The following is a 214080-nucleotide window of genomic DNA, read 5'->3' as shown; positions in this document are numbered from 1 at the left end:
AAGGGCAGCTCATTTAAATATCGGTCTCACCTCTGGCGCCTCATTGGTTGAAGTTACGCGTTGCGTCATTGTTTTCTCAACGCGCACGCCAAATAAGGGTTTCCGCGTGTTCGGCCGTGCGCACTGTAAAAAATGAGGCTGGAAGTGAAGTTTAAAGTGGATTAAAACAACAGGGAGAGGTTGGAGTTAATGAGCTGAGCACATCTGACTGCTGAAGGTGCAAACAGACTTCATGACGGAAACATTTAGACATTTTCAAACACACGAATAAACAAACTGACGTGAAATTTAACGGGATGGATGTGATCCCAATGTTCAATCACGTCTGGAGTCCTGAACCCTCCATTTAACCCAGAGTGTGAGGGAATCTGTGGGTGTGCTGAGTCTGCATCACATCCAACACTGACTCTCGGTCTCTGCAAACGTCCCTCAAACAAGTGTCACCACATTGACAGATTCAGTCACTTCTGTTTAGGAAATCTGCGATTTTTCTGGCTGAATGTGGTTAAACGAGCGGTTGAGGGTGAAGGCTGCAGCACAGACAAGGTAGAGCCTCCTTCCTCCGTATAGGCCCGTCACGATTTATTTCTGTGGATACGAGACCACAATACTGAAGCTCATCAGTAACAGAAATCTGTATTCACTTCCTCCAACCTCAGACTTCTTCAGATTTGGGGGATTAACTGGTTTCATGTGGAATAATCTCCTCTGTCATCCCGCGTTCAAGCTGACTGACACGGGCGGTGCGCAAATTTGGCACCAATTTGCGCTTCTTTTTTTTTTTACGCACGGACATATGGCGCTCTCTTTCTCTCTCACACAGAAACCTGCAGACACACACACCAGGAGGGAGAGCTGCTAATAAGCTGCGTTTTATTCCACACTGCCGTAAAACATGTGTCAAATATGGAGTTTAGATCAAAAAGAACGGGCCCGAAACATGGACCAGAAGCAGCAACAAAAACAACAACAATAAATAATAATAATTAAATAATAATAATAATAAAAATAACTAATAATTTCCGATCATGGCTCTTGGTGTTTTGGGGGTTTGACATCTCCAGCAGTCATTTTTTGTTCATTTTCGTGGCGGGAGCAGAATTTCTCTAATTAAGCAAAAACTCCAGAGCAGCGCTGATTAAATATTTATCCTCCTTTAGCCCGCTGCCTTCCTCCAGGGAAACAAACGTCTGGAAAGCCTGGAAAAATATTTCTGCGCGGGCAGAGAAAAAGTCAATGAGACGCTGCAAACATGTCGGCGATGAAGAGGAAGATGATGAAGACGGGCCGGATCAGAAACCAGACGGCAACAGGCTGCTCGGTGCCTCTTATAATAATAATTATTATTATAAATATTTCTTCATAATTTTCATAGTCAGCCGATAGAAATATCCTGTAAGTAGTCGCACGTCTGACAATATAATTCGGCTTCATATGATAAATTTAAAAAATATTATAATTAATGAATTTTTTCTTTCACATTTAAAAACAAGCCCATGTTGGTGTAGAATTAAGAACCCGTGGGAAGAGCAGGGTGCGTTTCATTTTCGAAATAAATGTCTTTTTATTGTGAGACCTGATTTGTCAGTGTTACTGTTCGTTCTGGTGAGTCTCTCCAAAAACCCTTGTTACCCCATTGAACTGCAAACTGGAATCCGTTCAATGATCCTGCCTGGAAAACTCCTTGAGATCTCCTGGAAACTCTAATTTACCCAAACGTTCCTTGAAATATCCTAGAAGTGTCTAAAAACCTGGAACTCCTTCAGTGATCCCCTGAAATACTCCTAGAAATCCTTTAAATAGTGCTTTGATACGTTTAAGGGCCTTGAATGTCCTCTACATCCCCTGGAGTCCTTTAAAAATGTCCAGACCCTCATAACTCCCATTCCACCAGGCACCTGGGAATCCCCTAAAAATACCTGGAATTATCTCAAGTACTCCTGAAACCTTTTTTGAAATTCCAGAACATTCCTTAAGAAATCCTGGAACTTTCTCCAAAGCCCAGAAAGCCTGTTCAAGAACCCTTAAATCTCCTTAAACCTCTTGTGAATCCACTGGAACTGTCCTCATAACCTCCATACACTTCTTTTAGATTACAATTTACTCTGATCTCTCTGAGCCCCCTGGGAATCCCTTGAGAACTCCTGGAACAGCTTCTGTAGTCTTGTCTGAACCATCTCAGAACCACAACACTTCTTGACCAGAACCTTCATTAGAGTACCTTAAATAACCCCAAAATGACCGAGAAATCCCTAAACCCACCTCTAGAAATCCCTTAAGAGCTCCAGAAACTTTCTCTGATTCCTAAAATATGCCTCAGATCCAACAGAACCGACATTAGATCTCATGGAACTCCTTCAATGTTAGCAGAACCTCCCCCCCAAAAAAAATCTCTGAATCTTTTCCAAATGTCCTGAACCCACTAAACCTCATTCAAGAACCATTGGAACTGCCTCAAACAATCCTTGAACAGGATGTGGAACCTCCTCAGGTACCATTAAACCCCTTTGAAACTCTCAGATTAAGAACCAGTACCAGGCTGGGTCTCTGTGGAACCACAAAGAGCACAGGTCATTCATGAGCCCATCACAAACATACAAATACTGAAGATGAGCAGACACGTAAACAGGCCTTTGAAACGCACATTAAAGCGGTCTAGCACCTGAAACCGGTTCTCTAATCATAGCAAAACCTTCTGAAAAGGCTCCTTCAGCAACATCTGGACACTCTCCAGAACAACAGGAACATCTGCAGGCTTCATCTAGAGTCACCTGTGTTCTGAACTTTATTAACTCCCCTGCTCCTGTAATAAACACAGATGGCACTTTGTTCTGTGACACCGCTGCTGGAAACAGGGACGGAGCTGCAGTCTGCAGGCAGGGGACGCCCCACACTGGACAGAACCTGCTACTGCAGCTCAGCTACACCAATGCCAGATGGAGAATGCAGAACTACAACCACAGAGATGCAACACTCAAGTATAATATAAAAGCACATATAAAGCAACACTTCGAATTTAAGATGAATTTATCAACTGCAAAAAGTCTAAGTTTTGATTTTTACTCACAAAAAAAAAGTGTCAGAGACCTGGAAGTCCAATCCAGAAACAGAGTCCAGCACAGCCACATCTGCTGTCCGGTCAAAACGACAAATCATTAACAAAACAGTCATTTCTCAGGCTGCAAACAAACAAGAATAAACGTGAGACTGATGTGATTTTCAATCACACTCATGTACCAACAGCAGAACATCTCACAGCTGAAGTCAGTTTGTTTCAGACTATTTCCCTCAACCTCACCCCCATGTATTCATTTATACATTATTAATATTAGATTGTTGCTCATTTCATGTTAATTTTTCCTGGGGATTCAAAGATTTCACACAAACATGATGAAATTTTAAAATCACACAATAATTTGGCTGCATCTGTTCCTGCAGAATAACATCCCACTGAATAAAGTGTGAGGATTTTATGCAGCCATTTCTTCTGTCACTTCCAAGTCAGGAACATTTTCTCTTCCATGGTATGAAATATTACTTGTCCAACATCTTTTTCATGATCATATTTCACAAGCCCCTATTCCCTACATGCATCGTGGAGCTTTTTCTGCAGCTCACTCCATCCGGTCGACTTAGGAGTAAAGAAACGGGGGAAGCTTTGGGATGAGGGGACGGAGACGATCAACGCTCCTCCATTCATACAGGACTTCAGCTAATCCACCAGAAACCAACCATAGCAGGATTTTCACTTCAGTCACAGCCGCGTGTGAAAAATCAGGTGAGGGAATTTTGTCTCCTCTTTTTCTGGTCCAGCCCAAAACTGCAAACATTCTGGAGGCAAATATTTTAATTATTTAGTCAAACATATGGGAAAGAAATCATCCCAGACTGTGTTCTTGCCTTAGTCTGCTGCCTAACATGGATTCATGGCACTCAGCAGGCTTTAATGTTGGAAATGAGAAGTCTACATTTCGTCTGTGTGTTAACCCCTCACCACACACCAGCTGTTTTTGTGCCTCTGCTGAAAGATGACTCTTCATATTAGAACCAAAAAGTCCAAATGAGCAGAAACAAAACTGAACCAGGGTCACAGAGGCAGAAACATGGTGCAGATGGACGTTTTTGGTTGTTTTTTTTTAGTCAGAATAAAAAAGAAAATGAGGCCTGTAGTAGGAGCTTTGGAAAACATTTTGGAGCCACAGATCTGACCCAGTTCTGTGTCAGAGTTGTTCCTAATGGCACAAACAATGAGCTTTGTGCTTTGGTTAGAACAGAATCAGGAGACTGACTGACAAACACACCTGAAGTACAGTGATACTGGCTTTTAAAGGGTTAATCTGTCTTTAGAGGAAATTCAAATTAAAATACTCCAAATCTGATATACATTTGATAAAAGAAGTTAGATCCTCTTATTCATTGTTATTTGCTTATTTTATTTTCTTCTCAATCTGTCATGTTTAATGTTTTTAACTACACGGCAACTTCCAGCAGAAACAGTGTAATTCACTGTGTGTGTGTGTGGGGGAGCATTTTATTCTTGCCTTTGCTTTGCCTTGTCTGTGTATATGTGGGTTAATTAAAATTAATAAAATTAACCATTTAAATTAGCGGGTTTCATTTAAAATGTCGAGCCCAAATGGTCCAGGCCTTTGGATACAAACTAGATTAAGCTGAAACGGTGAAGAGCAGCAGGAAACAAAATTAATGGGGGGTGGGTGGCATGTGTTTTAGAAATGATCAGACTACTATTTTTAAATTTTATTTAATTATTGTGTTTGTTTTATTTTACCTGTGGAAGATTTTACCTGTTTTCCTGAACTACATGAGCCTTTTTTAAACACGTTCTTTTGAATTGATGGTTTTTTTCACTGTATAAATGCATTTAAATGAGCCGCTCTCTCCTTTTTTGCTTAACAGAAGCTGTTAATATTAAAGCTAAGAATCTAAAAATGAACACAGCCTTCACTTAAAGAAAACACAAAAACTGGGTTTTAACAGAAGACGCAGCAAATTCCTCCCGACGGAAACACGAAAATCCAAACAAATCCTCCTTTTTATCTTGTGATGTTGAATCGGGGCTCTGTGGCTCAGAGGATCCTGTAGCCTGCAGACCTCCTGCCAGGAAGGGTCACGACCCCACTTTACCTATCTGAGGGGCATTTAACCCCTGAGCCGCCCCCAAACACTCCTAAATATCATAAAACATTGCTAACTGCCCCCGGACAATCAACACTAAGCCATCACCTCCGTCTGCCCGTCAACATCCATCAGGCAATTACAGAAAAAACTGCTCCATTCACACTAATGCTAATAATAATAACAATAACTACTACTAATACCTTTTAAGCAAGTCTACTTCAAAAGAGCACTCAATGTTTAAATAATAGTCAGGATATTAATATTTTCCAAAACCAACATATGCCAAAATATGAAAAATATGTATAAGTCAATGTGTAAAATAAAGATCTGTCTCTCCATGTGTGTACAAGAAACACGAATCAGTTCTTTTTTTTAAGCTGCAATTTTCTCAGATTCATTTCATAGAAATTTGTAGAATGAAAACAAAAAAAGGCAAAATGATATAACCGTGCTGAGAATATTGTGGAATAAATGAAACCTTTTAAGAAACCATAAAATGTACCAGGGACTTCCTGCAATGCTGTATTTCAGTAAAGGTCTGAAAACGTTGCTCTGAAATTATGACCACCAAAATTATTTTCTATGAAAAAAAAAAAATCTAAATATTCCAACCAGAAACACCAGTCGAGTTTGGAGAAAACATCAGATGTTATGGATACACTTCCAAATAGCTGGGTTAGTACAAATGAGCTTGGTCCAGATGATGCATAAAATACTAACGTTAAGAAAATGTACTGAGTTCATAACTGGGATGTGGTTTGATCATGAACCTTGCGGACCCAAACATTGCTCACGTTTGTTTACATCCTGCAGACATCTCTCTATTAGAAAGAGGTGAAAGAGGCAACTCTACAGAAAACAGGAATTAGAGATCAATAAATGTTTGAACCTGCTAAAAGTCTGAGACAAACAGGGAGAAACGAAGGTGTTTCACATTTCAAACTGAATTTGTTGAATTTAGGAGGCAGAAAAAAAAAAAAAAACATGTTCATAAGCATCAGTCATTTGAGCAAAGGTACAGAGCGCCCTCGAGTGGAGAAAACAGCACATTACCTTACACTGTTGACGTGCTGACCTGCTTCATGCACATTATCACTGTTTAGATTTGAGCAAGAACAACCACCACAGCCTTTTCTGCATAAGCAATAATCTAAAATCATTATTCAGTCTACACAATGTCAGAAAACACCCACAACAAATCCTCACACAGGAACCAAATGATGGCTGGAGGTTTTACTGATAAATATATTGAATTGTTCCAACTGCATTTTCTATGAACCGTATTTCAGTGAACAGTGTTTGTTTTCCATCCATCCATCTTCTTCCACTTATCCTGGGTCGGGTCACGAGGGCAGTAGCCTAAGCAGGGATACCCAGACTTCCTTTTCCCTGTACACTTCCTCCAGCTCTTCCAGGGGGACACCGAGGCGTTCCCAGGCCAGCCGAGAGACATAGTCCCTCCAGTGTGTCCTGGGTCTTCCCCAGGGCCTCCTCCCAGTGGGACATGCCCGGAACATCTCCCCAGGGAAGCGCCTAGGAGGCATCCAGAACAGATGCCCGAGCCACATCAGCTGGCTCCTCTCGATGTGGAGGAGCAGCGGCTCTACTCCGAGCTCTTCCCGGGTGACCAAGCTCGTCACCCTATCTCTAAGGGAGCGCCTGGCCACCCTGCGGAGGAAGCTTATTTCAGCCGCTTGTATCCGAGACCTTGTCCTTTCGGTCATGACCCAAAGCTCATGACCATAGGTGAGAGGAGGAACGTGTGTTTGTTTTGTTGTTATTAAATCTTCACTCACAGGATTTAACTTTAGTGGATGAATATCACATCACTTTTTACACAACCTTTCATTTTAACGAGCTTAAACAGCAGCTGACAACTCCAGGGACAAAAGTCTATCAAGTGAGTATTAGTATAGATTGGTATATTTACGTTTAGTTTAGAATTTAGGGCTACAACTATGGATTATTTTCATTTTAACAGCTGCAGATTATTTTTCTGTCAGTCAGGTTATGCACTAATCTTTGCAGTCTAATAGAGGTTTGTCACAACTTTCATTATATTATCTCCAACTTTAAAGTCATGACATACAGTAAGTACCACCACCATGACACAAAACAGCACAAGCAAAGACACTTAGTATAAGAAATCCACCATGTACCATGTATGTGTACTGGGCATGTAAAAGGGTAAAGCTTCCCCTTTAGTTTGTTAAAATCCACAGATTGGCTGAGACAGAAGAAATCACAGTACCTGAAACGTGAACATACGATCTTCGTCAGCGACAGGAGAATTTATTTCACTTCAGAGCTTCCAGTCACACTGGGGTTTGGAGTCGTGCAGCCTGGAAAACAGAAAGTCAACTGTAATGTTGTGTAGAGCAGAACCACACAGACACTGACACACTTTAGTCCAATTCTGAATATTTGTACTTTACTGTATTTGTAAATATATATAAATAATAAATATAATATTTGTATTGTATATTGTACTTTGAGTATTTCCATGTTGTGCTACTTCAATCTTGGACTTCATTTATAAGTCAGAGCCAAATCTTGTACTTTAAGTCAAACATGTTTTACTGGTCTAAAACGAAAGGATATTCAGTTCAGCATGTATCTATGAGAGACCAGCAGTAATTCCTCATATCTGAGTTGTTACAGACGGTATATATTCGATATTTTTGCTGGAATAATTACTTCAAAATGATTGTTCACTGTCTAATCCATTAACAAATTCACTGTTGTGACTAATACACACAAGCACAATTTAAAAACTGGAAAATGTTTTGTATTTATCTTGAAAAACTTTAAACTACAGTTACTGAATTATCAAACATTCACACTAAAACATCCAAATAATAAACTACTGGTTTTAGCTCCTATTGATGTCTCTCTTTTTCTGCATCAGACCGATGATGGAATAATTCAAATAACAGAAATAATTAGTAGTTGCTGGGCAGAACTAATGGCACACTAATAAACACACCACAAATGTTAGCAGCACCGTTTGTAAACATGTAAACAAAGAAACACAAAGCTAACAATGATGTTAGCTGCTATGCTAAATCATTTTAGCACGCTAAGCTAACGCTTTTTAGCTAGCTAGCTAACCCGCTAGCTAGCTAGCTTGACCCGCTTTACTTTGAAAAGCCAAGTCACCGATAACAAAGTTTAGGTAAATACTCGCTGTAGTTCTTAAACCAGTTGTTAAACATGCAAAATGTATATATAAATGCGAGCTTACGGTTTATTTTTATTGTATCACAAAAAGGCTAAATTGGTTAGCTAGCACCGCACTTAGCTACAAGCAGAACCCAATGTTAGCAGCTTTAATGTTACAGCCCAGTCACCACAAAAATATTACTCTTGTTTTTAGGTTCTGCATCAACTAACGTTAGTTACTAATAGAAAAATATTTTGGACAACTTGCAACAAAACGTTAAGGTATAGTATAAATGTTTACCATAAACAGGTGAGACGTTGCTGTGGATATGGTGAGTTAAGGTTAACATTAACTAGTTAGTTACAGTAATGTGGGAGCTACAACGTACGTCACCGCTTTTTTAGCCTAGAGTTTATATTTGCTTTACCTTTTGTCAAATTAATTATGCCGAATTACCTATTGGCAGTTCTTGTTTGTAATGTCCTTATATGTGTATAGATGACTATCACTGGATTACTTGAATATTTAATAAAACGTAAAAACGTTAAGCATCTCAACGCAAGTTCGGCTCTTATATGGAGGGTATTTTTAAATGGGTTAATTTCCATATACAGCGATGGATATAAACCATAATTATATCCTTAAGAAATGCAGGTCACAATGAACCTAAAATATGTGTTTCGTGTGAGTGTGTTCAGATTATATCCGTAACTTTTGACAAAAATACTAAACTAGCTACCTGGACGAGCTGCTGCCGTTCAAGTTGATTATAAACACCTGAATGCACCTGTCGCCTTCACATCTCACAGTATTTATGCCTCTTAGTTTAAACCTCTTCTTCGTTGGTGTTTAAACCTCTGCAACACAACCTGAGCTTTGTAGGTGAAACCGCCCTAGTGGCAGAAAAGAGCAGCCCCAATTCTCCCAGACCAGTCAGCCATTCAGTTGTTTAATTAAGAAGAACTGTCATGTGTTTTGAAAATAAAAATAATAATTGGGTGCAGATTTACAGTTTTCATGTGAATAATATAACCTGCCTGTAGTTTTCTGTCTGTGAATTACTTACCAAATAAGGGGCGGTTCTAGGACCAGACTATTTGGGGGACTCATGCATTTATACAGGGCCTAATGCCCAGGGGTCTACCTGTTGTCATGGGTAATGTAGTCAGGTAGTGTCATTTTGACCTCATCTTTTTCACCTGAACCTGGTTGTTTTCTTTAATGTAAACATCAAACTGAATGTTCATTTATTTGTTAATAAAGAATAACAATTGCAAAGCTTTATAACACTGCACAGGTCTGGTATTTTATCTCCACTTAAACTAAAATATTAAAATGCATCAGTTACAGTAGCTCATTACCTGGCAAGGTCACAGCTAAGTCAGCTAACGTTGTTTGAACATATACACACCATGGAGCTGTAACACACACTTTCTAAGTCACAGTAATAATGACGACCCAGTGTTCAGTCAGAACAGGCAGCAACTGGATTTGCTTTTCAACTTAACTATGGGTCTAATCTCCAACATGAAATGCACCATTGTTGGAAAGCCAATGAACTTCATACAGTAAGGTACAAAAAAAGAAAAACTGGTTGCAACAACTATAAGAGGCACAAAACAAGTAAAAGTAGATGCAGAAAAAGGCTTAAGAGAAGAAAAGTATTACTAGACAAGCTATGACTTATATGGTCTTATAAAGGAGAGGTCAGGGCCTTTTACGTGTTTGTGCCCAGGGACCCATTGTTTCATAAACCGTCCATGCCAGGACGAGAACACTTCAATTAGTGCAAACATCTAACACATTTGGGATTAATCAAATCATGGAGACACAAATAAGTGGAGTAAAACTAGAGCTTGTGTGGCCCCTGGTTAATTGGTAATCCAGCTTTGTTAAAATGTCAGAAAACAGTGTGATAAAAATGCCAATCACAAGTCTCTGGACTTCAAGTGAACATATTCCAGTGCTGAGTTTATCTTCATAAAAATGACAAATCCTCTCATTTGAGAACCTGGTGACAGTAAAGTTATGACATTCTTGCTTTAATATGCTTTTGAGTAAACAATAAAACTGCCATCCACAGAACTCGATGGGTGGGGGGCCCAACAAGTTTTTGCCTCGGGGCCCCGGAGAAGGACAAACCGGACCTGCTGCCTCCATGTTGTTGGGTGTCGTTTTGGGGTGTCTCGAAAAAGAGTCAGAGTGAGACCTCCTGCTCCCGGTACGCCGACAGCCGTGTCCGTAACGGAAGACATTTTGAGCTACTGCGGACGATCTGCTCCGTTATTTCGGTGGCAGCCTGAAGTCACAGCTGACGTGTTGGAGAGTTAGTCTCCAGACTTGGCGATAGTCGGTGAAAAAGACCGGACTGAAAAAACAATCTTTGTAGTTTAACCGGCGGATGTACAGCTAGCTTAGCGCCTTCAACAGCCTCAGAAGCTAGCAAGTCCTAGATGCTAGTTAGTTAGCGTCAACTAGCTGGCCTGCCCTCCTCCTCCACCTCCACCTCCACCTCCTCCTCGACAGCCGGTCCCTTCACACAGACACAATGGCTTTAAAACGAATTTCCAAGGTAACACATCGTCCTGGTTTCTCTTTTAAATCCACACATTTCAGCTTTAAACTGCTGTTTATGTGTGTTAGCTTGTTAGCTAGCGGCGTTAGCTTGTGCCCCACTGTTGGCACATATTTTGATGTAACGTTAAAATCTTACTGGGGTTTGATTTACGATGTCCCATTTGAAGGGACGTGTTAACACCTTTTATGTGTCGGGTTTTCTTATGTAACAACGATTTATTTTGTAGTTAAACCCCCCCGGTCTCGGCTGTGCTAGCGAACAATGGTTTAGTTTAGTGTTAGCTTTAGCTTCAGCCTCTGACGGGCCTTAAACACTAGTCTGAAATATTCTCTGGTTTATTTTTATTAAAACGTAAAACTTTAACCAGCATTTATTTTATTGCCACTGGCTTTTTATTTCAGTTTCGGTAGGAGCTGGTTTCACCGTGAAGTTTGTCTTTAAAGTTTACTGTCAATAAACTTTTATTTATTGGTCTCTGTTTTTTTATGCTGGTGTCATTGACAGGTTGAATGTTGATATCACATTTTCAGGTCTTGGAAAGTCTCAGTAAAGTCTTAGTTCCTTTGAAAAAGCCCTGGTTTTAATGTTTGTCTTGGCTTCTATAGACAGGAACAGCCAGGATACAGTTGTTTTGAAGCAAATAGACTCACAATGATGTTGGTTTGATCAATAACATGTTTATTATTCATTTATTTTTTCACTTAGTGTCACTTTGTTTGGGTTGGGTCATGGGCAGATTATGGTAGAGTGGGCCCCCGGGCATAGACAAGTTAAAGGCCCACTAGTCCTGTCATTTGTTGTTTTGTGTCTGATTGTGGTGGTTTTGTATTTGAAAAATATCCGTAATAGTCAATACCCGTGTCGTTTTACAGCAGCAGCAATGTCTGCACTCCCAGCTGCTTCTGTCACAGTCAGCGTCTGGATTTCTGACCAGCTGAGTCCTAAAAAGCTCCGTTGCTTCTCGACTGTTTTCTCATCTCCCTGAAAGCTGAGCCGTGTGTGCTGAGCCTGTATGTCACATACCGACACACACAACCAGGCTGGCTTCAGACTGGAAATACAAACCTCCCCGTTCTATAAGCAGCTGTGTGTTTTCCCCCCCCGGCAGCTCTATTCTGATCTGGCCTCCCGACTTCTCCGACCGTACGACACAGAGTAAAAATAGACCTGCTGCTTACACATCAATACTGGCCCGTGTGTCTCAGTTTGTTTTTAATGCTTCATTCACATGGGAGATAAAACTTGAGTTTCACAGCTGAGCTGCTGTCGGTTAAGGTTAAAGTTTGGCCTTGGAAAATAAAAGTCTTTCTGTGTAGTAATGTTTGTCTGTGGATAACCACTTACCTCTTCATTTATGTCATTTTTTTAATAGTCCTTTGGTTTATAAAATGTCACCTTGGTAATTTTTCACAATTTTTGACATCTTCAAATGTTGTTCTGTCCAATCTCAGTCTGACCCTCCAGAGATATTCTGTGTACTGTGATATCACATAGTCTGACTAGTAGAGGCTTTTAAAGACCAAAACTGCTTCCAATATTTGAAGATTTTGAAATCCAATATACTGATACATCAGCTGATATATATATTTTTTCCCACATAGCATAAACAAAGATTCATCCATTGGTTTTTATGGGCACTCACAAAGACAATCTGACCTAATGTAGTTTGAAATTAAACTTATTTTATTGATATTTAAATTACACTACAGGATTCATCTTTCATCTCTCCTTTTAAAATTGTGACTTATTGGCCGTTATAAACACTGATACTGATTTATCTGCAAATAGCTCATATCGACGATGATATCGACATGTCAGTTTATCAGACAGGCTCTAATGTCAACTAACTAATGTCTAATGTCAACTAACTTTCTTGCCTGGTTAGTCTGTCAGTTATTTTTCAGGTAAAACAGCGAATAAATGATTTTATTTGTCTGTCCATCAGATTAAAGCTCATATTGCCAGAATCTAAAAACCAGCAAACATAATATTATGCAATAAAAATTCTGCTTGAGCACTAGAGACAGTGACAGCAGACAATTGGTGGAGCTTTGTTGGATAGATGATCCAAATGATTAATCAATAATAAATATAACTGCAGATAAATTACTGTAGAGCTGAAATTGTTGCAGGAGCAGCACAAAACGAAGCAACTGCAGGTACCTGGCAGTTTGTGGTTCTGCGTTGCTGTTTTGTCTGTCAGTGCAGTTGAAGGTAGCAGCTTTGTTTGTTTGTGTGCGTGTTTGTGACACATGGCTGATGCTCTCAAACAGGAAACAGCCTGAGACAAAACCTCCAGCTAGCAGACACGCCTGACCCAAATCTAAGCTTTTATCTTCTACCCCTGCTCTGGGACTTGTTTTACAATGACTCTGAACCACCGATCAACTCGTAGCTCTTTAGCTGATGAAAAATGACCATGAAGAGAAATGAAGTGGGCATATACAGAGCATAGTTTTCTCAAAAGCATCTGCAACTTGTGCACCTGTGACCCTGGACTGGGATCCAAACTAAGACCTGCATATCTTTCATCTCTCTCCAGGAACTAACCGATCTGTCCAGAGACCCTCCGGCTCAGTGCTCTGCCGGGCCCGTCGGTGAAGACAGTAAGATGATATTTTTCATTTTAATTGTCAGTATTTTTTTGTACTTCTGACACAGGAAACATGATTCATTAATCCTCTTTATTCCCACTTTTGTTCCAGTGTTTCATTGGCAAGCTACTATTATGGGGCCTGTGAGTATCAAAGTGTTGGGACATCAGTGTTTTTGTAGAATTAATGGAGCCAGAAATGTCTCAAGTAACTTTTGGTTCATGTTACATTAACTTCATTATTGATTTGATAGTGACAACGTATATACAAATATTTTTTCCTGGCTGAGCAGTAGTTTGAGTGTTTTGACACAGTCTTAACTTGAAATAAATTCTGATTATTGCTATAATAACATCCACACTACAGTTTGTTGGCCGTCGTGTAAAATCTGTAAATGTGACCTGTGTTCTGTGTTTTCCTGCTGCAGCCTGACAGTCCTTATCAGGGCGGTGTTTTTTTCCTGACTATTCATTTCCCTACAGATTATCCCTTCAAACCTCCCAAGGTCAGTAAAATAACATCTTTTTATATATATATATATATATATATATATATATATATATATATATATATATATATATATATATATATATATATATATATATATATATATATATATATATATATATATATATGTGTGTGTGTGTATATATGTTGAGGTGTAGCTGACTGCAACAGGCTTTTCTGGATCAGCAGCAGAACTGTCATGTTATTTGTACTGATTTATGACGGTAAAAAGTAAAGTCGCAGAGTTGACTTGAAATTCGGTAACAGTGTTTATATGTGAGGAGTTTTACATCCAGGTGTGAAACAGTCTGAACACAAACTGAACATTATCACCTTTGTGAAGAAGGATTTACTGCAGGACTGTTTGATTAGACTGATTCAGTCTGACACAGGGGTTCCTAATAAACTGACCACTGCGTGCATATTAGATATAAAGGTATAGTTTAGAAATGACCAACCTAATTATTTGTGTATGCTGGAATAAAAACCCTCCCTCTAAGCTGCTGCCCCTTAGCTTCTAGAGGGTCTGATGACCCAAACAAAGTCCCACCTTAAGCCCCTCCTTCCTGCTCTTTGCTCCTCCCATCCCACCTGTTCCTTAAAGCTACAACATGAACTACGGATGCCTGGTTGGGACAAAGTGACCCAAAGCACTAACGTTACCCAAAGCTCTACTTCCTCACCAATCCACATCAGATCCATTCAATCCAAAGGTCCAGTCAGGACCATGCTAGGTGGCTAATGCTACCAAACCAACAGGTTAGCTTTAGATGCTAACACATCCAGAGGGAAGAAGGCCCCATGTGGATCCAATGTGAGTCCTTTGGCTGCTTTGAACTCTCTCCATGTGAAAAAGCCAAAGCCATGTTAACCCTGGTTGTTGGTCTTTCTTTGTCCCACTCTCTCTGTGCTAAAGAACGCCGCCTCTTGGCTCTGGCAGCCACTGGTTCCCACTTTGAGCTGCAGAGACTCCTCCATGGCTGCTGTTGGAAACCACTACTGGCTTCTTCTGACCTTGGCCAGGTGGCAGGGGGGGGTTCATTGACGGAGCGGACTTTGCTAACACAGGGTAGAGAAGCTGGAATAACAACAGAAGGGCTGTAGGTAGCAGAGAGTCATGGGTAGTATAGCTGAGAGACACCAGGGCCTGGATCTGGGTACCTGCAGGGACCACACCTGCAGCTTTAAAATACCAGAACTCAACCTTTTGAATTTGTTCACCTTTGCAGTGCTGACGAACCACCGTAGATAAAACACTCAACATCTGTGTCTTTCTTCCCTCAGGTCGCTTTCACAACAAGAATTTATCACCCAAATATTAACAGTAATGGAAGCATTTGCTTGGATATATTGAGATCACAGTGGTCTCCAGCATTAACTATCTCTAAAGGTGAGAAACAGGAAACAGCTTCCAAGTGATGGAAACTGTAGCCTCATTTTAAGATTTCCATGACATTGACATGATAAATGTTCTTTACTATAAAAACCTGCGTTAATATCAAACACTAAATTAAAAGAATCATAAAACTTCATTTCCCTCTGACCTGCTGAACGTTTCCTCTCCACAGTCCTTTTGTCCATTTGTTCTCTGTTATGTGACCCGAACCCTGACGACCCGCTAGTGCCAGAGATCGCCCGCATCTACAAAACAGACCCTGTTAGGTGAGTCCACATCTGTACATTAAAAACCACAACACGCTGTAATAGTCCCTGATGTTTTAACAGTGTGTGTTCAGGTGTGTGACCGCCTGTGTTTTATTACCTGCAGGTACAACAAGACAGCTCAAGACTGGACCCAGAAATACGCCATGTGATCCACCGTCTGTTCACTCACTGCTGGAAACAAACTGTTTGACCCCCGCCCCCCTTCCCCCTCCCACATTCAAACAACAGCAGCAATTTGTTCACAGTATTTTGTCCTTTTTCTCAACTTTAATGCTTTTAAATGTTTATTTGCCCTTTCCTCTGCTTTCTAAAAAAAAAAAAAAAAAAAAAGTGAAGGGCTGCAAAACAAAACCCCACAGAGCAGAGTGGGTTCACTGAAGAGACGTCTTACAGCAACTAAACTGCAGGAGAATATGAATAAATACAACCTTAATGCATGTCAGTGATTGGTTCACATGCTGCTAAGAACAGATTTGTCCACGTTAAAAAAAAAAAAGAAAGATAACAGCTTCTTTGGGTTTTTGGCTTTTTGATTCGGTTTCTAGAAAGAGCCGTTAGTTCATCCGTCATCCACAACACTGTTCTCGTCTTTTTGCACTGAAGAAGAAACTCGAAGCTCTCGACGGCTGATTGATCAACTAATAGCTCTGTCATGTCTTTGTTTTTCTCAATAAAGTCGAACAAATTGCACTTTAGTTGGTTCTGTTTTTATTTCCTCTGGAATATTTGTACTGATGCTGCGCTCAGGCTCATTTCCTTTGACCCCTGTACTGTAGGAAACTGTAAAAAGTTAAACTTGCTAATGCTTAATCAATTAGTAACAGAAAATATTGTCCCATGAAGCCCGAGTGAACAGATCCAAATAATTTCTGATCATGTTAGAGATATTGAGTTTAATAGAACTGGAAAGCAGCAAATCTCCATATTTGAGAAGCAGTGACAGTTTCAACAACCGATTTATCGATTGATTCAATTTTCTGATTGATTAATTTGTATCATTAACCTCAACAAAGACAAGTGACTACAGCTATAACTACATTAAACTACAGTAACAGTACTTGAAAAAGTCACTAGTCACTTTCTTACTGTGGTAACAGTAGAAATAGTGTAAAGGTCCTGCTTTCAAAATATTACTGCAGTAAAAGTACTGCAGTATTGTGTTATGTATTTATGGGTAAAGGAGTTTATACTGAGGGGGGGGGTCAATACAATCTAATCAGACCTGATGTTCGTTAATGCATCACTGTTTATTTGCTCTATGTTTATTATTTATCTGAATTTGGTAAATAACTAAAGGGCTCAAGCAGTGCAATGAGAAGTATAGTGAAGTATAAAGTACTAGAAAATGGAAATACTCCTGTCAAGTATGTACTAATATATTTAAAAACGTCTCACAAACATTTAGAAATCATGACACTGATGAATAACTACTGTTTACCAAACACGACCTCAGTGAAATCGCATGTAAATGAAAAATGAGAAGGTGTGATCGAGATAAATCACCTGAACATGGACTGAGATATATAAAAAAACAAATTTTATTAAAAAAAATAACCAGTTAAAAGCTCATGATGAACTGTACAGTGCAGAGTCTAGATATAAATATCATCTGTTGAAAGAAGTAAAAACGCCTCGCAGCTTTGGACTACGTTTCCCACAATGCCTTGGACTATTTTTCCGCTTCAAGTCAGATGAAGACGAATGAAAAACAGTAAATCAAATGACCTGAATTTCCCTTCGGGGGCAATAAAGGTTTATCTCATGTTATTCATGTAGCTGCTTTTTTAAAACTGCACTTTTCAGTGGTGAGACGGAGCAAATAAAATTAAAAGACACTACCTAAAAAACAAATCTTTAAACATGCACACTTAAAGGACCACATGTGAACTGCTCCTTTAAGGCTCTTTACAATCATTTCTGTTAAAATAGCACCGTTCCCCCTGCAGGTTTTCTCTCAAAAGCTTCATCGGACTGAAATCCTCAAATCCTGCAGCCGTCAGACCACGTGGTTCAGAAGAGCAGATTGTAAATTGTCAATAAACATGAGGATCAATACTGTGTCTACCCACGTGACGTGTGCGTTCACAGGTGAGGGAGCTAAAAACCTTATTCTGGGTGAATTTCTGTGCATGTCCACTGAGCAAGGAACAAAACCTAGATTTAATTCTGTGAAGTGTTGGAGCGCAGCAGGGGCCAAAAAATATCGAAACAGTTTTTCCTCATCTTTCTATAAAATAATTGATAGTTTTTCTTTGACTGATGAGCTGGAAAACAAGAAACAAACAGTTCGACACATTCGTTAAAAACTTTCTGCTGAGACCTCGTAGCCGTCCTGAAGAGGAGCACGTTTTTTCCTCGGATGGATGAATTGTCCCTTTGGTGACAAGCCAGCTGGGGACGAACCAATCAGATCGTTACGCTGTGGAAAGCTCCACCCCGCTGTCACACACCCCGCTGTCGATCTGAAAATCCACCTTCAGATCCTGAACCTGAGCGCACAGAGACTCACCTGCAGAGAGAAACCACAGCTGAGTGACTTGTCGCCACGTTCACAGCTACAACATCTACCTGTCCAAAGGTCGGAGGTCGCACAGGGGATCTGCTCACCGGTCATATTGCTGGGCGTCTCCTGAGCGTCGGGGTGACACAGCGCCTCCTCCAGGACACTCAGCACTTTGCAATCTCCGACGGACCTGAGACCAGCCAGCAGGTCCCTGACTGTCCCACCTGACACCTGCAGGAGAACAGGGGGACTTTGAGGTTCAGTTTGTGCTCAGAAAACCAGAGACGCTGGAGAAACTGAGGTGGGACAGATTTTGAAGGGTTTCCTCTTTTTTTTTTTTTTTACCTCGTAGCTGTCCAGCAGAGTTTTGGCAGGGGAGGGGCTCAGTCTGAACGCTGTGTTGAGGATCCCGAGACCCAGACTGTGAGCCAGATTCTCCCAGCATCCTTCACTCTCCAGAGCACGACACAACTGCTGCTTCACCTCCACGTCCAGGCTCTCCAGGTCACCTGCACACAGACACACACAGGTTCAGACACAGCGGATTTTCCTGCCGACTGGTTCCAGGTGAAATGTTCCTTTACCACTGAACAGGTGGAGTTTAAAGTCTGCGTTTTTCACTCACCTGGTGGAGGACTGAAGGCTCGGTTAGGGGGCTTTGGTTCATATTCTTTCCCGTTCAGAAGCTGCAACACCTGAGTTGGATGGACCAGGCAGAAAAGGATCCTGTTAACTTTATCTTAGCAGGAAAACCTGTCCTGTGAGTCCACAGCTCAGTAAGACAGGGGGAAGCTGCTGTACCTCAGTGCTGATGGCCATGTTGAATGGAGTTGTTCCTGGGATGTAGCCTTCATCTTCATCCTCCTCCTCCTCCTCTCTGAAGAACAGGGGCTCAAAGTTCTCCTTATGGGGGTCTGCACCTGAATCACAAACATTACCACAGGAGTTTTTTGTGGCACTGCTTCCCAAACAATATTGTTCATTTGCCAACAGAATAAATAAGTTCACTTCACTCGTTTCCAGCAGATGTTTTATTTCTAATAGAGAAAACAGAACCACCAACACATCATGGAGTCCAGGTTGGAGAAATCCCGGTGGAGCTCCAACCTGGACACCACGAGGACTAAAACCTTCTGATCTGCGGAAAATCCAACACTCGTCCATTACAGCTCGTCTCTTGTCAACAGGAAGTTGGCGTTAAACTGAACCACTGTGGACTAGACATTCAGATGCCCCGGGAGCAATGCATCCTGGGTGTTGTAGGATTTTCCACCTCGGGAGCTTTTGGGAATAAGACGTCTTTCTATTTTGTTAGTGGTTTTTTTCCATCCTGAGGAGTCATTTCTTTACGTTTCCTACCTGCAGCCATGAGCAGAGCTGTTAGCTTGATGGAGCCCCTCCCTACAGCGATGTGGAGGGGGGTGGAGCCATTAAAGGTGCAGGAGTCCACCTGGGCATTTCCCTGGCAACAGGAAACACCACAACATTAATTTACTGGGCACCAGCTGAATCTGAAGCGGAGCAGCTGGTGTCGTGTCCGTACCTCCAGCAGCAGGCAGCCGGCCAGCGACACGTTGTCGGCCTCAGTGGCGAGGTGGAGGGCGGTCCGTCCACAGCTGCGCTCCTGAGCCTCCACGTTAGCCCCGCCCTCCAACAGCTCCCTGAGAGAGGACAGCTGATTGGCCAGAACAGCCAGGTGGATCGCACACAGACCTGGTAACCATGGAAACACACGTCACACTGTCAAACATCGGTGTCTGCAGCGTGTAATAAATTTAATTTCAGACCTTTTAATAAAATTGAATATCTTTCCCACAATATATGTATTTATATATTTCATACTATGATGGGGGGCAGTGACAGTGACAACCTGCTGTGTTGGTGTGGTCCAGAAGTCCCCTCAGATCCATGTGCCGCAGCAAAAACTGGACCATCCCTCCTTCCTGCTGGGACGCCAGGTGGAGCACAGTGTTGCCATGACGATCTGTCAGAGTGGGGTCGGCACCGGCCAACAGCAGCGCCTCCACCGCCTCCTTCTGCTGGGTGATCACCGCCAGGTGCAAAGGAGTCTGGGATACATGGTAAAAGTCCTGTTCCTTTAACTTTTAAACCAGTAAAACCTGTTCATATCAATGGAGTCTGTTCACTGCCATTAACCACAGGACACCCAGGGGTGCTAAAGCACAGGTAATAATATAACCATGGAGCAGCAGGTGTGTGGACAGGAGGAGGCTACAGCTCGTTCAGCGTCATTATCAATTATCATTTCACCCAGAGATTATTTCTGTACAAATAAACACACACAGGAACCGAGGCGGCCGCACCTGGAGGAGCTCCAGCGCTTGTTACCTGGTAGAGGTGGTTCCTCAGGTTGAGCACTTCCTCTCCAACCACAGCAGAAACAACCTGGATCAGACTCTTCAGCGCGTCCTGCTGGCTGTGGAGAACTGCGAGGTGGAGGCCACTGAGGGGAGGCAGGTGGACACAGAGCAGACACTCACTGCACTGCTGCAGCTTTGACACCTTACAGTGTGTGTTGTGTGTTTTGCGTGTACTGACGTGTCTCCGTCCTCGTCCTGGGCGGTCATCAGGGGGCGCTGTGGAGCCAGCAGGTACGCTGAATCTCCTGTTATGGAGTAATGAAACAGAGCCTCCAGCTGTCTGCTGTCTGCACCGCACACTGAAACACACAAAGCAGCAAAGTTCTAGATCAAAATATTTTCTTTCTCTTTTTACTTGAGGATAAACTGAATGTTTTTATTTTAAAGGTGTACATGAACACATCGTGTAGCAGATGTATACCTCTGTCTGGTTCTGGCTCCACACTGACCCCTTCATCCTCAGCCCTCTCCCCGACATCCAGGGCTCCTGTCTGGACTTGCGCTCGCAGCACCGCCCCTGACCCCGAGTCGTCATCTGGACCGCTGTCGTCACCCCGACCGCCATCGCCCTGAGAGGCTTTAACACAACACTGTCTGACACACGTGCTGCTTTTTATTTTTCTTTCTATTGTTTCTATTGCTTCGCTTTTAAACGATGTTTCTTTAAGTAAACTGAACTTGGCGTAAACGTGAACATCTCTGTGTTGTTTCTCACCATGTCTGATGCCTCCTCCTCCTCCCAGACCACCTGAGTATCCTGTGGAGAAACCTCCTCCACCTCCTCCTCCATAGTTAAAGGTGGTAAAACCCTGGAAGTAACCTGGAGGATATATCAAACACACCCACATCATCAGCTTTTAGTTCAAAAATCACTGGAACTAATTCATCAATCACTTTTCCCAGTCACATGTTTTTGTGCTCCCGAAGTGTACAGGGTTGTGGGAACTTTACCTCCCCCTCCTGCTCCAGAGCCAGGGCCACCTCCTCCTGCTGCTGGACCTCCTCCTCCTCCTCCTCCTCGATACAGACCTCCCCCTCCTCGTCCGTGACCGCTGAAGTCCTGGAAGTTTGGCAGAGTCTTCTGTCTCTTCCTCTGCACCTCCTCCTTGTCTATAAAAACACAGCCAAAGCAGTGTGACCCTTAAAGCTGCAGGAACTGAGGTGTTCCCCACAGTCTGGTACCTGCAGGTACCCAGATCCAGGCCCTGGTGTCTCTCAGCTATACTACCCCCCCAGGACTCTTTGCTACCTACAGCCCTTCTGTTGTTATTCCAGCTTCTCTACCCTGTGTTAGCAAAGCCCGCTCTGTCAATGAGCCCCCCTGCCACCTGGTCAAGGTCAGAAGAAGCCAGCAGTGGTTTCCAACAGCAGCCATGGAGGAGTCTCTGCAGCTCAAAGTGGGAACCAGTGGCTGCCAGAGCCAAGAGGCGGCGTTCTTTAGCACAGAGAGAGTGGGACAGAGAAAGACCAACAACCAGGGTTAACATGGCTTTGGCTTTTTCACATGGAGAGTGTTCAAAGCAGCCAAAGGACTCACATTGGATCCACATGAGGCCTTCTTCCTTCTGGATGTGTTAGCATCTAAAGCTAACCTGTTGGTTTGGTAGCATTAGCCACCTAGCATGGTCCTGACTGGACCTTTGGACTGAATGGATCTGATGTGAGTTTGGGGGGAAGTGGAGTTTGGGAGGAGCAAAGAGCAAGAAGGAAGGGCTTATGGTGGGATTTAGTTTAGGTCATCAGACCCTCTAGAGGCTGATGAGATTTTAATCTGAATTTGGGCAATTAAAAACAACTAAACCAGTAAGAAAGAATGAATGAAGGTCAACGAGGTACAAAATAAAAAGCAGACAGTAGGGGGCAGTATTCACCTGCACTAACTGTTGTATTAAAGTCTGAGACGCTGTGTTTTTACACCTTTTCACTGAGAGTTGTGTGAAACAGGCAGGACTTCCTTCCAGACTGAGCACCTCCCTCTATCTGTCCCACACTTTCACTCATGGGATTAAAGCTGAGTTTTAGTGGTGACAGCTAGAGTATGTGATCTGCTCAGATGTGTGCAGTAACCTGTGCCCCCCATCACAGACCTGTACCTGTGTGGGGGTGGAGCTTTCTGGCCTACCTATGATCTGAGGGTGGTAGGTGAAGGGTTTGGGCTCGCTGGTCTCGTTGTCAGATTTCCTCTTCAGCTGCACGAACACAGATGTCGGTTTCTGCAGGTTCAGGTCTCGGTACTTTGGAGTCTTGAAGACGATGGCGAACTGAGCACAGAGAACATGTCACCATCATGATTTCATAAAAATCAGACACTGAACCTCTCAGAGCTGTATCAGGACTGTACAGCAGCTCCAGCTTCAGTGTCCAGCTGTGCACACCTGGATCTGTCCCTTTTTAAAAATGTGGTTTGTCCCTGAGTGTAGGAATAAACAGTTTATCCACTTACAATTAAATCAACATCATAAAAACAAATGAAGCTGAAAAGTGTGTGAGTTGTGTTGCTGTTACCACAGATACACGTATCAGCACTTCACACATTTTCAGTACTGACCTGTCTGTGGACGTCAGTGGGGGAGAAATCTCCCAGAGCCTCCCAGGTCAACCCTGACTCGTCTTCCTCATAGAAGCGAACCTGGATGTCATCTGCACAGACACAGACACAGACACAGACACAGACACAGACACAGACACAGACACAGACACAGACACAGACACAGACACAGACACAGACACAGACACAGACACAGACACAGACACAGACACAGACACAGACACAGACACAGACACAGACACAGACACAGACACAGACACAGACACAGAGAGTCAGTATTGTTATTCTGGGACAAACGGTGGTGATGAAGCCTGCAGGTCAAACTACTCGACTGCACCACTTTACGTCTGTGTTATCAAGTTTTTACACGGCGACTGACAGACGAGAACTACCAGCGTTAAATATCCACCATCACTGATGTTTTTCTGTTTTCTGTTCTTTATCAGCTTCAGGCTCAGCTCCCTCTGCACCAAAACACTCTGACACCCTTTTCTTCCATCACTTGCCTCCAGCTCAGACTCATTCCCAAATAAAACCTGCAGCATGAAGACCCCTCCATCACAGCCTGAATGGGTCTCCCTCCTCTCAGGGATTTACATATCGAGAGGACTTCCATGGAGCTGGACTTCCTCCAGCACAACAAAATGTCTAAAACGCTCTGACCTGGAAAAAAAAAAACAAACAAAAAAAGCCCCTCTCGCTCCAACATCAGATCCACGACATTTAAATAAAACCTCAGGAAAAACAACTTGTCTAGCAAAACAGATTTTTACTCCCAGTGACCTTTAGTCTGTAAAACTGCTCCAGACTCGAATACGACACAAAAAACTTGAGTATAAATAAACAGCAAAGTGAAAATCATGTCTGAGGTTTCTCCGGTCAAATGCTCATCAGGTCTGAGATTTGTTTAAAGTTCAAACATCAGCTGCCGCAGGTGATCCTTCCATGGAAAGGTACCGTTTGAGCTAATAGTCTAATAAATGACGTTAACCTAATCAGGTGCACTGTACTCTGCAGAACAAAGACATCGGGCAGGTGTTGACGCGCCGTCAGCAGGAGGAGAGGAGCTGCTTGCACCGAGTGATTGACAGCTCTGATAAAACCTGCCCCACCTGCACAACACGACTCCACTGAATGTGATAAGCTCTGGTGCGACTGCTGCTGTGATCTGGTCTGAGCATGTGGAGACAAGAACTGTGCAAATACCTGTGTTGGTTTTATTTATTCTGTGTGCACCTGCAGGTGCGTCTGAGGTCGTCTGATTTAGAGAAACGTGCAGGTGGAGTGTGTTAAGTAGCCGTCACTGGGACAGATTAAAACTCATTCATGTTTCTGTGCTGGGTCTAACCTTTTACAACTCACTGCTGAAATCAAAAGTGGACTCAGTCTCACCTGACTGGTCAAAGAGAAACCCTGTTAATGTCCGAGCTGCAGAAACCGTGACTTTACAGGCCCGACAGGGGAAAGCAGTGCTAACACACAGGTACTTTTTATGAGACGCTTCCCCCGGCTCACCTTTCTGGACTTTGTCACAGAGCAGGTAGACCTCCTCTCCTCCGGTCACGCAGCCGGCAGTTCGATCCATCCTCACGATCTTCAGGTTGGAGGCGTTCGGAGCCTCTGAGGACAGACAGACAGGGAGACAGCAGGTGAGTTGGTGGAGACGGCAGACAGTTCAGATCCAAAGCAAACGCCTGCTGTCACACACACCCATGGGTGGACCACAGAACCAGACCACTGGGGCCAATGTTTCATGGGGCCCCCTGGTCCAGAGCCTGTGTTTGAAGTGACTGTTATCAACTGTTGCAAAGTTAATCAGGTGACTACTCCATACACGCAAAATAAGAAGAAATAGTGACTGTCAAGAGACACAAAGACTCAGAACAACCACAAAGACACAAAATGACTACAAATGAATGTACAGAGTCAAAAAACACATGAAACAATTGCACATTGGCTTGAAAAAGAGAGAAATTTAAAAACTGCTGTGGTCTTTCAGTCTCATTACAGGACTGTGACTGCCTCGGCCTGAGACATATAAAACATTTCTATATCCTGACTTCCAGCTCTGTCACGTCCTGCTCCATGGAACCAGGGGGCGATCGAAGCCAGACTGTGGCGGAGCAGCCCCTCCTCTGTGGTTTTGTTCTGGAGCGTCACATATTTATCCTGCTCTTTAGGTGCTTTGTTTATCTGGTTTTCCTGTTTAAAAAGCGCTGAAATCCTGCCGAGGCAGAAAAGTCCTGGAGTCTGACTCGTGACATTTGTGTCACCAAACTGAACTGATCCTGCAGCGATCAACTCTGAGCCTGTTTCAGTCCTGTGAGAGGAAGCTGCAGCGCATGGAAACAAACCAGCAGGAAGAGGGAAATGAAACTGACAGCACTTCACACTAATCCTCAGAGTCAGTGCCAACAGCTCGACACAGAAACTGCCAAGGGGCTCAGAGTGATTTCATTCCTCATCATTTCTCACTATTTCCCTTTACTCTGACACCTGAAGTCAAGTTTCCTCAATTAAACTAAAATCTACAAACACTTTTACTACAAATCTTTAACTTTATTTATACTTTAACTTAAACACATCACCCACCGCTGCAGTTATAGTTATAAAAAGGACTGTTACATTATTGAGAATCTGCAAAACAAACTTACAGGTACTAACTGTGAGTGTAAAGATACAGTCAGGACCACAAAGACCAGATTAGAAGCTTTGTTCTGGGCTCTGCGACACAGTATCCCAGTAAAATAAGACGGTAACAAAATCTGTACACCAATAGTGTACAGAGGAATTATTGACAAGAGCTCGTGGTCACTGGCGCCCTGCAGTGAATAGTGTTACCCTCTGTCCTGGAACCAATGCTGGTAAAAAAGAGCTTTGTACTTCCTGTCAGAAGGGAAAGGCTGGAACAGAGGGGAGTGAGGACAGTCGGACAGGTGTGTGCACACTCACTGCTGTCGTAGATCGGTTCAGACACGACGGGTTCAAGTCGTCTGGAAAAACCTCCGTCGCTGTCGGGCAGGAACGCCGTGAACATGAGCCGCACCACGCTGAGGTCCATTTCTTTGGCCTGCTGAGAGGCGGCGCTGCTGATCATACTGCGCTGGTGCTCTGAGGAGGAAGCACCAGGACATCACTGACACGTGCACTAATCCTAACACGGGCCCTCTAAAACATTTCCATTACATTCGTTTGTAAAAGCTTTCCAAATGTCTTCATGTCCTCAGTGTGGAGGACCTGGCACACTGACCTGTTGGGTCTCGGGGCATTCGGACCTCCCCCTGCAGTGCGTCGATTTCGGGGTGGATGCAGACGCCGCAGTTGTAGCCCAGCCTAAAGGCCTCCACCATCCTCTCCTCCAGGGTCTTGGCCACATTCTTCTTTGTCACATGGAGGATCCCCAGGTTGGGAAAGCTGAAGAAACAAGCACACCCAAGTCTCACACAGGTTCTACTGGTTCTACTGTGTCCACTGTACTTCACTGTGTGTCTGCACACCTGATACTGGAGTCTTTGGGCTGAATGTCTGCGATGCAGATCCCTTTGTCGCACTGTTTTCCCACCAGACTGTGAGCATGAAGCTGAGGGACAGGGGTCATGGCCGTCACCAGCTGGACCACGACACGGGCCTGACCCTGGTAGTTACAGATCTGAAACAAACACACAATAATCATTTCCATTGGCAGCAGCTCACTCAGCAGACCTGGGTCCAGTGTGACATTACTTCATCAGTGAAAATACTCAAGTATAACCTTTAAAAATAACCGTGACGAAATGTTTAACAGCGATCGGGTGAGATGGACATGAAGCAATGAAGCAATTCAACTGATGCAAGTTCATCACTTTAAACCTTGTTCACACAAAGAGACTGAAGGAAAAACAACACAATAATAATTTTCACATCCAATCTGGTAAAAAGCCCGAGACACATCCTGCGTGCAAACAAACCTGGATCATACAAAAGTCGAAGCTATTTGAAGGCGCAGGAGGCTGAAAGCTCAGATCAGAGGTGAGATTGGACAGGCTGTGGTTTCTGAACTCACTCACAGCTCCACAGATGACTCACTGACACCAGAGCAGGGCTGATCTCATGCATTTGGACCTTTTGTGTCCTTCACGGTTTCTCTGCTGCGGTTCAGAAACACTTTCTCCTGGCACAGATGAGTCACTGCGCCCTCCCATCACACCAACACCCTGCAGCTCGACCTACAGGCCTTTCCCCAAACAGTCACGACCAAATGAAATGTACACAGGGCGTGAAACCACACATGGAACACTACAGAAGCCAGAAACAGATATTACACAACTCCAACTTAAAAATGCATCTCACAGTCATTTCCCAATGAATTTGTGTCAGTCAGTGATGACAGAGATTGTTCATGATCTGCTTATTTAGCAGAAGAGGCTGAAGCTCAATGAGGAAGTTGGCTCCAAACCAAAACCTTCCTGCTGTTTTCTTGCAGTTGAAGATGCAGCTACAACAGGAAGATTCTCACTTCTTCTGCTGTTTGTTTAACGTCGTCATCTCCATGTTATCTGATCACAACTGGATTGTTACTGAGCTGTTTTACATAAAGGAAACCTGATGTAGAAAACACTGTTCCTGTTTCTACTCTCTGTGTGTGTGTGTGTGTGTGTGTGTGTAAGTAAATCATGCCACTGCAGGTATCTGCCTGCAGGAACGTTGCAACCGCCGCAATAAATAAACACAAGCCCACTTCCTCTTCCCGGTTCTGTCGGCCAATCGAAGCTCGCCGGCAGGCAAACCCAGTTCCTAGAAACACAGCGAGCATCAGTGTTTGATGGTTTCCTGGCTGAAAACACGTTCACACTAAATACCTGTCGAATTCAGCGCTGGTATCTGTGTTTTCAGACTCGGGCGTCAAGCTGCAGCAATGAAAAAGGGGCAATGGTGATGGATTTAAGGTCCCTCAAACCACAGTCCACATGGTCTGAAGGTTTTGTGTGGGTTTGCTCCATTTAAGACGATGTTCAGTTTGCTGCATTTAACTGAGCTTTGAAAGCACCAGGAATACAGATGGGGAATTCATACAGATGTTACTTGGTGTTGTCAGATCTGACAGTTATTTATAGCCAGTTTAGCTTTTTCTGTCAACCTGGGCCTCGCTTTTTCACTTCTACCGATCAGACCCTGTCACAGCAAACGTTTTCCCTCAGACCTGATGCGACCAAAACCACATCAGTTCTCAGATCAGATCTGGGCCATCTGCATATGTGGTCCTAGATCCGATTCCTATCTGATCTGTGAGTGTGCAAGCGGCGTCAGAACTGTCAGATCAGAATCCATGTGGTTGTTTTAACACATGTCACCTGTCGTCATCCTTTAGTGTGGGAACCATCAACATGGAGGAGGGGGGGCAGTGGAGAGACCAGGACGCTTCACATTTCTTGGACATTTATGGAGAAGCTTCTGATGGAGCCAAACTCCAACACACAGACACACACGCTGAAAGACCTCGTGCAGACCGGAGACATACAGTTTTCTGCAGGTGTGTGTTACAGCTGTAACACCGGGGCACCAGGGTCGATACTCAAGTACTTCTTCTTCTGCTTGTGTGACAGGAAACTGAATCCTGTTGGTGTCTGGACAAAGACAGAAGCTGCCAGAGATAATGAGCATGAATCACCGGCCTGAGTTTAAGCAGCAGAAGATGTTTATTCTGTACCGAAGACATTTTCGTCAGCGGTCGGTGGCCGGCAGTCTGACAAAGAAGTACACGAAGGCGAAGTAGGACGGGGAACACAGGGCGAAGCGTGTCAGTATTTCTGGGCCAGAGTGGGCGCAAACACAGATATTACACCTCTGGATGTCAATAGCTTTCATCTCTGAGCTGAAACTCAACACCTTTCCTGTTTGTGACGCAGCTCCACTTCCTTGTAATTACACGTGGGTGTCATGGGGAGGAAATTCCCAACAGACGTGAAACACAGTGGAGGTGTGTGCGTGTGTGTGTGTGCGACAGCAGGTGGTAGAAACCTGGACAGGCCTGGACCAGCAGGAGATCCTTCAGAAACATCTTGAACCCAAAACCTGTTTCTGCAGAGACACGCTGTCCTGTGCTGAGTCTGCTCAGAGCCATGAATTTATTATTTCACTGACAGAAAATAGGTTCAAGTCCGCACCAACACAACGAGGACATTAATTTAATGGACCATAAGAGCAGGAAAATGACTACACGCTCTCAGCTTCTGGAAAAATCTGCAGCTCAGAAGAAGAAGATCTCTGTCCTGTGCTCACAGATAAAACTACATGCTCAGAAACCAATAAAAAACACCAATACTCTGATCAATATTCATTTCATGAAATAGTTCAGTCTTTACATTTAGAAGAACAATCCAAGAATTCAGGGTAAAGGGGTCTGGGCCAGAAGTCGCCGTTTTATGGCAAATGATCCGTCTGTTTCCTCGTTATGTGACGAGAGTTAAAGAACTAGACAAACCCACAGTCTGGGGCCTGTGATGCCATTACCAGCACCAATTATCAATCTGAAGATTTACCAATAAGGCATTAATCACACATTTCTGATAAAGATATCCTCACAGACAAGGTCAGTGAGTCAAACCCATCATAATCATCATCATCATCTTCCCACTGGTCGCAGCAGAACCCCAGTAGGGGTTTTCCCAGTCTGCAGCCTCAACATGCAAACACACTGTCAACAACATGCACACACTCATCCAGCCCTCCGACCCACAGAGCCAACACTCTTCGCTTTGTTCTGAGCTCATCGCTGCTTCATTTCCACATTTATTTCTCTCCACATGCCCAAAAAAAGACGGTTTTCATTTAATTGGATTTTTTTTTTCCCCAATTTGGACACAGATTCAGCGTCGACATGTTTTACCATGTGGAGTCTGTGTGGATTTTCTCCTCCCACAGTCCAAACACATGCAGGTTGGGTTGGTTGGTGACTCTAAATTGTCTGTAGGTGTGAATGTGAGTGTCTGTCTGTCTCAGTGTCTCAGCCTGGTGATAGACTGCCGATCTGTCCGATGGGGGATCCGCCTCATCAGAGAAATCACAACCGATTCCAGCTCAAATAAACTTTTCCTCATCCCACGTCTTCTCAAAATGTGGCTTCTAAACAAAACGAAAAACTAAAAAGGCTCATTTTTGCCTTTTTAAGACACTTTTGTCTGTAAAATGGCTGAAAGAAAATTATCTGTCAGAATATTGGAGGATTGTTGGGTCTAAAATCTAGTTTCATCTTAATCCCATTTTACGTATTTATGCAGTGAAAGCTTTGTTAGATAGTTGTCAATACATATTTTTTCCAAAATAAAAGTATAATATTTTACTTTGTTATGATTTTCATACAGATGTTTATTTTGAAATGGATGAACGTTTGTTGGAGTCTGTCTAAAATGAATATTCCTGTTAATGAACCTTTCTATGTATTTTTTAGAGTAAAGTGCAGTGAAGTCAGACACACAGTCAGACAGACGCAGATATCTGGGGATTTCCCGTCTCCTCTGGTTTGGTTGGAACATGTGGCAGCTTCAGACTCCAAAGAAAACACCAAGAGCAACAACATGACAAGAAATTTTAGCTGCTGTGTAACAGCGACAACCTCAGAGAGCTGCACTCACATCAGGCAGGAAACACAGACGCCCTGCAGACAAAAATCCTCACCGTCAAACCAGAAAGTAGCTGAATTTTTGCCCACAGACCCGCGTTGGTCAAACCTGTAGTGATGATGCTACAGAGCAGAGTCAAACACTTGTTGTGTGACACATCTGTCAGTTTGCTGAGGAAGAACCATGCGAGCCAGGTCAGCGGTGTGGCTCCCTGCTGTGTTTTTAATAGTTTTTTGGACAACAGTGGAGGTCTACGGCACAGACCCATAAGATGAACCAGGTTCTGGATCCACACACACATTACGCTGAGGACACCACATTAACTAGTGCCGTCAGGCTCTGGATGGGAGATTTGGACTCAGTAAGACCGACCAAACAAGCAGTGATGGAAGACACAGAAACCAAAACACTTGCTCAGTCTTCTCCCAGTCATGACAGAAACAGAACAGGTGCTGCAGCCTCTTAGCAAATGTTCAGATGTGGCGTCCCAGAGCTGTGCAGCTTTCAGAGGTCTGATAAACACAGTCGGGCTGAGTGTGTGGCAGCTCTTTGCTCTCGGCTCAGGCCACATCTCAGTCAACTGTGATTCCTTAATGTTCAATCTGTGTCTGTTTACACTTTCAATCTCAACCTCTGAGCAAAACCTGTTCAGGAAAATGATTTCGAAGTGCAGAAATCACCTCACCAGCACAGACTCAGCTCAGAGCTCCTCACTGCAGGAAGCTCAGTGTTGTGTTTCCTCCTTGTAGCTACAGACAGAAGCCAACCGCACTCTGTGTTCACGCCTCTTGTTCTTCTGCATGGATGGCTTTCATCACTTCCTGGACTGTATTTTTAGCCTCATTATTTAACACTGGAATGACGTTTAAATGTCACTCTCTGTCTGTCCAGTTCTTCAACGCCCAACAGGTAAATCAGCCTGTTAGTTAATGGAATGAAAACTCTGTGTGGGAGCTGATCAGAGTCACACAGCACAGAACAGTCTGCAGCTGACGGGTCAGCGCTGAGGTTCGAGGGGCAGGAAGCAGCAGAGTGTGTCAGTGTCACACAGGAAGTGTTACCTTAATGGTGGGGTAGGTTTTGCGGTTCTTCTCGCTGGAGGCTCCGGGCAGACCTCCGTGAGACGGACCTTCACAGCCGTACCTGAACCTGAACCCACGCTGGAAAACAGAAACAGAAGTTAAAAGATAAAGTTGGAAACATGTCGCCCACTGGAGCAGCACAGACCAGTATGCTTGAAATATAACGTGGCATTTAAGGGGGCAGCTTTTTCTTTTTCTAAGGACCAAACTACCAGACAGCCGACACAGAGTCCTGTCTGAAGATGAGCCTGAGAGTCTGTGCTGAAGATGAGCTGCTTGTTGCTGCTGCAGGGCCCACAGGACACGGTGCTGCAGCGGCAGGAGGCCAAGGTCGAGCTCTGGTCCTTCCTGGCTGATCAGCAATGACAGCAGCTCGGACTCTGACACGGTGGATTCTACAAGAACCTTCACCCATGAGATTCTCTGGTCCTAAAGGCTTAGTTTGGCCGTGTATCTTAAATTCGTTAAGATCCATGGCCATGAACTAAGCCTAAGCCAGGGACTTTAATCAACTTCAAATCAGAACCAAATCAGACCCAGGTACCAGATCCTACACCGAACTAAGCCAGGTTCTGGATTCCTACACTTTAAGCTGAGGACACCACAGTTATCGATGCTTTAAAGCTGCTGTGGACCTGGTGCTTTAACAGATGCCTGTTTCCTTTGTTTCATGCACGAGAACACACATGTCAGGAAACGTGTTAGACCGTACAGCTGTGCCATACGACCTTTCACCTTCTTCCGCATCTTGTTTCATTGCTTCATCCTCTGCATCTGCACAGAAGTGTGCAGGAGGGCAATTACTGTGTACATGTAGCCGATTTAGTGATTTAGGTCTCAGGCACTGAAACGAGTCCTTCTCGGTTAATGCACTGTTACCCTTTAATGCAGGGGGGAACCTGCTCAAAGAGGCTGAAAACTCATTAATCCAGAACAGAAAGACTCTTCTTGCCATTTGAAAACAGGCTAATTTTATCTGTTTGCTGCAGGGGTTGGATTTAAATTTTCACAGAGGAAAAAGCTGAATCTGTACAGTAACTTGCCACAGCTGCACACAGCTGTAAAAAAAAACAACAAAAAAAACAACATGAAAACTAACGAGAAGATGATGTGAAAGTTTTGTCGTCACCACCTGCTAAAACCGGGACTACACATCTATTTCTAATGTGATGGAAAATACAGCTGAATTAAATTCGAAGTTCAAAAGAAACAGATGAGTCAGTTTCCATCAGTTCTCCCGAAGGGCAGAAAGGGCTGGGCAAGTAACGGAGGCTTACGTCAACATCAACGAGACGGGCTGACACGCTGAGTCACACCTGTGGTTAAGAAAGGTAAAGCAACGAGCTGACGGTGCTCTCCATCATGGACAATCCTTCACACATACTTCAACGGACTGTAGAGCTCATTCTCCACCAGACTCATCCAGCTCCGCTGCCACAGTGAACGTCAGTAAAGTTTGGTCTAAGTCAGTTCTTTAATTTGTCAACTCTGCTTCAGTCTGTCTGTGTTTGGCAGGAAAATAATGAGGATGATTCTAAAATGATATTTCTCTTCAATCTAAATTAAAACCAGACACAGCTCGTCAGCATAATATTAAAACATTTACCATAATAGGAAAAGAAAACTGAATGTGCGTGTGTGATGTTTCCTTTACTGCATGTTTACGAAGAATGATTTTCTTCTCCTGTATCACTAATGATTGATCTGTGATCAGTAAAACCCTGTAAGGTTATTTGTTTGATTAGAAAACAGGCGAGTTGGTTTTATTCTGATCTGAGAATGTAAACAGTGACAGGTGAGTTTTACCTGTTTGGGCTGCTCCAGAATCTGCAGGTAGGGTCCGTCCACTGAAAACACAGAGAGACACAGTCAGCGCATGATGATTGGCAGGAGGTCTGAGCCGTAGACCTCCACTGTTGTCCAAAAACTATTAAAAACCCAGCAGGGAGCCACACCGCTGACCTGGCTCACATGGTTCTTCCTCACCAACAATGGGAGGCCCCGTCTTTTTCCAAAAACCAGCTCCAGGAGCTGAGAACGGCCGACACTGTTTACAGTGTTTGAAGGAAGAAAGACTCAACTGATCTCTGATCTGTTTCCACTGCTCAGCTTCTCTGAGCAACATCTGGAGCTGGTTTGGGTTTTTACGTGACTGAGGGCCTGAACTCTGTATCGACACCTGAGCAGTGAAGAAGTCTGTGGCAAACAGCCGACAGCTCAGAGAGCAGCTAAGTGTTCTTGTTATTTGTGGCAAAAGACGAGTAAATGTCCTAAACACTCAGATTTAAGACATTTTTCTGTGTCTATGGCACAACATGGACAAATATTAAGGTATTTGGCCTTTAATTTCAATATGAAATGATCAGCTGAACTAAAATGATGAACTGAATATAAATAAAACTTTCAAATATGAAATGTCACTTCAACTTGTTATTTTCTGACTGAAATCCTAAACCTTGATGTTTAAGCTTTTATTACCTGGACAGTAGATGTGTTTGCTCAGTGACCCTTGACCCTGATACGTTTACTACCATCTGTTGACCATGTTAACGTGAAGAGGAGCCCCAGGTCTTTACGCTTGAACTCAGCGTGGACACAAACGGGGAAGTGAGAGCAGAGAGGCGCTGGCCCACAGTCGCCACAGTCGACTGACAGCGCTACGTCACGAAACTCCCGTTTCATTTTACCTTCATCACATGGAAGTTTTTTTTAAGCCATTCGTTTTCCAAACAAAGAAAGTTCAGTTTCTGATTTAACCCGAGCTGCATGTTTGCTGAAGTTCCCGGTGGCTTTGAAGACTCTGCACCTTTTATTCGTTGTTGCTGTTTGGATACACACTGTCATTCAAGCTTTGAAAAAAAAAAAAAAACCTCTAAATTTGTGTCTCACTTTATCGCCTCAAACACAAAACCACACAACTGAGGTGACTGAAGTGAAGGCAACATTACAGAAGTAACATCCTCAACCTGAACATGATTAGTCATTTCATCAGAAAATCTGAGGCTAAAAAAATCTGATGAGACTTTTTACCACTTTAGAGACATTTTTATATGTTACCGCCCACCAGCTGATATTTACATGTTCACTGTAAATTCTATCTATTCTAGTATGTCACTCTGTAAAACTACACATCCCAGTATAAAGATGATTTTCTGGGTTTGTGTTTAGAAGTTCGTTGTCCAATAAATCGCTGAAAACAAAAATCCATCAGCCATAATAATAATAATTCACATTGCTGCAGTGTTCGGTTTTTAAGCTGTAACTATTTCAGCAACTCTTCATTGTCAACTAATCATCAACATAATATTTAAAGACAGGAAGTTAGAGCAGAAAAGCAGCAACCAGGGCTGCACTGTTTCTGCAGAGGTGGTGGAACTAGTCGTCCACCTGTCGTCACCTGGTAAACTAAGACATGGAGCTGGGGTGTGAAGGTCTGACTCTCACCTGTTCTCAGAGACATAGTCTGAGGCATCACAGGCCGATGTGGAAAGTCCCAAATCGGATCCATCATATTTTCGAAAATCTGCAGGAACGAACATGAAGTCAGGACATTAAAAACACGACACCATGTAAAGAGCAACAGGAGCTAAGAGAAAGAACTGTAAAAAGAAAAAGCCAAAACAATGTTCACTGCTTAAACCTAAACTGTTGTTTTAATGGTCAAACACATGCAGAACGATGGTGCCGTCAGCAGTGCTGCAGCTGTTTGCACCTGTAGGCCTATAAAAACACAGATGTGTCATGTTTCAGGTGCTTTGCTTTCACCAAAGAAAACAAAACTCAAGTTTAACAAGTGGAGCGTGTGTTCACAGCTTGGTCAAGCTGAAATGAATCGATTGTGGATTTTATGGACTGAGACTGAATCAAGAGATCAGTGCTGATATCCAGCTGTAACAAAAACATCTGGTTTCTACACCAGGACCATGAGCCAAAGTGGACTTGAGAATCCACCATGAACCACTTGGGATCAGCCCCCACAGGCCCCGATGAACCCGCGAGGAGGTCTTACAGCTGCTGTGTGTGCAGGACCGAACTAAGTGTTTCTGCAGGAAGAGGCTGAAAACTCACAGCACAAAGACTCTGAGCTGCTGTAAAAGGGTTTTCACTGCAGGCTGTGACATCTGCCGCAGGGTAATAACTACTGACCCATGTCCAAACCTTCGCACCTGCCACAGTTACTGTTTAGTACCTCGACCTTTGAACCAAGATTATTTTATTTCCCAACGGTTAAGAATCAAGCTCATGTTCCTGCTGTGGACTTTGAGGAAGTCACAGTATTAGGCTTTGTGTACATTTGCATCCACCTGAGTGCAGGAACAAGAGTCTGAAAAGTGCACAGGACGTTAGCGTGTTTCTCCTGCATGTGAACACACTTATTTGATATGAGAGTACACGTCGGCTCCTCTGCAACCTCCTGCTGCGTTAACACCCACTGAAATGCTAAGGTGCCTCTCCACAATCAGCTGGACGTGATGAAGCTGGGGTGGTTTTCCACCGCTGTTAGTTTGGGACGCCGACATTCACCGTGTGCTGTCAGCTGATGTTTCTGCACACACCTCCCTCCAACTAACGCCGTCTGCAGCCTCCTTTAGCCTTAGCATGTTAGCTGCCACAGCTAGCAGGTGTTTGTCACAGGTGGTGATTCTGATTTCTCTCTTATCACTGAAAGTGTCTGAACAGAAGCTGAGACAAGTTTTCACAGCGACTGTCTGTCAACGAGACACAGCTTCAATACCTGTGTCCTGATGGAAACACAGTCAGGTGAGTTTACCTGGTTGGCAGGGTGAAGGTAGTGCTCGTCTCCAGCCATGGTGCCTGCCGACAACACAACACTTCGGTTATGAACAGATTCAACAATAGAAACCAAACATTTACTACTTTCCCTAATTGAAATGACACAACACTGAACATTTGGCCTAAAATACTGAGATGTTTTTTTACTTATTACCACAAAGTGGTGGATGAAGCTCTTTTAGTTAAGTAACAGTAGAAACAGCAGAGTGTAAAGGTCCTGCATCAAACATACAAAAGTATCAGCATCAAATATACTTAAACCAAAAGTAAAAGTACTCAGAATAAATATCAACTAAATTGTGGAATTATAGTTTGTGTAATAATATGATTCTATAGATTAACTGAGGGTATGTTAAATATACTAATACAGTACATATGTGTTATAATTGTAATAACTACAATATTTCTTGTTAAAATGCAGTACAGTTGAAATATACAGTTGCTAGAAATACTACAAATACTCCAGTGAAGTACAAATACCTCAAAACTTCGCATAATTACAGTAGTTGAGTACATTTATTCTGTGACTTCCTATCTATTAGTGACTATTGATTATTGATTTCTCGGACATTTGTTGCTTTTTGGCACAGCGCGTTCCCGCCCCGAACAAACGTGAACGCGCCCGTGTCAACCATGCTAGCTCAGTGGCTAACGGCTAGCACAACCGGAGTGTTTTTCTAGTTTGTGTCGTTAAAGTGGTTTTAAAAATGAACCCTAAATACCAGGTGACTCTTTCACACCGTAGGTGGTCGCACATCCAGGCCTGTCTGTCAGCTCCGTGTCACGGACTGGCCTGAAAGAGTCACACCGCTACCTGTCCGAGCTAACCTGGAGCTAGCCCTGGTTCCGTGTGAAGAAAGTACCACGGATCTCCATTAAAAAAATCTACCAGTTTAACGCTAATGGACTATTCGCCGTTAAGACCTTGAATAACAAAACAAAATCAATCGAAATTACACTCAGAACAATCCAGCCCCGTGTTCGGCGAGAACAAAATCAACATAAAAGTTAAATTTAAATAAAAGTTCCAGCTTCACATATAGTCTGTCCTTTCACCGACACTCTGTCTTGCTACTAAAAATGTGGACGGTGGTAGTAGGAAACCGAGCCGGTGAAGCTGCAACAAAAGTCTCATCTGTGACCAAAATACAGACTTCAAGTTTGTTATACGCGCACCGAATTAACCAACGATGACCATGAATATAAAAAATATATTTACTGTTCCTGTAGGACAAGCTTCCCATTGCTGACACGAAAGAAAACTTGAAGTTGCAGTTTTTAAGATGGAGTTTGGTGTGACGTTCTGAAAGTTACCTGGCTAATAAGGAAGTGAGCGACAAAACAAAGCAGGACTCTCTAAGTTGGAACTTAACGGGTCAAACTGTGACCTGGTTAGTTCGTTTAGCCGCGAGAGAGGAGGGGTACCTAACGTGCTCTCACCTGGTGACCTCGCTCAGGTGTAAAGTCGGATCTATGAGTGACAGTCCACCTCACTTCGGCTCACTTCGTCGCATCATTTCGCCATGTCCGCGCTGAACCACAGGATCCATTTACGGCTACTGGTTTAACTGGAGAGCGTCATGCCGGGTCAAGACCGCGTTACTACCGTGCCAAAGGACAATACCGTTTAAATCCGAGTGAATCAGAGCAAGTTAGTCCCCAAAGAGCCGCAGGTGACAGCAGCCTCACTGAATGCTGGTTTCCTTCCCTACTGGAAATTCCCCCTGACGTGCAGAGAGCAGCTACAGAGGTCTCACTCCGAGCCTTTATCGAAACACGTGTCCTGCTGCTTCATCCTTGGGCTTTACTGCACTTCAGAGCCCAATCTTGTAGTTTTTACTGCACTACCTTTGTCTGTGTCTGATGCGTCTTTGCAGAATGTTTACCTTTACTTTGGCTACTTCAAGTACATTTAGATGGTGGTACTTTTGGACTTTTACTGCAGTAACATTTGGAATGCAGGACTTTTAATTGGAACAGAGTATTTTTACTCTGTGTTATTACTACTGTTACTGAAGGATGTGAGTACTTCTTTCACTGCTCCATAATGTTTGTACCTCATGCACATGCACACTGACCTTCATTACAGTGTATTTGAAGTACAGAGGGACACCTCGTGTCCACATAACCTATCTTTGGTTGTTGTTGACCAGCATTTTGCCCCCTGCTAATCAGAAGTACTTTATTTTAGGTATGTGTACTTGAGTATTTCCACTTTGTTCTACTTCATCCTTGGACTTCACTACATGTCAGAGTCAAACCTTGTACTTTTTCCTGCTCTACATTTATCTGATAACTTTAGTTCCTTTTCAGAATCAGATGGATCCAACAAAATACAGACTGATCATCAAACTTTATTGATCCCTGGTGGGAAATTCACAAGATACCCAGCAGTACTTCAAATTAGAAAGTACTTCAAATTAGAAGTATATAAGGCAGTTAACATTAGCAGTACTACTTTGAATGAAGTAAATAATATTAGAGGAACAATATAACATCACAATATCATAAGGTCTTAGATGGTCTTTAGTTTATTAAGATGAAACACATAAGAAGCATCTATATGTTATATATATATATTTATATATATAATAATTAACAATATCCATAATAACCTGAACATCACATCTATGAGCATCTGTAAAACAATTAGTGCAATTTACAGGTAAAAGCTACAAAAACAGCTTCGTTCTGCAAAAATAAACCTATGATCTACTGAAGAAAGCTCCAGGTGAAAACTGAAAAGATCCTCAGGAGGCACATTAGCACATTAGAGGCAGGAAACGCACATTAACACACAAGACGTCAGCACACTGAGGCAGTCGATGCATTTAGACGAGGCACAGACTTCTACCTGCAGACAATAACCTGGCCTGGTTTCCGAGGGGCGGGGCTTAATGACAACAGGTGAGGCAGACCCTACAAGGCACGACGGATGCAGAGAAGCATAACGTAACGTTAAAAGTAAGCAGTGTTTGTTATTTTCCACAAATCCCATCCAGAGACTAAGTAACAACAATCTAATAAGGTTTTAACAAGCACTGTGGGGACTCTGTATCTTTGCTGCTTTCAAACACACAATTATGAGCAGCCACGTTTTAAAGGTACAGTACAACTGGTACAGAAAGGCAAAGTACTATATGTGAAAATACACAATGAGCTGTTTTAGATGGGAAAATATAAGGTACTTCCGTATAGTGGAGACCTTTTATTACTTATACTAGACTTCCCTGATGTTCCTGTGGTCACGGTGGTCAGGAGCCGTTTCTGTGGCCGTGCCCAAAAGTTGCAACCTGTTTTTAACATCTCTCTAGGGATATCTTGAATAATCTTGATGCCTGTCTTATCACAGCTCCGTTGGCGACAAGCTGAATAGAACATTAATAATGTGATTTTTATAGCCACAATGTCTGAGGAACTGGAGAACGATCAGCAGGAAAGGAAACTGGTTCGACAGTGGGCTGACTGAGCGAAGAGGAGACGAAGCTGCTGAAACACACGACATTCAGCTCTACATGGAGGCAGAACTACAGTACACCGTGCACGTAATCAAACGCTGTGACAGTATTTCATATCAGTACAGTTTGAAAACTACTAACGCTACATCCTACTGTCAGTACACACAAAGTGGACTACAGAAAACACTTCAGCTGCTCTGACTGCAGGTGATGCTCTGCACTTCACTCCGCAGTCAGTTGAAGGTAATGCCTGGATGGAGTCCACTTCTCTTACAAATGCAAAAATGCAGCTCCTGCATCTCAATTAAAAAAAAAAAAAAAAAAAAAAAAACTTTACTTGGTCTGAAGTTTGGTTTTGAGGCTTTGAATAAAAACAGGATCTTTGAATTCAATCCTTGAAGTCAAACACAGACCAAAAACTAATTCTTCCAGCACCAAAAACATCTAATTCAATCAGTTGGATTAAATATAACAACACAGAGAACAGTGGTTAAATACTGCTGTGGCTATATTAGCATAAGAGCCCTCGGCTGCTTCACGACTGTCCCTCACAATATTTCTTTACACTGTTTTTCCGGGAATGTGGACGAAAAGCCTCTTTCGTTAAATCCTCCTCCGTCTTTGTGTCAGAGAAAATAAAAATGGCAGCTGAAGCTCGTCTTTGAGCAGTTTTCAAATATTCACCTAAGCTGTCAATTTAAATGTTTTCGAATGAGGTGGTTTTATAAAGGATTATATTATCACACAAATATGATAATTGTACAGAAACTAAATTTACTGAGCCATGTAGATGATTAGGAGACTGATCAATTTTACCCTCAATCATTCTTTCAAATAACTAATAATGTGATCAATAATATTTTGTCCCCATATGTTTGGAATTAATACATATTTATCACACCACTAATAATAAGTAGTTTCTTAATGAACTTTTTAATAAACTGAATGTGGTTACATATGTAAAGTGTAATTTTGGAGCGTAAGCTAATTATGCTAATGCTAATAAAGTAACCCAGTTTTTTTGCTGTTGTTTTGTTTTTTTACATGTTTAATAATGTGCGGTTAGCCTTCCAATGCATTTAGCATTTTTTGATGAATTAACTGTAAAATATTCTTCACTATCTCTGTCACATCCCAAGCTCTAAAATTACTGAGGCAAATACTAAAAGCTACGGTCATTTGTTTGATCTGTCAGATATTAAAAAAGTAGTTCCTGTTACTGTGTGTCAGAGCAAACACAGTACTGACGAGTTTTCATCAATTTAGAGTCAACTGTTGTCTTTGTGTTGATGAAATCAAAATGGCTGAGGGCAGGTTGCTAACTGGATATAATCCTTGGTTTAAAAAACTATTTATGACTTTTTTGTTTTCCATTCTAACTTGTAAAAACATGCCTTATCTAAAAACATCAGGAATTAAGAATGGCATGTTTTTACAAGGGCAGTAAAGCTTTAATGGGCTTTTAGCTTTTTAAATCTTTCTTATGAAGCTCCAAAAAAGAAATTCTTTCTCATTTGTTATGTGAACACATTAACAGTCAGTATTTTGACCAGAGGAACGAGATCCTAAAGCAGTTTAAAGTCCTGACCTTCTATCTGCTGAAAGTGTTTCAGCTTTTCTACTTGGTTTTCAGTCAGCACTGATCGGCCCAGCTCGGACAGATCTGACAACTTTATTATAATCAGCCTGTTGATTTGTGAAATTTCCAGTTACACACTGATGCTGCAGTGGTCACTGTGGTTTCAGAGAGTCAAGCAGCTCTGTTTTGATTTAGTGCGCTCAGTGGCTGTGGAGAACCTCACACAACATCAGCTCTGACGCTTGGAAAACAAACGTTACTAATAGATTTGACACAAGACACAAAGAACTGAGCCAGTTCAGCATCCCAGGAGATTTCTGCTTGAGATAAACACAACGTGTTAGTTGTCCTCATATTTTCCACTGACAAACCAACACTGAGGTCAAATTCAGTCTATAGCTGCACATCGTTTCTTACAACTACAGTTATAACACGTCGACTGACACTGAGTATACTGCTACTGCTAACTGTACATATACAGCACGTCGGGACAGAGACCTAACAACTTCTGTTAAATACTGTCCTAGGTTCTTTGTTCTGACTCCAGAGCTTATCCGTACGGGGAAATTGTCAAACTTCAGTATTAACTCTGTCTCAATGGATCCCATGAAAGTAGACACCTGTTACGTTGCATTAAAAAAATAGTACATTTTAGGTGCTGAATATTAACCATGCTTAACCAAGAATGTTTGGCAGGATGGAAATGTGATCTCATCTGGGCCAGACCTGAGGTGATCCCAGACTTCCTCCCACCACTTTCTGACTGTAAAAGTTAACCTTGCTTCATTCTTCAGGTCGCCTGTGGCCCGTCAGCACCGGTATCAAGCTACATGAGTGAAATCACAGCTGGCTGCTAAAACCAAGACGGCTTCCCAGGTGCAGCAGGAAACAGGTAAAAGGCAGGACACAGATGTTCAGGTGGGTCGGTCTCTGGAGGAAGGACTCTCCAAACGTCCGTCCTTCACACCAGCTGATGACTTCTTCTGCTTCTGCTTGGACTTCCTCAGCATCCAGACCTGCGGAGAAGACGCTCAGCTATAAATATCAAACTAAAGATACTTTGGGTTAGTTGTATTAGTAAAGATAATTAGGAAGTAAAAAGCAGAAATGGGATGTTAGTTTCCAGAGAAAGTACATGGAAACATAAAATAATCAAATGAAGAAAGAATAAAGTCAAATACAGAAAGTTGAGAGGGAACAACAGGAGAGAGAGAGAGAGAGAGAGAACATACATGGAAAAGAAAAGTCAAATATAGAGAAAAAACAGAAGATGAAACTACAGAGGCAGCACGGTGGACAAAGGGGTTAGCCCTGTTGCCTCACATCAAGAAGGTTCCTGGTTTGAAACCCATCAGGGGCCTTTCTGTGTGGAGTCTGCATGTTCTCCCTGTCCTTGTGTGGGTTTTCTCCAGGTACTCTGGTTTCCTCCCACAGTCCAAAAACATGTATGTCAGGTTGATTGGTGACTCTAAATTGCCCATAGGAGTGAGTGTGAGTGTGTGAGGTTGTTTGTCTCTATGTGGCCCTGTGATGGACTGGGGACCTGTCCAGGGTGGACCCCTGACTTTCACCCAAAGAGAGCTGGGATAGGCTCCAGCTGATCCCTGGGACCCTGGTTAGGGATAAGGGGTACAAATGATGGATGGATGGATGAAACTACGGGTGCCCTACAGGGACAAAAGGTGCCCACCTTTGGTCCAGCTGCAGAGATGATGATGTGTCCTGGCGGCTGGATCCAGGGTTCTCCATCCACTTGGACAGGAATGGGTTTACTGACTGTCAGCCTGATGTAGGTCCCCTGGGCTATACGGATTCCAGACCGCAGGCCGCTCTGCACCTGGCCCTGCACGTGCACACACACACACACACACACACACACACATACATATCCATAAATATTATATTAAGTCACTTTTATTCTGTCTTTTGTCAGTTGTGTGTAAAGCACTTTGAGACACATCCACCTGCATGAGAAGTGATAAAGGTTTGACTGATTAACTAACTGGAATGAGAACTAATTCATGTACAGTACACAGAGTTATAAACAGTCGCTTCAGACAATGTTCACTTTTTGCACGTTATAAATTTTGCTTCCAGTTATTTTTTCTTGAGGCTTTGTTTGAAGCAAATGGTTGAAGTAAATTGTTCTTTGAAATAGGAATCATGACTCTCACCATGTGGACGACCCCAGTGACCCCGACCACCTCCAGCAAACCGTCATCGATGCTCGGTTTCCCGAAGCGACCGTCGGCCTCTGACCCCCAGAGATCAGCACCAGAGCCCCAACTACAGAAACACACAGAACATACAGAGGAAATAAAGGTCACGCAGACCCTCCTCCTGCCCTGGGCTGTGAGTGTGAGGCTGCGTACACCTGGGGGGTCTACCTGGGTATGTTCAGGAAGATCAGCCCCTCTATGTTGGGCAGTGGGACGTCCTGACTGTCCACCTGAAGCTGCAGCTCTTTTTGGAGACTCCGGGTGGAACTGATCTTCTGCAGACCGACCTTCACATACACACCTTTGTTATGGAACCTGTGGCGTACACGGGGACAGGAAGCAAAGAGGCTTATAGGAAATGCATTCTTACTTGCAGGAAGTAAGCGTCCGTAGTGAGGTGTACGCAGTTACCTGCTGGTGAACTTTTCAGGGTCGTCCTCTCGGGCCAGGTGGAAATCGAGGCTGAGCTCTGCATCGATGCCGAGACCAAAGTAGTTGTTCATTTGGACGATCTGGGAGAGAAGAAGAAACGACCCATCGTTACATTTACAGCTACGGTGAGTTTGATGGTTTGATGGAGGAACATTCAAGACGAAAAGCAACAGCAGCTCAATGCTACTGACAGAAGACACAGCTGCAGGTATTAAAGTCCTAAATATGTTTCAAGAGGGGTCAAAACAATCCTGAAGGTCCTGCAGGATGTGGTCCAGACCTTAGGTGGCTCCAGGAAGCCACTGTCCTTGCCGTCTTCAGAGATGTCCTGAGCGTCCAGCAGGATGGTCCATCGGTCCATCAGGACCTCGTCTGCTTCGTCCACAGAGACCAGGATTTGAAGAGGGTCCTCACCACTATAACCCGCCCCCCAGCGCAGGATACGAGCTAAGTCATTACCTGACGGAACAGGACAGAGTTAACACCTGCTCAGAACCAATCGATTAATAAGACATAAAGTAAAACCGATGAGGATTAAAAGTGTTCTTCTGACCTGTTCCCAGTGGCACGAGGCCGATGGGTGGCTCTCGACAGACCAGTTTGTGTCGGATGGCCTCCAGTACTCCCAGCACCCAGCCCACTGTCCCATCTCCCCCACAGACCAGCACCCGAAACCTGGGAACCTCCCTGAAAGTGTGGAGTCTGTAGCAGAGAAGAAGAACGTTAGAAACACTGTAATGGTACAAAAGCATCCACTAACAACAGCTCAGTGTCGCTCAGCACGTTTTGTTCCCTCTGCTGAGTGTGTTGTCATGTTCTAAGTGTTTGTTTTGGTTCATGTCTGATGAAAATTGTTCCTGATTTAAAATAAATGAGCTAAAATGTGCAAAGCTGCCAAAATGGTTCTTTAACAGAACCGAAACATAAAAAGTAATTAGACACAGATGACAGACGTGAACATCGTCCTCACCCAGCCAGCGGGCCGCCGTTGGAGATGTCAAAGACCTGGTGAGGGTTGAGGAGCTTGCGGAAGCTGTAGAGGAGCTCTCTTCCCTTCATCCCTCCACTCTTCGGGTTGACAAACACCAGCAGGGGACAGACGTCGTCTCCCAGTTTGCTGTGCTGAAACACACCAACCACAATCTGAGTTGTTTTATGTTCTGTGTTTCTGGTCACTTCGTCTCTTTCTGGTGGTTTTGTCTCTTTTGAGCTGTGTGTCTTTCTAAACATGTTTTGTTTTGCAGGATATTTCTGGAGCGGCTAAACCACCATAAATTAATCACTGTGGTGTTTCTGTCTGTTTGTGCTATATGTGAAGTACTCAGTTTGGTCTGATGTAAACAGAGTCCAGACCCTGGACGGGTTCAGAACCAGGGAACACAGGGTTTGTTTGTTACCATGATCTCTGGGATGACGAGGGACATGAGCGTCTTGTTGTTGACGGACGTGTCTTTAGCCAACATGTAGATTCTCTCAGCCTCAGAGAAACACGAGATCTGCAGCGACACTGCACCTGGACACAGAGTCAGACAGCAGGGCCTGGGTTCACAAAGACCTTTGACCATTTATCAGAGCAGGACAGAAACCAGGACCTGAAGTCCAGGACTCTCTGTTATCATTAACAGGTGTAAGGAGTCTTGGTCCATTTACACTGAGATGTTGCAGCGTTCACTTCCCCAATGACTGACAGATAGAAAATCCAATCACAAAGGATGTGTCTGTACATTTCAGTCACGTTTAGCTGTGAGTGTTGAGGAACCACGTCTCACCCAGACACAGAACATATATATGTATATATAAAACCTGGTATTGGCTGTGTCCTTAAAGTCTACCCAGCAACTTGGTTTCCATGAGGACTGCCTTACCTTGGCTGGTGTAGATGTGGCTGATGGCGACCAGGTGACCTGCAGAGTGAGAGACATGAAGTGGGGGGTTAGAGGAGAAGCCCTGCTGTGAGCTGACCCCCGTCAGGACCAGCAGACGGATCCAATCAAAGTAAAGCAGGAGAAGAGAAAAGCCCTGATGCCTGGAGCTGCTGCTGGTATCAACTATATATACTCTCATTTGTGAGTCTGCCTCTGAAAACCCTCAGTTTGAAGGTAGCCTGAGCGCCATGCTAAGGATCCCAAAGAGGACCCACGAGGCCCTGGGACTGGGCCACAGTTTAACAAATGAACCAGCAATGAGAGAAACATCAGGACAGTCTCATTCTGGGAAAATCTGCTGTGACTGAAAACCAGACATGACATTTCATGTCATTTCTGAAGCTGACATGACTGGACTCAGGTACAGACTCACTCTTGATGGCCAGGTGGTCCTCGATCAGCTGGACGTACTCGTCATTGTTCAGCAAAGGGGGCAGTCCCATGATCAGCAGGTTCACCTGGACCACTCGGTTCCTGTTCTCCACGATGTAGAACCGTGTCTGGTTCATCTGACGCAAAGACACCTGGGAAACAAGGAGGTGTAACCATGATGGAGGTACAGGGTAAAGTATGTGGGCAGGCCTGGGCAGAGGTCGCTCCTCCTCTCACCTTCCTGATCTCCTGCAGTTTGTCCAGGATCTTCTCCTGAGGACTCAGCGTCTGTCTCTGCACTGGACGACAGAAACACAGAGCTGCTCAACACTAACAGCACAGTAACAATCTCGCTGGTCCCTTTAAACACATGAGCGAAAACATCCTGAGCTCACAGACGACATGAACAGTGATGGCTGTGTTGTGGTGCAGTGCTCTGGAATAGATCGGGCGCTGAGCGGTCCGTTCTTGTAGTGACTTGGATTCTGATTGGATGGATGGGTGCACTGCAGTGTCCACCTCAGCGGTCTGAGGACGGACAAGCTGTGAACTGGGGACGCGGGGGGTGGACTAAGGGCTGCCCTGTCTGGGCCGAACAGCAAGTTGCAGAGGATTTTTAACACACGTCCACCCCTGAAAGCATCGTCAAGGGGGCCTGTGGGCATCAGAACCTGGAATAATACAGGATGGTCGCCTGGTCCTGGAATAATACAGGATGGACATTTGGGTACAGCACCAGGGGAGGTGATGACACCAGACTGCACTGTGGCAGGTAGACCGGTCAGTTTGACTCATGCCACCTACTTAAACATGGCTGTGGATCAGGTACAACAGGATCATGACCTGGTCCAGCAGGATAACGCACCCTGCCTCACTGCACACACTGAAACATGCAATGAAGAGTTCAAGGTGTGAACCCGGAACCAGGTCTCAGGTCAGAATGTTTTGGCTCATCAGTGGACATGTTGACCATCAGTTGGTGCTCAGAGCTCACCTTGCTTGCTGCTCATGCAGACCTCCATCAGACTGAACCTGGACACGTCGTCCTCCTGAAACAACAGAGACACAGGCTGAACCTGCTGAGGGCTGCTCTGTTTTTAAGAGCCAGTGACTTTCATGTTGTCAGCACCTGCACAACCTACAGACTTTCCCCATCATCTGACCATTTTCCAACATTGTGCATTTATGAACTTATCAAAACTTCATTATATCCTTAACTTATTTGTGATGATTAGACTTTCTATACACAGAGCACCTTCAGCCACATCCAAAGACACACAGGTGAACAGTGACACTGTGACTTGTCACTGAGGGGAAACAACCGAGCACAGCCTGTGTGAGCCTGTCCGGGCTGCAGGAGCCGGTTTCTACCTGTCTGCCCAGCTGACTGAGGACCTCAGTGAGGACTGAAGCTGTTGTGCTGTGCTTTGAGATGGAGATGGGGACGAAAGCTGCAGCCGACCTGAAACACACAAGAAAATGGCCTGAGTTCTTTATGTGAAAACTGTAGAACACAGCTGTTAGAAAATAAGTAAACACAGTTCCTTGCTTGGAAATGAACCAACATAGTTTGATTGCTTTCCTGAAATCCTGCTGCTCTCCACCTGGGATTCTGGACCCCCACTATACTTAATTTCCCACCAGCCCTCACCTGGGCCAAGTGGCGTACACCTTGATGTTGTCAGTGTCTCGGGTTTTGGCCCTCAGGATCCAGGTGTCGCCCGCGTCTTTCAGAGAGCCCCTGTTGTCTGGACCCCCGTTCCGGTTTACGATGTCATCACCTTGGAGACGCTGCAGACCGCCAACCTCGTGCAGCTCGTAGTCCTGAGGCTCGTCAGGGAGGTAGAAGGCCCTGAGCGCCGCCTCCTGCAGGAAAACACAAGTACTGCAGCGTTAGACCCAACACGAGCTCAGTGTTTGGGGCTGAGGGCAGAGTGAAGGTGGGAATAACAGCAGGAATAGACCTCAGCCGACTGTAGACTGACGGTCTAATAAACTGAATAATGTGCATCTTTTATAATAAAATAGATATTTAATGTTTTTCCAGTTTGATAATCCCTGAGTACTGTCTGCTAGGCTGCATGTTTCCTGTGAGACCAAACCCAGGGCTGGACATTAACCCAGCTGGCTCACAGATTAATACTGAGATAACTATTAGTCTGTGCTTTACCTTAGTTGTAGCAGTAGAACAATAATAGTGTGTAGTATTTCAGAGAAGGCAGAGCCTCACCACCACTTCTTCATTCCTTGTGGCTCGAAAGAGGGAGACCAGTCGCAAGAAGCCGCGCCTCACTGCATCATCGCCATCGAACACCTTGAGAAACTGTTTACCTGTGGGCCGGAGGAACATGGTCACTCGGGACTTCATGATGTGAAAGTCACAGTAAAGGCTGGTGTGGACAAGGACTCAGTGTGAACTCACCTGACTCTGGAGCCGCCGGCTGAACGTCTTTAGACGCCACAGCAGACACTTCAAGGTCATCCGAGTTATCTGAGGAAACAAGAAAAAATTGTTTAGCTTAATTTCATTATTTTATGTTTAACTTATTTTATTTCATGTATTAAATAACATGAAATTAAGTAACTGAGTCTGATTCAGCTCAAAAGTCTGCAAGCAGGTTGAAGTTAAACATTAAAACAAGAAATCACCAGAGTGGATGAAAGGAGGCAGCTCAGTCCAAGTCGGAGGTTCAGCTTGTGAGACTAGTGATCATGTGTCAAAATGATGTGGGTTTGACTAAGATCACATCCCCCTGAAAAATGGGTGTTTATGCTCCTTAACAAAGGGTGGTTCAAGACCTCAGGGTCTCCTGAGTGTCTTCCCTCTGATGACTTTTTGAGGGTGTGTTAGTATAAGTACCAGGGGTTGAGAGGTGCAACACTGAAATTTCTCTGTGCAGTTTTGCTTTTTCAAATGAGTTGTTTGCCACCAGCCTTTAGTTCTGAGCTGATGAAACTCACAGGGCGTCTTCTCTGACAAAGCCTGGTGGTGTGAGTTTGTGATGAAGCCTCAGAACTTACAGTCACGTTATCAACATTGTTTGTGAAGAGCCTTTGTTTTTTCAGTTTCTCAGCTCAGACCGGTACCGTGAAACTGGCAGGAAATGAGATGTATGCCTCTGGTTCACATATAGTTTGTGTCAGCAGCGTCACAGAGGATGTGGTTTGCAGGGGTGTGTGTGTGTGTGTGTCTGTACCCAGGTCATGGCTGCAGATCTCACTGATTCGGTAGCAATGCATCTTGCTGAAGTTTCTGGAGTCGAGGTGGACGCAGGCCGGATGCAGCAGCATGCAGCGCAGACGTCCCATAGTGCACTCTGGTGGCACGTTGAGGTAGCACGCCGCGTGGCTCTGCAGCAAAGTCAAACAACGCACGGCACTCAGTGATTCTGCATTAACTCATCAACTTCACTTAAAATCACACTGAGCCTCATGTTTTCAGAGCCCTGGAGTTCTGGTAATCCAGGCAGACTGTGCGACCGATGGTGGGACTGGGTGATAGGGTTTGGTGTAATTCTCAGCTGGTTCTCACCGTGATGCCGCACCACTCACACCTCATCCCTGCCAGGACGTCAGACGAACCACAGGATCGTCGACACACCTCACATCTTGCCGCTGAGGCCAAGTTTCCCTCCCTCCAGTGGTGGTGAAACGTGTCCTGAAGTGACAGAACATGAAAGAAATAAACAACAAGAAACAGTCCAGGTTCATTTATTCAGAGGACAAACAATTTTATTTATGAACTCTAGCTCTAACACAGCAAAACTCCTTTAATCTCTTTTTAAGGAGGCGACAGAAACTGTTTTCAGCTGTGAATTAACACACATTTGTGCTCTGATGAAGCCAGAGCTGGGATCTTAGTCTTAGTGATGCAGGATCCAGGTACTTTGTGAGATTTAATCAATGCAGTGCATCATCAGCTGTAAATTCCCTCCACATACATCAGTCACAAATTAGCTGAGGAGTTTTTAGCTTTCTAAAAATAATGTGATGTGTTTAATAAAATAATGTGTGATGTGTTTAATATGTGATAATAGTGATGTGTTTTTTAATAAACTGTTCCAGTTTCTTGCACCACAGAGTCTAAAGCAACAAACACACGACATGACCTCACAAATGTGGGTTAATCCGCCACTGAAAACAGTCCCCAGCAAACGCACAAGGTCTGATAGAAAACCACAGCGAGAGGTTTCAACATTTAACGATAAAACTTTACATCTGTCAGGTTTTCTTAAAGATTTACATCTTTGGAAGGAACCGGTGGAGCCACAAACAAACTAACCCTGAGAAACATCAGATAAGACTAAATATAAATAGCTGCTTTCTGTCAGGTGCTGAATCTGACCCAGTTTCTGCTGCTGGTTTCCAGTCTGACCACCATCAGCTCTGTAGGGGCTCTCAGCACCACAATATTGACTATGAATCAGTGACTGTGGCGGATCAATCGTCAATCTACTCACACACACACACACACACACACACACTGAGTTGACAGCCGACCTCTTCGTTTTCTTTCTACCAAGCGTCTCACTACAAGTGTTTAAATACAGGTGTCAGGTGATCAGTCAGACTGATCAATAACGTCAATCACATTAGTCATTAATCTGACACCGAACACTGACCCCTGCTTTAATCAACACGAAGCATCGACACAATAAACAACAGATCTGGGCATCGAGGTCTGGGATCTATTGACATTAGCATTTGACATAGCATAAGGTGGTTCAGGACAGCGCCCCCCAGGGTTTAGGAGGAGTAAACACAACCTTACCTGCTCCAGAGTCCCGTCCAGGTGACAACTGCGACAGTCGGCACAGCTGAAGGCGGCACAATCAGCGTGGACGTGCAGCTCACACACTGAAATACACACACACACACTCAGCCAGAGGTCAAAGGTCAAAAGGCTCCAGCCTGCTCAGATAGTTTACATCATTTAAATGTTTCTGTATTTGTTAACACATTAAAATCAACTATACGTAGTGTTTTTAGCCGACAGTGCTCATTGTTTTGATCCTTGGGTGTCATTTGCATTATTTCATTTTATTATCATTAACATTAATGTAAACATTTTGTATAAACTAAATAAAATACATATGTTTTTATAGGAGAAGTAATAAAAATGTTTCAGTTTAAGTCAAACTGTGGAGAACAGAACTCCAGTACAAATGTTGTGCAAATCACATGACAATAAAAACAAACGAATGAATTCCAACATTGCAAAGCTGCCATTGTTGACAGACTTTAAAAGGGGAGAAATAAAATTTGATGTCAACATCAGAAAAGCAGCTGCAGCTCCTCTTTAAAGTGAAAGTTTATTATTGCTAAATGTAAAGGGCCAGTTCACCCAAATGACAAAACAATATATATTCTCACTAGGCGTGCTCAGGTTTTTACGTAAACACAGTACTGACCTTTCTGTGGCTTTTAATTTGGTGTAACACTGGAAACTGGTTTTAAGTGTGTATGTAAGTATAATGTACTACACCATGAGATGCTGGTTGAACTGGCCTAACTGGTGATGTTACTGGCCTGACCTTCGCAGCGCAGCGCCGTGCTTCCCTCTGTTTGTTTCCTGCAGACGCAGCAGAAACGCTTCTTCTGACTGGCCGGACCGAAGCAGTGAGCCACCGGCACCTGCAGGGCAGCGTAAAAAGGAACGTGACTGGAGTAACGTTAACGCAACTAACACACAACCTAGAAACGACACAATCATCACACGTTCAACCTGTGAGTGAACAGCTGAAAACAAAAACAGGACATGTTCTTCATCCTTCCACTAATACTCGCTACAGCAGAAAATGTGGATTCATCCGCCACTGAAAATAGTCCAGCATTAACTTCAGTGAGCACCTGGAAATTACTGTGTCGTAGTGGTGAAGTGTAGATAAATTTACTGACACACGGCATTTTTTTTAAACGACATGGAGAACACGTGTGACGTGAGGTGATTTTTCTGAGTTGACGCAGTTGAAATGAATCTTTATCAGCTGTTTTTCCCAGAAACAGGTGACCTGAAAACACCGGTCCTTCCTGTCAGCGCCTGCTCAGGTTTATTGATCGGTGCAGCAGTTAGTCCTGCTCAGTGATCAGTGCTGTGCCGATCAATAAACATCATGTCGGAGTGTGTGTGGGTTTCAGTGAGGCGCTGTCTGGTGCTCACCTGGACTACAGACGGAGTCATGCAGGAGCAGAGCGATCGCAGCGTCTTCAGGCATTTCTCATGACACATGAAGTTACACACTGAGGAGACACAGAGGACAGTCAGAGACCAGGACGGGGGTTCGGTTCCCCACAGATCCAAAATACTTATGACCTTCTGCTGGGTTCATTCAAAACCAGAGAGGGAGAGAGAGAGAAATTTATTGTGTTTGGTTGATTCATGAAAATTCAAAACAAATAGAAAAATAGTCCTGACGTGGGAAGTTAAGTCCAGGTTCTCCTCCTGAGGGTGTTTCCTGTAATGTGTGTGTTTTGGATTAGAGGAATTAACGTACAAATGGAGACTAAAACCAAACCTCAATAATTCAACATAAAATCCACTGTGGAAAAAGAAGCAAAAACAGTATCAAACTTTGCTTTATGTATCAAACATATTGATGCACAGAAATGTTCACCAAGAGTTTTATCTCTTCACAACGTTAAGAGCAAGTGCTGAAACAAATGCATGAAATGTTGGATTTATTATGTTGACTGATCTGACTTTTCTCTAAATGAGAGCACATTTAGCAAATAGAAGGTTGTAGCAGGAGAATAAGACGTGTTTGGCTGTGAAGGCCTTGAACCAGCAGGAGACATGTCTAATAAGGAAACGTATACATCAGAGCACGTTCAGATTCTGTCTGAGTGAACTGTGAGGTCTTCGCCTCCATTGTGTGTCGTGGAGCTGACATTTAGTTTGCGGCGGCTTCTTGTGTCTCTTCTGTTACACTGTGGTAAACCTCAGGTGTTCGCTCTGGCCAGTTTCACACTTCGAGCTCAAAACAACAACCCTGTTTCAGCTCAGCAGCACCTACAGAAACCTTCAGGCTGGTTTTTCCTGTCCAGGGACTCAAACACATTATTAGGACTCTGAAAAAGCCTGTTACTTTACACCAGTGACTCAACGCAGACTTGTCAGGACTCCCTGGACAAAACAACTTGTTTTAGGGTTTGACATTTGTTCCCATTTTACAAACAATGCAGTTCAACTTGTCCTTTAAAGGGCCGTTTAGTGTGAATGTGCCTGAGGATACTGCAGATTTAGGGCTCAGCTAACCCATGGATGTAGTCCTTCATTCTGGCTGCAGTGTTACGCAAAACCATTTTCTGTTGATCGGAATATTTGATTTTGTTTTATCAGTAGAAGTGTCACCTACAGATAAAATAAATCTTTAATGTCAGACTAAGAGAGAAGCAAGTCTGTAACACAGGACAATGAGTAGACCAGTAAAAGTCTTAGTGGGCCAGGACTTCTGAGTCCTCCATCGTCACAGGTCTCTTGATTTGACAGGACTAACGAGAGATTAGTTGCTGTAAATGACTGAACCGTAAAAATCAGGCTGAAACCAAATGATCGTGGAGCAGCTCTGTTCAGATCCCACCACAGTCAACGCACCAGAACCGTCTCCAGAACAAACTGTGTTTTGTTGTCATGGGAAATCTTCACGAGCTGCGGAAGCAGTTTGGTTTGTGTAAAGAGGAAACGTTACATAATCCAGCTGAGCCTTCAGTCGACTGTTGTTGTTGTTGTTGATGTTGTTGTTGATGTGCTTGTGATGATGAGGATGATGATGGTCTCTGCTCACACACACACACACACACACACTGTCTCAGCATCCCCGCCTGTCTCCTGTTGCCATGCCAACCGAAAGAAGTAAATCACGACTTGACTGCGACAGACACTTTACACCTCCCCAGAAACACACACATTGTGGAGATTACAGACAAACAGTTACTGGGCATACTGGTCTGTTTGTGTCCTGGTTCAGGTCCTCAGCTCACCAGCTGAATCCATGATGAAGTGGGGGCTTAGTGAGGAGGAAAGGAAAGGAAAGGAAGGGAAGGAAAGGAAACAGGACGGGGAGGGGAGGAAAGGGAAATAGTGGGAAAGGAAAGAGGAAGAGCAAAAACAGGAAATGGGAAAAGGAAGAAAGGAAAAGGAAAGGGAAGGCTGCCTTCCTTTGCAGCCTGCAGATGGTGCATGTGTCAGTGCAGGATGACTTTGGGTACATATGAGCCTGACCCCAGTATGGGATCTAGTCTAGAATCCAGTCTGGACGGACCAGCTCCATGTCAGAATAGGATTATATATGTTTAGGTTCTGCACAGGTCAAGAACCTGACACCCAAACACACCTGGTCTAAGGTCCCTTGAAGCTCCACATGCAGAGCAAGGCAGCAGCACACCAGGATCGGGTTGATGACTCGATTCCCGAGATAAGCCCTTCAGGTTTCCAGTCTAAACGGGTTTAGTAGTCTTACCTTCGCACAGGAAACCGATGAGCCCCCAGATGAAGTCGCTGCAGCTGTGGCAGAAGGTGGGTTTGGTCAGGGTGACTTTCTTGAAGCAGTGCCCCGGTGCGGAGCTCTGGTACCTGGGCCGGAGCCCGGGAGACTGCTGTGTCCTTTTCTTGGTGGTCAGGGGGCTCCCTGTGCGGCTGTGCGCGGAGTCCGGGTCCGCTGGTCTGGCCCGGCCACATTCGGCCATGTCCTCCCACACAAACTACCCGACAGGAGGTGAGAACACGGGGACGACTAGGCTCACGTCTCACGTAGAAAAACCCGGTTTTAGATGCGAGTCCACCTCCAGTGGTGAGACATCCCACCGGGCCGGACCCAGCGGCGCAGTCCGCACAAAAGGCGCCGTGCTCGGTGTGTGTCCCCTGGGTGTCACCGCTTCACGAGCGAATTATCCGGGTACAAAAATCCAGAACAGGCTACTCGACTCTGCGATCCAACCAGGATTAGCGTTCTGCCAAATGCGACGTCGTCAACCCCCAAAGAGGAGTCATCCCAGCGGCTGGACACAGCGGTGCCACCCAGCGGCGCTGCCCGGCGGAGAGGGCGCCGCGGTCGGTGTGTCTCCCGGAGCCTCCCGCCGCATAGGCGAGCTAAATATCCAGCTGCTGAAATATTAATCGAGTACCCGCCTTGTTAAACACGGCGACGTGGTCCGGGGATGCGATAAGCTTCGGTTTTCACGTCTTTTCGGCGTCGTCGTCTCTCGGCGGAGAGATGGTCCACCACGCCGCGATCTGAGCCCCTCCGCCCGGAGACAGCGGTGCCACCCAGCGGCGCTGAGCGCAGGAGAGGGCGCCGCGCTCGGTACGATTCCCGGAGCTCTCCGCTTGGAAAGCTGGATGAATAAAAGATGAAATATTGATCCGGTGAGACTGGACGGTCAGTGTGTCCGGTATAAAGTGATGTTATGTCCAGTGAAGAGTCGCAGCCTGAAACCAGCTGCTCCAGCGCGGGCAGGGAAAGACGCCAAACCGGGTATGAAAATATCCAGTTCCCCGCAGCAGGACGGGAGATAAACATGAATCAACAAGTGTGAAACCAGGCGGAGGGGGGGCTGCTTTCATTTCACGTTTCTTCTTCCTTCTCCGAGGCTGATTCTTCTTCCGCGTCAGTCTCCAACACTGATTTACTCCTCCCTCTCCTTCATCCCTCTCCTTGTCTCCTTCCCTTCCTCCCTGCCTCCTCACCTTTGAGGTTCTCCTGACTCCCATTCAGCCACAGAACAGGAATAAATATGTTTAGGTGTCCTAACCCACCTTTCCTCTGTCACTAGTAGTGCTTTACAGAAATAAAGTTAAAAAGTATATGAGCAAGAATAAAAAGAAAACAGTGGGTTAGTGGTTAGCACTGTTGCCTCACAGCAAGAAGGTTCCTGGTTTGAAACCCATCAGGGGCCTTTCTGTGTGGAGTCTGCATGTTCTCCCTGTGCTTGTGTGGGTTTTCTCCAGGTCCTCTGGTTTCCTCCCACAGTCCAAAAACATGTATGTCAGGTTGATTGGTGACTCTAAATTGCCCATAGGAGTGAGTGTGAGTGTGTGAGGTTGTTTGCTGCTTCTCCCTGTTTAGTCCTGACTCCGGGTCCGAGCAGAAGGCCTGTCCCTGATGTTCTCAGAGTCTGAGATGGTTCTTATGGCACCAACATGTCAGAGATGTTCTGACTTGGTGTTATTATAAAATACTGTGCACCTTGCACCACTGTGTTGTGATGGTGGTAGAAGGATTCAAACCCTTCATGTGATAAAAAAAAAAAAAAAAAGCAGAACTGTTCATGCAGAAAAGTTGCAGTGACAGTAAAGATAAACTGGGATTATTTGCTGTTAAACATGAGGTTTTGGACTAATATTGTGTCTGCTGCATTTTCCTGCTGCTGTTGTTTCTTTTAATGGACATTTTCATGTTTTATTTTGAAGATGCCTTCATGTGTCAGGACTGCACTGGCTGCAGCTGACCACTGGATGTCACGGTAGCACAGTGAAACTATTTAGACCTCAGTGTAAAAACTGTCTCTGTACCTTTAAGCAAGGCAGCCTGAACAGAAGCTGCAGTAATGTTTGTCCTGCAGACATTATTTATGAGCTTGTTTGGTGCCTGTTCTGTGAATCCAACAACCAGAGCACGTTTAAGATGTTTTCTGCATTACAAACACATGGTTCATACACTTAATATATTTGCTCCATTAGTTTAGTCATTTTACCACCGCCCACTCTGGTGTTGACACCAATGACTGGTTTTTGAAAAACTGAATTAGAAATCAGCTGCAGCTGATGCATTTAAGATCACTGGTGTAGGTAAAAGTACCAAAACCACAGATTAAAGACTGCACTTCACTGCCAGCAAAATGCATAAATGACATTATTCTAGCATTGTTCTAGCTCCGTTAGCCATTTCAGTCCATACATCTGATGGATGATTAATGAGAGACACGTGGTTTTTCGTTTATTTTCAGACCAGTCTCCAATATTTGCCATGTTCATTAAAAACAGGAGCATTTACCTAGTTGGGCCTTACGGCCAGTCTTTAAATGTAGGGAGAAATGTGTTTTGGATGGAACTGATAATAACCCATATAAAGCTGGCAATGAAATGCACAGCAGGAAAATGCGATGTTGATATCACAATAGTACTGAAGTACATAGTCTAATCCTGATTTCCAGACAGATAAATATTTTTCTGACCACTAAGTGACACTGCAGGCCTGCAAATACACTTCTGGACTCTGCAAAAGCACCAGAACCATCATAAAATCTAGTAAAAGTCCACTGAACCAGTTTAGTATAAAGACTGGAAGCACAGGCAAACATCTAGCCTGGCTCTGTAGCAGAAACTGCTAATACTTCCATGAAACCAACAGCACAAATAAATAAGAACACAGCAATATGTATTTAAATTAACACACAGTTTAATCAGAGAAATCAGGCTTAGCTCTGCCTCGTTTGTTCCCAGGGTTCCCTCCTGCACCTTTTAAACAGGTACCAGAGCAACTGGTACTGTTTGTATTGTAGTAGTAGTAATATTAGTGGTAGTAGTAGTAGTGGTAGTGGTGGTAGTAGTAGTGGTAGTAGTGCTGGTGGTGGTGACAGGTTCAGGTTACTTTATTTGTACCAAAGGTATTTGTTTTGCAGTAGAGTCCTCATTCATAACATAATATAACATAACAAACAGGCATTTGTCCTTCATCATCCCTCACTCGCTTCTACAGGCACCATAAAAAACATAGAACATAGAAACATAAAACATTAGTTTTCAGTAGTAATGGGACAATACTCAGACCTTTTACTCAGGTACTAGTAACAGTACAGTACAAATACTCTAAAAGTACTGCCTTTATACGTATACGTAAAAGAAAGTAAATTTTTGATGTAGTATTAGTACCATCAAGTAACAAAAATAAAATCACTACACAGAATGACCGATACAATGCACAGAAAAATGATTAGCTTCAACGTAATTTAATGTATCTATGTAGCAGATTATATTTCAATTATTATTGATCATTAAATCTGCAAATAGATTATTTATTTTATTAATTATATATATATAATATTAACATATTTAAATACTTAGCTAGCTAGCAAAACAACGGAAAACCCGACACGTAGCAACAGTAACTAAGGGGGCGGAGCTTCACTAATGGCCACTAAAGCGCGCTCAAATGGCGCGAAAACAAGTGTCATCGTCAGACGAGTTAAATCAAAATTAAATCTAAAAATATTTTAAATAAATAAAATACAAATAAACACATACCAGTCTAAAGTACCGGAATTGATTTTTATTTTTTTATATATTAAAATAAAACACAGAAATCTACATTCTAAGCGCTAACCACTCCACCCTATGCATGGCTTCTATTTTTATTTTGTTATTTATTTTAAGTTACTTTTACTGGAATTTATTTTGGTTATTTGGGACAAATAGAACAAAATACAACAAAGCTAAGCTCGTAATGACAAACCTCCAAACCATGATGTCCCTGTTCAAGTTTTATTTATCATTTCTACTCTTTATTGTAAATGTAAATGAGCTGAACGCGGTCTGGACCACCGTGTTATGGAAACACAGTATTCATTTTGACTTTGTTTTAATGTTTTCATTTCTCTCTCTCCCTCTCTCTCCCCCTGCTTTAACCCAGTGTCTCTCCACCTTTCTCCTCCCCTTCTCTCTCTCCCTCCCTTCGTCTCTTCAGTCTCGTTGCTGCTGCTCACACGGCGACAGCTCCGCCCGTCTCTCCGTCTCTCTCCGCACGCGTCTACCTGTCTCTCGGTCTCCAGGTCTCCGTTTACCTGCGTCCCCCCTTCCTCCGTCCCCGTCCTCCCCCCTCTCGGTGCGGTCATGCTCCCGGGGCTCCGGAGATGAGGCTCCGAAATGTCTCCTTCCTGACGGTCTTGTTGTTCGGGCTGTGCGGGCTGGTCTCCCTGTCCTGGTACACCGCCTTCAGCAGCTCCAGAGGTAAGACCCGATCCCGGTGTGTCCCGGTGTACGTCTGTGCGTTTGGGAGGAGGGCGGGGGGTCGCTCGGTTTGCCGTGCCGTACGCGCCGGAGAGAAGAGGGGGCTCCGCTTTTGTGTTTTGGATGTTGCAGAGAAAAGGACACATGATGGTGTTGATGGGAGGCTGCAGGCTTCAGATGGTCCGGAGGTGAAGGGGGCGCGTGGTTTGTCATGCATCGCATGCCGGCAGGCTGTAGGTGGAGGGAGATGGAGTAGGGGTTGGTTTGGTTTTTGTTGCAGAAATAAACACATGATGCTGGTGATGTGAGTGGGAGCTCCACCGCTGAGGAAATCAGGGGAGCGCTTGGTTTGTGACACCTAGGGTGACAGGGTCTGGATGAGGGAGAGAGATGGAGGAGGTGGTTGAGGGTTTGTTGGCTGATTTGGTTGCAGAGTCAAACACAAGATGCCTCTGCATGTACAGAGAAGCTGACAGCGCCGAAAGGAGCGCTTGATTTGTGACACATTATGTGCCACCTGAAGAGAGGCGAGAACAGGACTAAGTTGGATTTTTGCTGCTGGAAACAGAAATACTGAGGACAGCCCAGGTATGGAGGCTGTCAGGGGAGCACTTGGTTTGTGATGGATCACACTCAGGACAGAGGTGGAGAAGGTGCTCAGGGAGTCAGGTGGAGTTTAGTTGATTGTGTTGCAGAAATAAAAAGCAGGATACTTGCAGAGATCAGGTGAAGTTGTTGTGGAGGTTAGAAAGGGGACGATTGATTTATGATGCATTGAGGACAGAGCAGAGGGTCTAGATGTAGGAGGGGTGGGTCTACCTGCTGTAGGTGAACCTGACTGTGAAGAGAAGTCCCAGGCCTGAGTTAACCAAGGGGGCGCTTGGTTTGTGACGCTCTGAAGAGAGGGTCTTGTTGATGGATGTAGTGGCTCTGAGGAGGAAAGAAAATGCTGCAGCGGTTTCTGCAGGAGCAGGTCCTGGCAGGATACTGGTGAGAGTTTGGACTGACAGTGTGACTGGAGTGCTTGGTTTATTTACCAAAACAGAGAGGTGGAGCATGGAGGAGAGGGGTGTCTGGAGACTAGAGTTAGTTCTATATAGAGACTGTAGGGGAGCGCTTGGTTTGCGATGTGGTACAGAGCAAGGAGTGAGGGGGAGTTTTTGGATTTTGTGAACGAAAATGGAGCGCTTCATTTATGATCCAGGCCTGGGAGAAAGTGGACAGTTCAGTGTTTTTGTTTTTGTTGTAATATGTCAGCTGCCCCAGAAATGAGAGGGCGCTTGATTTATGGTCCCTTAGAGGGGAGGAGTTTTGTGTTTTGTTGCAGTTTCAGCTGTTATGAAGCAGTGATGCAGGAACACCGTGTGGGTGTTTACACACAGGAGTGCTGCAGGCTCAGCTGTCAGCTGCAGCTTCAGCTCCATGGGGGCGCTTGTTTTGTGACTTCCTTCAGCCTGTGAGGGAGGTGGAGATAGTGGGAAGGATGAGGATAAGTTTTTTTCATGTCTGTTTGTTTTTCTTCCCATTTAAGCAGATTGCTCAACTTGAAATGGACACTTGATCTGTAACTCCGTCAGGGTGTGTGGCTGCAGTGGAGTTTGGTTCTCTGAGACTCTTAACAGCTGCTTGTTGTTTTGCACCAGAAACACACCCCTCTGCTGAAAAGGAGCGCTTGGTTTGTAATTTGCCAAACAGCAGGGGAGCACAGTGCAGCTGTTGGAGAGCAGATGATGTCTGGAGCTTCACACCGCTGTGCTCGGTGTGCTTGGGGCAGCCAGGTGGGGACGCTCGGTTTGTGATACATCTCATGCCCGTTGAAAGGGGTGGTGTTTTCTGGTTTTCATAAAATTCAAATGAGAACTCAAATGCATGAGGTTTTACAGGGAGCGCTTGTTTTTAGGCACTGTACACAGCAGAGGTAGGAGGGAGCGTTGGTTTATAAGATCTGCTGTGTGGTATTTTCCCTCTCTTGGTGTTACAGATGCTTTTTGAATCTCGCCTCTGCTTTACCTCCTGACTCATGGAGAAAACATCCGGTCCTGATTATCATCTATGGATCATATCAGCTTCATATCCCACATGGAGAATTTATTTTGGGAAACAGCTGCATGGAAACTGATTGCATGACAGCATCTGCTGGAATGGTGCATTCATGTACAGTCTGAGATTGTGAGCACTAACCTGTGGCTGTGAACACACACCGAGACAGAGCTTTGACTTCATCCCCCTCAGTCTTCTCAACGCAAGAACCTCAAACAGTTCACGTACGTTCATGTTGATCCTTCACACACCTTTAATCCTTAGTCTGAGCTCAACAGGTGTCTCCCAACCAGCCAGAAACCTCCCGTTCGTACGTTTATCTTGACTAAGTGACACTTGAGTAACGACTGACTGAGCCCACCTGTGCAGGGCAGGTGAACGAGGTGGTGGAGTGTGTTTTTGTGGGAGGCGGTTTAGGGTGTGTGACACTGTGATCTACAGGCTGTGACACGTTACAGCCGACGTAAACAATGAGAGTGGAGCTGACTGAGCGCACGTCATCTGGCTGAGGGACCGTCTACGGCCTATTATTAAACACCACTGTGAAATGTCAGGTGTTTTGGCATAGATAAGCTAAATTATATGTTGTGTGTACTCTCAGATTTGTGGTGTTTATCGTTTGTTGTGAGCAGGTGAATGTGTTTGCGGCTCACTGATCTTAAATTGTGCTGAGGCGATTCAGGCGACTGATATTTTGTTTCTAGATGTTTAGATATAAAGAGTGTCAGGGCTGTTTTCACTGATTTTCCCCCTGGACAGCAAACACCCCATGTGGGCTGGATTTCAGTCTTTGGTCTTTATTTTGATCAGTGTTAACTTCCACAAACCAAAATCCAGCTCCAGACGTTGCTGTGAGCAGAGAGAAGCTGGTGGAGCAGTGGAACCAGATCAGAGACCAGTCGACTCTTTCTTCCTTCAGAGCCTGTAAACAGTGACGGCCATGGAGGTCTACGGCAGAGACCCATAAGCTGAACCAGGTTCTGGATTCACACACACATTACACTGAGGACACCACATTCACTGTTGCCGTCAGTCTCTGGATGGGATTTGTGCTGAATAAACCAGGGGCTGATCCTTTACAGTGGCGCTCTGACCAGACAGAATGTGTGAGCGTGAACTGGGGTCTCAGTCAGTCCAACAGGTTCAGACTCGCCTGCTCTGGTCTGTTGACATTACTCTGGAAAATCCACCAGAACGGCTCCTGCACAACGTCTTCTTAACATATGAGATGAAAAAAAGGCTTTTGTCAGAACAAACTTTTCTTTTTTCATCTACATTCTGGGCACGTGTAATAATATTTGGCACAGGAAACAAACAACATCTAAAAAATTTGATTTTTTTGTCTTATTTGGTCTTATTTCAATTTTGGGTACAACAGGATTCAAGATTTTTCTTTGCTGTCCGACTCAGTAGATTTTAATGGCCATGAAGATAAACACATGTAATTAAAATTAGAGCTGCAGAGAGTCTGTTTGTTAATTAGTCCACTCATTTGACAATTATGTCATTTTTAAAAACAAAAACACCAAACACACTTGAAGCCTGCACAGGAATAAGATTCAGTCATAAACACTGAATAACTTTGTAAACGCAGGTTGTTGGAGTTTGGAGACGTTTGAATCCATATGTTAGTTTGAAACCAACACAAAAACAGCGTCCGCGTTGAGATTTCCATTTTCTCAAGTTTCAAATTCGTCATTTACCCAGGAACCGTTTCAGGACGACCTCCTGCGTGAGCGTCACTGTAACTGAACGCTTAGCGCAGAAACAGGCAGAGCGAATCTGCAGAACGTACTGATTCTAATCTTTGAATCCCAAAGTAAAGCAGAAAGCCGACACTTTCTCTGGACGTTAGCTGATAAGAATCGGTGTTAGAGCTTTTCTCACAGGAGTTAAAACAAAGTCTTCTAACTTTACCCAGTGGAGAAAATAATCTGGCAGACGCTGCAGTTTTACAGATTTCTCAGAAAAGTGAGGAAAACAGTGAGCGGGGCTGAAAGCAACAAGATGAAGAGCCTGCAGTTTTCTTTTTTTCATCCTCAAGCAAACCCTTAAATCTCATCAACGTCGATTTATGTTGTGGAGCAGCTGAAATGTAGTTTGTGATGCACATTTACATGATGCATCTTCCTAAACGATGCACATGTTTGTGTTGGGTCACGTCTGCCCCAGATGGTGGTGTTACAGGCGTCCGTTGTGTTTTTTTGGACACCTCCAGTTCCGGGATCCCAGCACCAGCAGCAGTTTGACAACGTTCTTCACTTTAGTCTAAATCACAGAAGAACCAACAGTTTGCTGTGATCTCTGTAGGAAAAGGGGTTTTAAAGGGTTAATCTCCCAGATGACGTGCTGCTGTGATAGTTGAGCTGAGAGTCTGAACAGAACCAGAAACTGGACTCGCTGTGGGTGGAGACACCTGATATTTCGGTGGAAAACCCACACGTTGTCTGGGAACATTTTCCAGATACGTTCAGTGTCAGTGCGTCTGTGACCCAGCAGGGTAATCTGGTAATCTGGCCCCGACGGCTGGAGGTAATCATTAAATAACAGGCTGTAAAATCTGTGCAGCCTTGGCCCCAGTGTGAGAAGAACCCGCCCTGTTTATTCCGGTGATACAGTCGTATGCTCAGTGTCACGCTAAGCTACAGACTGACACACAGACACAGACGCTTCTGTCTTAACTCATAAATGTACCTAAAGCATCACACACGTCACACAACATCCGCCACGCTGTCCCTCGGACCCGAGGAGCATCACAGGGCTCCGCCCCTGGAGAACTGAGCACAGCGAAACCGTGGGAATCAGAAGAGAAGCTGCAGATTTGTGTGTCTGAAATAAACGTTTGAACTGACAAACAACATCTTTAAGTGTAGACACGACTAATGTACAGTGACTGTTCTCTGCTGAGGGGAAGCAGCACAGTTTCTGTCTGTTTCTGTGCCAAAGCCTCAGATTAGAGCAGAAGTTCAGAGGGATCGGACATTTTCAGTGACTCATGCGTCTTCCTAATGTCACACACACGCTCCCATCATGCTCCTCTGCTTCCTTTCTGGACGAAGGCGTGTTTCTGCTGCAGAGGAGATTGATTCACACGCTGATGGCAGTTAACCAGCGAGTGTGTGTTTGTGTGTGTGTGTGTGTGTGTGTGTGTTGTAGCACTCAGGGTAAATTAGTTCAGTCAGTGGAGCTGCTGACAGAAGGCGCGTTTGATTTATTCATTCCTCTGAGACTGCAGCGGTGATGTCATGTGAACGGCGGTGAGGTCAGAGGTCGACGCCTTTTAATCCAGCCGTGTGATTGGCTGTATGTCGGGCTGAACGTTACCTTTGTGGTGGGACCACGTGTGACCTCCTCAGCTCTGCCCATGTGGACTGGATTTCTGTCTTTAAACATCACCTGCTCTGCTCAGCAGTTTTAATCCCGACATTTTCACCCCCACCCCAGTAAAAACTCCAGCCTCAATCAGCTCCTGTTTTCCTGTGGACCAGCTCCTCCTCCTGCCACTTAAAACCCATCCAGAGCCACAACCACAGACTGTAAGGGGAATATCTGGGCATCATCTTCTCAGCTCAGTGTGAATTTTTACGTTTGTGTGAAAACATTTTTGTTAATCTCACAGGTGGAGACATGCTAAAACCATCACAGGGTCCTGTTTGAGAAATAAATTGAAACCATCAGGAAAACAGGACCCTGTGGTGTTGTGATGTCAGCTGCAGGTCAGCTCTTAAATTTGTTCAGATAAAGCAGCAGAATTCACTGTGACCAGCTGCTGTTTGCACTGAACCCATGGATGTACAGACACCTGTCACTGGATCACTGTGATACTGAAGAAAACCTAAAAACAGCAGGATTCTGAATGAAGTTCTGCAGCCTCTGGTTTCTAAGTGGTTGTATGGAGCTTTATTGTGGAGAGACATCAGAGATAATGAGATCCTCCAGAAGTCATACTGAATCCATTCGACACGTGTTTCTGCAGAAATGATCACACTCACCGATCACACATCCCATCCAGAGACTAACAGTAGCAATGAATGTGGTGTACGTGAATGTGAGGCCTTTCATTTTTCAAAAACCAGTTCCAAACATTGCTGTTAGCAGCGAGAGGCTAGCAGAGCAGAGATCAACTTCAAGTGAAGTGAGGATTCTGAGAAGGACAATTTTCTCAGTCTTTGCTGTTGTTTCATTAATTTTTTACATTTTTAAAATGTAAAAGTTGTATTTTAAATTCTCAGCAGACTCTTATTTTGGAGGCAGCTGCAGCACCGAGTGTCCTGTTAACACACATTGATGCACTGCACGCCAACAGCACAGGGCTCATAGCGATTAGATGACGCGGTGGCCTCTTGCAGCCTGGAAGTGAACATGCTTGGCCTTGTCCTCCTGTCACTCACTCACACACATCCGGTCTGGCATTGTTCAGCTGCCATAACCTTGGGTTTAGTTTCCTTTGTGCCGCTTTGCTTCTGTTGCACAGGACTGATGCATGTTCCATCAGTCTGGTTTAAATAGCTTCACTACTGATTTTCTCAAGCTGCAAAATCCAAACAGCAGCAGAGATTATAGTAAATAGTCGGTGCATTTGTTTCTGTATTAAATAACCTGTTCATTGATTAAGCAGCAACCGAGGCTTAATTAATATATTTGAATATATTTAGAGTCTGTGGTCTATGTAGTGAAGGAGGACATGAGGATAGTTGGTGTGGGTGAGGAGGATACAGAGGACAGGGTTAAATGGAGGCAGATGATTGGCTGTGGCGACCCCTGAAGGGAGCAGCCCAAAGGAGAAGAAGAAGAAGAGTCTGTGGTCTGAAGCGGCTCTGGAGGACAAACAGGCATCAAACAGTTAGTTACTCACAGCGAAATACTGCCTGAACAAAAATGAGTGTAATTAATTAACACAGGATATTTCTATCACAGCTGCAATTAACCATAATCTTCATGATGTGTTCTTCTGATTCCTCTCTTAGTAGTTAGTCCATTGTTAGTCTTGATCTGTCCTGTTGTTCCTGTGGATTTGTGTCTCCTTTCTGCATTTTGGGGAGGTCTGATGTTCTGCCCATTAAATGCAATTCTTCTAGTTCCTCTAATCGTGGAACCGTTACCTGTGTCAGTTGTCAAGTCCCCTTTTACCTCAGTGTAGGAAGTAGTACTCAGAGGTATGTCTGTGTAATGTAGTACAGATTGTAGTGGTGTTCAGGAAACCAGAGAAAGGGGAGGACGGAAAGTCTCATCTCTGATGGAGTATTGATCCTCTTTACTTTCCCTCCCATCTCCTGCATTTCTTTGTTTTACAGTTCAGTCACTGCACATTTACACACATGCATACACATTTACACACATTTACACACATGCATACACATTTACACACATGCATACACATTTACACACATGCATACACATTTACACACATTTACACACATGCATACACATTTACACACATTTACACACATGCATACACATTTACACACATTTACACACATGCATACACATTTACACACATTTACACACATGCATACACATTTACACACATGCATAAACATTTACACACATTTACACACATGCATAAACATTTGCACATATTTACACACATGCATAAACATTTACACACATTTACACACATGCATACATATTTACACACATTTACACACATGCATACACATTTGCACATATTTACACACATGCATACACATTTACACATGTATACACATTTACACACATGCATACATATTTACACACATTTACACACATGCATACACATTTACACACACATGTATACACATTTACACACACATGCATACATATTTACACGCATGCATACACATTTACACACATGCATACACATTTACACACAGCATACACATTTACACACATGCATACACATTTACACACATGCATACACATTTACACACACATGCATACATATTTACACGCATGCATACACATTTACACACATGCATACACATTTACACACAGCATACACATTTACACACACATGCATACATATTTACACACATGCATACACATTTACACACACATGCATACATATTTACACGCATGCATACACATTTACACACATGCATACACATTTACACACAGCATACACATTTACACACACATGCATACATATTTACACACATGCATACACATTTACACACACATGCATACATATTTACACGCATGCATACACATTTACACACATGCATACACATTTACACACAGCATACACATTTACACACACATGCATACACATTTACACACATGCATACACATTTACATACAGCATACACATTTACACACACATGCATACACATTTACACACATGCATATACATTTACACACACATGCATATACATTTACACAAATGCATACATATTTACACACATACACATTTACACACATGCATACACATTTGCACATATTTGTATGCATCTATCTACATGGATACACATTTTACACACATTTATACACATTTGTCCATGGATGCTGTATGCTGCTTGAAAATGCTGCCTGGTTATATTAAAACAGGTCTAAAACACAGGACAGCAGGGAAAAGCAGATGAATTATGGCCCGTTTGGGTTTGTATAGCCCCTGAGTCTGTCCTCCAGTCCACTGGGTTTTGTGCAGTAACGTGAGAGGCTCTTTGACAGTTTGGTCAATATGAGGGAAGCTGAGAGCCTGAGTGTGTGTTTATGTGTGTGAGTGTGTAACGTTAGCCTCAGATTAACTGTGAACTGTGTCAGTGAAGCTGCTGTTCGAGGCGTCGGTCACTGCTAACAACTGCAGCTGACTGACTGACTGACTGGCTGACTGACTGACTGACTGACTGACTGACTGACTGGCTGGCTGGTTGGCTGACTGCTGGGAACTCTGAATCAACGAGTTGAAAACTGACTGTTGTAAATAGGCATGTCTGAATCACGTTTGTTTCATTTAACGTTGGGTATCTGCAAATACCATTTACCAAAACATTAGACTACCTGAGCACTACAGACGTAAGTTCAGGCCTAAATAACTGAGAACTTGCACATCTCTGGTGTGACACAGATGTAGCAGGTTGCACCATTGCTCTGGAAACGCCATAAGACAACAAAAAACAGCATTTGACACCATAGCGCCCCCTAGAATCTGCAGTGGTCTTACCAACCAATGAGATAATAATAATAATATCAATCAATCAATCAACATTTATTTATATAGCCCTTTACAACACTCAAAAGTGACCAAAACAGTAAAAACAGAATCATAAGACTATAATAAAAAAGTGAAATGATAAACAATAAAGTGCATATAATATATTTTTGTTTATATGACAAAATCATTTGTTTGTCTGAGTTTTCCAAGGCAGATTCCCCAGACTCTGTGAACTGCACAAACATATTGTAGTTATTCATTAGAGACTGAATACCACCTGTTCATGTTTGTAGCATTTGATCATTAGCAGAGTCATTATTGTTATTCCCTAACTGACCTGGAACTACAGCACATACAATAACCCCGTCTGTCCACTGCCCTGTGCAGAACAGACACCAGTCAATGCTAGAAACCAGACGAGGAAGAAAAACAGAACAGGAAAAACAGGACAACAGGAAGAAAAACAGCAGGACAACGGAAGAAAACAGGACAACAGGAAGAAAAAACAGCAGGACAACATGAAGAAAAACAGCAGGACAAGAAGTAAAAAAGCAGGACAACAGGAGAAAAAACCGCAGGACAACAGGAAGAAAAACAGGACAACAGGAAGAAAAACAGCAGGACCACAGGAAGAAAAACGGACAACAGGAAGAAAAACAGCATACAACAGAGAAAAAACAGCAGGACAACAGAAGAAAAACAGGACAACAGAAGAAAAACAGCAGGACAACATAAGAAAACAGCATTACAACAGAAGAAAAACAGTATCAACATGAAGAAAAACATGCATTACAACATTATAAAACATCATTACAACATGAATAAAAACATTACAACATTAATAAAACATCATTACAACATTAATAAAAAACATTACAACAGTATAAAAACAAACATTACAACATGACACATAATAAAAACATCATTACAACATTAATAAAAACATTACAACATTAATAAAAACATCATTACAACATTAATAAAAACATCATTACAACATTAATAAAAACATTACAACATTAATAAAAACATCATTACAACATTAATAAAAACATTACAACATTAATAAAAACATCATTACAACATTAATAAAAACATCATTACAACATTAATAAAAACATCATTACAACATTAATAAAAACATCATTACAACATTAGTAAAAATGTTCATTCTTAATTAAAGATCTTTGAATCTTGAGAAATTTCACTAGGAGACAGTCTGTCTTCACGCCTGGTCCAGTCTGAGCAGCTAGGGTGCTTTTCACATGGCCCACCCAGAGTTAATCCTGCTGTTCTGGGGTTTGGACCAGTGACCTTTGGGTCACAGTCGCCTGTGCAACCTTTTTGCCCCTAAAATGGACTAAAAAAAAACTCAGAATACAGAGACATGAATCCTGATGCTGGTTCAGCTTCTTTAATTTGTTTGGTTGCGCTGCATGGATTGCATGACCCTAAAACCTGCAGGATTTAAATCACCAGATCAACACTCTGTCTCTGACCTTGGCTGCTGCCCTTGCCTCAGGTTGGGCAGCCTCAGTCCCCATAAACCCGCCTCGTTTCTACACAAAACAGGCCGAGTTATGTGAGCTGTTACTGATGCCCTATGTGCTCTGTGAGTGTGTTGTACTAAATCCAGTAAAGTTAATTTTTAACCAAAACCTTCAACTTCACATGAAATGGCAGGCAATAACAACAGCAACTCAGCTCAGGTTTTCATAGTCCCTTTGAGGTCACAAAAGCTCAAATGAGATTTATAGTTAAGGTAAGATATCTTACTGTGAAAATAAAATACACCATTCAAAACTCCATTCAAACTCACAAAGTTTTTAACACGAGAAATCACCGTTAGTCTGTTTATTGAGATCAATTGATGCTGCTGCTGTAAGTTTAGATGCATATTCACTCAATAACACATATAAAAATATATAAATGTAAACAAACTGTCTGTCCTTGCTGTGTACAGTTACCATGGTTACAGTTGTCAGTGTCCTTGCTGTGTACAGTTACCGTGGTTACAGTCATCTCTGTCCTTGATCTGTACAGTTACTGTGGTTACAACCATCAGTGTCTTTGCTGCGTACAGTTACCGTGGTTACAGCTGTGTCTGTCCTTGCTGTGTACAGGTACCGTGGTTACAGCCGTCTGTGTCCTTGCTGTTTACAGTTACCGTGGTTACAGCCGTCTCTGTCCTTGCTGTGTACAGTTACCGTGGTCACAGTCGTCAGTGTCCTTGCTGTGTAAAGTTACCGTGGTTACAGCCATCACTGTCCTTGCTGTGTACAGTTACCATGGTTACAGCTGTGTCTGTCCTTGCTGTGTACAGTTATCGTGGTTGCAACCATCTCTGTCCTTGCTGTGTACAGTTACCGCGGTCACAGCCGTCTCTGTCCTTGCTGTGTACAGTTACCGTGGTTACAACCATCTCTGTCCTTGCTGTGTACAGTTACCGCGGTCACAGCCGTCTCTGTCCTTGCTGTGTACAGTTACCGTGGTCACAGTCGTCAGTGTCCTTGCTGTGTAAAGTTACCGTGGTTACAGCCGTCACTGTCCTTGCTGTGTACAATTACCATGGTTACAGCTGTCTGTCCTTGCTGTGTACAGGTACCGTGGTTACAGCCGTCTGTGTCCTTGCTGTTTACAGTTACTGTGGTCACAGCCGTCAGTGTCCTTGCTGTGTACAGTTACCGTGGTTACAGCTGTCTGTCCTTGCTGTGTACAGTTACTGTGGTTACAGCCGCCTCTGTCCTTGCTGTGTACAGTTACCGTGGTTACAGCCGTCTCTGTCCTTGCTGTGTACAGTTTCTGTGAAACCTGGATGGTAGATACCATCTCAGATGAGAGTGAAAAGGGGAGAAGACAAAGTGAATTGGTATGTTCCAGCTTCTGATTGGAGGAAACACACCTGATCCAGGTAATCAGCAGTGAGTGGGGGAGGAATAGTTGGCAGTGGCCCTCGAGGACCACAGGTCCGCCCCCCCCTGTACAGGTACTCTGACCAGACTGGTTTAGATACAGTAAGTGCTGTGTCAATAACGTTTAATTGTATTATAATAAATGGTGAATTATTGTTTTTTCATTAGTAATGAGTCATAGTGGGATCCCGTGTTAAACTCACATCCCTTCGGATAACGTTCAGTTTAACAGTAATGCAATGAGTCACAGTGAGGATGGTGGTGCTGTAGCGGACACACACATGCTGTCTTGGGTTTCTGTGTGTGCGTTTCCTGGAGAGTCCAAGACGTTGTGAAAGGAGCTGATGAATATTTGATGTGAGCTCTGGGAGGTTGGGTTGCACTCACACACAACGGGCCGAGAGAAACCTACTGAAGGACTCGCTGCAGTTTCCTCACGTCTGCAGACAGAACAATGCTCAGGACGGTTTCTGCTCGCTTCATTTGCCCCTCCCCCATTAACCTATGTCCACACCAAAACAGTGACTGAAATCAAACTGAAAACCACTGACATCGACTGAAAAACTGTCATCGTAAATAAAAGTAACTGAAAATTCAAAAATATAAAATGTGAGATAATTAGTTCTTTCAGTATTAATACTTTTCTTCAATACTAATACAAACAAGAGTTTCAATGCCAGTGTTTACTTTTTTACTTCAAGTGTATGTTTTAAGTATGCTGGCCAGCCAGACCCAGTCTTTTCTTAAAGAAACAATGTGTGTCTGGACCTCCTGCCACAGAGAGGCTTTTCCTCCGGCCTCAGATGAGACGGGCCAATCACAGTCTGCAGTGGGGCGGGCTTTACGCTCCAATTGTCCAATCAGATTTAAGCAAACTTTGCACATACGCACTGACTCATTCATAATGTTTCTCAATGTCAGTCCTGATTCCACAAATCTTTCTACAACTGACTTTTGCTGTTTACTCTGGTCAGAAATATCCACAGAACTGGTGATAACACCATGTATTCTCATGTTTTTACAACAAAAACCACAACTAGCTGGAGGTAACGTCTCACTGTCGTTTTGCTTGCATCATATCCTTCATTTCCCTGATTGGTTTATCCCGCGTCCATTCTTTGTGTAGAATAGGAAAAGAGTTAGTCTGGTTGGCCAGGCTATGTTTTCAGTGCCAAACATTATTTTCAGTGCTGGCTCCTATTTCAGGGCAGGTACTTTCCCAGCGACATACTATACGCTGATTGGCTTCACCACTGCAGGAAAAGGGGGACGCATCGTCCATTTTGATCTGCAGTGTCTGGGTGGAAAGGCTTAACTGTGGGAGCTTCCTACCACATGAAGAAGAGAACGGCCCAGTGTGCAGGGAGGACACGGGGTCAGGTTGCTGATTGCTGAAGTTGTGTTTGATAACGACTGTGCTGTGGAGACAGACGGCGGCTCTGCAGGTGTCATGTGTTTTACTGACGTGTGTTAGCGTGTTGGTTTAGCTGCAGACTGACTGACGGCTGCAGTCGTATATCACTGGTTCATGTGACACTGCACACACACACACACACACACACACACATACACACACACACACTCTGTAGTAACAGTGCTGATGAGTGCTCGGTTGGTTGGCGGCCATGTGCTGATATGAGTGTTATGTTGGCTAAGCTGTGTGTGTGCCAGAGGTATCAGCAGGATGTCATGTGACCTGCTGCCTTCAGCATGTGACTGTCTGATTTTATGTTTTTGGACATGACCTTTGACCTCTTGTTCTCCTGCTTTTCGAGGATGTTCCCAGAGCTGATTACCATGGACCCATTCATCTCCACGTCAGTCATTCAGGATCATTTATGTGTCAAGTTAAAATCCTAAACGTTTGCAGCTTCTTAAATAGACGGTTTATTGTTTGTCCTGCATCATTTTATAAAACTGAGGGGTCATATATCATCTTTTGTCAGCAGTGTTTTTAGAGGCGACAAGATTTTTGTGGATTTTTTTTGTTTTTTTGCAGGTTTATTTTATGTCACAAGCTCATATTATTGACCCTTACTAGTGCCCATATGCAGTGAATACTTTAAAGTAGCTGTCGATACATGGGATTTATTTAAGGGGTTAAATAGCTGATTGATTGAGGGAAAGAGAGAAGCTTTATTGATCTCTTGGGAAAATAGAAAAAAGCAGAACATATGGAAATCATTGATTTCTTTCAGGCTGCTGGATTCAGTCAAATGGTAAAAATAAGCTCTGGAGAAATGCCCCCCCCCCCCTCCAAAAAAAAAGAATCACACAGTCTCAGATGAGGGACATCAGAAGCACCAGGACTAGTTCCCAGTGAGAAAGGCAATAATATTTCTATTTTCCATATCAAGAGAATGAAAAGAAAGGCAAACCCCCACACATCATACTGTACACTGAGGGAGAATTTTGACATTTTTTTATGCAATTGACTGCGTCCACATCCCAAAGCTTAACCTCCTGATGTTGCCATCAGATCTGCTGTTTGTGCGTCTGTTCCCTCCCATCATGTCATTATTATTATTGTGTCTGTCAGGGACATGTATCAGGCTCCTAAACTGCCACCATGCACAGACTGAACTGAAACGTGAAGGACAACAACGTTCTGACAGCACTCGCACACTCACACATCGGATAGGAATCAGATCTAGGACCACATATGCAAGTGGTCCAGATCTGATCTGAGGAGGTTGAGGAGGAGGATGGAGAGATGGAAGAAGAGGAGGGAGAGAATGAGGAGGAGGAGGAGGAGGATGGAGAGATGGAGGTGTATTAGGAGGTGATATGGTGTTTCTGTAGTGAATCAGATCATCCTCCTCACACAGAGCGAACCATCTGTCGAGCAGGAACCAGTAGAGTCCAGGCAGTGGACAGCGTGTGTGAATGTGTGTGTGTGTGTGTGTGTGTGTGTGTATGTGTGTGTGTGCGTGCATGCGTGCGTGCGTGCATGGATGCATGTGTGTGTGTGTCACCAGCTGCCTTACACTGCTGCAGCCTTTTTGTATATACCAAGCCTCCTCCATCCTCTGTTCTCTGGCTTTTCCTTCCTTCCTTCCTTCCTTCTTCCCTTCCTTCCTTTCTTCCTTCCTTCCTTCCTTGCCTCCTCCAGCTCCTCCCTCCCTCTGGCAGCAGGGCTAAAGGGCCCTTGTTCATACCTACATGCCGTCACCTGAGCAGGAGCAGCTGGAGCTGCTGGAGATCCTGGGAAAAGTGTGTGTGCGTCGAAGGTTCTCTGCCGGCATGTGAGGGTCATAATGTGCTGCCTCCGGGCCGACGCTGCCTGCTCTCTATTTTTAGAGCACATAGCTCAGGCCCTGAAGGACTTTGCTGCTGTTCCATACACAGTCTCAGTAACTGCTGGCTGTCTTCTGGCCTGTGGCCCCGACATCCAAACTGTCTCTCTGTTTTTGTTGGCTCCTAAAATAAGAGGTGGAGGGAAAACTGTTTTGACCCAAATATGGGAGGACTCTGCTTATAAGAGGATCCCTTTTTCCAGCTTTTGTTCCTGGGACAGTTTTACATTTGGAAACACTGACACTCGTCATGTGGGGAAGATTTCCCTGATGTACCACAGAGGTAAACCCACATTAGAGAGTCTCTCCCGTTAGCCTGAAGCACTCTCTCACTCAGTCTGCATTTTTCAGGTCTCATCACCTGTATAGCGTCCACACAGAGGTCCTGGTGTATTCACAGTAAGTCGAGCTTCATCCTGGTGTCTGGACCACCTCAAAGCTGCAGGATGTTGTGCTGATGGTGTTCAGTATGTTTAAAGTGTAGTGTGCACGGGGCTGCAGACATCTGCAGTTTGTACTGGTTGACTGATTCTCTCCCTGGTTTGTTTCTGCAGTGAAGAGACTAGCATCTCCTTTTTATCATCATGGATTTATTTGCTCAGCAGGTTTCAGAAAGTCCTGCAGGAGAACCGGACTAACAGACACTCTCAGCGCTGGCTGGGAACGTGATTTTGCAGAAATGACATCTATTATTCAGGCTGATACAGTGTGCTGTGGATTCTGTGACTGCAGCGTAGCAGGGCAGACTCCCATCATGCAGCAGAACATCAGATATCCACTGAGTGATAAAGTAGAATCATAAGCCTGCTATTTATACTGAGCTATTCGCTGGTTACGCGTTCTCACTGAACTAAAAACACTGAAGAAACAGTAAAATATTTCTACATCTGAGTGTTAAAGGGCCAAACCTAAACATCAGAATTTCTACGAGGGACTTCTGCTCAGACACAGGTCGAAACGAACCAAGGACACACTGAGTTTAAGTGGAACCTGCTACGTCCTCCACACACACTGACGGCGACGTGTTGCGGTTAAGTGGTTGGTGTTCCAGTTTCCCTCCAGATGTGGCCCCTCGCGCTCTAAAGGCCCCCTTTGTGTCCGAGGCTGTTCAAGTCTTTTTCCACAGACCCTCTCATTCACAAGCTGCTACCTGACTCCGCTCACCTCCTCCTCCCAGACCGGTGGAGGTTGAGGTGGGGAGGACCTCGGTATCCTGTATCCACGCCGATCCAGACCGAGACCACATCCAGCTGGACTAAAGCTCCCACCTTCAATAACAGTCTCTGTCGTCGTGCCTGGTCACACATGATCAATTTTTCTTCCATATGTAATATAATAATAATAAGTGAACGTGAAAAACGTGAAAGTAGAAATATTTACCTGTTATTCTCTTTCTATAAATTCAAAACGGACACCGTCCTCCACCAGGTGTACAAAAGTATTTAAAATGTGTTTGTTTATAAACAGCATCTCCATGTGACAGAGATAAATTCGTGCTTTCGTCTAAAATGGTTTTATGTGGTGGGTTCAGATGATTTTATGTGAAGTTTGAGATTCAGAGTTTGTCCCGTGTTTCTGTGCCTCATTAGATTTGGGTGGGGTCCTGACTGTCATTACTCTCCTCATCAGATCGGTCACTCCAAACCACCAGACAGGAAGCTACTGTTCTTTTGGTTGATCCCTGTGGAGGAACTGGTCCGACTTTCATGGTTTGATTTTGACTTTAGGTGTCGTGGTTTCCTGCATTTTAGTCTGATTTTAATTTTTATGTCTCAAATCCATTTTTTCGGGGCTGTGCAGGTAAACAAAACCAGAGAAACCCACCAAAACTCTGAAACCTTCACTAGGTCCAACAGAATCATAATAAAACATCACAACCAAACATGAATTAATGATCCTGATATAAATGACAATGCTGATTTCTCCTGCGAGGGCTTTATTTCCCTCTGAGGCTGACACAGTCTGAGGATCCAAAGGGACTGACCCAAGAATCACCCCATGGGAACTCAATGTAAGAACCTCCTGAAGAGCCTCTAGAACCCTCAAAAGTATCATTGAAACATTCTTGGAGCTTTATGTTGTATCTCAGAGGAACACATTGAACCAGCCTTGACGTCTTATTAAGGATCAGTGACAGGACCTGAAGGAGACCATGAACTGTTAGAACCCCCAGAATCTTAGAAATGCATTCTGAAGGAACTGAGAACCATCATGGGCGGGTAGACCCGACTGAGGCTTTAGTCCATAAGTTCTACAAAATAATAATGCTCTTATTTTTTTAGTTTTTTGTTTTCTGGAGTGACGCTGCTCTTAGAAAGAAACACCTTCTAAGGGACTAGAGTAAAGAAATCAGAGTCCAGAAAAGTTTTTCTGCAGTATTGGTGTAAAAAAGGAGACATGGTCTAAAAAAGGCCCTAAAAGATCTGAAATGCAATCTGCCCAGTTTGTCCCAAACAGTCCTGCGTGTGACTGGACTCAAGTGAAGCAACGGGTCACACAGACTCCCCTGGGAAGGATCTGATTGGTTGACAGAGATAACAATCTCCCGTTACCATGTGAACGGCCGAGTGCCATGTCTGTCAAGCGTCTGTTCCCACGGTAACAAAGGCTCCCCTTCGCCCCCTTTACCCCACTCAGTTCGTTTCCACAGAGTCCAAAGAGTTGGGAAGTTTCCAGACTGTGTTCTCTTGTGGTTTTAGGACTTTGTACATTTTTTAGAGCAAAGACATTTTGTATGTTTATTTATTTGAAGCTTGGAGGTTTAGGAAGTGCTGTGCAGTACTCAGAAGTACCACAGAGTAAAAATCCTCTGTTCCAAGTAAAACTCCTGGGGTAAATACACTTTTGTGCGACCAGTGGAGGCCTCAGATATGCAGGAGTCCTGACGTGTGTCAGTGCACTTTTTATTCCCGGGGCAGGACGAGTGACAAAGGCCAAACTGTGTGACTGAGAAAAGAAACTCAGGCTGTTTCAGGTTGGCAGAAGCTGCTGCTGTGTCTGCCAACGGGATCCAAGACGCTGCAGTTTTAATGCTAAACATGGATCAGGCCCATGTGATTAAAGCATCAGAAGGCGTTTCCAAGTGAACCTGTAAAGTGTAGGAAAACTGTAGTCCCTGTGTTTATGTAAAGACCATCCAGGTGACTCAGCAGCTCTGAAACACAAACAACTTTGTCAAAGTCACTGAGGCAGGGGTTCCTAATAAACTGACCACAGGGTGTGGAGGGGTGACACACTGCCGCCTTGTTTAAAGATGTGACGCTCGAGCTGAGTGTGAGAACAGAGCCCTCAGTGTAAAGTCCACTCAGTCCACCGTCTGGTTCCCTCCTGTGGAAACGTCCATGAGCCGCTCGCTGCCTCATCACAGTGAACTCTGTGTTGTCTCTGCTAAACAGAACCGGCTGCCGATCAGTAAATGGCTGGTAAAGAACTGGTCCTGGACACAGAACCAAACTAGGTCCATCTCTTTGTTTTCATTTCTTTAGTTAGCATTTTTGTTGTTTTTGAGTCCCTTCATGTTGGTTTTGAGTTGTTCTGGGGGTTTTGACTCTGGTGGTTTTAAGTTTCTTTGGTTGTTTTGAGTCTCTGGTGGTTTTGACTCTGTGGTGGTTTTAAGTCTCCGTGGTGGTTTTGAGTGTCTGTGGCGGTTTTGAGGTGCTCTGGTGGTTTTGAGCCTCTGTGGCGGTTTTGAGGTGCTCTGGTGGTTTTGAGTCTCTGTGGTGGTTTTCAGTCTTTGGCCATTTAAACGTCAGGTCAAAGTCCCTCTGTGAGTTGTGCTGCGGTGCTGGTTTCGGGGCAGGTTTATGATGATCTGTGACTGAGTCACGTCAGAAACCTGCGGCAGTTTTTCACAGAAACACAGATTTGATCTGTGTGACAGTAAAAATCCAATTACTGGCCTGTCTGGTTTAAATATAACAGCTGGAAGAGAAATTCACTCCAGTAATTAGACTGGGCCCAGTAATTAGTGGAACATGCAGTAATTATAATGTGCCCAGTTACTGGGATCAGTTTAATCAAAGTTTCTGCTGTAACTGGATCATGTGATTAGAACATGTTTAATAATTAGTGAATATTTAAACAGTTCATGTCACGATGGGAGACCAGAACGCAGAGTCAGGAACAGGTCAAGTGGTTTAGAGCCTCAACAAACCACAAAGTGTGACCTTTGACCTCAGCTCGCTCGCTCTCTGCTGACTCTCTCTCTGTGTTCGCTCACTTGACCACTGTTCCCATGCGGCAACAAACAAACTGCACGATGCTGCAAAGATGAAGCAACATGTCAACGTGCTGACACGTTTTCAGAGCTAGTCCTTCCCAAACCACCTGCACTCGCAGCACAAATAACAGATTTAAGTCATTTAAGTCATTTACAGCCACAGATCATTTCCTGGAAAGCTTTTTAATAACTTCCTCAAATGAGCTGGTGTTTTGTTGTTAATCACAATGATACGCATTTAGGGCGATGAAAAGTTTTAATTGCATCAGTGTTTAATTAGCAGCTCATTATGTTTGAAACTCAAAAATTATGTCATAGGTTAGTTTATAAATATGCAGAAGGAGATTCCTGTAGTTACTTTATAAACCACTTTATAATGAATTGGTTTAGTTGGAACTGTCTCAGCTACAACAGTAAAATGCTTCTTGTGTCTTGATTTAATAATAATGATAATAATATAATATGACATGTTTGTGATGTTCAAAAATAGGATTTAGTTTATTTATGAGATTATGTAGAAGTGCATTAAAGCCATTTTTATTTACTTGTTTATTTCCATGCTCGCGCTTCTCTCTCCTCAGAACAACAAATCTGAGAACAACAGGAATAAGTGCATCAAATCAAAGAGTTTTTAAAAGCTTCTTACAGACAGCAGCTGACATTAATTATTTACACACTGAGTTAACGTTTGTTTTCACAGCAGCACATTATTGCAGACTCTGCATTTAACCTGCAGCTAAGAGAAAAATGTGTTAATGAGAGGTTGCATTAGTTCATATGTTTACATAAGTATTATATATATAAATATACTTGCATAATGAATCAGAGCGCTACAAAGGGACATATACACAGTATTAGTGTTTAATATGTTGCATGAAGCTGCATGTGATTAATAAAATAAATATCAGTCACATTAAATATCAGCTAGAACTCGTGGGCGATACTGTGCCTGCAGAAAATCTGCAGTTTAACCGTCACATTTTTTCAATCTCAGCTTCGCTCATTTTCCATTTTAACATTCAACCAACAAAAGTACTAAAACGAGTCAAAACTTTGGAAGTGATTGGTCCTCTCGTTTATAGCTGTTCAGCTCAGCCTGTTTCTGAGCTCTGGCTGTGTGTCAGTATTAATGGTGTAGTACAGATGCAGTACTGAAAGAGTATTACTGCTCTAAAATGAGCAGTATTCAAAGTAATAATAAAACAGCAGGAATGGTCCTTTAATCTGTGAACAACCATGTGATGGGAAAATGTTACAGTCGGACCCTGACAGACCCATCAGCTCGCACAGTAAACAGGAAGTGCCCAGTTCCCATCATGGCTCCCTGGGGGATTCTGGGTAGCATAGTTGACCTCCCTTCTGTAAGACCTGATCAGCCTCTTCTCTGCAACAGCACAGGATGCTGGGCCTGCAGGGCAGCAGGTGTTTCTAATGTGGAGCAGCCAGGGGGGGGTCACATAATGTCAGGGAGCCATTCGCTACCACAGACAGGACTCGGGGTGGATGTGAGGCTGTGTGGGAACAGAGCAGAGCAGGAAATCTTAATGTATATGACCTCTCGATAACCGAGCTGACGAGTGCTCATAGACAGGAAACTATTATCTCAGCCAGGGAGCTGCACCCACAGTACGATGTGGACCGGAAACGTATCAGCCTGTATGTGCTGCGGTGTCTCCGGTCTGCTCCACCCAGCTCAGTGAACTCATTCACACATCCCAGCTCATTTGTTCTCTTCACATTTGTTCTTTAAAGCTGAACAAACAGCAGACAGAACCTCTAAACGGGGCTGCTTCAGCTCTAACACGCTGTGGATCTGGTGTTTACCCTCGGACGTCCAATGAGGTAGTGGGTCAAATGTGCAGACCCAGTGTTTGGTGATCCAGTGCTGGATGCTCACTGGTCATCATGCATGTGTTGCCAGGTGTGATGGTAGTCACCTGTGTTTGGAATAATTCTGCGTCAGAATAAACCCAGTGACTTTTTCATGAAAGTGATTCTGCCTGGTTTAATGTGTGAGTTTATGTCTTTTACTACTATTGTGCTGCTACTGTTAATACAGCACGGCTGCCAAACAGCATGTGTGCTAAAACCAAATCAGCAGCGAGGCGTTCGGGATCACACAGCTGCAGGAAAACACAGACTCCGACTGGCTGTGACTTTCTGACACAAGCCTGAAAATCTGAAAGGATTCAGAGCGACAGACTGCAGGAGCACAGCTGACGGAGCGGCTAACCGGCTGTTAGCATGCAGTCTGTCAGCCTCCCGCTCTGTTACCATGACACCAATGTGTGTGTGTGTGTGTGTGTGAAGGAATCGTCTTGACTCGCACCGTCTCCAATCACTCAACAATCACACACAGATGAGGTGAGATGTCCTCTAGACTGTGAAGCGTGTCCTTATCTTCGCCGCTGTATCCACTGCTGCAGCTCAAGATAACATGAGCACACACACACTCACACTCACACACACACACACACACACACACGTCGTAGATCATTTCTAAGCTCACACCTTGTATAAATTCTCTGTGCACTCGTGCTCAGCCCTCAGAATACTAACACAGAGGACGCGCTCACTGAAAGGCAGCCTGTGAGCTCTGACCACTGTGCACTGATGCACCGTCGCATTAAAACTGGGGCCGGATGCACGAGACTGGGTGTAGACTAAACTGTGTGTGCAGACAGAGACACTTCCATCAGGTCTATTAGCTGGTTTCTGTGTTCATGTGCACAAGCTCCACAGTCAGCGTGAACAACAGCAGACATGAAGTTTCATGTGCTCTGGAACAGCTGGAACTACCTCTGAAACACATCTGGGCTTTGAGTCTTTGTTACAGAGACAGATGTTGGTGTGTGACGTCTGCAGCCTGATGGTTGCAGTTCAGACGCTGGAGGCTTCCAGCTGATTTTATTTATCTGTGTGTTGTTTTGTGATGATCTGTAACTTGTGTGTGAGTTTAGTTCCACTTCAGGTTTTTTCCTTTATTTCTTCACTTGTTGTTGTACGTCCTGTGCAGATCGACAGTCTGGAACAGCACTGAGGGCTTTTCCATCCCAGCTGCAGGTTGTTGCATGTTGTCAAAGAAAATGTAGGGAGAAAGAAAAAGCCTGCGGTCGGTGATGAGGCAGAGCGATCAGGGATCAATACAGGAGTGCGACTCTGAAGCCGTGCTTCCTGTGCCACAGATAGCAGGCTGAAATAAAGGCAATAAACAACAGATTTATAATTTCATAAACTAAAATAATAAATTAAGTTTGTAAATGTCGGATATGTGCCCACATTCAGATTTCATATTATGAAAAAGGCCTCGTGTATTTGTTGTTGTTTTGTTTATAAGAAATAAGAAAACCTCACAGGGAGAAAGAAACCAGTGAAACCAGCGAGTTCATGTGGGCTGACAGGAGGGTAGGAACCAAAATGCTGCCAGATTTTGGTTCCTATCGTCTCTTTGTCTCTGCTCCTATTGGATGTGACAGCTGATATTGAGAGGAAGCGGCATGTGAAAATGTGTGAGTGCTGCCAAGCTGGCCGCCTCATTGTGTGTGTGTGTGTGTGTGTGTGTGTGTGTGTGTGATAATGAGAGAGTCTGTGGGTTTGCTTCATTTCCACACACTCAGACACACACCAGTATCGACTAAAGGGTCAAATAAACACAAATCCACTCCACATATCGACTGAAACAAGAGCTCAGATGTTACATATACAGCTCACACACACACACACACACACACACACACACTCTTGTCCTGGTGTTAGATGGGTTTGAACTGAGGAGACTGTGTGTGTCTATGCAGAAGAAAATCGTGCTAATGGTCCTAACAGTTCTCCGCTGTGGGTTGGCCCAGCTCTTTGGTTCTCTGGGTTCTGTGTGTTCCTTCTGTTAATGTGCAGTCGCTGTTCTTGGCCGCCCTGCTGCTTCCTCCAGCTCTCGGTGTTGCAGTTCGTCTGGCTTGAATGCTAATGCTCCTACCAGTCCTCTGCTGAAGTGTGTGAAGTACAGGAGGAGAAGAAGAATAGGGCTTTGTTTTGCTGTGTTAGAGTCTGCCTGCACTTTGTGTTTGTGTCGCTGCAGATGGTTTTCAGCTCTTATCTCCCTGGCAGATTTCTGCTGTTCAGGTCAGGGCTGAAGATAAGTCACAGGATCCTGGCATCGGGTTGTTTTAAACGAGGTTAACCAAGGACGGAGAGTGCACCATAGATCAGGGTGAACAGCGGAGGTGGATTGTGGGAGACGTGTGAAAAATCACAGGCGAGGTGTGAATGTTCAGACTTTAGGGTGCTGCCACACCCAGACAGGGAGAGCCAAGCCTTCGGTCCAATCTGATATCAACGCTGCGTCATGTGACACCTTTCATTGGTGCTAGTAGGTTTGTAGTTTATCCAGTGACCATGAGCCAGACGTCTGTTTTCAGCCTCTCACTGTGCAGGCAACATGTTCAACTGCATTTCCTGCGAGCACAGGAGCATCGCTCAGATAAACAGTCTGTGTCGGTGGTTTGGCCCCGTGTCTTCACTAAAACTCTGCTCTCTCCTCCTGAGCGTTTCCCAATCGGCCCCTGCAGCGTCAGGCTGAAGACGCCAGCCCTGGATGTGTGGATGAAACTGAGCGTTGTAAAAACGCTGCGACGGAACAGATGGTGGCGGGTGCTTTGGTGTTCGACTGCCATGTTCGTCCAGAGGAGGATTTGTGTTTTCCAGATACTGTCCTGTGCTTGTTCTGGCATTGAGGCGGTTTAATCAGTCTCACCACATTCCTCTGTAGTAACCACAGGTCTGACGTCTGGAACAGGATCAACAGTGAGACTCATCTTCATGTCCAGTGCATGCTGGGAAACCTCATCTGTGTTTGTTGTTTGCTGCCACAACAGGAAGTCTATCTGTGTTTATCTGTGCATTCATGAGCCCGTAGGTGCACGAGCAGATGGAGACAGACCAGCTGAGATTTCTTCCTGACCACTGGGTGAAGTGCAGACGGTTCCTACACTCACGCTCCTGCTCTGCTCAGGCCCCAGGACCCTGGAGGCTTTCTGGGATAAAACTGATCCAGTTCTCTCACACATCCTGTGTTGAAGCAGGATGACGTCGTCTTTGTGATGCTCTGGCCTTGGGGGCAGGGTTTACTCTGTCACACAGCATAAATAGCAGACAACACAGCCACCCTGTCTCCTGTAACAGCAGTTTACTGACAACAAATCCACCGATGAGGCGAAGAAACCAGCCCGGAAGGTTCAGAGAGTCCGACTGACGTCATTTAGTCTTTTACACCTGACTCTACTTTGAATTAAGTCTGATTGGCACCAAACGTGAGTTGTGTTGGTACATTATAGATCCACACACATGATTCCTGTGGTCAGCTTTAATGTGACAGCCGATGAACCTCCAGGAAACTCTGAAGTAACGTTATAATGAAAAGGCTGAGGTCTGCAGACAGCCTCGATCTTCCATCTGTCTCACTCACGTATTTAAGGCCTGGTGCTGCTGTACAACATGACTGTGGAGGACTGAGGAGCAGGGAGGGTCAGTGGCTGCTGCAGCTTTAACTGTAAATACTGCTGCTGACTGTAGGAGTACTAGAGTAGTAGTAGTAGTAGTAGTAGTACTAATACTTCTACCTCGCTGCCTCACATGCCGACAAGTGCAGTTTAACGTGTGCAACTCACCTGACTCACCAGAAAAGTCGTGATTTTATTCGTTCGCTATTCGTCGCTGACTCCCTGGACAGTAACGTCCTGATCTCACCTTCAGACGTGCACACCGTGCACATTGTTTCCTCCCACAGAGACGTGCAGGGCGGAGACTGAAGGCTGTAAAGCCGAGTTCACGTCACAGCTGCTGTTTTACGTCCAGCGACTCAGAACTGATGTGAACAGACCAAACCAGCTGTTCTCGGATCAGATCTGGGCCCCTTGTGACCAGAGACCAGGACGCTTCACATTGGTTGGACATTTATGGAGAAGCTTCTGATGGAGCCAAACTGGAAGAAACATCTGGGAACCCAGCAGCTTTGGAGGAAACTGTGCGATTTGACCAAATTTGCTGATGACAGTTTCATTTCCTTCCTGCATGTCGCTCGGACTCAGCAGGTCAAACACAAAGCACCATTTCCCCGACTTTCATATCCAGAGGTCGGTCTGACGCCTTTGTTGACATTTTTTTATTCCCACTGGTTTTCTGTCACAGTGTTGTTTTGTGTTCTTTCGAGATCTCACCTTTGCTGCTGAAAACCTGCCTGTGGTTCTTATATTTGTGGCAGGGACCGTTGAAATGTTTGTGGACAAAATGTCAAACTTGCTGCTGCAGCAGCTGTTAATGTTTCCTGTAATAAAGTGTGTTAAACCTGCTGGATCTGTTGGTTTAAATGCCAGAGGCTCCTTCCTTTCTGTCTCCACCTGCTTCACATGAGCTCGACTGTAATGTAGATCATGAAGAGGAGTGTGGATCTAAAGCTGTGTCTTTTCTATTTGTTAGAACATCCTCTCCTTTCAGGATACAAACGTCTCCCCTTCCCTCAGTTGTAGAGATGAGATGTTTGTGACATTTCAGCTCTTACCCAACATTTCTGGCATTTCCACATACAAACAATTTGTTCTGAAATCACAGTCTTTCAGTCTCTGCAGCAACACAAATGTCTGATTTGACCTCACACATCGGAGCCGCTCCATGTAAACACTGAACCAGACCGACTGTGGCGTCACCCGTTCTGATGTTCTCTGCTTCTTCTTGTGTTTTCCTCACTTTAACCAGTGATACAGAACGTTTCCTGAGGTTTCCTGTGTTTTAAACAGGAAGAGCTAAACTGCTCAGACCCTGACCTGCTGCAGCGCCTCTTTTATTATCATCAGGGTTAAATAACAGAAAGTTGTAATGTCCTGAACATCTGCGCTCCAGGAACTAGCCAGGTGAAAAAAAGAGGAAACAGCAGAGATTTTCTGAACCTCTGATCATGAGCTGACTCATGCCAAAGGAACTTCAGTGAACAAACCGAAGGACACAAACAAAATGGAATATGAACTAAATCAGTTACTTTAAAATATGACTGGAAAATAAGCAGCTCATGGTTAAAAAACACACTTTATCCATCTGCATATGATCAATATCAGACTGATAATCAAATTGTGAAATATGTATTGATCGCTGAGGATCAGCAGAACTCATTTACACCAAACCGCCTCCTTCCTGCTGTTGTGGCCGAGAAACCACAAGCCCATTAACTGGGAGTCACCCTGTAGTAATGGGAGCTGGGTAACCTGATTACTGGGTGCTATGCACCTGCGATCACACACGGACACACATGTCTGTTTGTGTGTATGTATGACAATGCCGCATTATAGTGTGTTAGTGCTGTTTATCTGTGTGTGTGTGTGTGTGTGTGTGTGTGTGTGTGTGGTTCATTTCCATGTTCCTTCAGGATCAGAATCTGTTTATTATCAGCAAACATACAAAACGTGTCTTTGTTTTTGCTCCATAAATAACAGAATAGATCCTAATAAATTATTATAGCTGTTCTAAGGAGAAGGAGAGGAAAAACGAGCAGGGAATGCTGGGAATTGTGGTCCTGGACAAACACGGAGCAGTGCAGGCTCAGCTCTAGGACATGGAAGAGCAGATGTGAAAGCACAGAGAAGCTCTCATGCTGCTGTGATGATTCGTCTAAAGCCTCAGTAATGGAGGCTGATAGTCACATCTGTGTGGCACACACACACACACGCACACACACACACACACACCCACACACCCACACACACACACACACACACACACACACACTGATGTGATTTTAATGGTGCTGCTGCCCAGTTATTCATCTGCTCTGATTAAATAATGTCTGTTAAACACTGAGCTGTAAAAACAGCAACATTCAGTTTAGTTGGAGCTGTGGCTGGACAGTAACTACGTTAACTTCAGTACTAACTTCAGTTTTATCTTCTACACTTTATGACTGTCCAGAGGGAAATATTGTACTTTTACTACATGTACCCATCACTGGGTTTTAAATCAGTGACACATACAGGAGTCAGGTAGTTAATCTGCACTTAGAGTCATTAGTGACACGTGACAGCAGCGCTCGTTAACCATCATGTCCTAAATAACAACAGGGAGGCTTTTAATTTGAAACACCCGCAGGAAGCTCTGAGTGTCAGGGTGTTTTGTGACCTGACTCTGCATCGATGCCAATCAACATTATTCTGATCCAGGACCCAAACAGGAAGGAGTTTTCTTACTGTCGCGCGTAAAACACTGTGAAATTAGTCTCTTATAGGAAGCAGTTTCAGAATAAAAGCTCTTTACAGTCCAGGTGAGTGAACAGGAAAAGATGCTGATGCTGCAGAAAATGTCTGACCGACCTGTTTCTGTTCTCGCTTCTTATTTTGTACCCATTTTCATTTTAGCGTAGAATAAGTGAATGAAAGTGTGTAGTTGTGTGTGTGTGTGTGTGAACGGGGATTACTGCAGATTTACCTTCAGCATTAATGCAGTGGTGGGTGATGGAGGGATGATGGATGGCCGGATGCCTTTTACTGCAGCAGATGAAGGATTTAGCATTTTATTCATGTTTTTATTCAGATTATGTTTTTATTCTCGACCTGTTGATGCTGACAAGCTGCCACAGTCCCACACACACACTAAGACCCAGTCGGTTTATTAGGAACCCTTGTGTCGCACCTAGTCGGTTTATTAGGAACCCCTGTGTCGGACTGAGTCAGTCTAATTCAACAGTCCTGCAGTGAATCCTCCTTAATGAAGGTGATAATATTCAGTTTGTGTTCAGACTGTTTCACAGCCGTTCATCTGGATCTCTCCTCTCCTCTCCTCTCCTCTCCTCTCCTCTCCTCTCCTCTCCTCTCCTCTCCTCTCCTCTCCTCTCCTCTGAAGGAGATGTTGTGGACATCTACCAGCGTGAGTTCCTGGCATTGAGGGAGCGCCTCCACTCAGCGGAGCAGGAGAACCTGCGGCGCTCCAAAGAGCTGAACCTGGTCCTGGAGGAGATCAAGAGGGCCATCGCTGAGAAACAGGCGCTCAGAGACATCAACCGCACCTGGAGCAGCCTGTCCGGTCAGTGATGTTAGTCCTGTTTAATCAAAGCTAACCAGGTCTAATGTGGTTCAGCCTGGTCTAATGTGGTTCAGCCTGGCCTAATATTGGGTCTGAGTTGATCTGCTTTGAGTTCAAAGGCGAGCAGGTCTGATCTGGTGTCTGTTTGGTTGTTCTGGTTCTTTTGTTGATTTGTTGAATCTGGATCAAACTGTCTGGACTAACTTTGTGCTTTTATTTTGAAATAAGTCAAACTGAGTAGAGTGAACAGCATGTTTGTTTGGCTGTGTGAACTTTATCAAAAGCACCTGTAGGTTTATTCCAGTGACAAATATCAGATTAAATCCAGGCCCAAACAATCCTGTTGATTGTTGGACGTGGATGAGACGCCGTGTTCTCACACCTGCGATTAGCTGCTGTTATTCTGTTTAACCAGATATGACGCAGTGACTGAGATGTTGGTGCAGGAAGAGAAAATATGTCTGATCAATGTTTAAAAGTCCTTTTAAATGCAGGAACCATTTTCAAAATCAGTTCTGAACTTAATTGTTTCCTAGGTTTAATGTTCAAATGACAAATTTTCATCTAATATAATTATAGACAATCAAATTGTCATAACTACTTAAATGTGGCAAATCCTCAACAATCTGACATGGAGCACTTAGTTTTTCCACATACTCCGGTCTGATCTGGTCTCTCTCTGTCCTGGTTTCAGAGGAGACGAGGCTGAAGTTGTGGAACGTGAGCAACAGTAAAAACTCCCTGCAGCTTCCCTCCATCTTCCATCACCTCCCTCACCTGCTGAACAGAGAGGACAGCCTGCAGCCCGCCGTGCACCTGGGGCAGGGCCGCACTGGAGGTAAAAACCAGCACACCTTTTCTATGGGAACAACAGTAAGAAAATTAGGAAAATAACTCACAAAATACTTCGTTTTTCAGAGCATTAACGAAAAAATCAGACAACAGCACAACACACACACACACACACACACACACACCAACACACACCTCCACTTCAGGACCAGGGCTCCTGCATCAGCAGCCCAGCCTCAGTGCATCATCCCTGGGGTGACGGCTCACTGAGGCCCCCCTGATACACCCACAGTCCTCTGGAGGGTAAAGCAAACAGCTACGACCAACCAGGCCTGAACAAGGTCACAGTGTGTGTGTGTGTTTGTGTGTGTGTGTGCATTCCTGTGTGTCGGGTCTAATTTATTGATATTGAAATTTTTCCTGCTTACTAAACCCTTTTCTGACAAGCCTGCTTTATACACACGAAACCAGGGTAGGCAAGCCCATCAGAAATGTAAGATATCAGTGTGTGTGTGTGTGTGTGTGTGTGTGTGTGTGTGCAGTCACGTGTATTTATGATTCACTTTGAGTAAAAGAGGTTAGTCGGGCGGATGGAAAGTGCTTTATGGTGCAGCAAAGGACAGATAACCAAGTACAGACACACAGCAGTGTATTCATTTATTGGTGTGTGTGTGTGTGTGTGTGTGTGTGTGAGTGAGAGAGAAAAATCAAATTTATCTGTAAAAAATCTGAAACAAAACAGTACAAAGAGATTTTTTTCTGGAGGATCTAGGGGGAGAAAAGTGAGTGTGAGACATGGAGGCTGGTGAATGTGCAGGTCGTGTTTGTGTGTGTCTGCATTTATGTCCAGCCCACTTTGACCTCTAATTCGTTTTTACATTCCTAACTTGCTTCAGCCCCGTCTGCTTTGGTCTAGTTCTGTTTGCAGGAGACAGATTTGTTATAAAGAACTGGTGGAGGATGCAGCCGGCGTTAACAAACACCACCTGTTAGGGAAGAGTTGGGATTATACCCTTTGAGCTACTGGGGGGCTTTTAATTTGAAACATCTGTGCAGGAAACACTGGCTTTCATTGACAACAGTGTGTCAGTGAACAGAAAATGAATAAAATTTATTTTATGGGAATGCTCAACACTTCCAGCTGGCTCTGTGTATTAGCTGGAAACATTTCACCCTCACTGCCTGTTAAACTGCCCAGTGGGTCTGTGTATTTTCTGGAAACCTTCCACATCCTACGTTCCCTTTATTATCTGCACACACACACACTCACACAATCTGACACACACTGACATGTTCATTTGCAGAGGGTTTGTGCACTAACTGCAAACATTCCTGTCCTTGGTCTCATGAAGACCACGTCAGCTTTATAATTTTCTTTAATTATTCTAGCCAACCACTCTACATGGCTCTGGACATGCAGGGAACCTTCAAAACCCCCAGACTTCCTGAAGTCCTGTCAGCTCTGTGTATTTCCTGGATACATTCACACTCACACGTCCTTTGTACCACAAGTACAAATACTGACATCTGTATTTTATTGAGCACACAGCAGAAAGGTCCAGCCTGAGCTGCTGACAGTGTGACCTGCACCACTGAAGGGTCAACTCTAAAACTTTAAAACATGTATCTCTGTGTCTGAAGTCTCTATAGTCATGGGGGTTCCCAGTGTGAAGAGGGAGGTCCACTCCTACCTCACCGACACCCTCAGCTCTCTGATGTCTGAGCTCAGTGCCGCCGAGAAGGACGACTGCGTCATCGTCGTCCTCATTGCTGAGGTACCTCTGTGTGTGTGTGTGTGTGTGTGTGTGTGTGTGTCTGTGTCTGTGTGTGTGTGGTTAAGGTCAGAAAAACATGCCGATGTGGGTTAATACAAAACAGTGACTCCAGAACCAACATCTTTCCTGAGCTTGAATCAAAGCACTGTTGTTGCCTGACCCACAGCCAGGACTCTGGATGTGAACCTGGACTCTGCCAGAATCCTCCAGCAGACTCTGCTGCTGTGAAAGGAACAAGCCACTGCTCCACAGATGGTCATTTGATCCAGCTCAGCCCTTCATGCGTCAGTCATGTGTAAAAAAATGTTCTTAATGTAACTGGAGAAAACAAGAAAAAAGACATCTTATTCCCAAAAGCCCCCAATCCTACAACACCCAGGATGCATCGCGCCCAGTGCATCCCAATGTCCCATCCATTTTAGTTCGATTTAACGCCAACCTCCTTAAGTTCTCATGGTGTCCAGGTTGGAGTTTTTTCTCACAGAGCTCAGCTCACAGGTCAAACAGAGGTCACAGGTCAAACAGAGGTCACAGGTCACGCAGAGGTCACAGGTCACACAGAGGAAAGCTCAAACACCACACAGCTGATATACAGGACACTGGCTGGGCACCTTTGCTATAAACTGTGAATTAATCCACTGCTGAAAATGGTCCACACCAAATGAGCTGTTCTCTCCTGTTTGCTTGGTAAAAGCTACAGTGAGCAGCTGCTTTTGGAAAAACTGATCTTCACTGATCAGAGACTGAGAAATGACACTTAGATGGAGCTGCAGTCAGTCTTTAGAAACAAAAACTGAAAAATGACACAGATGTTTGACATGGGGGATGCTGTTTTGGGCCATGGACCCTGCTGTCTGAGCAGAAACCTGCCACAGATTTTCACATATTTCCACTGATTGCAGACACATTTGCTGAAGTGTTAAAGCTGCTGTCAAACACTTCTGGCTCTGAGGCAGTGAGCCAATGACACACGATCTGAGCGGGACTAGAAACTGGAGCTCTGGACTCCAGCTGTGTGTTTCCCTGCTCTCCTTATATGTTTGTTTCCATTTGTGCCTGTGTTTGTCATTTTGTTCTGTTTTCTTGGTCCTGCAGGCTGATGGACTGTCATATTTCTACACCCATCTCCTCAGGGCTTTTGTTCTTACTCCCCCACTCATGGATTCTGGCTCTGACTGTTTGGGTCTGAGCGTCCACAGATCTTTGAGGTTTGCTGATGAGCAACAAGGAGCTTTTAAAGTGGAGAGATGTGTAGGATGAATATTACATGACGGAAGCATGTTGTAACGATGGGGAAGAGGAACAGAAATCCACAACGCACTGGTTAGTTTAGTTTAGTTTAGGGCCCTGTGACTCTTCCGTTACCTGGGTCAGAACATCTGCAGTCGCTGCTTTTTCTGGAAAATAGAATCTTTTACACCAAATCACAAGATGCACCATCTGTTTTTTATTGTCTGGTTTGGAGTTCAGAGCCATGTTAAAGCAGCTAAAATCAATATTTATAGAAAAATATGTGAACATATAAGGAGGAGGAGCATTTAACAGCTAAAGAGCCAGAGATTTCCCTCAGCAGGTGGTGGAGACCAAACCCAGAGCTCAAACAGACGGAACACTGGACTTGCAGTAAATGTTTGAGACCCCTGACCCCCATCAGTAGACGTCTGATAGTCTAGACTGTCCCTGAAGATTGACCCTGCCTCGTGTCCTCCCACACCATGTGCAGTCTGATTATCCAGGAATCTGGATTCCTGCTGCTGTGCAACTTTTGCTGCACAGCAGTACTGATCAGTCCGGTGGATCAAAACCAGAAAAAAACATCAAAACGTTGACTTTATATTAACTGGGTTTAATGGATCCAGGTGTGAGTGCTGAATGTTTGAACTCTTCTTCTTCGTGGTTTCCCAGCATAAAGGACGTGCACTGCGTGTGTCACATGACCTGCAGGTTCAGGTTGGAGGCTGCTTGAGGAGCCTGGAAAATCCTCGTGGATTCAGTGTTTGGATTTTCCAGTTCAGCCAAACTCCACAAAATCCTGCAGCTTTTCTGCTTTTACTGCTGCTTCAGAGGCTTCTCCACCCTGGGAAAAGTCTTCTGAGGAAAATATTGGAGAATTCTGCTGTTTTTCTTACTTTTTGGTCTAAAAAAGGCCAAATGTATGAGAAACAGTTTGTATGAGAAGCACCATGAGCTCAGAGTGAGAAGAGCTCAGTAAATATTGACAGAAAAAGTGAGGATTCATCAGCGAGCGGCTGCTCCTCATTAACACTGAGCTCTGCGGTAAGCTCCACCCGGCTGGCACCTCCAGGATGCCAAAACAAACCTCAGAACGGCTGAGTGCTGCTCCACTCGGCTGCAGGAGACGTGTGACCTCGTGGCGACCCTCACAGCCAGATGATTGGGTCCCTCGGGGAGCCCATCTGCATCCTGATTGGCCAAGAAAGAGGCTGAACTTTGATGTCATCGATTACTCAAGTTGTTGATGTTCAAGTGGGAAAATTTGTGTGTGTGTGTGTGTGTGTGTGTGTGTGTGTGTGCGCGCGCGCGTGTGTGTGTGTGAGGGTGTGTGTGTGCGTGTGTGTGTGTGTGTGTGTGCAGAAGATCATGCAAATGTTAAAAATAGTCCTATGACTTCAGTGTGTTCAACATACACGACCGTAATAACAGAAACCAGAATCAGACTAGTTTCATTAATAATTCATTAATGTGTCTGTGTGTGTGTGTGTGTGTGTGTGTGTTTGTGTGAGTCCAAATCCCATCCAGCAGCAATTAATGTCGTGTCGTCAGCGTAATGTGTGTGAATCCAGAACCTGGTTTATCTTACTGGTCTGTGCTGTAGACCTCCAGACTATTCAAACCACATCAGGGAGCCACACGGCTGCACTGGTTCACGTTTGACTGGTCTCTGACGTCAGTGTGTTGCTGTTTCTGTGTCTGTGTGTGTCTTCAGGCTGACCAGCAGTACGCCAGCGGTGTAGCAGACAACCTGAAGCGCCTGTAAGTCCACCTGCATGATGGGATGCCGTTTCTATGGCAACAGACGCACAGGAGAGAGGCAGTCTTTGCTTTCCTCATCCTTCACCATTGTCCTTCCTTCCCTAGCGCCTCCTTTCCTTCCTTACCTCCTTCATTCTCTCCTCCTTTCCTTCTCTGCTTTACTTCCTTCATCGTCCTTTCCTTCCTCACCTCCTATTCTCTGCCTCCTTCTTTTCTTTTTTACATCCTCATTTTCAACCTTGCCTCCTTCTTTCCTTCCTTTATTTTAATTTCCTTCCTCACCTCCTCCACCCCCACCCTTCTCTCTCTCCTTCTTTTCTGTCTTGTCTTTTTTGTTTTCCTCTGCTGTTTTTTCCTTTTTCCAGTGAAGTGAAAATGAGTTAGAGTGAGTTTCTGTTGGGTCACGTTGTTCAGACAGGTGGTTGTTTTCCTTCAGTTTTAAATGACTGAACGTCCAGGACAAAGCAAACAGTCTTTACTTAGACACACACAAAACCATCATCATCTCCTTTACTTTTAGTTTCCCTGCAGAGATTCAGTCGGGCCTGTTGGAGGTCGTCTCTCCGTCCGTCCACTTCTACCCCGACTTCTCCCGCCTGAGAGAGTCTTTCGGAGACCCAAAGGAGAGAGTCAGGTCTGTAACCCTCCTGGTTTATTTAACACTTTGCCAACAGTGTGACTCAGTCAGTTTGGAACAGCTCTACTTTATGTGTGTGTGTGTGTGTGTGTTTGTGTGGTTTGAGCACAGGAAACTCGGCTTACACTATAAAAGTCTGTTCTAATAACAACACAGAATAAAATGTGTGTATTATTTTTCTCTGCTGCTGGGATGTAACATGAACTTTAGTCTTTTCCATTCACTGCTGCTTGAAACATCAGACTCACTGCTTCTCGTTGGGTCTGGTTGTGTTGTTGAAGTGTTTGCAGATGTTTTCATACATCGGTCGTGTCTGCAGATGATGCTTCACTTTATAAAAGAAGCTGTTTTGTGTGCTGGCACGTAGTCTGTGTTGATCCCTCAACAATCACACAAACGATCACATTTATGAACCTGTCAGCAACAGCAGAACCACACTGGAGCCGTACCAGTGTCTGGTGTTTGGCTCTGGTTTAGTCTGGCTTAGTGGTTGTTACCAGTACTATCAGAAGTCTCTTAGTGTGCAGTACTTGGGTAGGTACTTTCTAAGGCAGAAACTGTTTTCAGCATCTCCATCCCCCGTCGCCAAAATACCTGCCAAGTATCAGCTACACACCCCTGTTCTTGTCCACAGTCACAGAGTCTGTTCGTGTCTCAGGTGCCTCACAGAACCTTAAACTAAACCTCCTTCACTGAGACAGAGTCACTGCTCCCTCTGCAGCCTGCTGTCTGCTCCACTGTAGACTACCCTGACACACCTGTCCAGGCTTCCGCTGGTCTGATCGTGGCTGCTGAGCTTAGAAAGTCAAGTGCAGTCTAAGACACTGACGACGGGACTCACACCGGCAACTTTTGTTGCTGCAAACCTTTTTAGCTGTTAAGACCCTTTGGCTGCAGCAACATGCGAGCAGACTCTCAGTGCTTCTTTTTTTATCTTCGGGTGTAGAGAGCAGTTTGCAGAGGTGGCATTTTACAGTGATGATTTTATCAGTGTCACTACATGAAACAGGTTTTGTGTAATCCTTTCATGCTCAAACAGCAACACAACAGACTGAGCTGGTGACAGGATTCACACCAGATGTTCTCGCCTCTGGAGACAAGGATTTTAAACCTGAGGACAGAATATAAGACACCTGAAAACTCCTCCACATCCAGGTCGGGTGTTGTAGCACCAGTGTTGTAGTGTCGGGTGTGTTGGCTCGTTGTATGTTTAGGATCTTTGTCGTGTTGTTGTGCAGTTGCTCGTCCTGCTCGTGGAGATACAGTTATGAACCCAGTCGAGGAGGAAAATACTTTTTGAGCAGCAGGGGATTTTTTTTTTAATGCATCACCACAGTTGGTGCCTGCAGCAAGCTGCCAACAACGCTGATCAGCTCCTCTCCGCGTTACATCCATGATTCACTCTCAGCTGATATTTGCACGCAGCTGAAATCTGTTGACCTGCTGTGCATGCTGGGAATTAACAGCCACGACTAAATAAAACAAGTTGTTTCTCTCAAAGTGACGTTATGAGTTTCACGTTACTGAGACATTGCTCTGAACTAAAGCGACAGCCCTAATTAAAGATGCACCAACATCCACACACATGCTTGTCTCTGCAGCTGTGAGGAGACGCTTGCTAGACCATCACAACTAAATCCTAACCCGGACCTAAACCTGGTTCTGACCTGAGTCCTAAACCAGGTCTGAGCCCTCAGGCAGCCTCATGAAGGTGTGAGGATGTCCTAACAGCACCTGCATCAAACTAAAATTTATCCACAGAAACACACACACATTCTCACTTAATATTTTACCTGGTGTGTGTGCGTGATTTATCATCTGCAGCCATCAAAGAAAGCTCACCCTGTGTGTGTGTGTGTGTGTGTGTGTGTGTGTGTGTGTGTGTGTGTGTGTGTGTGTGTGTTAAACAGCTCTCCAGGCGTCTGTCAGCCTGTCATGGCTAATTCATGAGGCTCTGAACCACGCTGAGTGAACTAACTACACACACACACACACACATCCTAAAAGGAAACACACGCTCTCTCTTCCTTTAAGGGTCAGGATGCAGATCGAGGTGACGACATCTTTGTTAATCAAACGTTACTCCGCCTCTTTGGCCCTGTTCCCGTGGTAACACAGCAAAGGATGGAGGTGCAACAAGGACGGATGAAGGGAGGGGAGGAGGGATGGATCTAGAAAGGAAAACAAGATGATGAAGGAGGGAGGAGATACAGGAGGTTAATGAAGGCAAGGATGGAGGAAAGAGATGAAAGAAGACCACTAGGGAGGAGCGAGGGGTAAAACAAAAATACGAAACAGAAAGTGCAGAATAAGCTTTACCCAACAAAAAGGATTGGCTTACTTAGAGTCCAGGAAGACAAACCTGAGCAGGGAAGAGCCAGAACCAGAGTCCAATCAGTCCAATCCCAGTAAATGGTCTAAAGGGAAAGGGCGGGGGGGATCCAGACTATAATCCAAAGACAAATCCAGAATCCATACCCCAAACAGATTCTAAAACAGGCGAAAACTGGGAAAAACAACACCACAAGGCTTAGGCTACGAGGACTGAAGCCCAGAAATGGAGGCTGGTGAGCGAAGTCAGGTGACTGGGAACAGAGTCACAGAGTCCAGGAACATCCAGAAGCTGAGTAGAGAAACTGATGTATCCCTGCTGATGAAACATAAAATAATCCATTAGCTGGTAACTCTGAGTCTTTGTGCATCGTGATGTGACTGGGATCTGATTGGCTGAGGTTTACATGTGGCCTCACCTGATGAAGACGTACAGTGCAGACTGTTCCCAGTAGGTCGCTTGATTCGAGAGCATGCATTCATTGTTTGGGTGAATGCCTGACAGCGGTGGTTTCTCCCACTTGCAGAATGGCAGCAAATGCATCACAGCTGACAGTTACAACCAAATAAAATCCAGTGTCAACATTAATATGATGCATTCAGTCCATTTTGCAGGAGCTGGACCCTGTTTGTCTGTATCTGAAAGCAATAAGAGGCTGTTTGCACAGCAGAGGTAGCTCTCCTGGTCTTTATCCTCAACAAGCAGGTAACGGTTTTACACCATCGGGATAAATGAGGAGAAATCAGTAGAAACCCTGAGTCCACTGCTCAAGTCCTGACACGCCTTTATTCACACAGTAACAGTTTCACACTAAGAACCTATAAAACCCCCATCAAGTCTCTGCAGGCGGAAACCTGGAACCTACAGAAACCACAGGAAGACGCAGCTCTGCAGCTGGTTTTGGGGACAAGCGTGAAGTTTAAACTGGTTGTATGTTTCTTCAGAGGAGTTGGATGAAAACAACCAGACGGAGGAGGAGGAGGAGTCGATTCTACTGGTTTGCAGAGAACAAGAAATGAACTTTAGCACAGAAACCACTTTGCTTCAGACTGAGATATCTCAACAGCTACTGGATTCAGATCAAATGTGAGCCCACGTTTCAATGTGTCCAACACTTTATGACCAAATACATGTGTGCATTATAGTTCATCAGTAATGTGATGGGTTGGCTCTTGGCTTTAAATTAATTTCAAGGTGACATTTATAGAGAGAAACTGAAAGCAGTGTCTCTCCACTAAATTCACTTTAAAACTTTCTACGCCTGCAGAAATGTCAAGTGTCTGAGATTTGCAGTACAATCTTCTTAAATATGCAAAACTGCTCCTTAAACACTTCAGAGTAGTGGCAGGTGTCAGCGGTGATCCGTCCTTTTTAGCGCTGTTTGTATGCAAACTCCGGCAGCACCAACCTGTTCGCTCTCCGATGAGAATCCCGTTACAGTTTGTTCTCTCTGGACTCCTTCATCCCACTGATGGCCTGATGTTCCCTCAGTGGGAGACAGAGGACAGTAAAACGAGTCTCAGAGTCGTGGCCTTGCATATTAACTGTGGGATGTTCGCTTTGCCTCCCGCAGCGACTCATAAAACCATGTTCGATCCTCCACTGGGTCACAGCAGGAAGCGGAGGTGGACTGCAAGAGACCGGACGTCACCTGGTGAAGAAAACATGTTTCTGTCTCTGCAGTCAGACCTTGTGTCTCTGTAGTTAAGTCCAGTCAAGGCTGCTATCGATCTAGTCTCCTCTGCAAGAAACAAATTCACAAAAAGTCAAAGGACTGAGCCTCATTTTTTTATTCAGAGGTGTTCCTAATATTCTGACCCCTTTGTGTATGTAGATGGAGAGGACAAAAGTTTATAGACACCTCTGAAAATGATGTGTCCAGAACAACCTTAGATTCAGTCTTAATAATTCACTTCAGACACTGAGATATGAAGAGCTTTATATGGACAGATGTTGTGGCAGGGCTGAATTGTGCTCAGGTGTACAGGTGTGCCTAATAAATCGGCCACTGTGACATGAGCTTCAGGTAGAGCAGAGACCAATAAAAGTAAATGGTCGGCAGCACATATAATGTTTAAAGTCTCTGTGGTCACGCTCCGGCTGCTTCTGTACGTTCAGCTTCCACAGAAAAGCTCCTCGCTATTTAAAACTCTTCCTGTTGTTGTGCTTCAGTTCTGGGCGGAGAATCAGTCGTTGATTGCCGTGGGGGAGAGAGACACAAAGCTGCTTTTGTGTTTATTGTTTTCCATTAAAAACCTTATAAAAGGCTGCTGACTCCCTGTGGTAAAACCACTTGTAACGCGGGACAAACCGCTGTGTGAGGACACGAGTGGAGGCCGTTGGAGGAGATGTTTTTTATTTACAGCACAGTAAAGTGAGAGAGTCGGCGAAGGGGGGTTCTTGTCTGCAGGGCTCATGTGTTCATCACATGCAGTGTAAACCCCCACAAAAGGACATTTTATGATACGCCTCTGACTGTTTCTAGGGCCAAAGGCTAATTTCATATCAGTGAGTTGTCCAAAAACTATTAAAATGGTTCTTCATGGTTCTTCCTCACCAACAATGGGAGGCCTGTCTTTTTCCAAAAACCAGCGCCAGGAGCTGAGAACGGCCATCACTGTTTACAGGCTCTGAAGGAAGAAAGAGTCGACTGGTCTCTGATCTGGTTCCACTGCTCCACCAGCTTCTCTCTGCTCACAGCAACATCTGGAGCTGGTTGTTGTGTTTTGTTGCTTTTAGTGTCTAGATGGGATTTGTGCTTAATAACACATAAAATCACCTTTCACTGCGCCTCATCTTTTCCTAAGTGGATAACATTTGATTTTATGATGTGTCATTGAGAAAGTTCATCAGAGTCCTGAGTCCTGCTGCGCGTCAACCTCCTGGCCTCTTCTCTCCGACTGTCCCCAGGTGTGATGCTGAGGTCTGAGCGGAAAGTCCTGAGCGCTGAGTTTCCTGCAGCTTTGGTTCGCTGCTATTGTAAACACTGACCCGTGTGTGTGTGTGTGTGTGTTTGCTCTGTTGTCGAGTCGCGCTGCTGTTTACCAAACCTCTCCTGTACACACACTGATTCAATTCACCGCTGATTGTTTTGTGCTGTTTCTGGGACTACCTGAAATGTATGAACTGCCGGCGTTTTTCCATTACACAGACTGAAGGTATCGATGCAAATCTGCTGTGATGAAACGTGAATCCTCCAGCTCTTTATCTGAGAGATGTTTTAGATGTTTTCTCTCTGGGCCATTTTTGCAGCTGTATATTTATTATCAGTGAAGCAATGTCCTTCCTGCACTGCAAGAAAAGGACAAACAGGAACATGTTTTTGTCGAGTACACACATTCACACATTAACTATTCATTCTATAAAACACAGGGGCTTTAAAAGTGCAATCTGTCAATCACACCTGTCAATCACACCTGCTAATCACATCTATCAGTCACACCTGTCACTCCCACCTATGAATCACACCTGCTAATCACACCTGTCAATCACACCTGCTAATCACGTCAGTCACACCTGCTAATCATGTCAGTCACACCTGTCACTCCCACCTATGAATCACACCTGCTAATCACACCTGTCAATCACACCTGCTAATCACGTCAGTCACACCTGCTAATCATGTCAGTCACACCTGTCAATCCCACCTATGAATCACACCTGCAAATCCCACCTGTCAATCACACTGGCTAATCACATGTCAGTCACACCTGTCACTCCCACCTATGAATCACCCCTGCTAATCCCACCTGTCAGTCACACCTGCTAATCCCACCTGTCAGTCACACCTGCTAATCACATCTGTCAGTCACATCTGATAATCCCACCTGTCAGTCACACCTGCTAATCACGTCAGTCACACCTGCTAATCACTTCAGTCACACCTGTTAATCATCCTGTCAGTCACACCTGTTAATCATCCTGTCAGTCACACCTGCTAATCCCACCTGTCAGTCACACCTGCTAATCCCACCTGTCAGTCACACCTGCTAATCACATCTGTCAGTCACATCTGATAATCCCACCTGTCAGTCACACCTGCTAATCACGTCAGTCACACCTGTTAATCATCCTGTCAGTCACACCTGTTAATCATCCTGTCAGTCACACCTGCTAATCATCCTGTGAGTCACACCTGCTAATCACACCTGTCAATCACACCTGTCAATTACACCTGTCAGTCACACCTGGCAATCCCACCTGTTAATCATCCTGTCACTCACACCTCCATGTTGGTACTGCCATTCCAGCTTCCTCGTGTTACTAGTTAAACTGGGAGAATCAACTTCCTTTTGGGGCCAAATTCCTGTTATATTACACTTGAGCTGAAGACTTGGTTTAGGGTTGAACTCCAATGTGAAATGATTGTAACATCCTCTGAAGTGATGGAAACACACCTGTGTGTGAGCTGTTTTCCATGTTCGATGATTTTCTGGTGATACTTTGTGTTCTCCTCCTCCTCTTCCTCAGGTGGAGGACGAAGCAGAACCTGGACTACTGTTTCCTGATGATGTACGCTCAGTCTAAAGGAACGTACTACGTCCAGGTAGGAAATAAATGACTGACCTGTAAACCCTGTTTGTCTCCTGTACAATAGTGTTTACTGTACAGTTACAGTGGTACCAGGTAACAGCAGAAGGTTTTATATATATATGTTTGTTAAAAGAAGCAAAATGGCCAACGGAAAAAAATCACCAATAACAGCAAAAAGACATACATGACATACATGTTTTTGGACTGTGGAAGGAAACCGGAGTACCTGGAGAAAACCCACATAGAAAGGTCCCCACTGGGTTTCAAACCAGGAACGTTCTTGCTGTGAGGCAACAGTGAGAACCACTAAATCACCGTGCCGCCCCAGTTTCTGAGGACGTGACTAAAATAAGTGCAGAGACTTTCAGCCTCAGCTGACAGTTTCATCTGAGACAGGGCTGATGTCACCGCACTGAATCCAACAAAGCAGGACAGCCATTCAAACGAAAAGCATCTGGGATGTAACTGCTGCTGTGTGAAGCTGATGAAACTGTTGCATTGTGGGTAGACTGACAGCGACGTTAATGGAGGCGTCTCTGTGGCTTTAGATGGTCTTTGTTCCTTGTACAGATGAAAAGAAGAAGGAGACGGCAGAGTCTGTCCTCCTGTTTCCCCGGTGTCTGACGGAAAAACGTCTTTTAACCTGAAGAACAGGCGACAAGCTTCTCATTCCTTATTCTTATTTTAAAAACGACTTAAACAGACCATTCTGGGGTCCACACACACACAAAACAAAATGAATAAATAAAATATGAACAAGCCAAACATAAGCGTCAGAAAACACGTTTAAGATGAGTCAGGTTTTGTTTTATCAGCAGGAATTATCCTTCTGGTCTGACTCTTCCTTCGCTCAGCCACAGAGAAGAGGCTGATAACAGATGAAGACAGGTGATACCAGTGTTCTCGACCTGCTGTGAACGTTGCTGCTGAAAAGCATCTAATGACGCCTGAATTCCCCGAACCGAGCAGCGTTTCCTGCGCTCTCTGACAAAAACCGTTCCCAGGAAGATCTCTGTGATTTTCAGTCGGGGAATCGAGGGGTGATGTGGATCTGTTGTGATCTGCAGCCTTGTCCTTGAGCGCAGCTGGAGCCGAACTGGGTTATTTTCCAGTTATTTCCCAGCAATGGAGCCATCTCACCGCCACCATCTCTGCTGAGACTGAGCCAGCCCCGTGTGTTGTGGGAGGGGGTTGACCCCCCTGAGACAAGGTGTTTATCAGGAGCACTGTACTGAAGTACAAGTACTCCAGAACATCTCACAGGTTCTGCTGCTTTTCAGGTTCTATGTTCTTTACTCCACCTTTGGATTCTTGTAATAAATTGACTCCGTTGGTTTAATGTTTAAGAACTTTGCTTAAATAAAGTTATCGAGCGTCCGTGTGTCCTCTGGTTCATGTGGTTTTTCATTTGTTCATTTAACCTGAAACTGTTTAAAAATATTAATTAGATTTTCTGCTTCTGTCGTCAGGAGGTCTCACTCTGACCAGAAAGGCCAGCGCTCTTACAGTTTAATAAAACACATCTCAGACACACTGCTATGAGTGCTGGATGAACAAATGATGAATGGCATTTCTCTCTCTCTCTCTCTCTCTCTCTCTCTCTCTCTCTCTCAGCTAGAGGACGACATAGTCGCTCGTCCAAACTACTTCACCACCATGAAGAACTTTGCGTTGCAGCAGCCGTCGGAGGAGTGGATGATCCTGGAGTTTTCTCAGCTCGGCTTCATCGGTGAGTCGCTACGGCAGCATTGTCTGCGTTTACCATCACAACAACAACAGTAATGATTATCCTCATTTCCATAATGAGCAGAGAGGCTGGGTATCTGCCATCCTGGAGGAACACTGTTAGACTGTCTCAGGGAACCGGGGAAACCTCTAATCAGAAAGCAGAATGTCAGGTCTCTTCAGGTCGGAGGCTGCAGACAAAACTAACTAAAACGAATCCTACTGTGAGGTTTGCTGTTGGTTTGTATTTCCTGTTACATGTCATAGTACTGAAAAGTACAAAAGTATGAGCAGCAGCGTCTGATGGAGCCAAACTGGAAGGAACATATGGGAACCAACTGAGCACAAATCACATTGTTGTTCTTCACATTTCAGTTCAGTCTGTGCATGGTGGCAGTTTAGGAGCTCAGGGGGTTCACACCTGGTCCATGTCCCTGACTGACATGGATGGGAAGGAACAGACACACAAACTGCAGATCTGACTGAACATGTGGGGATTAAGGTGTTTACTGTGAACTGTTTGAGCTTCACCTCCTCCATTTATCTGAACCAGACCAGGGAACAGGAGTAAATGCAGCTCTGGTGGTTCAGGACAGAAGCTGGTGACCACGTGTATGTTTGTGTGTTTTTGGAGACACACAAACGAGGCGTTTCTAATTAACCTCGAGACAGGGAGCTTCAACATCTGCATCATATGTGTGAAACGTGCACGTGTCTAGGAAACCGAGCAGGTTTAAGTTTGTAAACCATCATTGGAGACATATGAGAGCTCAGCAGGACTGAGCCCACTCAGACGCCAGCGTGTTCACCTGCACTGTGCTGCAGCTTTGTCATGGACATGTAGACACTGTGGTGACGCAGCAGTTTGTGCACCTGACAGCAAATATCCTCCTCTCACAGAAATACACTCAAAGTGTGTGTGTTTCTGTTGGGAGGCTCCAGTCTGTCCACACACACACACACACACACACACACACACACACACACACACACACACACACACACACACACACACACAGACAATTACCCAGCAACATTCATCCCATGAGGCTTTGCAGCTCCACTTATCTCTAATAGGTCCCTGAGCGCCCAGTCCGTCATTACCGAGGTTGGAGCAGAAGAATCAAACGCACCTCACTGATCCCCCAGAGGCTGAACCTCAGTGACAGCAGCCGCACAGAGAAGGTCAAACACTCCGGGTGTCACAGGGAGGCTGTTTGCTTCAGGCAGTCCACTTTCACATCCTTAGCAAACACCGAGCCTGGGCCCAGTTTCCTGTTGGAGGAAACACTCGTAAACTTCTACATTTAATTAGACATGAATTCACGTCCCATGGCAGCATATTGATCCCATCAGTGAGAGAGATCCTTGGACTGGCTGATCAGTAGGTCAGTCCAGTATCTCTGTATTTTCTCATCCTTTGTTCTTCTACAACCAAAGTCCTGCCAACAGCAGCTCCACCTGCAGCTTCTCCTCAGGCATGTTGTGGATCAGAAGCAGCTATAAAGCGTCTGTGGTGTGAAAATGGTTTGTATATCCACAGTACAGGTCTTCCACTTTGCCTTTTTGAATGGCCAATACAGACTACTGCCCCCTGCTGGAGTGGAGAGGTATTTCCTCTCACCAGGCGCAGAACGTACCAGCTGGAGTCCGTGTGGTGCGTTCAATGACACTTTTTAGCCCATCTGAAGGCGACACAACAGTCGGCCTTCGTCACTGCTGGTTCTGGTTCTGTCGGCTCAGTGGCTGTTCTTTGTGCCAATAGAGTGAAAAGAAAAAAACTGAAAGATGTGCAAAAAACCCTCAACTTTAAGTCGATTTTATTTTGTGACAAGTCACAAATCAAAGTTTGTGCTCATTGGGCTGGAAATGATCAGAGACTGATGAAAAAGTTTTTTTTTAGTGAAATTAAAAAGCATCAGGCTGAATCTAAATGAAACTCGGACTTTCGGAGCAAAGCAGGTTTTAATTCCCTCCTACAGTCGGCAGCCTCCATGTTATTAGAAACCATCCAGCCCTTTTGTTTTTCAGCAGCTGCTGGGAACTGATCCTGAGTCTGTTCAGTCTCCGCTCGGGGCGTCGCTTCCCCCAGCAAAAGAAATTAAACACTTTAAGTGTGAATTATTGATCGTACTAACTGCAGTGGAGAAAACAATCAATTATGTCATTATGTGTGTGATATTGTCCCTCGGGGTCGGAAACCAGCTGACTGTTTATCAGGGGCTGCTTTTGTTGTAAGGACCTATGACGACCACGTGCTCCGGCAACGAACTGTGGGCCTCAGATGAACAGGGGGGTTGGTGTGTGAGGCTGATGAAACTGTTGCATTATGGGTCATCTGGCAGTGTGAAGGCGGAGTGTGTGTGTGTCTGTGTGTGTGTGTGTGTGTGTGTGTGTTGCTCTGCACCTTCATCACACACTTTTTGTTCTTTGTTAAGAGAAAAACTGTCTGACAGCAGAAACTACAGACACAACACAAACAGAAAATACACAACTACAGACAGATACAACACAAACACAAAATACACAACTACAGACAGCTACAACACAAACACAAAATACACAACTACAGACAGTTACAACACAAACACAAAATACACAACTACAGACAGATACAACACAAACACAAAATACACAACTACAGACAGATACAACACAAACACAAAATACACAACTACAGACAGTTACAACACAAACACAAAATACACAACTACAGACAGCTACAACACAAACACAAAATACACAACTACAGACAGTTACAACACAAACACAAAATACACAACTACAGACAGTTACAACACAAACACAAAATACACAACTACAGACAGATACAACACAAACACAAAATACACAACTACAGACAGATACAACACAAACACAAAATACACAACTACAGACAGATACAACACAAACACAAAATACACAACTACAGACAGATACAACACAAACACAAAATACACAACTACAGACAGATACAACACAAACACAAAATACAAAATTACAGACAGACACAACACAAACAGAAAATACCCAACTACAGACAGATACAACACAAACAGAAAATACACAACTACAGACAGATACAACACAAACACAAAATACACAACTACAGACAGATACAACACAAACACAAAATACACAACTACAGACAGACACAACACAAACACTAAATACAACACAAACACTAAATACACAACTACAGACAGATACAACACAAACACTAAATACACAACAAACACTAAATACACAACTACAGACAGATACAACACAAACACTAAATACAACACAAACACAAAATACACAACTACAGACAGATACAACACAAACACAAAATACACAACTACAGACAGATACAACACAAACACAAAATACACAACTACAGACAGACACAACACAAACACTAAATACACAACTACAGACAGATACAACACAAACACTAAATACACAACTACAGACAGATACAACACAAACACAAAATACACAACTACAGACAGACACAACACAAACACTAAATACAAAACTACAGACAGATACAACACAAACACAAAATACACAACTACAGACAGATACAACACAAACACAAAATACACAACTACAGACAGATACAACACAAACACTAAATACAAAATTACAGACAGATACAACACAAACACAAAATACAAAATTACAGACAGACACAACACAAACACAAAATACACAACTACAGACAGATACAACACAAACACAAAATACACAACTACAGACAGATACAACACAAACACAAAATACAAAACTACAGACAGATACAACACAAACACAAAATACACAACTACAGACAGATACAACACAAACGGAAAATACACAACTACAGACAGATACAATACAAACAGAAAATACAAAATTACAGACAGATACAACACAAACACAAAATACACAACTACAGACAGACACAACACAAACACTAAATACACAACAAACACAAAATACACAACTACAGACAGATACAACACAAACACAAAATACACAACTACAGACAGATACAACACAAACACAAAATACACAACTACAGACAGATACAACACAAACACAAAATACTATTACACTATAATACTACTAATAATACTATAATTTCACCATGATTTAAAATGCTCTGATCTGACCCAGGGTTTTACTCGGGACCTTAATGAAGAAGCAATTAGGACCTGAGAACCACAAGAGCAGCAACTCTTGATTTACTCTTCATCTCATGTTCCCTCTGAGGAGGAGGAGGAGGTGCCAGACGTCCTGTCTGTCCTAACATGGTTGTATACCTCCCTGCTCCTCTCTCCTGTTTCACTTTCCACCCACACAGTTACAGAGCTGCTGATACATGAAGCCCAGTAATAACGGAACAGTAACGGTTCAGATATAATCCTGGTTGTGTGTTTTCTGTTCTGATTGACTGAGAGATGAACGAGCTCCAGTTGATTTCATCCTGTCCCTGCTCTGCCACTCGGGCCCAGGGTGGAGGTGACTGCAGCAGCCTCATGTCTCAGCTGTATGGATGCCGAGTTTGTGTCTTTGTTCTATTGTCTTGTCTCCCCTCCGCCCTCCTCCCAGGCCTCCTTCCGCTCCTGGTTTCTGACCTGAGGAATCCTCCCGACCCCGAGTCGCCTGCGAGCAGCGGCTGCTGCAGTAAATTCATCAGGGTGATGCTGACTCACTGAATTAAATCAGACGGAGCGGAGAGCTCCAGCGCTGCAGGCTGCTGCTCTAATTCACCTCTTTACATTTGGCTTTTGCTTTGCTAAGTTTAGCTTCAGCCTCGTTTGTGTCTGTGGGGTTTTTAATTCTGTCGTCCCGCTGAACATCCGGCCCTCTGGAGGCTGACACGTCCAAACCGATCAGGGTGGCCCAGAGGGGGCAGGAGGAGAGCTCAGCCCTCTGCTGACCCTGTTTCTTGTTTGGGTCCAGAGAGAGGAGATCCCTCAGCTGAGCAGCAGAAACAGGCTGAAGCACCAGCACAAGCTGGAGTTTCTTCATTTTCGTCACACACCGTTAAATATCTGCTTTGACTGAAAAGTCAACAGTACCACAAGGCTGTGGACACACTGTAAGAACTGAAGGAAAGAAGACAACTACGACTCCCAGGATGCAATTCAACAAGAACCATCCAATCACAGAGCTTTGTTCCATATCAGACAGCAGCCTCCTCTGAGTGTTTCCAGATCAAGAGACTTATTCTTTTCTCCATGTTGTCCAGTGATTTGTCGTTTTTTAATGTGTGATCTCAATACCTGAAGGTGAATCCACCCAAACACAGCTGAGTGGGAGGCTGTTCCCAGACCAGGTACTAGACTATGCAGTGAACTGTGTTCCTCTCTGACAGGAAAGATGTTTAAGTCCATGGACCTGTCGCTCATCGTGGAGTTCATGCTGATGTTCTACAAAGACAAACCCATCGACTGGCTGCTGGACCACATCATGTGGGTCAAGGTCTGCAACCCTGAGAAGGATGCGGTGAGTTGCTCGGATTTTCTCCACATCAACAGAAACAATACACAGATGAGGTGGATGTGACTGTCCCCCTGCACAGCAGATACTGTGTCCTGTTTATCTAAAGTTTCATCTGGTTTTACCAGACAGAGAGATCAATTTCTCTCTTTCATTTGGTAAAGATCAAACTGAGACAGGCAGCAGTGAAACTCACATTCTTTATACACCTTATATACTTCTAATTTGAAGTACTTTCCATACTGCTGGGTAGCTGACGTTAACTACCTTATATACTTCTAATTTGAAGTACTTTCCATACTGCTGGGTAGCTGACGTTAACTACCTTATATACTTCTAATTTGAAGTACTTTCCATACCGCTGGGTAGCTGACGTTAACTACCTTATATACTTCTAATTTGAAGTACTTTATATACCGCTGGGTAGCTGATGTTAACTACCTTATATACTTCTAATTTGAAGTACTTTATATACCGCTGGGTAGCTGACGTTAACTACCTTATATACTTCTAATTTGAAGTACTTTATATACCGCTGGGTAGCTGACGTTAACTACCTTATATACTTCTAATTTGAAGTACTTTATATACCGCTGGGTAGCTGATGTTAACTACCTTATATACTTCTAATTTGAAGTACTTTATATACTGCTGGGTAGCTGACGTTAACTACCTTATATACTTCTAATTTGAAGTACTTTATATACCGCTGGGTAGCTGACGTTAACTACCTTATATACTTCTAATTTGAAGTACTTTATATACCGCTGGGTAGCTGACGTTAACTACCTTATATACTTCTAATTTGAAGTACTTTATATACCGCTGGGTAGCTGACGTTAACTACCTTATATACTTCTAATTTGAAGTACTTTATATACCGCTGGGTAGCTGACGTTAACTACCTTATATACTTCTAATTTGAAGTACTTTCCATACCGCTGGGTAGCTGACGTTAACTACCTTATATACTTCTAATTTGAAGTACTTTATATACCGCTGGGTAGCTGATGTTAACTACCTTATATACTTCTAATTTGAAGTACTTTATATACAGCTGGGTAGGTGATGTTAACTACCTTATATACTTCTAATTTGAAGTACTTTCCATACCGCTGGGTAGCTGATGTTAACTACCTTATATACTTCTAATTTGAAGTACTTTATATACCGCTGGGTAGCTGATGTTAACTACCTTATATACTTCTAATTTGAAGTACTTTCCATACTGCTGGGTAGCTGACATTAACTACCTTATATACTTCTAATTTGAAGTACTTTCCATACTGCTGGGTATCTTGGGAGTTTCCCACCAGGGATCAATAAAGTTTGATGATCAGTCTGTATTTTGTTGGATCCATCTGATTATGAAAAGGAACTAAAGTTATCAGATAAATGTAGAGCAGGAAAAAGTACAAGGTTTGACTCTGACATGTAGTGAAGTCCAAGGATGAAGCAGTACAAAGTGGAAATCCTTAGGTAAAGTACAAATACCTCAGACTTGTACTTCAGGTTGTGTATCCTGAGTAACCTTGTAAAAACTGAGGTTGGGAATCGGTGCAGCTTTAAACTTAGCAGAAATGCTAAGCAGAAATCAGTTTCCTGAAATGAAAGTTTTCTTCCAGCTGGAGTCTGACTCTGTTTCTGTGACTGTTTGTGTCTCCCCATCAGAAACACTGTGACAGGCAGAAAGCCAACCTGAGGATTCGCTTCAAACCGTCTCTCTTCCAACACGTTGGCACCCACTCGTCTCTGGCTGGGAAAATACAGAAACTCAAGGTAATGGCTGTACTGAGTCTGTGTACTTCTGTAAATAATGAAGTACAACAGGGTGACGACACTGCGGGTCAGTCAATGGCAGATGAAAATATTTATACAGTTGAGACACTTGATGATTAATCTAAAACTGACTTTTACAAACTGCCATCAGTAAAAAATATGAATCTAATACTTTGCAGCAGACCCTTAGGGGCCGATCCTGGCAGCCCAGCTCTGTGTGCGGCTCTTTAGCTGCTCGGCCGCTGATTCTGCTGAAAATACACCAGTAAAATGTGTGAACTCTTCTTTTAGATGGGATTTTATGGCTCACAGTGCAGGATGAAATGTGGAAAACTCAATGTATATTTCAGGTATTGGGGCTGTGGCTACTCTCTGCTTATTGCTCTTTAATTACACAATAAGAAAACTGCAGTTTGGTTTTGCAGTACTGGACATTAAAGGTTCCCAGTATTTATTAGTACCATTTGTTTTCAAGGCCCAGTTGTTCCTCCTTGTTCCCCATAGTCTTGTTTTCCTCGACTGTACCTGCAAATAAGTTCCAGTAGGACCCAGTGAGTATTTTATCGGGGCGTGATTCATACAGTAAAAGATAAAAATCAGTCTGGATTAGAAAATGGGATATTCCTACAGTCTTCTCTGCACACTTGTTTGGTGTTACATGCTGTCAGAGCAGAGCGACTCCTGTGCTGGTTTTCAGAAATGATTTCTGTGTTTTAGCTTTTACAGCAGCAGCACAGTGGGTGTACTGGTCAGCCGTCAGCAGGAAAGTGCAGAGTTTAGTGAATTTGAAACGGGCCGAAGGTGCAATCGAAGTACAGCCCAGGACCCAGGGGAGATGAAGATTGAAGGCCTCTGCAGTCGCGGGCTCAGACACGAGCGGCAGTATCTCAGAACTGTGGCAGCTTTGGCTCCTGCAGCTCAGGGCTGAACGCCGAGGCTTAATGCCTCTGATTACTGGGGTAGAGCGATGGATATTAGCCCCCCTGACTGGTGCTGCAATCTGGTCCAATCAATTGGTTATTGATCCAGCTGTCCCAGGCCAGCAGGGTCCTTGATGTGGGGATTGAACCACAGTAAAGATGGAGGCTAAACACAGCGATTACCCTCCAACCTGAAATGTTCACTGAGGTTTAGTAAGAAAATCAGCGCTGAGGTTTGACTTAAATGAAAAGAACCAAAGTAGAAGTGGGGCTGATTTCTCTGTAGACGGTCTTGTTGTAACAGAGTTAGGTCAAGGGACGTAGCCCAGATTTTTCACTTCAAAACACAAAACCTATACACAAGAAGTCGGCGCTGCTGAAATCCATCTGTGAGCTGTCAGCAGTGCAAACACAGGCTGGTGTTAAAGCCTCACATTGTTTGACTGCACAGTTTTTAGTTGAGACCTGCGCCGTTCAACAGCAGCACAAACTCATTTTATTATTTAGATTATTTTATAACTAGTTACTGACTCTAGCAAATAAAACACAGTCAAGATTTGGTTGTTTGGAAAATGTTCTAACTAGTAACAAAACCAAACACCTTCATGCTGATCGATTCTTCTGTATTTCCCTCCTCACATCCACTTGGATCAGTCACGTCAAGGAAAATTCTGGATCTTATGTGAAGAGACTTGAAGGTGGCCCCTCAGTGAAGAACGAACTGAGGTCTGGAAGTGCATCAGAAGTGCACAAACAGTGACGCGATGCTCTGTTAGCGTCTCAGACTGAAGCCAAACTGGGTTAGTCACTGAGGCTGCCAGTGATACCAGGCTGGCGGCGGTCTGGAGTGACTAACCGTTGATGTTATCACTGCACAGCTGTGTCATCTCTTCTTGGTGTTGTAGAGTAACAGAGATGCAGGAGACAGAAACACAACAAAACACAACTCCACCATATCTGAATCCACTTCTCAGAATTAGCCTTTAAATCAGCAACGTTTTGTTCCAGGACAAGGACTTTGGGAAACAGACCCTCCACAAGGGCCACGCCAACCCACTGGCTGAGGTGACGACCAGCCTGAAGACCTACCAGCACTTCACCCTGGAGAAAGCCTACCTGGGGGAGGACTTCTTCTGGGCCTTCACCCCCGTGGCGGGGGATTTCATACGAATACGTTTCTTCACACCTGTCCGTATTGAGAGGTTGGTACCAGGGAGTGTAAAAGTCCACAGGCTAACAGGTTACAGGGTACTGGGTCTGCCAGAGGACCACAGGGGGCTGCAGGGATTACTATAAGTTGGTGGTTGGACCAGGACTCTGCAGGATTCTAAGGGCTACTAGAACCCTACAGAGTAGTTGTAAGGTTCTTGGGGGGGAGCACTCTTTACACCAGAACATTACAGGGTACTAGAGGGAACCAGGATTTATAGGGTGGTGGGCGTACTAGGGTATGTACAAGGAAGTAGTGGAAAGTACTTTTCTGCTACTGCTGCTACTTCTGTTACTACCACTGCTCTTTATCCTTCAGGTATTTCTTCCGGAGTGGGAACATCGAACATCCAGGGGACAAACTCTTCAACACATCTGTGGAGGTTCTGCCTTTTGATGTGAGTCTTGAAATCTATTTGGTTCCAGACACTGGACCAGTCACCGAACTTGGGTTGGTTTTTGCATGTTTGTCAATCATTTCTGACTGAGATAAACCAGATTCCCCTCAAAATAGATTTATCTTTAATAACAGCTCAGAAGGTTCTGTATCAGGTGACCAAATCTCAGTACTTTAACACACACATCTTAGAACAAGTGGTTCCTGGATATCAAGGCAGAGTGGTGGACCCTCACAGCAGGACAGTGAGAGGAAGAGCAGCTCCTGTGGAGATCGGCCTGTGTGGACGAGACAGAGGCAAATACAGACAGATAAAAAAAATCCACTGACACTTAGAGGAAGCTGAGCTCACACAGGGATGCAGGGAGGACCAGGAGGATGGAGGCAGTTTCCACGGTAACTCTGACCAGGAGAAGAGAGGATGGAGATGATGGCAAGGGTTCATGGGAAAGGAGGGTGTTTACTGATAGTCTTGCCCAGAGCCTGTACAGAGCCACACTGGTGTCTTCAAGGTCGTGTACACAAAACACAGCTTATCTGTGGTGACTCCCATGAAGTTTCCCACGTCCATCTCATGTATAAATGTTGTTGCAGAGAAAAGTGAATTGTTCTTTCTTCCTTTCTCACTTTGTTGACTGAACCTGGGTGACCTGTAATCATTACAGGAGACTTCTGACTGCATTTTCTTTAAGTTTCACTTATGTGTGTGTGTGTGTGTGTGTGTGTGTGTGTGTGTGTGTTTTCCAGAACATTCAGGCAGAGAAGGAGGCTTTAACAGAAGGGAGGGAGAAAACACCAAAGTACCAGCGGACAGAAGACGGATTCATCAGAATAGGTGAGACACCAAAGTCCCTTCACACAGTCAATGTACTCACAGAAATACCACAGTCAGTGCTGGAAAGTAACTCGACTCAAGTACTGTACTTCAGGCCATTTCTGAGGTATTTGTACTTTATCTGAGTATTTCCACTTTGTCCTACTTCATCCTTGGACTTCACTACATGTCAGAGTTAAACCTTGGACTTTTTCCTGCTCTACATTTATCTGGTAACTTTAGTTCCTTTTCAGGATCAGATGGATCCAACAAAATACAGACTGATCATCAAACTTTATTGATCCCTGGTGGGAAATTCCCAAGATACCCAGCAGTATGGAAAGTACTTCAAATTAGAAGTATATAAGGTAGTTAACGTCAGCTACCCAGCAGTATGGAAAGTACTTCAAATTAGAAGTATATAAGGTAGTTAACGTCAGCTACCCAGCAGTATGGAAAGTACTTCAAATTAGAAGTATATAAGGTAGTTAACGTCAGCTACCCAGCAGTATGGAAAGTACTTCAAATTAGAAGTATATAAGGTAGTTAACGTCAGCTACCCAGCAGTATGGAAAGTACTTCAAATTAGAAGTATATAAGGTAGTTAACGTCAGCTACCCAGCAGTATGGAAAGTACTTCAAATTAGAAGTATATAAGGTAGTTAAGGTCAGCTACCCAGCGGTATATAAAGTACTTCAAATTAGAAGTATATAAGGTAGTTAACATCAGCTACCCGGCGGTATATAAAGTACTTCAAATTAGAAGTATATAAGGTAGTTAACGTCAGCTACCCAGCGGTATATAAAGTACTTCAAATTAGAAGTATATAAGGTAGTTAACGTCAGCTACCCAGCGGTATATAAAGTACTTCAAATTAGAAGTATATAAGGTAGTTAACGTCAGCTACCCAGCGGTATATAAAGTACTTCAAATTAGAAGTATATAAGGTAGTTAACGTCAGCTACCCAGCAGTATGGAAAGTACTTCAAATTAGAAGTATATAAGGTAGTTAACGTCAGCTACCCGGCGGTATATAAAGTACTTCAAATTAGAAGTATATAAGGTAGTTAACGTCAGCTACCCAGCGGTATATAAAGTACTTCAAATTAGAAGTATATAAGGTAGTTAACGTCAGCTACCCAGCGGTATATAAAGTACTTCAAATTAGAAGTATATAAGGTAGTTAACGTCAGCTACCCAGCGGTATATAAAGTACTTCAAATTAGAAGTATATAAGGTAGTTAACGTCAGCTACCCGGCGGTATATAAAGTACTTCAAATTAGAAGTATATAAGGTAGTTAACGTCAGCTACCCGGCGGTATATAAAGTACTTCAAATTAGAAGTATATAAGGTAGTTAACATCAGCTACCCGGCGGTATATAAAGTACTTCAAATTAGAAGTATATAAGGTAGTTAACGTCAGCTACCCGGCGGTATATAAAGTACTTCAAATTAGAAGTATATAAGGTAGTTAACGTCAGCTACCCAGCGGTATATAAAGTACTTCAAATTAGAAGTATATGAGGTAGTTAACGTCAGCTACCCAGCGGTATATAAAGTACTTCAAATTAGAAGTATATAAGGTAGTTAACATCAGCTACCCAGCGGTATATAAAGTACTTCAAATTAGAAGTATATAAGGTAGTTAACGTCAGCTACCCAGCGGTATATAAAGTACTTCAAATTAGAAGTATATAAGGTAGTTAACGTCAGCTACCCAGCGGTATATAAAGTACTTCAAATTAGAAGTATATAAGGTAGTTAACGTCAGCTACCCAGCAGTATGGAAAGTACTTCAAATTAGAAGTATATAAGGTAGTTAACGTCAGCTACCCGGCGGTATATAAAGTACTTCAAATTAGAAGTATATAAGGTAGTTAACATCAGCTACCCAGCGGTATATAAAGTACTTCAAATTAGAAGTATATAAGGTAGTTAACGTCAGCTACCCAGCGGTATATAAAGTACTTCAAATTAGAAGTATATAAGGTAGTTAACGTCAGCTACCCAGCGGTATATAAAGTACTTCAAATTAGAAGTATATAAGGTAGTTAACGTCAGCTACCCAGCAGTATGGAAAGTACTTCAAATTAGAAGTATATAAGGTAGTTAACGTCAGCTACCCAGCGGTATATAAAGTACTTCAAATTAGAAGTATATAAGGTAGTTAACATCAGCTACCCAGCGGTATATAAAGTACTTCAAATTAGAAGTATATAAGGTAGTTAACGTCAGCTACCCAGCGGTATATAAAGTACTTCAAATTAGAAGTATATAAGGTAGTTAACATCAGCTACCCAGCGGTATATAAAGTACTTCAAATTAGAAGTATATAAGGTAGTTAACGTCAGCTACCCAGCGGTATATAAAGTACTTCAAATTAGAAGTATATAAGGTAGTTAACGTCAGCTACCCAGCGGTATATAAAGTACTTCAAATTAGAAGTATATAAGGTAGTTAACGTCAGCTACCCGGCGGTATATAAAGTACTTCAAATTAGAAGTATATAAGGTAGTTAACATCAGCTACCCGGCGGTATATAAAGTACTTCAAATTAGAAGTATATAAGGTAGTTAACGTCAGCTACCCGGCGGTATATAAAGTACTTCAAATTAGAAGTATATAAGGTAGTTAACGTCAGCTACCCAGCGGTATATAAAGTACTTCAAATTAGAAGTATATGAGGTAGTTAACGTCAGCTACCCAGCGGTATATAAAGTACTTCAAATTAGAAGTATATAAGGTAGTTAACATCAGCTACCCAGCGGTATATAAAGTACTTCAAATTAGAAGTATATAAGGTAGTTAACGTCAGCTACCCAGCGGTATATAAAGTACTTCAAATTAGAAGTATATAAGGTAGTTAACATCAGCTACCCGGCGGTATATAAAGTACTTCAAATTAGAAGTATATAAGGTAGTTAACGTCAGCTACCCGGCGGTATATAAAGTACTTCAAATTAGAAGTATATAAGGTAGTTAACGTCAGCTACCCAGCGGTATATAAAGTACTTCAAATTAGAAGTATATAAGGTAGTTAACGTCAGCTACCCAGCGGTATATAAAGTACTTCAAATTAGAAGTATATAAGGTAGTTAACATCAGCTACCCGGCGGTATATAAAGTACTTCAAATTAGAAGTATATAAGGTAGTTAACGTCAGCTACCCGGCGGTATATAAAGTACTTCAAATTAGAAGTATATAAGGTAGTTAACGTCAGCTACCCAGCGGTATATAAAGTACTTCAAATTAAAAGTATATAAGGTAGTTAACGTCAGCTACCCAGCGGTATATAAAGTACTTCAAATTAGAAGTATATAAGGTAGTTAACGTCAGCTACCCAGCGGTATATAAAGTACTTCAAATTAGAAGTATATAAGGTAGTTAACGTCAGCTACCCAGCAGTATATAAAGTACTTCAAATTAAAAGTATATAAGGTAGTTAACGTCAGCTACCCAGCAGTATGGAAAGTACTTCAAATTAGAAGTATATAAGGTAGTTAACGTCAGCTACCCAGCGGTATATAAAGTACTTCAAATTAGAAGTATATAAGGTAGTTAACGTCAGCTACCCAGCGGTATATAAAGTACTTCAAATTAGAAGTATATAAGGTAGTTAACGTCAGCTACCCAGCGGTATATAAAGTACTTCAAATTAGAAGTATATAAGGTAGTTAACGTCAGCTACCCGGCGGTATATAAAGTACTTCAAATTAGAAGTATATAAGGTAGTTAACGTCAGCTACCCGGCGGTATATAAAGTACTTCAAATTAGAAGTATATAAGGTAGTCAACGTCAGCTACCCAGCGGTATATAAAGTACTTCAAATTAGAAGTATATAAGGTAGTTAACGTCAGCTACCCAGCGGTATATAAAGTACTTCAAATTAGAAGTATATAAGGTAGTTAACGTCAGCTACCCAGCAGTATATAAAGTACTTCAAATTAGAAGTATATAAGGTAGTCAACGTCAGCTACCCAGCAGTATATAAAGTACTTCAAATTAGAAGTATATAAGGTAGTCAACGTCAGCTACCCAGCAGTATATAAAGTACTTCAAATTAAAAGTATATAAGGTAGTTAACGTCAGCTACCCAGCAGTATATAAAGTACTTCAAATTAAAAGTATATAAGGTAGTTAACGTCAGCTACCCAGCGGTATATAAAGTACTTCAAATTAAAAGTATATAAGGTAGTTAACGTCAGCTACCCAGCAGTATATAAAGTACTTCAAATTAAAAGTATATAAGGTAGTTAACGTCAGCTACCCAGCGGTATATAAAGTACTCTGAAACCTTGACGTTGTGTGACAGGTGTGGGAGCAGTAGTACTGGTTGTAAACCTGTGTGTTTGCAGACGTGTCTCTGGTGCTTCTCAGCAGTTTGACTTGTTATTTCATCTTCTGGACGTTTGTGTAGCTCTGATCAGCTGTTCCCTGTTAACATCTGCAGCACTGAGATAAACAGACAAACAGCTACTGACTCCTGCAGTGCTGCCTGGTGCATGAGTTTACATCCAAATGAAGGAATAACATGGTCACAGACTGTGGATAGAAACCAATGAGAGTCAAATCCTTAAAGTACTTGCAGAACTAAGAAAAGCATCAGGGTTTAGTCATAGTCATTTTATTGTTTCTGTTCAGACGAACAGATTTCTGCAGGATTTATTCTAACCTGAAAGAAATAACGAAGGTGTTCTGACCTGCTGACTAATATACTGTAAACACAGCAGAATGAAATAACAGACAAACTGCTCAGGCTGATGCTGTAAAACATGAGGATGTGGTCTGAAGACTCGAGGTGAGTCTGGGTTTGGATTAGGAGAGGGAGCCTCACAGAACAGGAGGGTGACTGACCTGACATCATAAATTACCAGCAGCTCTTTATCCCCTTCATCAATTTTTCAGATGCATTGGTCGATCGATCTGACTGGCTCTTCTTCTACACTCTATTAATTTCATCGTGCTGCCTTCAGGCGTCCTGCTTCTGCAGTGAATCCTGAAATTGTCAGTGGACAAAAGAGGACGGAGTTACTGTCATATTTCACTGACCAGCTCTTCTGTCATTGGAAACAGAGTAATGTTATTTTATCACCAGAAGAAGATGAAAGTAGGTCAGAAAATAGACGGCAAGAAGTAGAGGGGCCTCCCATTGTTGGTGAGGAAGAACCATGTGAGCCAGGTCAGCGGTCTGGCTCCCTGCTGTGTTTTTAATAGTTTTTGGACAACAACGGATGTCTATGGCACAGACCCATAAGCTGAACCAGGTTCTGGATTCACACACATTTTGCCACATTCATTGTTGCCGTCAGTCTCTGGATGGGGTTTGGACTCAGTGACACAGACACAGAATCACTGGCTGATCCTTGAAGCTCCTGCAGTGAAAAAAGCCTGTGAGCTGTTTTTGGAACCGACAGAATCACGTTTATTTACCTTCGAGTTGGTGACAACATCATTAGTTACAACTTCAGCTGGACCTGGACTCTGGTTTATTCCTGGCACCACTTTATTCCTGACCTCAGCACATTTGTTGTTCAGCATCCTTCACCCTCTGAGCTTTCGCTGTCATGAGACGCCATGTTCCATCAGACTTTGTCTTCCTCTTCTTCTGCCCCATTTTGAACCGAACTCTCAGTGACCCTTTCAGAAATAAAATCGCTGCCCAGAGACTGAACGTCTGCGTTATTCTAACCTCTGCTTTTATTTTCTTCATCATCGGTCTCTGCGTGATCTCAGACAGCAGCACATGTCGCTGGATATTGAATGAGAGGATAATACCCAGAGAAATAACGGATAATACACTGAGATAAATAACCCCCCCCCCTCCAGACACTGCTCTTTGTTGGGATTATGGTCACACTTGTACCTGGAAGCATCACAGCCAGCACCATAATCCCAGTGGATAAACCCTGAGGCCTGTGGCCGTGCTGACACACACACACACACACACACACACACACACACACACACACACACACACACACACACACACACACACACACACACACACACACACACACACACATCAGCCCACACTGACACACAGAACCTCCAGAACCCCACAGGTTCATTCATGCAGTTTGGATAAATGTGAAGCATCTTAATAATCTTGAACCAGGACTTTGTCTCTTTAGACCAAATACAACCAAATACTGAAAGTCACTGGTTTAGGATCTGACATGTTTGGTGACTGGATCATAGAAATTGGAGAAGTGAAGGAGGAAATAATGTGTTTTTGTATGAACCTTTGTTTATTTATTTGATTATTTGTTGTTGTTTTTGGACCCCGACCAAATACAAATGTGCTCTTGGTGATTCCAGGCAGCTGCATTTCATTGTGCTGGCACCGATTCTGTGCAGACATTAAACCTGAATATGAGCTGATCTAATCAGTTTTAATTAAATCTACAATCTGTTTCTGAGACAATGACACAAACAGGAATAAAAACAGACGTAAAATGTGAAAATATGAGGGGAAAGAAGTGGTAGCTGCAGCTCAGCACCTCACCTGGAGTTTTCTGTAAAACGTAAAACCATCAGTTCATCCGACTTTGTCTCCTCTAGGATCGTTCCAGAACGGGATCGCAGAGGGGGAGGTGGACCCCACCTTCGGGCCCCTGGAGGCCATGCGACTCTCAGTGATGACGGACTCTCCGGTGTGGGTGATCCTCAGTGAGGTGAGATGACCAGGACACGTGACTGGAACCGGTTTGACTCCAGTTTGACTCTGGTTTTAAACTCGGTTTTCCAGGAATGGCTCAGAAAACTAGGAACAGTCTCACAACGTTGCACCTGCTCGACATGTGAACACGTAACATCCTGAATCTATTAATGGCCTGACCTCTGACCTCTGGTTGTCAGGAGAAAATTGGTCTGAAATGAGAGAATGTGTCAGGATTTAATGAAGAATTTTACCACAAAAGCAAAGTAAACAAGCAACAAAAGCTGAACCATGTAGGAAGGAGTAAATAAATTACTGTCAGCAACTGTTATTATTGTAATCTAATCCTCATTACACTAAAATTCTGGTTTACTGATGACGCAGGACGTTTTGTGTATAAGACCTTGATTTGTAAACAAAGCTGTGACATAACTAGTGAGATGGAAGTTTAAAGTGGTACAGTATTGTAGTAGTAAATATACGCAATCGTTTTCTGAGACTGTAATACACTGATACTGGTTCATACTGGTTCCTGTGGTCTCTGTCCTTGTCAGATCTTCATAAAGAAAGCCGAGTGAAGCCCCCCCAACCCCCCAGTGATACCTCAGCGCCTCTGAGCGCTAGGCCGAGGGGACCCAGGGCCTCGTCAGCCGCCGTCCTGCTCCAGTCCTGCTCCCCAGATCCCCAACGTGGTGCCGTGGCGCCGCCGTCTGGCCGGACCTCGCCACTGCAGGGTTGAACCGCAGGCAGAGTGTGACACGGCCCAGAAACAGAGAAATTCCTCCCAGATGATGCTGTAATTACGCCAGAGAGTCTGTATTTACGTGTATATACAGTAGGGTCAATGTAGAAAACACTGGTGATTAGGAGGCGAGAGCCAAGCCTCCTCTGATGATGAAACTACTGCTTCGAATGGTACTGACTCTGAGGCCTCTTTCAGTCTGGACCTGCCTACCAACACCCCCCCCCCCAGTATACCCCCACAGTATACCCCCACAGTAACCATGTATGTGCATATATGCATAGAAATGTACACACTATCGTATGAATGCCCTCTCAGTGTGTTGATATGTGTCTGCAGCTGCTGCTCGGGGTTCGCACCCGTTTCCCCTCCGTCCATGAGCGATTTGCCTTAAAGATTTTTGTTGGGCCCCAGATAAAAAATGTAGCAACAAGAAATACCCAGAATCCTTTGCTGCAACCTTGGAACTTCATCATCTGTGGCTTGAAACTACTGACGATCAGATAGTGTTTTCTTTTTTTGATCTAACTCCTTCAGAGGTTTTACTTCACTAATGTACGTCACAGTACTCTGATGTACTTCATGATACTGTGATGTACTTCACAGTACTCTTGTTTTCCTGCTGTTCTGTTTTCCTGTAGTTTTTTCAGTCATATCAGATCTTTCTTCTTTCATCAACAGTTTTAGTAATAAATATTTTTCTCTCTTAAAGCTGTTTCCTCATGGGAGAGAATATTTGTTCCCTTAAATTACTAATTTGTGTCCTTTGTGTACTTACTTTGTTCCCTTACTGTAATAATTGGTGATAGAGGCTGATTTAAGTAGTACCTCCTCCACTCCAGTGGACCTGTCCAACGGTTTCAACAAATAAAAGTTAAAAATGTCAACTTTTCAATCAGATGAACCTGGAGATGTTTCACCTCAAATCCACATTACTGTTTTCTTCAAGCTGGCAAAGGGAACAAACTAAGTACTGTAAGGGAACAACACTACTTCAATAAGCTTTTTGCTCCACGATATCCTCCAGATTCCCTGTTCATTCCCCCTCCCGAGTCCAAACTGGGCTGCATTCGCTCACACGGGCGTTTGAATGGAAACCAGACCGAGCAGAAGCTGAGTTTTTCAGGTTAGCGGTGAACTGAGTATCTACGAGCTTCAGGACACATCCTGAGTTTTATTTTTTCTTGGTAAGATGCACTGGAATGCATTGCTATAATCTAGTGTTTGTCTTTTGTATCCTTTAGATAAACTCTATTTAAATGATCTCAAACTTCTATTCAATCTGTGAATTGTAATAAAGACAGAACTTTAAATGAAAAGTTGGTCTGTTGTGGTCTCTTGGTTTGCTTTGGTAGACTTATAATGTTGAGTGAAGAGTTGGGGTGGGAGGGTTTCTGTGCATGTCATCAGGTTTCATCAGAAAAAATGATGAAATACCAACATGGTTATCACAGTAAAGCTGTGGAATAAAATTTATTTTAATTTCATGCACAAAGTTGAAGGTGATGTTATTTCCACTTACACCTGAAATAAGTGAGGTGTCAGGAAGTGACTCTAGAAAGGTGAAATCTTCAACTTCACAATAAAACTCTGGTCTCTAACTAGTTCACAGCAATTCTAAGTTAAATATAGCTGTTCCTTCACCATCTGCACCATTAACATGGTGTACACATTAATGCATCAGTAATTACACAAGAATCCAGTGATCCATATATATTGCATACTTATACCTCTGGTACTTTAGTTATATTTTGATGTACATTTATGTACTTTTACATGTGTTTTAGGTAAAAGATCATTTTAAACCAAAGGAAAATAGATTCTCAGAAAATGAAAAGACATAAATGAAGTGCTAGAGCCTAAAACTGAACTGGAGGTGAGTCATAATAATAATATTAATAAAATTACACTTTAGACGAAATACATCAGATTTATTCATGTAAGGTTCACAAAACAAAGATGTAAAATTAATGAAAGTATTATGACATGTTCTCATATAAATCTGTATATTATTAAAACTGAAAAACTCATAGTAGTTTTCTAAAATTAAAATTAAAATTAAAAATAATAAAATAAAATCAGTTTAAATCGTGGTCCTTTTATTAAGCCTCACTACAGCCAACCAGCGCACGCTTCCTCTGGCAGCTTAACCAATCATCGCTGTCCACGAGGTTCAGCTCCAGGGGGGCGGGCACTATCTCGTCTGACTGACATTTCTCGCCGACCAATTAGCTCCTGACAGTTGACAGGAAACGTCAAATATTCGCTGCCGGTGACCAATCAGCGACAGGGATCGGCGGTTTCTACTGTCCGAGAGCCCACGTGATTCTCCTCAGTAGCTCCCAGGCGGTCAGATCGGAGAACTGGAGGTGAGTAAAGAGATCGATAAATGTCACTTTATAGAGGGGAACAAAGCTGGAGAGCGTTATTTTCTGGGAGAACCAGGTTTATTCCTACTGTCCGTGCGGTAGTTAGTCAGATAATCGGAGGTTTTAGCCGTTTATGACAAGGCTCCGTGTCCCCTGCATGCTGTTAGCATCGGGATGAGTGGCTAACTGAAGCTAATTAACCACAGGTGAACTCGGCCTTTAGTAACACTTCGTTAACCTTCGACCTGGTGGAAATATGGGACACAGGGTGAGAGTTAGGGTGAGGGTGGTGTCCTCTAACCCTCACCCAGTTTCTTCACCTGCAGTTTCGTAACAGCATCGCAGCTAAAGCGGGCTAGCTGGACCGACAGCGGCGGGTTGCTCATGAATCACGCGTCTTTAAAAACGAACCGATAAATCTCATGAAGTGAAATTAAAACGCCGAGACTTTCTAAACCACATGCTACTAAAAGCAATTGTGTTTCTGTGTGTTTGTGTTAGCATGCTAACTTGAACTGTTAAGTCACGCAGCTGCAAACCGACGTTGTGCAATATGTCATTGAAGCATAAACATTTAAAAATAGAAGTGATCGTAAAATAACTGATCATATCGATGAATTAAAAGATGAGGAGCTGCAGCCTGTGGGGCCGGAAGTGTTCACTGACCTGTGCAGTACCACAAAATACTCCAGTAGCTACAAGTAAAAGTCCTGCATCCAAACCCTTAGCAGTACTTAACAGCAAGGAGTTACCTGGAAATAAAGCAGAACTAATCTTAATTATAATAAATGTACTTCGTCACTTTCTGCCTTTGGTTACAGCTAATGCTGATACTGAATGAATTAAAAATACACACATGGCATCTGTAATACCTTTGGGTTGTGACATGGTGATTTAAATAAATAGAAATCACTGTTCCGGGTGTGTGTTCACTGCTGTGTGTGTGCACTTTGGGTGGTAATGCAATTTCCCCATTGTGGGACTAATAAGGGTAATAACTTAACTTAAATAAAGTAAATATTAGATGCTTCAGGTTGATTATATGTTTCAACTCAAAAGCTGTAAAGGAAAATATATTTTCATTCATCTGTGGGATTTACATTGTAATTATTGGCTCCTAACACTATAAATTCATCAAACAATGAATGTGTCTCTTTGTGATGAAGTGATTGGAGATCAGTCTAACAGAGGACACACACTGCTTCTTTCTTTGAAGCAGAAAAATAAATAATAATTAAACAGTAGGAGAAGCTGAGAGTTTAGGGAGCAGGAGGTTTAACTGCTGGGGGACTGGCTGCAGTTAGTGATTCATTTGACCAGTGTAGGGATTTTTCTTATTCCAGCTTTTTGTTCCAATAATGTGAACTGTGTCTTGTAATATTTCATGTGGTGCATTTTGTTTCACTTCACTTTACACAGCACCAGAGTCCAGTTAATTCAATCTTTTCTTTCTGACATGTCAAAACAAAGTGAAAGCTGCCTGCTGGGAGCTGCCCCTTTTAAAATATTCAGCATGTCATCCCACCTCCTGCACTCACACTTGGCATGATGATGGCATTGATTATTAAAATAGTGGGCGATTACTTTTCAATTAATCAGCTGATGGATGTGCCTCTAGAATCAGCTGCTCTAGATTTGCAGTTAAAAGGGGAGGAGGAAAGTGGCAAATCTTTTTTTTTTGTTAATTCTCTCTTGATGTTATTAATCAATCCATTTTAATGATCAATCACAAAACTCAGACATATTGAGGTTCTAATCTTGTTACTTCTTTGACCAAACCTCCCACCCAGAGTCACAACCTGGTTAGTGTAAGAGAAGAGGGGATGTTGTCAGCCCTGTTTTGGTTTGGTTACCGGGTGCTGGGATCCAGTCTCTCAGGTGAAACCTGCAGCAGCTCGGCTGGTTCAACCTGCTGGTTTCTCGCAGGCTCCCAGGTGATTCGTTGAACCGGCGTGACTCTGGTGTGAAGTCGTGCTGACAGGGAGCAACTCTCTGGTTACAGTCCTGTTAACTACTGTTTAAAACATTACAGCAATGAGAGAAGTATTTGCTTCTCCTGATTTCTACTCTTTAGTGTGTTTCAGGTCTCTAAACTAAATTCAGCAACAAAAACACGCAGAGGAAGCAGAAAACAGTTTAATTTATATTTTTTATTCTCCATCTATGTCGTCCATATGAAAAAGCTATTGTACCCTGAGTTTGATGGTTGTGCCGTTGTTGGCAACTGCAACCAAACTCTTCCAGTAACTGGAGCTCAGTCTCTCTGTGGTGAAGGTTTGACCCATTTTTTTGTTGTGGGCCAGCTTTAATTCAGCCACAGCATCACCTGTCTCTGTAAGATCCTTCTCTGCTTCTAGCAGGGTTGGAGTCATGACTTCACGCTCAAAACATAAAATATGTGATCAGAAAGTTTCTGTTAATAACAACAATAAAAAAAACTCTCACTAAATAAATACGGACATTTCTGGTCACATTGTTGGTACTGCTGCAGGTGTCGGACTGGATCTGCAGGTTTGACTGGTCACCACAAAATCCACAACCATGCTTCACTGCATAACAAATACAGAGAGCAGTTATCTGTTTGGGTGAATGATTAGTAGTAGGGCTAATGATGAATGTGCTCACTGTTTACTTCAAATACTCAAAATTAGTAATATCCAATATAGGAATTCCTCACGTTCAATCTCTGCAGTCATAAAATACTGCAGAGAAAAATGACAACACAGTTTCTGTCCCATATTTTGGATTTTCCACTAGACAGTAAAGTGTCATGTGGGTTAAATAACAATGTTTAACTTGGTGGCACATTATGAAGCCGGTGATAAAGAGATGAGTGACAGATTTATAGTGTGTGTTTTCTCACTTCATACAGGAAGAGACGCTGCTTGCTGCTATTTCTTCACTTTAAATAGTAACCTGTCCATCCTGTCTCTGCTGACAGTTCACTGATGCAGCTGCTGAACGGAGCTGGCAGGATGACCCCAGTTTGTGTATGAAACTGTTTTTAAAGATGGACATCTTCAGTAGGAACCAATGGGCTTGGAGCACAGAGCCACAAAGTGTTGGTTTGGATATTTCTGGGATTTATGTCCTGTCACAGCTGTGAGGTTTTATCGGAGTGTTCATGATTGATTATTTCCTCCCACAGTTCAAACCAAAAGATATTTAATTTAGTAAGAAATGCATCAGATCCTCACCCCAACAAATATTTGTTAAATGTGGTTGGTCTGTGTAGCTTTAATTAAAGTTGATTGACAACATGTTAACAGGCTGATGTATTTATGTATCTCTGGAGAGGATTTTTGATGTTATTTGCACATATACAATGAAAGTACCATTTCAAAACTTTATGTAGAAACTTGACCTAAATGCTTTGTGATATTCCACTTCAGAGCTTCTTTCGAGTTGAGCAGTTCTGTAAAATGTCAGAAAATCTTTTTTTTTTTTTTTTTAAAAAAAGCCTAAGGGGTCATCTTGAACCGTCTTATCTCATCTGAACAGTCCATTTAGATAAACTGGTCTGTTGCTGGTTTCTACTGCTGTACAAAACCTCATTGGTTCAATCTTCATTTTTAAAGAAAAACCGAGCTTCTGTGCAGATTTACACTGAACCTGTGCAGCTAATTCTTTCAAAGGCTGTGTGGGCACCAGTCGGCGGCTTTGATGCTAAGCTAACAGCTAGCGATACCGGTCACAGCCATCACTGTGCCGGGCTGTTAGCCAGCCATGCTAATCCTCTGCAGGTTAATCTGATTAGCCTGGCTGTGTGAGATGTGTAGCAGGTTAAAATACTGAACCAAAGACTTGCAGGATCTGGTCTTACTGTCCCTGTTCACGTAGCTTGGTTCAACCACAAACCATCAGTACCATCTCACAGACACACAGATGTTTTTATATTAAAAACGTGACTTCTTGTGTTGACTGTATGTTGGTTAAACTTCACATCCTTGTGTTTGTAAAGGCAATGTTGTTGTATAAACAAGTACATAATTAATTGTGGCTGTGAGCCGTGAAATGTTCCTGTAAACACAGGATGTGTGCGACTGCTGCAGGTCTGTAAATGCACACAGCCCACTGCCCTCAGTGTGTTGGTCTCCACAGACTCTGCAGTGCGTATGTGCGGAGTAAATTGGCCGTGCTGTAACTGTGCGTTGGTGGCTGCTGCAGTAATCCCTCAGGGTGTAATCTCATTAGAGCTAACAGAGCTACATCTGCGTGTCTCATGGGTGCTGCTTGGTCGCTGTTGTGATGGACGGACTCCAGGGTGCCATAGGTTAACAACCTGCTGTGAATGTGTTAATGAAGCTGTGTCTGTGCTCGACACCAGAGTTCTGTGTTTGTTTCCAGCAAATCTGATTTTACCTTCGCCATAGTCAACTCCTACACCCTGCACACAAAACTGATGACAAAGACTAAACACAAACATCTTCAGTTTCATATTGTCAGGTTTTTGCTTATGCACAGACTTTTTTCACTTGAAAAAAAATATATTTCAAAGTTGTCTGCAGTTTTACTTCATCCACAGAAATTCACATGTGCAGTGATGAATTTTAAACTACACTGATGAGGTCTCTTCCTCTTCCTGCAGACTATGGATCAGAGGTTCGGGTTGTTCATCCTTCTGGCGGCGGGCCTCCTCTGCCTCAGTTTAGCCCCCACCTCTTGGGCTGAGGACACAGATGAGGACGCCCTGGGTGATGACGTGGATGTGGAGGACGAGCTGGATCTGGGTTTGAACGAAGCTGAGGATGAAGATGAGGAACTGGAGGTGGATGAACAAGATGAGGCTCCTCCTGCGCCTAAAACTCCTCCCACACCCAAGGTAAGACTGTAAGCAGCTGATTGGACCGTTTGTAATCATCCAAACAAACTTTTATTTTACTGACACTTTATTTTTATTGCTGAATTCAGACAGTGTTTTACTGACGACTGACAAGTTGAGTAGTAAAAACTATTCACACACAAAAAGATGAAATCAGTGTGAAGGACTTTAAACAGAATGCAAACTAGAGAGATCAGTTTGACCCAGGGGACAGTAAAATATTTTAAGACACAAATACAGTCAAATAAATGCAAATATAATAGTTGTAAAATGTCCTGCTGTTAGCAAAGGTTGCTTTTAAGATGACGTTTAAAAACTGCTACAAGACCACAATGTACTTTAAAAAGAAAAACAATTAAAATGGGTTAAAGTGACATGAAACTTTTAAATCAGGTGGTGTGTGTGGATCAGTTTGGTCTTTACATTTTCTGGAAAGATATAAAAGCTGGTTCGGCTTCTCTGTGTGGCTCAGAGACAGAAATGCACTTTAATATTTCTGATCGAAGGAAATGGTTTTAATAGTTAAACAGGATTTCTGAAGGTCTTTGCACCGAATTCAGTTTCCTCAAAGCAAAAGGCCTCAGACACTTTAAAGCATCTTAAATGTAAAGCTCACTGTGTGAGTGACGTTTTTTTGATTCTGTTCCACCCGCTCCTTTCTGCTCACAGCAGCGTCTGGAGTTTAGTGTCACAGTGTGAACACTGGAGCCTCCATAAAGTCTGTAAACAATGTGTGTGTGTGTGTGTGTCTGTGTGTGTCTGGGTTTTCTCCAGATTACATCAGTGAATTGTCTTTACTTTCTCTGTCCAGGTGGCCTACAAAGCTCCAGAGCCAATGGGGGAACATTTCTTCGCTGAGTCTTTTGACCGTGGGACATTTGATGGGTGAGCACACAGCTGACTTATTTTTATTATTTTTTTTGATTAATCAACAGGTTGTTTGAGCTCTAGAAAAGGCTGAGAACAGTGAAAAAAATCCACATTACATTTGTTGTCACATCACAAAGAAAAGCAGTAAATCTTGATATTTGGAAGCTGCAAATGGCAAATACCTTTACTTAAGAATCACTGGAAAGGTCTAAACTGTGTGTGTGTTTGTTTGTTTCCAGCTGGGTACTGTCCAGTGCCAAGAAGGACGATGCTGACGAAGAGATCGCGAAGTATGATGGTAGGGGCACATCATTAGTGTGTCAGTGGCACAAACCCCATGTAGCTGCTGACTGTCAGACCTGCTACACATGAACAGTGTGTGTGTGTGTGTGTGAGACGAAGATGTAACGTGATCTGTGTTTAGCTTTCAATAAAACAGTTGATTGTGTCAACAGTGAGCAGACAGTCTGACACAGTGGAGTCTGCGGGAAGATCTAAACACAGGACTCGCTCCTCCTCAGTTAGTTTACTGCTGTGTCACCGACTTTGGAAAGGTCTAAGTTGGTCCACTGTTTCCTTCAGTCTGCTGCCTGTTGTGTCAGAGATTCAAACAGAGAAGGTTCTGCTGGATGTTTTAGACCCAGATCCAAAGTGGCAGCAGAGCCCATCCTCGAGTAAAAGACGAGACCTGTCTGCAGGTTTACAGCACTGAGTGATTATTTCCACTGATCTGCCTCATAAGTGGAAATGTCCTAACATGGCCACCGTACTAGCAGAGTGTCAAGGAAATGGTGTTTGGTTGTTTACAGGTCAGTAATGATGATGTTGTTGCCGACAGGTAAATGGGCAGTGGAAGAGATGAAGGACAGTAAGCTGCCAGGGGATAAGGGTCTGGTTCTGAAATCCAAAGCCAAACATCACGCCATCTCAGCCCAGCTTCTCCGACCTTTCACCTTTGACACCAAACCACTGATTGTCCAGTAAGAACACGTCTTTTCGTTCTCACAGCCCCCCCTCTCCCTCCCCCTCAGTGAATGTGTTACTGACCAAGGCCTTTTCCTTGTCGTCACCTCACTGTGTTTCTGTGTGTGTGTTCAGGTACGAGGTGAACTTCCAGTCCGGGATCGACTGTGGCGGCGCCTACGTCAAGCTGCTGACTCAGACTCCTGACCTGAACCTGGTCCGTCTGCTCTTTACACACAACTACTCTCATCTGCACTGTGTTTATTACCGTGCTCTCACCTGAGGCCATTCTGTAACTGTAGCTGCTCAGTGTTTGATGACACATTTGTTCTAGATTTCCTCTGAATCATCTTATCGTACCTTAAAAATATAGTGTTTTACAGTTTCCACAGGTCTAACACCCAATCATCAGAAGTTTAGGCCTGATAAAGGCCTGTGTACAGTTTAGACCGGTCGGTATTTTTATGGGAAAAGTTTGAGCAGACAGAATGATCCCACCTGTGCTCCATTGGTTCCATGTTTTAGTTCTTTCTTTGTATTGATGACACTGAAGTAAAACTACAGAACCAAAGCAACCTGGGAGCAGAACCATGTGACCCTTTGCTGCATGGTCAGAACTGATGGGAGAACAGTGAGCGAGTGTGTTGTGCTGTGGGGGAGAACAGAGCTTTAATGAGAGCTGAACTGAAAACAGTCAGTTTGGTTGAAGCCTGTTGGACACAACCAATTTGAAGCTGCTCCACCAGAAAACCCTGACATGTTCTATAGGTGCACAGCAAAAGATGTGCTTTACTGAAAAGGTACCAGATGTGTGTCTGTAGACGTGTAATGTAGCTGAACCTTGTTTGTTTGTGCTCAGGATCAGTTTGTGGATAAAACTCCGTACACCATCATGTTTGGACCCGACAAATGTGGAGAAGATTACAAACTGCACTTCATCTTCAGACACAAAAGCCCCAAAACCGGAGAGTATGAAGAGAAACATGCCAAGAAACCTGACGCTGATCTGAGGACGTACTACACCGACAAGAAGACACACCTGTACACCCTGGGTAAGACACACACACACACGCACGCAAACACACCTCTGTACACACTGCATAATACACACACACACTAATAAAAGACCAGGAGTGTAACTGTTCTGTGTTGCCCCCCCCAGTGGTGAACCCTGACAACAGCTTTGAGGTGCTGGTGGATCAGACTGTGGTGAACAGTGGCAGCCTTTTGACAGACATGACCCCGCCTGTGAACCCCCCCGCTGAGATCGAGGATCCTGACGACCACAAGCCCGACGACTGGGACGAGAGGCCCAAGATCCAGGACCCTGATGCTGTCAAGCCCGAAGACTGGTCAGTACCCTTCTGATAGCACTCACACACTTACCCATTGGACAGGAATCGGATGTAGGACCAAGTGGCTCAGATAAGATCTAAGAACAGCTGATTTGGTTTGGTCACATCTGAGTCACTGGAGGAAAAACAGCAGCTTCGAGTAAATTGTGTCTTCAGAGGTTTTGATTTGTCTGAGCAAAAAAGACAAAAAAAGAAATTGAGTTTTTGATGATATAAACCAGACACAAGCAGGACATCCGCCGAATAAGAAGCTGGAACCAGACGATGGTTTGATCTGGACCAATTAATTGACTGATTTGACTCTGATTTGTATGAATGTGTGTGCAGGGACGAGGACGCTCCTGCTCAGGTTCCAGATGAAGATGCAGTGAAACCAGACGGCTGGTTGGACGATGAGCCGGAGTACATCGGAGATCCTGACGCTGTCAAACCTGACGACTGGTAAATTCACACCCTCGCATGTTCACTTCCATTCAGAAATCACTCCCCAGCCAGTTGTGTACTGGTGTTTCAGGACATTCACCGAGGATTTGGTCACATTCTGGATTCATCTTTAAATCTTTAATTAATCTTTAAATCCTCATGTCTGTGTTAAGAAACTCCATTTTATACAACAATATGAACATATTTTAAATCTACATTTTTAGATGTCAGCCAGGAAATGGTCCAGATTGCTTCAGGTCTTTATTAAATCAGACTCTCTACATCTTTCACGTCAGATACAGGCTCCAAAGTCATGGAGCACATTGTTTGCTGTCCTTCCACTGTTGACTGTTGTATTTGTGTTTTATTAGTGCAAAATTAAAACATTGTAAACACTCATTAATGCACCAGTGAAGCCTGAAGTGTCCGCCCTCAGACAGCGTCTTGAAGACAGCATTTTGAGTTTTTTAATGAATAAAATCAGCTGTGCTCTGTTCAAAATGCAGCTGCTGACTTGAACCTTTAGTTTTAAAATGGAGGTCAGCAGATTGGTACTAAACCTGCAGACCATCCTGCTCCAGTCTGACTGTCCTTCTGTCCCTCTGACCTTCAGGGATGAGGACATGGATGGGGAATGGGAGGCCCCTCAGATCCCGAACCCAGTCTGTGAGGCCGCCCCCGGCTGTGGAGCCTGGAAACGACCAATGATCGACAACCCCAACTACAAGGGCAAGTGGAAGCCCCCCATGATCGACAACCCCAACTACCAGGTGAGTGTGAGCCGCAGCCGCGTGGAGACGTGTGTGCAGCAAAGGAGTCGGTCACTGTATGTGTCACTGTGTGAAGGATCCTGACCCCAGACTCTGTGTTTCCAGGGCGTCTGGAAGCCGAGGAAGATCCCCAACCCGGCCTACTTCGAGGATCTGCACCCGTTCAGGATGACTCCGTTCAACGCTGTGGGGCTCGAGCTGTGGTCCATGACCTCTGACATCTTCTTCGACAACTTCTTCATCACCAACGACCGTAACACTGCCGACCGCTGGGCCACTGATGGCTGGGGGCTGAAGAAGGCAGCAGAGGGCGCTGCTGAGGTGGGTTCAGGTCGCTGCTTGTTTCTGAGCAGAGGAGATGGGATGTGTTCCATATTCTTCCACTGAGACTTTAACCCCAGAGTGTCGACAACATTTACAAAATTCATCTACGTTTTTCTGACGTTCAAACATTATTTTCCTGTTTGTCTTTTCTTTTTGTTGTCAGTTTCCCTTAAGATTGTGTGTATCATCAGTCTTTGCTCTGTTGTCTTTGTAGTAGCTTTTTTTTTTGCTACCAACTGTATTTTCCCCAGATATCTGTTATCTGTGCAGTCATCTGCTGCACTCTGTAATGTAGTTTATGCTGCTCACAGTGGAAAATACCTTTTTTAAACATTGGTTGGTTAGTTTTCAAGACGTTAGTACGATTTCATAGTCAGTTTCTTTAGCAAACATCATGTAGCTGTGTGTTGTGTATTTGTTTATATATTTTCTCATGTTCTTGTGTTGTTGCAGCCTGGTCTGGCGACTCAGATGCTGAACGCTGCAGAGGAGCGTCCATGGCTCTGGGTCATCTACATCTTCACCGTGGCTCTGCCGCTCGTCCTCATCGTCGTCTTCTGCTGCACCGGCAAGGTGACAAACGCTCTGCCACACACACTGTCAATGTATACTTGTATTCTGTGCCTACACTCAGGTAACACAGTGATGCGGTTACATAAAGGACAAGGCAAGTGACTCTGGAAAATAAAAGAATAGCACAAATCCCTGTAAAGTTCAGTCAGCGGTGTGACGTAGTGTCTCTGCTGGTGCAGCCTGTGGTCAGTGCTGATGTCTGTCTGCTGTGTGTGACTGTCCACAGAGGTCGTCAGGATCAGCTCAGGGTCAGTTGAGTCTCTCCAACTTACAGGAAGAGTTTAATGAAGCTGGAGGCCCAAACCGTCCCGTCGACGCCTCCTCAGGCCTGGTGACTGTTCAAGTAGCTTCGCATCTAAAGTGTTTGCTTCTGTCTGTGGTGATGTAGTGTAGACGGAGAGGAGCTGGCTGTGTCCTCTCACCCTGTAGTGAGTAGCAGAGACGCTGATGGGTGCTGTGTGTGTGGTGGGATTGTTAGTATACATGCTTTGGAGTCTATGTTTTGATCTATCAGTGCATAGATCAGTAGATCATTGTGCTGCTGGGAGCAGAGACAGAAGAAGAGAGCTGTCTGAGGAGGGTAGGGAGAACTGAATAAGTGAGCAGGGTCAAGGTGAAGGCTGCAGATCATCTCCAAACAGCTGGATGTTCCTCTGACCACAGCTGCCCATGTAATGAAGAGTTTAATGTCCATGTGAGACTGAACATCACATGTATTTCACATATAGTTTCTCACATTTAGCCAGGTTTCTTCATGTTAGCGCTTGTCTTTTTGTTTTTACTCTGCTGAGCTGAATCTGACTGGAAAGCTCTTCTCAAGAGGTTAAATTCAAATTGAACTTAACTGTGTTCCTTTGTTCTGCAGAAGAAGAGCCCAGCGACGCCAGCGGAGTACAAGAAGACAGATGAGCCTCAGCCTGACGTGAAGGAGGTGGAAGAGGAGGAGGTGGAAGAGGAGGAGGTGGAAGAGGAGGAGCAGGAAGAGGAGGAGCAGGAGGCAGAGAAGAGCAGCCCAGGTTCCTATGATGTGTAGAGTTTAATTCTTTCTCTGTGGTCTCTTGTCTGTCACTATCTGAATAAATCCTTGTTCTTTCAGCTGCCGGAGAGAAGAGTGACGGAGAGGAAAGTCCTGCAGAGAGAGAGGAAGAAGTAGAGGAGGAGGACGAGAAGGAGGCCACAGCTGACGAGGTGAGGAGACGACTCACCTTTGTGCAGTCTAATCAGAGTAGCTTTTTTGAAAATAATTGGAAATGATTCAAACTGTTACACAAAGTAAGAAATAGCATGTTGGAAAACAAGTGTATTATTTAGAACATGCAGCCAGAGGGCCTAAAGTAATAAAAGGTTCATATCCTGCCAGCAGAAACATGTAGTCAGCAGCGTCAGCCACGTTTAGCTCTTGATACTTTAACATTTAGTAAGCGATGCAGTGAAGAAAGTGCTGTATGTTCTGGACGGTGGCTCTGTGATGTGTTGTTGCTGAATAGTTTTATGGCGAACACGTCTTCCTGCTCTCCTCTCTCTGTAGAAGCTGGAGGATGACGTTTTGCGGAGATCTCCGAGGAACAGGAAGGTCAGACGGGACTGACGTCTCTGAATCCACAGCCCTGACCTCGACCCCTCCCCCTGCCCCGCCCCTCCTCTTCTTCTACTCCTCTGCTCTGAGGCGATGAAGCCTGAATGGATCCAGTGGAAGCAGTAAAGCTGACAAGAAACTAACGAAGACATGGATGCCTGATGATGATGATGATGATGATGATGATGATTCCAGTATGAACAGGACTGTGTTAGGATTTTTGTTTTTGAAAGAAATTAACTGAGATTAACAAAAACTTCCTGCATCATTCCTTAACAACACCTGCGCAAACTCAAGCCCACGGGGCCATTGAGTCCCCTGTACCGCTGCCCTGCTCACCGCCCAGCACCATCCTGAGCTAGAAACTGACCAGCCCTACCAACCGGCTGGTTAATTAGCCAACAAGTGACTCAACAGACAGAAACTTGGCTGCTAACACCCAGCCTGCGGTAGCCAACTATTACCCCACCTGGGCTTCTAACGGTCTCTTAATGAACCTTCCAGCAGCCAGATTATTGGGCCATCGCCTGCCAGGGTTATCCTGCAGCTGAACCTCCCATTAGCCTGGCTGAATCCCTCAGTAACATGCACACACCAGTCAGGAGAAGCCTACAAATCATTAAGGACCTCTTGCTAATAAGCTTGCAAATCAATTGCTATTTAGTAAGATTTGGTTGTCAATAGTCACTTGGTAATCTACAGTTTGAATTAGCCCACTGTTATCCTGCTCAGGCTACGAACAGGCTGCTAATTGACCTCCTAATTAAACCATCAGCAGGTAGGCTTATCTTATCTCTTGTTAAACAGCTTTGCCAACAGGCTGCCGACGAGTCTGACTGCAGTCAGGATAAACCTGTAAATGGTGAAGGAGGTTCAGCTAAGCCTCTTCCTGATTAGCCAGCTGGTATTAGTCTTTTGATAGCTGGGTAACTAACTAGGTAACGACCTGGTTAGCCCACTCACAGGAGTCAGGTTTATCTGTCAGATAGCCAACCAGCAGGTTGCTAATTTGCTCGTAACCATAATGAATGACCTACCAACTACTGTAGTTAGACCTGGCTGTGTGGAAATTGGCCTGCTTGCTAAATAGCCTCAAAGCAGCGTGGTAGTCTACAGTTTGAAGTCATCCTCCTACTGTCTGCTAACCAACCCACTGATTGGTGACTTACCAACTAGCTACTAACAGTTAGCTCATTAGCCTCTGTAGATCATAAACATTAGCTTGCTATCAACATAAAGTTACTGAGAGCTTGGTGATTTGCTGCAGCAGGCACCTTGCCGATGTTGAAACCAATCACTGGGAACACTCCAGCTGACGCAATCTTTGTCTTGTCATGTTTGTTCTGCAGCCATTAGCTCCGGTGGAAAAACACATCGCTCACGTTTTCTCCCTGAAGTCTCCTCAGTGTTTCTGCTGTTTTCTCGTCCTGAAGGTCAGAGGTCAGAGCTGTGACTCACATCCAGTCCTATGTGATGTTCTTCTAGGTCAAATGTTAAGTGATTACCTGGTTATCTTTGGATCTGACTTGACACACGGTCACACTCAGTCGAAGATGTCGAGTTGCTGCTTTTGATTTTGTCTTCTGTGAGAGGTTTCAGAGGCAGGCTGCATGCTCGATATTTCAAACGCCCCAAATTTTGATGCGACAATATTTTGACCAAGTGTGTTTTCCTACCTGACAAAGATGCAGACAACCTCTTCTTTTTTTGTTTTTTTCCTGTTTGCTGCCTTTGTCCTACACCGTCCTGGAGCTGTATGTAGATGCTGTCACTCTTTAGCTTTTCAAGCAAACACGTCCAGAGAAAATGTGACTGTGCTAAAAACACAGGACGTGTTGGAGGTAAAATAAACTGCTGCGTCTTTGTCTGGATAGATAACTTGTCACGTCGGCAGGTGGAGAAACTCCCAAACCCTTTTTGATCAACCCCATATGAAAAGATAAAGGCACTAAAGGGGAAAAACTCCTAAGCTTAACCCGTTCACCTGCTGCACTGCAACACCCCCGAAACACTGACTTCCCCCTCGTGAGTGAGTCAAAAGTTGAATGTGAAAGTAAAAACACATCTGAGCTCAATGGTCCACTAGCTTTTCCAGAGCTTTCAGCCATATGTTAGTCATTGTCATGCGACTAAGAGTTGCCCAGTTGTGGTCATGTGACCTGAACTCCCAAACATACACACCTGGGTCACATGATCACAGCTGAGCAAACTCTGTTCTGAAGAAGACCGTGGGAAGTGGTTGAAAACTATAAAAAGGTAGTAGGAAGACCTGTAGGTAAGACAACACATTTTAAAAGTTACTAACCTCAAGATTTTTATCATTTCAAATCCAAACCTGCTTCCTGGTTGATTACTGTTGGACCCCGCTGATCACATGACCCAGTGGAGTATCGCCTAAAACTCGCTAGAATAGTAGAGAAAGCCAGAAGGAGTGTGGATGTTGTCTCCAAGTGCGGCGAACGTTTGTCTCCTGACTGAGAAGCTCAGTCCACCTGTTCAGTATTTCTCATCAGTATATGAACATGTGATAATGGGTTTGTCACAGTAGGAAGCAGATGTGAGCATTTATCAGTGGGTTTGTTTCCACCTGCAGCTCTCTGTCTCTGCAAACTGGAGCTGAAACAGTCACTGTATTAATCAGTAGCCACACAAAATGAACTTCCAGCTACTTCAATAAGCAGACAGTCCCTCATTTCTGCTTCTTATATGTTGAGAATTTGCAGTTTTTCTGAAATGTTAGTTGATTGGACTAAAACTGGAGACTTTGTACAGTTTTCAGCACAAAAGATGAATCTTAATTTCAGTTGCAGCTTCATGGGTGTATTAACATGAAACATATCTTTATAGAAGTAAGAATTATTTACAAGTACTGATCATTAAATATCACTACTCCGACTGTGCAGCGTGTTATGAACCATTTATTACATGTTTATATATGGCTCTTTGACCTCTGACCTTTTACTTTAACATCAGCACCGTCAGAACAAAATGTCCAGTTTTCTCTCCATTAGTGCTAAAACTTTACCGAGAAAGCAGCACATGAGGAGTTACTGTGTGGGCTCAGTATGCTGATTTCCATGTTCGTGTTTGTTCATCATCTAATGATTATAATAAAGAGAAAAGTAGACAAGTCCATAACGAAGCTCTGACTTTTAGTGTGGCTGAGCGAGAATGATGTGGCGTCAGTTCAAACCTTTAAAAAAAAAAAAAAAAAAAAATCCAAACTGAAACTGGTGAGTGAAAAGTGTAAAGTGAAGGAACATTAGTCCAGCATAGAGGGGCAGAGTCCAGTCCTGTGTCCATGAGGCGACTGTCGATCTGTCTTCTCTGTAGACAGAAGCAAAGTTGAATAGTAAATGTTGGTTCAATGTTGGCCTGAGCTGATGAGGGTGTCTCTGGCTTTTGGTGAGTCCTGCTATGGGGCCTCAAGACACAGAGGTCCCTGCATCCACTTCCAGGTGACCTTTATTTAACCTCTTTCCTTCTTAGGGTGAACACAAACTACTGTAGTTGTATGTTGGCTGTAAAATCTATTGCTTTTAGTGTTTTGTCTCCTCTTCTGAAAGTGATTGGGGTTTTGGCAGCAGTGTCGCATATCCAGAATTTCAGTTTCAGCCATGGTCATCATCATCACCTGTTTTCCAGTCTTGGATTATTGTTTTCTTCTGGTCGCTCCTGGCTGAAACTACCTAGCTAACAGACTGTAGACTGAACACTGTATCTGCTGGTGAGACTTCACATGACTCTGTAACTCTACTTTTTGTTTTGTTGACTTTATATTAAATTGAATATTCGGCAGGCCTGATAATGACGTATACGCAGTGTAGGGAGATAGATCTGCTGACCTGCACCACAGGAAGGTCCCGCTTTAAATAGAATTTACTGTGACGATGGAGCCTGATGCCTGTGTCAACATTTTTGATGAATAAAAAGGCCAAATGGAAACTGAATCAGACTGATGTGTTCACATGTAAATACAGGTAATGACGTATAAGCGAAGTTTGTGCACACAAACAAGGAATTTGACTCTGGTTCACTAAGCTCTCTGTGCAAAAATTAACCTAAAAGTTGAACTTAAAAAATAGAAAATAAACAAGTTCTGTACACTTATGTATTTTAACACTGGGGGCAGGTATTAGTTAATGGAGTGGGTTTAATACATTAAACAAACATGCCAAAATATCTCAGGTACATAACATTTTGAAGATTTAATTTATATATGCTTACTTTGGCTTTAGGAAATAACATTCTCCAAAATGAAAACAAACGTAGGCTGAAATTTTATATAGAAAACATTTCATTATTCTGATAATTAAAATGAGATTTTCATATAACTCGTATCAGCAACATTTGGGAGGTTTCTAGGTCCTGATTGGTCCTATTTTCCGTCAGTCAAAGCTGTCGACAATACCTTCGGTTTCTATTGGCTTGTCTCTGCTGTCAATCATGAGTGAGGCGGGAGCAGGGACGATCCTCCTCTCGCCGATGGAAAAAAAAGAGAAAGCTTCCAAGATGGCGGCTTGGACCTACCTGTCCGCTGGAAAACAATAGAAGCAGCATAGAGGGGCAGAGTTAGCCCGCTCTTACTGACAAATCTCCGCTTCAGACCCTCTTACCTTTCGGCTCGGGCTGCGCCACGGGAAGAATTATCCGCGACGGCACTTCGGGAGAAATACATTTAAAGTACGATGCATTATTTAAGCGTTTCGCGTTAGCCACCTAGCTAGCTAGCCAGCAAGCTAGTCGAGCTATCGTCACCCAAAACACATCGTTAGCATTTAGCGGCTAGCAGTTAGCAGCTAACAGTTAGCGGCTATAAGGAGGCGGAGGATCAGCTGTTTGCTACACAGATGAAGTAGGAAGAGCGGAGCGCTACAGTTTCACAGTAAGTGAATTTCAACCCTTCACCTGAGCTATAATTGTGTGGAAACATTTGCCGTTTGTTTTCTCCATCATGAAACTGATGTGTTAGGTAAAACATTACGTTTATCAGCTGAGGAATCGCTGCCAAGTTTGAGAAGAAGCCAAGCGTTAGCCTGCTAGCTCATATTCGCTAACTAACCGAGCTAACTCTTATGACTTGAGCAAAATAAAGTTTCAGACAAGTTGGTGATCCGTTATGATTTTCCCGGGGAGTGAAATTCTGTCTTCAACAGCAAACGGAAGAGAGATTAGGGGTTTACACCAGCTAGCTTCAAACCAGGCTGATTTTACTGGCAGCTCAGGTAGTTTTTAAGGAATTTTCGACGCTTCAACTTTGATTTGAGTGGAGGAATGTGCTAACTGAACTTAGCCCTACTGGAGTTAGTTTAGCTCCCTGTTTCATTGACTGAATTAGAAATAAGGGGTAAATGATTCAGAGTGTCTGCACTGAAGCAGCAGGCTGTGGGTTGTTTCTATCCTCCCGGGAGAAATCAGAGGTTTGTGCTGATGATGTGGGGCTAAACTCGGGCAGACTGTGGCTCTAACAGGACTCCAGGGGCTCTGTTTTACACAGCGCGTTAAACGAGCTGCTGTAAACAACCAGGTTGATCGCATACTTTAGGCTGTAAGTGAGTAAAAGCAGGAGGGTGGATGGCATTGCACCCAAAAACCTTAATTTTCCTCTCCGGCAGTGAGTGCCGCTGTGACTGAAGGCCATTAGCAAGACAAAGGTCGCCTCCATGGAGCCAGCACAGGAGTCTTTGTAAAGGGCGAGGGGGGGTGTATAGACGCCCAGAGTGAAAAAGAGCCAAATTCAGCATTTTATGGACGAAACCTGAGCCGGGAGTTTACTACAAGGCTTTATTGATGATGGCGGATTTTGTTACACCGCGACACAGCGCGGTGATGGAGAGGCTCCGCCGGAGGATCGAGTTCTTCCGGCAGCATCACAACAACTGCGAGAGCCGCTACGAGACCGCGACGCTGGAGCGGGTGGACCTGGACAGGCAGCAGACCATCGCCCTGCACCAGCGCTGCCTGCAGGCCAAGGCCAAGCGGTCCAATAAGCACCGGCAGCCACAGCCCAGCGGCGACCAGGCCGGCCAGAGAGCCCCCGGCGGCGGAGGCGGAGGCGGAGGCAGCGCGGAGCTCGGGGAGAGTGGAGGCACGGCTTCGGAGCAGAGCCGGAACAGCACCCTGATAGCGGTGAGTGAGGCTGGTTATAGAGCACAACACACCCCGGGCTGCAGGACCATCTGTAAGTGCTGTCTAATCCAGATATTTGTCATGTTAGCCCCAGATTGCTTTAGGATTCCTGCTCAGTGAGTCAGAACTTTGTTTGGACAAAACTTTTCATACATGCAATTTGAAGACTGACAATAACACAGGATAAATGTGAACATTAAAAGAAAATTAAAAAGTAGTTAGTGAAGGGTAATGTGGACCCAATAGTGAACTGTCACTGCTTTTAATTTGTTTTCAGCTCATTAGGCAGAAACTCTCCTGAGATTTTCTGGTTTTACCTCTGTTCTCTGAGAGCAAAGGAATTTTAGGTTGCTTGGACAAAATGAGACATCTAAATCCTCCAAAGAGGAGTCATCTTAGACTCTAGGGAACTGAAGGAGAATTTTCACAGTTTCTGACATCTGTTGATAGAGAATACCTGCTAAATTAATTGCTAATGAAAGTAGTTGGTAGTTGCAGTTTTTGTCACTGTGTTGATCCAACGCCTACATCAGCAAAATCAGAGATGTCTGTTTAAAGCTGGTTCTCAGTAGTCCTTCAGAGGCCTACACTTCTTACTTTACAATGCAGAATAGTATCAAAACGACATTTTTGATGTTGCATACATGACCTTATATCCTCTGTACAACACACTACAATCTGCAGTGCATCCTCCAGATGTGGAATCAGCTACTCTTGGTTTGAGTAAAATCTGATCATTATGACTAGGGTTACAACTAACTGTTGTTTTCATTATCAATCATTCTGTTGCTTATTATTATATTAAGTTGTTTGACTGTGAAATATCAGTCCTCGTATATCTGGGTTTAGCCAACACTCTGACATGTTCAGTTAATTGTCCTGAATGACAAAGAAAAGCTTCAATTCCTAATATTTGCAAACCTGTAAGATCAAAAATTTTACAAAAAGTATGTGTGTTGCTCATTATCAATATTTGTGTAAAAATATTGATAATGAGAGGAGCTGCAGTCGTGTGTGAGACCACTCAGAGCTCACCTCATCATTTGCACTTTGATCATGTGGATAGTCTGGTTTATTCTGCCTTTAGATTGTGGTTTGCATTCTGTCAGGCTGTTTGATGAGAGTTCAAGGCTGTCAGATTGTGCGATGAATGTGTGGTGAATCTAAGCACTGTGGTGCATGTGGAAAAAATACATGATACCAGAGACATGCTATCAGCTCGTCTCATTTTCCTGTGTCGAAGTTTGTGCTTTTTCTAAAACTTGAATAAAATATTTTGTGGTACAACATGTTGCAGCCAGTGTTTCCTGCAGCTGTGATAGCAGCAGTTTCACTGTATCTGAAACTTGTTTGGCAACATAAGCTCCAAATCAGCCATGTAGGTTTTGGATTGATGACTACTGAGTTCACCTGTTTCTCTGTCAGTATCCTTTTCAGACAGCATCACATAGTCACACAATGTATTGGAGGTTTACAGTGCAGCCAGCAGGTCTGCCAGCAGATCCAACAGCCTGTGCGTCTGTTAATCAGAGCTGATCGCTGCCTCTGTGCTGAAGCTGCTTATCAGTGAAATCCTGCAGGCACTTTAGTCTGAATGACACATGACTGAAACGGGTCAGGTGAAACCACTGCTCTGTGCATCCCCACTGACTGTCAGAGGAAGTGTTGTTTTCTGTCTACTCACATGACCTGTGCTTTTCCCATGAATCTGTGCAGCTGGCACAGTGTACTTGAGCAACCTATCAAATCCCACCAGCTCTGGACCTTGACCTTTGAGCTCCCCTCCTTTTGATTAAGTTGCAGTACAGTACAATAGTCAAACAGGTAATCGATTAGCTGATTTACAAAAAGGACCGGTCAGCTGATCGAGCCAAATGTTTGCAGGTGTCGTGTTCTGCTGTAGTACCAGACTGAAACGGGTCATTTAAACTGATTAAATTACGGGATGCTGAAATGGTGTCTGACATTTTACACACTCAACTATTGTTGATCAACAAAAACTGTGTTGATGAAACAGAAAATGATTAATTCTTCATAGCCTCACATTTGCATATTTATCAAGATTGAGGTCTACGTCTCCCAGACCGGCTGGTTTTTACAACAGATACTAATAGACTAGGGATGTAGCTGGTGATTATTTTCACAATTAACCTGCTGATGAATATTTGAGTAATCTTTTATTCTATGACACATCAAAAATTGCATCATAACTTCACACAATCAAAAGCAACAGTATCTTACGTCCACAGTTCCACTTTATTTCCTTCATTAGGAATTACTCACTATCAAGACACTGTCCAATTATTTTTGTCCTGTGACTGATAAATCAACTAATCATTTCAGTGCTTCAGTAGACCACAACTAAACATTAAGAATTATTCCCTGTGCTGTTTAAGAGTTTTAGTTTTTACATCAGTGATTTTTGTAACTACCAATATATTCAGTTCAGTTCAACTCAGGTCTTCAATCGATAATTTAGACTCTTCAGGCAAATGTCATTTATTTTGCAATGCTTGTATATAAAGAGCACATCTGTTTCATATATAAGAATGTGCAAAGTATATATAGTGTATTCAGATAAATATATTGAAGTCTACTATGCCATGAAAACACTCACATACCAGTATTTCAAATTGTACTTGGGGACAGTTGTTGATTGAAATGTATTTCATCCTCAGGAAAGAGTTTCTGCCCTGTATACAGCAGTGAAGGTTTTCCAGTGTGTTAACGTCTTCCCATGGTCTGTACGTACCCGGTCAGACTGAGGACAGGTGTTATGTGTTAACAGAAACTGTTACAACACTGAGGAGCAGGGTGTAGCAGAGTCCAAAGTCCGTCTGATAGCAGAGTCTCCCTGAAGGTGAGACACCACACAGGCTGCAGGTCTGCATCAAAACTGTGTGCAGCTGTTCTAAAAATACAACTCTGATTTTCAAAGAGAAATGCAAACCAGTACGGACCATACTATTTTAGGAATTCTGTAGGAGGTTTGTGATGTCGGGCTGTTTGGTGTCCTCTAGAGAAACCTGGCTCCTGTGAGTCTTTTTCATGGTCACTCAAATGTTTTTAGAGGTTGGATGGCAATTGAGGAGTTTCTAGTGGTTGTAACAGTGTCTGGGAGTCTTTATAACATTTTAAGGAGCCTTTAAATGTTTTACTGTCTAAACAGGAGGTTTTAGCATCTTTCAAGAGAGTTTAATGCTTAATCAGAAATTCTAAGAGTCCTTCAGAAGGTTCTCAATGCCTCTGGTGAAGCTCTTTAGATTTTGAGGAGGGTTTGGGGTGTTTTAAAGAGATCTGTTCTGTGTGGAGGATTTTTCTATGGGTTTGAGCTGTCACTGATGGATTTTAGGCCTGTGTCAGAGGTTCTATAAAGTTCTGTAGATCCTTTTAAAAGTTTCTACTGTCTATTACGTTTTGGGGGCTTCCAAGAGAATCCAGTGGGGAGCTTTTAGGGGCCCTGTAAGAGGTTCTGATGGCCACTAAATAGGTTCTAGAGATCATTATGATGTGTTGAAGTTGTTGAAGGACATGTTGGGTGGCCTTAAGGGGGATCTGGTTTCTACTGAATGGTTTCTATGGTCCTGCAAATTTCTAGAGATCTTTTAAGAAGTTCTAATGGCTGTTTCAGAGGCTATAGGAGTCCTTCAGACATTCCTGAGAAACCTAATAGTTACTCAGGAATCTGTAGCTCTTTACAAGGCTCCGATGCCACAAAGGAGGTCCTAAGGGTCTTTGAAGATTTCTAGTACCTAGTGTTGAGGTTTTGGGGTCTTTAGGAGATCTTAGAGGCACAGACAGATCCAAGGCAGGTGTACTTTTCTTTGGAGAGCTTTTAGCACGCAACACCCACTTGGTATTATGCAGAGATGTATGAGACCTTTGGAGTGTACAAAAAATTTGTCATAACAGTTCAACAGGAAGTGCAACCTCCAGAATGACCTTACAGAATCACCACCTCCTCGGCAAAAGTCGTGAAGCAGAGGTTTAGGCTCGGTGTACCTAATGAACTGCCAGCTGAGTGTGAGCACTGATTATTTCCTGTGCTTGCTCCAGTTCATGTGAATGCACACACTGTTGTTCTTCTTGTTGCCAGAGGTTGCATTCATGTTTAGATGCGTGACACATGTCTCTGTATACATATCCCCCAATGTAGTATGACTGGAAGTACAAACAGAAGCCAGGACTTTACACAGTATATTTACTTTGTCACTGCTGTATATATTTTTGTCTAACGTATTCCAGCCTGTGAGTTTTCAGTATAAACCTGCTCTGAGTAGGGACACGCTGTCAAACACAGACTGCAGACCGACTCAGTGTGAACAGAAACCCCCTCACTGCTGACTCATCACTGTGTCGGTCCTGAAAACCAACAGCGTCGGGAAACGCCTTGACGTTTGGCAGCGGGCTGTCTGTCTCTGCGGGGGGGGGGGGGGGGCCTAAATCACCTCTTCTCTGCGGTGATTGGCCTTTCTCAGTAGTGACATCACTGTCTGAGGTTAGAAGATTCTACCACACCACAGGTGTAGCGGTAAGAGTTTGCTTACCAGTACTGCAATGTAAGAATTTGAGTGTGCAAAACTCAGTAGTCATACTGAGAGCATGCAGTTGTACTCTGATAACTGACATGAACACACCAAATATTTAGGATTTTTGTGGCGTAGCGAGAGCCAAAAACTCCAGGCTGAGTCACTGTGAAGACATTCAGCAGCCTTTATGTATTTGACTGTTATGTTGAGTATGCAGACTGAGTTGCTTTAGCCAAAGCAAAGTCTCTCATTGTCTAATTCGACTCTCCTTGGCTTTATTTTGTTCTGCCAGAGTCACCCTGTTTTTCTCTTTAGACAGAGACACACTGTTTTCCTGTGACTGTGTGAGGGACAGGTCAAGGCTGACTGATCCTCTGAGGGCAGAGGTCAAACTGCACAGTGCAGTTATTTAACTCCTGTTGCACAAAACAATTACATCTAATTATACTTTATAACTGAAAATATCATTTTATTAATCTCATGCTTGTATTGTTAGCAGTAACAGTGTCAGTAGTAGTTGTACCAATAGTTTCTAATACTAGTAGATAGTAGTAGTAATAATATTCAGGAGGATTAGTGATCTGTAATTGTTGTGTGATGTAGTAACAGCTCTAGTAGCATGAGCTGTCCTATTAGGATGAGTGTAGTGGTGGTAGTAGTAGTAGTATGAGTTGTAGTACTGTCAGTACTTGTACAGTAGTGTTAATGTGAATACTGACGTTAGTAGTAGTAGCAGTAGTATGATTTGCAGTACAGCCAGCACAAGCTGTAGTATCAGTGTCAGGTGATGCTTTGTAACTTGACAGGTACTCAAATACCCAGAATGCCCCTGAGGTGTAGGGCCTTTGTGGCTGTAGCTCTTTTCATGTATACACCACCTTCACCAGGTGTGTAACCATGGTAACCAGTAGGTGGAGTCAAACCAGTATTTCAGGTTGACTGAGTCATCAGTTTCCTTTTCCTGAGGGCAGACATGCTGCTCCTTCTCTGTCCATCAGCGTCTCTTCACCAGGATTTTTCTTTCAACATTTACTTTGCATTTTTTAGGTCAGGTAAATAATTGCTCTAAGAAATGCAGACAAACATAAAACAAAATGAGACATCAGTAAATGTCACCTTTGACCTTAGATGCTGCCGGATAGTTTCATCTTTAATAATACATCCAAATTTTTGTTGATTTTTATATAATTTATAATTTTTTAACATTGTTTCAGGTCTATCAAGTACAATACAATAGAATATTTTCTAACATGTAATTGATTGGAAGTGAATCATGTAGCATAAAACACGTGTGAAGAAAAGCCTACACATGCTTGTTGAGAAACCACGTGCGTTTGAGTTCAGGTCGGCTCTCGTTGTGATTCTGAAATCACAGATGAGAGAGCTCATGGGCGAGTGAGTAAGCCGCACTAAACCAAAGAAACTGAAGCTGACTGATCTGAATCGGAGACCGTTTAGATTCTGATGAGATTTTTTGCAGACTTTGGTAGCATCAATCCGCCTGTCAGCTTGTCATCCACTTTAACAAATGTCTGTGACGACACCGACCTTAAAGTGGCAGCGCACCTACACAGGTGTGTTTATCTCATGCCACTGACCTGACCCCTGCTGTTCTCACAGTAAACACAAGGCCACTACACTCCTGTGGTGGTCAGAATTTACTCAGATACTGTACTTCAGTCCAGTTCTGAAGTATTTGTACTTTACTTGAGTATTTCCACTTAGTGCTACTTCATCCTTGGACTTCACTACATGTCAGAGTCAAACCTTGTACTTCTTCCTGCTCTACATTTATCTGATAACTTTAGTTCCTTTTCAGAATCAGGTGGATCCAACAAAATTCAGACTGATCATCAAACTTTATTGATCCCTGGGGGGAAATTCCCAAGATACCCAGCAGTATGGAAAGTACTTCAAATTAGAAGTATATAAGGTAGTTAAGGTCAGCTACCCAGCAGTATGGAAAGTACTTCAAATTAGAAGTATATAAGGTAGTTAACGTCAGCTACCCAGCAGTATGGAAAGTACTTCAAATTAGAAGTATATAAGGTAGTTAACGTCAGCTACCCAGCAGTATGGAAAGTACTTCAAATTAGAAGTATATAAGGTAGTTAACGTCATCTACCCAGTGGTATATAAAGTACTTGAAATTAGAAGTATATAAGGTAGTTAACGTCAGCTACCCAGCGGTATATAGAGTACTTGAAATTAGAAGTATATAAGGTAGTGAACGTCAACTACCCAGCTGTATATAAAGTACTTCAAATTAGAAGTATATAAGGTAGTTAACGTCAGCTACCCAGCAGTGTATAAAGTACTTCAAATTAGAAGTATATAAGGTAGTTAACATCAACTACCCAGCTGTATATAAAGTACTTCAAATTAGAAGTATATAAGGTAGTTAACGTCAGCTACCCAGCTGTATATAAAGTACTTCAAATTAGAAGTATATAAGGTAGTTAACATCAGCTACCCAGTGGTATATAAAGTACTTGAAATTAGAAGTATATAAGGTAGTTAACATCAGCTACCCAGCGGTATATAAAGTACTTGAAATTAGAAGTATATAAGGTAGTTAACGTCAGCTACCCAGCGGTATATAAAGTACTTCAAATTAGAAGTATATAAGGTAGTTAACGTCAGCTACCCAGCTGTATATAAAGTACTTCAAATTAGAAGTATATAAGGTAGTGAACGTCAACTACCCAGCTGTATATAAAGTACTTCAAATTAGAAGTATATAAGGTAGTTAACGTCAGCTACCCAGCAGTGTATAAAGTACTTCAAATTAGAAGTATATAAGGTAGTTAACATCAACTACCCAGCTGTATATAAAGTACTTCAAATTAGAAGTATATAAGGTAGTTAACGTCAGCTACCCAGCGGTATATAAAGTACTTCAAATTAGAAGTATATAAGGTAGTTAACGTCAGCTACCCAGCTGTATATAAAGTACTTCAAATTAGAAGTATATAAGGTAGTTAACGTCAGCTACCCAGCAGTGTGTAAAGTACTTCAAATTAGAAGTATATAAGGTAGTTAACGTCAACTACCCAGCAGTGTATAAAGTACTTCAAATTAGAAGTATATAGGGTAGTTAACGTCAGCTACCCAGCTGTATATAAAGTACTTCAAATTAGAAGTATATAGGGTAGTTAACGTCAACTACCCAGCTGTATGGAAAGTACTTCAAATTAGAAGTATATAAGGTAGTTAACGTCAGCTACCCAGCAGTGTGTAAAGTACTGGATTTGATTTGGAAGCTAGTCTGTCCAAAGTGTTGATGCTGCTGTTTTGGCACCAGTCGGACTAATCAGGAAATTCTTGGCATATTTTGGGGACAACGTCAGTTTCTCCACTCTGACGCGACTGCTCAGCGACAAACTTTATCTTCTCTGCCTCAATTGTCTTTCTCTGTGGACAAGATACAGTTTTTTTTTCTTACTTGTACTGTTGGTGTTTATGTTAACACTTACACTTTTTCTTTTTTAACCTTTAATGTTCAGGCCTTCAGCCTCTTTTACTGTAACATCCTTTTCCATTGGCAGTTTGCAAGTTATTTAATTCAGTCATTTTTATTTATTCACAGTTTTTTTAAGTTAAGGTAATTTAATATGTTTTGAAGCAGTTGATCTAACATGGATTATTGATTAGTCCCAGCAGTTAAACATCAGTATATTAAGTTTCCCGGATTAGAAACATCTAGAAATGACTCTAAACATTTTAAAGATTCAAAGGCTCAAACAGACCATTTGTTCAATATTTAGTTTGCTGATTAATCTCTGACTGAAAATGGAAGCTGTTGATGAACAGAGTTGACCAGTCTTTTTCTTTTTGTCCAACCAACCAAGTACAATGTCCGAACCTGAAGAAGAAATATTTTTTTTGCTTTTTACAACATATTTTATTCTCATTGTAGTTGCAGATCCATTTTCTGTCTGTTTGATTCATTGCTACCAATAAAGACAGTTTGATGTCTGTTGGGGGAATTTGGGGTTTTAGGAACTTTATGTTCTATAAATAATAACCCAATGATTTGTGCCAGTGTTTTTCTTTGTTTCTGCATTAGAATTTTAGGTATGTTAAGGAAAATAAACTAGCAACAATATTTATTTCAGCTAAGAATTCTTCTTGAAGGAATATTTTCTGTTTTTAATTTGAGGAAATTGGAAGCTGATATTGGAATTTGACTTGGAATAAATATGTAGCTGTGTTTTCTTCAGGGGAATTTTAATTGACACAACAGAAGTTAAATTAAATATAGTGGAACAGCCAGGTGATTGAATCAAATAAGAAAAACAACCTCTTATTGTAGCTCAGTATTAAAATCGTGGGTGTGCCTGTATTCACCTGCCCAGTCGGCGGGTGTGGAGGATGTGGATGACGGGACGGTAAAACCGTGTGAGGATCAGCTGTTCTGGTCGGGCCGCGGATGACGTGTTCCGATAAGATCCGGTGGGCTGTGCTGCCTGCACAGTGGAAAGATGTGATCTGCTGACTGCTCTGAAGAAGCTCTTTGTTATCAGAGTTATGTAAACCAGCCTGCAGCTGATTCTATTAACAGCAGCAGCTCTGAAGCTGGACAGCTTTATACCACGACTGCTGCTTTATGCTTTTATTACTCCTCCTGTTTAGCTGCAGCGCCCCCTGCAGCTGGAAAACCACCTGTGCACAGACAGGCACATACTGACATTAAAATCCTGTCACACTTTACCAGCTTAATGTCAGAGAGCCAAGCCCCTTCCTTACATAGACATAGCTGTTATTTGGATTTTGGGGTTCGTTGTGTCATTCAGTGATATTTCAGCTGGACTGGTTTCTCATTGACCAGCTGCACCAGATGTTGAGGACACTGTGTCTCTTGTTGATGTTAAAATGGTTTTGTTTCTCTCTCTAGTTACAGGAGACAGTGAAGAGGAAGTTGGAGAGCGCCGGTTCTCCGCTGGGCAGAGATCAGGTCAATGGCTTCAGTGACAGTTTCCCCCCTAACAAGAAGGTCTGTCTTGACAACGGCACCGCCAACGGCTCCCCGCTGGACTCGAAGCTGGGAATCAGCGACTTATTGAGCTCTAATGGGACCCATGGGCCATCCGCAGATACGACGGACGGCGGTGCAGAACCAGGTTCAGACTTTCATCGGAAGGAGATGAAGCAGGAGCCTGATGACATCCTGCCGATCATGCCTCCGTCAGGCGGAGGCAACAACAGCCTGTTCCCTGACCTCAACCTGAATGAGCAGGAGTGGACGGAGCTGATGGAGGAGCTGAACTGCTCAGTGGCCTACGAGGACATCCAGGATATTCTCAATGATGGCTTTGAGGACCGCAAAGACCCCCTGGAGCTGGCACCGACTCCAGGTGGTGGGGGTTCAGTAGGAGGAGGAACAGGAGGAGCAACAGGTAGTGGTGGAGGCCAGTCATCCCAGGGTCTACTTCCTCCAGATCTAGCCAGTGTTAAGGCGGAGTACTCCCCAGCCTCGGCAGCCTTCGAGCAAGAATCCTGCACTGGCTCACCCCGCGTCAGGTCCACCTCCTCCGTACCTCCTCCTCACCCCAATAACTCCCCTGTCGCCTCCTCTTCTGCCTCTTCTCCAGCTGTGCCCCAATCCCAGCCAGCTAATCCCCCTCGGCAGCTTCAACCTCCACCCAACCACATCCTCCCTCCGGCACCCTCTGTGTCCAAGGACCTGTCCCCTGCCCAGCAGCTCCAGCACCTGGCTGCCCAGAAGCAGAGAGCCCAGCACCTTCACGGCCAGATGCAGCACAAACAGCCACAGCCGGCGGCCAAGTTCCACAACCAGGTGCCACATGGCCACCCCCCACCATGGAACCAGATGGCCAGCACCTCTCAAAGCCCACTAGGGGGCGCGTTTGGTATGGACAAGTCCACGAGTCCCTCTCTCTATCCACCAGATTTCAACCCCAACACCCAGAAGCAGCTGCTGATGCCCAATAAGGGCTCTCCCAAGGCGGGGGCCGGCAGTTACCTACCGGGGCCCGGTGGGCACCCTAACATGCTGGGTCACTCATCTTCAGGGCCGCCTCTCAGCCACCCCCCGGCAGCAGGAGCTCAGGCCCAGGCTGCCATGCTGAACTACAACAACACCAAACCTCTGTCACACTTTGAGGCTGGGCCCGGCCCGCCGCAGCCCCCCAACACCCAGAACCAGAACAAGACAGCCCTGCTGAATATGCTCAGACAGCAGCAAATCAAACAGAAGAACAGCATGAACTTCCGCCAGCACCTCCCACACACACAGGTAAGAAACACAGTCACTCCTTTAAATATCAGAAAAAAATGTCTCCAGCTGAACCAGACTCATGGAAAAACATATATTATAACATTTAAGCGCAAAGTGGCAGCATATGCTGATCAGATACTTAAACTCTTCAGTGTATTATATATTAAGGCTCCACAGCTGTTTCTTGTCAGCGGTGCCTGTGTATGTCACTGCCAGTCTTAATTATTTGAGCTTTAAGAGGAACTCCTGCAGCAGTTAGACGATTGACAGATGGACATTTAATAGTCTTGTTATAGTTTATGTAAAATACCAAACACTAAAGCTTTGGCTAGGACAAATAATAGATGGATCAAAATAATTTTGCACTAAGCCAAAGTTAATTTATTGACCACCACTTAGAAGTTTTCAGTAAAAACAGAAGATGGAGTGTGTGTGTTGTTGTTGTTCGTTGTTGTTGTTGTTGTGGAGAACTGTCTGTCTGCTGCAGCGTTGGTACCAGACAGATCCAGTGTTTCCAGGACGGTGCTCAGCCACAGGTCTGTAGAAACCTGGTTGTTGCAGCCTGAGATCATTGCTCTGCTCATGTTAGTCTGTTGGCCCTTCACACTTGTTTCTTAAAGCTCATTTATCAGGTCATTAAAATGTCCAGATCACTGAAATAACGTTACAGCACGACTCCTGTTCGATGTCTGAGCGCTGCACCCTGACATCACAACATTATCACAAACATCAGTTGTTTGATTTGTGAATTGATTGAGAATCATGGAAGACAAGAGTCACCCAATCATAGTAATCATGGTCAATAACCATCAGTAATTAAGTGTGTCTGTCTCAACTACCATGATGATCAGATGTTTCTCACAATATAACAGCAGCATTAACATAGATACAAATTGATCTTGATCAATCACTGAGGCCAGTAACACCTGTCTCCAAAGTCACTGTTATGGTAATTGTGTATTTTGTGGCACAAATACCACATTATGTATTATAATGTGGTATTTTGTGGCACAAATACCACATTATGTATTATAATGTGTCACACCCACTGTAAGTACTGGTGACCTTTAATATCCTTTAATGTGATGTGATGTCAGGCTGGTGTGTAGTTGTACTGGTGTTAGTCCAACAGGTGCAGGTGAAGACCAGTACAGAGCAGTCTGAGCCTGCAGTTAACTAGAGGTGAAGTTGGGCAGCAGCAGCAGCAGCAGCGAGGCCTTTTGTTCAGCTGCTCTGCCTCAGACTGGCCGGGGCCCCACCATCCTCACTGTGTGTGTTTGTGTGTGTGTGTGTGGGTCAAGCAGCTGGTTGCTAAGGCTCACGGGGGATGGAGGGAGGCGATGACAAAGCAGCCTTTCATATTCTCTCTCTGGCTGTATTTAAATATAGCTGCTGCTGCTGCTTGTAGTTTTCCTCTGTGCAGACGGGACGCTGTGTTCCTGCTGCACTTCAACACTAACTATCGCAACTGTTGTTCGCTAACTGTGTTACTGCAGCATCATTTTTGTCTTGTTAGCAGCACAACCAAAGACACTGGTGTCAGTAACACAGCTTCTAACCATCTGGATGGACTGCCTTCAAGTTTTATGTTTGTATTGGCAAGAAGGATGATTCCTAATACTTTTAAAGGCAGCAGCTGGTTATTGCATATTGTGTGTGTGTGTGTGTTAGTGTTACTGGGTCCAAATCCCATCCAGAGCCTGACATCAACTGTGAATGTGGTGTTGTCAGTGTAACGGGTGGATCCAGAACCTGGTTCTGTGCCGTAGACCTCCACTATTGTCAAAAAACTATTAAAAACAGCAGGGAGCCACACCGCTGATCTGGCTCACGTGGTTCTTCCTCAACAACAATGGGAGACCCGTCTTTTTTCCAAAAACCAGCTCTAGATGCCGAGAACAGCCGTCACTGTTTACAGTGTTGGAAGGAAAAAAGAGTCGACTGGTCTCTGATCTGTTTCCACTGCTCCACCAGCTTCTCTCTGCTCACAGCAACGTCTGGAGCTGGTTTTTGGAAAAACACAAAAATATCTTGGGACTCTGCAGGAATGTGAAAATTAAAAATAAACATTAGTTGAATGTATTTTAGAGTACCTTAAAGACAAACAGTAAGAAGCAGTTTTACTAAAAACAGTCTGGTATTTTTCACTTCAGTGTTCACAAAGTGTCATCTGCAATAATCTTGACAATATTATCATTGAGCTAATTTCCAAAATGGAAACATTCATATCTGTAGTTTCTTCTTTCTTTCTCCAACAGGACCAGAACACCTACCCAGCTCCTCCACACGGCCCAGGCCCCACCAGCACCATGGCATCTGCACCTGGAGGCAACGCCATGTCTTCCCAGCCAGCAGCGAACGCCATGGCAGGTAACCACGGTAACGCTGCCTACATGAACAACCAGGTGGCGGCGGTGCTGAAACAACAGCAGCAGCAACAGATGCTGGAGCAGCAGAAACAGCAGCAGCAGTACATGCGGCAGCAGCTCATGGCTGAACAGGTGAGATTATCTCTGCCCTTAGGTGTCATCAAACCAACATGGTTCATTCACTGGAGCTGCTTAGTGAAAGGCGTCTGAATTGTATATAATTATATAACAACGTCTTCCCTCACGGTTTTCTGATGTTTTCTAGGTGAAATAATTAGTCAAGAAAACAATTAATAATAAAAATAATTAGTAATCATCAATGCAGCTGTAGTTAAAGAAAAAGCAATGAACACCGATGAACACAGGAAGTTGGTGAAAAATCTGACCTGAAGTGTAGAAGCAGACAGCCCAACAGAGGTGTGACAACTTGTCTACAGTGTGAACTGGAATCATTTATTTCAGTTTTACGCTGGTTAAAAACTGTGTAAACCGTGTGTGTGTCCAGGAGAAGCAGCGCCAGCAGGACCAGCAGCTTCAGAGACACCTGACCCGACCTCCCCCACAGTACCAGGACCAGCCGGGACAGCCGGCCAATCAGAACCCTTTCCCACAGCAGCCAGTCAACCAGTTTACAGGTATGACAACAGGAAGTGCCCACAGTTAAGCTTTTGGAGAAACAACCAAAGGTTTGAGTGTCAGGGTCGGAGTTCACCTGCTGACTGAGACTGTTTTCACCATGTACTTTCATGTTATACAAGATGTTAAAATACATTTTGGAGAAATTAGTTAAGTAAAGATCAAGTTGTCATAACAACCTGTCAATCTAATATGGAGTCAGTTCTCTCACTGATTTGGGGCATTGCCCACAACAGAAGGAAAAGAGTAAAAAAAAGTTAAAACATCGTAGAATCTCTCAGGGGTAACAGGAATATTACCCATTTTTTCACGTTGCTGTAAATTTTTATTACAGTCAATCGACCAAAGCACAAGCTGCTGTTTGTTAAATGAAGTTTGTACTTCACAGCAGAATGGGTTGAACCTCAGAAGGAGCCACAGCTGTTTGCCCAGACTCAGTTTTTCCCTCTGTCAGTGTGTAAATGATGCTCACCACTGATTTGAATGGAAAATAACACCAGTTACTAGCTGTGCTGATCTGTTCATTCTGTTCTGCCCTGATGTTCCCCTTTTGTTGTCTGTTTAATAAATGGTAATCATTTACTGCTGCTGGGCAAAGAAAAGGCAACTGGCTCTTCTTAATAGCAGCAGTTTATCAAGTTCACTGATGTGCTGCTCAAAACATCAAAAATAGACAAAGATTCAAAAACATCTGTGACAGGTGTATATTGCGTGTAAAGTCAGTTAATTGTTAACTAACTGTTAATTAACTTACCTTTCTGTCTTCACAGCTTCCTCTCAGCCTCTGGGCAGCGTCGGCTCCATGGGAGGCCCCGCCCCTGGGGCCCAGCGTATGTTTTCTCAGAGCCAAAGTATGATGGGAATGAACATGGGTCAGGGAGCTGGGCCGACAGGTGGTGTAGCCCCGCCCCCTACGGCGACCCAGGCTGACATGAGTCTGGCGTCCTGCGGGGGCAGAGGTGGTGGGGCTGGCGTGGAAGTCCAGCCTGTCCTCTATAACAACATGAACATTCACCCAGCCCACCCAACCCAGCAGGCTGGTCTGCAGCGCCAGCCTCTGGGCCCCATGAGCGCCGCTTACAGGCAGAACCTACTGGCTCAGCAGCAGCACCTGAAGGCACAGCCCAACGCTGCCATGCTAAAGCAGCAGCAGCAACTGGCCTCTGCTGCCCGCATGCCAGGCTCCATGCAGAACAGTATGGGGGGCAGCCTCCCTGGCTCGATGCCTGGCGGTATGCAGGGTGCACAGAGTGCGGCCTGGCAGCAGCAGCTCGCTAACCAGACACCGTCCAGTAATGCCGGCCTGCCACCCAACGCCTTCAACAACCCTCCCAATGCCTTCCACATGCAGCAGCAGCCTCGCCTTCCCAAGATGCCACCGGGTGCAGCACCCTTTGGTGCAAACCAAGGTGGACGTCCAATTGGAGGCATGAACCCCGGGCAGCAAATGATGCAGACAAACATGGCTGCTGCTCAACAGAGGGCACTCAACCCTCAGAGCCTGGGTCAGCCATTGGCCAATCAACAGCCGACTCAGCAACCACAGGCCAATCAGAGTCAGGCTGTCCTCCCTAACCTAGTGGCGTTCGGACAGCAGGGTAATGGGCGCCAGGGACTGCAGTGTAACCAAGGATACCAGGTGAGCCGGACTGCCAGTCAGCAGCAGCAGGTGTCCTTCGGATACAACGTGGCATCGGGAAGCTTCGCCGAGGAGAGCGAGCTGGTGGACTCTCTGCTCAAAGATCAGCACGCCCAGGAGTGGATGGCCGAACTGGATGAACTGCTCGCCAGCCATCAGTAGTTACCTGTGTGCACCTGGAGCACCTGAACCCTGCGAAGCTGAGAGGCTGCACTGCTGAGGCTGCACGGTGGAAACCACTGACGCCTTTCTGCAGCAGCAACGCTGCAAAGACTGATTTCAGTTTTCAGATCAACAGCAACTGATTTCTTGATCCACACAGGAGGTCAGCGTGTTAGTGTTAGCCACCCAGCTAATGGGAAATGACCAGCGGTCATGATGGTGAATGTCAGCCCACACAGGCCCAGTTCCTGTTTTGCTGACTAGTAAACTCATGAAGGTTGTTGGTAAATGATGTGGTTCCTTAGACACTGATTTGTGGACCAGACCAGATATTTCCCTCCACAGGTTTAGAAGCCAGCAGCCAAATCCCCTACAATGCAATGAAGAAACCTGGGCATGTTTGGTTTTTCTGCTGTTTAGAGAGAGTTCCACACACACAGCAGTCAGTGTGTCTGTCAGCAGCCAGAGTCTTTGGTATCCATGTCAAACATCAGCTCGGTGTTAGTGGTTGTTGCACAGACACTTCAGTACAGCAGGCCGAGGACTCTGAGCCGCTCCGCTACTGAGACCTGTCGGCCGACTGACTGATAGGAAACAAAACCAGCTGAGCCCTGATGTGTGTGAGGAGAATGTCACCAGGGTCCTTTTAAAAAAAAAACAAAAAAAAAAACAAACAAACAAACAAAAAAAAAAATCCAGCTATTTAGTGATGAATTGCTTATTGCATAACTACACACCTGGTAGAACAGAATTAAACAACCTTTTCTAAGACATCATGGTCTGCTGGCAAACTCAGCACAGCTGTACAGTCCTCTTTTGAAAGGTCGGGATCCAGCACGTTTTTGATGGAGGACGATGGCAGGTGTAACAGGCAGCCAGCAGTTTTAGTTACGCTGTGCAGTTCATTGATAAAATATAACCATGTCTGATTTCATTCATGCAAACTTGAACCATGACCATGACTGAGTTCTGCTGGAGCACAGTGGACTGAGACACATCAAAATGAACAGCACCTACCTGAGGATATAAACAGCTTAGAAACATCTGACAGTTGGCAAAAGTCATGATGAATGTCGTCACATTGTCCAACCCTACAGGTGTCGATAAAGTTGCAGCTTTAAAATACGTCCCCAGAAAATAAATTGTCTCTATGGATTTATTTGTTTATTCTAAATGAAACTAGTCTTAGCGTCCTGTCAACATTTCACTCATTTCACTCATTTCACTCAGTCATGTGAATGTTGGTGTGTATTTGCTTTAGACAGATGTACAGTCAGTTTTCACCGCTGTTCTACCTCGTGTGTAAATGTGTAATGAAGCAGCAAATCTGAACGGCTGAGGCTGAATGTGCAGATAGTTGGTGTGTATGTGTTCTCTTACACACTGCGGTTTTGATCGCAGACTAGAGACTGAGCGGAGGAGTCGAACTAAGACTACTGCTGAACCTATAGCTCTAAACCACTGTACCTGCCCCCACAGCGCCACCTGCAGCCCGTCGGCCCCACGCTGAGTCGGCCGCAGCCTCACAGCCCATTCTTTCCCTGCAGACGTGAAGTGAAATGAGTCTGAAAGAAGCAGCTGAGTCAAAGACCAGGCAGGTTTCCCTCTGACAAATACTTCAGAGTAGCCCTGAATGTTTTTAAAGCCCATCTGTTGTGTGTTTCAGCTTTCTGAGTACGATTGAGTTCGTTTCAGTGAACAAATCAGCGTCTGGGACTTGAAGCTTGGTGCAGGCAGGTTTGGTTCATCACACCATGCTGGGATTAGTCTTTAAATGAAAGTTTATAATATTGTGGTTTTACTGTCCCACATGACGCTGCAGTTATTGTGACAGAGTAAAGCTGATTTTCATACTGTAGGGAAATATGTCCAAACATTTAAATACCTTGAACAACGGCATGTTTTGTTTAGGGAAATGTAAAGGGTGGATTCACTCAGCTCTTAGTAGAAATAGATTCACTTTTCTGGTATTGTCAATACCTTCACAGTTTCCTGAGTGTCTGAGGGACAGTTTGACAGGCTGGGACTTTATAACGAAATGCAGCTGCTCAACATCTGTATTTTTTTTTTGCCTACACCTGACTGAATCATCCAGCTGTGCTGATTTGCACAGCTGCTCTTCCTGTTACCTGGAGTCAACAAATAATTTCTTTAGTGGTGTGATCAGACCAGACACCTGTTTGTGCACAGCTGTGAACGCTCGTTGATGCTTCGTGCGTCTGCGGCACCATGAGCTCGGTCGGCTCCACATCTCAGCTCACAAACCTGAACGTTTTTACGTCTGTAGTCAGTAAAATAAACCCAGATCGTCTGCACTGAAGCTCACAGACACGACATTAAGTCATGAAACATTAAAATCCTCTGATTTCATCCATGCTGGTGTTTCAGCTTTCAGATCCAGGCGCTCCCTCAATGTTTCTTGTTTATATTTATATAACTTTATGCGATTTATATTTTGATTTTTTTGGGGTCTGTGTTTGACGTTGTCCTGTTTATTTAACCACAAACCAGCAGCAGGTTGTTTCTGTTTGTTGCTGATTGCCCTGAAAAAAAGCCTCCCAGGCTGAGTTCCCTGCTCCAACCACATGCTTCACGTCTTAGTTATGGTGTCGGGACCAGGAGGGGTGAGGTCCTGTTCTTCCAAATGGACCTAAACTGTGGACACACACGGTTCTGTTGGTATGTTTGTTCTGGGTAATGCAGCTGTGTGAGATTTTTACATCCCAGGCCTTAAAGCTCAGCTCTGATGTTAGAGCTCACATCAACATGAGCAGATGAAGAAACTAAAAAGCTTCTCAGCTTTGCAGGTGTAGAACTTTAGTTTTCTCGTCCTGTATTTCAGCAGGATAACCGGCTCAACATCTGGTCCGAGGAGGCTCGGCCTGTCTTGGAAGCTCATTTCAGGGCAAAAACATGAACCCGTGTGAAAGCTGGTGGTCATCTACTGGTTTTCATGCAGTCACTCGTTCTGTTCTGCAGTTTACCTGTAAACAGGCAGTTTAACTCTCAGCCCAAAACTGTGCAGTGGTTTCACTCTGAGGTTTCGATGTTGAAAACGACTGATCCTGAGGCTGTTACAGATGTTTGGTTGTTACACATCCTGAGATGCTGCGTCGATTCTAGTGAGGTGAAAACTTGATTCCGGTGTCTGTAAACATGTTCCCTGAATGGATCCCAGACTGTGTGACCTTTGCCCAGGCAGAACCGCAGTATTAGAACTCCACACACATTTACCACATTTCTGACACATTTCCTCTGCGACAGCAGGTAGAAAACACAAAGTGTGAAAATGATCCCGTCAGGGTTTGACCTTGGACATTTACATTATGTTTGGTTCAAGTTTAAGGCGCCTCTGTGACTGTGTGGTCCTGTTTAAGGTGGAGCTGTGGCCCGGTTGTCCTATCTACTGTACTGTTTCTGATTTCCCCAGAGAAACACATGACTTGTGTTCTTTTAGTTGTTTGGGGCTGGTTTCATGTTCTCGATCCTCCTGCTGACCCTGCAGCCTCCAGCTTCGCGCAGCCTCACGGGCTTTTCTCGGTTTACTCTTGTGAACGGGCTCTGTGTAAATGTCTATAAATATATTTTTTGTATGTATTCCTTTCCTAATGATCTGGAGAAGATAGATGTTATTTTTATATATTGCTGCGGATTTTTGTAAGTATTTTATACTTTTGATATGGTTCTCTGTAAAACAAGAGTATTATGTAAATATAGTTCTTTAGAAACAAGTGTGTGTCTGTGTGTTTCTGTGTGTGTTGTGTCTTTGCATCAGGGGAACAAAAGGAGGGTTCTTACAAACTATATTAATCCTGAGGCTTGACCTGAGGTTAGTTTTGTCTAGAACCTTTATTTCTTCTTTACTTTGTGTATCTATGTGGGACAATCACAGTTTTGGGACTTTTCTGTAAAGCACAAAGTTTCTGCTCAACTGTTTAAACTTTCACTTTAAAAATGTTGAAATAGTGACGAAGTTGTGCGCAGAGTAAAAACTAACCCGTAGATGAACTGGAGGTTTATCATTGTAGACTTAGCGTCTCGTCACTTTACATTGGTTTGTTTTTCTTCTCCAGGGAGTGTTTTAGGAAGTTATCAAAACAGTACATGAAAATGAAAAATGAAAGGCTTTCAGAAGTCGCTGGGTGAAATAAATAAAGATTAGTTGTGTTGACGTAAAAATATAAAAGAAAAGAAAAGCAAACATCCACCAACTGTCAGATTCAGAGGATTGGGGGGTCAGTGACCTAATGGACTGTTTGACTGACAGTTACCTGCCCCGCCCCTGGAGGTGTGCTCTCCCAGGGCTACCTGTGTGTTTCCTGGGTGTTCGTTGTTGTTTCAGTGTCCAGGTGCGTCTGGATCTCACCTGTCGTCTCTGCAGAGATGTCAGAGGAGGCTGTCGGACTCGCCGCTGTGACCGTGCTGGGCGTCCTGGAGCAAGGTGAGAGGGCATGCTGGGAAATAGGAGACTGGGACTGGTTTAATTTGGCTTGTTGGTGTGTCAGTTTGGAAACTAAAGTATATTTTTAACTCAGGAAATTTGTATCCAAAGCTACATGTGAAACTGATTTACTTCATCCTAACTTTAGATAAGCAGTAACATTTTCAGACAGATCTCTATAAATGTCCTGAACTAGAAAAGCACCTGAAAACTGTTTTATTTATGTTTTATCATGTTTCACCTTCACTTTTTATTATCAAATAACTTTTATGAGTCCACTTTGTTGTCCACTGTGTGGCAGCTGCTGTATGGAGACAGTTTGACTGTGGCTCTTTGTGTGTGCAGCTTATTTCTCTCTCCAGGTGATTTACGCCAGGAGGAAGTACTCGGTGTCTCCGCCCAGCACGACCGGACCGCCGGCGTTTGACAGAGTCTTCAGAGCTCAGTGAGTCGAAGTGAAAGGACATTCTGTGGTCACTTTATTAGGAACACCCAGCTGGAACTACATCAGTCTAATCTGAGTTCTGCAGTAAATAAGTATGTGTGTGTGTATAGGTATGTGTATGTAAATAGGTGTGTGTGTGTGTGTGTGTATGTAAATAGGTGTGTGTGTGTGTGTGTGTGTGTGTGTGTGTGTATGTAAATAGGTGTGTGTGTGTGTATAGGTATGTGTATGTGTATAGGTGTGTGTGTGTGTGTGTGTGTGTGTAGCACTGGTCTCAGTTCCATTCACCTTGTCCTGTCCCGTGTGCTCAGAGTGAACTGTGCCGAGTACTTCCCGATCTTCATCGTGGTCCTGTGGACGTCAGGAGTCTTCTTCAGCCAAGGTGAGCAGACAGGAGCTGTGTGTGTGTTTGCTGCCAGTCGTGACGAGCGGCCAGTGAACGTGTTTGTGTGCTGCAGGTCTGTCCTCGCTCTGCGGGCTGCTTTATCTGTACGGACGGTTCCGCTACTTCAGAGGATACTCGCAGTCGGCACAGGGACGGTAGGAGGCGGAGCCTGTTCTCACTCTGGTTTAAAGGTTTCCATTGCATTGATCACTGAAATGAGAGTCACGAAGCTGGAGGTTTGTTTCCAGAAATACCCAAAGTCTTTAAAGTCATTCGTGGTTTGAGATGACAGGATGAGTTTTATCTCATGTTTACTGCCCTACACGTGTGTGTGTGTGTGTGTGTGTGCGCGCGCGCGCGTGCGCGTGTGTGGAACTGACTGGACACACTGTCCAGAGTACAGTAATGAACAGGTGGGAAGATCTGCAAACCTGAGACTGAAATAAAATAAAGACTTGTTTAGACTCTGCTCTGTCTCCTCTGGCAGTCTGGCTCCTCTGTACTTCAGCGCTCAGGTTCTGTGGGTTCTCATCGGGTTCTCCTGTCTTGGCATTTTCCTCTCGTTCTGCCGAGTTTACCTGAACGTGGATCTGCTGCAGGTGTTCTACGCCGCCATCGGCCTGGCCTGAGGAGAAACGGGGAGCACGTGGAGGATGCTGTAAGGTCAAAGGTCAGGGGTCAGGAGCTGTGACCTTTGTTTTCACTGGTGATCTGTTCCTTAAATATATGATGTTTTTATTGACACAGTTTGTCACCTGGTTTGTCACCTGAACCATGAAATAAAGTCGCTCATTCACTCACCTGCTCATGTGATTGTCAGGTGTTTAACTTCAGATACATCCTGTCAGAAAAAAGCAAGTACTCTGACCCTTTACTGCAGTAACAGTAGAAGTACCACAGGGTCCTGGAGTACAAATACTCTGTTCCAAGTAAAAGTCCATACTGCTGGGTAGCTGACGTTAACTACCTTATATACTTCTAATTTGAAGTACTTTCCATACTGCTGGGTAGCTGACGTTAACTACCTTATATACTTCTAATTTGAAGTACTTTCCATACTGCTGGGTATCTTGGGAGTTTCCCCCCAGGGATCAATAAAGTTTGATGATCAGTCTGTATTTTGTTGGATCCATCTGATTCTGAAAAGGAACTAAAGTTATCAGATAAATGTAGAGCAGGAAAAAATACAGGTCTGGTGTGAAACCGTCCTGTGGAGGGTTGTAGTTTGGTTTCTCCAGCAGGTGGCGCTCTACAGCAACGTTTCAGTCTTGGGTTCAGGGTTTTGTGTGGTCACTTCTCATGACAACAGGCTGACGGTAGGAATGCGCAGCAGACTTTGACAAAGCAAAGATGGAAATATTTGGTCACACATTTAACAGAAAAAACATTGAATTACATAAAGATTTGAAGTAGCACCTGCTTCTTCTCCTCCACTGAAAAACTCCAGTTTAACAGCTGGAAACCAGATGTTTGCTCCTCCACTGTAAAGCAGATTCTCCTCATGTTTCCACATCACACCTGTTTGAGTTTCATACTGGACCCTGATTGGCTCCAGACTAGTAGTGATGTCACAGATGCCGCAGGTAAAATGACTCTCACATCTGTTTTCTCACAATACTTATTGTTCTAGATGAATAATAGAATCACTGAAGATCATTAGTCACCGATTAATGAAAACATTGATTTAAAAACAGAGGCTGCAGATCTGTTCGGCACTGGACTCTGTAGATCCTCAGTGTTGTTTGTCTTGTCGGTGTTGTTTTGATGTCAGTCCAACAAAGCCGGATGTGAGCCCTGCTCACTGGCAGAAGAACATTTGTCTCCAACAACAGGATCATCAGACCGGCAGCCTGAGACTCAGTAATGTGATCTGCTGCCTCCAGCTTTAAATGTTCTCAGCAGTTTCTCCAAACACGAGATTCCTCGCCCACAGACCAATTCACTTAAAGTGTGTTTCTGAATATTTTTCATTTCTACGTTTTGGGGGCTCCTCAGGGTGTGAGGACGTGATGCACAACGAGCACAGACACAAAACTACTGAAAGATCCCAAGTAACGTAAAGTGACTGAAAAAGGCAGAACTGACCCAAAAAAAGGCAGAACTGACAGAGAGTCTGTGGGTGATGCTCGCGTCTGTGGCCTTTCACGTGTCTGGTACCACTCAGAACAATGAGGCGTAGATGCTGGAGCATGTCGGCATCTGGTGAGTCTGGAATCCAGTCCACAATGAGCTGGAGAGTATTTATGGAGCAGCTTGGCCTGAGTTCATAGTGAGACAGCAGCACATGAGCACCCGGTATGTTGTGTATGTTCTCACACCCTTAACATCCTGACCACACAGAAACAACCAGTCTTTCTTGTTACAGCACACACGCACACGCACACACACACACTTCAACTCAGGGATCGGTTCGCGTGCGGAGTGAGGGTTTGTGGGTATTTTTAGCACGAACTGGTCTCTGACAGCACCAGTTGTTGTTTTCAGCATCAGAGTAAGTTTCCATCCAACAGCAGCTGCATGTCTGTTTGCGGCAGACGTTACCTGCGGCTCCAACACCTGAGACTTCACCTCCACCTGTGGAAAAGCAGCCTGTCAATCAATCAATCAATCAGTCAATCTATGATCTATCTATTGTTTATTTTCTGCCTGAAACTGCACGTTTAGGGCCTTTGTGGATTAGTTGATATTTTAGTCGCCTAAATCTTAGACCACTTAGATCCTTATAGAGTTTCTGTGCTGACTAACACACAGTGGACATGAACCCGGCTGACACTGTGCAGACCTGAGGCCGGACCAGTGTGTTTCCATCGTCACTGTGTTGTACTGACATATCTGATTTGAGTTGGCAGAACAACGTGCAGAGAAACAGCTCGTCGGCTGGAACAGCCAGAGGTCCAGGAAAGTGCTGGAGATAAGGAACTCTGTTTGTGGCTGGGAACATCTGACACGGGGAACCAAAGCATGGCTGAAAATACTTTCATCATCATTTGATCTGCTTTATTTGTCATTATTTTAGCTGAGGTCTGCGTTTGCTATTAAACTTTAAAGCTGGTGTTCGGTGAATTCAGTCTGTGCCTCTGAGCTGTCCCATGCTGAAGCGATGGGCTGATGGGAAATGTGGTCTACATTTAGAGAAACGCTGAAATTAACGATGGTGTAAATTCAGAACTGAACCATGTGATGTTTGTGATCGTGTGTGGAGCAGCTTTAAATCAAAGTGTGTTCGTCACTAAACGCTGACGCTGTCTCTCACTTCCTGCTGGTTAACTGTGTGTGGGTGGGATCTGTTTGTTGTGTTTGCTTTCATGTTCTTAATAGTTTCCCAGCCTTCAGATACAAATGTCAAAGTGTGTGTGTGTGTGTTTCAGACTTTTATGGAAACACCCATAAAACAGAAACAAGAAGGAAAAACCCAGAAACCTGCAGAGTTTAATGAGTCAGTGAATCTGCAGGTCTGGGTTTTGCACAGGATACAGATCCACATCCTTCGAAGGCCGATGGAGTCACACAAGGCCGACCCAATTCAAAGGCCCCTTCAAATGCGGCCTTCTTTCCCCGGGAAACCAAGGCTTCACCTGTCGTATCCCAAAATTCTTTGCACATTGGTGACCAAAAGCAAATGTGCCGGACACATTTTGTACAGGTGTAAGTACTGGGGTTTATCTCTGTCCATGATAAAAGTTTTGTGTGAGTGTTTGCTCTATGAGCCGAGGTCACACATGATACTGTGAATTTCCATATATCCATGTTGCCCCTGGCCACCTGTAATTATTGACTTACAACAGTAAAGAAATGACGTGTTGACATGTGACATGTTGATGCCAAATCAGCTTAAAACATCAGGAATGTGTTTTTAATTTCAGGATAAACAAACACGTCCTGACCTGATCTAATTATTTTGTTACCGCCTCTCTCAACATTACGGTAACCGTTTGAATTGGACAAAAGATCAGCTACTGCGCATGTCACAGTTTGACACCCTGCTGCCTTCACTTTCTGCGGGAAAATACCACTTTACCAAATCTGCCTGTGATTCATACGGAGCCCCGTGTAATATAATATATAATGTACATGTATGCGAAGAATACTACGTTCCTACTGTATGTGGTACTTTTTTATAATACTCCTATTGGTGAGTTCGTTAAATTACAAGAAAGAATAAACGCTACGTAGAAGAAATGACTAGGAGTCCATGAACGCAGCACAGTAAGCCCCGCCCCCTCTGGCCGGCGGCCGTCGCGGTGCGTTCACGGGAGTTTTTTCCGGAGTATTTGAAAGTTGTCAACAGAGGGAAGAAGAAGAAGAAGAGAAGGAGGAGGAAGAAGAAGAAGAAGAAGAGGAGAAAGAGGAGAGTTGGGGAGTGTGAGTGGCTTCAATCCGACGGCAGAGCTCCGAGGAGGCGGCATGGGCTGCACCCACAGCAAGGTGAGCAAGTCCCGTAGAAACCGGTACAAACTCGGTGGAAGTTGACGGTCGTCCATCAGCAGCTGCAGCCGCCGGGGGCGACCGGCTGAACCGGGACTTAAAGCTCCGTGTGGCTTGTTTTACCTGACAAGTGTGGAGGTTGTGGAGCTGGCGCAGGTTTTTTCTGACGCAGAAAATGCGGTAAAACCAAAACAGGACGTTCGTTTTTTTTTTTTTCTTTTCTTTTTCCTCTCTGAACATCTGTTTCTCATCTGGCGTCGAGTTTGAATCCCCCGGTGCGAAAAGTAGATGAGCCCAGTTTTTATAAAAGTTTTTTCTGTCTCCTTTAAAAGCACCATATTAATATTAAAGTGTATTTTTATGAGCTTAGGTCGATATTTATTGGGTTTTGTTGTGAAAGGAGCCGCAACGTGACTTCAAAGTGCAGGATTTGTAAATGACAGCTCGGATTGTAGGAGTTGTAGTTTTTCTTGGTTTTGTTTTTTTAGGGTTTTCTCTATTTAAACAGACACATGCTGTGTCAAGTCATGCAGTACACTGTAGTACTGTAGTACTTTCCCACAGAGTATAAAAAGTATGTTTGACAGCTGCTCTCTTCCTCTAGTTATTGATAGAAAATGACCTCATGTGGGCCCGTGGTTTCCAACATAAGGTCCGAGGACCTGACAGGTGCCGGTGTGATGCGGCTTTATCTGAGTCCCTTCTCACCTCTGGTTGGACCCACTTAGTGTGAAACGCTTCAGCTGACGGAGAGGGTCGAACGTGACGGGTCTGGGTGTTGACCCACATGAAGAGGAACCGAGCAGCTGGAGCCTGCAGAGGTTTTAGAAACCTTCACAGCAGCAAGAGGACTCTTCAGGGAAACTACTGGCCCAGAGAGTCCAGACACTAAGTCACAAAATATGTGTTTTACTGGGTTTTACAGTCAGGCTTCATAATGTGGGACTGTGGCGATTGGTCATCTGCTGTACATCAGTCCCGTCCTACATCAGTCCATCATCATCTCGTGTGTTAATGCAGTCCAGACGTGTAAATGTGACCGGGCCTGACCACGTAGGATCGTTGTCTCGACTCTTACAGGAAAGTGACCACGGTTCTCGTGTAGACGTGACACATTCAGACACAGTCAGATCAACAGGAAGCAGAACTCGTCCGACGAGGCCTGTGTTGTCTTACTGCAGTTTGCTGAGAGGGGAGTGCCCGTCCAGAACCGCCTGAACTCGATATTGATGGATGTTGAACAGGCAGATTGTGACTTGGCCTCTGTGTTGGTCGTGTTGTTGAGTCCATGTGTTCTTCCATTATTCATTTAAAACAAAGGTTGAGCTTCAGCTTCAGATCAGTGGCTTCACTTCAGTCTGGTGAGGAATTTCACACTTCAACTCTTCATGGAAGCTGCAGGGTTTTGGTTGTGTTGCTCAGACAGAATCAGACGTCTGACTAACTCAGTCGCTGCTCTGGGAGCTTGTGATGGACACGTTTCATTTGAAGGTGAAGTCTTCAGGTCTCAGTTAAAACCCAAAGGTCACGTGACAAAGAAAAGCATCGATTCTCTCATTGAGAAACAGGAACCAGCACAGCTTCTTAAAGGATTAGTGTATCAGAACAGGGAAAAGTACTGACCCTGTTTGACCCTGTTTATCCCTGTTTGGCCCAGTTTCCCTAAGTATGGCTCTAGTTTGGCCCTGTTTGGCTCTAGTTTGGCTCTAGTTTGACCCTGTTTGGCTCTAGTTTGGCTCTGGTTTGACCCTGTTTGGCTCTAGTTTGACCCTGTTTAGCCCAGTTTGACTAAGTATGGCTCTAGTTTAGCTCTAGTTTAACCCTATTTGTCTCTTTTTCAGCTCATTTTGGCCCAGTTTGGCTAAGTATGGCTCTAGTTTAGCTCTAGTTTAACCCTATTTGACTCTTTTTCAGCTCATTTTGGCCCAGTTTGGCTAAGTATGGCTCTAGTTTGACCCTGATTGGCTCTTGTTTGGCTCTAGTTGAGCTCAGTTTGCCTAAGTTTGGCTCAGGTTGTGAGAACTGCAAAACTTCCTGACTGCCATTTCCGAGGAACTTTACTTCTCGTTTTTTTAGTTCCTGTGAGAGTTTTTCTGTCTCCACCTCAACTCAGTGTTTTCACAATGAAGCTTCAGTTTGTGTCATTAACATCCAGTCTGTGAAATATTAGACATTTCTCCTGGTCCTATCTGCTCTATTTCCTCCACACGTCTCCAGGTGCTGCTCAGGTTTTTCTCTATTATACTGTCAGGTCCTGATTTTCACGGAGTCCTGCGGGATGGTGTCAGACTTCGTACCCTCTGTGGTATCCTCAGGAATATTTTAATAGCGGTGAGTGTTGATGAAACACGAGGCCAGGAGTCGCCCTGTGGTTCCCAGAGGAGCTTCTGCTCTTCACTGCTGCTTTAATTAAGTTCAAGTGATGAGTGGGTGAATCTGAAACTTCAGGATTTAACATCACAGCCTGTTTCTGCCTGATCATGAAGAGTAGTTTCCCCACACAGGTCTGGGATCAGGTCTCAGGTGTTGCTGTTCCGTTAGTTTCTGCAGGAGCTTCAGTGAATTCTTTGTCTGCTGCTAAAACCTGAGACATTTGACACATTGGAGGGAAATAAAACGAGGGTTTCATCCCCTAACGCTTCTCGACGAGCTCTGCAGAGTATTTCAACACATCAGCGACGTTTTGTCACGTAGCTGAGACTCATGACGACCTCAGGAAAAAATCCTCCAGAAAGAAAAGACAGCGATGTGTTTGTCTGCTCTTAAAAAAAAAAAAAAACATCTTTAAAATCAAAATGTGTGAGCTTTGCCTCCTGCAGCTGAAACACAGGCCTGCAGCAAATCACATACTTGGTTGTTGTGTTTCTTCTGAGGAGGAAAACACTAAAATCACTGTGGTGCAGACGCATGTGTGTTACTGACCTGGTAGCACAGCGACTGACATGCAGGACAACAGACTCCTGACACAGCTGCAGCACTGCTTTCAAAGGTACAACTCAGTCAGACCTGAACACACAGATGTGGACCCTGTACTTTAGCTTCATTATGACTTACATTTTCCATGGACAGCACTCACGGCAGCAAACGCCAGGAATCCACTCAGAAACACAGAGACAGACCTGCCTGGGAATCCTGCTGTTTTAAGTTTCCTTCAGTGTCAGTTCATCCATGGCTTCACTGCTTCGCTCCTGACGTGGACGATCTGACAAACATCGGACAGAAATAATAAAAATAAAGGCCGAACACGATCGTTGCTGCTGTATCTGCTGTAAAACCAGAGAGCTGTATATGGAATGTCAGAGTTTTATTTACCACTTTCTGTTAATGGGTGAACTCACAGGTCAGAGGTCACCTGTGTTTAGCTCCAAGTCTGGTTGGTCCTGGTCGACCAACGGTGAAGTCATCATTCTAGTGATGGTTTATAAATGTTTGTACTTTTCTGTAAGTTTTATTCTCCCCTTGCTCGAACAGAAACCCGTTCACCTGCACAAAGTAACGCTGCTGCTTGAGAAGCTTCCTCACTGTGAAACGAGACGTGTCGTTTGCTGGTTTTTCGTGAAGCTGAAGAGTTGTGCAAACAGATCTCTCCCCTGATTTATTGCCTTTTTAAAAGCAGGGGCCCCTGCGATGCCTTCAGGAACACATGCTTCTCCTCCTCCTGAAGTCCACGTCTCCTCCTGAGCCCAGCGAGCGACGTGTTTAAACCACAGAGATTTATTGTGTCAGAGTGGGGAGGAGAAGTGTTTATACCCTGAGAGGGCGTGGGTGAAGCAGCGTTTCAGGGTGTGTTGTTTGCAAACGCAGCAGGCAGTTTGGTGTATTGTGGCCTGGAGTGGGATCTTTTTGTTCCTGCGCAGCGTCGCTGTGTATTTGAGACAGTGTTGAGCAGTAACACATTACAGCTGTGACTTTTTTCCACTATGGAGTAGTGGAGCTGGCCTGATCTCTGATTCAACCATGCAGACCACCAGTCAGAAGTTTGGCTCACACCTATGTTTCAGCTGTTACTGACATGTTTCAGCTGAACTGGTCCAAAGTGGTTAAGTGTCAGAGGGAAAAGCAGAAAGTGAATGGAAATGTCAGAGATGCAGTAGCGGCTTCCTTCCATCTTTTCAGTTCCTCCAGGTGTCCCAGCTTTGGCCGAGTCCTTCCAGCGAGCTGTGTGTTTAAAGGCAGTGTTGGAATAATATCATTAAACCTCTGTTAGGAAGATTTCAGGCGTTTAATGATGATTCCATTAAAGTTCAGGATCTTCTGCAACACTCTTCACGCTTGTTGATGCCATCACAGAAATTTTCTCTTCTTTTTTCCTTTTCTACCTGTTGTGTCAGAAGAAAAGCAAAGGAAAGAAGGGGGAGAAGAGTCAGAAAGACCAGAGCTGCAGAGATGAAGGCGGTGAGTGGTTTCCTTTCTCACTTCCTGTTTTCTTGTACCATGAAGCTGTTTTTAAAGATTTGATGCACCAGTCAGTTAGTTGAACTTTGGCTCTTACTGACATTAAAGCTGGAGTTCCTCAGGGAACCTTCTTTGGTCCCTGCATGGTTTCAGTCTGAGGATCAGAAATGAGCCAGTCAGCTTTTTACAGTTGGTTAATAACAATTAAAAATCTTGTTTTTAACCTGATTAGGGCAGCAACTAATATTATTTTTAAATTATTGATTAATTTTCTGCTTATTTTCTTGATTCATTGTTTGCTAAAAAGATCACCTTTGCTGAGTAACGCTGCTGATTTTAAAAAAAGATCATATCAGTAGAACCATAGTCAGTTCTACGTATGTTGTCCTTGTGTTGTCCATGCAGACAACTGATTTATGGCTCCACGCTGATTTAATGCCCCCTCTGATTTGTCTGATCTTTGTGTCTCAGCTGTCACATGTCCCAGCTGAGTAAAACTAAACCTGCTCTTTGTAAAAATCAGTTCCTCTTCAGACGTGTTCAAACCTGCCGCTGCTCCCACCTGAATTTGTACTTAGGATTATTAGGAAAACACAAAGGAAACATTAGTCCTTCGGAATATTACATAAACGCGTGTGCATGTTAAAAGTGCACCAGGCTGCAGCATGTTTGTGACTCTCATTGTTAGGTGCGAGGTCTTTTCTGCCAAGTGGAAATAGTTTTATAATGCGCTCAGTAATTTCCAGTGTTGACAATTATCCTCATTAAGTTGCAGATAACTGAGGTGTGTTCAGCCTCGAGGCTCAGAGTCCGAATCAACACGTCACCGAACATGAACGAAGAGTGTGTGTGTGTGTGTGTGTGTGTGTGTGTGTGTGCGCGCGCGCGAGCGTGCGTGCATGCGTCTATGATTCTGTGTATGTTTGTGTGTCTGTGTGTTTTTTCCGTGACGGTGACATCAAACCTGTGTGCAGGTGTGGCATTAACCCTTTGGCAGCTGCAGAGACAGACGTAAAATCAACAGTGTAAAAACATGAACAGCTGTAACCTGTAGCTTCAGGAAGGTTTCACTTTGTGCACATGGCTGCAGTCGCCCACAGGAGCCTGTGTCTGTGTGGAGTCTGCATGTTGTCCCTGTGTCTGTGTGGGTTTTCTCCTCCCACAGTCCAAACACATGCAGGTCAGGATTAGGGTCTGAACCCAGGTGGACCCGGGGCCTTTCTGTGTGGAGTCTGCATGTTGTCCCTGTGTCTGTGTGGGTTTTCTCCTCCCACAGTCCAAACACATGCAGGTCAGGATTAGGGTCTGAACCCAGGTGGACCCGGGGCCTTTCTGTGTGGAGTCTGCATGTTGTCCCTGTGTCTGTGTGGGTTTTCTCCTCCCACAGTCCAAACACATGCAGGTCAGGATTAGGGTCTGAACCCAGGTGGACCCGGGGCCTTTCTGTGTGGAGTCTGCATGTTGTCCCTGTGTCTGTGTGGGTTTTCTCCTCCCGCAGTCCAAACACATGCAGGTCAGGATTAGGGTCTGAACCCAGGTGGACCCGGGGCCTTTCTGTGTGGAGTCTGCATGTTGTCCCTGTGTCTGTGTGGGTTTTCTCCTCCCACAGTCCAAACACATGCAGGTCAGGATTAGGGTCTGAACCCAGGTGGACCCGGGGCCTTTCTGTGTGGAGTCTGCATGTTGTCCCTGTGTCTGTGTGGGTTTTCTCCTCCCACAGTCCAAACACATGCAGGTCAGGATTAGGGTCTGAACCCAGGTGGACCCGGGGCCTTTCTGTGTGGAGTCTGCATGTTGTCCCTGTGTCTGTGTGGGTTTTCTCCTCCCACAGTCCAAACACATGCAGGCTTGCTTGGTTGGTGACTTTAAATTGCCTGTAGGTGTGAATGCGAGTGTGTGTCTGTCTCTCTGTGTGTCAGCCCTGTGACAGACTGCTGACCTGTACAGAGGGGACCCGGGGCCTTTCTCCCATTGTATGCTGGGATTGCCCCTCCCCCAAGAACCAGAATAGACTAGCGTTTTAGATTTACAGTCTAAATGAAGTGACTTTAGATTAGAACCAGGTGGGAGGACTAGAAGTAGACGTAAATACCTCCACATCTGGATTCAGACAGTTTGTCCTCTTCTTCCTGGATGATCCTCCTGTCTCTTTGCAGGTCTATTGAAAATACAGGTGCCACCTTCAGGTTCTGTCAGTTCCATGTTAGTTTTGTGCTGTTCTCTGTTTGAAATACTGTCTCTCTTCTCACTGGTCTGTGTGCAGGGAAGCAGGAGTCATGTGAGCAGGACGTCTGTCTGGAGAAGCAGCTGGAGCGCTTTGAGTGGCAGCTGAGGATTTTAAAGGAAGTGCTCTCAGCCAATGGGAACCCAGAGAGGGCGGAGCTTCTGAAGGACCACGCTGATGAAGAGGTGTGCGCCCTCGTCCTCAGCATCTTGGATAAGGTGAGGAGAGGGTTTAAAACGTCTTTACTGCTGCAAACTGGAACCAGTAACTGATACAGACCGGTTCATGTCAGGCTTCTTTCAGCAGACGACTCTGGTTTCAGGCGATTCTTACCTTTACTCCTTCCAGGTCTGATTACTGTGATCCACTGCACAAAGAATCAACCAGGCTTCTCTCTCTCGTCTGCAGCTTGTTAAAAACGCTGATGTTGGTAAAAAGACCACAGTTGCTCCTGTTGTTATTTGGTGAGAACTTCAGATCAGTCTGGGCGTCATCTGTGTAGGAAGCATGTAAAAGTCCAATAGGTGGGTCCAGGAACCAACCATAGGGTCATGGTCACATGTTCGCCTGTTTCATGATCAGAACCTCAGCCAGACTAGTTCAGTCATGTGACCACCTGAATCTGCAGTCAGGGTTTCGTTTCATTTCGACTGTGTCCTCTTGCACATTAGCATTTTCACGTGTTCTTTGCTGAACCCGTTTTTCTCTCTTCGTATGTTTTTAATATTTATTATGACAATTTAAGCTTCTGGATTTAAGGAGCCTTTTTTTTTCAGGTTTTTCCAGACATCGTCAATGTTTCGTCATCATTTTCCTCCTAGTGTTCAGTAAAGTTTGACCTTATCTGATCAGTCCAGTCTCTTCTGATCTGGGTTACAGGTGAAAACGGAGACGACGGCCGATTTAAACGTCCTGCATGAACAGAAAAGTCAAACTGCGACTGGGGAACATGAGAGACATGTGGAAGGTGAGTTGAGCAGGTTATTTGTGTACACGACCACATGTGGAACAGCTTTTTGTGGACGATGTTTCATTAATTCACATGTTCCGTCGTTTAAACACGAGGTTTTGGATATTTCGTACATGAGGTCAGCTTGTTCCCAGATGCCTGAGCGTGACAGAAGAAGACAAAGTGTGTGGACTTTGAACAGCAGAGTCTCCAGATTTTCTATAATTAGCATGTGCACGCTGAGCGTACATGGACGACATTGTGCAGCTGACGAGAGCCGAATGACGTCTGAGCACTGAGCTGATTTACTGCACTGTGGATGGAAAGATATTAGAAACAGGTTCCTGATAAACCGTCTGGGTCCGATACAGGGGCTCGGATAATCAGCTGCCAAACTAAACCCTGTGATCTGTGTGTAAACCTTCTTTCTTCTTCCAGATGTTCAGTTTGCATGATTAAAGAAATGTGTTTGTCAAACATCAAGATTTTAATGAGTAAAATCAAATATAGGACACTGCAGAATAAGCAACAGAAAAATGTGAACTGAAGTTGTGTTTATTTGTTATGTTTGTGTTGGGTCTCCAGTTTTTCGTGTGTTACCTGTGAATGTACATTGAAATGTGCTACATGACTGTTTCTGTTCCTGTCTCTGGCAGAGCTGCAGAAAAGACACGAGCAGGAGAAAAGTGAACTGACAGAGAAGTTTGATGCTGTGGAGAAAATCCTGACGGTGAGAATGTTAAAGCAGATGAAACACCTGGACAGAAACAGCATCAACGTGTCCTGATGGTTTATTGTTACTGTGTGCACTTTTACCACATTATGAACTGTTTAGTGTCAGAGTTAGTCATTTTGTTGTTGGTGGTGTAAACAAAGGTGAAGGTGGAGGAGCTGACGGCAGAGCTGCAGGTCTACAACGAGCTGAAGAGGAGAGCTGAAGAATCCACGTTTAAGAAAGACCTGCAGAGAAACATCCAGGTGTGTGTGTGAATTCCACATGGTACTGATATTAACAATGAACTCTGCTGTTACAGTGTAGATGGTAGGCATTAGTCAGAATGGCTCAGGATATATTAACATGAATGAAGTGGATGGTGCCATAATAACATGGAAACCAGTGGATGCAGAATATTTTCCTCTAAAACACATTTACTGAAGTGCCAGAGTCCTGATCGTAGCTCCCGAGTCCTGATCGTAGCTCCCGAGTCCTGATCGTAGCTCCCGAGTCCTGATCGTAGCTCCCGAGTCCTGATCGTAGCTCCCGAGTCAGCTCAGATTAGCGTGAGAAAGAAATCTGTTTGTTCATTGGTTGGTTGATAACCAGCTGCCACAGGTGGAAATTCACATGATGACTTGTGTCCCTCTGTCCAGGCCCACGGCAGCCCAGGTGCATTCTGGGAGTCGGAGCAGGAGTCTCTGGTGTTCGTCATCGAGATGAAGAGTGAGCGTGTGCAGGAGCAGAGCAGGAAGCTGCAGCAGATGGAAGCTCTGGTCTGTGGTTGCTGCTTAATCTCACAGTTGTGCTTTTATTACTGTGTCCAGGTGTTTTCACCTGCAGAGAAAACTCCTCTTTCATCAAGAATTTTTCTTTTTCTTTTTTTTTTTTGTTTGCTGTGTGTTTCCTTCCACTCCTCCTCCTCTTTCTGCACCTGGTCTCTGTGTTTCCTCCTGTTCTCAGGTGGAGAAGAATTTGGCTTTGGAGGATCAGATCATCCACATCCTGCAGCAGAACGAGGATCTGAGCGTCCGGATAGAGAACTGCCAGACTCTCATCCAGTATGTGCTGCAGTACATGAGTATCAGAAAAATAAAAATAACAGCGCCAGTAACATGGCGCCACCTGCTGGACACCTTACATCTGCATCATCGCATGTTTTCAAGCTTCACATTAAAATTATAGGTGGAATATGTGTGAAATATGGAAAACCCTTAAAAACAGCTTTTTTTTTTTTTTTTTCCTTTCCCTGGTGTAGGCATTAAATAGTGGTATTATAAAGTCTTAAACCTGGTGAACCCTGCAGAAACTGAGGAGATTTGTAAGATGATTTATATTGACAAAAAGTAAGAAGACCCAGGAGATCTGGTTGTAGTGCAGCATGTGGTTCCACCTGAGTTTATTGGACTCCTTTGGTGCCCTGTGGTCATTTTTAACCCCCTTTGTTTTTGGTTTTTCAGGCAGTTATCAAAAGAGCAGCAGGACCTGAAGAGGGCGCTGGAGAGCCAGGCAGCAGTAAACCTGAAGCTTTCTCAGGAGAAAGAGCAGCTGATGTTCAAGCTGCGACACCGAGACTCGTGTCCGACCAGCCACCTGCCCGCCATGGTGCAGGAGATCTCGCCCAGATGACTGTGATGAGCCTCAGCGTGGACCCGGTGTGTCCTCATGTACATAGAGACTGTTTGACTGTGCAGCTGCTGCAACAATTCACAAGGTAACATGCAGCTGCTTTAGTGTTCAGTGACTCTGGACTAGAGTTCACATCCTACCAGCCACCAACAGGTAGCTGCTCTGGGTTCACGTTTCAAGGCTTCAAGCCGGAGCCCGGATACATCAATGCAGAACAGGAGCTGGTCGCGGGTCTTACTCTTCTATGCACTTGAACAGGTTTACCACTGAAGAGCAACCACAGCGGCTCCAAGCTGCATCCTGAGCCAGACAACAGTTTGGACCTCAGAGCATGCTGGGTAAATGTGCTGTCTGTTGAGCTAGGTTTTGTTTTTATCTCTTTTTTACAATGAGGAGAGTGTGTACTGACCCGTTCTTCTACGATGTGACAGAGAAAATGAAAAGGCAGTTTGGTTTTGTTGAAGTAATGAACCCACAGGGTCAGATCAGTGTGGTGGCTCGACTGCACCACACTGAGGAACCCCAGGAACCTGCAGTGACTCAATGCGGGGCTGCACTGACACCGGTCCATGTGAGCACTCACAGCCTGTCGAGCTAGCCGGCATGCTAACTGTAAACTCAGACTCAGTACTGAGAGCCCCGTTGGACAAATGAGTTAAAAGGTTGATGTAAATCTGGTGCCAGGTTGAGCCCCTGCAGTTACGGTTGGGGTGATGGGTTCACATTAAGGTTGGGGGGAAGTAAACATCAGAATCTTCTCCTGAGTCTTGGGATCTAACCGAAACCAGGTGTTCACTGTGTGGCTGCCATGGCCCTGCCTCATGATGTTTTTAATGAACTGGTTCAGGTTTTCCCCAACAGTCCTAAGGTCCCATAAAGGTATTAAAGGCTCCGGCTGAGGCTTGTTAGCATCAGATGTTTCCACATTGAGGGAATTAAAGTGGAAATGTCAGGAATAAAGTGGAAATGTGACTTTATTTATTTCAATTGGTAGAGCTAGTAACTATTCCTGACATTTAGACTTTATTCTCAGAATAAAAATAAAACCTTCATCCTTTTCCCTTCATGTGGCCCAAATACTGTCAAACAAATAGAAATACACGTGTTTCAGAGGTAAAATCCACCACACTGAGCCTGATCTCAGGGTTTTCAAAGCGTTTGAGCCTCAACATCAACAGTAAAGGACTCGATAAAAAGGCGTCTTGATTTAAATCATGTCGATGCTGATAGTTTTGGATTTTCACTCATTTAGTTACTTTAATTCAGAGGATTAATCCTGTATGTTGCTGATTTTTCATCAAGTGAAACCGACAGTATTTGGTACAACTGTTCAGTCCTCACATAACGTGCCAGAGAACATGACTCTTCATCATTCACTGATACACGTCTGCTAACGGTGTTTCTGCCTCAGCTGCTCGTATTTACGGTTTTAGAGTTAGGACCTGAAGGCAGCATAGGTACCATACACGAAGTGAAAGGTTAATTGAAACATGTTTGTACTGTGGACTCCTGTCATGTTTGTGGAGCAGGGTTGTGTGAAATGCTCAGAGCCTCCACCTCCGTTTTGGACTTTCTCTCACGGTTTCGATCCATTAGAAACCGAACAATGATGCAAATTCACGTGTGACTTCACCAAACTCAGGTTCTGTGAAAAATCCTTCCCTGCAGTTACTTTGCAGAGGAAGAGTTTTGGTCCGAAATCCTGCTGGTGTGACCGAGGCCTTTGGTCTCTGCCACACTGACAGCTGTTTCCAGTTTAATGTCAAAAACATATTGTTCATTTACATCCAGATCTACTTGAGAAAGAATCACAGGACACTAATCACTGTAGCTGCCTTGCCTTAGGAGCTTGGTAGTATATGACTTTTTAAAGATGTGAAAACTCCCATTTTGAGGGTTGTTTTTTTTTTTTTTTTTTTCTGTGAATGTGTTGATGGGATTTCTGGGTATGTTATTTTTGTAATTGTCAAAAAAAAAACAAAACGAAAACCTTTCTCCTTATGCACTCGCACTTTGACCAGTATTTTACCAGCAGTTTGTGTAGGAGAGTATTTTTTTCTAGTGTTGTATAGTTTTGAATTTCTCACCTTCATACTCATGTGTTTGTTTTCAGCGTGCCTTAGGTACAATACTCTTGTTGTTTTGTTTTTTGGGTCAACTGAATAAAAAGCTGCAACTAAAACGGATCATTGTAATATATGTGTTTTATGTTGTGCACACACGATTAGTATAGAAAATTATTATCGTCCTGCACATCATTTCTAACAAACCATTTAGGGGGTTTGATAATGAGCTAATCTATTTATTTATTTATTTGGTTCAGTATTAAAGATGTCTCTGCTGAGTCTGGATGAGATTAATGACTTTAAACACTTTTATTAATCCTAAAATAAGTTGTTGTTCAGTAGAATTCATTTATTAGATTATTCTGACTGAGGCTTCAGATGTTTTTCATCTGTTTGTTTGTTTACCAACAGTGAAATCAGTTCCAGCTTCACGTGGTTCTGTTCGGTTTGAGCTGTTTAATCCACATACTGGGCTTAGTGTGTTTATATAGTCTATGGTCAGCTCATGTGTTTGCTGCTGGGATTCAACCTTTGACCTTTATATTCCAGGACAAACGGCAGCAAACATCAGCGAGCTTCCTCCTGCACTGGGAAAAGGTCCTGCAGGACGTTTCTGCCTCTGCTGCACCTGCTGAAGGAATCGGAGAGCAGTGAACTTTGACCTTCTGTCGTTGTTTTTGTCTGTTTTGTGTAACCAGTAGATGCAGGATGAAGTGATGTGTGCGGCTGTAGTAGCTGGTAACAAAACACAGTGACAGTAGAACAGATGTCAGTAAACAAAGGCTCCACGTTGTCACGGGAGTCAAGTCAGTAATCGGCCACCAGGGGGCACAGAATCACCACCTGCAGTAAATTACCATCTACTTTGTGTTTTGACCAGAAGATGGTGCCACAACAACAGCGACAGCACTGCAGGTGACACCCTTGGGTCTGAGGGATGTAATTATCCAATAGGATGCTGAATTGTTGTAAATGTGTGGTTTTCAATGTGATTTCATTCTTGTTTGTCTTTTGAAGACACAGCAGGAACATGAGGCTGTGATTCATCCTGAGTCTGGACGGGCTGGATCTTCACCGGACTGTAACCATCGACATTTAACCTGTGACGTCACGCTGCCTGACAGGTACAGAAAGAACAGGTGTGTGTGGCCCAGACTCTGACACCGAGGGGCCCTGGACCACAAGTGTGTGTGAGAGCGGATGTAACGGGATCAGTGTGTCAGTGGCTGTTTGACAAGCTGAGACAATTCCTGTGTTTGCTATGGGTCACAGCCTCTGCTGCCATGTCACAGTGTTCCCATGGCTCTTCACAGCCACCTGGAAACACCTGAGGCGCAGAGCAGAGTGTGTGAAGACGACGAATGGACTGTCCTGAAGAGTCGGGGAATCGGCTTTGTCCTCAGTTACAGCTGTGCAGAGTACTGGAAAAAAGCTGCCAAAGAAAATGTACTGTTGCAGATTATTATGGAAGCCCAAATGCACCATGGGTAATCCAGTGGAGGGTAACTGACAGTGACATGGTGATTAGACATGGACTTTCTGACCTCTGGAGGAGGAAGTCCTTAGATAGGAAACATCTTGTTCCCATGCTGGACTTTTGATTTTAAAGCTGCAAGAACTCAGGTGTCCCCCACAGTCTGGTACCTGCAGGGACCCAGATCCAGGCCCTGGTGTCTCTCAGCTGTACTACACCCCATGACTCTCTGCTACCTACAGCCCTTCTGTTGTTATTCCAGCTTCTCTACCCTGTGTTAGCAAAGTCCACTCTGTCAATGAGCCCCCCCTGCCACCTGGCCAAGGTCAGAAGAAGCCAGTAGTGGTTTCCAACAGCAGCCATGGAGGAGTCTCTGCAGCTCAAAGTGGGAACCAGTGGCTGCCAGAGCCAAGAGGCGGCGTTCTTTAGCACAGAGAGAGTGGGACAGAGAAAGACCAACAACCAGGGTTAACATGGCTTTGGCTTTTTCACATGGAGAGAGTTCAAAGCAGCCAAAGGACTCACATTGGATCCACATGGGGCCTTCTTCCTTCTGGATGTGTTAGCATCTAAAGCTAACCTGTTGATTTTGGTAGCATTAGCCACCTAGCATGGTCCTGACTGGACCTTTGGACTGAATGGGTCTGATGTGAGTTTGGGAGGAACTGGAGCTTTGGGGAAACAGTGCTTTGGGTCACATTAGCAGGAACCAGAGCATCTACTGGACTGACACATTTACTCCCTAGTCAGCTAACGCTAGATTTGGACTGGACACTTTGTCCCAACCAGGCATCCGTAGTTCACATCGTAGCTTTAGGTGGAATGGGAGGGGAAAAGAGCGAGAAGGAGGAGCTTATGGTGGGATTTAGTTTAGGTCATCAGACCCTGTAGAGGCTGAGGAGACATGAGGAGCAGCAGCTTTAAAGATTTTCATAAAATCGCTCAAAAATTCAGAAAGTTCAATTTGAGAGTTAATGAGCAAGTCTGGTTAAACTGTGACTCTCAGCTCAGTGCGACATGACGACGATGATAAATCTCTTTGTCTGCACTGATTGTCCTTTAGCCTGGTTAAAAGTGATAAACCTGAGAAAGTGTCTCAGTCTGAAAACTCTGAACCCTCTGTAGTTTCTGCTTCATGTCTTTATAACCTAAAACCACCAGGAGCTTGTTTCACCTTCCTGCAGCTGCTGCTTTCTGCCCAATTAAATCAGAGCTTTTGGGAAAACAAAGTGAAAGCTGTGCGGTGATCCATCGACTCGACTAGTGTAGCATCACTGTCGCCACGTCGCTCCACTCGTCCCCGCTTCACGTTTTTAAGTGCCCTTTTCATGTGCGACATAAAGAGAAGAGATTAGAAGTGGAAAAAATAAATTTGCAGTTATTTCCTGTTAATATCTTTCCCTTGTTGGGCTCTAATGAGAGGAGTCGCCCCTTCACTTTCAAGAGGGCTTAGCAGCAGTGAGCTGGCTCCAGGCTGCAGGGACAATAATCACATTTTAACTCAGCCTCACACCCTGAGCCCTCACAATGACTCGCACCACTTAATTCCTCCTTTCAGAGCTGGCGATAAAACGCCAGAGGCAAAATTAATAGATGCTAATGGCTGCCTTCAATCAAAGCCGAGCGGGCTCCAAATCTGCCAGTAAGGCCTATTAATTAACATGTGGAGGGGGCGGAGGGAGCAGGATGGGGAGGAAAAAGGGGCTCTGCGGTTCACACGGGCCTCTGCAGGGCAGCCCATTGAGGCTGGAGGCAGGGGGGCTTTGTGGAGCCTCCCGGGCCTCAATTAGAGGCTCTTGAATGGGCTGGCATTTGTCCTGCAGGTCCCAAAGCTGCACAGGAAACTCCGGGTCCGGCCCGCGAGGGTCTGGTCTGACGTCTGATCAGGCCTGAGAGGTGACGGGGACACGAGTCGCAAACACAAGATGACCGGCTCCGTTCACACTGAACCCCTGGATCAGTCCGTCCTTTAAAACATCGACCTTTGGCCTCTCACACGTCTCATAAATGTTCCAGCTTCAGTTAAATCTCAAACACACCCTGTTTCTTTGGAGTTCGGTCGTGTTGTCGTCTGTTAGTGATCATTTTGGGCTTTTTGGTTGTTTTGTGTTTCTTTTTTTCTTTCTTCTTTTTGTCTGAGATTATTGTGAGTCTGTTTTGACTTGTTTGATTTTTTTATCTGTTTATGGTCATTTCTGTCTAATCTTACGTGTTTTTGTGTCTTCGTGGTCTTTACCTTTGTGGTCTCTTTGCATCCACCTGTACTTGTTGTGTCTCTATAACTTTTCATTTGGTGTGTGTTTTTATTTACTTTGTGAGCCTCAGCTCATTTTGTGTCTCTTTGGAGTGTTTTTGTTTGTCTCTGTGTGTCGTCGGCTCAATAATCCAGACCTGGTCCAGATCTGAGCGGATGAGGAGGAAACGGGGCAAAGAGCGGCAGTTAGACCAAAGGTGCTGTAACAGTGAATCGGTGAACAAATTATTTTCAGATTTTCTCTCTTGACGCGTGAATTAAAAAAAATTAATAATGTCTCAGAACTGAAACAGATTTTTAACAGATTTACAATTTAAAACTTAGCTGTTTCAGATGTTCCTGATGAGTATTCAGCAGTGAAAAATGCTCTGGTTAATGTTTCACACGGTTTCAAACCTGTTTGCATGAAAATCAGTCAAATATTTCATCCATCGTATTTGTCAATTTAAAAACACTCATTAAAAATGAACAAATAGGCTTCTGTTGCTTTAAAATGTCTCTAAAAAAGATATTACACCAAAATGTTGTTCTGTGTGTGTGTGTGTGTGTGTGTGTGTGTGTGTGTGTGTGTGTGTGTGTGTGTGTGAGCGACAGGTCAATTAGCACAGAACAAGACAATTGACCCTGGAGGTCAAAGGTCAGAGGAAACCTTTCTCTTTTATCTGTTAATGTCAGTGAGAAGTTTCTGCTCAATTTCCAGCTGCACAAACAAATAAATGGTGTTAGTTTGAGTGTGTGTGTGTGTGTGTGTGTGTGTGTGTGTGTGTGTCTGTGTCTGTTCAGCCCAGAGAAAATCACCAGGTTCACAAAAAAACCCAGACTTTTGTAAAACACGTCTTCCTGTTTGAGATCACAATCTTTCACATTATTGATTATTGATTCCCCTCATTAAAGCCCCTGTTGTCTCTGATATTCCAGGATTATTCCAGGATTATTCCAGGTGATGTGGATCCTGCAGTTTATAGATCAGAGTCACTGCACGTCAGTGAGCGACACCATGAAAACTACAGGACGTCATCAGGTGACAACGATTCATATTTTGTTGTTTCCTTCAGTTTGACTCAGAATGAAAAGTGTTTTCTCTCTCGCATGTTTTCATGATGTAAACACAAGGTTGTGTTTTTTTGTTTGAAACTATTCTCTGACATTTCACACACTGAACAATCAGTTGTTTGCTTTAGAAAACGACTCTTGGCTGCAGATTCTCCTGTTGAGGAAACAACAAATGAGCAGCACAGATGGTATTTTCTGCACCAAACACACAATTTAATCCTAATTTTTTAAATACGTTTCAGTTTTGATCAGATGATTGAAACGATGTTGAGTTTTAGCTCTAAGCTGGTTGGCTAATTTAGAAATGCCCCCAGTCCACAGAGCGACATCCTGCTGTCCTAATGAGAAGCGGCTTTAAGGAACAAAAGGATTAAAATGATTTTACAGCAGTAAATTTAATCAGAACAGAAAAAAAACCACAATAAATTTTTATTTAAAAATTATTATTGTAACATTTATTATAGTTTCCCAACATTAAAAAGACGCTCTCAGCTCAATTTTACACATTTGTTGAGTTTTTGCAGAAGGTGGATCGAACTTTTCAGGCTATTTCTGAATCCTGCTATAAAAATCCAACTTCACGTGATGAAGTTGGTCCAGAAGAACCGGCCGCACAGACCCGGACACCAGGCAGCAGGTTTTAAAAGTTAATAATTAATAATAATCAATAATAATCCTCTCTTTCTTCTTCTTCTTCTTCTCCCCTCCAGCAACAAAATGGCAGTCGGAGCAGGTTGTTGTGCGCATGCTCAGCACACCTCTGGCAGGGAGGGCAGGGCAGGTATCTCCGAGCAGCCTGTTGACTGACACACACTCCCGGCTCGGCTCAGGCTCTAGCATGTGGCGGCAGGAGGCGTGAGGAGACACCGACTGATCAGAGCCCTGCAGCCCCGCCGCTCTCTACTCAGACCCGGCTGCCGCTCGGAAGAACCTGCGCCGCACTTTGCCCGAGACTTGGACTGGAGTTAGTTCGGTTTCATCCTGCACGAAGCGGCCGCAGCGGAGCGAAGTGCGGCCACAGACACCGCCCAGGACGCAGGTGAGAGGAAACTTCACCCGCGACCAGGTGCAGTCATCCGGATTTGCGCACGACTTTTACGCACACGCGGACTCTAGGGGAGTTATGGCTCTCCGGGGGAAGCTGGGAATCTGAGCTCCCCCAGTCCGAGGAACTGGACCAACTGGACGCCGATTTGTTAGTATCTTTTCCATCTTCCTCATCCGCTCAGCTCCAGGTGTTTAAAATGTTCCAGCACAGCAGCAACAAGAAATGCTTCACCATAGAGTCTCTGGTCGGGAAGGACGCGAACAGCGGCGGCGGCTCCGGAGATGAGCCCATCCGGCCTACGGCGCTCAGGTTCCCGGAGTCCCTGCACCCCGCGGCCGCCGCCGGGGTCTTCGGCTCCTGTTTCCAGGGGAGCAGCGGGAGGACTTTGTATTCGGCCGGGCCGGACATGGTGCTCCAGGAGCCCGGGACGCACACGCAGAGCCACGGCGGGCTGCCGCTGCACCCGCTGCAGATCCCCCCGCAGAGCTTCTTCAGCCCGCAGCACCGGGACGCGCTCAGCTTCTACCCGTGGGTGCTGCGGAGCCGGTACCTGGGACACCGCTTCCAAGGTGAGCCTGGGGAAGGTGCGCGGAGCTCGATGTCCTCTTTTTATTTATTGTCTTCAGATTTAGGTGCAATATATATTTTTTTTAGCTTTTTGTGTTTCGTAGTTTTTTTTCTATTTAAATGTTCAGTTTTTTCCGCGCGTGTGTTTGTGCTGCTGAAACACGAATCAGGGTCGGTCCGATCAGGAAACGTGAGGAGTTTGTCTCCTCAGCTGGGCCTGTTGGACTCTCAGGTGGGAATAACAACACGGCTTGTTCCTGGTGATAAGAGGTGCAGGAGCCGTTTGACAGTTCGCCCGTGGAGTCATTTTCACAGCGTGTATCGATGATGGATTCAGGTATTGATCAGTTATTGAGAAGCAGAAAATCAGATTGTTTCCAGCTGCTGTTTGGTTTGATTTCATCTCACCATTTAATCTGCATCTTGTTGTTTTATTCAAATCCTTCTCAGGGATCGAAACTGCGCCAACACAGGTTTTAAATGTGCGTTTAGGAAATTTTAGTTTTGCGTCAGTGCAGCTCGTTTCTCGTTTAGCCCGTTTAGTGTCACATTTCTCTCTCGTAATAACATCCAGCTCCACGCCCGGAACTCCCTTCACTTTTCCTGATAAATTAAGGTGAACTGTGCGTGAGGTGCGTGACCGACCTGACACAGAAAATCAGACGTTCACAGACAAACATGAGGCCGAAGCGCGTTAAACAGCGTCGGTTTACTGTGAATTTAACGCCGAGTCTGGAAATGTTCAGTGTAAAAGTGACACCCGGCTGCGCAGCTTCACATCAGAAATGTCTTAAGGGTTTTATTTCATATTTTCCCAATTCGACTCTGTACAAATGTTAATTAAAAGTGTCGTTTAACAGCAGAAATCCTCACAGCGCCTGCGCGTTAAAAATGAACGTTTCATTAAAAACAGCAGATCTTTGAATCTTTCCATGAACTTTCTTATCGCCGAGATGTTTTTGTTTCTGTGGCTGTTTTCAGAAACAGAGAGCAGCATCTCCCCGACAGGCCTGTAGCTCCGCGTTCTGCTCGGATCATTACAGAAACCTGGAGATGTTCGAGGCTAAAATCAGATGTTCACAGCTGGAGCTGAATGAAAATCAGACGCTTCTTTTATTTCTAAGTCACATTTTCTCTCATTTTCCTGCAGCTGATTTAGTCTCACGGTAAAAAATCACATCTTTGTATCATCATTAAAACACTGAGCTGATTCACTTCAGTAGGAAATTATTGGAATTAAGAAAAAAATTACCGGAGATAAAAAATTAGATTTTCAGAGTTTTCAATTCAAATATAACAATAATAATAATTAAGGTGGAGTTGGTGCCAAAAACAATAATAATTCCAGATAGAATAAGACACGTGCACAGAATAAAACCTAAAGCTTATTAAAAAATAAAAATAAAAAATGATGTCATGGCCTCTAAAATACTACAATATTTAAAAGGAAATGAAATCAGGGTTGAAGTTTAATTTAAAGTTTTATCTCTGCTCCTGAAAATAATTTAATATTTTAAACTTCTAATTTGAAGTACTTTATATACCACTGGGTAGTTGATGTTAACTACCTTATATATTTCTAATTTGAAGTACTTTATATACTGCTTGGGAAGTTGATGTTAACTACCTTATATACTTCTAATTTGAAGTACTTTATATACAGCTGGGTAGTTGATGTTAACTACCTTATATACTTCTAATTTGAAGTACTTTATATACCACAGGGTAGTTCATGTTAACTACCTTATATACTGCTAATTTGAAGTACTTTATATACTGCTTGGGTAGTTCATGTTAACTACCTTATATACTGCTAATTTGAAGTACTTTATATACTGCTTGGGTAGTTGATGTTAACTACCTTATATACTGCTAATTTGAAGTATTTTATATACTGCTTAGGTAGTTGATGTTAACTACCTTATATACTGCTAATTTGAAGTACTTTATATACTGCTGGGTAGCTAATGTTAACTACCTTATATACTTCTAATTTGAAGTACTTTATATACCGCTGGGTAGCTGACGTTAACTACCTTATATACTTCTAATTTGAAGTACTTTATATACCGCTGGGTAGCTGATGTTAACTACCTTATATACTTTTAATTTGAAGTACTTTATATACTGCTGAGTAGCTGACGTTAACTACCTTATATACTTCTAATTTGAAGTACTTTATATACTGCTGGGTAGCTGACGTTAACTACCTTATATACTTCTAATTTGAAGTACTTTATATACCGCTGGGTAGCTGACGTTAACTACCTTATATACTTCTAATTTGAAGTACTTTATATACTGCTGGGTAGCTGATGTTAACTACATGTAGTGAAGTCCAAGGATGAAGTAGCACAAATTGGAAATACTCAGGTAAAGTACAAAAACTTCAGTACTGGACTGAAATAAAGTAGTTGAGTAAAAATGAGGTTCCAGCACTGATCAATCGAATGGCGGATTGATCATGAAGCTGATCAGATCCAATCACTGGCTCCTGCAGCTTCTTTAATGTTTTTCTCTGATTGTTTGTCCTGAAGCTTCAGGCACATCAGGATTAACATCTGTCGTTGTTGACAAATAAGCAACATGATCGAATTCAAATCAGCTTTATTGACACATCACAGGTCGACGCTGAGCCGATCAATAGACCAGATTCTGAGTAAAATGAGCTTTGATTTGTTTTGTTTTTTTCCCCTCGTCATCATTGTGATCTTGTGCAGATAATTAGTTTCATTATCTATTAAAATACAGGATGTTTTATCACTTTATTCCTTAATAGCTTTGTCTATAAAACACTCGTCTCTATATTCAGGGAATAATATACAGATTTTAATAAGTAAAATATGAAATGAAGCCAATTTTTATTCACATAAAATATTTTCTTCCCATTTTATAATGTTAGAATTTTCTGCCTCACTCTTTTAATTTTCCCATTTTTATTTTATGCATTTGTAGTTTTTTTGTTTTTGCAGCCAAAATGATGGTTTTTATCTCTGACACTGCCAAAAGAAGAACAACAAACATTTGAACTCTGATCTTAATTTAACTTGTGGACTTTTATATTCAGTGTTAAATAAAAACCAACATGAATGTTCTGGTTTTTCTGGAGGAGAAATAAACCAGATCGTCTGCACGGCCACAGCTGGAAACAGCTGGATGCAGTTTAGGCTGTAAAATAACATCATCCTGACAATAGTTTAGCTTCTCAAGCTGTGGCACTGGACCCAAACGTGGTCGCAGGGCTCAGTCTGAGGGTCTGATGTGTTTGAATCCTACGACGGTTTTTGGACTTTAGGATAAACACAGGAAACTTCCTGTTTGCCCAAACTGGAAGTGTGTCTGAAGCCTCATTTTTAAAGGACAGTTTTCTTTTTTTCTGACCTGTAGTGTCACTTCCTGTTCTCTCTTGTATTTTAGTCTAAATGCTTCTAATCAGGACATTTTCTAACAAACTTATTTCTGCATAAATACAGTGACGCAGGTGCAGATCTGTGTTTATTCTTTCTGGTAATATGTGGCAGCGTCGTCGTTCGTTTATGTTTCTTGTATTTATTGAATATAAAGAGATAAACTTTATTCACCCCTGAAGGGAAATTCAAGTAGTTTTGTAGTGAAAGTAATCACATTTAAAATAAAGGGACATTTCAGAATAAAATGACGCAGTTAGAAACAGAGTGAAGTCATGTCAATATGACTCGATACCAAAATATAATCTTGAATTGAAAAGTTGTGTAAACTGCAGTTAAACAGCAGCTCCTCACATCTTCAAACACAATATTTAAAATCAACTTCAGCTCCTGTTTAAATGAAAAACTCTTTGTTAAACAGCTTCTCACTGTAGCTTTTATTAATCTGGAGGAAACTGCATCTTTTGGGGACTAGTTTCAGCAGCGGATGAATCCACATCTGGTCTCTAGTGAGTATTAGTGGCAGTGAGTGTTGATGGAGGAGTCTCTGCTCACAGATACATCTGGAGCTGGTTTTTGGAAAAAGACGGGCCTCCCATTGTTGGTGAGGAAGAACCATGTGAGCCAGGTCAGCGGTGTGGCTCCCTGCTGGGTTTTTAATAGTTTTTGGACAATGGAGGTCTAGGGCACACAGGAGAAAGAGCTTTGAGATGCTCGGACACTTTCCTCTAGAAGCAGCAGCATAAACAGTCAAAGTGAGTAGAGTTACCTGTCACACAGGTGAACCCCATTAGCTCACACACATTTTTATCCCTTAGTCTCTGCTTACAGTCTCCTGTTGCTCTGGTCTGGGATCAGGTGTGTGCAGATAGAGACAAAGGTTGATCTTTTTGTGACAGTTCGGGTGTTCAGGGTCTCAACCTGAGGTCTGGGGCCACGTTCGAGTCCCAGAGGAGACTGCAGGGAGTCCTCCAGCCTCTGACAGGACAGTGTGGCAGCTGTTCTGGCGCTCTCAGCCATGTCTCATGGTCTTCTTCAGAAGACCAGGTTTGCACAGTTGTCATGGTAACATTTGTATGGATTTCATGAGCAATTTATTGGCTGTGTTTTGTCGTCAATCACTCAGATTCTTCTGAGAAATATTTCTGACTCATGGTTTTATCTCCTCGTTCAGGCAACTGGCACCAATCAAATGATCAATTATTCTCGTTAGTGATTAGTGTTTTGTGAAATAGTTAAAAGATGTTTTGTTACATCTGTGACATCGACAGTTTTTCCTCAAGCTCAAAACGTGAAGTAAAAGTTTGAAAAAGTGGAGCCTTTGCAGATTTTTGGATTAAAAATGTAAATTATGACTTTAAATCCCAATTTAAAGCAGCGTTTATTCCTGTACAAATACTCACTGCGCTGTAAGTGTTCATTACAAATACTCACTGCGCTGTAAGTGTTCTGTACAAATACTCACTGTACTACAAGTGTTCTGTACAAATACTCACTGCGCTGTAAGTGTTCTGTACAAATACTCACTGCGCTGTAAGTGTTCTGTACAAATACTCACTGCGCTGTAAGTGTTCTGTACAAATACTCACTGCGCTGTAAGTGTTCTGTACAAATACTCACTGCGCTGTAAGTGTTCTGTACAAATACTCACTGCGCTGTAAGTGTTCTGTACAAATACTCACTGCGCTGTAAGTGTTCTGTACAAATACTCACTGCGCTGTAAGTGTTCTGTACAAATACTCACTGCGCTGTAAGTGTTCTGTACAAATACTCACTGCGCTGTAAGTGTTCTGTACAAATACTCACTGCGCTGTAAGTGTTCTGTACAAATACTCACTGCGCTGTAAGTGTTCTGTACAAATACTCACTGCGCTGTAAGTGTTCTGTACAAATACTCACTGCGCTGTAAGTGTTCTGTACAAATACTCACTGCGCTGTAAGTGTTCTGTACAAATACTCACTGCGCTGTAAGTGTTCTGTACAAATACTCACTGTGCTGTAAGTGTTCTGTACAAATACTCACTGTACTACAAGTGTTCTGTACAAATACTCACTGTACTGTAAGGACCTGAGGAACACAGACCACAATCTGCCTTTTCTGTATTTAAAGCTTTTTATTTAACGTTGTCATTCGAACTTTTCCGTCTTACGTTCATTCTTTTTTTTTTTTTACCTCCTCTGTGGTTTTCTTTCTCCTGTCTTGTGTGTTTGTTGTCACCCAGTGTTAATGTGTGTCAGTGTCAACTCTGCCTGCTGAGGAAGGTCATGTGACTGAAAAGCTAAATGGACGTAGAAACTCGGACGGTGCTGAAAGTTTCTGTTCTGTGAAGCTCAGTGTTGACGTTTAGTTCGCTTCTGTTCATCGTCGGTCACTTTGCACATCTTGGAAGTGAATCTTTTCTTCAGTGACTCTATCTACTGTGGATCTGCTGAGCTGATGGGGAAAGAAAATGGCACATTAGTGCACAGATATATTTGCAGGCTTGATTGACACGATGCTAATGGAACAATTTATTTTATTGATGGATTTATTTTGAAAGCATGAGCTGAAACCTGTCAGAGGCTTCAGATCGGTGTGAAGGTTGTTTCATCTGTTTTTATTCCTTCTGATGGTGTTGGACTCTTCTTCACTGCTTTCATCATCAAATCATCAGATTCTCTTAAGATGCGTCACAATAAAAGCCTCGCAGCAGCTGTTTTGTGGAGGGCTTTTAATGTGAAACTGAAGAAGCTGCTGGTAATTAATTAATTAATGAATAAATGAATGAATGAATGAAGTCAGTGTTTCTGTAAATACACGTCACACTGAATAAACCAGGTGGGACTTTGTGCTACAGGTAATCTCCTCCCTCAGTGTTTCTCCACCCAGACATTCAGCTGCTCTTATTTGAAACTGTGGCTTTACTTTTAATGCAAACTTTCCTAAGTTTCAATAGGAAACTGGGAGTGTTTATCTGGAAACATATGAATAAAAGTCGTTGGGGTCAGGGTCAGGGATCGGTGCAGGTGTTGTTTTCCCAGTGTGCTGCTCTGCTCTCAGGCTGTTTTGGTGATGCTTCTGTTTGTAGTTTTACTGGACACGTCTTTCCTTCCTGCAGACGTTCTTATACTGGTGCAGCACATTTAGCATCCAGCGCCTGTGTGTGTGTGTGTGTGTGTGTGTGTGTGTGTGTGTGTGTGTGTGTAGAGCCGTGTTATTGATGCCTTTCTGGCCTGCTACACCTGCTGACACATTGTCAGCTTTGATTGTAATCACGCTGCCTCTCTGCTCAGCTTCAGGCCTGCTTTTACATATTTGCATGTTTTCTGCTGTATTTGCTGTGGTTTTGAGCACCGTTTGAGCTGAATGCTGTTAATCAAGTCTGGCAACACCGCTAGTTGTGTTAGCTCCTGGCCTGCTAATCAGACGTGTAAACAGTAATGGGACGGTGACCGTTAGCCGAGCAGGTGCACGCCGGGACAGAAACGGATCCAAACAGACACAGGGTCAAGAGGATCACTGAATAAATGATCAGTTCCAGGTATGAACCCAAAACATACAGGACAGAAGAATAATGTTGCTGCCTGATGAGAACTGGCTTTTACACACAGGGCTCAGTTTATTAGGAACCCCCATGTCAGACTGGTCTAATCCAACAGTCCTGCAGTAAATCCTCCTCCATGAAGGAAATAATGCTCAGTTTTTGTTTCAGAGCTGTTTGTGTTATTTTGTCCACCGTGTCTTTCAGTCAGAGACGCTAATAAACTGACAGGAGACTGAATTATGGAGTTTAGTGCAGTAACACGAGGGTCGTGTGAAGCTGTGGTGCGTTAAGGTGCAGCAGTTTTTCTTATTTTTGTTTCTTTTTCTCCGTAACATGAAACGTCCCTATTGTTGGTCCTGTCTCTGTGTTAAAGTAATGCATGCTGCGCACGCACGCACGCACGCACACACACACACACACACACACACACACACACACACACACACACACACACACACACACACACACACACACACACACACACACACACACACACTCTCTCTCTCGCAGGTCTGGACTTGTTTTCAGTGCCAGGGGAGCCTGATGTGCCATCTGCCCCCCCTCCTTTCTGTCTGTTGTTTGGTTAAAGGTTTTCCAAGCCAGACTAAAAATACTACACTGTGTGTACTGAGAAGTACAGATGAATAGATGAATATTATCTTATAGTTGGAAAGAAATACTTCAAATAATTAAACAAGTGGATACATTTCAAATTAAAAGCCTTTTTAATAATAATAATAATACATTTTATTTCATGGCGCCTTTCAAAGTCTCAAGGTCACCTTACAGAGGGAAAAAGGAAGCATACAGCATGAAATACATAGAGTGCATTAAAACAACGATAACAACAATACATAAACAGAGGGCCAGAATGTAAAGTGTAGAGTATCTAGGAAGTGGGCGATGTACAGTAAAAGTAAATTGCAACACAGAAACAAAGATGACAGAACAACAAATATGAGACAATATGAAACAGGCGGAGGGTGGTAGAACATCACGGGCTGCTTTGAGAAGTTGAGAGAGTTGGGTGGAAAACGCTATAAACTCTATATATTTTAGTGCAGTGACTTGTGCTCATGTTCAGATTTAAAGCAGACTTTTCTCCTGTACTTCCTGTGTCTGTCGACCTCCATCTACTGCAACTAGTACTAGTACTACTACTACTACTGCTACTACTACTACTACTGCTGTTATCCTAGTACTGCTATTACTATTACTACTGCTATACTACTACTGCTGTTATCCTAGTACTGCTATTACTATTACTACTACTACTCCTATACTACTACTGTTAGCCCACTACTTCTATTACTACTACTACTATTGTTATCCCAGTACTCCTATTACTATTACTATACTCTTACTAATATCCCAGTACTGCTATTACTATTACTACTATTACTACTGCTATACTACTAGTATTAGCTCACACCAACTGCTACTACTACTGCTATACTCTTACTGTTATCCCACTACTGCTATTACTACTACTACTACTACTACTACTGTTATCCCAGTACTGCTATTGCTATAATTACTACTACTAGTATTAACCCACACCAACTGCTACTACTACTACTACTGTTATTGCTATACAACTACTGATAGCCCACACCTACTACTACTACTGTTATCCCAGTACTGCTATTGCTATTACTACTACTACTACTGCTATACTACTACTGTTAGCTCACTACTACTATTATTACTACTACTACTACTAGCCCACACCTACTACTACTGTTAGTACTACTGTTAGCATGGTACTACTGCTACTATTAGCCAATTACTCTTACTATTGCTACTACAGTTGCTACTACTACCTACTTCTAGTACTGGTAGCCTACTACTACAGTATTTCCTCCTGTTTTACTTTTCATTCACCTCTTCCTCATTTCTTCTTCTTCTTCTCTCTTTTAAAGAGCAATAAGAGCAGGAAAGAAGAGTATCAGGCGCCCGTTTGTTTGTTTTCCCCGTGTGTTTGTGATGGCTCGCCGCCATCTTTGCCTAACAGGTACCCGCCGACTGAGCCGTTTGATTGACAGCTCACAGTTCATCACCTGTTTGCTTACATTCTTCTTCTTCTCTCATCACCGCAGCTGAAGCCGTTTGGCAGTGAAGAGTCAGTGATGTGTTCTCGTCTCTCTGCACGTCTTTGTTTCTGCATCGTTTTTCATCCAAACTGAAGATTGGATGGGTCACTGACAGGACCCACTGGGGTCCCTGATCCAGAGCCTGTGTCTGAAGTGACTGTTGATCCTTTTGTCAGAAAACGACTTCGAGACACAAAACTACTGCAAAGACACACAGGAACAACAAATAGGTGGCGAGTGACAGCAAAGAGGTAGAAAAGTACTACAAAGACTCAAAACGACACACTAACAATTACTGAGACACAGAACGACCAAAATAAGAGACAGAAGGATCACAAAGACAAAACCACTGCAAAACAAAGACACAACAAAGACTGAAGTGACCACAAACAGGTGCTTAACACAAAGTGACTACAAATAGGTGCAGAAGTACTGCAACTGCCAATAGATGCAAGTAACCAGACTGACAAAAGTACCACAGGGACACACAAGACCATAAAACCACATAAAACCCAGCAACGGAGACACAAACGACTGCAAACAGAAAAAGCAGTTTGTAGTCGTCTTGTGTCTCTGCTGCCTCAGTCTGTTCTTTGCCCTCAGCTGTTTGTTCTTTGTGTCGGTGTTTGATTTTCAGTGTCTCGCTCTGGTTTACGCTGATTCCGTGATAATCTGCTGCGGTGAAGGTGAGACGCTCTAAAAAGTCTGAGCCCACGTTTTTAAGTCATTGGGCAGAAAAATTCCCACGATTCATCAGCTGAGGATGGAAACAAGCTCTAATCAAGACTGAAAGTCGTCATGGTTCAGTATAAATAGTTGAAGTCAGTCAACAGGAAGCTCAGTGATACAGAGATGCTCTTTCCATCACTTACTGCGGCTGCTGGAGTAACAACACAATGTTTGGGCACAGAGCAGGCTGCGTCGTCTCAGACAGTGGAGACTGATCCGAACTAAGTGCACATGCTGTCCACATACTTTTGACAACAACTGCTCTTTTTTTCTTTGAGCATTGAAAATGTCTTAAACTGACGTGGACAGAAACTGTGTTTAGCCTGTGTGGTTGTTGTTGTTGTTGTTGTTTACTGTTGGTGTTCCTGTTGCCGTAGGATGTGAGGTGTGTTTAAGGCCATTAGGTTGCGTCACTGCTGCACGTTGTCATTATCTGCCTCCAGTTTGTCACCTGCTGTTGCATTAAAGGTGTAAACCCTTCAAAGTGAAGGTCATCGGAGACCAAAGAAGAAGGAAACACCAGCTGACGTTTGGTTGGGCCTGTTTTTTCTTCTGTATGGTGCAAAGACTGTTCTTCTTCTGTGAGCATATTCTGGTCCTGATCCAAATGTAGCTGAGTAGTTTAGAGAAATAAAATAGGAATACTCGTCAGTATATACAGAGTATATGGATTATATTTACTAAGTTGTAGAATAAGGTGATCCATACGTGAGTGTGTGTCAGCGTGCAGACATGTCGTCAACCACAGGTGTGATGAACTGACATTTTCAGTCAAATGACTTCAGTAACATTCACAGTAAGAAGCACATAAACACATCAGGTCGTCTCATGTTACAGTTCAGTTGGTTTTTATGTGGTTTTCATGGGCGACTCGGTAAAATCTCCAGTATTTTCTTAGATTCTTTCTGCGTGACTTATATTTTAATCTGTGAATGTCTTCGAAAACCCTGTGTGGTTTGGTACAGCAGAAACCAACGTGGTGTCTCTGACCCGCCTGGAAACGCGACGTTACGCTAAAGAATCGTCTTGACTCATCTGACATTCAACAGGAATCAACCGTCACATTTGCAAGGCGAGACAGCCACAGCTCGCGACTCCGACTTTGCATATGAATACGATATTATAGAAGCTAATGCTGGATAAAAGGTGTGAGCACGTGTCTGCTTTCTGCACGCCATCATTGTCCTCCTCGTCTCCTCGAAGCCGCCAATCAACCAACATTTTTGCGTGTGATGTGTCGGCGGCCTCGTGTCTTTCAGCCGAGCAGCAGCGGTTAAAAAGAACTAGTGCATGGATTTGTTTTTATGTAAAATACATTGAAAAATTTACGTGTAATTTCAATAAACGGTCAGAAAACTAAGGCAGATGTTGAATGTGGGTTTGGACACAAAGAAACACAACGTGCAGTTTTACCGACACCGTCTCGATCGGACGCGTCGACACGTCTCATAACCAAATGGGTTTCTGTTTTTGACTTCCCACGATGTTTTCTGTGGTTAGGACAAAAACCAGCAGAAGAAAAATCCAGTTTACTGCAGACAAAGCCTACTACAGAGTCCAACTACTTCAGACCTTTGGCTGAAAGTAACCAAGTACATTAGTCAAGTACAGTATTTATGTGCAGTTCTGAGGACTGTACTGAAGACTCTTGTCATAGATTAGCATAAAAACCTGCACAGACTATGGATTCAGCTGCTCAGATTGGATGTCAGGTCTCCAAAGACTTTTGCATGTAAAGAGCTGGAGCTTGTAATATTTTTGTGTGCATATACACTTATATAACTTATTTTTGTAGTTTTGTTGCTCATTCCTTTTAAATAACATTGTCCTCAGTAACTGGAGGTGAAAAGTAACATTTACTCAATGTAAGTACAGTTCTGAGGTACTTTCAGGTACTTTCACCTTCATTTTTACAGCCTAAAGAGGTAACGACGCTCAGTGTTTGACAGGAGAAACACTGTGCACAGCTCTGAGTGTGTGGGGCAGATAAACAACAGAACATTATGTTTTAAGATGTTTTTATTTTCCCAGTCTGAAAACTCCCCCATGTAGGGTTTTCTGCAGCAGACTGACACGTTTTAGTGACATTATGACGTTAGGAACTTTGAGATCCAAGTGTCACAGTGAGCAACATAAAACCATGTAACATGTCACTAAATAGAAAAGCATTGAGAGAGACAGACATCAGCAGGAGTCACAGCTGGAATGGAAAGTGAAAACATGAATCAGAGATGGTAAATATTCAGATAAATCCAGATGTTCTGTGTGACTGTGGATTTGTTCTGTGGTGAGTCAAACAAGGCGTTTAATGACTTTAACCAGACGTCGTTTGTGCGTCTGGATTTGGAACTCTTTGTGGTCGTTCTGTGACTCTTTGTGGTCGTTCTGTGACTCTTTGTGGTCGTTCTGTGACTCTTTGTGGTCGTTCTGTGACTCTTTGTGGTCGTTCTCTGATTCTCTGTGGTAAATTCTTGACTTTTTGTGGTCATTTTGTAACTTTTTATGGCCATTTTGTGACTGCTCATTCTGTGACTCTGTTCGTTTTATGACTGGTAATTTTGTGGCTGGTCGTTCTGACTCTTTGTGGTCATTTTGTAATGTTTTATACTCATTGTGTGACTGTGGTCATTCTGTGACTCTGTGATTGGCTGTTCTGTGACTCTGGCTGGTCGATCTGTGACTCTTTGTGGTCATTTTGTGACTCTGTGGCCTGTGACTTTTTTATGATTTATGACTCTTTTGGTCATTCTTTGACTCTTTGTGGTCATTGTGACTTTTTAATGGTCATTCTGTGACTCTATGGTGATTTTGTGACTCCTTGTAGTTGTTTTGACTCTTCGTGTGGTCTTGTGACTTTTTGGTGTCATCTCGTGAGTCTTTGTTTTGTGTCTCTCTGAGCATTTTGTGTTTATTTGTGGTGCTTTTGAGTTTTTTTTGTGGCGTAGATGTTTGTAGATGTTGAAATTCTGTGGTCATTTTGTGAGTCTTTATTTTGTCTCTGTAGTTGTGTTGTGTCTGTGTAGTCAAGTTTTGTCTCTTGGACTGTTTTGTGTCTCTTTGTGGTTGTTGCTGGGAAATGGTTAAAGTCCAGGGCTCCTGACCTCTCGGGTCTCTGGTGCTGTGTCCAGTCTGCCTGATCAGTAACTTATCAGCCTGTTGGTCTCACTGCCAGTCCACTGCCCACATCAGGAAACTCTGTGTACTGTCTGTGATTTTTCTACTTTCAGCCACTGTTTATCTTCAGATCTGACCTTTATTAACCCATGAGTGTGTGTGTGTGTCTGTGCAGGGGAGGACAGCAGCCCAGAGAACCTGCTGCTTCATGGTCCGTTCTCCAGGAAACCTAAACGGATCCGGACGGCGTTCTCTCCGTCTCAACTGCTGCGTCTGGAACGAGCCTTCGAGAAAAATCACTATGTGGTCGGAGCCGAGAGGAAACAGTTGGCCAGTGGGCTGTGCCTGACAGAGACGCAGGTAGGCATCATGGGAAACTGAGACGTGGCTTTACGCTGTGTTATCAGGTTTCAGGTGGATGTAAAAGACTAAATAGTAAAAGAGTTTCAGCAACAATTGAAATTGAAAAAAACGTTAAATAAATGGAAAGATAATTAAGACTAATCCTTAAATATAATTAAAATCCTTAAATAAACAAAAACAAATGATTCAGAAAAAAGTCAGACAGCTGCTCCCTAAAAATCTGATTGATTCTTTTAGTTCATAATTTAACTTTTACATTTAATTCAGTGTAAGTAAAAAATGAAAGAACGATCAAACACTGACTGAATCCACAGGTAGATTTTATACGATAATAAAAAAAGCAGCAGTAAATATTTTTAACGTGCTCTCAGAATAAAACCAGGCGGCTGGCGATGGTCCAGATCGGAGGGATGATGGGAGGAAGTGAGTCGCTGCGTAGTCAGATCCCTCCGCCGTTTCTCAGGCATGATTGACAGTGTTTGTCATCGGGTCGCCACGGCAATACGAGCCCTGACGCCAGTGAATCATCCACAACTATTTATGAGCCGATTTCACAAGAGCAGAGTAATCCATCAGTCAGCGCAGAATCAGCCATCAGCAGTTATTAATCCACAGCAATGGGAGCTGCAGTCATCCCCAGACTTTAAGGGACCGCAGTGATCGAGGGATCACCTGCCGATCCAGATTCCAGGGCCTCGATCGCTTCAGTTGAATAAACGGCTCTCGGCCATTGTTCACTAGTGGTGGAGGAAGTACTGAGTAATACCACAATGTACAAATACTGTGTTTAAAACTCTCTAGTTAAGTAAAAGCAACTAGTATCAGCAACATATATTTAAATTGTCAAAAGTAAAAGTACTGCAGCCATGGAGTAAGACTTTTTTATTTTTAAAGTAGTAATACCACAATTGACAAATACTGTGTGAATTCAAAATGAGTATTAGCAGCAAAATACATTTAAAAGGTTTAAAAAAAGCTTCAGCACAGAGTTTAACAGGAACAAAACAAAGTGAAAACAGAACCAGGATTTATTATTAGTACACAGACGGACATGTTGTTACTTTGGCTGTTTCCTCTGCTTCCAGTCTTTATGCTGAACTACATTACCCATGTTCTCTGGGCTGTGATCAGTCAGAAAGAAAACATCCTGCTAATTTTGAAACTATTATTCCTAAACATGTTTATGAAAGTTGCTGACTTGGCAGTTAGTTTTTGTTAGAGGCCAACAGGAAAGTGATGTCCAAACCCAGAGACCACAACCATTTAAATCCCTAAATCCAGGACGATGAATTTTGTAAATTTAGCGTTCGGCGTTTCCTCTGATCCAAAGCTTGAGCTCTATATTATTTTGGTGAGTATATGTTAATATATAGAAGCTGCAGCAGTAGACAAAAGTATAAAACATCAGCAAAGTGTATTTAAAGTACCAGAAGTGCAGAATAATGCATATGACATACATAATAACTGATGCATTAATGTGTAGCAGGTGGAGCTACTTTTATTTTACAAAGTGCTGATGAAAAAGTCTCATCTAAACTATAATAATACATGATCATTTATTTGTTGTATGAGCTTCAGAGTGGACCCAGTGTGGGTCATTACAGTACAGTTGCAGTATCAGGGCTCAGCCTGTTTTATTGACGAGTGTCTAAAACTCAGTGACCTACTGCTGAGTGCATTTATGGTAATCTATCAATAATATCAGATCCATTCTGCACAATGAGTACTTTTACTTTGGATACTTCAGGTACATTTGGATGATGGTACTTTTGGACTTTTACTGCAGTAACATTTGGAATGTAGTACTTTTACTGTGAACAGAGGATTTTTACACTGAGGTGTTACTACTGTTACTGCAGTAGCAGTTAGTAGATCAAAACAACTGAGTGATTATTTTCATTATCAATTAATCCGACAATTGAAATCACCAGTTTTTTTACTTGATCGATTCATTGACTAATTGTTGCAGTAATTAATACTTAATTAATAGGTAATTCTCTCCAGTGATCAGGGGAAACTGTCTGTAACCAGCTCCCTGCACTTTACTTTGAGTCTTTAACCAGTGGACTCATCAGCCTGACGTCGGTATCATAATTACACAACGTCCCGTCTCATCCGATATTAAAGTATCACCTCGGGCCTTTGGCTATCGTGTCGATCTGGAGCCCGTCATCCAGATTTAATGTCACTCTGACAGATTGTGCAACCTGAGCTCTTAGTCAGCGGCTTCGCTTCTCCAGGACGAGTTTTAACAGTTCTGCATGTCACACAGTTGTTTTACCAGCGCTCAGATATTAAATCATCCTGTTATTACTGACAGCAGCAGCAGTAGCTGCCTGCGTTTTCAGGCATTTCCCACCTCTGCTGTGTTTATCTTCGCTTTTCTAGTTTTACTGCTGTAGTTTGTACAGTTGTCGGTTTATTAGGAACCCCTGTGTCTATCAGTCTGCAGTGGTGGAAGAAGTACTCATGTACTTTAGTAAAATTAGCAGTACCACACTGAAGGTAAACAAGTCCCACTGAAGTAAAAGTATCTAAATCTTATCAGAAAAATATACTTAATGTATCAAAGTACGAGTACTCATTGTGCTTATAGATAACTGGTCCCTGTCTGTGTTTTACTGTGATATCTGAACTTTCTGGATGAATATTCCTGCTGCAATAATGTACATGTTGAACTTCACTGCAGTAGTTGTTTAAGATTGGACCACTTTGAAGTACTTTATAAACTGTGGATACTGTGCATCACACTGTATAAGGCCTCACTCATCAGTTTGAAGTTTTCACTGGGCAGAAAAACTGACACTGGAAAAGTAACTCCAGCTGTCAGACACACGGAGTGCAGTAAAAAGTACTATATCAGCCTCTGGACTATAGTGAAGAAGTATACAGTTAAAGAAAATACAAATAGTGAAGTACTGTAGTTTGTACTGAGGTACAGCACTTGAGTTATGTTCCACCACTGCTTGTCTCTATATCTATATATATCAATCTGATTTGAATGACTTTGTACTTTATTGTACTTTGGCTCTTGTAAATGTAGGATTAAGGAGTGTTTACGTTGTGACATCGATACTTTGAATGAGTCCTGCTTATCACCTTACAATGAATTCACCTGTGTGTCTGCAGGTGAAGGTGTGGTTTCAGAACCGCCGGACGAAGCACAAGCGTCAGAAGTTGGAGGAAGAGTCTCCTGAAGCTCAGCAGAAGAGGAAGGGCAGTCAGCACGTCAGCCGCTGGAGAGCGGCCACACAGCAGGTCGGGGGGGAGGACGTGGACGTCATCAGCGAGGACTAGTCTGCATAGACGCACAGCTGTCAATCATACACAGCCAAACACACACATCACACACACACACGTGCTCTAACACACACCTGTAAGACTTTTAAGTGTGTGTTCTGACGCCTTTTTAAAGAATGTCCAGAAACAAACTGGTGACTAATGTTGAGCTGAGCTGTAGTTCAGTGTTTTCACTGCACTGAAGATTTTTCATTTCTCATCAGCATTTTCCAAATTTGGTTCTGGCTCTTCCACATGAATATAAAGCTGAAAACAAAGGAGAAAGAGAACTGTTCTTGAGCACACCATCCAGTGAAACAAAAGTGTAAAAGGCAGACCCTGAACGCACCATCAGGCTTCCCACAGTGTAAAGCAGCAGAACTGAGCTGTGATCAAACTAGAAGTCAGCAAAGACAAAGTAAAGCTGCTCAGACTGGATTAGTTCACGTTAATTCAGGTTTGTTTTAAATCTCCTCAGGCTTAAACGTGTTTAAAGTCTTTGTAGAGACTCAAAGTCAAGTTTCCAAGATGTTAGAAAATATTCATGGCTGGTTTTTGGTAAAAAAAAAAAAAAAAATCATTTGTTCAGTCAGATGAGGCGCGTAAGATCAGAGAGGAACCTCAATTACAAAATAACTTGATGTTGCAACATGAGCTCATATCTTCCTGCTCTTTTTGACATGAAAGCTAAACAAACATCATCCCTGTGAGTCATACAGGAGCCCTGCAGGTCTCACAAATCTGTCTGCAGTTTGGGAGCATCAGTCATTTGTGAAACATCAATCTGCACGTAAGCAGCGCTCACAGTTTGCTGGACCTCGACTGTCTGGTGTAGGTGTGTCCCTAAAGACGACCTGCCTCTGGTTTGTGATCAGAATCTGCAGAACAGAATCAAATCACTTAAACCTGTTGACAAATCTGTCTCTGGCCTTAAATTTAGTTTGATTACAGCTCAAATGTCTCTGCTGAATGTAATGTAAAACATAGCAAGACTCTAAAACTTAATCACACACACACACACACGGCTGGAAACAAAAACAGAAGTGGACAGCTCACCTTTCCGAGGACTGACAGATGTCCCTGAAGGCATCATCGCTCCTGCAAACAGAAAATCAAAGAGACAACTTTGCCGTTATGGGCATGACGGAAAAACAGAAAAAAAAACTGCAACTTCCTGTTGGAGTTGGACTGAAGAGGAGATGTGACGCTTCTGAGAGGCAGAAATAAAAAAAAAAAAAGTCCAAATGTGGTCACAGCTGTCGACTGAACACTCGGCGGTCGATTTTGGTGCCAAACGAAGCCAGCGTCCTGAAAAAGAGACGACTACAGCGAGAGGAGAAGCTGCTCCGTGAAGGTTTCTGAGCGTCTGTCTGCAACAGACGGCAGCCGGCTCGCAGCAAATCTGCTGCACCCAGAGACGTGTCTGAAACTAGAAAATAAGGTTCGTCCAGCAGGAAAACAGAAAAGGAAAAACAGGAGGGAGTATGTGACCCTGAACCCAGATTAAAGTTTTAATCCTCCTGTTAAAAATCCTGTTTGTGATGCTCGTACAGCCCAGACTGAAGCAGAGCAGGATTTTAGTTTCATGTTGACACCTGGGGGGTCTCTGTTGGCCTGTGGTCACACCAGCACTTCATACAGTCTGTTTCTAGTACTACGGCCTCTGTCGCTGCATTCAACTGAACAGGAAGTTTGTACAAACCATGGTAGTTCCCAGCAAATGTAACATCAGCACATTATTTTATTATTAAATTATAAATGACACCAACATTAAAATGAGCGACTCACCGAGATGAAGCCCCTGCTGTGGTTTGAAGGCACCTACAACGAAAAGACAAGAAGAACCCAGTGTTAGTATGATATGGTCAGTTTCCACAATAAGAAAAACATGTCAGCCGATAGCTGCTGGTAGCTGTGTAAACAAGAATACAGGAAAAATGGAGCAACACTGAAGCCCAGGCTTTACTGAGCCGCTGTGTGATGGGTCTAAACATTAACATGTGGATAGAAAACCTCAGGTTTATATAAAAACAGCTACTAAATGAGAAAATACATGTTTAGTGGGATGTTGATGTGAGAAATCCTGTAAACAATGTGCAGACACTGCTGTGCTCGTTCTGTCTATAAAAGCATTCTGGGAAACGTGCCGAGCATCACAAACAGGATATTTAACAAGTGGATGTGGTCTTTCAGAATAAAAATGAAACTCTTCACTTCCTGCTGGAGGAACTGGTCATTTTCTATATTCAAAGATTTGTTGGAATGAAAAACAACTACAGTTACACCTCCAGCATTTTTTCCTGTCGTCAACAAAATGCCACAAACAGATCCAAACCAACTCTCATGATTTTCTGACTCTACTCTAGTTTTTACCAAACAGTGTATTTGTGGGGGACTATTTTCAGCAGCGGATGAATCTAGATTTGATCTCTGAGGAGTGTTAGTGGCAGCAGGACTGAACTGATGTGTTTCTGATGGAGAACAACAGAGATGTATCGTGTTGGTTTGGGTCTTTTTAATGGGATTAAATGAAAACAAGAAAAATGCTAATTAATCATAATTAATAATAAACTATAATGTGACCACAGGATTATTATACTGATAATATCAGCCGTCAGTCCCATGAATCATTAACAATGAAGTCACTTCAGCAGGAGAACTGCAGTTGTTTTTACAGGGCTGATCCTGGAGCAGCTTCAACCACTTCCACTTTTCATTTTTGTCTTTTTGCAAACAAACATACACAAAAAAAAGTAGGTATTTATGTAAAAATGGATTTGAAATAAGTATTCTATGCATCTGATGTGTATATAATGATAATAATAATAACGATAATGCGTGGACTGTCTTGTTTGTCCCTCTCCCTGCATCAGTTCATCTGTTTCTTCTGTTTGTTTCTTCCTGGACAGATTTACCTCATCATCTCCTTATGTAGCACTTCTTCTTCTTCTTCTTAGTCAAATCTATTTTTTCATCGTTTTAGGATTGAATGCACTAACTGTACAACTCGTTTCCTCTGAAAAAGGAAAAAAAATAAGACAGAAGCTTTGTACTTCCTGTGTTCAGATTTGGAAAAATATGAATAAAATGAAACAAAACTTTTTTTTTTTTTCCTGTGTTTGTCCGGATGAGGTTTCTCCTTATTTTCCCTGTTGCTTTTATAATTATTCATTTTATTTCCTGAACGGGTGTCATGGGAGCCAAATTACTGATTAGAGAATTAATGTGAACCGGGCTGATGATAAAAATACATTAAAAATTACGAGGAAACTGTTATGAGGGCACAAATCATCTTATTTTTGGAATAAATCTAATTTTAAATTTGGTAATTTGCTGTTAAAGACGAGCTGAAGGAGAAAATAAACATAAACATGTCAGTGTAGCCTGACAAAAACCGGGAAACTATTATTATTATTAGGTTATAATTAGACTATTTATTTGAAACGTTTTCCTGTAATGAACCCGCTGAAAAATAGATCATTTAAAACGAAAAAGGCCGCAGCTCATCGCCTGAAAGAAACCACAGGGATTTATATATTGTCAGTGCTGAAAATTCTTTAACGGGGAATTTTCGGCGACTATTTTACTGAAATGAAAGTTGAACTTTGAGAAATCAGAAATGTTAAAAATGAAAAATGCGTCATTTCTAATGAACAGAAACGGGTGTTCAGATGTGCTGTTCGTCTCCCTGACGGGCAAAAAGAAAAAAGATGAAAATACAGTACAAGCGTCAGTCAGACCTGCAGGACTCCAGAATCCTCCGCGGGCTGCACCGGCTCAGTCCCGGGGTCTGCTCCCGACGGCCTGCCGCTCACTGCGGCCTCCGGCTGCGTCTGCTCCGGCCCCGGATCTGGATCTGGATCTGTACACGCAGAAAGTGGATTATAACACAAACCTACAACATACCCATGGATCACCTGTGTTCTCACAGTTTTCATGGCCAAATTTCGCATTTTAGTTTCGTCCTTTTTTTAACAGGTCTAAAATAATAATAATAATTTTAACATCAGTTTGATTCACGCTCTGCTGTTGTGAAGTCAACACAACAATACAGGCCTTAAATATCTAATAATTAGCATGTTCTTTAATGTATAATGAATTTAATAAGGCGCTTTCATTTGGTTCTGCGGTCATTTTAACATTTATGAAGCAAAATGTGCGACTAACAGGGAGGTCACATTTTCTAAGAAAACTTTTGCTAAATTCGGAAAAAAAGAAGAAAAAAATTGTACTAAGTTTGTAAAACGAAGTATTTTCAGCTATAAGTATGTCAGTATCTTTAAGGGGATGGGAGGAATATTTCTGGAGTAATTGAAAAAAAATATTCAGACAGCAGCAGGAGTGGAAGTATAAATCTGATTTTGTACTTCCACTTTGTCCTACTTCATCCTTGGACTTCACTACATGTCAGAGACAAACCTTGTACTTTTTCCTGCTCTACATTTATCTGATAACTTTAGTTCCTTTTCAGGATCAGATGGATCCAACAAAATACAGACTGATCATCAAACTTTATTGATCCCTGGTGGGAAATTCACAAGATACCCAGCAGTATATAAAGTACTTCAAATTAGAAGTATATAAGGTAGTTAACGTCTGCTACCCAGCAGTATATAAAGTACTTCAAATTAGAAGTATATAAGGTAGTTAACGTCTGCTACCCAGCGGTATATAAAGTACTTCAAATTAGAAGTATATAAGGTAGTTAACGTCAGCTACCCAGCAGTATATAAAGTACTTCAAATTAGAAGTATATAAGGTAGTTAACGTCAGCTACCCAGCGGTATATAAAATACTTCAAATTAGAAGTATATAAAGTAGTTAACATCAGCTACCCAGCGGTATATGAAGTACTTCAAATTAGAAGTATATAAGGTAGTTAACGTCAGCTACCCAGCAGTATATAAAATACTTCAAATTAGAAGTATATAAGGTAGTTAACGTCAGCTACCCAGCGGTATATAAAATACTTCAAATTAGAAGTATATAAAGTAGTTAACATCAGCTACCCAGCGGTATATGAAGTACTTCAAATTAGAAGTATATCAGGTAGTTAACGTCAGCTACCCAGCAGTATATAAAATACTTCAAATTAGAAGTATATAAAGTAGTTAACGTCAGCTACCCAGCAGTATATAAAGTACTTCAAATTAGAAGTATATAAGGTAGTTAACATCAGCTACCCAGCGGTATATAAAGTACTTCAAATTAGAAGTATATCAGGTAGTTAACGTCAGCTACCCAGCAGTATATAAAGTACTTCAAATTAGCAGTATATAAGGTAGTTAACGTCAACTACTCGGCAGTATATAAAGTACTTCAAATTAGAAGTATATAAGGTAGTTAACGTCAGCTACCCGGCAGTATATAAAGTACTTCAAATTAGAAGTATATAAGGTAGTTAACGTCAGCTACCCAGCGGTATATAAAGTACTTGAAATTAGAAGTATATAAGGTAGTTAACGTCAGCTACCCAGCGGTATATAAAGTACTTGAAATTAGAAGTATATAAGGTAGTTAACGTCAGCTACCCAGAGGTATATAAAGTACTTCAAATTAGAAGTATATAAGGTAGTTAACGTCAGCTACCCGGCAGTATATAAAGTACTTCAAATTAGAAGTACATAAGGTAGTTAACGTCAGCTACCCAGCGGTATATAAAGTACTTCAAATTAGGGCTGCAACAGCTAATCAATACTGATAAAAATTGATAATAAAATAGTGAATGTATTTAGCGATTATTTAGATCTAGTGATGCAGATGTTTGCAGCTGTACACGGTGACACGAGCAGCTGGAGAGGAAAATGGCAGAAGAGCAAAAGTCTCTTTTTCCACAATCAGTTTTTACACTGTTACTGTGAATGAGGTTTAGGTGGTGACGTGGTGTCATTTAAATACATCATAGTGACGAGCAGGTTGCTCAGCACAAATCTCATTAACAGACTAAACTGTTCATTTACAACATGAGCTTCAGTGCTCAGGTGAAGCTGCAGAGTGCAACAGAAAAACATGCTAAATTAACAGGAAAGTCCACTTAGTCACGTATGTCCACGCTCTCAGCAAACTACACCCCCCAAAAGACCAGAAACACAAACCACACAGCTGTGCAGAGACTGATCAACAACAACACAGGACTGATCACTGATCAATACTTCCACAGGCTAAAACTGATCCAGATATACTAAACACACATTAATGAGTTCACTTTACTCAGCATCCAATGGGCACAAGACAAGTTGTGTGTGTTATTTTTATGTTGCTGTTGTGTTACTCAAACTGAAATATGGTACAACGGAAAACATTTTTAACTCACGTGTTTGCAGGCCCATATTTTATTAAATCAAGAAAGGAGGACGGAGTTTGTTGTGGGATCAAAAACCTCAACGGCTGCTTAGGTTGGAGGACTTTGAAATTTGCATTAGCATCTGAATTTGTGATTAGCACTGATTAGCCACTGTTAGCATGCAAAGATGCTAAACCACTATGGTAACCATGTTATGATGGAATACATGCTAAACAGGTAGCATTTAGCCGTAAGCGCCGCTAACACTGAGCTGCTAGCATGGCGGCAGTATCTACCCCATCACGTCTCCCAGGGGGCGCTGTACTGACCTTTCACCTTAGCTACAAGCCTAAAACTGCTGGCAGTAGATTTCAGAGACTCAGTGTTTTTATAATCTTCATAGCTGCATGCTAACAATTTGTTAATGCACACTCAACTCTGATTGGATGTGTCCACAAAGAGGTCAAAGTTCACCAAATGTTAAACAGAAGCCACATTCAAACATGCAAGTGGAAACCGGTGCAGCGATTCAGGCCGACCCCACTGCCTCCGACTACCTGAACCTACATCTGTGTGTCAGGCACCGAATTCACGTGCACACTTTTTTTTTTATTTTCTTTTTTTTTTTTAAAACATTTAAAACTTACAAGGAAGAAGAACTGAAAGTTTTAACGTCAACTCTGAGCTTGTTGTGTCTGACACTGTCAAAACTGGCGCCTCTTAGTCAAATAATGCAACAGTAATATAGAAATAACTGTGTGTTATAACAACACACTGCTATTTCTATATTACTGTTGCATTATTTGACTAATGCACACACTATAGTCTGTCACACACTAACACACACATTAAAGACACAAACGTTCAATCAACAGAGATTTTTAAATGTTCAAGCAAATAAACACAAACATACAAGTGATGAGATAGAAAATTCCACTGGATCAGCCTAAACTCATGTGCAAGAACATTAGTGGAGGCTCACACCGACATTACAGGAAACCACAAACAAACCAGGACTGAATAGGAACAAAGAAAAACCTCTAACATCAGAATAAAGTGTGTTCTGATCTGCACAGATCGACTGTATGAATATAACAGATATTATAAAGCTGTATCCTCCCCCTCCAGGCGCTGCTACCTGCCTGTATGTTGGTGTTGTTGCCATGGAAATGTTTCAATATTCACATTGGGAGGCTGAAATGAAATAACAGATGGTGGGATGCATGTAGGTGCACGACCGACAGAAGCAAATTATCACTTCTTTTTATCTCCTCGGAGTGTACCGACTGTTTAAAACGCCGCCGACTGACGGGGGAGTCCAGGTGAACCACGCCGATTATTGACGGTTATTAACTTCAATTATCAAACCAGCAAACACAGATAAAAAAAGGACAAGACAGGTTTAAAAACAAAAGATAGTCCAGGTTCATGATGCTGAATTTTTTTTTTTTCATGACTAGCAGAATTTAGAACCGGAGCTCTGATCATTTTCATATTTATTTTCATATGGTTTGATTAGATGGGCAGTTTGCTTCCAATGAATTTAGCTGAAAGGATGTTTCATGTTGATTAGATGCTGAGATTAACAGGTTCCTCTTTAGCATTTCCAAACAAAAACAACCCAGAGACAGCAAAAAACCTGATACCGTGGACCAGTTCCAGCTGTGTATAGTTACATTTCTGGTGAGGTGCACATCAGACTATGGTGTAGCTACCCCTGCAGAACCACAAATCAGCCTTTGGACTGATTATTTTTCTACCCAGTGGAGGCAAAGTTAGTCTCAAAGTTAAATATCCCATTAATTACTGGGTCAGATATTGATATTTCCCTCAGGATGGACTACAAATAACTCTGTTGATCCTCTGACATTTCATCTAGCGCTATCGTCAGGTCACACAGGGGGACCGAGGTTCAGCTTCTGACAGGATTAAGGCGAACCACTTAAAAGACCCACCCGGGGACAAAGAGAAGCCAGTTGGTTCTTTAGGAACAAACTAAGATGGACCTTCAGAGACTGAGCTGGATTCCTGCGGAGCAGCTACAGAGTCGCCCGGTGGAAAAACAACAGGACACAGCAGCAAAAGAAAGGAAGTTCCTGTGTCAAACACTGTCACTGCCAGAACAGTTTCATGCACAGATCAGAGACACTGTTCTACTCTGCAGGTGGATGAAGCCACTGACCACCTGAAGAAAGAAATACAGTCTCAGTCCTTTAAATAAACCAAACAGTCTGTTACTGGACTGTTGTTAGTCAACAACACGTTGACTTATGTTTTGGGAGAGATGGTGGTTACGGTTTTAAAAAAGTGAGAGCACTGTTGCACATATGGATTAATACGCCACTGAAGATAGTCCCTAGCAAAAGCACCATTTCCTCATGTGTGTAAAAATATAACTCCATATTTGTGAATAATATCTCCAGAAGGAACCAGCTTGGAGCTGAGAGCCATGGACAGGGCGGAGAGGTCACGGACCCATCCCACTAATATATGGGATTTGATGAGTTCTAATTAAAACTGCCAGTTTTATCTAATCCAGTGGTCAATGATTTCTTTTCTTCTGTTGTTAAACATTTTTCTCTGCCGTTACATGAAGTTTGTTTCACGGAAATCAGACAGACTACAATTAACATCCATCATCCAGCACCTCAGTATGGACAGAATCAGAGGCACAGCAGCTGTGTAACATTAGTCAAAGTATTTATCCAAACGAGACAAATTAACCCAGCCACTCGTTATAAAACCTCTAATCAACCAAATCAGCTTAATTGCTGCAAATAAAGGCAATTAACATTATAGCCTGTCGTTATCCACTCTGGCGCTTTAAAGCTGTAGCTAGTAGGACTGCTGACTTCAGTCAGTATTGATAAAATATCTGCTGATCGCATTTACTCAAATACATGTGTCCATTTCCCTGATCCTTTAAAGTGTGCATCTGTCTGTCCCAGGATTTTATACAAAACAAAAACACACATACCATTTATGTGTGTTTACATGTGGTCTAGTATTTGCATGTTCCTGTGTGTGTGACTGTACACACTCGTGCAAATAGCTCATTAAAGGAACTCTGACGCGGTGAAAGTTTGACTCCGAACTGTGTCTGTTGAACAACAGGATCTGGGAAGAAAAGCCGACGGTGTCCAAACATTTCCAGCAATGCAATCTCCTCAACTTAACGCACACACGTTTGTCTTTGCTGTGGAAACGCTCATTGTTAAAACTTATCCCTAGAAATGTCCCCGTAATGCAATAATGTCCCCATAGTGCAGAAATATTTTGACGGTCCCCACAGCGTGACTGTGTCAAAGTAATACACACACACCTGGCTACAAGTTGTTTCCCAAATTTCCCATAAACCCTCAGTTAGAGAACTGTGACCCCCATCCAATAACAAACAGCTTGCACTCTCAGTATATGTTTATAAGTGAGTCAGATACTGGTATCTCCAAAACTACCTGCTCTAATCCAGTCACATTTAGACCTTCCTAAGACCTTAAGCTAAAGGTTTTACACAACGATTTTAATGTGTAGGAATATTTCATTGTTACACACATGATCATTTAATCCACTCTGCCCTCCATGTCTCGACGTCTGTGAAGAGTATTCAGTATTCTCTTATGTCTCAACCAGCAAAAAATGTTCTTAATGTCCTCTGACTGGTGAAAACAGTGAAGAAAGACACCCTAGTCTCAAAAACTCCCAAGGTGAAAAATCCCACACCACCCAGCATGCATTGCACCTGGTCCATCTCAATGTCCCGTCCATTGCAGTTTGGTTTTAACGCCAACTTCCTCTTGACGAGAGACGAGCTGTAATGGACGAGTTTCCAAAGAGCTCTGTACACACACACAAAGGAAAGATCACTGTTGTTCACTGAGACAAACAGCCGATATACAGGGTTTTGAGAAGGGGGGTGATGTCTCTCTTTAAGCAAACTACCCATAATGCAACACTTCCTGTAACTGTCTTTAATAAAACCCATAGTGTCTGAAATCTACTCCAGAAAAAAAAATCTTGAATCAATATGGCAGTTTTTAAAAAATAATCTATTAAAAAACTCCCTTGAGTTCTCCCTTGTGAGAACGTGCTGCTAATCAAGTACAAACCGGATTTCTATGGTTTTTGATCGTAGTTCAGAACAAGAAGGAGATATTTTATACTGAGGAAGACTGATAGTTGCAGCTCCAACGTTAAACCCAGTAAATATCTATACATGAGAGAACTAAAACAGTGGTGTCTCCTCAGCAGGGTGTTACCACAGCAGAAGTTTAACGAGCAGCAACCGCTGAAAAGAAAGAATGTAAAAAAAAAAAAAAAAAAGAGAGATTGAAGGCCTATAAAAGTCACATCCATCGATTATCATACAGCGATTATGACACATGTTGACTGCTCCACCTCAATAACTGCCAGGTAAATTCACTACATTAAGAGTTCGAGATGATTTATAGGTAATATTCCTCCCTAATGCACCGTTCCCTCCATGTGAGTTGAGAAGCTGCACGCCAAATTACGTAAATTGATAAAGAAAGAGGCCTGTTCTGGAAATGAACCAACTGCACAACTGATGTGTCTTGATCACTGATTCTCTGGGGATAAACCACCTCACGTGGGCCACAAAAATGGTTCAGTTTTCTCTAAAAAAGCCCTAAAAACCTACAGCCTGTCCCACCTCAATTTGTAGCTAAAGAAAATCCCGCTGAGCCTCTGAGGTTGCCATGCCAACGGAGCTGAAGGGGTTGATTTATGACCGCCATGACGGAATAATGACGGGTGTCTGCGCTGAGCTGCGTTTGTACTGAGCTGGAAGAGCTGGTTGAGACGGTGCAGACGCTGCTCCCAGATCAGCTCCACAGCTTCACACACTACAGGGACCAGCAGGAGGGAAAAGCTGATCCAGAATCAGCGCCTGCAGGCAACCTCACCCCCAAGTGTTTCCTACGCCACCACCTGCACGGGCTGCCGTGATTGGCTGAGAGGAGCTGCAGAAAAATGCTGGACCAGTAGATGATGTTTTTTTTTTTTTTTATGAATCGCTGAAAGAGCCCTAATTAAATGTAATGACGGCTGAGGAATTAGACACAGGGGTTGTTGCAAGTCTGCCGAACAATGATTAGGATAATTACACTTAATCATGTAGAAAATAACGTTTCAGTTTGAGGTTAACACAACAGTGCAGACTACACGCACTGTTATTTAGATCACTGGTTTATGTCCATGTTGTCCTGTGGGCTGTGAATCCATCCGCTGTTCTCTTTTCCACACAGACGTTTATTATGGAAGATTTTTTCTCCCAAGAATAAAACATCTTTAAAAAAAAAAAAAAAGAGACAGGTCATTATTTTAGAAATTTGACCTTAAGAAAAGATTGGGTGGGATCAACATCACGGTCGTCACTGATCACAGGTAATTCTGCTGATGTTGAGTTTTTACGGGCTTTAATTTTTTGGGTGGGTATTATCTGTTTCCAATACCATACCATGTAAACAGACTTTGGAGTGGACTTGGACTTGTAAACAATGACTTGTGACTCGCATCAAGACTCTTACATTATTGTAGCAGGAAAGTTTGGGTTTTTACAACCTGCTAAAATCTTTGAATACATCACAGTAAAAGTCTGCAAACTAAAAGGCATGACACCCAAACAACAGACTGTGCTGTGAAGGCATTAAAACCAGATGTCACCTGTGGACATACGGTTTTCAAAACCTCTGAACATAAACTACGTCCTGTAAAGAATAAGGAGAAAAAAAAAAGAAAAAAAAAATCACGGACACTATGTCGACCATGCCCATCTCACAGACTTTTAGCTCTGACCAACAGCCTTCTGGGTAACTCTGGCACATTTACAGAAATGTTCATTAATGTGCAAAGACTCTGCTACGACGACTCTTTTCATTTCATTTAATTTGCTAAAGTGACAAACGGCTGTCCTCAGAATGCGGCGTTAGAAATTATATTGTTTGATATCTGCAGAAAGCTCAGATCAAAAGCTTTAACCCTCCGGGTTGGCCTGGAGTTTGCAGGAGGTTTATTTTGGTTCAGTTTCCTGTTTATCTGCAGGTTCGATGCAGCTCAGATTAATCAAGAAAACACAATTAACTAATTACTGGAAACTGTTGAAAACAGGATTGGACTAGACAGATTAGCTTGAAAATATTAAAGACTTGAGATTTGAGGCAGAATTGCATTTTGCAACTAGTGAACATCTTTCAGAGAAAACAACACTATAAAAAAAAGTTGGCATCACTAAAAAGCTTGAGAAGCAATTATGAAAGAAGCATGTTGTTAAATTCTGCGACTTAACTTTCCAGGTACTTGTGAAAATCAGCGTTTAAGAAACTTATTGGCAGTTTGCAAAGTGAACACTTTACCTTATATATACACACATTTTATCTCTTTATGAAGCTCCACTAAGGAGCTGGGAAAGGTGTAAATATCAATATAGTCTCATTATTGTGATCACGCAAAAATTATTTGATGATCCAACACATAAGATCACAGAATAATTATTTTGGGATCTTGACAGGAGCAGTATTTTCTGGTGATTATGA

At 43.5% G+C, this 214080-nt stretch overlaps 9 protein-coding genes across 13 annotated transcripts; 7 read left to right on the top strand and 2 right to left on the bottom strand.

Annotated features, from left to right (window-relative positions):
* The first annotated feature begins 10500 nt into the window (after positions 1 to 10500).
* Positions 10501 to 16336, top strand: ube2d2l (ubiquitin-conjugating enzyme E2D 2 (UBC4/5 homolog, yeast), like). The gene is made up of 7 exons (XM_026330380.2): positions 10501 to 10874; positions 13423 to 13486; positions 13586 to 13617; positions 13902 to 13979; positions 15266 to 15371; positions 15550 to 15643; positions 15750 to 16336. Exons 1-7 carry the CDS (start codon positions 10851 to 10853, stop codon positions 15793 to 15795), a joined length of 444 nt encoding a protein of 147 aa, XP_026186165.1. The 5' UTR covers positions 10501 to 10850; the 3' UTR covers positions 15796 to 16336.
* An 825-nt stretch (positions 16337 to 17161) lies between these two features.
* Positions 17162 to 38286, bottom strand: nfkb1 (nuclear factor of kappa light polypeptide gene enhancer in B-cells 1). The gene is made up of 24 exons (XM_026330144.1): positions 37993 to 38286; positions 36530 to 36573; positions 35203 to 35281; positions 33565 to 33605; positions 31738 to 31836; positions 26576 to 26727; positions 26329 to 26492; positions 26031 to 26189; positions 24594 to 24698; positions 23079 to 23170; positions 22653 to 22791; positions 21482 to 21640; positions 21246 to 21350; positions 20952 to 21107; positions 20709 to 20829; positions 20499 to 20613; positions 20020 to 20218; positions 19693 to 19862; positions 19509 to 19611; positions 18951 to 19069; positions 18775 to 18844; positions 18495 to 18658; positions 18254 to 18380; positions 17162 to 18155 (listed from the first exon to the last, which is right to left on the bottom strand). Exons 2-24 carry the CDS (start codon positions 36566 to 36568, stop codon positions 18061 to 18063), a joined length of 2772 nt encoding a protein of 923 aa, XP_026185929.1. The 5' UTR covers positions 36569 to 36573; positions 37993 to 38286; the 3' UTR covers positions 17162 to 18060.
* A 2046-nt stretch (positions 38287 to 40332) lies between these two features.
* On the bottom strand, positions 40333 to 56130 carry dgkq (diacylglycerol kinase theta). Of its 2 annotated transcripts, none has more exons than XM_026330512.1 (23): positions 54997 to 56130; positions 52698 to 52777; positions 52072 to 52171; positions 51309 to 51394; positions 50070 to 50195; positions 49735 to 49888; positions 48960 to 49028; positions 48768 to 48868; positions 48189 to 48403; positions 47909 to 47999; positions 47532 to 47586; positions 46775 to 46836; positions 46539 to 46689; positions 46106 to 46144; positions 45638 to 45753; positions 45211 to 45362; positions 44794 to 44942; positions 44521 to 44699; positions 44220 to 44320; positions 43977 to 44123; positions 43764 to 43875; positions 43280 to 43432; positions 40333 to 42605 (listed from the first exon to the last, which is right to left on the bottom strand). In XM_026330512.1, the coding sequence occupies exons 1-23, from the start codon at positions 55220 to 55222 to the stop codon at positions 42504 to 42506; spliced, it is 2766 nt and encodes a 921-aa protein (XP_026186297.1). In that variant the 5' UTR covers positions 55223 to 56130; the 3' UTR covers positions 40333 to 42503. The 2 variants fall into 2 exon arrangements, with proteins under 2 accessions (XP_026186297.1, XP_026186298.1); XM_026330513.1 differs by having other exon boundaries at positions 54871 to 55098.
* A 3102-nt stretch (positions 56131 to 59232) lies between these two features.
* On the top strand, positions 59233 to 122236 carry mgat4b (alpha-1,3-mannosyl-glycoprotein 4-beta-N-acetylglucosaminyltransferase B). The gene is made up of 15 exons (XM_026329660.1): positions 59233 to 59480; positions 87954 to 88133; positions 88828 to 88971; positions 90567 to 90700; positions 93648 to 93694; positions 94215 to 94328; positions 101134 to 101209; positions 102811 to 102925; positions 108269 to 108399; positions 110065 to 110172; positions 112101 to 112294; positions 112621 to 112699; positions 113446 to 113533; positions 120079 to 120191; positions 120730 to 122236. The coding sequence occupies exons 1-15, from the start codon at positions 59384 to 59386 to the stop codon at positions 120751 to 120753; spliced, it is 1644 nt and encodes a 547-aa protein (XP_026185445.1). The 5' UTR covers positions 59233 to 59383; the 3' UTR covers positions 120754 to 122236.
* Positions 122237 to 123194: 958 nt separating this feature from the next.
* Positions 123195 to 138200, top strand: canx (calnexin). The gene is made up of 15 exons (XM_026329659.1): positions 123195 to 123286; positions 127875 to 128108; positions 128920 to 128993; positions 129218 to 129276; positions 129817 to 129958; positions 130077 to 130158; positions 130801 to 130993; positions 131104 to 131293; positions 131624 to 131737; positions 132333 to 132489; positions 132595 to 132810; positions 133267 to 133386; positions 134252 to 134402; positions 134483 to 134574; positions 134915 to 138200. The coding sequence occupies exons 2-15, from the start codon at positions 127878 to 127880 to the stop codon at positions 134972 to 134974; spliced, it is 1881 nt and encodes a 626-aa protein (XP_026185444.1). The 5' UTR covers positions 123195 to 123286; positions 127875 to 127877; the 3' UTR covers positions 134975 to 138200.
* Positions 138201 to 139466: 1266 nt separating this feature from the next.
* On the top strand, positions 139467 to 160398 carry maml1 (mastermind-like transcriptional coactivator 1). Of its 3 annotated transcripts, none has more exons than XM_026330258.1 (6): positions 139467 to 139847; positions 140785 to 141091; positions 150518 to 151879; positions 154120 to 154362; positions 154736 to 154865; positions 155637 to 160398. In XM_026330258.1, exons 2-6 carry the CDS (start codon positions 140792 to 140794, stop codon positions 156665 to 156667), a joined length of 3066 nt encoding a protein of 1021 aa, XP_026186043.1. In that variant the 5' UTR covers positions 139467 to 139847; positions 140785 to 140791; the 3' UTR covers positions 156668 to 160398. The 3 variants fall into 3 exon arrangements, with proteins under 3 accessions (XP_026186043.1, XP_026186041.1, XP_026186042.1); XM_026330256.1 differs by having other exon boundaries at positions 140578 to 141091; XM_026330257.1 differs by lacking the exon at positions 139467 to 139847 and having other exon boundaries at positions 139858 to 141091.
* A 419-nt stretch (positions 160399 to 160817) lies between these two features.
* On the top strand, positions 160818 to 162719 carry ltc4s (leukotriene C4 synthase). The gene is made up of 5 exons (XM_026330642.1): positions 160818 to 161108; positions 161454 to 161553; positions 161865 to 161935; positions 162012 to 162093; positions 162426 to 162719. The coding sequence occupies exons 1-5, from the start codon at positions 161051 to 161053 to the stop codon at positions 162565 to 162567; spliced, it is 453 nt and encodes a 150-aa protein (XP_026186427.1). The 5' UTR covers positions 160818 to 161050; the 3' UTR covers positions 162568 to 162719.
* Positions 162720 to 166201: 3482 nt separating this feature from the next.
* Positions 166202 to 178461, top strand: ccdc69 (coiled-coil domain containing 69). 2 transcript variants are annotated; one of them, XM_026330823.2, is made up of 9 exons: positions 166202 to 166363; positions 170695 to 170758; positions 173022 to 173200; positions 173862 to 173949; positions 174588 to 174661; positions 174808 to 174909; positions 175303 to 175422; positions 175610 to 175707; positions 176107 to 178461. In XM_026330823.2, exons 1-9 carry the CDS (start codon positions 166343 to 166345, stop codon positions 176273 to 176275), a joined length of 915 nt encoding a protein of 304 aa, XP_026186608.1. In that variant the 5' UTR covers positions 166202 to 166342; the 3' UTR covers positions 176276 to 178461. The 2 variants fall into 2 exon arrangements, with proteins under 2 accessions (XP_026186608.1, XP_026186609.1); XM_026330824.2 differs by having other exon boundaries at positions 166203 to 166363; positions 170698 to 170758.
* A 5492-nt stretch (positions 178462 to 183953) lies between these two features.
* Positions 183954 to 204195, top strand: emx3 (empty spiracles homeobox 3). Its single transcript, XM_026330430.1, has 3 exons — positions 183954 to 184739; positions 197780 to 197964; positions 201097 to 204195. The coding sequence occupies exons 1-3, from the start codon at positions 184367 to 184369 to the stop codon at positions 201262 to 201264; spliced, it is 726 nt and encodes a 241-aa protein (XP_026186215.1). The 5' UTR covers positions 183954 to 184366; the 3' UTR covers positions 201265 to 204195.
* Positions 204196 to 214080: the final 9885 nt, after the last annotated feature.

This window comes from Mastacembelus armatus, chromosome 10, assembly GCF_900324485.2.
Source record: "Mastacembelus armatus chromosome 10, fMasArm1.2, whole genome shotgun sequence".
Lineage (NCBI taxonomy): Eukaryota > Metazoa > Chordata > Actinopteri > Synbranchiformes > Mastacembelidae > Mastacembelus > Mastacembelus armatus.
This window is presented reverse-complemented; position numbering and strand designations above follow the sequence as displayed.

What these genes read in the sequence shown, in the direction of transcription:
- ube2d2l (XM_026330380.2), top strand. Translation starts at nt 10,851, where the DNA reads ATGGCTTTAAAACGAATTTCCAAG. An exon ending in AAGCTACTATTATGGGGCCT is followed by an intron (nt 13,618 to 13,901) that starts GTGAGTATCAAA and finishes TTCCTGCTGCAG; the next exon opens with CCTGACAGTCCTTATCAGGG. An exon ending in TACAAAACAGACCCTGTTAG is followed by an intron (nt 15,644 to 15,749) that starts GTGAGTCCACAT and finishes TATTACCTGCAG; the next exon opens with GTACAACAAGACAGCTCAAG.
- nfkb1 (XM_026330144.1), bottom strand. Translation starts at nt 36,568, where the DNA reads ATGGCTGGAGACGAGCACTACCTTCACCCTGCCAACCAG. An exon ending in AGGAGGAGGCATCAGACATG is followed by an intron (nt 21,108 to 21,245) that starts GTGAGAAACAAC and finishes GTTGTGTTAAAG; the next exon opens with CCTCTCAGGGCGATGGCGGT. An exon ending in CAGGACGAGGACGGAGACAC is followed by an intron (nt 20,614 to 20,708) that starts GTCAGTACACGC and finishes GCCTCCCCTCAG; the next exon opens with TGGCCTCCACCTCGCAGTTC.
- dgkq (XM_026330512.1), bottom strand. Translation starts at nt 55,222, where the DNA reads ATGGCCGAATGTGGCCGGGCCAGACCAGCGGACCCGGACTCCGCGCAC. An exon ending in CACGGCGCTGCGCTGCGAAG is followed by an intron (nt 51,395 to 52,071) that starts GTCAGGCCAGTA and finishes TGTGTATTTCAG; the next exon opens with TGTGTGAGCTGCACGTCCAC. An exon ending in GTGTACGCCACTTGGCCCAG is followed by an intron (nt 48,000 to 48,188) that starts GTGAGGGCTGGT and finishes TGTGTGTTTCAG; the next exon opens with GTCGGCTGCAGCTTTCGTCC.
- mgat4b (XM_026329660.1), top strand. Translation starts at nt 59,384, where the DNA reads ATGAGGCTCCGAAATGTCTCCTTCCTGACGGTCTTGTTGTTCGGGCTG. An exon ending in CGCCTTCAGCAGCTCCAGAG is followed by an intron (nt 59,481 to 87,953) that starts GTAAGACCCGAT and finishes TCTCCTCTGAAG; the next exon opens with GAGATGTTGTGGACATCTAC. An exon ending in GCAACCCTGAGAAGGATGCG is followed by an intron (nt 108,400 to 110,064) that starts GTGAGTTGCTCG and finishes TCTCCCCATCAG; the next exon opens with AAACACTGTGACAGGCAGAA.
- canx (XM_026329659.1), top strand. Translation starts at nt 127,878, where the DNA reads ATGGATCAGAGGTTCGGGTTGTTCATCCTTCTGGCGGCGGGCCTCCTC. An exon ending in AAACTCCTCCCACACCCAAG is followed by an intron (nt 128,109 to 128,919) that starts GTAAGACTGTAA and finishes TTCTCTGTCCAG; the next exon opens with GTGGCCTACAAAGCTCCAGA. An exon ending in AGGAGGCCACAGCTGACGAG is followed by an intron (nt 134,575 to 134,914) that starts GTGAGGAGACGA and finishes CTCTCTCTGTAG; the next exon opens with AAGCTGGAGGATGACGTTTT.
- maml1 (XM_026330256.1), top strand. Translation starts at nt 140,753, where the DNA reads ATGATGGCGGATTTTGTTACACCGCGACACAGCGCGGTGATGGAGAGG. An exon ending in GGAACAGCACCCTGATAGCG is followed by an intron (nt 141,092 to 150,517) that starts GTGAGTGAGGCT and finishes TTCTCTCTCTAG; the next exon opens with TTACAGGAGACAGTGAAGAG. An exon ending in AGCACCTCCCACACACACAG is followed by an intron (nt 151,880 to 154,119) that starts GTAAGAAACACA and finishes TTTCTCCAACAG; the next exon opens with GACCAGAACACCTACCCAGC.
- ltc4s (XM_026330642.1), top strand. Translation starts at nt 161,051, where the DNA reads ATGTCAGAGGAGGCTGTCGGACTCGCCGCTGTGACCGTGCTGGGCGTC. An exon ending in AGGAGTCTTCTTCAGCCAAG is followed by an intron (nt 161,936 to 162,011) that starts GTGAGCAGACAG and finishes TGTGTGCTGCAG; the next exon opens with GTCTGTCCTCGCTCTGCGGG. An exon ending in TCGCAGTCGGCACAGGGACG is followed by an intron (nt 162,094 to 162,425) that starts GTAGGAGGCGGA and finishes CTCCTCTGGCAG; the next exon opens with TCTGGCTCCTCTGTACTTCA.
- ccdc69 (XM_026330823.2), top strand. Translation starts at nt 166,343, where the DNA reads ATGGGCTGCACCCACAGCAAG. An exon ending in TGGGCTGCACCCACAGCAAG is followed by an intron (nt 166,364 to 170,694) that starts GTGAGCAAGTCC and finishes CTGTTGTGTCAG; the next exon opens with AAGAAAAGCAAAGGAAAGAA. An exon ending in GAGCTGCAGAGATGAAGGCG is followed by an intron (nt 170,759 to 173,021) that starts GTGAGTGGTTTC and finishes GTCTGTGTGCAG; the next exon opens with GGAAGCAGGAGTCATGTGAG.
- emx3 (XM_026330430.1), top strand. Translation starts at nt 184,367, where the DNA reads ATGTTCCAGCACAGCAGCAACAAGAAATGCTTCACCATAGAGTCTCTG. An exon ending in CCTGGGACACCGCTTCCAAG is followed by an intron (nt 184,740 to 197,779) that starts GTGAGCCTGGGG and finishes GTGTCTGTGCAG; the next exon opens with GGGAGGACAGCAGCCCAGAG. An exon ending in TGTGCCTGACAGAGACGCAG is followed by an intron (nt 197,965 to 201,096) that starts GTAGGCATCATG and finishes GTGTGTCTGCAG; the next exon opens with GTGAAGGTGTGGTTTCAGAA.